Source organism: Haliotis rubra, unplaced genomic scaffold, assembly GCF_003918875.1.
Source record: "Haliotis rubra isolate DU_JTF1 unplaced genomic scaffold, ASM391887v1 Scf29, whole genome shotgun sequence".
In the NCBI taxonomy this organism is placed as follows: Eukaryota; Metazoa; Mollusca; class Gastropoda; order Lepetellida; family Haliotidae; genus Haliotis; species Haliotis rubra.
In genome coordinates, this window is record NW_025766957.1 from 2,092,223 (window position 1) to 2,368,220 (window position 275,998).

Here is a 275,998-nt window from a genome sequence, read left to right on the forward strand (position 1 = left end):
GAATGGGTCGAGGTACACAGGCCCTCGTGTCTTTGCGAGGATTAGAGATTTTATAAAATATATACAAAAATTTCAGTACAATGCATTTCGAGTCGGGGGTCATCTCAAAACAATATTTTTTAATCATTAATCCTCGCAAAGACACGAGGGCCTGTGTCGAGGTACACGGTTTCTTGTACACAGGTGCGCTGAAAGACCGGAACTGATTCTTTCCTGCGTTTTAAAATATACTCGATAATGATTTAACCCTTAGCGTCCTTGAGTTTCTACTTACCTCAAGGTGAAACTGGTAATTGTGAAGAAGCATTCAGTGCCAATCACCCCTTCCTGTGAACGAGACGATTATCAGAATAACACCATGTGCTCACGAATAGTTACGAGGGCTAAACGACTTCTAAAGGAGGTGTTTCCTAAAATACATATTTTAGATGTGAGTTCTTATGCGCAAGTATATTTTGGCACTTCAAATTGGTCATTGAGACAATATTTATGTTATAATGTAACTCATTTGAAGTGTAAATCGTTTTTTCTAGTTACATTTAGAACGGGTCTTATGCTGTACTACGTGATGCGACCAAGGTACACTTCACAGGACCTAGAACAAGTTATTTGCCAGGTTAACACTTTCTCTTCTATGTGCGATTATTTAAGATAGTAATCTGTCAACAAGACACCAATAGACTATGCTTCGTTTGGCAGTAACACACAGTTGTACTATTCACAAAATAAGACTCTACAGACTTAGTGCATCATGTGTTGTACAAATGCCAGTTACTCTTGACAAACAGTCCCCAATGCCTCCGTACAGTTGTCGACCGCGTACACCCGGGTTCAGAGGCGGTGGGGTAACCTGGTGGTTAAGCGGTCGCTCATCACGCCGAAAACTGGGTTCGATTCCCCACATGGGTACAATGTTTGAAGCCCATTTCTGATGTCCCCTTCGTGATGTTGCTGGAAGATTGCTAAAAGCGGTGTAAACCTAAACTCACTCACTCACACCCAGATTCTGCTTCCTATATGGTCGTGTGTGACCTTATATCTGTACTTCAGTATCGTTGCTATGGCAAGATTGGTTTTTAGTTATCCCTAATTTGTATTATCTGCACCATTAGTGGTTGTGTCGAAATACAAATGCAACTGACATATATATATATATATATATATATAAATATATATATAAATATATCTTATCTCTTGATGGTCCACTTACTTCCTGTGGCCGCCATATAGCTGGAATATTGCTGGGTGCGGCGTAAAACTAATCTCACTACCTCCTGTGGTGTTTCTGATATTATCTCTTGTATATCTTATTAAAATCAGATATCTGTCGTGAGGCTGGGAGCGGTATCGTATTTGAGTTAACTGGCTTTTATTGGATTCGGAAAGGGATTTTAGATGGGATGATGAGAGTATTGATACATTTGGTTGTTTTGCTAATTTAGTTTAACACCTGCACTTGTGTTTTGCAAATAGCACGACTATTGACTGAACGTTTTTTTTATCATATTCTACAATTTACAGATGTACAATTTATTTCAATAAAGAATAAGATATAAGTGCAGTGTATATTCACTTACTACTGCTATTTAGACGTACCGGAATGAGATGAGAAATCTAACCTTCGGACTTCGGACCCTATACCTGTGATACTGTGTGCTGTAGGTTCATCCGTTACTCGGGGCGGTGGGGTAGTCTAGTGGTTAATTCGTTCGCTCGTCACACCGAAGACCCGGTTCGATGTCCCACATTTATACAATGTGTGAAGCCCATTTCTGGTGTCCTCCGCCGTGATATTGCTGGAATATGGCTAAAAGCAGCGTAAAACTAAACTCACTCACTCATCCGTTACTCGCTGCCAGTCGCAGATAATTCTCTAAAATTAGGAGATAAACCTACTGTGTGGGAAAATCAGAGGTATATAACGAAATTATAATAGCTCTAAATTTCATTTAAAACCGAACGCGTAGCGTGAGGTTTTAAATGAACAATTTAGAGCTATTATAATTACATTTAAAACCGAACGCGTAGCGTGAGGTTTTAAATGAACAATTTAGAGCTATTATAATTTCGTTATATACCTCTGATTTTCCCACACAGTAGGTTTATCTCCATTCTACCATGACAATTTTATGAACAATTTCAGGTGGAACTCTTTCTTTGGTTACGAGTCAATACGTGAAGCGGCCTCGCATTCCAATCTCAAGTGGCATCGCCCGAAACGGGGTGATTGGTGGCAAACTGTCAATAACTAACAAACTCCAGATTCAGTAATAACAAATCATGTTTTGTTTTTTCAATGCATTAATCACCAATCTGTAACTGATAAGTTGGAAAACATATATCAAATAAGTTTAAAAAGCTTGGTTCACATTTGAAAATTTCACCGGTGACCTTTTCCCCACCAGAATAATGGCAGCAACCTCATGGCCTTGACCTTCCTCGGAAGTCATTGTTTACATTTACGTGCAAATTTGGAAAGATGCGACAGGAGATCCTCTGACAGTTTGCGCAAGGTTAACCTGATTGTATGACTGAGATAGTCTTTGATATCTAATTGCTGGTACTAGTACAAAATTTAAGAGAAGAGGCGCTTTTGCTGTAATGAGAAGTCCGTGTTGTACCGAATTTAGATACTGTTGAATTTTGCGCCCTGTCAACTTGACGATTTCACGCACCTCTACGTCTGCGTGCGACAGCTTTGGTGACTCTTACACACTCGTGTGTGTACTTTGTGCTCAAATTCGATTCTACGGATATTATTTTCTACATTTTGTAAAGTGTTTTGTGACCTAGTGGCTTCAAAGTGTAGTGAATTCAAATTGAATCGGATTCGCTGGCATGTTCGCGAGGCTGTTGACAAAGAGCCAGATTTGTGGTGATATTTCCGAAAGGATGGAACAGGACATGAGGATGTACCTCTGGCATAAACACGGTTAGGTAATTAATTATACTTTAATAGACTACTTTAGATCAAGCAGTGTAATGGATAAGAGGGATCATGACTAAGCTAAATAATTTTTTCAACGATATTATACTTTTAGAAAAAAATATGTTGGGCTAAACAGAACGGTTTGCAGATTCTGTAATTGTGTTTTACTACCGCTAAATTTGAAACAGTACAAATTTCTCAAAAATATATCATTTTGTTTGAATTGATAACCCAACCGTTTATTTATGTAGACGGAAGGCATTAAAATTTCTTCGGCGTTCGATGTTAATGCATCCTCCGTTACCGGATCAAGATCAGTGGCGATATCGTTGACGAAAGCTGATAATAAATTAATACGGAAATTATGTAGCAGTCTCTTGCTTCATCTATTTTTACATAACATAGAATCAACGTAAACATATTTTTCTTGCTGAATTTTTGTTCGGAAAGCAGACGATGTTTTGATCTTGTTCGACTGAATATTTGTTTCCATGCTTTCGAAGTACTTTTGTATGTATAAACACCTATTGCTGTGATTTACGCAAGTAGTGAGTCGAGCCCGTCATCGCTAAATCCATCTTTAAAGACCTATGTGTAATTTCCGACAGCAAAATCGCCGTAATTTATCGATGCATCGGTAGGTTGTTTGGTGTCCGCCATGTTGGTGGGCAGACAAAAATAGTGCATTACCGTAAACCTTGTATAATTGCGCACGGAATATCAGAGAACTGTATAACGTGATTATATACCTCTGAATGACTTTAATTAACCAATCACAATCCAGTGTTTACTGAAGTCATGGTAGAATATGAAATTAGTCACAGTGTCAAGTGTCAACCCGGCGCATGAATACATTTTGCTGTAATCGGGGACACTTCAGGTACTGGACAGCTCACAACTGTAAGGCATTCGGTAGCACTGCACTAGAACACCATGTAGTTGCATATAGCAATGTGGTCGGTGTGACTATTCCATTATATTATCGTAATATTTCGACCAACATCATGGGTAAACTGCAGTTTGGCCTGAATGTTGCCACTGGAAAAAACACTGAGCAGTGGTGAGGGCCATAACCTGGATTTCGAACCACGATTGTGGTATCCTGGTAAGGGACGCAACTGTTAATAGACATATTTTCCGTATGCCTGGTAACCAAAGGTCCCTACTCACCACGTTACACGCATCCTGTTAATATCTCAACCAAGATGGGGTGGAGAGGTAGCCTAGTGGTTAAAACATTCGCTCATCACACCGAGGACCCAGGTTCGAGTGCCCATATGGGCACAGTGTGTGAAGAACATTCTGACGGTATTGCTGAAATATTGCTAAAAGCGGCGTAAAACTAAACTCACTCGCTCACCCAGGATGCGTCGTTGTAGATCATTACTTTTAACTCCAGTACATCGTTTCGTGTATTGACTATGAAGCCTTTGATGACAAGTATATACATTTATTTACAAACATTTACATATTCATATACATCATGTGACAAATACTGAGGACAAAACCCCCAACCAACATCCACGAATTTATTAGGAACATATAGTGGAAATTGTGCTCAGGTGCATCTATAACTGCTCAAATGTCGGCATATACAAGATGTTTTGGTTTGTTATTGCTGAACACACAGTCAGCAATAGTCCAGCTATAGCCTGTAAGTGTTTGATATCATGAACAACCCATGCTTGTCGTAAGAGGCGACTAACGGGATCGGGTGGTCAGGTTCGCTGACTCGGTTGACACATGTCATCGTATCACAATTGCTAAGATCGATGGTCATGATGGTGATCACTGGATTGTCCGGTTCAGACTCGATTTTTTACGGACCGCCGCCATATAGTTGGAATATTGCTGAGTGCGGCGTAAAACTAAAGTCACTCACTCACTTTCACCCATTGTAGTCGCCTTTTATGACAAGCAAGTGTGTTTTGGGTCAAATTGAAACTATGAGTGCTTTGCATCTACCCTAAGCAATGCCCCCACGGGGTGTAGTCATTATTTGTGATATTTAGGCGAAACTCCACATCGCTGAAGTCACTACTGACTACCTGATACAGGCAACATATTTGAGACAATTGACTGTGAAGCGTATCCTCTTTTTAAACACGATATTCATGACTTGACTACCAATTGTATCTTGCGACGTTAAAACGCAATTTGCAAGTAAGACTAAAATTCCACACTCAATTAGTACAGGTATTACTATACTGAAACATTTCAAATACAGAGTGGCGGTTTGGTTAGCCTAGGGGTAAAAGCGTTCGCTCGTCACGCCGAAGGCAAGGGTTCGATTCCCCACATGGGTACAATGTGCGACACCCATTTCTGGTGTCCCCCGCCGTGATACTTCTGGAATATTACTTAAAGCGGCGTAAAACTAATCTCACTCACTCAAATTGTATTTAACACTGCTGTCAGCAATGTTTCAGCCATATCACAGTGACATGTACACTACATGTACTCCAGTCTGGAAGTGTATCAGTGAGACCCGTGAATGTCTGTGTTAGAATTGAACTTCAGTAACCCATGCTTGTCGTAGGAGGCGACTAACGGGATCGGGTGGTCAGGCTCGCTGACTGGGGTGACACATGTCATCGTATCCCAATTGCTTAGATCGATGCTCATGCTGTTGATCCCTGGATTGTCTGGTCCAGACTCGATTATTTACAGACCGCGGCCATATAGCTGGAATATTGCTGAGTGCGGCGTAAAACTAACCTCACTCACTCACTGTATTAGTGATATTGTCAATAACAATCCTAGGCGTCGGGATAGGACTAACGATCTTTTAAGTCTTTGATGGGGGATGTATTCAAGAATATCTTCATTGCGTACAGACTGAATGAAGTGTTGCTCAGTTACAATAACGCTTTTGTAAAATACCTTAAACAAACAATCTTCCTCAATATACAGAAATATAAAATGACATTTCTTTCACGTGGCATGTTGTAGGGGTACCGATGAACTGAAACGTAAGGCAGTCCAGAAACTATCCCTAAATCAGAATCATTCTTATGACCAGGCGTATCAAAATTCACATTTGCCCTATTTGCAGAATATTATAAACGTTTCCAGTGCCCGTTTGACGAAGTGATCCAAGAGTTACGACTCCCAAAAGTCTGTGTTAAAGCTAAGATCACTTTGTGGAAACGGCCACGAATGTCTAATAGCATCAACATTATTCCTGGGTTCACGTTAACCCATAAGTTCTCCAAACCAAATGTCTATACGTTCCAATGGAAACGAGTTCCTTTGAAAGCCGCTGTATCTTGGATGTACGATGGATAGTGAAATGGAACAGATGATTCGTTGTGTCATGACGTCACAAAATGCACCTGTGAATAATGTGAATACCTGTGAATAATGTGTCATTGTGGATTGTGGAGACATCTTCCGCACACAAATGCAAATTAGTGAGATGAAATAGTGTCGTAGAACAGGTGAGAAGGCACATAAAACACATGACGTCGCATTTTATAAGTTTGAGGACGTCACATGAAGAGTCATCATCAGTTACAATCACATAATTAGGCGCCTCCGTTTATAATTTAAATGACGTCACGTGGTAGCGCAACATATGCATATATATACTGGACAAGCATAGTTAGGTATATATGTAAATTTTGAAATTATGAATCATGATCTATTTATTCATTGACACACTGATAAAATATAAATCATAATAATACCAATATCCCTAACTTATTTTGTCCAGTATATATACCTGACGTCAAATTATAATTCTCCATCTGTTTGTACATCTCGATAAGGACACCATTTGTTTATAGTCTGAATGACGTATCACGAGAAGGCAGTGTCCCTTTCTAAGACAGAATGCCGTCATGCGATTGGGCACCATCAGTTTACATGTTGTAGATGACGTGGTAGGATCCCCACTGTTCACACCTTGATACGACGTCACACAACAAGGCATCTTCTGTCATTTGCATGAGCCGGCCTCAAACGACAGACTGTCTTCATTTCCCCATGCACGCATGCGCGAACACAGGTTTCCGGTGGTATGTGCCTGCATCTGTGACGAAGTCCTCCACAGTGGGCCTGAAAGGGCGTAAAAGATCTCATTACACTATTATTATTATGTTTTACTGATTAATTAAATTAATTAGTTTAGTCCATCATCAGCTCAGGCCCCTTGCCCTTTTTACACGCAGCCCAGACAGCAAATGGGACTTCACCCAGGAATCACTGCCTAGTCCAACCTAGTTGTTTAGTACTTTCGGTGACAAACACCGTTTCATTCCTTTTCGAATGGTCGCATGGTTGTCAGTTGACAGTAAGGAACCGATAATCCTTGCAGGAATAACAAAATTCCGATCAAACCATCCAACCATCCCCAAATTAGTCAACTATTACGACTGTCAACTGTTACAGCCAAGCATGGTTGTACACTTGGTCTGGGCTTATTTGGAACCAGAACTGGTTCTTGAATATACACTTGTCAACGGAAATCTGGTACCGGTCCCATCTCGCATATCGCCAGTTGGCGTGCGCAAGGGAGCCGGGAACCAGCTCAGTACCGGAAGTAGCGGACTTACAGGTCCTACGTGTAGACTCCCCAATACTGCTGCCTTCTGCATTACCCAGGGTATCATTAGGGTGGAGAACCAGGATCTGATTGGCAGGGCACCGAGAACAATGGGGAGCCTGACGACAGTGACCATGGAATGCAAGCGAACTCCGTTTCTACTACTACTACTACTACTACTACTACTACTACTACCAGGATGACGACAACGACACAAAGCATATGTCTAGCAGGGCGACGACTTGATAACAGAACCACCCTTGCCCTCAAGAAACTGTGAAAGAATTTCATATAAACATACATGGGCGCAGCGCTAAGTTCACGAAGACGTAGAACTTCCTATTTACAGACCAGGTATCTGAGGAATGTAATTAAACCACCTTGGCACTAATCTGTTGGTCATAGCTGTATTGAAAAAGATCATATGCATGGGATGTTGAGATTGTTGGCAGGTTGTTGGTTTGTTTGTTTTTTGTTTAACTCCGCACTCAGCAATATTCCAGCTTTATTGCGGCGGTCTGTAAATAATCGAGTCTGGACCAGACAATCCAGTGATCAACAGCATGAACATCGTTCTACGCAACTGGGATACGATGTCAACTAAGTCAGCGAGCCTGACCACCCGATTCCGTTAGTCGCCTCTTACGACACGCATGGGTTGAGGCGATTAGGTGTCTGACTCTGAGGGTGTGGGTTGGAATCCCGGATGGGACTCAACCATGAAAAGTACGAGAATCTGTACTTTATTAAGAAAGTGTATTCCCAAATATAACATATGTTACATTTGACCGCTTTCTAAATGGCATTGTGAATTCATAAGTAGGCGTTACTAAGACACTAATCTATGCAACTTTTAGAAACCAAGTACTTTCATGTGTGGCGCCCCACATCACCTTGGCACTCTATATGGCGGTTGTTGCATAAATGAAAGAACCACACAAAGCGAAAACGACGCATAGATATATCATAAATAGATAAGCATAAAATATGATCAATAAATGAATTTAATATAATTATTCTTACGACAGACCCGTGAAGATCCGGGGTAGAATAGGTCTTCAGCAACCCATGTGCTTGCCATAAAAAGGCGACTATCTTGTCGTAAGAGGCGACTAACAGGATCGGGTGGTCAGTTTCGCTGACTTGGTTGACACATGTCATCGGTTCCCAATTGCGCAGATCGATGCTCATGCTGTTGATCACTGGATTGTCTGGTCCAGACTCGATTATTTACAGACCGCCGCCATATAGCTGGAATATTGCTGAGTGCGGCGTAAAACTAAACTCACTCACTCACTCAATTCTTATGACTACATTAACACCTGGTGTCAGCACAGATTCTCGGTAGTTATTTTACCTTATTACGCGCAGTTGAATATGTGTCGGGACTTTCTACAATCAAGACGTATTACTCTCTGCTGTTTCTTGATATTTTCTTGAGCAGTGAACGTACTTTAACAAAGTGTATGTCGTTCAAAGATAGAACACGTGGTTAGTACATTTCCCTATTTTCTGCTCACCGCTAACTAAGTCAACTCTGACATATGAAGAGTTCCTCATTCCGCGCATTAGTACAACCATGCAATATGCCAAGAATTCCGTGTATTTTTTTAAATCCTGAAGTAGGATTTTTCCCCACGTGCTTCTGTTTACGTTTGCAGATGTGGTAAATATACGGGATTATTAACTTCCTCTGGAGTATTTAATTGCTGTTATTTTTGCCATAAATAAACATCCTTTTGCATAACTAGTCGTAACCCACTCACGTGGTAACACTTGCAGTCCGTTATAGATGATATGTGCTATTATTATCACTAATGTGTTTACATAGGTTGGTACACGAAAAAGAATGTTCCACTTAAAGAGAGCGGTACAAGATGGAACGGTTTAAGGTGATATTCGTTTGGTCTGTAATACACTCATCTGAATCTGAATCTTATTGATTTAGATGTGAATGGATGGATGGGTGTATGGGTTGACTGATTGGTGGATGGGGGGTTGTTGAGTGTGTAAATGGGTGTATGGGTTAATTAATGGGGGTATAGATTGATGAGTTGGATGGGTAAGTTTATTGATATATACATACGTGGGTAGTTTGATGGATAGATGGGACCGCTTTATAGAGGCGAGGGTGGATTGATTGATGGATGGATAAGTGGGGCAGATTCATGAATGCGTGAGTGGACTGATTCAAAGATGTGTTAGTGGATTGATAAATGAATGGATAGGTGGGGCAGATTCATGGATGCGTGAGTGGACTGATTCAAAGATGTGTGGGTGGATTGATAAATGAATGGATAGGTGGGGCAGATTCATGGATGCGTGAGTGGACTGATTCAAAGAAGTGTGGGTGGATTGATAAATGAATGGATAGGTGGGGCAGATTCATGGATGCGTGAGTGGACTGATTCAAAGATGTGTGGGTGGATTGATAAATGAATGGATAGGTGGGGCAGATTCATGGATGCGTGAGTGGACTGATTCAAAGATGTGTGGGTGGATTGATAAATGAATGGATAGGTGGGGCAGATTCGTGGATGCGTGAGTGGACTGATTCAAAGATGTGTGGATGGACTGATAAATGGATTTAGGTGAGTCTAAACTTTTGATGGGTAATATGTATTCAGATGATCAGATGAATGAATTGCTTAATGGTTGGGCGAACTGACACATAAGTATGTATGCAAGATGGACAGAACAAAAGATAGATGCATGAAGAATATAACTTCTCATTGGTTAAATTTCATTTCTAGCCCATCAAAGAAATATCTAGTCCTTGTTAAACACACAATGGAAAGTCTCTCCCCATTCTGTGAACACCCACACATGTACACTTATAAATGTAACTGCCAGTCATGGTACTCGAGCGTGCATGCAGATCACAAACGGTTAGCACAGCCCGGTCCTCAGCGTGATGTTTCAATTACCCAGCCTGTTCTCACTTAAACATATCTCCTTGCTGACAACTATTACTTACAGCTGAATTCTTGTCTCCATCACACACGTGTACACAGTGCGTCTAAACATATTACATGGCGGGAGATCTTTCAAGGAGATCCTAAATATAGCATCACAAGTGTCTGAACCCAGATATTTTTGTCAATCATTTCACAGTATGTCCAAATCTGTCGGCTTATGCGTTCCTTGGATATTCTTCTTTGTTCTCTCGTTCTTCCGTGAGTAATTGCTACTACCTTTAGGTCACATGAAATATGAGTATTCAAAGAGCGATCAATACCATTATTCTCCGTTTCCCTGGTTTAAAATACTATTATGGATAGTTGAGTTAGGTTGTTCTGACATGGCAATGTGTTTGGTTCATCTTTTTGCTGATTCTTCAAAAAAAGAAAAATCCACAACACAACACGGTTTTGCTTTGGCGTTTGATTTGTGTGTGCAGTGTTCTTTGTTTTCTCTTAATTTCATAAAAATGAACTGCGTTGAAGTAAAAAGAGTCATATTCTATTCATCCTCGAGAGTTTAACTTTGCTTTATAATAATATATGTAATAAAACAATGTACACTATAAACTATATATTACACCACTTTCAGTTCATGTTATCTGTTACACCGCTTTATTTACATTACACACTGCAATGACACATGCGGCTAAGTGGAGGTATCAAATATACCCTTTTCTGTTTATTATTTAAAGTACAGTTAGGATTAGCTAGAGTAAATTATCTAATAGGTATTCATCGAAGAACCTGTACTTAGATGTTTAAGAAAGCCCTAGTTCAATGTAATCCTTCATTACTAATTAATATTTCACATGTCCTCAACAAATTCAAATAAATAAGTTGCTTGATGAAAGTACTTGTATCTGCGTCGAAACGTCGTTGAGAAAGAAGAAACACTTTTTTGTCAGTCTCATATGCCAACTAATGCACAGTCATATTTATATTGTAACAAGAATCCCAATGCATAATTCAAATTACATTTAATGTATTCTTGAAACATCTGAAGTTGGAGCAATGTGTCCTCATTTTATGACCCAATTCTGTCCTCTGCCAATAGCACAAATTATACATATACACGCTATGTGTTCTGGAAAAATCGCACTATTCGCTCTTGGAAAATACAAACACATACTTTGGTAAAACGCTTGAACAGATTATAAAAGTAATGTAAACAAACGAAACGGCCTTGAAACAAATTAAAAATGAAGTTAATGTCTCTTCGGACAACTAATTAAATGTTTCTTGCACATGTTCCAAAGCGAATAGTGAAAAACAAACAAGGCGTATAACAAGGTTAGAAAATGTGTCTTAAATGGCACATATATGTGAAAGTAATTATGGAGAAAGAATTGGAACGTTCAGTTGAACGTTGCTAATCCATACAACATTTGTCAAATAATGACTTTACACGATCTGGAATGCTCTCTGATAGTAAACGCCTGCCAAACTGACACGCTTATATGAACGAGTACTCACCGTTAGTAAACTGGTGTCGAAACGTTTTACTCTAACTCTTGGTATTGATGATCGTACGAGAGGTGCTGCATGGCCAACTGACCACCAGGATGCAGAGAATAGCCACTGGACTAAGACAAGGATGAAAACAGTCTTGAACACCATGGCGTTTCTTCAAACACAAGGCTGGTCTCACACACCCTGGCTCTTTTATCATACCAATTGTCTTATAGTGTGATAACACCCACGTGGTCCAAGTATTATCCAATAAATACGTAGGCGATATATACTACTTTCTCCCTTCTCTTACACATATCACACTTTGAAGAAGGGCTTGCGCTGCAAGGAAGACGTGTCGCAAGACAGCGAGCCAAGTGAGAAGAGGCCTGGGGCTCTATACCAGCGTTAACTAGCACAAGCCAAGGAGTTTCCGCGTCTTCAATGCTGCAAAAAACAGGGCGAATTTTCTACATCCCCCATCACTGACTGTCAATTGTAAAGATGAAAGAAGAGCCAGTTCTTGAAGAGATCACGAAGTGCTTGAGCAACCACTTCTAGTCAAGTGTTCATCTTCAACTACATCTATATGAAGACACTGGGCCCCAATATTAACCAAGTCAAATCCTTTCGTACAACTAGCTGAAGAATATGGTGATTAACTGATTAAGAATGACGTACATGGCTTGTTTTGGAACAGAAGGTTTCTGTGTGATGCTCTTTCATGTTGTCTGTTTTGAGGACACCAAAATTATATCAATAAATATAACAACAACTCCAGCCGCTAAGTTTTACAAAGAGGTAATTTATGGCGTCTTCTGTGAAGGTGTGTCATGGTTTTGAAACACAGGACTTGACGAACAGATTCTAGCCGATGTATATTTTGTACACATCTGTTTACGGTTAGGAATACCCAGGGCATCTTTTGATGAATCTACATTAAATGGTTATTTTTCTGTGTGCAACGTATACAAGAAATAATCAGATTATGCATAAATGTCAAGTTACTTGTAACATGACTGGTGTTACACTGGATTAAAAGAGAGAATATATATATTTTTATGAACCAAAGAACAAAACAAACCAATAGAAACAAAACTAAAGAACCCAATCCTTCTGTTGAAGTAGACCAATATATTTCAGGAATACAAATTATATGATTATGCTCAATCTCAAGAATCGCAGAAAATTCGCGGTATTCATAAACGAAAGGAACTTCTACTCTCCTGAATTATGACAAAGTTAAGAATATCTGCGGCTTCTTTTGATGATTATATGTCATTTGAAGAGCACTCATTAAAACCTATGACTAAGTCACAAGGAAACCCACCAGAACAAAACCAAACCAATCCAATCATTCCTTGGAAGCATAACCGATACATTTCGGGACTGCAAATTATATATATCTTCATGAGTCGTAGTACATTTCTGTTTTCATGAATAGAAGGAATGTTATTTCATGAATGTCTATGCTTATGTAATTTAGAACCGGTCTGTCAACGGTAGATATCTAATGTATCTTTGCTGATGCTAAATCAGATGGTCATTTGAAGAGCCCTTCTTAAAGGTACATGAACCAAGTCCAATTCGTCCCATCCATACATAAACAGAACAATCCAATCCTTCCTTACCGATTTATTTCTGAAGTGAAGTGGAAATGTAGGAAATCTATTCTCTTGAAAGTAAACGCTGATCTCGCGAATGGAAAGGCCACTGCGTGAATTGTACAAAATAGGGTCTCTCTTAAACTAACATAGTATACTATTGTCCTAAACCGAAGGACTACAGCATTCGCTAAATGAAATACAGAATACAGATACTTCAATAAAGGGAAGAGCAACATTATTGTGAATGTTTATAAAACACAGTGATTCATAAAGACATACTCACGATATAGTCGCAACTGTACAGTCGACTATGCCTTTAACAGATATTCCCTGTGGACGTGGAGAGGGTTTTGATGCTTTCATTTGAATTGCTGGTACGTTTATATTATTACATATTCGTGCTATCTTTCATCTGGTATATGGCTGTGCTTCTTTTCAGTCAGCCAGTTGCTCCCAAATCTTTACCGTATAACAGCTTAAGACAAAAGAACACCTCCTCATTGTTTTATGTTTAATCTCATTATCTAATCTCAGTCCGCGCCCATCTAATAAGCAGCTGCAATATTCATTAAAAAGTGTGCTAACTTCGTGTAATGACCGATTAGTACAGAAATGTCGCTCAGAGGAACTCTCCCAAGGCTGAGCATGTGTGTGTGAGCTGGAATCATCGTTGTCCTCAGAGGTATATCCTGTTCCTTGTGGGAGTGATGGGGTAGCCTCGTGGTTAAAACGTTTACTCGTCACCCGAAGGCCCAGGTTGGATTCCCCACATGGGTATAATGTGTGAAGCCCATTTCTGGTCTTCCCGCCACTGGAATATTGCTAAAATATCTGGATATTTGGAGAATCCTGCATATTTTCTTGTCCAGACCTCCTGTTCATAAAAAGTAGTTTCAAAGAAAATATCGTTCCCAGTAAATAATGCTATAAAGAACATGCATCTAGATATAAAGTGGAATATCTGAGTAAGTTCAGAGGTCCCGTGCTCACTTTAAGAAGACACGTGACAATCATAATGCAAAGATTGCTTTGAGCAGAACCTCGATGTGTATGTGTGTGTGTTTGCTGTTGCTCTCGTGCGTGCGTGCGTGCGTGCGTGCGTGCGTGCGTGTGTCTACTTGTATTAATCCGGAATTTTATTGTGATAGCCTACTTAGGTATCTTGACGCAGTCAAACATGGACACCTACTCAGACAGAAAATTCTGACTCAGTAGCCGACAAGTATTTGTTTGATCCCCTTAATGCCGAACGCCTAGCAGGAAAGCAACAAGGGTCTTTTTGTCTTTCTCACACCAGTCTTCGCGAGGCTGAACCACCAGTCTTCGCGAGGTCGAACCACCAGTCTTCGCGAGGTCGAACCACCAGTCTTCGCAAGGTCGAACCACCAGTCTTCGCGAGGCTGAACCACCAGTCTTCGCGAGGTCGAACCACCAGTCTTCGCGAGCGAGGTCGAACCACCAGTCTTCGCGAGGTCGAACCACCAGTCTTCGGGAGGTCGAGCCACCAGTCTTCGCAAGATCGAGAGGTCGAACCACCAGTCTTCCACTCACCGAACAGAGCTCTATCCATTAAGGTGCAGTCCCAGTGCCGACCTTAAGCTACTCGACCAACTCGACATGAGTTTCAGAACGAGCTAGGTCGAGTCAGGTCGAGTCAGATCGAGTCAGATCGAATTAGGTCTACCAAGGTTTTGAATTTTTTTTGACATGTCAAAAAGTTTCCCCGACTTCCAACTCGACCTTCGGTCCGAGATGGGGTCGAGACCAGGTCGAAAATAGGTCGAAGTAGGTCGAGTTTAGGTCGACATTAGGTCGAGTTGGTCGAGTTGAAGGTCGGGCTGGCCTGGCATGCCGATCTGTGTTCGTCTTTGAGTCGATCTGTACTCGGCCTCGACTCGACCTGGAGTCGACCGACTCGACCTAAATTCGACCTATCTCGACCTCAACTCGACCTAATCGAGTCCACGCCGACCGCATAAATGGTCGCCACCTTCCCAATTGCTTCATAAAAGCCAAAAGGCAGCCAGTGGTAGCACATCATCTCCACACCAACCTGCTGCCACCCGGAGGTCCACCCTGAGCACACCACCCTTTGCAACACGCCGCAAAGCAACGGAACAGGCTGGTATCTTCCCCAGCTTTGACTCCAGTGCTGCAGCAGGTATATCTTTGTACCTGCCAAGCGGTCTCTTGGACCCTACACACACCTCAGAGGATCAGTCACATGTTCCGGACTCTCAGCAAGGACAGTGAGTTTCCAAGTAAAGATTTAAAGCTTTTTTTCATCTGATATTTTTTTGTATTTTCCATCCATTGCTAAGTGTAAATGTAAATTCATCTTGTACGATTGTAATAAAGTTTGTTTTGTTCATCATGTATGTAGTAAGTTTTTCATTGTGTTTACCAATTGTAAATAGTGTAAATAAAAAACAAACAAGAGTTCCTTTGTAAATGAAGTAGTCCTGAATAATAGAGTACACTTTAAAGTCATTTGGATATCATCTTCTCTTGCCAATGAATCAGCTCCTGGGCCCATGAAATAGTACTTCAAATAGTTTCTTTGGTTGGCTCCATCTAGTGGGGTAACATTCCTCCCACCCCGGTTAAGCAGATGTGTGCAGGAGCACCACTCGCCGGGGGTGAGTGAACAGTCCTCATTCCCCTGGTCTATGAGGTTCATTTGACTGTTCCGGTTCCTCGTTCTGCGCATGTTGTGTAAAGTGACGCAGGCCAGGGTTATCTGTTCAGCTCTGTCTGTAGTGCTATTTAGGGAGCCGAGGAGGATCTGGAACCTCATAGTTAGAATCCCGAAGGTATTCTCCACAACTCGTCTGGCCCGAGACAGTCTGCAAAAGTCACAAATTAAACATTGTCACAATCAAATGCATTCAACATTCAAAACCTTTGATATAATATTGCATACACCCAAAGATACTAAGTTATAATTTGATTTAGGCATTTATGGAAAAGAATAATTACCTGCAGTTGAAGATCTGCTGATCGGGGTCCATCTGACGCATGGAAAAGGACTTCATCATCCAGGGGCGGATTGGAAAGGCATCGTCGCCGATGATGAAGTATGGCACACCATACGGGGAATACAAGGTCATCGCCCTCCATCTGATCTCGTGAATGGTTGAAGACTATCAGCGTCTGATACTGATCCCTCGGCCCCGACGCTGACCCACGGGAACCTGTAGTCGGCATCCGCGAGTGCCAGCAAGACGATAGAGAAGAAGTTCTTGTAGTAGTAGAAGAGGGACCCGCTTTTGGGAGGCTTCATGATGCGTATGTGCTTGCCATCAAACGCACCGATGCAATATGGAAATTGCCACCTTTCCTTGAAAGCACGGGCTACAGTATTCCATCTGCTCTGATCCCACTCATCTGACCGATACTCAGCTTTGAAGGCGTCAAGGATGGGATTAGTGTGCTTACGGCTTTGGAGGAGGGTTGGCATTCTCTAGGTCATCCACCAGTTCAAGCAGGTGCCAGGCTATCTATACCCAAATGATACAAGACAAATCTTATGGATAACAACTTCTTGATTTATTTTACGCAACGCTTCTGGGCTGGTTCTTGCCCCTTCGTCATCAACCTGATGAAGGGGCAAAAAGCAGCCAAGAAACGTTGTGTAAAATAAATCAAAAAGCTGTTTGTCTTGTATAACTACACCAACTTCTAAATGCCTTTGAAGAATTGCATCCAAATGGTAAGCAGTCTTCGCTTCTCAGGGCTCACCAGGTAGTCCTCTAAGTGAATGGGTACCTGGTGAAAATGCACCCTGTAATTTATACAATTTGGAAGCCAATGGTCTACTCGGCAGAAAAATGGAATTTCCGTCGAGAACCAGTCGCTCCGGTTGAGGTCGGGTCGGTCGACTTGGGACGAAATCAATTCGAAATTAGGTCGATATACAGGTTTAGCTGGTCGAGTATAGGTCTTCTCAACTTGGCCGACTGAAGTCGAACTAAAATCGAACTAAGGCCGTAAAGGTCCTTATGAGGTCGTTTTGAGGTCGTCGTGAGGTCGAGATACCCCCCAGGTCGAGACAGGTCGAGTGGTTTGCGAGGTCGAGTCGGTCGAGCTCCCGAGGTAGCCACTGGGACCGCACCATATGACCATGGAGTTAGTGTGACTGAGTTTAGTTTTACGCCGCACTAAGCAATATTCCAGCTATATGGCGGCGGTCTGTAAATAATCGAGTCTGAACCAGACAATCCAGCCATTAACAGCATAAGCATCGATCTGCGCAGTTGGGATACGGCGACATGTGTCTTTCTCGTCAGCATGATGCTGGAGGAAAGCATATCTTAGATCAGGGTATGAAACTCCCCAAAAATTCAGCCAGACCACAGGGCTGGTTAGATGTAAAACTTGCCATCCCTGACCAAAACTTACCTCTGCCCACAATATATCTTCATATACATGTCTAAAGTTTAACCCGACCGTCGGGCTGCTTCTACAGTTATTACTATCTCTGCTTCTGCTGTAACTTTTGAAGACCCCGGTTAGAATTAATCTTCAGTAATCTATGGACCGGGTGGTCAGGCTCGCTGACTTGGTTGACACATGTTATCATATCCCAATTTGCGTAGATCGGTGCTCATGCTTTTGATCACTGGATTATCTGGCCCAGACCGCCGCTATATAGCTGGAATATTGCCGAGTGAGGCGTAAAACTAGACCCACCCACTCACTCACTCTCTTCTACCAGTACACCTGTAAGAACACACGCTGCTAGTAATAAAACAACATCATCTATAACTAAAAGATCTTGTTAGCATACTACAGTGTTGAAGCTGTTCCTGGATTTCCTGTTTTTCTCGGCTAACTAAAATAAGAACTATGTGTGAAGATGTCAGCGTTGCCTTGTAACCACTGTATTTAGAAAGTTTGTGTTCAGAAAAAGATTAACGTTGTAGTTCCGCACGACAAGTCACAGCTCATATGAACTATCAATGCTCTATTATAACGATGTTTACTCGTCGCTACTCAGCTAACATAGTGCCGACACATCGTAAAACTGTAACTCACTATTAGAACAGAAACAAGATAAGTGTATTTTAGAGACGTGCTTACACGTATGTGTGTGATTGTTTGTACAATATTCGTGCTAAAGCACTACTTTACCATGCCATTATTCAACATGGGTAGGGGACGGTGGGATAGTCTAGTGGATAAAGCTTTTGCTCATCACGCGAAGGTCCGGGTTCTATTCCAAACATGACTACAATGTATGAGTGAGTGAGTGAGTGAGTTTAGTTTTACGCCTCTTTTAGCAATATTCCAGCAATATCACGGCGGGGGACACAAGAAATGGGCTTCACACATTGTACCCATGTGGGGAATCGAACCGGGTCTTCGGCGTGACGAACAAACGCTTTAAGTACGTGCACTAGGCTACCTCGCCGCCCCTTATAATGTGTGAAGCAATAGGGCCGGTAAGTAGGTCACGGCACGTCGCGAGATCTTACGCTGTTTACCACTTCCGATGACAAAACAACGTTATCTTTCCGAATGGTCTCATGGTTGTCAGTTGACAGTAAGGAGCCCATGATCCTTATAACAAATAACAAATTTTCGATCTAACCATCCCCGATTTGCCAACTATTACGACTGTCGACAGTGTGAGAGCCAAGCATGGCTGTACACTTCATCCGGTCTAGTAAAGTCATATTTGGCGGTCGAACACTTTGGAGCCAGAACCGGTTCTTGAATATACGCTTGTCACCGGAAATCTGGTACCGGAAGTAAGCTGGGCCCCGTATCGCATATCGCAAGTTGGCGCGCGCAAAGGGAGCCGGGAACCAACTTAGTACCGGAAGTAGCGCCTCGTGAGACTTACAGGCCGTATTTTTGGTGTCACCTGACGTGATGTTGCTGGGATATTGCTTAAGGCGACTTACAACCGACACATTTACTCACCGACATGGATAGCGGACTCAGACACACGATACTGACTCTGGTCCTTGATTTACCCCCTAATGCTGAGCGCCAAGTAGAGAGACAACAAGTACGATTTTGTATCTGGAAGGCCGGGCTAGAGTATCACCTAGCTAGAAATGGTGTCATTAGGTAATCTACTACTACTACTACTACTACTACTACTACTACTACTGTACAAACATCTCCACACACTTGTATATATGCTTCTCTGTCCTCATTCTGTTCATCACATGCTTGATAACAGTGTCATAGCCTACACCGAAACATCGCTCTCATTGTAATAAAGAAGTTGTTCATCGATATATTGTCTTCCTTCCTTAAAGCTTATGGTTTTATCAAGTAGCGAATGATATACATTTGTGTAACAGGCTGCCACTTTGAGAGATAAACACCAATGACACTTACTATGATCCGGTTCAGGGAAACTGACACCCCCCAATACTACTCATACTCTGCCATCTACGCTGTAGTCAATGTGTCCTCGTTATCATGACCGTCGATAACTGCACCGTCATGAATGGGTGACTAGGATCAAATGGCCCTAGGCATCCTGTTAATTAAATGATTCACATCTTCATAGACATCATCACTTACAATTGTTATTCGTTGTTGAGTGACCGCCATCACTCATCATCATCATCATCATCATCATCATCATCATCATCATCATCATCATCATGTTCTTATTTCGCCGATGCGTTTCAAATGTTAAGGTGCTTAATGTTATAACATTATTATAAAATAGATAAGCATCATCGCCAGAAAATCACCGGTCTGGATTATTGGTTGTAACAGATTGCATTTGGCGTTTATGGCAAAATATTGTGAAATTAGACTTGCACAAGTCTCTAATGTAATAATTAATTGTTAAAATGATAATTTCTAAAAAATATCTGTCCGCTTGTCTAGATTTGCCTCTTTAAGGGATAGAAGTACTATACATCCATGGGCTTAGCACTCAGTACAGCCTTGGAGCAAGGCTATGGTGAAATGAGTGGTTTTCGCTGAAACGTACGGGCAACAACAGGAGTTCTCGAAACATGTCATTTAATGAAAATGAACAATATCATAAAAGTCATGATATTTCTTAATTACGTATGTTCACTGAATCCTTTCCCTAATTTCATAGCTATCGTTTATAAAGAGTCTATCAATTTGTCCTTGGGCCGCTTTTGACAGTTGTTCAAATCTTTTTCATCATCATCAACCCATTGACGTAGGATGTATGAACAACAGGGATTTTATGTCCACTTATTCGATAACAATCTCACACCTGTTCCACGGTCTGGTGAGCTTATAACGTCTCTGGGTCTAGTTCACCTAGTTCGCCTGCAGCATATATAACAGGGTTTACCAAGCAAGGGAGTCGCCACAATATGACGACCATGTTGAAGTTCTGTTGGCTCGTTGTTTGCTCCGTAGTGAGCGTGCGCTCCACTAATCCACCTCATATCGTGCTGATTGTTGCTGATGATCTGGGTGAGTATATATAGAGATACTCGTATGCAGTAATACATAGATAGCATTTAATATGAAAATAACTAATAACAACATGGGTGTAACAGGGACCGATACAGAGAGAGAGAGAGAGAGAGAGAGAGAGAGAGAGAGAGAGAGAGAGAGAGAGAGAGAGAGAGAGAGAGAGAGAGAGAGAGAGAGAGAGAGAGAGAGAGAGAGAGAGAGAGAGAGAGAGAGAGAGAGAGGGTGGGGTTTGTGTGCTTACTTCATTTTCACGGGAGTTTCAATGGTCATTTAATAAACTTCCAGGACAAAAGGGTTGGGGGTTGGGGAGGGGGGATATGTGTATTCACAGAGAAGTCACATTTCATGCACTCGACTATGTCAATATTGTACAAGATCAGTGTGTAGTCTGTTGTTGATTAAACATCAGTTGAAGAGTTTGTTTTCATTATAATCTGTTATATTGAAACATCGAAACCTCACAGCTCGAAGTTCCTAGGGATAACACAGATATGTACTATATCAGTTGTAAATGTTGGGGGCGGTGGAGTAGCCTAGAGCTTGAAGCGTTCGTTGTCACGCCGAAGACCGGGGTTCGATTCTCCACATGGGTACAATGTGTGAAGCTAATATCTGGTGTCCCCCACCGTGATACTGCTGGAATATTGCTAAATGCTGAGTAAAACCATACTCACTCTCTCACTGTAAATGTTGCTCGAGACAACGGAAACAGAATAATCACGATTGGCTGTCGACCCAGATTCCACTGGGAGAAAATGGAAAATAGCGGGGACAATTATATGAATAAATGACTGAAACACCTGATGACACCAGGTGTCCACGAAATGAATAACCCACCGTTGCAGTGGTGTGTACCAGGCTGACTATCAGAATGGAATGTCTCGAATCGATCAAGTGACATCTTCTCCATCTACACTTCAAGTTTTCACTGTATCCAACAACTACATCATTTCATGATTAAAGCGTTCTGTGTGGGACCATTTCACTGCGTTACCGTGAGATTAAATCGGTCTACAGGGCGCATTAAGCGATTGACACACACACACACACACACACACACACACACACATACACAACAACAACAACACCAATAGTCCTGACGTTGTTACGCATATGCATTGTAACAACCTAACCCTGATGTGTTGTGTAGTTGTTTTTCTATAATGGACCTTTTGATTATTAGAAGAAGGAGAACAGGTGATTAAATGGGTTTTATTTTATCGTGAGGTTTTACGACCTGCGTCCTTTTTTGACAACAATGAATACATTATTAAATTTGCATGTAATGTTATATATTTCGGCTGTAGGAATTTTATCTTATTTCATTTATGACTATTCAACACAACGTTTACGCCAGAGAAGGTTAAAAGGCTTAATTATCTGCCTGAACAGTTTACATATTACATTACAGGCAAAATAGAGATGAAATTTATGACGTGAACAAATCTAAGAGAAGTTCTGTAGATACAACAAAGTTTAAGTGAAGTTCTGTAGATACAACAAAGTTTGAGTGAAGTTCTGTAGCTACAACAAAGTTTGAGTGAAGGTCTTTAGCTACAACAAGTTTGAGTGAAGGTCCATAGCTACAACCTAGTTTGAGTGAAAGTCTGTAGCTACAACAAAGTTTGAGTGAAGTTCTGTAGATACAACAAAGTTTAAGTGAAGTTCTGTAGCTACAACAAAGTTTAAGTGAAGTTCTGCAGCTACAACAAAATTTAAGTGAAGTTCTGTAGCTACAACAAACTTCTGAGTGAAGTTATGTAGCTACAACAAAGTTTAAATGAAGTTCTGTAGCTACAACAAAGTTTGAGTGGAGGTATGTAGCTACAACAAAGTTTAAGTGAAGTTCTGTAGCTACAACAAAGTTTAAGTGAAGGTCTGTAGCTACAACAAAGTTTAAGTGAAGTTCTGTAGATGCAGCATAGTTTAAGCAAAGTTGTGTAGCTACAACAAAGTGAAGTGAAGTGAAGTTCTGTTCAGGCAAGAAAATGTAATTGAAAAAAAATGTCGTTTGAGGCAACACAGTTTAAGTGAAGTTCTGTTGAGGCAAAAAGGTTTAAGTGAAGTTCTGTTGAGGCTCATCTAATACTCATTTATTATCATCTTGATGCACAATGTTTAGCACTGTTTGGGTGCAACATAGTTTCAGTAAAGTTCTTTAGAATCATTACTTTTTAAGTGAAGTTCTTTGGGGGCAACAATGCTTAAGCTAAGCTCTCTAGAGTACAATGATTGGGTGAGTTCTTTGGGGGAAACAAAGTTAATGTAATGTTATCTAAATGTAGCAATGTTTAGTTCTGTAGAGGCGCAACATATTACACATGGAACTTAAGCACCCCGAATGTATATTTCATCACAGGGATGCAGCTATGATGATATGTCAATGATGCCATTGTTTAGTAGCACATTTCAGGTAATGAAAAACAACGTTTCAGTTTGAAATAGTTTGCAAAAACGCACCTCGGATGCATGTGAATCATGCTACCCACTGATATCTGTCTGGTAGAAACTTGTGAATATGTCACCCGTTTCATCCATGCACGTTTAACGTGGCGAGAAGACTTTCATTGGGATAGTGGTTATGCATGTAGCTGGCATGTCATTCAAGGGTATTGGGCCTCATCTTGGTCACTGACACTCGGTCATCAGAGGACTTGTCTGGAAACACCATCAAACAGGCGCTGTAAAGGATCAACCAAGGCCAGGGCAACTCAGGAAGACCACTCCAAGGGAAGATCGCAATCAGACCCGTTATGTGAGGCGTGAACCTTTCACTATGAGCACTCGTTTGAAGCAACACGGGGTGCCCAACAGACATTTGTCAACCGAGGTCCCGAAAGGTCATCAGGCGTCCAACTGTGACTCATGACTATAAAAGGCAACATCATTAGTGGTGTTTTAATTGACTGGCGCTGGAGACGAATCCGTTGGTCAGACGAAAGCAGGTTTCTGCTTCATGTTACGGATGGTCGTCCCAGAGTCTGGAGTCGCATGAACTCAGCGAGATCCAACACTATCTCAGCGTGTGGACTTATTCAGTGAACTACCTTTCCACAAGATCATCAGTGTTGGCATTTCTCACGTACAGAGGGTACAAATTAAAATATTGCTCATATCCTGGTGTTTTTCAGGGCGGTTGGGTAGCCCAGTGGCTAAAGCGTTCGCTCGTCACGCCGAAGACCCGGGTTCGATTTCCCACATGGGTACAATGTTTGAAGCCCATTTCTGGTGTCCCCCGCCGTGATATTGCTTGAATATTGCTAAAAGCGGCGTAAACCTAAACTCACTCACTCTGTTGTTTTTCCTGTAGTCACTTATACAATCTTCCATCAGATAATCAGACATTTCTGCCCTTCTAATAATATGAAAGTCCTGACACCTTTCTGACCATATCACTGTTCCAAAAGAGGAGGTGCTTAATTAAGTTCCATGTCTATAGTTTGACTGAAGTTTTCGATATTCAACAAAAACACAGTCAAGGACAGAGAGAGATCTGTCTCGAATATCTCCCGGACCACATTTGATTTGGTAATAGAGGTTAACGACAGGTTCAGTGCAGTGCAGGTCTATAAAGATAAGGAAAAAATGATACATTTATGTACATTTAATGTTAGCTTTCCCCTGTTTAAGTGTCATTTTGAAAAACGTCCAGACAACAAAGTGGGTTTACTGAGATGCACTTGAATGCACAGAGTATTTAATGACACCCTCACTAGTTGAATTATTGGTTGACAATTGTTTACACAGGTACACGACTAGACACATACATGACGTCAGGTAGTGTCCTAGGAAACTCAGTGAGATTGGCTTTATTGCCTCTTACAAACACATTCCATGAAAATCTTGAATGTGGACCCCAGTACTCTAAGGGAGAGGGAGGGAGGGAGAGAAAGAGGGGGACAAGGGAGGAGGAGGATCATTTGTGTTTTGAGTAAACCATAATGTCAAAAGCTTTAGAGAATGCACAGCGGCGGCGCTTTCGTGTATAAACAAGACTGAAAGGGAGTGTCTTGGTATTTAAGTGAGGTAGATAATAACCTAATCTGGGACCAATATTTTAAAACGTACATACTTGTAAAGGGAATAAGTTAATAATGTTTTATGCCGCATTTATCATTTTTAGCCATATTTCTGTAGGAGACCTAGATACAGGGTACTCTGGTAGGGAGTACATAGGCGGATCCTGTATCCCCCATCATTTCATTCATGATTTAAGGCAAAGGCTAAAAGAGATTCCGAACAGAACTATCCCGTTTCAGATGTAGTTCTCAGGATCTTCTATTAGAAAAAGGTAGACATTTTGGAATACTAAGGGAAATCCGATTGTGTAAATATTGTTCTTATGAGGAGGTAGAAGATGAATACCATTTCTTGCTTGTTTGTCCATTGTATGAAAATATCAGAAAAGAATATTTAAAGAAATATGTCTGCTTTTTCATTTGAAGGTTGGAATGACGTCAGCTGGAACAACATCGACATTAAGACCCCAAACCTGCAGGATCTGGCCAACAACGGCGTCATTCTCAACTCATCCTACGTCATGCCCGTGTGCTCTCCGTAAGCTGGCCTCGTCAAATTAAATCAAATTAAATGAAATAAAATGAGAACATAATGAAATAAAAAATAAAATAAAATAAAATGTCTGTATCTTTTCCGGCATGTATTGTGTACAAGACGAAGATTAAACGCCGAAGCTTCATAAGACGATGCTAAAATCTGGTATCTATCTACGTATTCAGTAAATGTTCATTTGGTACACATAATTCAGTAGATAATCAATATTTAAATAAAACAGGATACTATAATTATTTCGATGACACCGTGCTTGAGGATGGGCATTAAGGGGACAGATACAACTAGGACTGATCGTGTCGGCGTCAGTTTACTGTGTCCGCGGGGATGGACGGATCACATTAACACTCAGGATAAAAATACAAACATACACATTTTAGGTTCATAAACACGTTGGGTGTGTTCAGAAAACTATTCTCGTACTAGCAACAAACCCCTCCCTTATCACGAGCATCGTTGTCCTTGGTGTGTTTGTTTCCTTCTGATCTTGAGAATGTTGATTTGTCAGTGTTGATTATCCAGTAATCTGTTATGTTTCAGAACACGGGGTGCCCTTCTCACTGGCTACTACCCGTATCACCTGGGACTACAGGTAGGTAAGAAACAAACAGGTCTATAGTTAATCTGTCATCACACAATATATTTCTTTTAACCTCAACTTTGCCATGTAATGTAACATATGTTATATTTGGGATTACACATTCTGTATAGTACAGATTCTAGTACTTTTGTTGGGATGAGCCCCATCCAAGATTCAAACCCACACCCTCAGAGTCAGGCACCTAATCCCCAGCACACAAAGTCAGCCGACTAACTCGCTCAGCGGATGGGACTCAACCCAACAAAAGTACTCGAATCTGTACTTTACTATGAATGGGTAATCCCAAATATAACAACTTTCTAAATGGCAACCGCCTCCGTGGGGTAGTGGTTAGAGCGTCCGCCCGGATAGCGATAGGTCGCGGGTTCGATCCCCGACCGCGTCATACCAAACGACGTTAAAATATGGTACTTGTTGGTCCCTGCCTGGCGCTCGGTATTAATGGGTACAACAAGGACTGGTCGGCTCGGAGTCAGTATAATGTGTCTGAGTGGGGTATTCATGCTTCACTGCGGCATGGTATCTCATCGAGCTAGCACTATAAAACCAGCTTCAGTCTGGGCTAGTACATGCAGCCGCACATACACATACACACGCATGCACGTCGTCACATTATGGCCATGAGCGAAATATCCTCAATCACGACGTTAAACCCAATTTCACCTCACCTCACCTTCTAAATTGCATTGTGTATTTGCCATGCAATATTCGAAATTGGCCACCTTGATCTCATAATCCTTGAGTGGTCAAGGTCGAATTTCATTTAAATGACATTTATTTTTACTTCTATACGATACCCTCTGTGTGTAAGTCTGAGGATGTTTCCATGAGAGGTCGCATCATGTGAAAACTGAGCGTCCTCGACCTCTCAGTCATAATGAAGTAGCCGTGGGTTCCTCTAATCACAGGTCAGCTCTCCCAAAGAACTCAGCTCGTTTCTTGACATCTCCCACTCGGAGATTTCGATGCTAGTAAAAGCAAACCCATACATATACCCTTGACAGTACACCCTTTTGGTTGTATGTGCCTTGCATATGATAGCTGCAAGATAATAGCACGGCTTCATTATTATAATTTTGGATTCCCCGATTATATTCGAGATGCAGAAAGCAGATATGCAGAATGCTTTGCTCACTCGAACCGAGAATACAGAAGCCGCTAATTGGCACACATTCTTGACTAACTATATTATTCCGTGACAAACCGAGGAGCTTTTCGCAGTCAACGAAAAAGGGCAAGTGATAGGTAAACAGGGGTATCGTGTGAGAAGGTGTATAATCTATTGATCAGACTGGATCAGGGCCCGTCCAGTGACCTTCTTGACACATGTCATCGTATCCCAGTTTCGTAGACCGATGGTCATGATGTTGATCGATGCACATGATGATTGTCTGTCCAGACTCGATTATCTATAGACCGTCCCCATATAGCTGGAATATTGCAACCAATCATCTCCACAAATCTGTCGTGACTGTCTATGATTGGCACAGGTCCTATGCCTTAATACAGCTATGGCACAGCTATGGCCCCCATATGTACATGTGGGGATCCCCCTTACCTCCCCAGAACAAAATGGGTGAACCCACCCACCACCCACCCCCTCTCATCATCATCATACCTCTTAGTCACCAAGCCAGAAATTATGAACGATCCCTTAGACGTGTAAATTCCCAACATTGAGTGAGTGTTGTCTTATGCGCTTTCAACATTCGTTAGACTGCGGGGGATACCAAATATTCATTGGTTTCCCATTACTTTTCAACTCGCTGTGCGCATGCGCAGAGCGTGTGAAAGATATCCACTGTCATGCTTCCGGTTTGGTCGTATGTTTATCGAGTTCAAAAGTAATGGGAAACCAACGAATGGGCACTACACATAACACCATTATGGAGAATCGTAATCCGGCCTTGGTATTTAGATGAATGCTTTAACTACAGGGCTACCCGCCGTCCATTGATGGGAATACTGCAAGGTAACATTTGATCGTAATGTTTTTTCAGCACGGGATCATCCAGGGTAACACCCCATCATTTTTGACAACAAAAAAGAGTACCCTGTCAGAGAAACTCCAAGATAACGGCTACACCACGCACATGGTCGGCAAGTAGGTGGACTGGCTGAAAATCAGTCACATTTAAATTCTATTTTATTCAAGAAACCCGAGATAAAATAATGAATGAAACTAATTGTAAGTGAATTTGATGTAATACCTGCTTTGAACTGTATTTCATTTTACATTTTTATATGGGAGAACAGTCCAAGTGATACCATCCTCGATAATCTCCAGGGTACACGTTACGATAAATCTCCACTAAACCCTGGATGCATCTACGGCTCGGCCCGATGATTTTATTGCCTCCCTTGGCTGGCTTTTTATCCAATCAGGTGTCTACGCTGGGAAGTTGAGCGTACCAATCACAACTGACTTTCGCATCTTAAATTATCTAACCGATTAAACTTGGCAACACAATTGATGCAGAGGTACTTTGAAAGAGGTAGAAGGAGGTCTTACATATAATTTTTTTAAAGTATCAGACCTGTCAATTTGTCTGTATGATTTCCCCCAAAATCTGAGTCGCACTGCGAGCAAACCTTCGCGGCTGCGACACTGGCAAGCTCGATCGTAACGGCTGCTTAGCTGATTGGCTACTGCGAGAATGCGGAGCCAGCAAAGGGAGGTAATCAAATTATCGGACTGAGCCATAGATGCATCCAGGGTATTTATGGAGATTTATCGGAACATATACCCTGGAGATATCGAGGTTTGAGTGATACAGGTCATAGACGTTTATCGTCTAGCGAAATTCAAGGACTTCCGGTACTACGCTAGTTCCCCGCTACCTTTGAGCGCGCCAACTTGCGATGACCCAACTAACTTCCGGTACCAGATTTCCGATGACAAGCGTGTATTCAATAACAAGTCATGGTTCCAAATTGCGCAACCGCCAAATATGACTTTACTAGACCGGACCAAATGTACAACCAGGCTTGGCTGTCAAAGCTGTTAACAGTCGTAATAGTTCGGGGATGGTTAGATCGGAAAGATTTGTTATTCCTGCCAGGAGTATTGGTTCTTTACTGTCAACTGACATCCTTGAGACCATTCGAAAAGGTATGAAACGTTGTTTGTCACCAGAGGTACTAAAGTCTCGCGAAGTGACGTGACCTACTTACCGGCCCTATAGGTACTGACAAACCAAGGAACATAAACAGTTCGAACTGATATTCGAACCTCGGAAGTTTTATTACGCTTAAGGGTCGCCCTACTCTGAGAGTGTGGGTTCGAATCCTAGATGAGATTCAACCTAACAAATTGTTAGAATCTGTAATTTACTGAGAAAGTGTCAACTCAAATATGAAATATATTAGTTATGTATCATTTAGATCGCTTATTGTGCCACTCAAGATCCTTATTTCTAATAACTCTAGCAAAAATCAAACTTTTGTATCGCCACTGACTCACCTCATTGTCTCTTTTGTAGGTGGCACTTGGGTATGTGTAACTGGACCTACACCCCCACGTATCGAGGGTTTGACTCTTTCGGTGGGATTCTCGGTGGTGCAGCTGGACATTACGACCATATGAGTGGTAATGAGAGACATAAAACATTATTATCTCTAACTCCTATAAAATAATAATAATTGTGGATTTATTATGCGCCTTTTCCATGTACAAGGCACATTCTCAAATCGGTAAAACAATCAGAATAGTTTGAGGTATTACATTTACGACAGTAAATCGATCGCCGACCGATAACGAAAACACAAAACAAATCGAATATTATATAAACCAATATTGAAATGTTAATATTTGTGTTTTATGCATAGAATTTGTTCTAGATAAACTCGCCCAGCTTGTAATGGGAACCCTATATAAGCATATGGTTGTAGACCTGTACATACTCCAGCGCGGAATATGGTTTGAGTTGAGAATGAATTCGATTGCATTATAATACCTATGATTATAGTCACGGAAAGCACTGGGGTACAAGGGACGGTAAGGTGGCCTAGTGGTTAAAGCGTTCGTTGGTCACGCCGAAGAAGCAGGTTCGATTCCCTACATGTGAAACCCATTCTGGTGTCCCCTGTCATGATATTGATCGAAAATTGCGACAAGCGACGTAAAACTATACTCACTCACTCACTGGGGTACATATAAACTAGAAATGTAAATAATTTGTTTTACTATGCTGTCTAACACCATCAGGATACTCAACAAACAGTGAACTGTGTCCACACTTGCAGAGTCTTTACCTATATGTTCCATGAGTAATACGTTATGTGGTATTTGGTTCTGATAATTATTATGTCAAGTAAAGTGTACATCGACAGCAGGAATAGAAGACATCACGTTTTGTCTGTATACCTTGAAAGATAATCACACAAGTGTACAATCTCAACGAAAAGGATTTTAATGTGCATACGAAGCAGCTTCAGACACAATTTTGTTTAATGGTTGAGTGGAACATCTGTGTTTAACTTTTACTTCACTATTTCAATACGTGTCCAGAATACTACAAAGATAATCACACAAGGGTACAATCTCAATAAAAGGGACCATTTTAATGGCTCTACATATGAATCGGTTTCGGACAAAAGTTTTCGGAAGGAGGACAAACACAACGTGACATTTTGTTTATGGTTGAGTGGAACATCTGTGTTTATCTTTTATTTACCTATTACAACAACAATCACCGACAGGTGTCTCTGTTAATGTCACATAAAGCATACTGATTTATCGAAGCGGATTAGATGAGATAAGTGAGTTGTCTGTTAATGTCACATAAAATATACTGATTTATTGAAACGAAACAGATGGGATAAGTGAGAACATATGTAGGTGGCAATATATCTATTTTTTCCAAGAGCGTGTCCTAATGTACAGTTACACGTACTCATTAACAGAAGTAATTGCATGGTGAAATGAACGGACAGCATTTAATAAAGGGCCATGTGTCTTATCGTTCTATGTCACGGCCTGCATAATGGGTCTTTTTTCCTGGGGCTCTGTGTAAAGTAATGGAGACGATGGTCTTAACGCTAATGGCGTGTTGTGGATCGACGCCCGTTCGTGGGAGGTGAATATGAAATGATTGTCACAGAAGGGTCAGAGATAGATAATTATCTTGCAGTAACCCAAGTTATCTCCACAGCATATTCTAGGGTCCTAATATAGGATATCCCTACATTTCCCCCGCCCGTTTCCTCGAAAGAATATTTTTTTGACCACTTCAAAGGGTAACGGTAGTCCTGAACCTTTTCATGAATGTGACCTTGGACAAATCTTACATTTAATTCCAACTTTGGCGTATGTCACAATTTGTCCACGCAAACACCTTTCATCGCCTGTTGTGCCAGGGCTAGAATAGGGTGGGTTTACCGAAATATTAGCCCTGGAGATATAGAGGATGGGGCCGTTATAAGCACACCAAGAATTTAATATAAGTAATTATAGCTCAGTTGCTTATAATAAGATCAGATGCAGATGTTTGAATTAGCGCTTTGTGAGTTGTGTGAGACTGTGTTTCTGTGTTTGGACACCATTGACAGTTAGTTTGATATCCTATTGGGCATTTGAGTTGGAATATACACCATTTGGATTTTGAGTGACTTGAATCAAATTATATATTTAGCTAAAACATCCAAACTACAAAAGTCCTATCTAAATATCGCCGAACACGTTTTGGTGTGTAGGGCGCGTTCATAATTTATGGCTAGGGGGCGATTTGGATTAGGCGGCGGGTGTGTGGGGTGTGGGAATGGGGTTTGTTTTTGCACCCACTTTGTTATGGGGAGGCAGGGGGTCATTGTGTACTATAGGTATATTTTAGAAGGGGGAAATGGAATTATACTTATCATTGTATTCCAGGTAACGGCTATGACTTCTACATCAATAGAGAGGTCAACCACACTTACGATGGCAACCATTCTACGGTAAGTTGAGACTACAGTTGCACACATTCCGGATGCAATGGTGGCTCTTTCCATTGTTAGCTGACGCCGTGCATCCCCAGGCAACGCAAAACACCATCACAAAAACGACAGAAAAATACCATACGATTTGTATTACTGTAGCGCTTGGTGTAAGGAAATATGGCCAACTTTAATCGCATATGACTCCACGGACGAAAAGGCCACTTGAGTCTCAGCGGAATATGCATGATGGCCGAAGCTCAGATATCAGAAACAGTTTTCGCGAATAAAATATAAATATACATACTTTTACATTAAAAATTGGGATACATGTTCCTGGTGACTTATCTTTAACCTAGCTAGTTATTGAAATTTTCTAGCATTCTCCTTTAAGTAACTGTCAATAGGAGGGCGTGCCGATTCTTTTTTCATGAACCCTAGCACATCATACGTTTTGAACATTGACTAGCACATTAATTTGTGAGAATTATTTGCAAAATATAACATTACCCTCTGTAGTTTGTATTTGTGTTTGTGCATTGACCCCAGCTCAATGCACTAGACATGTGTTTGACTTTATAATGCATGATGCAAGGGCTTATGCTACAACGTTAGGTCCTTGAACGTTTTGGAAGCAGGCTGACGGAGATGTAGAAAATGTCCTGAGTGAATATAGTTTTACGCCGCGTTTAACTCTCCAGCAATGTCACAGCGGGGACACCACAGTTTGCTTCACTAACTTTACCCGTCTGGGGAACCAAGGGCAATATCGAGCCATGAACAAGGAAATATATTTTCTTAGGTTTTCAGTTCTCTTGTCAGGCTACTACTACTACTACTACTACTACTGGTACTACTGGTACTACTACTACTTCCACCACTAGTGGGGTGGTGGGGTAGCCTAATGGTTAAAGCGTTGGCTCGTCACGCCGAAGAATCGGGTTCGAATCCCCACATTGGTACAATGTGTGAAGCCCATTTCTGGTGTCCCCCGCCGTGATGTTGCTGGAATATTGCTAAAAGCGGCGTAAAACCAAACTCAGTCAGTCCACCACTAGTACTACTAAAGCTGCGTCCTTATGTTTCCAGGAGGCGTATACTGACCTCGCCATAAATGCCATCAAAGGCCAGGACCCCAACACGCCAATGTTCCTGTACCTCCCCTACCAGGCCCCTCATACGCCCCTCGAGGTGAGTCCCTCCACACACAGATACTGAATATACTCTGTGAATACTCTGACCACTGGACACCCTCTGAATACTGGACACCCTGTGATAAAAGAATGAATGAATGTCTTTTGTTAACTTCTTTGAGGGGCATTTAGAAATTGTAAAGATAAAGGAAAACCAAGTTCTATGTGTTAGTCAACTTCTTTATTACAATGAGTGCGACGTTTCGGTGTAGGTACTAATGTCTTTTATGAAGTCAAATTACTCTAGAATCTCTATAATTAAGGAACATACTAATTACCGTAAATATTTGTGTTACAGTTTATCATCTGTTAAGTGTTAACACTCAGATTAGTGTACACACTGATCACCGTTTATACTCTAATTACAGTACATATTTTAGTTACTGTACAGTGTATACACTTTTTGATACACTATAATTAACGGTACTGCTCGAATTTCTGTACACTCTGACTATTGTACACACTGCTTACTGTACGGTTGATTATTGTACCCTGTTTGAGAGTGCCTATGTTTTCATACGTACATGGGTGTAAATCACGTTATAGAAGGATATTATATTCTATTATTGTACCTGTTGTTGAATATTTCGTGTAATTTCCGTGCTAATGATTTGCGTCCTCTTTTTGCAGACGGATTCTCAATATGAGAATGAATACAGTAACGTCGTCAACGACGCACGTCGTATTTACAGCGGTGAGATACGCAACGGGCCGTCAAGCCTTACACCATAGCGTCTCCGGTGGTGTAATTAGTGCAGATCCATAAGCCCAGTATTTCTTCTAGTTTAGTCTAACATTGCATGGGGCTTAGATCGGGCGTTGAGTCCAGTATACATCCATCAGTCAACCATATTGTACGAGTTTCAGTGAGTGGATGGAACGTCACTTTAAACAGTATATCAGTCATGTGACGATGAAGATTGGGGGTGGGGTTATATCACCGCAGGTTGAATTTGTTTTGGCGTTGTACTTGATCAGGGCCTCCTTTCACAAATCACTAAGGCGATCGTAAGTCACTAAGGTAACCTTAATGCAATGTTAAAGAATGGGAGTTAGGTTAACCTTAGTAAAGGTTGCTTCGTGAAAGGAGCCTCAGACCGCAATATTGTCTGATGGTCTGTCACTGCTAATATTGTTCTTCAAACATGGACGCCATACCGTAACATTTCATTATTGGCTGTCATAACTGTCAATTGGTAGTACAGAGTATATCTTTCTTTGTTGAGTACATAACTTTCACAACTTCGTAGATGTGGGATATTTCCCTAACCTGAAGGTATTGCCACTCAGCGTTATGGTAATCCCTCTGTTGCAGGTATGGTGACACAGATGGACAATTCCGTTGGGCGGATAAGGGCAGTCCTCGAGGAAAGGGGATTTATGGACAATCTAGTGCTGGTGTTTATTTCAGACGTACGTATACTCAGAGAGCTAGAGTGAGTGAGTTTAGTGTTACGCCTGTCTTAGTAATATTCTAGCAATATCACGGCGGGGGACACCAGAAATGGGCTTCACACATTGTAACCAAGTGAGGAATCAAACCCGCCTCTTCAGCGTTACGAGCGAACGCTTTAACCACCAGACTACCTCACCGCCCCGAGAAAGCTGGAATTATTGTAATTACAATATTCAAAACTCATCTGCAGACATGTTGTAACTGTCAGTCGATACTAAGACCTATGTGAATGAGTATGGTTTTATGCTACATGTCAAATTCTAGAATTCGCATACCTGGTCACATCAGGTATTGGCTGCAATCAAAATAACGATAAGGGGCGGTGGGGTAGACTAGTGAATGGGTTTAGTTTAATGCCGCACTCAGCAATATTCCAGCTATATTGCGGCGGTCTGTAAATAATCGAGTCTGGACCAGACAATCCAATTATCAACAGCATGAGCATTGATCTACGCAATTGGGATGCGATGGCATGTGTCAACCAAGTCAGCCAGCCTGACCACCCGATCCCCTTAGTCGCCTCTTACGACCGGCATGGGTTACTGAAGATCAGTTCTAACCCGGCCCTGCTTGAACTTAACAAGGACGTATCGTTGAAATCAACTTGACATTACTCACTATTTGTTTGACAGGTTTAAACAATTCTGAACTAATTATTTTCTCGGGAAAATAACCGTTATTTTGACGTTGTACACATGTACCAGTGGGTTATAAATAAACCCACGACACAAGTGAGTCATAATGACCATCTCGCCATCCCGAATCTCGACTTCCCAACGTTACTCGTCACTGACTCCTAAACTAGTTGTTTCATGATGACAGTGCAATTGTATGGAATCCTAAAATAGACATTGTCGGATCGAAATTAACCAGAGCTTGAACAGGTGATAAAACCCCTTCTATCATTCCATACTACTGACACATATCATTAACTCAACTCTCAATCTTTAGTTATGTCGATATACTGCAGGCGTAATTACATCGTCCTAAGATGTATTTCGAGGTAAATCGTTTGGACGAGTGAGACATATGTAAGTATGTAAGTATTACACGAGTGTCGTGTGTTTCCTATCACAGAATGGAGGGGACGTTAACAACGGCGGCAACAACTACCCCCTCAGGGGGGCCAAGACTACGTACTGGGAAGGAGGGGTGAGGACACCAGCGTTCGTCTACAGTAAGACACACCTTGACGTCACAGGATACACCCAGTCAGGGTGGGTACAGGCCTTCGTCTCATACCGATGGGCTTAGACTACAATTAAAGATAGTCATTTAACCAAACTAAATGGCTGGAAGACGTTCATGGGCTAAATACGTCATACGAATTCACTTTTTTCACACGTCAGATGTACCTGATGATTGCTTAAACTTCGGAAAACAAATGAAAATTGTCCAATTTTGCAAAAGAGCATGTCCTGCGTCACGTGATTAGTAAAAGTTACAGACGTTAATCACGTGACGCAGGACACGCTCTTTTGCAAAATGTTTCTCTTTGACAGAAATTCATTGAATGGCCAGTAGTGTGCTGTCCTTTCGTGCGTTCATTGTCGAGTGATATAGAGAGGAAATCGCTCTGTGTTTCCTTGTTCGGTTTTTCAGGAAGCATGTTCAATTTTCATATAATTGAATCACATTTCGTTTTTGTATCAAACAAAAATAGTAGGATCCGAAGGTCAGTATCAACAAGAAAAGTTTGAACTATGATGAGGTCGGGAGAGGCTGCGGTCTAGCGAAACAGTAAAGAAAATTTGAAAGTTTTAAAAGTTCAACTTAAAAATGGGAAGTCAACATTTTCATTAACACGTTCAGATTTTAGTATCAGCCACCAAATCTACCAAGTCGCAAAGCAGTACAATACTACTGATGCAGGTTAAACAATATTCACCATGGTTATTCTTACACAGCATCAATACTTTAATCACATCATTGATGCGTAAAGTTTTATATTTTAAGAAATACGATCAGTGCATTCACTTTTTGTGCTCTTTTATTCATATTTACTAAATCCGAGAAAGGAGAATAAATTAAATCAGCAAAGAATAATTAAAACGAAACGACGTCTTCAGTCCCACGTTTTTATGTGTTTTGGTACATGTCGATTGCAGGGTAGATAACGACTCACATCAACGATCATTGAACACATTCTTGATTCATACACAGGATGCTGCACGCTGTAGACTGGTACCCAACGCTCTTGGAGGTGGCGGGGGTGACACAAAGTAAGTAAACAGACATATCAAAGTGGATCTTAAAACATTTCACCAAAACGTCATTAAACCGTTTATAAGTCTTCTCAAGGCTGTATCATTTGTCTAAAGCGTTTATCCATTACATTAGACTAGGATGAAATTATTCTTTAACTAAAGCATCTATCCATTATATTAGCCATACGGCCTGTAAGTCTCGCGAGGCGCCACTTCCGGTACTAACAAGGTTCCCGGCTCCCTTTGCATGCACCAACCTGCGTTATGCGAGACGGTGCCCAACTTACTTCCGGAACCAACTTTGTTATACCTGCAAGGACTATCGGTTCCTTGATGTCAACTGACAACCATTCAAAAAGGAATGAATTGTTTGTTACCTGAAGTACTAAACAACGTTAGGTCTCGCGAAGTGCCGTCATCTACTTACGGGCGCTACTCACATAAAAGCAGGTGTGCCATGCATCATACACATAGGTATGCGAATTGGATGACCAGACACGGTACCCAACTATCTTACATGAGTTCACGCTTTAGGTTGCATAAATCTTACTACCGATGCTTCACCAGAAGTCGGACTCAAGAAACATGGTTCTGAACGTGAAGACGACATTTTAACAGAATTTAGTAAGGCTCAGTTGATGTTCTCCACGTCAACACAAGTACCTAATGTTCCTTATAAGCTCTACCAATCATACTCCATTGCCAGTTCATTCCATAACTATATATATATTATAGGACTGCAACGTCATTCCTACTCCGTGTTTCAGACGACAACATCGACGGCGTGAGTCAGTGGGGTATGATCAAGAGCCAAAATGTGTCAGCCCGGACAGAGTTTGTCTACAACATTGACGAGGTCGAAGGCACTTCAGCCATCAGGTCAGTGCCATGTGACTGAGTGGGTAGCTAGCCGGGGTTAGGGAGTGTCTGGACGACAATAACTCGGCTACATTCACACGTTCTGTTTTAAACCCATTTGTATTTTTAGGTACAGGGTGTTAAACGGCATTACATTTTGAATTATTTTGGGGTTTTAATATGACACCAATATAGGCACACTAAATATTAAAAACACAGATAAAGACTATAGATACAAACAACCAAGTCAACCTACAATCATACTAAAGACGATGGGTACTTGGGACACGGTATGCTACTTGCACGAGGTTAAGATAATTGATTCAATTTCACTTCTTCTTTGTTTCGAGTTCAAGCGGAATTCAGTGGAAAAGATTGGGCCTCAAAATAACATAATGCCGGCCCGGGAAACTTGACAATTGGAAAGCTGAAGTTATGATTAATCGAACCTGTGTGCCGAGCAAGCGCCTTAACCATAAGACTACTTACCCGACCCCGTGCATGTTTCATGCGTCATCTTGCTGTTCTGACAGGGTCGGGCGCTACAAACTGACCGAAGGGAATCCTGGTAGCAGAAACGACATCTTCGACGTCCCCCTCACCAACAGACGCCGGCGAGCCACCAAGAGAGGAAGGACAAGAACGACAGTCAAATATCGTCTCTATGACATCGACGGTAACAAGAGCACTGTTTCCTCTACTAAATATGCCGAGTCTGAAACTGCATGTGCTGAGTGTAATAATCTGTCGCCCTTACTTACGTATATAGAAATATTGTTTCATGATTCAGGCTAAGGAGGTTCTAAAGCGGCCTTCATTCGGCTACTTCAAGTTCGGAAACTGACACAAAAAGTACATGTTAAGATTTCTGAGATCCCCTACAGGCACGGAGACACATTAAGCACGTAATTGCAGCGTGTCGTGTTTATGCACATTGTTTATGTATTAATATATCAACACATATATATCTGTTACTTGACCCAGTCTTATATAAACTAATGTGAAAAGAGTCCCACAGTGATGCTGGTCTCAGATGCTTACTACCTTGTGGGTAAAGTGTTCACTCGTCTCACCGTAGACCCGGGTTCGATTCTCCACATGGGACAATGTGTGAGGCCCATTTCTGGCGTCCCCCCGTCGTGATATTTCTGTAACATTGCTAAAAGCGGCGTAAAACTATACTCACTTACTCACCTTTATGAGTTGACAAATCAAGATACTATGTGTAGCGAGGCCGGAATCGAACCCACAATCAGGGAATTCAGGCGTGGTCATCGAACGCAATTCTACACTACATACATCAGTATTCATTGTCAAAGGTCAGTGCACCAGTGCACCTTTGACCATGTTAACCGAAAATGTACAGTAGTTGGCCAAAAGTGAGTCATCATTAGTGAAATTTCCATAGACTTACATGTTAATTAACTGATGCAAGAATAATTTTCATAAATTGAGTAGAAGTCATTTTATTCTGATATTTTGCAAACACCTTGGAAATCATCTTCAGCTACGTGTACATAATTGTCTTTCATCTTTCCGTTGATTAATTATCGAATGACACCTGATTAAGCACCATGTATAAGTACAACTTTTAATCTGTCCCATAGACAGCCATGTTAAACATGATTAGTATGTCTAATATATGTTGTTTAAATAGTTGCAGTTTTCTTAATAATCATCGGAAAATTGAATGAAAATTATGTGTATATAGCTGAGATGATTTCCCACCTGGTAGATAAGTATTAAAAGCAATTCGAACAAAACTTAATTTGTGAAAATTATTCTTGCAAGAGTTAATTAACATGCAATTCTATGGGAATTTCACTAATGATGACTCACGTATGGTCAGCTACTGTATATATGGGATGTGGGGTCACGCCGAAGAACGTGGTCCGATTCCCCACGTGGGTATAATGTATGAAGACCTAATATTGCTGGACTATTGCTAAAAGTGAGTAAAACAGTACTCACTTGGTCATATAAGGTGTACAGGAATGTATACTACCAATCAATATCATGTTGTGTATCTGGCACTGTGGGGTAGTCTAGTGGTTAAAGTGTTCGCTCGTCACGCCGAAGGCCCGGTTTCAATCCCTACGTGGGTACAATGTGTGAAAACCATATCTGGTGCCACCCGTCCTTATATTGCTGAAATATTGCTGAAAGTGGGTAAAACAAAATTCACTCACTCACGTTGTGTATTTCAGCTGATCCGTCTGAAAACAAAGACTTGTCGAGGAGAATGTCTGATGTGGTGGACCAACTGAAGGCCAAACTTGATGTCTTCAAGAGCTCATTCACCCCTGCCTTCCTCCCAGCAGCTGACCCTAACGGTAAACCGAGGCACTGGGGAGGAGTCTGGAGTCCAGGCTGGTGCGCTGGAGATCGGTAATCACCCAGCAGTGACCACTACACAGGAGCCGATAAACATTCCTACTGAATAAATGATGTATACACTAAACAACTCTGTTATACCAACATGGAAATGAAATAACGTTTGCTGCCAGTGTACGTGAAACCGGTGAATCCTCGAAAGCCATAATAAAGCTATACATTCCTGTCAAAATATACTTTTCTTTAAATTCTTTTTAGACAAGAGTGTGTTGATCAAGTGTTGAATAAACTATAACAATCTTTTCAGACCATTAACATTTTATCTTATTCTGCCCCTGGCACAAGAAACTGACTTTAAACATAGTGACACCTACAAAGGGAATTTAAGTTGATAGAACCATGGTCAAGCATCTGGAAAATGGCAAACACAAGAAAGGTGACCTATTCTAAAGAGTGGAACATGAGATTTATATGAACGCCACTTACTCAATTGCATACAAAAGCACATGCAAAGACATGTTGAAACACATACAAATGACATGCAAAAAGGCGACATGTTCAAACACCTACAAAAGGACAGGCAAAAAAGAAGAAACTTATATTCTAACACATAGATGAATGACGAAAGCGCACACCAGCAAAAGGACATGCTTGTGAGTCACCTCATCTGTTCATCGTCTGACTGATGTTCTGTGACACCACTGGAGCATTTTCAAAGGACACTACCAGTAGGGGATTCCGGATAAGGTGGTCCCATGCTGATCAATACAGGGAAATGTAGTCCCCACAATCCCATGCTGATCAATACAGGCTAATGTGGTCCCCACGAACCCGTGCTGATCATTACAGGGCAAGGTGGTCCCCACGAACCCATGCTGATCAATACAGGGCAAGGTGGTCCCCACGAACCCATGCTGATCAATACAGGATAATGTGGTCCCCACAAACCCATGCTGATCAATACAGGGCGTGGTGGTCCCCACGAACCCATGCTGATCAATACAGGGCAAGGTGGTCCCCACGAACCCATGCTGATCAATACAGGGTAATGTGGTCCCCACAAACCCATGCTGATCAATACAGGGCAAGGTGGTCCCCACGAACCCATGCTGATCAATACAGGGTAATGTGGTCCCCACAAACCCATGCTGATCAATACAGGGCAAGGTGGTCCCCACAATCCCATGCTGATCAATACAGGGTAATGGGTCCCCACGAACCCATGCTGTTCAATACAGGATAATGTGGTGACCACAATCCCATGCTGATCAATACAGGCTAATATGGTCACCACAATCCAATGCTGATCAATACAGACTAATGTGGTCACCACAATCCCATGCTGATCAATACAGGCTAATGTGGTCACCACAATCCCATGCTGATCAATACAGGTTACTGTGGTCACCACAATCCCATGCTGATCAATACAGGCTAATGTGGTCACCACAATCCCATGCTGATCAATACAGGCTAATGTGGTCACCACAATCCCATGCTGATCAATACAGGTTACTGTGGTCACCACAATCCCATGTTGATCAATACAGGCTAATGTGGTCACCACAATCCCATGCTGATCAATACAGGTTACTGTGGTGACCACAATCCTATGCTGATCAATGCAGGCTAATGTGGTGACCACAATCCCATGCTGATCAATGCAGGCTAATGTGGTCACCACAATCCCATGCTGATCAATACAGGTTACTGTGGTCACCACAATCCCATGCTGATCAATGCAGGCTAATGCGGTCACCACAATCCCATGCTGATCAATGCAGGCAACTGAAGGAATCGGGTGACAGTGAAATGCATGTCATCGTCTCTATTATGTCAACCACTTATCAGACTAGATTATAGTTGCTGTAGTTGCTGCAGTTGTTGCGAAAATACGATATAAAGTACAGTGGACGCGTGCATGGAAACATCATAGATGTAATAGATGCATTTTACGTTCTCTCCAACCACTATTAATTCGCGATGCCAAAGTGCGTGAGAGAACGTTGTTTAACACCACACTCAGTACTATCACCCATCTTTCAAAGTGACTTCCTTACAAATGAATCAAACCTGGCTGGCCGGTCGAGTGGTCGATAGCATGTCACCCATTTTGTTCTTGGGAGGTAGGGGGGTCAGCAATTTTGCAGACATGCCCTAGGGGGTCATTGATTTTGGAACATGAAATGCGGGGGGTTGGGGGTGGGCGTTTCATACACATTGTACATGCTTCTCCATAAAAATCATCAATCATCACACACACACACACACACACATACACACACACACACACACACACGAACATATCGTGGATTGAACTATGTTGTACAGTAACTCAAGATCGTGAATAACAAATTGTATTGCATCTCTTTTCTCCATTTTTTTCACGCTTTTTTTAAATGGTACAGAAAATAATGTGCAGTAATTAGAAGGAACCCATGGCCATGTTCGAGAGAGGGGCACTGAGTGTGGTGGCCGAAGAGGCACCCTTAGTCGCCTCTTACAACAAGCATGGGTTACTGAAGATCAATTCTAACCCAGATCTTCACGGGTCTTCCTCTTCAGGATTTCCGAGTCAAAACAATTTAAACACGATGTGGAAATTCTGATATATTTTGTGACATAATTTTATCTTCTTGTTCAGTCCATGGCAGCGCTGTATCGAATCTGGAAGCGGGACCCCGTCATCTTCTCCTGATACAGACGCTGGAAGTGTTCATACTGGGCCACCGTGAAGTAGTTCCTCCAGTCACCAACCAGACCTGGAAGAGAATGACGTTGTGTCTCTTGTGACCACAGGATTTTGTTGAACAAAACGTGCAGCACTTATATAGTGCAGAATATCTAGTTAAACAAGTGATGAGGATTATGAGTGAAGATTAATGTGAATGAGAAGGGTTTTACGCCGCTTTCAGAAATATTCCAGCAATATCACGGCTGAGACACCTGTAATGAACTTAACACATTGTACCCATGTGGCGAATCGAACACGGGTCTTCGGCTCGACGAATGAACGCTTTAACCACTAGGCTTCCCCACAGCTTAAAAACATGATTTTCCATGATCTTGTTGCGGTACATAGATGTGCGTGCGGGCGTGCGGGCGTGCGGGTCTGTATATGTTTGTGTTTTTGTCCGCAAATGTGATGCCTAAAGGAGACTTTCAACTGAATTTCTCACTACATACCTCCCTCCCTAGTATCACATACCTTTACGATAATGGACAGGGAGACCTTTTTCGTGTAAAGTGTATTTCAGTTTGTCGTTTCTCATCCGTCCAATAGTACACTTGGCTGCGATCGCTTCGAGCAACGTTATTCCACGGTCTAGTCCCAGAAACATCGACAGCTTTTGTAGCTCTTGTATTAGATTCTGAAAATAAGGATACCCGGTACAAGTACACGATGTTAGAATAACAAAGCCATGCAATCAAAACACCTGTGAAATTACCTCAACAAAACATTTTGTGGATATCGTACAGATATCTTTGAATAAATATATTTGAGTGCATGCATTTTAGTTCGTTTGAACGGTATCTACTTAGTGTATAAATTATCACTGTAAAACAGGTAGATCTTTTGGTCGATGTTTCATGTTTTTGTTTAATTACATAAAAAGCATGACGAAATGAATTCCATAAACTGAAAATACCAACAAGGGAAATAAATCGGTCTGAATATATTCCCGCAGGTCCATCTGCCTTGGGCTCCTTTTCAATTTAAATGGGTTTGCACTATCAAAGTTATATATATATTCAAAGACTACGTGTTGTAGACTATGTACACTATGGTCGTAATTGTTTTACAGATATCTTAAACACATTTAGAGGTATCCCGAAAAAAGTTCATGGTATCTCTATAACATTTTGATATATCATTAATGTTATTTGGATATCAGAAATTTATTAAAGATATCTTCAATTATTTACCGATATCTTTAATAGATTGATATCTTTAAATGGAAGATCTTTTAAACAATTGACGATATCTTTAATTTCTTAATAAATGTGAAAACGGCTTGCCATAGAGGTGAGCTTTACGCGACAACCTGGTTCACTCTATGAAAACATCCCTATCGTTTGTTAGTCTAGGACAAGTGAACACCCCGTCTGTCTAGGACAAGTGAACACCCCGTCTGTCTAGGACAAGTGAACACCCGTCTGTCTAGGACAAATGAAGACCCCGTCTGTCTAGGACAAGTGAACACCCCGTCTGTCTAGGACAAGTGAACACCAGTCTGTCTAGGACTATGTCTGTTTAGGACAAGTGAACACCCGTCTGTCTAGGACAAGCGAACACCCCGTCTGTCTAGGACAAGTGAACACCCCGTATGTCTTGGACAAGTGAACACTCCGTCTGTAAAATTATTCTTACAAATTTACTGTTCCGTACATCATCCAAAATAGAAGGAATATTGCAAAGTTCATATTTCGCGCCCATTAGCAAACAGACAAAATTTTACAGGATATTTATTTTCCACCAGTCGGAGGGCCCGAGTCAGTTTGTGCGGATATGCTCAGGTCACTTGAATGTTGCAATCCGTTTTTAGACCCGTGGAATATGGCCGCCGATCGAATCTAGCCCTAGATAGGTGCTGTCAACGTGGCTGGAATTAATAAACGAATTTAAAAGGTGAGTTTTCGCTGTCTTGGCTGATCCATGATTTTGGCTTGGAATTGCGCAGGTAGCTGTTTTCGGTGAGTTATGGCGTATAACTTTTGAAACAATAATCCGATTCTGCCCATATATAGCTCATTTTGTAGGGAAACCATCTAGCTTTCGATTCGATTCGTAGGCCTCGGCGGGGCCTTAAAAATATTTTACGTGGTGAAATCTAACTTTGATTGAGGAGAGGGTGGTTTCGTTGTTACATCCCTTTCCTTTTATATAGTAATAGGGTAGGGTCTATACACCTATATGTCTTTCTAACGCTGTTTCTACGCGAGACACGCCCCTATGGTATGTCTAGGAAAAGTGAACATCCCGTCTGTCTAGGACCACGTCTGTCTAGGACAAGTGAACAACCCGTATGTCTAGGACAAGTGAACACACCGTCTGTCTAGAACAAGTGAACACCCCGTCTGTCTAGGACCACGTCTGTCTAGGACAAGTGAACACCCCGTCTGTCTAGGACAAGTGAACACCCCGTCTGTCTAGGACAAATGAAGACCCCGTCTGTCTAGGACAAGTGAACACCCCGTCTGTCTAGGCCAAGTGAACACCAGTCTGTCTAGGACTATGTCTGTTTAGGACAAGTGAACACCCGTCTGTCTAGGGACCACGTCTGTCTAGGACAAGTGAACAACCCGTATGTCTAGGACAAGTGAACACACCGTCTGTCTAGAACAAGTGAACACCCCGTCTGTCTAGGACCACGTCTGTCAAGGACAAGTGAATACCCCGTCTGTCTAGGACCACTTCTGTCTAGGAAAAGTGAATACCCCATCTGTCTAGGACCCTGTCTTTCTAGGACAAATGAACACTGTCTGTCTAAGCAATACATACCAGTTTCAAGTCTTCGTAGTGGACAAAGTGGACGTTGACATCAGGATTGTCCTGAAACAGCCGCTCCCATGATCTGACGTGATCAAACCAGGACTTCCAGTCAACTGCAACAGTCATTCCTAGCTTGTAGCTAAACCAACTATGACTGTAACCAATTTATGACAATCTGGAATTGTTCATTTCGTTATTGACTTAGAAATGCATGTCTAAAATATTAGCTTCGGTTTCAAAGGTCCAAGGACAGCTGAACAACCGTGGCGCTCTCAGTCAAGTAAACTTCCACGCTCCAGTTAGTTATTCGGATTTGAAGTCTCTGATTGACCAATCAGAATCGAGTCCAATTATATTGTAAAATATTGTTTCACACCCCGATATTTTATGGTCTATCGAGTCTGGATCAGACAAACCAGGTATTGAAGGCAGGGGAACGACCCACGACCTACAGGATAAGATGACATAAGCCAAATCACAGAACCTGACCACCCATTCCCTACTTACTCATCTTTAAAGACCAGCATGTGTGGGATACCTGGGTTGATCAAAAAGGCTTTTTAATAAATAATAATTTACCGATTAACTATTAGCTTAGGATGTATATTTGGTAATGGAATGAATTTTATAACCTAAAATCATATTTTCTCCACATTTAAACAATGGGATGATGCTTGTTATTTTTGTAAGATCACTTTTGAACTCCTTAAGGTGCATGCGTTCATATGCATCCGTCATCCTTTAAAATAAAACATTCATTAAATGAGGAATGATTCTCTTTAACAATCATTTTTATGTAAATATTACCTGCCCCAAAACATAACACTTTCTTTGTATGGTTTGCCCAAATGCCTAAAAGGGTTTTGGTCTTTGAAAGATACATGAGAATTTTAATGTTTTGAAAAACGTAAATCAAAGCTTTGTTAGTGATATGACATTATATATAATATACATACATACATTTCATCAATTTAGATGAAAGAACTTCATGAAAATAAGCCGACAACAATGTATAGATGGTATAGATCTATATAGCGATATATACCACAGGACACACAAAGGTACCTTTTCCTTCTAAAAACATTGGCAGCCAATCCTGCCATTGTCCGGTGTATTCATAGTGACTGTACGAAGTATGCATAAAATACCAGGACACGGCCACATCTTTAGGATCTCTTATGAGATAGATTACCCGGCATGCCCCTGTTTTGAGACCTTCCGGTAGCACCTGAGGCTGCAGGTGCGTGTTTAGCACCCGCGGGGATGGTATTGCTTCTAGAGTACGGATGTCAGAAAACTCGATCATGTTATCCTCCTTCTTCTTGGGAATTGTGACGTCATTGTTATTGAGTAGCATGCTGACCAGTTCGAAAAGCCAGTGGGTGCCTGGAATACACAGTGGGTGAGTTAGATGGGTTGTACGTTGCTGCACTGTTTGCAGTATTTCAGCAAGATCATGACGGGGGACAATAGAGACGAGCTCCACAATGAGAATAAATTAACTACCGATACGATGTGGTGATATGAGTGAGTGAGTTTAGGTTAAATAGGCCGTTTGACCAATATTCCAGCAATATCATGGCTGGGGACACGAGAAATGAGCTTCACAAATTGTATCCATGTGGGGAATCGAACCCGGGTCTTCGGCGTGAGGAGTGAACGCTATAACTACAAGGCTACCCCCAGGGCGCCCGTGGTGAGATGAGTGAGTGAGTTTTGTTTTACGCCGCTTTTAGCAATATTCCAGCAACATCACGGCGGGGGACACCAGAAATGGGCTTCACACAATGTACCCATGTGGGGATTCGAACCCGGGTCTTCGGCGTGACGAGCCAACGCTTTAACCACTAGATTACCCCACCGCCCCCGTGGTGAGATGAGGTGAGTTGAGGTGCAATGGGCTTTATCGTCGTTTTCAAAATTTGTGAAGACGCGTGTGGCGGCGGCTCCTTGTACAATTATCGTTTTTAATGAGATAACCTGCTGCCGTTACACATGAAGATCATATTGGGACGCATTATACTTATTCCTGGACGTCCAGTCTTTTTAACACCGCCATACCGAGCACCAGGCAGAATAAGAACTGTACTGTTACAGGTGCCATATTTTAAAAAAAACTATGATATGACGCGACGGTGGGATCGATTTGCCGACCTTCTGCTCCCTGGCCAGTGCCTTAAGAAACCCTAATATATCCAGATGCACATATTGTCTTACCTGATCTCATCCAGTTTATGATAATCACATCATCTTCTCGAATGTTCAATTTGTGACATTCTCGAAATACATCTTCCTGGAAAATGGTCGGTAACCAATATCCATCGACGTCACGAAAAGTAACACAATTGCCTCCCTTGTCGGGTACCCGGATGACGGACATATTGCTGAACTAATTAACCTGGCAAATCAAAGAGAAAAAATCTTATGATTAATTTCCCCGTTATAGAGACCTTGAAAGGGGCAGATTAAAGAATTATCCACTATACCAACGGTCATCAGATGGTTTAGCTTAAGTGGTGTACGTTTATAACATGCCTTACGTCGGGTCTTCATCCCACATCAAACTGACACCCGTCACAACTGACAAACTGCTTTACACCATATTCACTAGTCTATTTCAACTTTCCCGCATTATTTTCCATTTTGCCTTGACATTTCTGCTGCTAAAGCCCTAAATGAAGCAAGTCCAGATTTCCTAATCTCCCTTCTCATTGGTGTTCCCTTCCAATTTAAAAGGAATAATTTCTTACTATAACAATTATAGATATTCAGAGACTAAGCGTTAGTCTACAGATTCAGTCTCGCGTTCTTTTTGTTTTCAGTGTATAAACTTTTCCTGAGTGAGAAGGCTGTTCTCGGCCATTGCCTAGCTACGGTTAGGTAAGGCTCGTTTCATCATTACTGTCATTAATAACGTATGTGCCTGTGAAGAAGTTCTCAGCAACCCATGTTGCCGTAAGAGACTACTATCTGGAAATTGTCATAGTATCCCAATTATATAGATCGGTGCTCGTGATAACAGTCACTAGATTGTCCCGTCACATATAGCGGGAAGATGTCTGAGTGAGTGAGTGAGTGAGTTAATATTTAACGTCACATTGGCAATATCTCAGCCATATCTTGATGAAAACAATTTATACAATGAAGATGAAAACATTCTGAAGAGTAAAACATGTCGACGATGGATAGTAAAAATACTAGAGTATCACAGATATGAATATAAAACTAGCATGTAAAACTAAATAAAACATTTTAATTAAAGAAGACAATACAATATAAAACACGGGCTGGGAGATGTCTGAGTGCGGCATTCAACAACAAATAGCAAAACTATTGTTGTGCCTGCAAAATAACACTGAACACTGATAGAGTGATCACTCTTTACTTCGAGATGAACCGCGAGCTAGGACACACACGTGAACTGCGAATATTCGGATTATTCCGACTGGCGTCCGGGCCGCACCACATCCCTCCCCTTCTCATAGAAATTGATGGTGTTCTGTGCTGTCTTCTGTAAGATCACACATACAGGCAGGTTCTTCTGCCGAGCCACTTTAAACGCCACCTCTGGGATCTTGAATGGTGATGATGTCAGATACGGCGAGTCCGTCTCGAATACGACTTGGTTCAATGGCACCGACCTGACAACATCTGCAAGTTTCCCCCGTATCTGTTGCCTAAATACGAGAGGCGAGATGCCGAGAAGCTCTGGGAACGCATCCTTCCAACGGTCGACTTGATCTAGATCCCCTGAAAAACAATGATAGTGCAGTTTGTGTGTTTTGTCAAGGCAGCTCTTCAAGATTGAAAGGCGCCGTTCCTCCAACTGCTTGGTGCCGCGACAATGGATGACAACAGGCAGACGATGTTCGGCTGCTATTTGCAGCTGTTGCTCTAAAACATACTACTGATGGGCCAAGTAGTCGTCGTCGTCATGCTGGGTGGAGTCGAGCCCACATTCTCCAATAGCTGACAACCTGCCAGAGCTTGCATATTGTTACAGCTGTTGAAACAACCTTCTGCCTTTCACAAGAGTCGCTTCCTTGGGATGGATACCAACGGAGGACCTCAAGACGTCGTCCTGCATCATCGAGGTTGCTGGCCAATGTATGGACCAACAGTAGTTAGCGACTGCAATGGCGCGATTAATGCTGTCATGACACTGGAGCGCTACTTCAGCAAGACCAGTGCAGCCGGTCCGCTGAAGCAGCACATCCAAATGAAAATGACTGTCAGCCATTACCAGCTCCTGACTAGACAAAGATACGTCGCTGACTTTCGGCCCTCCTCGTTGTTACCTCTTCTCTTGCTTGTTGTGGAAGCTGCTCTAACTGGGACAGGATAGTTCGCCAGTGGAGTAGCTCACCATTCTCACCTTAGTTGACTACTGATTTTAAGGCTTCCGCCAAAGGATGTAGAGTATTCATATCCGTGGTTTTTACTTCCTCTAGCATCTCATCATGCGACTGAAAGCTCAGACTTATTCTTAGATTTTTGAAAAAATAGACCATACATGATACCCATCGTTGGAGTTGATTCTCATCCGTAAAGGAGGCCAGACCACGATCATTTTTATGCTTGATGCCAAGGTGTTCAAGAGGAAGTTAAGTTGCCGGAACTGATGTTTACAAATCCAGCAAGATGTTGTTGGGTGGAGAAACCAAGGGAGGCGAGCCTGGGTTTCGTGACGATGAAGGTGTGTAAACTCGCCTTTACACAAGGCACACACACTGCCCTTTTTCCGCTTGGTGGATTCCCTCCGGGCGACTGGACTGGTTCGTACCATTTTGTCTTCGTAACTGAGCCCAGATTCGTCACAGTCGGGAATAAAGTGTTCCTCTTCCATGACAGCTAAAAGATACATATATAAATCACTTCCACCACTTAAACTTAATTTACATACATTAATTATAAGCTATATTAACTCACGTGATCAAAATTATGTCCACGACATACACACTTACCACCGGAATTATATACAATTTGAAAAGTTACTCATCTCTGGATTTTTGGATATAATCCTTCATCCATAACCGTCTTTTACGAACTCTCTTTTCAACGGTTGCTGAACCCCGCCCCATCCGCTGTAATAGTCCCGTCAACAGATACGTCACTCTGCTCTCGTTGTTACTCCTTGATCCAATTCATGACGTAGCTTCTTACCCACCCAGGAACTGCAATAAAAATCTTCATCTGGTCATGAAACAGGACAAAGGTTTTCTTCCGATCCCCGAGTGATGTGCAGGAGAAAGGCAGTCAGTGACCAAGTAAGGACCTTTCCATGGAGACTCTTACTGATTCCAACATTAGTAGATGAATCCAGCACGTAGGCAAGATCTCCCGTCTCGAAAGATCGTTTATTCAATTTGATGTCATAATCCCTCGATCTTCTGACGATGCTGGACACTTCCTATTTTCTTTCTTGCTAATTGGTGCACTTCCCTGAGAGATTGTCCAGGTGGAACATCAATCTTATGTTCAGAAACTGAACAAAAACCAAGGTCGCGCTCCATCTTTGGTAAATACATCTTGGAAACCAATGAGTAAGACGCAAGACGCACTCTCAAATGGTCTCCCCCAGATAGTGCAGTATTATTTTCCAGGACCTGTTCAAATTCTGTAGCAATGCCTAGTTCAAAATATTTCTAAGAGTCACAGACGTATCTGAATGGTTTCTCAACAAGGTCCCAGGTCCTTGTACAATAGCAAAAGGAGACAACAGACCGTTGAGGTTCTTTGACGGCTGTAGAAGAAAATCACCTTCACCCTAGAGATGCCTCAACAGATTTCATGGAGTTGGGAGGAACAACAACCTTTTTCAAAAGTTTGACATGCGCAACTTTGCTCATACTACTACCAGTTTTTAATAATGCTGCCTCAACCACATCACCATTCAGTATGACTGAGAGATTGTCTAAGTGAATGACTGCATGATTATGCCTCAGAAGATCTAGACCTAGAATGATAGAATCTGGAATTGCAGCAACAACCACATCCCATTTGAGGAGTTGTGTTCCAATCTTCATTGGTTACTTCCGAAGCCACCAACCATTCACACTACAGTTGTACACACCCCTCAGAATGATGTGCTCTGACAGACCTAGAAAAATACCTAAGCGGTGTGCTACCTCTTCACTAAGGACTGAAACCTGAGCTGCAGTATCTACAAGCGCCTGGCATGACGAATCACCACACTGTACCGGAATAACCAAAGTTTGATTTCTCCCCACTCCTACATCTTCATACAAAGTGATTTCCCTAACACCTGCATCAGCACAAGAACCATTTGACACATCTGGAAGTTGTGGAGGAATCCCTACAACTATCTTCTTGGCCACTACCAAGTACACAGGTTGGGAATGGGCCACCTTTCACAACCTTTACCTGTTTAAAGACTTGGCTGCTGGGGATGGAGATCTAGACGTAAGTTTCTTCAGGCAGTCTCTTGCAAAATGGCCCTCCTCCCCGCAAGTGTAGCAGTTTCTCTGTGCCCTAGGACTTTGGGATCTAGACTGTCGCTCTGTAAGTGCCTGCATTACATTTTTCAATGTATCTGTCATTTCTACGAGCAAGCCCTAGTTTTGGCATTTTCATTCGAAAGCTCTGAAAACCATATTTTCAAGAACTCCTGATCCCCAGCTACAGTGTTCCCATTCTCTAGAGTACTAACAAGGAAATCTGACTTATCCTCCTCTGTGAAATGGACCTTTCTGAAGTGCGCCCTCCTAGAACCACTGACTGACTGACTGAGTTTGGTTTTACGCCGCTTTTAGCAATATTCCAGCAACATCAGGCGGGGGACACCAGAAATGGGCTTCACACATTGTACCCATGTGGGGATTCGAACCCGGGTATTCGGCGTGACGAGCCAACGCTTTAACCACTAGGCTACCCCAACGCCCCTCCTAGAACCAAGAATAATTCTCAGATTGTTTGAAGATGTTTTTACCATGTGTAGTGCTTCGTCTAAAGTATTTGGGACTTTATCCATTGCTGATTATGCGGCGTCCTTGTTTGTACACCCCTTGAGAAAAGTATCTATTGCAGCTGTTTCCCAAACATGATCGAGCGCATCGGGATACCCAGCTACTACTGGTTCTTGGACCTTTTCAGCAAATTCCTCAATCGGCTCGTCCGAATATTGCTTCAACACCATAATTTTCTTTCTTATTGTATGTTGGAGATCAGTTGCATCGGCAACGAGCTCTTAACTTGAGAGTGAGGATATTATAATTGTTTTGAACCGATCCAGACAGAGTACTGAAGAATTTCTGAGCCTTTCCCTGAAATACCTCAACAAGAAGATATAATCTGTGTTCCCTATCCCACTGCCAACGAGTAGCCATTCTTTCAAATTGAATCTCAAATGGTTTCCATTCCGCTTTCCCATCGTACGTCCCTAACCTGACCTGAGGAGTCCTTGGGTGTGTAACTAATGTCTGTTGAACTCTCTGACCAGCTTCAGAAGCCCTGCGACTACTAAATGGTACTTGACCGTCATTTTGGTGATTGTATCTCTTTTCGCCTTGATGCAGAAGATTTCCAGTTTGGGAATGAAATGAGTGCTTACCTCTACGATATATTCCAGACTGTGCCAAGTTGTCAACTAAACAGCTGATTGGAGACTCCACTGCATCATTGTCCGCTTTGGGTTGAGATGAAATTCTAGAATATAATTTGTCTAACCAATCATTGTCTGTCTCTCTAACTGTCTAATGCACCTATCCGTGGCCTCAATTTCACCTCTGTTGAAAGTAATCTCTTTCTGCATAGAGACAACCTAATTGTGTAATTGCCCCATATGCTGTATCACACGTGCCAGGTCACTGTCCTGATATTGTGTTTCCATGGACTGCTCCGAGATTTTGTTCTATCAAAGAGTCGCAAATAGCAGAAGGTATGTCATGGATTTGTCTAGCCATATCTTCGGTAAGAAATTCCCCCACAATTCACGCCCATGGACAATAACCCTAGCCCGACCTGAACCGATACCTTTCAGAAGTTGTAGCTGCCAAACATCGGCAGTATTTACATTCAGAGGTGTAGCCGTGCTTGAAAACCCTATCAACGGATCCTAAAAACTCAAAAAATAATATTAACCACAGCAAAAACACCCTGCTTATTTCCCTAAACTAAGTACCTTTATCGTCAACTACAATATTCCAGATTATCCGGAATATTCCCTTGAGCTAATAATCTAAACAATTATAATAAATTGAAAAGAACACAAAGAAAAGGCTAGTAGTTTTATTGGATAAACTACGGTATGATACGCACGTGCGTTTCGTGACTCGCGGCAACCTCACGTCAATTTCCAAACCACGTGGCTGGTCAAAATGTGACAAAAATACGCGAGGGAAGTATAAACTATACTCACTAAATGTTTTGAAAATATCCAGTTGCCGACGACGCCAATGTTGTACCCGCAAAATAAGACGGAACACTGATAGACTGATAGACTGTCTCCCAGGCTCGCTACATTAACAGTGACCCGGATGAAATGCGAGTATTCGGAGTTTTCCTATTGGAGTCCCGGCCGCACCACACTATCACAATGTAATGGCATGACCCCCTGATAAATAACATGCATGCGTGTGTAATGAAACATATTATATGCTACAGTAAGTCGGTAAAATGGTCAGGCAAGTTATGAATTGCTTGATTCACGTAGGCAACGTGCAAAGTCATTCTACAAAGTGGCTGAAAAATCTGTCAATTTTGGACAGATTGACTAAAAATGAGTGAGTGGGTTTAGTTTTACGCCGCACTCAGCAATATTCCAGCTATATGGCGGCGGTCTGTAAATAATCGAGTCTGGACCAGAGAATCCAGTGATCAACAGCATGAGCATCGATCTGCGCAATTGGGATACGATGACATATGTCAACCAAGTCAGCGAGCCTGATCATCCGATCCCGTTAGTCGCCTCTTACGACAAGCATGGGTTACCGAAGGCACATTCTAACCCGGACCTTCACTGGTGACTAAAAATGATAATAACGAATTTCAAAAATGTTGATGTGAACTTTAATCACCCAGTGACTAAAAATGGTAGAATTAAAAGAACACGAAAGTCAATGTATTATACAACAAGCTACAGAGTCCCTTTTGTCCCGTACCCTTACTAGGACTATATTCATTATACAATGTATATAATGTATAGCTAGATGTATGTAATGAATTAGGATTACTAGATTGTACAAGGTCGTGCGGACATTTGTACCGGAATGTGCATGTGGCTTTTCTGTAAATGATCTATAGTCTGTTTGCAGTGAAAACGTACCGATGAATTTCACTTTAAACAAAAAGATTGCGAATCCTCATAATTTTACCTTGCCAATTGAACATTTGAATCTCAGAATTTTATTCATCTTAGGATAAAAGTTGTTTAACAAACGATCATAGATTCAAATCACAATTATTGGTTTGTATTACAAGGGGGGAAGCGCAGTAGTTGGAACACTGAAACAAATGCACGTGCGGTACGTGATGAGCGTTAACTTAGACCAACCCTACTTGTTCTCGGTGTTTCATTTGATGTGCATACACCCTTGTAATACAAACCAATAATGACGCCCACCCCCACCTCACACCCCCACCCCACACCACTTCTCCAATTAAGAAAAGTCACACAGGGGTTTAATGCCCGAATACAAATAACCGGAGCTCATCAACCCAGGAACAAAAGTGTGCTTGCTGGAAATCTCGCGTTGATAACGTCATAAGCAATTGAATGCATAGCCACGGAAACACGCGAGCTGGTATATGTGTAGATGACTTGAATTGTTTACAGCAAATTAAGATACAGCTTCGTTTGAATATATAGACGGGAAGCCACTAGATTACACAAGGTAATGAGAGCAAGGGATTTCAAGATGTTCTCGTCATAACATGTTCGCAAGGGGGTTACATGTGTGTTTATGAAAATAAGGATTGAGTTTTGTGATTTTGGGGGATTTAGTTTACAAATCATGCACATTTTTGTATTATACCGATAGGGTTATCAATAGTGTCGTATTGTTGGTATACCCTGTTACATATATTAGGTTGCCTCCTTGGGCGGATAAGGGCAGTCCTCGAGGAAAGGGGATTTATGGACAATCTAGTGCTGGTGTTTATTTCAGACGTACGTATACTCAGAGAGCTAGAGTGAGTGAGTTTAGTGTTACGCCTGTCTTAGTAATATTCTAGCAATATCACGGCGGGTGACACCAGAAATGGGCTTCACACATTGTACTCATGTGGGGAATCGAACCAGGGTCTTCGGCGTGACGAGCGAACGCTTTAACCACTAGACTACCTCACCGCCGCTTCATTTGAGAATCGGCTTCTCACTATGTGTATATGTCTAAATTGTTCATATTGTCAGTCATTGGACAGATTGTCTGATCCAGACTCGATTTTTTACAGACCGCCGCCATATAGCTGGAATATTGCTGAGTGCGGCGTAAAAGTAAACTCACTCACTCACTCACTCACAGATGCCTACATGATGTCAGTCACCCGATTGTAAGGCTTGATTGTTCACAAACCGCCGTCGTGTGGCTGTAATATTGCTAAATACGACAAAACATATGAAAACAACTCACCGAAGCCGGGACCGGTTGTTCAAAGACCTCATCATAAGACTATTATGTGAGTGAGTGTGAGTTAGAGGGTTTAGTTTTACGCCGCACTCAACAATATTCCAGCTTTATAGCGGCGGTCTGTAAATAATCGCGTCTGGACCAGACAATCTAGTGATCAACTGCATGAGCATTGATCTACGCAATTGGAATACGATGACATGTGTCAACCAAGTCATCGAGTCTGACCAACCGATCCTGTTAGTCACCTCTTACGAAAAGCATGTGTTACTGAAGATCAGTTCTAACCCGGATCTTCACATGTTTCACTATTATGCAAAGCAGTCAGATTGATACTGCAATTGACAACACAATGGTCCCCACACACGAGTGAGTGGTATACATAAATAAATGTCCCTACTGCGTGACGTAGATAAGATTACCAGAAACTAGATCAGATCAGGGTCGTGTTTTGTATAGCCAGATTTTCCAGAAAATCTTGCAACAATGAAACTATCTGCAGCAATATTTCTGCTTGTAATGGTATCTGTGCATTGTTCAGCTTCTCCAAATATAGTGTTTATACTGACAGATGATCAAGACACAGAGATTGGAGGCATGGTGAGTAGCTGTATAGTACTTGACTGTCCTGAAGACGATGCAGTTAATATGACTAAGCGATTCCTTATCAATATGGCGAATGACAACAGCCTCAAATTCTCGGCCTAAGCCGAAACGTGAAGTCGTAAAGTTCAAATTTTGCTTTCAAGAAAGTACACACTTGGTGCTCTGGGTCCCGATCCACAAAGCGTTCGCAGTGCTACGACATTCGTAAGCCTATGGTAAAACTATAGAATTACGACAGGTCGTAACGTTACGATCGCTTTGTGGATCAGAGCCCTGGGTTAATTTGCCCCAAACAAAGTCAAAATTTTATCAATTATTTTGATCGTGACCTACCTGTCACAACGATTGTTGCCTAACACCCAGTTGCAACGTTTCCGGCGCATCAAGTTCCTGTGTTGTTGTTTTTTGTGTGTTTTTGTTTGTTTTATTTTTTAAATTATCCCAAAGCAGCAAGTGCTTTCTGTTACACGTCGGTTTATATGGAAATTTAAATGAACAAATAAAAAATTACACAATAGCAATTCTCAATTTTGTCCTTAAAGGTGGGGTAGCCTTGTGGTAAAAGCTTTCGCTCGTCACCGTCGAATACCCGGGTCAGATTCCCCACATGGGTACACTGTGTGAAGCCCATTTCTGGTGTCCCCCACCTTGATATTGCAGGAATACTGCTAAAAGCGACGTAAAACTAAACTCACTTGCTCTAAAGATGACCTTACGTTTTAGACACAGCCACAAAATCCAAGTAAAACCTGTATGGGGTGTGGGGGATTTCTAACGATCACTAGATTGTCTGGTCCAGACAGGATAGAGGCCGTCGTCACAATGCAATATCCCAATGCATACAAATCAGTATGTATAAGGGACATCACCGTGTGTGACCGTATGATTGTTATTGCTATTATTAAATGTTTTCACAGTATATATTTTGATACCTTTCAGACACCACTCGAGAAGACAAAACGACTCATCGGTGAAAATGGTATGACGTTCCTAAACATGGTAAGTGGTAAAGGGTTCCTTTGCAAGATTCCCCTGGCACACTGGAACACATGTACTCGTGTAACATTTATTGATGGAAAACAAAGAACTTCTTTTAAGTCGAAAAGGAGCCCCAGTGATGAAGAAGATTCTTGCACCCGTGGGCGTTTGCATTACAGTGAAAGCTGGGTAGAAGGGAAAACAATGTGGTCTTAGGCTCTGAGACCGAGACGAATAGTGCCGTATGCTTTGTTAAAATGGAAAGTGTCGGGGATTTACGGGGCGCTTCTAGTGGAATCTGTTTTCGCACTTTGTAACACCATTGGTCATGATTGGTGAAATTTAGGTTTCAGAGTCGGCATTTGCTCACCGTGTGCGGCGAACTCTGACCTCTCACATTGTAAACGACTTTAATATTGCCATTGCACGACGCCTATGTGCTCATAATGTCCGCTCAGACATTTAAATTCAACGCTTGTACTTGACCGCAGTGATATTTTATGTGGTCCATCATGGACGACCCGTGAAGGTCCGGGTTAGAATTGGACTTCAGTAACACATGCTTGTCGTAAGAGGCAACGGGATCGGGTGGTCAGGCTCGCTGGCTTGGTTGACACAGGTCATCGGATCCCAATCGCGTAGATCGATGCTCATGCTGTTGATTACTGGATTTTCCAGGCTCGATAATAGCTGGAGTATTGATGAATGCGGCGTAAAACTAAACTCACTCACTCACTGCTAGTGCTGACTAATGTCTGTGTTATAGTGCTAGTCCACTGAGATACCATGCCTGGTGTAACACAATGTACACCCCATCAGAAATAGCATATGGATTCCAAGTCGACCAGTCCTTGTCTTCTTCTCCCCTTAATACCGAGCGCCAGTGACTCGGTTGATTGCATAGCATTGCATCCCATTTGTGTTGAAGTCCATTCTGTCAGTCACTTGTCAACCCTCAAATAATTATAGCCATTCGTCATACAGCTGGAATATTGCCTACAAACAAGTAAAAGATACGATCTTGGTTGCAGTTTGTCACAACACCGGTTTGCTGTCCAAGTCGTTCCAGTATTTTCACGGGGAAGTATCAGCATAATCACGGGACGCTGAACAACACCGTCGAGGGCGGATGCAGCAGCAGTGATTGGCAGCATGCACAGGAACCTCAGGCGTTTCCGGTTCATCTCCTGGCACACGGATACGATACATTCTTTGCTGGGAAATATCTCAATCAGGTTAATTGTGCACATACTATCATCTCTCACTTAGGCGAAATCCTAACGATAATCGACAATAGTATGATCTGTCGTCAGATATCCATCCTCCGCGACTACCCGGGTGTTAAAATTTGGAGCATCCAGTTGCTGTTGGGATTATCGGGTCAAACGATATGTTGAGTTACCGAGTGAGTGAGTGACTATGGCTTTACGCCCTTTTAGCATTATCACAGGAGAAATCACAACGGAGGACACCAGAAATGAACGTAGCACATTATTGCCATGTGGAAAATTGAACTCGGGTCTTCGGTGTGACAAACGAATGCTTTAACCACTAGGCTACCCCCACCACCCTTAGTTAAAGAAGTTCGAGATTTCATCTGTGTTTGTTTAACTTTGGATTTACAACAGAAATTTAAATAACCTTCTTCGACTACATCCTTTCCGTTTTCGGAATAGAGACTTTAAACCCGATTTTCATTTCATCATGATTTCTGCATGTGGGAGAAAATTCCTTTGAAACGTTAATGCGTAACCTTGTTAATCCGGGCATTTTGTTTTTCACGATTCTTTTTAACGTGTTTCGAATAAATTGTTTTCTCAGAAAAAGATGCTATAATACTCTAATACTGTTTCAGTTCTCTAATGTCCCACTTCTGTGTTTGTCTTTCACAGTATGGCACGGATCCCGCAGGGGGTGTTGCACACGTTCCACCAGGGTGGAACTCCTGGGTCGGGCTGGTAAGTGATTACAGTGTCACCGCTTCACGGACATAGAAATATAATATAAGTGAGAGAGTGGTTTTAACGCCTCATTGAACAATTTTACGGTTCTATCACAGCCAATGTGGCAGCCAAGCCCGAAGTGAGTGAGTGAGTGAGTTCCGTTTTTGCCTCTTTTAACCATATTCCAGCTATATATCGGCGGGGGACACCAGAAATGGGCTTCACTAAATGTACCCATGTGGGGAATCGAACCCGGGTTTTCAGTGTGACGAGCGAACGCCGTAACCACTAGGCTACCCCACCGCCCCAAAAAGCCCGAAGTGATGCTTCGCCACGGGTATGGTGCTGAGAAACCTCGAATCATAATCGGGGCGAAGCGGGATTCGAACCCGTGAACATACTTCGGGTTTCTGGATTACCCTAGGGACACAAGTCTTCACAGGAAATTGCGGCGGTATCGATGCTTTCCAATTTTAACAATTTCCCTCAAACAAAATGTAATACTGGACGTGATTAACAGATATGAACCCGAAAGATGGAATGTTGTAATATGTTTCGATCTATGGCCGTTGGACTCGTGCAGATCCGTGTTACAATTGATCTAATTCAGTAAGTTAACCCATGCTTGTCGTAGGAGGCAACTAACGGGATCGGGTGGTCAGGCTCGCTTTCTTGGTTGACACATGACATCGTATACCAGTTGCGTAGATAGATGCACATGATGTTGATCACTAGATTGTTTGGTCCAGACTCGATTATTTACAGACTCGATTATTTAACTCTCTCACTCACCTATAGCCGTTGCTTAAAAGAATATAATATACAGAATATGTGTCTCTTCATATACTATTCGAAGACGGAGAAGTGAATATAAGTATACTCTTATTTCCTGTTATAATATCTGTGATACGGGTGGAAGGTGGCCTGAAGCACCGGGAGTTGCCTCCCTTAGATTTGTCAGCATCATGAGTTTCATTACCACGTGCACATTATTTGATTCCACTGCCACTGGGTTAACAGTACTTTTATGTACAGTACAATTATGTATCCTTCCTAAACAGGTGTATAACGGTTTCGGTGATTACTTTTTCATGACTTTAAACAATCTTTGTATATGTAAAGACACAGTTGGCACCCTGTCTCATGAGCAGTTTGTGCGTTCGCTTTGCAGGAAACCAGTTTACAATTGCCCTCGGTTACCCATTCCGAGGCTGTTGGGTAAAATGACGCGAGACAACCCGACCTTGGCCTAATCTGTCTGTGTATGTTTGCAGGTGGGCAACTCGGTGTACTACAACTACACCCTATCTGTCAATGGAACTGCTGAAAGTCATGGTCATGACTACACAAGTGATTACTTAACAGACATTATTGTAAGTTGACTGTCCATCCTACACTAAAAGGCGAATTAACCGATTGAGGGAGAAGGCTCGGCAACTTTGTTGATGTGTCATTGTTCCATGGTGGTTGGATTGTCTGGTCCAGATTCCAATATGTGCAGAGAGCCCTCATGCTGCTGGAATATTGTTGAGGGTGACGCAAAGCAACACACACACACACGCACACACACACACGCACACACGCACACATACACAGTTACGCTGAGTTTGTGTTACACAGTTACCCAGAGCAAAAATTACTGTTTTTCCATTAGTTTCTTATATTTCTTTTGCTTCAAACCGAGATTAATACGCTCATAGTTTCATTCAAAAAAGGGTTATTAAAGATATATAATTATATTTACTTACATGGGCTCAATGTGTGATGCCTGTAATATACTAGTAGCTGGAATATTGCTGAAAGCGGCGTAAAAGCACTCACTCACTGACACTTTAATTTAAAGCATAAACGCGCCATGGAGTTTCTGAGCGACAAGACAAACGACAGTACCCCGTTCTTCATGATGTTGTCCACCCCTGCCTGCCATGCCCCCTGGGAGCCGGCTCCACAGTATGTGAACAACTTCCCAGATCAACAGGCTCCACGGTTTGGCTCCTTCAATACTTTCGGAAAGGTAACACACTTAGTTAATAGATCGCCTCCCGGATAGATCGTCTGTCCAAAGAGAGGAAGGCCTTGGTGCCGTTGTACAAAGCGATCTTAGCGCTAAGGTAACCGTAACTCCCATACCAGGGTGCCGTTGTACAAAACAACCTTAGCGCTAAGGCTACCTTAGCCTATGTTATGGTATGGGAGCTGCGGTCACCTTAGCGCTAAGATTGCTTTGTACAACGGCACCCTGAACATTGGCTTAAGGTAGCCTTAGCGCTAAGGTTGTTTTGTACAACGGCACCCTGTACATTAATTCTCGTCCACGTGCTACTGATAATGGTGTGTGTTGTTACCCTGCCTGACGCCTGGTATTACGGGGATGAAACAAGGACCGGTCGGGTCGGAGCCAGTCATGGTGTTCGATCGGATACCCATGTTGAAATGCGGCATGGTGTCTTAAACCGCCATTGAACCCGCGAGGAGCCTGGTTTGAATTGATCTTCAGCAGCCAATGCATATTGTAAGAGACGACTAACGGGATCGGGTGGTCAGGCGCGTTGACTTGGGTGACACAGGTAATCGTACCCCCACTCGCGTAGATCGATGCTCATGATGTTGATCGCTGGATTATCCGGACCAGACTCGATTATTTACAGACCGCCGCCATATAGCTGGCATATTGTTGAGTGTAGCGTAAAACTAAACTCACTCACACATTCACTTAACCGCCATTGGTCCAGATACTAAAGCAACGTGAAAATACGTGGCTACAATAATGCAATATCTCTTAACTCGACCTTCAACCATATTTCACATCACAACACCTTAATTCAGATATCCCGACCACCCACGTCAGTCTAAAATGCGGATGTAGTAAATTGCCAACATACTCATGCCCACCTTCTCTGGGCACTCGTATTGTTGGTATGCTCTTGCTTATATTTCGTTTACCAGGGCCCCGTTTCACTAAGCTATCGTAGCGCTACGACTGTCATGCCTCCTATACTGGGCTTAGATTTTTCGAAGCTCTCTTAGCGCTAAGATAGTCTTAAGTTAATGTTAATGTATGGCACTTACGACTATCTTAGCGCTAATTACGAGAGCTTCGAAAATCTAGGCTCTGTACGACAGTCGTAGCGATACGATAGCTTTATGAAACGGAGCCCTGGTAAACGTTGTTGCAACATTATTTCCGGTAACCTCCCAAAACTTAGACCGCCATATCTCAGACAGCTTAAGACAACAACATTTCTGGTTCAGTGCAAAACTAATCCTCAAGCTGATACCTATGTCTTATAATGGATCAGTCCAGTAGAATCAATCAGACAAGACGTCATGTTCATTCAGCATATTTATTACAAGTTCAACAGAGATAAAAAAAATAAATAGCAAATGTTAAATATGGTTTAATATGTCACGGCATTTCCACAAAATTTCCCTAAAGTTTAACATAATTGCACATAACATGTAATGCTTACTGGTCATTATCGTGACATCCTTGGCACATTAAGCACAGCATTTATCTGATACAAAATTCCCCTAACCAAGATCAAGGAACTAGATTCTCTTTCTGCAGGGTGGGGCTGCACCGAAAGTTAACTAAGACAGCTTAGCCCTATCAGCTTTCTCTACTCTCCTGATAATTTCGATGAACCGGAAGATGTTAGGATGTCGGTGGGGCAGGGTGCGGTTCATTATGTTATGAAATCCTTCCAAATCCTTCCTCTTGTACTGGTCTGCCTCACTTTGTTTCTGTTGTAAAGATACCCGTCAAGAATACAAGCTAGGTCTACTCAGCAGGGAACACTAATTAGGACTGTTCCATTCCAGCCATGGGTGTTGTCTTTATTAATCCCCTTTATTAGTGTCTAAGTGATGGCTGTCTAAGATATGGCTATCTAAGTTTTGGGAGATAACCTTATTTCCTATACTTTTTAAAACTATTAATTCATTACGTCATTTACATCTGATCTGGATAGTTTGTAAATTGGAAATGACATATTGCAAGGCTATCTAAAATTACAAGATTTAGTTACTTATGTCATGCTCAGTTGCTTGCTGGACGGTGTGTAATGACACCCGACAGCTCATAATATTGATCAATGGTTTGACTGGTGCAGACACGATAATTCTCAAGCTGAACAGCTGGACCATTGCTGAGTGTCGCAGTACACAACAAATGCATGTGGCCTCCAACCCACTCGTTGTACAAGAATACACTGACTTTTGTTTTACTCTTTATGTTAAGGGGAAGCACTGGCTTATTCAACAAGCTATAACACCTATGGAAAATGACACTATCGCCTTTGTTGAGGACGTATACAGGAGAAGGTACGTTCCTTAGATATTGACTTGGTTGGGTCCTACCACCCGTGGATTAACACAGGCGCCCGGCACACAGGAGCAGGCTCGGTGCTCATATAGTCAGCCACTGGGTTGACTGTACAGATTCATACGAACCCATTTCCGGGTGTTTCGCGAGCAAATACATCGTGAAATGTTTAGGCGTGATTGTTTCTTTGTGTATACTGTCTGTGGGAATTCCTGATGGTGGCGTGTCATCGTTCCATAACGACATGTACGTTGTTCTTGGTATCATCCACCTAGAAACATACGCACGCACACGCACGTACACGCAAGCAAATGCACGCTCACACACTTGCCAGCACGCACGCACGTCATCAATGAATTTAGATCCCATTTACACCACCTCCACAGCCGAACAAGAATAAATTATTATCCCCCGCCGCGCGTTTAGCGCGAAGCGGGGGATATAGTATTAGGCTCCGTCCATCCGTACGTACGTACGAATTGGAATATCTTAAGAACCGTTCTCTAGTTTCTTTGCATAATTGGTACCAAGGTTCATCACAGTATAAGAAAGGTCCAAGTCAGGTTTGGTGACCTTGACCTTCATTTCAAGGTCACAAGGGGACTTTAACGTTTTACCTGCATGTTAAACTATCTCAAGAACCGTTCTCTGGATTTTCTTCATATTCAATACAAAGCTTTATCTAGGGAAGGCGCAGGGCCCAGTCGAATTTGGTGACCTTCACATAATTTTCAAGGTCATGGCGACACTTTGATGATTTCAGCATGTAAACCTGCATGTTAAGCTATCTCAAGAACCGTCCACTGGATTTTCTTCATATTTGAAACCAAGCTTTATCTAGGGAAGGCGCAGGGCCCCGTCGATTTTGGTGACCTTCACTTAATTTTCACAGAAACACTTTGAAGATTTGAGCATGTTAACCTGAATTGTCAGCAAGATATTTCAAAAACAGTTCACTGGATCTTCTTCAAAGACTTTCAAGACTTTCCTTAAATGTTTTTCAAAAAGCAATTTCTTTAGTACTATTTTTGCATATTTCATACACTATGACATTCCTGTCAAAGTCAGTCTTGAAAATATGTGTGTGTTTGAACACCTAAAGAGCAAGACATCAAGAGAGGTTGACTGGTCATTGTTTTTGTTGACATTTAACTTCATCTTAAGCTTTCATTACTTTATAATTTAACTTAAATTTGCATTGATTTGATAATTTGCGGCGGGGGATAATGTCACCTTGGTGACAATGCTTGTATACTATTGTATATCTCTTTACGGATATATGTGCATTTCAAGATGGCGGACGCTGCTCTCGGTTGATGACATGGTGGAAGATTTAGTCAACACACTGGAAGCTAAAGGACTCCTCAGTAACACCTTCATCTTCTTTTCTTCCGATAACGGCTACCACGCAGGTATGATGGAATTACACCTGAAGATGTGGTTCTAAGGGGTGTAATTTAGGCGTTTCCATGTAAGGTATTTTAGCCCGATGAGACAATCAAAATAACACAGTGTATATAGGATTTAATTTTGTCCCATTTCACAACACAACTACTATGGTAAGGTGTCTTATTGAGGGACCACGCAAGTCATAAGAGACAAAACGTCCCATTTTCTGCTTCCAACATAGCAATTCGGGTACATCTGGAAATTGACCATTTTATACACATATTGTATGTCACTTGTCGTGTATTACACGTGCATGGATATAACGAACTCAATCTGTGGAAATCCGGGTTAGAAAGACACTATCAACAACCCATGTTTGTCGTAAGAGAAGACTAACGGGATCAGGCAGACCGGCCTTCTGACGCGATTGATGTATGTCTTCACATCCCTAACTGCGTATATGGATGCTCATGATGACAATCACTGGGTTGTCTGGTCCAGAGTGGATTATTTACTGACCGCCGTCATGTAGCTGGACAATTGCTGCGATAAACGACTGACCACCAACAATCATATTTTACAGTTTCCTATATTGATCCACAGTTTGTCAGAGGCATATCTTTATATATCATATATCAGAGGCCTGTTCTTTAGCATACTCAGACCTTTTGACCCCTGTTGAAATATGTTCCTGTTTGACATATTAGATGCTTAGGTGACCCTTTAATAATGACACTGAGGACATTTCAAACATTAACCGCCTCAATGGTGTAGTGGACTGAGCATCTGCTTTGAGGACGGAAGGTCAGTGGTTCGATCGCTTGATCGCTCATAGGTGGTTCTTGATGTTATCCAGCCAGGGGTTCGACAGAAACTCGCGCCATGGCATTTCAGTAGGTTAGAACTGTTAGACAGAAACTAATACAAGCGGCCACATACATACATCTCGAGCGCGATGTCAGAGCCCTTTATTCCGTACCTGATACACTAATGTACTGCCCACACAGGTCAGTTCTCCATGCCGACTGGTAAACGTCTCCTGTACGAGTCCGACGTCCGAGTTCCTTTGCTGGTTCGAGGCCCCGGAATTCCAGCGGGGTCAGAGAGCATGGTGAGAAGGGGTTTCATTTCCTGCATGCTTTTTTACCAGTCCGAAAAATGTACTCAAGTCAAGGATTCATTTATGATGAAAATATGAAAATATATAAAACAATGTTATTAAATGGTACTTAAAAATTTGAGGAATAAGAATTGTTTGATTTAATGGGCATGGAAGCCTTTAGGATTCATTCAGCAAAACTATATGAAAATATGTTTAATACTATCATTAAATTGTACATTATATTTGAGGAATAAGAATTGCTTGCATTAACCAAAACAATACTGCCGCAATGTCATAGCCTTTAACATAGCCGCTCTGTGTAGGAAAACGTCCTCAACATAGACTTTGCTCCGACATTTGTGGAGTTGGTGGGAGGTCATGTCCCTGACACTATGGATGGGATGTCGTTGGCATCGCTGTTGCACAACACCAGGGACGTCTCGGTGCCGTTCAGGACGGAGTTCCTCACTGAGTACCATGGCGAGGCCAACACCGGCATCTCCTCCTGCTCCCAGTGGGACGACCAAGGAATGGCGGTATGGACATAGCTACAGCGGTGTCCCATCAGCTTATGATCAATCATGGCAAAAATGATAAAAGTTTATTCTTTAATGATAAAATATTTGTTGAATAAAAACATTTTTCCGAACTGTTTTCAAAAGATAGTTCGCCAGTGGGGTAAAGCTCTGACTGACTGCTATTTGGCTAAAGTTCACATCATTGGTTGGTCAAAGTTCGCGATAGGTCGTTCTCTTTTATGAGATGTCCGTCCTGTAAAGGGCTCGGTATAACACACAAACCTACGAGGTCAATTTTAGGGGCGGTGGGATAACCTAGTGCTTAAAGCGTTTCCTCGTCACGCCGAAGACCTGGTTTCGAATCCCCACGTGGGGACAATGTGTGAAGCCCATTGCTGGTGTCACCCGCTGGAATATTGCTAAAAGCGGCGTAAAACCCACCTCACTCACTCAATCCAGTGTTTTTAGCGACCATATAAGTGTTCATTTTGTTCTCGAATCTTGAACAACTCAGGGTAATATGATTACGATTTGAAGGCAAACTGGTGCTTTAATCGAGCAACAATAATGATCACTTAATACTGTTATTATTATAATTCAGTACTGTCACACGTGGACCCACTGTGTATGTGAAGACTCCTGGAATAACACCTATACCTGCATCAGACGGAGTGACGGGGAACAGAACATGAAGTTCTGCCAGTTCGCCGATAGTGAGGTAAATCCAAGACAGGGTCGGTTGCCGGTTGTGATTTCATTGTGAAACAAACCATCTATTGTTCAAAATTATATGAGCGGACACTATTTCTGACCTGATGCCACCTGTAACCTTGTATTTCAGAATTTTGAGGAGATGTATGATCTGAGTCGCGACCACTATGAGCTGATGAACATCGCTAAGTCTCACCCGGAAGAGAGAACCCAGCTTCTGGACGCCATGTCTCGTCTCGTGGTGTGCGATGGTCCCACGTGCCGTTCTCCGCAAGCAAATCTCAGTTAACCTGTATGGGATCTGTAATGGTGTATCCATATGATGTACATGCTGTGAACTAATAAAGAACGAACAAACTCATGGTGACATAGATCGTGACACAGTGACTTGTTGATCATCGTGCCATTGTTTGTTGTTTAACGCCGCACTCAGCACGTTTCGTCTGTGAATAATCGAGTCTGAACCAGACAACCCGGTGATCAACAGAATTACCTGCACTATTGGAATACGATGACATGTGTCAGGGAGCCTGACCAACCGACCTATGCATGGGTTGCTGACCACCAATTCTAACCCGGGTCTTCACAGGTGTGCTCATATGGTATCTGTAAGGCGTAAATCAACACACGTATAAAGAACCCAAGAGCCTAAGAAACGGGTGGTCTGTGACCCCTCAATTCGTTGTGCGTCCACTGACTGCGGGTTGGAATTTCAGATTCACCCTGATACGTAGTTTTTCAGCATTGCATAGTAAGTCTGTAAGGTAATGGGCGTCTCACTTATCTCAGACTTTCCTCCAAGAAAGAAACAGAAATGCTGCTCAAAGCGACCTTCAAATCTAAAAGTGTACGTGTGTAGCGAAAAACGTAACGAACTCACTATTCTGGGTATACTCCACCACTAAAGCACGCAACTTTGCACAGCTATCCTTGTAGTGAGTGAGATTAGTTTTATGCCGCTTTTAGCAATATTCCAGCAATATCACGGACACCAGAAACAGGCTTCACACATTGTACCCACGTGGGGAATCGAACCCGGATCTCCAGCGTGGCGAGCGAATGCTTTAACCACTAGGCTACCCCACCACCCGAAATCCTTGTAACTCCCACTCGCGCTCGGCATTAATGGGAGAAGAAGACAATTACTGGTCGACTTGGAAACCATATGCTATTTCTGATGCGATATACATTGTGTTACGTTTGGCATGGTATCTCGATGGACTAGCACTATAACACAGGCATTAGTCAACACTAGCAGACACACAAGAGACGTTGAACCCCATGTTACCTCACCTCTATAAACAGTCTGCCAAAACTCACGTGAGGGAGTGAGTTGGGTTTTACAGCTCGAAGCGATATTAAAGCAACAGGACGGAGGACACAAGGGGGAATCGAACCCGTGCCTTCGGATGGACGAGCGGACGCTTTAACCACTACGCTTCCTCACCGCCCCTAAAGCCATGAATATTAGAGTTGACAGTGACATTAATGGAGAAGGAGTGGACGTCCCTTCACACCACATAATCAAACCGAATGCAGCAAAACACCAACTCAAGTTGAACGAAAATCGGTAATGCCATTTGATCTACAGTAATAAGAGTAGTCAGATTTATTTTGTCAGCAATAGTAGATATTTTACCACATTTCACCAATAACCTACTTTCACAACAGTTCTCTTTTATTGACATACGAATATAAGTCACATACCGAAAAATCATGCCATCAACACGTGCCTTGACTGAACCATTATCAATAAGATGCCACGGTGTCAAGGGAACCTTTAAATAGCATATGTCTGTACTAAATGCTGGCTTCGTGTCTTGGACTGAAATGACACTACGACCGACATTTGAGTGAGTGAGTGAGTTTAGTTTTACGCTATATCATAACATGTACACAACTTTGTATTAAATAGTCTCTATTTCCGTTCGATTTATATTTACATTTCGACATGAGCTACACAAATATCCTCACTAATGTGTGTCAATACACCCGTGAAGATCCGGGTTAGAATTGGTCTACAGCAACCCATGGTTGACGTAAAAGGCGACTAACGGGAACGAGTGGTCAGGCTCGTACACTTAGTTGACCCATGTTATCGTATATCAGTTGGGTAGATCGATGCTCAGAATGTCTGGTCCAGACTCGATTATTTACAGACCGCCGCCATATAGCTGGAATATTGTTGAGTGCGGCGTAAAACAACAAAGAAACAAACAAAAACAAGTATCTCAATAACCTGACCTATTTATGACTGTCCTCGATAAGCTACCGCGTAAACGTGTCACAGATATGTTTTTCAAGAGGTTGGACATATTTTTTCAAGCGATCTAAATAATGATACTTCAAACGTAGAGTACATTTCGTACTGAGTCACGCGAGTATAAATGAAGTAGATAAAAAAATTCGGGAGTCATTAGTATTTGATAAAAACGTCCTTTATCATACCTTACCCCGTCAAGGACGAGGATTGGGTCAAGCTAGAGCAGTCAACGTACGTTATCGGACTGAAAAGTGGAACACACTGGAAGATCTCACGTGTGGCTACCCAGTTGTAGGTTAAACAACGAACCATGGTGGACGTTAAATTCCTGTGTGGCATATTGGCCACCTTGTACATGGTAAACAGCGTTACTGGAAAACCTCCGAATATTGTCTTCATACTGACAGATGACCAAGACTCGGAGATCGGTGGAATGGTAGGTTTGATTTGATGTTTATCCATGTTGTTTTCTGTAATGTGTGTGTGTGTGTGTGTGTGTGTGTGTGTGTGTGAGAGAGAGAGAGAGAGAGAGAGAGAGAGAGAGAGAGAGAGAGACTATTTCTGAATTTTCACATACTCCCGCCCACATTTAAAGTTTCAAGTAATGTTGTTTACGTCCATGCTAACGTATTTAGCATAGTTTGTCCGTGAGTACAATAGTTAGTGAGTGAGTGAGTGAGTGAGTAAGGTTTTACGGCGCTTTTATCAATATTCCATCACTAAGTTCACTTCTTATGTTTACATATGTATTGTATAGTCATGTTGCGTAGACTCAGATACAGGCACAGGTAAGTACAGTTTAACATGGCTCTATTGCTGGATGCAAGAGAATCGGATATAGCTCATGTGGTCAAACGCGTTGTTTATGGTCATTTCAGACGCCCATGGTGAAAACGAAAAAGCTCATTGCAAATGAAGGAATGACATTCGACAATATGGTAAGTAGATGAATTCACTGTGAATTTTCAATATAGAATATATTACCGAACAGAAGGCGAAGTGTGATATTTGAATAATTACAAATTGAATTAAGATCCAAGCTCTTCAATAGCAGACAGGAAACGTACTGGTTTGAATTATGATTTTCCGTTTCTTTATGCAAACGAATCGGAATGTTTTGCTGTAGCTGACAAAATGAATCAAACGTCAGGAACTTAGCCAAGAAGACCCTTAGCTTGTTGCATTAATTTATGCGTTCAAGCACTGTCAAATCTTCTGGTGTGATTGGAACCATACTATTATGAGTTTAAACCTTTGTCCAATCCATGGTATAGGGAAGCTAACATATGTGAGTTGTTTTGTATTATCATAATCAGGACATTATCTCTAACAGGCTGGTAGACCATGTCAGGATAGTTTATTCTAGTTTGTGGTCTTATCAGACATGTATGGATCTGTAAGTACGGGTCATATATCGGTACGTTTCCGCGACTTGACAGGATCCAGATTCTTATGCCGCAATAACAATTTTATGTTCATGGAATATACATCCGTTTAAAAATGATCCTTGATTGAAATAATCTTCTGTTTTCAACACAAGCTTGTTTTAGACATAGGTTTCTCTGGTCCAGACTCGATTTGTTTACAAACAACATTGTACAGCTGTAATATTGCTGAAACAAAAATATACTCATGATATAGTCCAAACTTACAATCGACTCTGCTTTTAGCAGAGATTTCTTATGGGTGTGTAAAGGGTTTTGTCACTTCTATTTTCTATACTAGGTAGCATGTTTATAGTGTATATGTTGTCTTGAGCATATAAATTTAAACGTAAATGAACAATGCCTATTAAAAACAACTACTGGAGGTGTGAAATGGAACAAAAGCTGAGCGGATATATAACGCTACTGCTACAATTTATAACATTATGTGCTGATAATACAGTCATATTTAGTGAAAGTCCGTGCGATATACAAAAATCACTTGACCAGGTCAACGAATATTGCATTAAATTGAAATTATTATTGTATGTTACCATTTCAAAAACAATGACCTTAAAATTGGCCGTAGCTCAAAAATTTCGTTTCGACTAGACTTTAATGATGAATTGAGTGAGTGAGTGAGTGAGTTTAGTTTTACGCCGCACTCAGCAATATTCCAGCTATATGGCGGCGGTCTGTAAATAATCGAGTCTGGACCAGACAATCCAGTGATCAACAGCATGAGCATCGATCTGCGCAATTGGGAACCGATGACATGTGTCAACCAAATCAGCGAAACTGACCACCCGATCCCGTTAGTCGCCTCTTACGACAAGATAGTCGCCTTTTTATGGCAAGCACATGGGTTGCTGAAGACCTATTCTACCCCGGATCTTCACGGGTTAATGATGAATTGAAATGAATGAGGGAACTCTGTTAGTCCAAGTTCCCCAGGTTATGAAACCCCAGCCTTCAGGACGATCTCATTGAGAATGTCTAAATGTACATCAGGGTGAATTGGGTTGTTGGGTGGCCTTCACTTGTATCCCATGTCCCTGTGTGTGGATGCTTGGTTTTATGGTGCAAACACACTGCGAAACATACTTCAACATGGATACCTCACGTACACAAGTAATACTGACTCAGAGCGGACCAGTCCTTTATTTACCCCCTTAATTCCGACTGCCAGGCAAAGTAACAACAAGTACCTTCTTTAAATGTATTTTTGTATGATACGACACGGGGATCAAACTGTCGACTCTCTCAAGCTCCCACTTTCAGTCACTCTGCCTACAAGACCACAGAGACGGCGCCACATTCAAACATACATTGCTGCATGTTATACAGTATATCTGATTTATCTTGGATCAACGCAAATTTCAGATGTTCTAATTTCTATTACTATCAGTTTGTAGCAACCCCGGTGTGCTGTCCGAGCAGATCAAGTATTTTCACAGGGAAGTATTTGCATAATCACCTGGCAATAAACAACAGCGTGGCGGGAAACTGCAGCAGCCCCGACTTCCAGAAAACACAGGAAATCAACGCATTCCCCGTCTTCATGAAGCAGCAAGGGTACTCAACTTTCTTCGCTGGAAAGTACCTCAATCTGGTAAGGGTGTAACCAATGTGATGACAGTAGGAACCGTTTGTGTAATGTTATAAAGCAAAATTCAAAAGACTTTGCAACTGCGTTGATGAATGGTTTAATCTATTTTTTCAAATGGTCATATATGTTAAATGTAGAGGAGACACTGATGGTCTTCATTCAGTAGTATGCAAATACCCATTAAAATCCGGGTACAAATTGAGTTTCGGAAATCCTCACTTGTCGTAAGAGGCGCTGACTTCCTTGATGTATGATACCGTATTCCATTAACCATAACCCGATGCTTAAGGTGTCAGTCACTCTGATTGTCTGGCCCAGTCTCGATTATTTACCTTCATATAATAGGTATGTTGCTTAGTAGTGTAACAGATATACAGCATTCCAAGGCTCAGCAACTAGCGGTGAAGAGTTGTGTTCCTTGTCCTCAGGATCCGTTTCTTTTCAGACGAATATTACAATGGTAGGTAACACACGGTGTGTTTTTAACTGGTTGTGTGGGGTGGATACGTTTTACCACCATTTACAGTTTCGATGAAGATCTCATACTCATCTGATAACAAAACCGGAGACGGTATGTGGTAAAGGACAGAAACAAGGTTAACCTGGGGTTTTACACTTGGTCGGGGTTATCTGACACGTTTTAAGGGCAACCAGCACGGTTGTGGGGTATGGTGGACGATGAAAAGGCGGGAATTGATCCAGTGTTTGTGATAATCCGGTGTCGACATTGCAGTATGGTGAGGATACTACGGGTGGAGTGCAGCACGTACCCCCAGGATGGGACTCGTGGGTCGGCCTGGTGAGTACGTCGGTGTTTGTACTGGTGGATAACATACATATTCCAGACTGTTTGGGGGCGGTGTTCCTGGCAGCAAACTCGGTACTCTCCCAGTGTCAGCCAATTGATTGGGAGGCACCAAGAGTGAGTGAGTATAGATTTACGCCGCTTTTAGCAATATTCCAGCAATATCACGGCGGGGACACCAGAAATGGGCTTCACACATTGTACTCATGGGGAATCGAACCCTGGTCTTCGGCGAACGCTTTAACCACTAGTCAAGCGTGCTATCTCGTAGGCGAGGTCCGCATAACTGCCATGTTTTTCCTGAATGTTGTTGATCACATTTGTAACAAAAGGATCAGATAGAGAACCCAATGATATAAATAATTTGTTTTGTTTTATTAAAAAACGACAAGGTCAGATTTGTCTGCTTGAATAGTATTTTATAATTTTCACTTTCCATGACGCCCTTTACATATTCTGGGTCGTCAAAACCACAAGCTGAATTTTCAATCTTGATTACATTTGTGTCAAAATGCACAGACAATTCATTGATATCAATAATTGTTATTATTGTTATTTCAGGTTGGCAACTCAGTCTATTACAACTACAATCTGTCAATCAACGGAACTAGAGAGACTCACGGTTCCAATTACACCGAGGACTACCTAACAGATGTGATCGTAACTATCGTTATATATATACTGTCGTATAAGACTAAAGGTATCTTAGTGCAGAAACACGATCAAGCAAGACTGAAAGACCTTTAATAGCGTGTATAGACGTTGAGTTGTGGCGTTGTCTGATATATTTTAACACGGTGCGCAGATATGAAAGAAGTAATTCGAGTTTTCTGTTCTGAAATAATGGCTGTGTGACGTTACAGTCCTTAGTGACCCATTCACATTCACTATTTTGTCACTGTTAGAGACTGATATTATCTGGTGTTGATTATAGGAATTCAAAAACAGTTTCGAACATGCATGACCTTATGATGAAAGATTATTAACGTGTGTAAAGAGATGCAGATCATGTTTAAAAAGATGCAAATCATGAGTAAAGAGCCTTGGAAAATCTCTTTGTATTGTATAAGTTATATGAAGGTAAGATTTATTAAATTTTGCCAAACCGTTTCTTTTTCCCACAATTAGCATAGACGCGGTATGGAGTTTCTGAGCTACCAGAATGCCGACACCCCCTTCTTCATGATGCTGTCCACCCCAGCATGTCACGAGCCCTGGACATCCGCACCTCAGTACGAGGATCACTTCTCGGACATTGTTGCACAGAGAACGGGATCCTACAATGTTCATGGCAAGGTCAGGTTCCTTGTTAGTCTGTCACACAGTCCCTAAACCACATTATTACCCTTTCCCTCAGACATTTCCGTCCGCAATGTAAAAACCCTGAATGAATCAAGGAAAGATTTAATCTTGTCTGAAAAGCCTGCATGTTTGGATTCGGCAGATAACAATCCGTAATAATCACACCAAGATGACTATACGTAATACTCACACCAAGATTGTCAACAATCCGTAATACTCCCATCAAGATGACAATCCGTAATGCAGAAGAACTGCTATTAAAATCGCCTTTAAAACCAACTCACTTAGTTATTCTATACAAGTAATTCAATCATATATTTGATCTTGTTCGTGAAGTACGATGTTCGTCAATAGCAATCGAGGCGGGACGGGCGTTTCAACATATGTAAAACTTATTCTTTGTACATCAATAAATTTTGTTTTCAGAAATGGATAAGATATGATATTTTTAGACATACACCTGCATACATCTGTATATAAAATATGATCCAGTGTCTGTGACAGTAATGTATTTGACACAATGTTTTAATTTCAGGACAAGCACTGGATTATTGATCAAGCTATAACACCAATCCCTAACGATACTGCCACGTATATTGATGGCATATATAGAAACAGGTACGCTGGACAACAGCAACACTTAGGGGCATATTGTTTATTAAACAAGTTAAAAGTTAAACAAAGGGGTTTTGGTTTCATAAAATACATATGTTCCACACCCATTTTGCAGGATTAATTGTTTGGTGATAATCCTGTAGTTGTGAAATAACACGTCCTGGTTTTTGCAGGTCATGACGAACATTTAGAAAAAAATGCATTGGCCTGAACGGGTCATGCAGTTTGTAGGTTTCACCCAAGTAATATTCATATCGAAGACAGAGCTGCGTTGCTTCAGGCGTTTGTCTTACACCAAGCTGACACGATTTGGTATAACTGGAATACTGTTCAATGCGGCGTAAAACCCTAAAACTAAAATCCTTTCCTCAAATTTTCTATATTTTCACTTGTGGCTCCGCTCGTCAGATAACTAAATGCCAAAAATATTGTTTGACAAGACAAATGTAAAATATAAAGCGAGAAATCCTGATGCGAATATTCATGTTTTTAAAGGTGGCGTACCCTGATGTCCGTTGAAGATATGGTGGAAGATGTTGTCAGCACGTTGTTGAAGAAGTTTGGCCTTGACAACACATACATATTTTACTCCTCAGATAACGGATACCACATAGGCAAGTATTCAGGAAATGGTCACAAGCAGCAATATTAAATCACTTAAACCAGTGATTGATATTTAAAAATATGAATTACGTTGCACCAAATAGGGTTCGATGACACGAAGTCAGTGAGTCTGAACACCCAATCCGATTCACCTCATTTAAGCGTAGGCTACTAGGGTCATATTGTAATCCGGATTGGGCGATGGGGTAGCCTAGTGGTTAAAGCGCTCGCTCGTCACGCCGAAGACCCGAGTTCGATTCCCCACATGGGTACAATGTTTGAAGCCCATTTCTGGTGTTCCCCGCCGTGATATTGCTAAACGCGGCGTAAAACTAAACTCACTCACTCTAATCCGGAATATATGTATGGAGTGATAGGTTTAATACATAAAGCCTCACTGGCAAAACTATGACTTCAATATCGCCACGAGAATGATACACATCGCTATATTTTTTTAGTACAAATTTACATGCTGACTGAGAGCGTGATCCTAAAGCAGCCGGTTTGCCCGTCCAAACCCAGTTGCGATATACGTGGTATATCAATGACTATGGCGTAAAATATTTATTCATTCTCTCAGTTTAACATATCTTATTGGAATCAGATCTTTCCCCTGCAATCTGTGAGGTGCCTAACGGAGTAAAAGGTCTGATATTGATGATACTGCTGAACGCGTTGCTAAAACTTCGTTATTTACAGGTCAGTTTTCATTGCCGATGGACAAGCGGAACCTTTATGAGTTTGATGTTCGAGTACCACTGTTAGTTCGGGGTCCTGGGATACGCCCCCGTTCAGTCAACAAGGTCAGTGCCAAAAGGGGAAGTTAGGTGAAATGAGGATCAACGTTGCGTTTAAGTGCACCGATAAACGACGTCAGAACAAACAGGTGGCCTTGTTCGTGATCGTCAATTCATATCCCGCTTTTGCATTTATGATCCTTGGCTTCTCAGCACCACAGACATGCTAGTGAGTGTCATAATAGCATTAACCCGTGAACATCCGGGTTAGAATTGGTCTTCAGCAATCCATGCTTGTCGTAAGAATCGACTAATGGGTCGGGTGGTCACGCTCGCTGACACATGTTATCGTATCTCAGTTATGTAGATCGATGGTAATATTGTTGATCACTGGATTGTCTGGTCCAGACTCAATTATGTACACACCGCCGCCATAAAGCTGAAATATTTCTGAGTGTGGCGTTAAACAAAGAACAAAAACAAACACAATAATATTAATCGTCTTCTGGCCATGCTATATGCAATATCTGTGAGACTGACAGCACTAACATGACACTAACTGACAGCACTAAAATTAGACTCGCCCACGTACTCGTCAGGTCAAATCATTAAACGAACATACATGCTAATCAGGGTCCCGTTTAACAAAACGATCTTTGCGCAACGACTCTCGTAAGTCTACATCAAAGCATAGAAGTTAAGATAGTCGCAGAGCTACGACAGCTTTGTGAAACGGATCCCTGTTCTTGAGACATATCAAAAGGCTTGACATAGTTTGTTTTTTATGTTGATTTAGTGAATTCATATAGCGTATGACCTTAGATACCCAAATGATGTACTCCACTTTCCAGGAAAATGTATTAAACATCGACTTTGCCGCGACCTTCATGGACCTGGCCGGAGCGACGATCCCCGATTACATCGACGGCAGGTCCATTGTGCCACTGCTTCATGACAACGCCAAGTTGCCGTTCAGGCAGCATTTCCTCACAGAGTACCACGGGGAATCGGCTCGAATCAACCCGGGATGTGACCAGTTAGACAATCAAGGAATAGCGGTACGTTGCCAAACTCTTCTGGGGTGGAATTATTCCCGTGCTAGCCGTAAGAGCCACATGATGGATCGGCACGGTGTCATCGTCTTTGTCTTTTTGTGCATACTGAGCAATATTCCAGCGACATGATCCGGGTTAGAACTGGTCTTTAGCAACCCGTGCTTATCGGAAGAGGCGACTGACGGGATCGGGTGGTCAGGCTCATGTCATTGTACGCATGTCATTGCGCTGTTGATCACGCTGTTGATCATTGGATTGTCTGGTCCAGACTCGATTATTTACAGACCGCCGCCATATAGCTAGCATATTGCTGAGTGCGGCGTTAAACAGCAGTCAATCAGTCAGTCACTAAATGGATACATAAGCTGACATACTTTCGGTGAATAGGGCCGTAATAGATTCATGTGTGTACTTCGGTTTTCATATTCCGCTGTAATTCATGTCCGCAGTTGTTGTAAGAGAAATCATATGGGGATTACAGGATGTGATCTTGTTCATCACATCAACCACTAACTCGCCTGGGCTACATCAATTATATACAGGCCGTTGTGGGCCATTTACCCCTATGGCCTTGACCATATTTAGTTTATCCACCACTGGTCGATTATAAATATTTTCGGTCGACTCTACAAACCGGGATTGTACATGTATATAAGTCTGTAAAACTACATTCGGCAAGCAAGCCTCGGAGTTTTTCAACTTGTGGTAATTGATATACTCGGGTGAGGTGATATTTATCATAAAATATCACTCTTCATTAGTTTTCAATGAAAAATGTACACCACTGAACACGATGATGCCATTAGAAGTGCAGTGCAGCGATGTCATAGCACTGTGACGTTATTATGATTTTTACGTCATGGCTTTGTGAGTTATGTATTTGATGACGTTACTGCATTGTACAACGATATCGTTTGATCTCGCACAAGCAATATCTCCAGTGGAACACAGTTTGGGATGATAAAATATGTCTGTAAAACTACATTTATTTAATAAATTACCTTGGACTTTAATAATATATTATCTATAATGGTTTAGTGGTGCCACACCTACGCCCACTGTCAGTGCGAGGATGCTTGGAATAACACCTATACCTGCATCAGATACAGCGACGGACAACAACATTACAAATACTGTGAAATTGCCGACAACGACGTGAGTATTGAACATCTACACACACACACACACACACATATATAAATATATATATATATGTACATCTACATGGACGGTGGGATAGCCTGGAGGTTAAAGCGCTTACTCGTCACACCGAAGACCAGCGTTCGATTCTCCACATAGGTACAATGTGTGAAGCCCATTTCTGGTGTTCCCCGCCATGCTATTGCTGGAATATTGCTTAAAGTTAAAACCTAACTCACTCACTTTCATTATTGGTGAAACAGTTGATGGAACAGTTAAGAACAGAAAGGTTATAAGCAACAATTAAACGTCATATTAATTTCTACTTTGAGATAAATCATAATCAAACAGTGATAAGACCAGGCGTTCACACAATAGAAAGCCAATCCTGCCTCACCTGTGGAGCGGATGTCCCAAATATCTATTAGTCGCCTCACTTTCCGGGTTCGAATCCCTGATTCCCAAAGATTAAGATCCTTGGATTATCGACATTATACCCATAAACAATGTTAAACTTAATCACTCATCATTTCAGAACTTTGTTGAGATGTACGATCTCGAGAGTGACCCATACGAGTTCATGAACATTGCCAAGACTGCCGACCCTGACCTTGTCAACCAGCTCAAGACAAATCTCGCGCAACTCTCGCAATGTGTCGGGGCATCGTGTCACGGGAATACAGAGCTATATGGATCTAATTTACTTTCTTAATTTTTAAGTCGAATTAAAACAGTCATTAAAATGCGTGTTTGGCAGTGTTATAATTTCTTAACATCATTACAAATACCTAGGGTAGGGGTGTGAATGTCTATGCGTTAGGTTATGAATTGATAAGATGACCAAACTCACTCGAGCATTAAACTTATTTATGTTCGATTATGGAAAAAATTAAAATTCCACTTTGTTTGCTTGTCTGACGCCACTCTGGGTGATATTACTGTAATCTGTAAATAATCGAGACGAGGATAGACAACCCTTTGATTTATTGAACCATTTCATCGAGTCTGAATACCAGGCTACTTCTACAAGCGGCACTGTACTGTACTGTCCAAGAGTCCATATGCCACCTCGCTCTTGCGCCCATGAAACGGCAATTTAAGCAAACGAGGCAAAGTTCTCTGTTTCAAATCGAAGAGGGCCCTGAATAGGCGGGCGCATCTACAAATACCTTGGCATTCGTGTGCTTCCGGGCGATACCGAAGTCAGCATATTGTCACGCCCAGAACTTCAACATATCTGTATCCTGGTTGCACCTTGATAGCTGCACCACATAACGCAGGCAATTCCAGCATGCAACTGTATGTCAGTTTGTTTAAACGGGGCTAGAGAAGCAGATTTTCACCTGGATGTGGTCAGTTTACAAGATCGAAGATGAACCGTTCTCGTTCTCGCACAATGTACTTATAGGTATATATATATACACGGTATTCTAATGCACTGTCTTCACTTTCAGTGCAGTAACACTCTTCTGTTGGGTGAACTGTACTTGTTGTATTAGAAGCTGATGAGACTGTTAACGGGCAATCTGAAAGCAGACTTGCTTAAGCGTATTATTTTGAGAATCTCACCCAAGTGTCTTCTGATATCAATTATATCTACACGAGTTGATAAAGTTACAAATATCCGAGGCTTGCCGATATTTTTACTTTTATCAACGAGTGTTGATATATTTGATATCTGAAGACATGAGGGTGATATTCTGTTTATCATAAAAAATCACCTTCATTGGTTTTGAATGAAAAATGTCCATCTCTGAACACGGTGCAGCCATTCAGCAATGCAACGTCGTCATAGCATTGTCAGGGCATTGGACAAAATCTACTGTCAGATATAATGGCAGTACAGTGTTCAGAGATTATAATAATAATAATGAAAATTTATATAGAGGATATTATATGAGTGCCCATGTCATACTATGTTTACGACACGAGTGCCTAAATGTTGGTATTTCCCGAGCGAGAGCGAGGGATATAGAATAGAATAGAAGCATAGAATAGAATAATACTTTAAAGAACCACTAAACTTTGTTTTTTGTTACTCTTTTAACCATTACATATGAAAGATTTGTGGTTTGTCTTATGCGGAACACCAAATTTATTCTTTAAAAACTTGTGGTTAATTAATACCGAGGGATTAAAAGTGGCCAAAAAGTCGCCTGCTTCACTCTCGCCCGCCAACGAAACCACAGACAGGTTACGTAACTCTGTCGCCAGAGCACTGCAGTGACGTCATATGAGGAACGATTTTCAGTTACTAGTAGTTGTATAGAAAATGTGTAGCACGCTCATCATTTTGATGATTTCTCGACATCAACGACGACATGCCGAATCGTTGCTTTGTCGTCAATTGCTCCTAGGGGTCGGGCGATGGTGTCCCCATGCACAGATTTCCACAGGACCCCGCAGTTCGTGCTAAATGGGTTATGTTTGTGAGTGCGAAGCGAGCGTTGTGGAAGCCTGAAACGATATCTTACTTGTGTTCAGATCGCTTCACGGAAGTTAAAGAATCAAAACTACTTACTAACTGTAGTAAAATATGCATATGATTGATGACCATAAAGATTTTCTATGACACAACTTGTAACATAACGATTTCTTCCTCGGAAGTGAGGTTGTGGTCGAAGTAACAATAATATTGTAAGTAGTATTATATTGACACCCACCTCGCTGCCACGAGAGAAATTGTTATGATATACGCTATGTCATGCAAAATCATATTGGCCATCAATAAAATACATATTTTACTACCAGTAGAAAGTAGTTTTGATTTTGTAACTCGGTGAAAACAAACCTAAATACCATTTATCCTCAGACTGGCGGATGTTCCCGACAGGGCGCCGCCATTTTTAAAAATAAAAAAAATCTGTTAGAATTAATGAGATTATAGTTTGTTTTCATCAAGTTAGAAAATCAAGACTACTTTCTACTCGTTGTTAAATATGTATTGGAATCATAACAAAACGGATTTTGCATGACACAACTTATAACATAACGATTTCTTCCACGGAAGCGAGGTGGGGGTCGAAGTCACAATACTGCGCGTTAAATTTCTTGCTACATTCCCATGGTTAATGTCCACTCACCAGTATGTAGATACTAGTCAATGTGCGTCTTTATATTTGGTCTTATAATCCTAATTAGTTTATTATCATACTTGTATGCATTTTGAAACTAAATAAAAAGCAGACGATCTGCTGATACTTATAGTGAATTTATAACAGAACTGTAATATCTAGACATTTTATAGTTTGCCAATGTGAATCATAATTTGCACACACACCCCTAGTGCATGCATATGTTGTCTGTCTCATTACACTTCACGGCGAAAACAATGATTCTGTTCAATGCTACGACAAATGAATAAAAAACAAAATGCAAATATTAAAATTAAAACAGATTAAAGTTATAGGAACAATATCAGGCCATTACCTTGTTCGAGGAATGTATCCATCAATATCCACAAAACTGTTCCAAATGATGTGTCTTTTAACAGTTTAATATACGAAAAAGTGATAAATCTTTTCAGGTATTGGTGTATAGTCTCATTGGTCACCCAAGATAGCACACCTGGCAACTAATTGCATAATGTCCGCCTTTCTTTAAAAACAGTAATTTAGTTAGCCAATAATGGGCAATCAATCAATGTACTGCCGGTTAATCCTTTGAAAGAAGGACGTTGTTTTTACGCAGACACCGACACGACAGAGTGTATTCAGTATAGATTAGTAAATCTACATACATAAACACTACCTTTTGACAATTCCGCTGTGTAAGATAAAAGTAATTAATCAATCAGTGTGTTATCGGTTAATCCTTTGATCGATGTTTATAATGTTGAATATTTACTCCAGACACAAGAAATGCCAAATGGGAACCTTTGTCGGGTAATCTAAGTGTGTTACCACTAATTATACCTGTTATAAATTCATTAACTAACCATCAAGTGAATGATGACAAATGACATGTGTAGGTTTATACCACCTAACACGGGTTACAACGAGGGAGTATTAATTGCTGTATTGCATGTGAAAACTTATGGGCCGACACTGTTTTGAGAATACAAACAGATTTTTACATGACATGATTAAATATCGAGGTAAAACAACACAGAAATGGGATCAATTTGGATCAGTCATTATACAAATAGGGCCTAACGACACCAATCGATTTTGACAGAATCGTCTATGAAAACAAGTTGTAACTCGGAAACTAGGCAAAGCAGGAGACAAAAATTAAATGACAGTAGATTGTGAGAACATATAGCTTTCATTTTCCACAACAATTGTCACGATTTCAGGTTTATACAAGCCTGTAAACACGATAATTTACCCCCTAAAATGTAGATGAATTCTGCATCGGCTCTCAAAGCTATTCCTCATATGACGTCACAGAGGCGCGCCGCTCTGATTGGTTGAAATTTCGTTCGCGGGTGAGAATTGTGCACTGTTGTCAAAAAGGTCGATTTAAGTCAATTAAAGGTCGAAATGAGTAGTTTTAATGACGGGGTTTCATTTATAACGATGCCAGTTAGTGATTTATGTATTGTACCCCCTAGGGTTTATGTGACCTTTAATGCCTTTTCAGGAATTTGTGTTACATCAGCAGAGCTACTGACACATTAGAGAGATACCAAACATATTTACATAAATTCTTTGATTTAGGTATCTTCACATTTGTTTAAGAGAGATGTGGTACTTGGAATAAAGGATGTAAGGGCTCTCTTAGTTTTCACAATTGGAACTTTGTAGCGGCGGCCTGAAGGGAGGAGGTTGTATTCCGAATTCAAGTAGTGAGTACGGTCAGATATAATTTTGACAGCTTGATTCACGATTTGCCGCTCATATTTTGATGATAAACATTCAAATCTGACTCCAGCGATTTTACTTGCAGTGTTAACAATTTTGTCTATTTTAGATATGCCGATATTTAGGCACGAGTGTCGTAAACATAGTATGTGCACGAATATAATATTCTGTTTATTACCGAAGTCGTCAAATTGAGGAAAATAAACCCAAATCTACTTTCAAACACAAGCTGGCTATCCGCCGTCGCCGCATGTAGAACACAACGTCACAGAAGAAACGTGACGTCATAGCCTTGTTCACGACGTCACGTCACCATGACAAAGTGATATTTTGCCCTAGGGCATCGTATGAAAAATATGAACCCCGATATGTTCGCCCTCGTAGGTAATAAATCGCTTTCGCTCGGTCAGATAATATAAAAAGGACACTCGTTTCGTATAATTCGTATGTAATGAGACCTCGTGTAGTATTCTCTATTTATTACCTACGAGGGCGAACATATCGGGGTTCATATTTTTCATACGATGCCCTAGGGCAAAATATCACTTTGTCATGGTTTACTTTTTCGACGGATATAATGTCTCAGTTCGACTCACAATTAAACAGCGACACGGCAACGTTCGCAATGTTTACATTCCCACAATACATTTAAGTTGAAGAATGAATGAATTCACGTGCTTGTTATGAATGAAAAAATAGTTACGTCAGAATGTGACCTAGTTGAGAGGTCATCGGTTATCCAATCAAATCGTTAGATTCTCAGGTCAAGGCGTTACGACACGGGTCAACGCGATACGACACTCGTGTGACGTACAAGATTAGTATGCAACTACCAATACGTTGACCTCGTGGGTAATAAATAGCGTTAAGTGCGTGCTCATCTTTCATTGAAAACTAATGAAGATTGACTTCTGATAATAGAATCTCACAGTCGGGTCTTCGTGCCTCGTTAATAAAAGTAAATATATCTAATTTATGTCGATACAACTGATATCAGTAGACACTTGGTTGAGATTCTGTATGTATTCTATAATCATATTTTTTTAAAGCTCATACGTTTTTAATTTAATTTTAATTCCCAAAAATGCCGATTTTGCTTTATTTTCGACTGTTGTAACTGTTTCTCCCATTCTTCAGTTGCGTCCATCGGCCCACAAACCATAGAGATAACAACTGAAGTTGTTGGTTGTTATATGTTTTTACCCAACATGCTACAAAAGCATAATGAGCCACATTTGAAGCATCAGTTGTCTTTCTCAGCAAAACTCCTTAATTAGCTTCGATTATTTTCTTGTTACTTCGATCAATTCCTCGTTTCTTATCATTCTTCTTTGCCTTATAGTAATTGACGTCAGTGTTTGGTCGGTTTGGCAAGTGTTGGAGGCGACTTACTCGTTTAACTAGTTTATTGTATCAAACAAATAATTTATTATTATCTTTAAATCAATTTTATAAATCACAGTTTCGCAACGATATCATTTATATCTACCACTTGCATCGTCATATAAATACAGATCAATTACAAGGTCGGTTCAGTGTATGAAAAAACAGAGATAGCACAAAGATTCTCTTCCACTCTCTTGGAATAACGCAATTTAATTTCAAAACAGTTTGATCTTTTTGATCAAACCCAGATATCCCCCAAAACTGACTCAACGAGCGAGCATCGAAACGACAAACCATTTCACACTGGTCAATCTCTAAATCATCATAAAATGTTAATAAAACAAATGACGATTTAAAGAAAAACACTATAATTTTTTCACATTAATGTAACGAATTCAAAACGCAAGCAAATACTTTTTTGGGTACGCATGCAGCGCTGTCAGATACAGTTCTGTGTTTCATTCGAAGTGGGCCCTGACAACTGGGGCGCGTCGTTTCTATTAATAGATTCTCACAACCGCAGCACGGGATGAGTTATTAGAGTTTGTTATCCAGAATCAGAACGGGATATTTTTGGTCCTGCGTCTTGGTTGCTGAATCCTACGACTACAGCCGCAGGTATTTACATGACTTCAAATTTCCACAGGTGCAAGCTGATCAGACAGGCATCATTTGTCTTATTCTCAGTTGTATGGAACCTCGTTATGTAATACTGTAGATGATGACAAGGGTGTAAGCATATGCTGGTATTCAAAATGCACTTTATAAGACTCATATTGTATGCGGTATGATACATATGTTGAGATCGTGATTGTAGGCTTGCTTAAGCATTTACCAGAGACAGCAAATCCTATATATGTCACCTATGTTCAGCATCATTGCAGAAACTCGCAAGGTGAAGGTCAGAAGCGAAATTGTTTTGAACGGCATTTATGATCCTTTGAATGTTTAGAATATTTTGTATTTGGGTCGTGATGGGGAGTATGGGGAGTGGGACGGGGTTGGATTACGCCAGGCTTAGCAGTTGCATGCTTGAACAAATGAAACAGTATCCAGTCAACTAGAAGTGATAAACTTTATTAAAAGGTTATACAGTTGAAACCACGAAATGCATTAGGAATCTGGTTCCAAATGTTGGACTGCAATTGACGATCAATGGGAAGAGTTATCTATCTTTACCCTTTTCTCGATGTCTAGAACCATGTTATACTGTCATTGTAATAACTGGAGACAGGATAGGGGAAGACAGGTCAATAACTGCAACATGGTGTTATCGATCGTATCGCAGATACAAATGGAATGGAAATTGTCTGGTCCAGACTCGATTATTTACAGACCGCCGCCATGTAGCTGGAATTTTGCTGAGTGCGGCGTAAGACTTAACTCACTCACTCTTACCCTCGTGCAACATCAGTCCTGGATATTAGGGAAATCCTTCAGTTTTCAGAGTTTTAATGATAATTTCTAAGAAATAAAAAATAACAGACTACTGTCCGCTTATCTAGACTTGTCTAGGCCTCTTCGAAGGATAGAACTACTAAACGTCCATGGGCTCAGCATTCAGTACAGCCTTGGAGCAAGGCTAAACTGATACGGTTGGAGTGCTTTGTATTGATAAACGTTGTGAGGGACCGTAATCCGACTGAGAGTTGTGTTTCACACCACGAACAGCGTAAAACAAATCGCGAATTAATCTTTTAAATCATTATTGTTTCAGAAAATGTTTTGGAAGAGACGGAGAGACGAGGATGATGTAGATCGCCTCAACCGCATCTGGACCATGCTGATCTTAGTGGTGATAGGGATAGCCGCCTTAGTCTACGTCTCTGTCTTCCCTGATTCCGCCATTACCTGTGTACCAATGGATGAGCAGACAAAACTCGATACCTTACAATATGCTCTGAAATACTGCCTCGATGAAGGATCATTCTCGGAATACCGTTATAGTGAACTCATATTCTCCTATCACACGTTTGTACCCCTGTTTATGTTCTACCAGGCCTTTGCTTTCATTGCACCCCATCTCCTAGCACAGTTCCTGAAGAGACTCCTCGGATCAGACTCCGAGTTCCTCTTCCTTTATGCAGAGACCTACAAACCTGAGACCAGCTCGGATGCGACCTTTATGTCCCGAGTGGTATCCCCACCATCCCCATGCGTCTTGAACACTGTGATCTTCTTGTTAAAGAAAGCTCTGTATCTCCTCAACTCATTCATCCAGTTAGTTATAATCGGATTGCTTTTTTCACCAGATAAACCTTTCGAGGCAATCAGGGATCAATACTCCAAAGGCACATCGGAGACTCCCTTTCCACGATATGGAAGATGTAGATTTGATATCAGAGGCAAAAGCACACAACACTACCAATGTGCCTTTCACATCAATGCAGTGTATCTCAAAGTGTACATGTTCCTGTTCTACTGGCTTCTAATCCTGGCAGTGGCGAACCTGGTTAGTCTTATCGTGTGGATCCTCTTACTCCATGTTCCCCGGCTGACATCAGGGAAGATCAAGCTGTACACCCTCACATCCCCTGATAGTGATTCGTACTCACTGGAGAAGCAAAACGTATTTGTGAAGGAGTATCTCGGGATGGACTACCTGTTGAACCTTCTCCTGGCACAGTCCACAGACAGAGAACCTGTAGCTGCAGATCTCACCATGAAACTGTGGCAGTCCTACAAGCACACTCCCGCGCCTGACCTGGAGACGAGTCAGATATAGACAAGCTTACAAGGGAATCTCAAACGTCAGTGCAAAAGAATACCCGATTTGACTATGGTCAGAAATGGGACAAAATTTGGTGTAATGGGCAAAATAGCCGTGAAAATCATATGGAAGGACCACTGAAATCAGTGATGACACCAGGTGTTAACTACACATATGATCAGAGGGTTTATTCTATGAATGCTATACTTACGTTGTCGACTGGTTCACTAGTTCTGATCATAGTCAAAGATATTATACGGCCGCTTCACTCTCACGACTCATTTATCATACTTTCAAACTTCACTGGATTTCCTTGGAACAGAAAGTGAGCAGTCTCAGTCCCTGTAACGACTAAGGGACCTACCACTTGATATTCATGATAAGTGGGTGGTGCTTAAGAAGCTCATCAAATCTTTGTGGCTCTTATTATGTCTTCGAATTGTTGTTTTGGTTTGTTTTTGGTTTTTGTTTGTGTGTGTGCGTGTGCGTGCGCGTGCGTGCGTGTGTGTGTGGTAACTTATTTTGTTGGTGTGTGTGTGTTCGCGCGTGTGTGTGGGTTGTGTGTGCGTTGTTGTTTGCTAAAGTGGACTGTTTTTTGTTTGTCTTTTTGTTACATGTTTTAACTGATGAAAGAGGTTTTCATTTCCTCCATCACCTGCTAATACTGACGACAACGGCAACAAGTCTAATCAAATTTCAGATATACGGTATTCTAATTGGCCAAAAGTGACTTTCTGTACACATATACGGTATTCCATTTGGCTAACCATGACCTACAACACAAATATATATTCCTTCTACCTATGGTGTTCACATGCTGACAATACTTAATACAATACTTTCCTGTGTAGAGTCCTCTTCAGTGTGTAACACGTACAGGGATCGTTTCACTGCCAGTACGTGTTTTTATCAAAAAGGCATGGCTTAAACCTCCATATACATGATCCTCTCAATCGGTATGGTTGATACAGCCTCCAAAAATTGTAACCTATGTGCGTTTAATTACCTGTAACAGAATTAATTATATAAAAACATTAAGTACATTCCTCTCCACTGTATTAAAATTAGGAAGTAAATCTTTCATTCTAACATAATTAATCTTGAATTTTAATCTTCACCCTATATTCAGCATGTATGTATTATTAACATTCGCATTTTGTTTGTATCATGGGCCAATAACTTCCATTATTGAATACAATGCCTGTCTGTCCGATATGGGTGAATCTTTTAATGTATAATATAACCGAATAAATAGACCTGGCTCCTTTCAACAGACATGTCTGGAACGTTTAATGCAAATGACCTGTTGCTGTGACTCTATGATCCTCTAAATACGTTTGGTTGAGACTACTCTATATTTATGATCCCCTTAAAAGTCATGGTTGATGTTGTTTATATTTATGACTCTCTATACGGGCATTGCTAAAACTTGGTATGTAGTTTATTTTGTCGAATTAGGCATGGCTGGAACTGTTCTCAGTATGTTCATTCTCTAAAAGTCATTGCCCTTGACTAAGCGTACATAACGCATTTCGTTGTTACGCTTATTGGCGTTAGTCTGTTTTGCGACATGATTCCTCCATTTTTTAACTGATTTAAGAAAACAATGCTGGTCCAAAGTTATTCACCCATTTGCTGACCTCTCAAGGAATATGTGTTCAACTATAGTACACGTGTATTTACTTGTTTTATACGTGCATGTTTTTATATGTCTGCTAGTTTTGTACTTTAAATAAATAGCCTATATAATCTATCTGTGTCCGTGTACGTATCCAAGTGCATGTGTATATACATGTATGTGTGTGTTATTATAGTAGACACCTTGCGTGTAACATAATTAGTCGCGATATGGCTGAAATACTGCCGATGTGACTTAAAATCTTAACTCACTCTCAGTGTAACATGTTTACGGTAAAATAACAAGAAGTGAAACCTGGGAGGTGATTCCTTTGTCCAATACCGGTAATTAGACTGAGATGGTAAAACCAAGCACGCATGTTCCGCCATGTAGATAGGAACAGAGAAGATAGCATTCGCATAGGCGGATCCAGAGAGAGAGAGAGAGAGAGGTGGGGAAAGTTTATTAAATGACCATTGATACTCTCGTGAAAGTGGAGTGTGCACCCCCCCCCCCACCCCCTCTCAAGAATATTCTCTCTCTCTCTCTCTCTCTCTCTCTCTCTCTCTCTCTCTCTCTCTCTCTCTCTCTCTCACACACACACACACACACACACATATACTCACACTCACACTCACTTCTCAAAGAGTTGTATCCGCCCCTGTATGGCTGTCAAACAATACCGAGGTACTAAAAGTTTTAAATAATGAATTAACTCATGTGATTGTTATGGGAAAAGGAAGTAGTTCCGGATCAACATGGTGGCGTGACAATGATTATCCAATCGATGGGTCAACCCCGGACGACACAGGTCAAACATGCTCGTCAGTCGTGTATCGTACGAGTTTTGTATCGTACCATCTGTTCGTTCGCCACGATAATAATAAATACAAATGTCCTGCACGAGACCAGTGAACAACGTATAATATATCTATCATGAACATCACTCGTAAGGAAGCGACAATAAAATATTCATTTACGATTTTATTTTGTGCCATTTAGGATAAATAAACGCGTTCACTTCTACACTGCATGATCCAGTTTGTCTACGATTCGCCATTCGGATCGATATTGCTAAAAGTAAACTTCGTAACAGCCTGATTTGAAAGTGCAAATGCACTGATTAATAAAATAGTTTTGTTTCTTTCGGAATATATTTCCGGTCACTGCTTGAAACAAATTACATTTGTGGGTGTATTTTCTTTAATCACAAGTATCTCAGTGAGAGAGTATAGCTTTACGCCGCTTTAGCAATATTCCAGCAATACCACGGCTGGGGCCACCAGTAATGAGCTTCAAACGTTGTACCCATGTAGAGAATCGAACCCGGGTCTTCGACGTGACAAGCAAACGCTTTTAAACAGATAGGCTACCCCGACCGCCTCTCACGAGTACTTCACTTCCTCCTCATTAGTTTAGGGTGTATTTTTATTAAACCCAACAAACTGACTGAGTGTTTTGATAAAAATGATATCTATATTATTTGAACATGGAGCGCCGTATTCATACTAAGTGTTTGCATGTTCTCTATAATCAGCACTCAAGTATGTTTCAGCTACTTAATACACGGTACTGTATATATGTTTCAGCTACTCAATACACGGTACTGTATATCGATCTCATTCCTAAGATGGCCATACGCAGCTAGTTGTTGAAAACATTTTATCTATTCTGATTGACGTATCTGCATTATCTGACAGTGTACACTGAGACCGAGAATACGGGCCCTTCAGTTGGAACTTCAAGGCTTGTTTGTCATATATACACATACGTATGTAAGTATTATACGTCTGGCGTTTTCTGTTAATACTTTATGCATTCACACTGATGATGTGTCGGTGATATATGTTTCTTTGTATTTCCGAGCATTGGCTTTGTCTAGACTCGTAGAAATTACAAATATGTATGTTTCACACTTCCGAAGGAGAACAGGGTATTGTATTTTGAAAGTGCAAACACTTTTTTCTGTGTATGTGCCCGGTGACTTATAACACACGGATTCAAACGGATTTTTCCTGTGAAACCGTACAGTAACTTATCCATCCTCTCCAGCGGAGACTCCGATAACCAGTTTAGTGGCAGTTTCTCTCGATCAAGCGATGTTTCCAATAACCAGAGACCGTATAATAGATTATTATTATTATATGGTCTCTGCAATGTAACGAAGTATTAGTCTGTCTCACAGTCCCTGAACCACATTATTTCTACCCAGCCCTCCTCCCTGCAATGCTTAAAACCCTAAATGAAGCAAGTCTAGATTTCTCCAGGTTAATTTCCCAACTCACTGGGGCTCCTTTTCAATTTAAATGGGTTTATTTATTACCACCAATAGTGTATATTTTCAGGGACTAAGCGTTAGTCTAACAAAGTATCTGTATCATTAGAAGCAGTGCCATAGCACTGTGCAGTACTGGGATATGTCGTCAACTTCTCGAATGCCAACAATGAACACCCACGTATGGACGTTGTCAGAAATGCCATATATAAATGCACGCGGATGTACCATGTTAATTAGTGTTTTTAACCAAAGGTTAGATAATGAATAAGTGACTATAATTTTAGAGCGGAGACTGTAAATGATCAGAAATAGGTTCACACATTATATTCACCATAAAGAAAAACATACTCGCCACTACCCGGTCATTGAAAAAGGAGGTGTTTATACTTAGCTGCAAATGCTTTTACCACACGTTAGGGATCGGACTTGTTCACAATCTATGGCTTGGGGTGGGGTGGGGGTGGTTGTGTGTGTGATGATGAGTTGTAAGCATGCACAACGTGTGTGTGTGTGTGATGAATTTCATGGAGAAGCATGTACAACGTGAATGACACCGCCGCCCCCCCCGCCCCCATTAAAATTATGTACAAAGTAATTGACACCCCCCCCCCAATTAGTTTGCTGACACCTCCACCGACCCCAGAACATGTGTTCAAAGTTGATGACACCCCAACCCCCACCCCTAAAAAAATATCAAGACGCCTATTTGTTCAAATGAAACGAGGCCTACATTTAGAATTTATTCTGTTCATGTCAGTCAAGTAACAGCCTCCGTGATGTGGTGTCGTTGTTCGAATGCGCAGCCACCAAACATGGTTATAAGACAGTAACTCAGTCTTTTGTTGACAGAAAGTTGCATCAAAGTCTACGATAGAAGTTGTGATGCCTTTGTTGTGTGTTTATAGTTTATAGTTATATAGTTATAGCTAATACAAATATCAGTGAAGTTAAGGACAAACTTCCTGGATGAAGAACCTCTTTATTCAGTAAAGCTTGAATCGATGGCTGTTTGGCGGCTGCGCCCGGTAATTTGCATATTCATGTCGCAACAGCTGACCCAAATAAGATTTTCAAGGAAAGTCGTTGGGTAATCTGCCTGTTTATTGCACAAAGTGGGGCTATGGTATATTAAAGGATAACACCAACATCAATGTGAACGTTATCACATCCTTTAATAAAATGTTTTCATAGATTCTGCGTATAAACGGCTCTTGATGGTTATATCTGCATAATTAACACGCTTCTTTCAGCGGCCTCGTGGCCTAACGGATAAGGCGTCTGACTTCGGATCAGAAGATTGCGAGTTCGAATCTCGTCGGGGTCGAATTTTTTTCTCATTTTCCCGTACTCTTTTTCAGTCTGCCAATCTTTGTAGGCATATAATAAAGATTATTATTAACTTTATACATCGAGTGACCAAAATATTAAATTCACCTGTCATATCTATTAAAAATGCATATTATATCCTATATCAATTTGTAATTTTATATACCGGGTAATCAAAATAAACAAATTATTCTAATGGTATTTTTCACACATGAACAAAACTTGAAAAGACATTAAGACATGTGTACGTGCCATATATACATTGTACGTGTAAGGTACATTGCCACAGCCATAGACTATATTTATAAGCTACACTGGTAACAATGTCTCCTTCACTGTCAGTATACATTCTGTGCAAAGTAAAAATATTTTATCAAATCTGAGTTCTAGGTGTAATACTGTCAGTGAAGTAAAGAAAGCTGTAAGTTCCCTTGTTACAAAATGTTCCTGGTTCTATCTCCGTGTAGGATCAATTACTTGTGAAAATATTAGACACAAAGAACTGCTATGCAGCTGGCAGCTTCAGAACCTGAACCTGAAGAGAATATAGATATGGTTCAGTTTGGCCTTTTTTTGCATTACAGTAAGGACTGCGTGGAACGAAATATATTTTTGTTCAGGTACTGAGATAGACCAACCAAGTCACAATGGGTGAAGCTGATTAGTCTCGTCGCATTTTGTGGCTGAAGCGACCTATAATCATTCCGAAAATCTTTCGGATTTGGTCCAGACCGCAAACATTTCCAATCACTTTAAACATTGTATTCAAATTTTATCATTTAAAGAAATATTTCTTAGAGCAAATGCCAACACGCTGAGTTCTATATCATTTGGATGCTTAACTTAAACCAACAATAGTAAATCTCCCTATTTCTGGATCTAAGTGATCTTGATCAGATGTGGACAATAATTCGTGGTTACATTAATTTCTGTTTTTTTGTCATTATATATCCTGTTTAGTGTTTAGTACCATATCTTAGTGGAACATGTAAAAGGAATGTTAAAAGATATGTGGAGTTATGTATATAAACAATATGGGAGTATATAATTGCGGGTCACTGAAGATGTATCACACTGAAGATCCCAAACTCGGCGTTAATACACAAATTGTAAAGTGGAATGTTCCTAATTTCTATGGTACTCTACTAATACACATTTCAATATAATGCGATATGCTGAAGACATACTATATGTCACACTTAACGTTCAGGCTGTTTAAGACCTCTTTATCAGTATCAACATATGTCCGCACTTATTTTCAATAGGTCGCAACGAAGTACCCTTGCCAAACTACGATGTGGAACTTTACCTCTGGAGATTGAGCTTGGTCGTGTTTCACGGCCTAAAACCCCCCTTGAACAACGGCTATGTAAATATTGTAAGAATAGTGCAGTTGAAGACGAGGTCCATTTTCTATCGAAGTGTAATATATATTCCGCTATAAGGTCAGTTTTATGGCAAAAGGCACGCTCCCTTAACCCTCAGTTTAGCTTGATGACTCCTGTTGACCATTTTTATTATGGATGTGAGGTTAGGTGAAATTGGATTTAACGTCGTGCTTGAGAATATTTCGCCCATATGACGACGTGATGCGCGTGTGTGTGTATGTGCGTCTGCTTGTACTAGCCCAGACTTAAGCTGGTTTTATAGTGCTAGCCCACTGAGATACCATGCCGCAGTGAAGCATGAATACCCCACTCAGACACATTATACTGACTCCAAGCCGACCAGTCATTGTTGTACCCATTAATACCGAGCGCCAGGCAGGGACCAACAAGTACGATATTTTAACGTCTTTTGGTATGACGCAGTCGGGGATCGAACCCGCGACCTATCGCTCTCCGGGCGGACGCTCTTACCACTACACCACGGAGGCGGTCTTTTATTATGGAATGTGATAACCTAGCATATATAAAAGTTTGACATGAAATGCATGTGGACCCGGTTTTTTGTAAATATCTCTTCATCCAATGACCCAATCGATATCAAACTGTGCAAGTGGATGTTTTGTCAGACAACCTAATCACATTGTAAATCACCGATTTTATGCATTTGTAGTAAAGAATCTGTCTATGTAACTGTCAACAAAATAAACAGCAGAACGCGAACTGCTTGCAGAGGGAGGGAGCCAATGACCTGTAACAGCGGCAGTTCTCGATTACCTACATGGGTACGTGTCGTGCACCTTCCTGCACCCCTATCCTCCTCCTCCTACTACTACTACTACTACTACTGACCAGTGAAGGTCCGGGTTAGAATATTGATCTTCAGTAACCCATGCTTGTCGTAAGAGGCGACTAACGGGATCGGGTGACACATGTCATCGGTTCCCAATTGCGCAGATCGATGCTCATGCTGTTGATCACTGGAATGTCTGGTCCAGACTCGATTATTTACAGTCTTCCGCTATATAGCTGGAATATTGCTGAGTGCGGCGTAACACTAAACTCTCTTACTACTACTACTACTACTACTACCACTACCACTACAATTACTACTGCTGCTGCTTCTAATAATAACGTAACATGTGTACAACAAACACTTATATCAACAGCGACGTAAAACAAATCCCCTTATGTGTGAGTATACCCTTAATCGTTGTTAATGCAGCCATAGATCGCACAACCGTTTGGACAAATTCATACATGTGGAGAATACCAACAGAACACTTGGCCCTGACAGTGATATGTTGGAACATATTTCATATAAATACATACATATATACGAGTAAACAGCGCCATAAACGGGTATTAAACATCTCTAACAAAGCACGGCAATATTTCCCTTCAAAACATACGTAAACACTGGGGACACCTATACACGGTTAGCCTTGTCAGAAACAATCACGTTTCTGCCCCAGGCCAGTCAAATTTCCGCCACAGCGCTCCGAGACAATTGAATGAATGCACGACCCTGTTGAACGCGAGTACACGCGGTCATGTGTTCCGTGATTGTTGTAGTGTGTAGGCTGTATATAGAAACACTGTCGGGCATTCAGCTTGTACAAAGACAACATGTTGGTAGCATACTTCATTTAGTCCTCACGGAAAGGCTGACCCGTGAAACTCCGACTGGGGCCTAACTCTTGTGGTGAGTGATGTAGACATTTGGATGTCGTTGTTGTGGGCAGAGGTTTAATATATACAATATAAACTAAACCAAACGAGGAATTAATGATTGTATAGTATGTCCCCTGTGGTTTAACATTTCTTCACTAGAGCCACAGGTATCCGTAATTTCGAGCTGGTTCTTCTAGATACTTATTACTAAAACAATATTTATCGGAATATGGAAAACGTGGGTTTCCTGATTTCTCCACTAACTCTTTGTCTCCGAAAATATATACTTTTGATAAAAAGCAAGAATTTCATTTTATATGAAAAGGAGACATGGTGAGATTCCAAATATGAAAATGTGGAAAATCCGGACTTCCTGTATTTAGAGCTGTACAGCATTACAGAAGGGCTGGCCGGAAGGGACACTATTATGGTTCAGGAACTGACCTCAAGGGGTTAGTCTAGTGCCGGAATGAAGTTGTATGAAATCAAGTTTCGACCTCCATTGATGTTGGTACTGTTTAGAATAAACAGGTGGTGGTTGTTATGGTGTAGTTGAATATATAGGTGAAGTTCTGCATCTGTTCAGCTTAACAGTGCATATTCTACAGAGAATAAACAACGGCCATGTGCTGCTCATATGTCCAAGATTAGCTTTGTTGCGTGAGATCACGTTGTTCTGTTCGTACTTTCCTCCTATGCCTCTTTAACTCTACAGATCGTTGTGTTGTTAATGCCCACAGCGCTTTGATTAAATAGGACGTTACCAGATCGTGTAAACTGATCAATGTTACTTATATAGTGACACATGTTGGCTTTTGATTGTACCCAACACCCGTTCCCCATCCGATGTACACCTTTCACGTCGTACCGAACACCCGTTTCCCATCTCATGTATCACTCTCAAAACGTACCCAACCCCAGTTCGCGATACCATGAACCCCTCACACCGTACCCAACATACGTTCCCAATATCATTTACCCGTCTCACCTCGTACCCAACACCCGTTCCCCATCCTATGTACCCCCTCACCTTGTACCAAACACACCTTCCCCATTCATTGTAAGCGTCTCACATCGTCCCAAACGCCCGTTCCTCATTAAGTGTAGTCTTCTCACACCGTACCCAACACCGTACCCAATACCCGTTCCCCACCCACACACCCGTTCCCCTTCCCATGTACCCCTCTCACCTCGTACCAAACACCCGTTTCCCATCCCATGTACCCCTCTCACCCTATACCAAACACCCGTTCCCCATTAAGTGTAGTCCTCTCACAACGTGACCAACACCCGTTCCCCATCTCACGCAGGTGTCTTGGGGTCAGTATGGAGGATGAGGAGGCCTGTACCAAACACGTTTTCCATATCATGCACCCCTCTCACCTCGTACCAATCACCCGTTTCCCATCCCATGCACCCTTCTCACCTCGTACAAAGCACCCGTTCCTCATCCCATGGACCCCTCTTACCTCGTACCCAACACCCGCTCCCCATCCTATGTATCCCTCCCACACCCGTTCCTCATCCCATGGACCCCTCTCACTTTGTACCCAACACCCGTTCCTCATCCCATGCACCCCTCTCACTTTGTACCCAACACCCGTTCCTCATCCCATGGACCCCTCTCACCTTTTACCACACACCCGTTCCTCATCCCATGGACCCCTCTCACTTTGTACCCAACACCCGTTCCTCATCCCATGAACCCCTCTCACCTCTTACCCAACACCCGTTGCTCATCTCATGTACCCCTCTCGCTTCGTACCCAACACCCGTTCCCCTTCCCGTGTACCCATCTCACCTCGTACCAAACACCCGTTCCCCATCCCACGTACCCCTCTCACCCTATACCAAACACCCGTTCCCCATTAAATGTAGTCCTCTCACGTGACCAACACCCGTTCCCCATCCAACTCACGCAGGTGTCTTGGGGTCAGTATGGAGGATGAGGAGGCTTGCCTGCTGACCCCCACGGAGGCGGAGACACAGAGACGCTGGGACGAGGAGTACAGGAGACGCCAGGAAGAGTTTCAGAGACGTGCACAGACTGCCTTAGACAGAAGGTACATATATCAAAGTGTCAATGGTGTATGTTGTTTTAAGCCGCTGTGGCAATACTGGGAAACCAGTCAGATGCTGTACAACCGACCAAATTTAGTTGCAAAGGTGTATGCGCGATTTCAAATCGTATATTAATCAGCTAAATGTGTAATAACTCTGAATGGGCCTTTTTATTGAGTGAGTTTAGTTTTACACCGCTTTAAGAAATATTCCAGCAATATCACAACGGGGGGCACCAGAAATGGGCTTCACATATTGTACACGTGGGGAATTGTACCCAGGTTTTCGGCCTGAAGAGCGAACGCTGTAACCACTAGGCTACCCCACCTTTTAATTAATGTGTGATGTATAAAGTAATTCACATTATTATTATTTTCAGACGTTATTTGAAGCAAAAGGTTACCGATCTGAACACACGCTGGAGGGGTTTGGAAGATCGCAGGCAAGCACGTGAGCGGGACTACTTTCGCCGATGCGTAACGACGTACCGCCAGAATACGTTGTAGAAACATGAACGTCGACTCATAACTTTACCATTCCTGGTATAAATCATCCTGTAAACAAAGTGGTTGTAATACAGCTTACGGAGATGTAATAAACGTATATTTTCACGTATTTGTAGATATTTCAGGGCAGCACAGCAGCATGTTTGTACATCGTAAATGTTTAAAGAGAGAGAGAAGAGAGACTGCGGGTGAAAACTGCGTCATATACAGTTTTCACACATGCTGACAAATACCTCTACCCGTGAAGGTCCGGGTTAGAATATTGATCTTCAGTAACCCATGCCTGTCGTAAGAGGCGACTAACGGGAGGCGAAAACTAGGGAATAAGGTACCATGAGGGTGATAGAAAATGTTTAGCGTTTTCACCCCGTTCTTTTCTGGGTTGATCAGAAAATGCGATATGATTGTCTATGAAGTTGGTTGGTTGGTTTGTTGTTTATCGCTGCATTCAACAATAATCCAGCGACATGGTAGAGGTCTGTAAATAACTGAGTCTGGAGCAGACAATCCAGTGATCAACAGCATGAACATCGATCCACGCAATTGGGATACGATGACATGTGTCAACCAAGTCAGCGAGCCTGACCACCCGAACCCATCAGTCACCTCTTACAAGCATGGGTTACTGAAGACGAATTCAATAATATCAAGACGTTTCAGCCTCATTTGAACAGTTTTGTCCTTGAGGAAAGCCTAGAGGTTAAAACGTTCGCCTGTCACGCTGAAGACCCGGGTGACTATGTAAAAAAAATTACCTTGATATCAAATACGAATTTAATAAACATAGCCACTATTTCAGATGAATCCATCAAGCCATTTCAAAGAATATGAACATGTGAAAATATTTCGAATGATATATCTCCAATGGCCTTTCAGGAGTGAGTGATTGAGTTAAGATTTTAAGTCACATCGGCAATATTTCAGCCATATCGTGACTATCCTTTCAGGAAAGATGAGGTAAAACAATAAAACTATAGAAACAATAAGTCCATGTAAGCTTTATTGCTGAAACATTAACAAACTAAAGATAACATAATAATATGCACATGCATATATATTGTAACTTACAGCAATAGTCAGGTTTATACTTAACAGACAACCAACTTCAAGTAGAAACTTCTGCCCAATGTTCTCAACCTCCAAATCTATTTTTGCAAGAGCAAGTACCTTTTAATACATTTTCATGAAAGAGCTGCATGCATCTGTATGAAACATTAATTTCTATTTAAATCCTGCTCCACTGAACATTCAAGAAACAATGGAATGTATTCAGCCTTAACAAACTATGTAAGGAAAAAGTGTGTACATGTAGTTATAAGCTGAACTTGAATCAAGTAAATAAAGAGTTCTCTTTCATCAATGCTACTTACAATGTTTGTCCTATAACCTAACATCCAATCCTAGGATAAATGACAAGTGGGCCAAGCAGGACAAAATAAGTCCTTTAACTGTAGGTATTGAGAGGTGGGCTTAATGCCGCATTGAACAGGGTTCCAATTTAACCCCACTGCCCCTTTCTTATGGGAGGATAGCACAAAGTGATGCTGGTTTCAGACTTTACCGCTTTGCTGAACCCCACAGCTATGGTACAGACATACCTAGAGACCAGGTTCTGAACCCCACATCATAGGTTTCTGGCATACCCAAGGAATACAGCTCTGGACACCGATGGCCCCCAGCAGGACAGAATAGCACCTCATACCCAGGTGCATTGTATAAAATAATGGTTACTGTGTTGCGTCAACTCAGTCTGGTCCCAGTAACCCCCTGCAACATTTATCACTATTGAAACACTGATATGTAGAAGATAATTGTAAATTGCCTGTGGCATTCACCTCAATTAACAGTCTGTAAAAAAATTAATTAACACTTTCACGATAAAAGATGTCATATGATGTCATAAAAATCCATTGGTATAATCAAATTGCATATAAATGGATATATGCTTGTCTTTCCTTATTCTTACTTCAGTAATAAGATAGAGTTGGATGTGTCAAATCCTAGATAAGTCTTACTATTCCTTTGGTCCCCTTAATAAAAATATACAATAGAATACAGACACTGAAAGTTCAATTCCATATAAAGAATCATATCTAATCAATACTGAAAACTTCTGTATCCATGGCAGCTATCAAAACATGATCTTACACAAACTAAACATGTGATTTCAGAAAAATGTTAAATAATCAAATTCTTCCAAAATCAAATGACATTTCAAAGGTTCAAACATATTTATGACTCTTATTCAATAACAAGACATCAGTCAGTTGAGTAAACATTTTACACACAGAATTGAGGTAGTGTTGCTGTGTTGCATAACGTATTACAGTGTTCTATCTAGTGTTTCTGAAAGAAAAGAACACACTGTCAGGTTTGAAAAGTAAAGAAAAACCTTTTAGGCAAGGGACTGTTCATAATTTATTTTAAAAATTGGGGGAGGGAGAGAAGAGAAATGATGGGGTCACCCATTTTGTTCTGGGGAGCTAGGGGGTCATCTATTTTGGACACACGCATTACTAGGGGGGTCAGCAATTTTGTACATAAAATTATGTTTAAAATTATGCTTAGAAATTATGGGAAAGGGAGGGGGGTCATTGATTTTGTACATGACATGCAGGGGGTTCACTTATTTTGTACATAAATTTTAGGGGGGGGGGTCCATTCACATTGTACATGCTTCTCCATAAATATCACCATCATTCCCCCGTAGCCATAAATTAGGGCTCACAAATTTGTCACAAACAACCCAGCAAAGACATGTCTGATCAGAGTGGAAACATACAGTAAACTAAAATGAATGGTCCCTTTGAGTTATGTAAAACCATAGTTTACTGTAGATACTTAATTGATACAAAGTGGAGGATGCTATATATATATATTCTAATTACATGTACTTCTGTCTGAGACATAATCTGCAACATTACTAAGAAAAAATAATATTTGAAAAATGTAAATGTTACTACTCGGGCAAATATAAATGTATGTATGATTTATGAACTATAGGCCTGTGGCCTCTTCAATATAAAATGAAGATTGATTGATTGATTCTGTCTGAGAAAGTTTTCGCAGAGTGTATGCAGTGGCCTGAGACCACATATGCTGCACTGTAGTTCTTCAGTAAAAGCCTACAGTTAACTTATTATTAACCACAGAAAAGTTTAGCAAATACATATACAAATACCACTATCTCCAGTTATTATTTTGAGGTGTTGCCATTTTGTTTTTCAAATCCAGTAGAAGTTCTTGTTTTTGATCTGGAATTCTCATTTTATGTTCATGTTCGAAGAAAAATAGAGTAAGATTTGGGAAGTAAGTAATTCAAATAAAGGTTGGTATTCAGATCTTAAAATTAAGCTATGATTTTTAGCCTTTGGATACCTGGAAGAGAGCTGTAAACCCTATAGAACTGATTCATGAATGTGTAAATACCAATTCCATAAAATTGAGTATTCAAATTATTTCTTATTCCAAAAAATACATTTTTAGTACATGGAATAAGAACACTAACATTATTAAGCAATCCCCTCTTTAACTTATTTAAATGCATGCAGCGATGCATTCGGCTGTGAAATATACATGTACACAATCACGACCAGGAAAGACCAACTGAGCCAGGCAAATCGGACTGAAGGACAATGACCAGCGGATGCTGGGTACAAAGGCAAGTCATTACAGACATAGCATTTAATAATCTAGCTAAAAGGACGGGTTTCAACCCAATATGCAAAGGTGATGTCAGCAATACAAGAGCTATAGTTACGGTGACTGTAATCAAGTGTGGTGTGAAGATGCTGACTTGTCTATCACCTAATACAAAGAAGTGCATGGTGGATTCCTATGATAGTTGTTGTCAAATGTCACACATAGATAGTATTTTAAGAACAAAATATTCATAAAGACAAATTCCATACAAAACAATAGCTTTGGCTTTTTGGACGAACATAAAAGCACTTTTACATGGCCTAACTAGATATTGCTGAATCTCATTTGAATCAAGTATTTAACTCTTGACCAAGAGTGGTGTCAACTCAGAATGGGCATTATAACACTGAACTACATAATAAACTCCAACCTTTAATTATATTAATGCAAGAACATATTATTTAGTTTATATGATAACGGAACTACAGTTGCCCATGTTATATAAAAATAACTCCATGAAAGTATTTGGCAGGGACATGACATCACAATATTGTGCATAGTTACTGAACGATCATTGTCACTTTTTCCACACTCTTCTCTTTCTTAACATACAAGACAAACTAAAACTTTAACATAATACAGCATGTTGTCTTTTCTTTGGTTATCTTAACATACTACTTACCAAAGAAAAGGACCTAACAAACCCACAGCCTTTAACAATAAAATACAAATCAAATTTGCAAAGTACTGTAAAAATCACAAAAATGATGCTCATTTTCTAATGTCCATAATCTTATTCAAAGTCTACAAACCCATTCAAATGTAATATTCTCCATGAAATGTAAAGAAACACTGTGAAAGCAGTCATGAGGTCAAGATGAACTCCCCAAAATTGGCAGAAAAGAGTTGATCAGTTCTTTAATACAGATCTTTACTATGGTGACAAGGGATATGGATTTTCAAATTCTGAATTCTTATATATAACACAAAGCAGCAACTTCTGAAAGATACAAATTGATCAATGCACTCTACATGTACCTCAGAATAGACCAGACTTTGAAATCGATATATATACTACTCATACATAAAAGGGGTGAATATCAATGCACAAAGTTAAACATTTTCCATTCAACAGCACGGAATGGCATTAATGCATATATATTGCAAAATCTAAGGAAAATATTACATTAAAAAGAAATTCAAATTGTGGAAAGTGTCAATATTGTTTTCCAACTTGGCTAAATTTGTTCTAAACTATGCATAAATCCAGGTATATATCATGATAGCAATTTTCACCTGATGATACAGTACATAATATACCTTCCCATATAAATTCATGTTCCTATTTTGTATCACTTACCATGGTTAATGTTAATTTTGTAAGGGATTTGCTAACAATCTGCAAACATAATAATTACAACCCTAGCATACCTAACTACCTTTCAAGAGTTATGAGTTATATCTGTTTGCATAATACCATCACATGTCTATACTGACAATTCAAGCAAATTAAACACAAACTGTCCAAAAGCACAGAACCTGGTTTTAGCCAAACCATATGGTAAACTGGCACAGATGTAGCAACACAATGCATATTCTTTTATGACTGAAGAGTCACGACTTGTATCAATACAAGACAGACATCCTTAGACATCTCCGGATGACAAAACATTATCATCAAGCAATCATTAGTGCCTCAATAGAATGCCTGCAATACATGAACAGCTTGTGAAAGTACTTACCTGAATATGTAAGTCAGGAGGGAGCACTGAATAAATTGAATCCCATAACAGATCTTTACTCCAATACAATGTCTGTGTGAATACAAAGAAAACACTCATTGGAGATCGCATCAGATGAACATTCTAATCAGCCAATGAGTGTTGAGGCTTCTAAATTCTTAGTATGAGTGAGTGATGTACATGTATAGAGAAAAGCATATAAGATTTAAGTATTTTAAAAACAAATATGATTAGAGAGTTCTGAAAGCAAAAATAAAGCTTATTACAATGTTTTGGATAAATCATACACTCAGTAATTTCTGAGCAATAGTGATGTCCTACTGGGAGTATATTTGTGTTGTGTGTCATGGCTTGTAAAGATAAAGCATTTAAGAATGAAGAGAAAAGAAATAAAGCTGAACAATTATTTGAAAAACTGTCACATGGTTAACTGTGGCACACCTGCATTCTTCATTTTGATTGGGTTGTCAAGGTTCAAAACAGCATTCACCTGAAACATTCTCCAATGTAGGTGCACCCAGATCTTTACATAGAGAAAGGTTGTATCAGTAAAAGATTTGACAATGGGATTATCAAGCACTGGGAATATAAGCACATATTTGTACAAAGGTCTCACATAAGAAAAGCACGAACAAGAAGCGACTAGAATAAAACTAGGATACATTCAACAAGAACTGAAGCACCATAAATGACTCAAGATACAGGTGGACGAAATTTGTCTGAAGTATTTCACAAATATATATTGAATATTATGGAAGGGTATTCCTTTGGAATAACTGACTTGATTAAAATAAAATATACACAAAGATATACCCATTCAACAAATACTGAATACAGGTATTTACTAAAAGACATGTAATATTATGTCATCAGGTTAACATCAAGGTCATGACCGTGACATTTTGATCAATTCTAAATTTTGACATCTATGGAGGATAAAGTAGCATTAACTGACTTTTATTGTTTAACTGCTAATTTATCATGTTTGTATGTCCATGTATTTCATCATCTTTAAAACATGGATGCCAAATTTGATGAGTGAAAAGTAGAATTTTGCTATTGCTAATCTGCTCAAATGAATAAGAAAATACTTTGCTCCAGACTTTGAAGCTGATATTATTTTTAGAAAATAACACAATTAACCAATCATGTAAGTATTTTCTAAACAGTTGAATTCTCAATTTTATCATCTGACAATGTTCTTTACATAAAATCACCATTCAGCTCGGCAATATTTTTACTTACAAACTCATCTGACAATGTTCATTAAATAAAATCATCATTCAGATGGGTATTATTTTACTTACAAACTCTTCATGAAGAACATGAACCAAGAAACATTTGAAAGTCAAATACAAATCTGAGTAATAAGACCACAGCATCTTCACTGTGTTTTGCAAATACATACAGAAAACCCTCGGAATGACAGTACACAACATACAAGTAATATATATCTATATACCACTGCTCTTACAGTACAGATAAAGTTTTACAAACCATAAAATAACATGAGTATTTGTGCTGACTATAGTTGCCCTACGATATTGATTAACTGAGATATACATGTCACGGTCCATCAAATAAATAAATGTTACCAGCAAATGCCTTACTGGCAATGTCTAAATTCTTTGAGTGATAGCACTAGAGATAGGCTAGTCATAAGAGCATATAAGGGATGTCAATAAAAAGGTAAACATGGACAGAAAAATCAATGTCGGTCACTGATATTCATTACCTTGCTAGGTTTTTTGAGAAAGACTTAGCTTTCGATAAGGAGATTTTTTGGGTTGTTAAAAAAATGGTAAACATATTTTCTACCAGTTCAAACATCAATCAGGAAAATCAACATCATCAATATTCACTACCATTGCCAGGTTCGTTTGATAAAGACTAAAATTTATAACCTGATCAATAACTGATAACAATCAATCAGTTCTTTCCAGAAAGTACAATACCTGGCTTACGGCACCAACTTCATTGTTATCACAAAGTTACCAGTGTTTTGAAATACCCATTGGGATTCTGGGTTGGAATTGGTCCCAAGCCTGGAATTTGCTCACAATATTGATCACTGGACTTTTTGGTCCTGACTCAATCATGTGCAAGCCACTGTCACATAGCTGGAATATTGCCAAGTGCAGTATTATACAACAAATCAAAAGTTTGTGAACAATCAGCAGTTCCTCCATCTTTCAGTAAACATGATATGTTTTCAACAGTCCTTTGTCATAACTAATTGTAAAATTGTTGCTCTACATATATGTATGGTAGGATTTGATGTTGAACCACTGTAGCAAAATCATATTTGATATTATCTCAGGGACACATTTCACTGAATTTGCAAGTTATGTTATCATGTTAAATATTTTTAGTCCCAGTGTTTGACAATGCTCACAAAGAATCAAATTATTGAATATGTCTTCATGATCCACGCACTGCTTCATCAAGTTTGAGTGAATGTGTTACATCTCACAGACATATATCTTGGTGAAACAGGGCCTGTAAGTAGGTCACGGCACTTCGGGAGACCTTAGTACTTCCGTCGACAAACAATGTTTCATACAGTTTCGAATGGTCTCACGGTTGTCAGTTGACAGCAAGGAATGGATAATCCTTGAAGGTATAACAAATTTCCGATTTAACCATCCAAAAAAATTAGCCAACTAATACGACTGTCAACAGCTGTGACGGCCAAGCATGGTTGTACACTTGGCCTGGTCTGGAAAAGTCATATTTGGCGGTCGTGCAATTTTGAACCAGGACTGGTTCTTGAATATACGCTGGTACCGGAAGTAAGCTGGGCCCAAGTTGGTGAGAGCAAAGGGAGCCAGGATCCAGCTTAGTACCAAGTTGGCGAGAGCAAAGGCAGCCAGGAACCAGCTGAGTACCGGAAGTAGCGCCTCGCAAGACTTACAGGCCCTACTGTGCACAGAATCAAAGGTCATAAGTTGGGCATATTCCAGGATTCAAACCCACAATCTTAAGATCCTGTCATGTCCAAGAGACATAACTCGTGAGTTGGGTTGCCTTAAGACAACCTGACTTCCTCTGGAGCTCACTTAGTTTAAAAAGTTGTGCTAAGTGATGACTGGTGATTCAAAACAATTTTGCTACCATGACTTAATATCAACCACATGAAGAATTTCTTTAAACAAATTTGAATGTAGCTGTTGATTGGTGAAGTGTGTTAAACTTAACAACAAAAAATCCATTTAGTTGGTGCCAGTAGTGAAGAGTAAATATTCTCAACAGTGAAAGCACATGTTTCCAGCTATCATAAAATGTCCGTATAATGCAGTTATCAGATACTGGTGCTCCACATTACAGTAATCAGATACAGGTGTTCTTCAGGAGTAAGACACAGCTCCTCAACACTGGTTGGAGACCCAAGACACAGCAGCTTAAGCAGTGGTGTTGAGAGCTCCGAATCCAAATCCTTTGGGGCCATAGGTTTTTCCATAGCAGGCTGTAGAGAGGATAACAGTTCATCATTTCAAAGGCCAGTCCATATGATCAATAATTCATTGCAAGCTCTTAAGAATGATCAAAACGTACAATTCTCTACACCATTAGTTCACAGGACCTTCATATTGCATGCAAGGACCCTAGTAATTTGGGGTCCCTGGGACCTCCATATTTGTGAGTGGAGGTAAAACCCTGTATCATCTCATGACAATTCACAATGCAGTATGCAGATCATATAAACAGTATGCAGATCATATAGATGGATGAACAAGATGGAGGTCATACAGACCTGTGAACAACAGGGTGTTCACCATGGTCAAATAGATGGGTAAATAGTATGCAGATCATATAGATGGGTGAACAAGATGGAGGTCATACAGACCTGTGAACAACAGGGTGTTCACCATGGTCAAATAGATGGGTAAATAGTATGCAGATCATATAGATGGGTGAACAAGATGGAGGTCATACAGACCTGTGAACAACAGGGTGTTCACCATGGTCAAATAGATGGGTAAATAGTATGCAGATCATATAGATGGGTGAACAAGATGGAGGTCATACAGACCTGTGAACAACAGGGTGTTCACCATGGTCAAATAGATGGGTAAATAGTATGCAGATCATATAGATGGGTGAACAAGATGGAGGTCATGCAGATCATATACATACAGACTTGTAAACATCATAATGGTCACCATGGTCACATAGATTGGTAAATAGTATGCAGATCATATAGATGTGCAAATAGTATGGAGGTCATACAGACCAGTGAACAACAGGGTGGTCACCCTGGTCAAATAGATTGGTAAATAGTATAGAGGTGATACACTGATGAAAAATATGAGTGGGGGTAGGGGATGGGTTGTCATAAACATCAATGAACAACTTTCTCTGGTGGAGAAGGGGTTTGATTTGGTGTTTCAACTCACATTTACAGACAATCTTGTCTCCAGCCTCACAAAGTGTGGTGGACTCCAAGGCCTTGTTACAATCCTCGCAGCGGAAACACATCTTATGCCACGACTGAAACAGCAAGATTGTTGGAATGTCACTATTTGCAAATTAGACAATGTACCAGTGAGTGAGTGAATTTAGTTTTACGCCACTTTTAGCAATATTCCAGCAATATCATATCAGGGGACACCAGAAATGGGCTTCACACATTGTACCCATGTGAAGAATCAAACCTGGGTCTTCCGCATAATGAGCGAACGCCTTAACCACTAGGCTACCCCACCACCCCTGACAATGTACCACAATAATAACATACACATATACCTCCATAGTAAATTGTTTGTTTCTTGTCTTATGCAAAATTCCAGGTAAATGAGTGGTCTGCAAATAATCAAGGACAAGACAACCCATGATTCATGTTATGAGCATCGATCCATGCAATTTTTAAATGATGACCCGACAACCAAGTCTGCTAGTCCAACTACCTAATTTCCTCAGACGCCTCTTGCGACAAGCATGAGTTGCTGAAGATCACTACAAACCTGTATCTTTACAGGAGTACAATTTATCATTCATTTCCAAATCATAAATCGCATGTCCATTGTACAAATGATTTGCCAACATCATAATTCACTTTTACCAATTGTAATATATTTTGTCAACAGTGAACACATGTATGTTAGGCAAATTGGCAGGCTGATAGATAACACAACAAGCACCCAATCTCAACATCTTGGCAGACATGTCAAAAGGTTAAACAAGCATCCTACCCGGCCTCCTCCAACTACTTTCTCAGCAAAGTAAACAGTTTTCCCGCATCGGGGACAGGAATCAGCTCCACCGAACTTCCTGCCACCAGCATTATCTCCCTTGTTGTCCATCATCACCTGTGCCTTGCCATAGGATGACACATTGCTGGTGGAAGAAAAGTACTGGCTCAGTACAGGACTATCTCCAAAGCAAACATAAAGCATAATACAGACAGCAACCACACCAAATATACTGTGATGGACCACAGGTCCAGTGTAAGTAAACTTAGACTCAATATTATTCGTTACACTGCTATACTGAGTCTAACAAAACCTTGTGGAAGATTGCGTCAGGTAACCTTTGAGCGACCTTTGACCGTCCAATCAAACGCGAGACGGCCAAACAGATTTAACCAATCAGACAGCAGCTACTATTTAGGGTTCGGCGGGACTTACAAAATGGATTTTCTCTTCCCCGTTCCCCAACACTGATCTCCCAACAAATGAAAATTGCATAAAACACAGATATTTGCCCTGCAGTATATACGCTTTGGGGTTTCTGGTGACATGGCTATCATTAGCTAATAATTCAGCAAGCTGACATGCTTGAATACTGACAAAATGCTATTTTCAGCGACTGTTTACTCACTGCTGTGACGTGCCTCACTAGGAACCGATCGTACAGAAAAATCGTTTAGTACAAACGTTTTGGAGGTAAAAGTTCAATAGGTATGGGCGAATGTCAACTTTTGTGATTTGGTAAGCTGTGTTCTGATTGGTCATTTGAAAAGGTTATCTGACGCGACCTTCCACAAGAGTTTTGTTAGACTCAGTATAGCAGTGTAACGAATAATACTGAGCCCAAGTTTACTTAGACTGATCACAGGTCTGACATGTAACCAAACTGAGCTTGAGCGTGCACCATGGATTTAAGATTCTAGTGACATGGTCAAGCACATTGGGAAAATATTGTCATTACACATAAAAATTGAATTTCTAAAACAAGCATTGTCTCTAAGGTGACATAATCCCCCGCCGCAAATTATCAAATCAAACTTATAAAGTAATGAAAGTTTAAGTTGAAGTTAAATGTCGACAAAAACATGACTAATCAACCTCTCTTGATATCTGGCTCTTTAGTTGTTCAAACACACACATATTTTCAAGACTGACTTTGACCTTGACATGAATGTCATAGTGTATGAAATATGCAAAACTAGTACTAAAGAAATTGCTTATTGAAAAACATTCAAGAGAAGTCTTAAAAGTCTATGAAGAAAATCCAGTGAACCGTTCTTAAAATATCTTGCTGACAATTCAGGTTAACATGCTGAAATCTTCAAAGTGTCGTCATGACCCTAAAAATTATGTGAAGGTCACCAAAATTGACTGGCCCTGGGTCTTCCCTAGATGAAGCTTGGTGTCAAATATGAAGAAAATCCAGTGAATATTTTTTGCAACATCTTGCTGACTATCTTAACATGCAATTTAACATGCTGAAATCTTCAAAGTGTCTCTGTGACCTTGAAAATTAAGTGAAGGTCACCAAAATCGACTGGGCCCTGCGCATTCCCTGGATGAAGCTTGTTATCAAATATGAAGAAACTCCAGTGAATGGGTCTAGAAGTATCTAGCTGACAAGCATAACATGTAGGTTAATATGCTGAAATCTTCAAAGTGTCTCTGTGACCTTGAAGATTAAGTGAAAGTCACCAAAATTGACTGGGCCCTGCGCCTTCCCTAGTTAAAACTTGGTGTTAAATATGAAGAAAATCCAGTTAACAGTTCTTGATATAGCTTAACATGCAGGTAAAATGTTGAAGTCCCCTTGTGACCTTGAAATGAAGGTCAAGGTCACCAAACCTGACTTGGACCTTTCTTATACTGTGATGAAACTAGGTACCAAATATGAAAAGAATCTAGTGAACGGTTCTTAAGATATTCCAATTCGTACGGACAGAGCCTAATACTATATCCCCCGCTTTGCGCTAAACGCGCGGCGGGGGATAATTATTATTTTAGAGGCGTTTTAACACAGCAATGCAATATATTGCAACTAAAGATGATCTTTGAGGGGCTGACTTAAACATATTTCTTTATCAATGAAAATCTCAAGTCATCTAAGAATATGAAAAGGTCCAACTGAATGATAAGTCTGTATGGAAAGCTGTACTACTTACTCTCGGCTGACCTCACCAGACTTCCCAGTGTCCATGGACAACCCTGCCCCACCCTGGGCGAACCCGTAGCCCCGGGGACCAAACAGTCGGCCATAGCAGGACTTGCAGTAGATGTGGTCATCATGGTTGGTGAGGGTGGTGCTGTCCAACTGCTTCTTACACTCCGCTGAAATGGAACACAGTCATCATGGATGATGTTAAGACATTAATGATGTTGGCACCTGTTTACCTGATGCTTGATAGTGTGAGTGAGTATTGGTTCTACGGTGCTTTTAGCAATATTCCAATAATATCATGGCAGAGGACACCAGAAATGGGCTTCACATATTGTACCAATGTGGGGAATCGAACCCGGGCTTTGGCCTGATGAGCCAACGCTTTAACCACTAGACTACCCCACCGCCCCCTTGACAGTGTGTGAGTGAACTGACCTCAACAATGTCTTCAGTGATGGATGGTGTGAGAGAGTGATGTAATCCTTATGGGTTCGCATGTGTGAGTAATATAAGCGTGTGACTGATTAAGCGAGTGTGAGAGTAACACATAAGATATAAACATGGTACAAAAAAATCATTTAAAAATTCCATTAAATGGCCATAACCCACAAAAACCATAAAGAATAGCTGAATGTTGCCTTAAACCCACACATATCTACTATGTCTAGACTCCTGTCAACTTACTACAACACAAGCAGAGCTTGTGATACTTCTTTCCCAGTGCACGCTTCTCCTCCGCAAAATACACTGGTTTGTTACAGCGAGGACAGGCATCAGCACCACCAATCTTTGGACCATCACCATTTGTTGCCATGGAGACAGCTTGGGCTTTTGCTAAGGAGGAGACATTACTGAAATGAGAGAAAACTACAGGATAGGAACATTGTCTACAATCTCAAAGTAATATACACATAAACAGTACATGTAAGTCTGTTAGCCTCCACCCATTAACCTTACATGGCACTGTCAGAATTTCTGAAAATGTTGCTGTTATTATTACTTTTGTTTCTATCCTACTACACCGAGAGTGAGTGAGTGAGTTTAGTTTTACTCCACTTTTAGCAATATTCCAGCAATACCACGATTGGGGACACCAGAAATGGGCTTAACACATTGTACCCATGAGTGGGACTTGCACCCGGGTCTTCGGCATGATGAGCGAACGCTTTAAGCACTAGGCTACCCCACCACCCCCACTACAGCAAGAATCAGCACAACATATCTAGCGACCACACCATTACTGTGCCTTAAATGACCACATTTTAAATGATATACTGAAGTCATACTCTATTATGTCAAGCACAGCTTATAATCTTCACAGTTAGTCTAGCCTGTATCTTTACTTTCACTGTATCCAATACATAGTTTATACTGTCATATCTGCAATGATAAATGCTTACAATGTCTATTCTTTGGAAATAATTCCAAGATAACCACTTAGTTTTCTTTCCAGTTTATACAAAATGTCACTTATGTTTTAGACAAAAGACAGTGAAGGTTTTCTTAAAGTTTGAAATTATTTTAATTTAATGATTAGAAAGTCAGTTCTGAATGAACTTATGTAAATTAGTTCCCAGCAGCCATGGCCTGACATTGGGGTATGACGAAGATGACCTGTAAGAGAGCTACTTATCTACACATCACATGTTGTACCAACTGGTACTAATTAACAATCAAACTTACTCCTTGGTTACCTCCCCTATTTTGCCAGTATCCATACTGAGGCCGGAACTTCCTCCTGCAAAGCCATATCCCCGAGGACCAAATTTTTTCCCATAACACGACTTGCAGTATATTTCATCTTCATGGTTGGTCAGAGTGGTGCTGTCCAAGGACTTATTGCAGGTGTCTGCAACAAACACAAACGTTTCAAACTGCAAACTTTTGGAAGGAAATCCTTTGCTTGTTCTGCCCCTCTAATTTGGAACTCTCTCCCTATGACCTTCAATTCAGTAGTTGACTTGAATTCCTTCAAACATCTGCTCAAGACTCATCTGTTTTCATTGTATTTTGACTAGAAACAAATCCCTCATTGTATATATGCATTTTATCCATCTACTGTGTTAGCACTTTGAGCATATGCCTTGTACTTGAAAAAGGAGCGTTATAAATTCACATTTATTATTATAGTGAGTGAGTATGGTTTTAAGCCTCTCTTAGCAATATTCCAGCAATATTCCAGCAACATCATGGCAGGGGTGACACCAGAAATGGGCTTCACACATTGGAATCAAACTTGGGCTGTCGGTGTGGCGAGCCAACGCTTTAACCACTAGGCTACCCCACACACTGGAACAGATACTAAGGAATAGCTTCATAATATCTTCTGTGTTCTGGTGCAAAACTCAACAAGTGGTTGATTGGTGATTTTCAGTCAACGAAAGGTGCTAATCTAGGGAGAAATATTGTAAATCAAGATGTCTATATTCCTTAATAGAAGTCGCTGTCCAAGTGATATAAAATGTTTTTAAGACAGTGACTCCCATAATTGCATAAAACACACCAATCAACAGACATGCATCCTATGTCCTACTGAGCATAAACAGATTGTTTAACCGCTGGAACAGGACAATGTACAATAACATGACATTGGATAAGTTACATGATTAAATGGGCTATTATTCATTTCTTTTTATGACAAATGTTTCCTTACATTAATAAACAGGTTTTCATGCATAGAATTCTGTATCAAATCATGACTTAACTGACAGGATAATTATCATATCACAACAAAGTTAATCATCCAATAGTAGTTATCAGATGACATCACTTTGATGAGATCAAACAATATCCTCAGATAATGATTGCATTAAATTGTATCACAATGCTTTGCAGGCCATTGTTACATCATCAGTTACCAAGGCATCACAATAATATAATATCTCTCTGCCAACAAAGCTGGTTAGCTGTTCCTCTTGCATTCAAGACACTGGATAGCCTGACTAAAAAGATTGATAATGAAACATCATAAAAATGGGAATATTATTTACAATTATCAATATGAATAATGATATGGGTATCTTATAAAACCTACTGAGATGAAATATAGTTAAAATTACCATAACAGACTTATGTTCTAGACAGAATGCAATCTGCCGGTCATGTTTTCCAAGCTGAAAACACTACACTACTTTTCATTGTCAATGAAAGTGCCTTCTCAGATATTTATATGTTAATATCTAGGTAATGATTACCGATTCCTAAGATCTGTGTCAACTGCCAGTCCTTTGCTGATTAAGTCTTAAAAGTCTGCGGCAAGCTTCAGAAGTTTGATCATGTTTATACTTTTAAACACTCATGTTGATATATTTGATATCCACCAATATTTGTGTTGTTCAAGTACTACTTACTGCAGACGAGACATTTCTTGTGGAACTTCTTCCCCAGTGCTCTTGCCTCTTCAGCGAAGTAAACTGCTTGCTTACATCGGGGACACTGGTCAGTTGCACCAAACCTGGGCCGGCCCCCATTAGTTGATGCAGCAGACCCACCAACACTAGACATTAAAGGAACTGGTTCAGGCTGATAAACAGCTGAGTTATGTTAAGTTTAGTTTTATGTCACATCTGCATATCGCGACAAGACCAAGTCTGCATTCATACACATTTTATGTACAAAGTCCAAATGAGTTTTTTTAAAACAATTATATTCACTACATTATTACCGTATATGACCGTCTATATGCTAAATTTTGAGGACCATTAAAAGCAGTCTGTAGAAGGTGGTTGTCTTATCCATGGGTTACGCTTTCGTCAAACTTTTTTCCAGGGGTAAGAAAACAACATCGTATCACTCCGCGTGAACAAACAACAGAAGACGACATTGTCAGTAGAGACGTCAAATTTGCAATTAAACATCACTAGACAAGATTATTTACCTTTTAAGTTCTAAGTTGTTTTTGGTGGGCATTGTATTATTTGCAGGGATTAAGATTACCATGTGTATCTGAGCCGGAAATAGCAATCAGCTGTGCACGTTTCCCGGCGATCAAGTTAAAACATGCACAATAATATAACGGGACGAATTCTGATGCAGTCATCAGTAAAATGTAATACAGAATACTATTATTTAACCCAAAGAAATATATCCTAGCATTGTGTAAGTTTAATTACAGTTTTTGCTCTATAAATTAATTAAGATTAAGATTACCATGTGTATTTGAGCCGGAAATGGCAATCAGCAGTGAACAAGTTCAAACATGCACAATAATATAACGGGACGAATTCTGACGCAGTCGTCAGTAAAATATAATACAGGTACTATTATTTAACCCAAAGAAATATAACCTAGCATTGTGTAATTTTAATCACAGTTTTTATGTAAAATATATATAATCAACACTAAGGTTATACGGACCCTCATGAACGAGGTAAGCAGAAGTTGTGCAGCACATGGAATGGGGTAAAATACGGAAGCCATTTAAATTCACACATTTTTACCGATGTTACTGTAAACTAGCAGTCAATGGAAAATGAGGCGGTAATCAGCCTAACCACCTGATCCCGTTAGTTGCCTCTTACGACGAGCATAGGTTACTGAAGACTAATTCTAACCTGGATCTTCACAGGTGTTAATGACAGTGTGAAGTCATGAAATTTATCGATATTGATTCTATCTATATGTGTGTAGTGGCCGAAATATGTGTACAGCCTGGGAATTCGAACCCTGGAATTGATTTCGCTATATCCAGGCTACACCAATGCAAGTAAAATATTGCCAGGACAGGTAACCTTTACTGTCAGCTTGCACCCAATGTTAGCAACAATTTCCATGCATTGCATCAGTTTAGCTAGTGTAAATTGCCTGTATTAAATAAGTCTTCTATCATGTGCATCAAGTGATCTCACAACTAGGCAAAATTGTTCTATGAAATACAGTAATTTCCCAAAGCCAGGTTGGTCACAGAGAGTCCTTGGATGAGTGACCATGTTTGACAGCTAGGCTCTTGAGTTTCTAGGAATTCTGTCCTGCCCCACAACGAAGCACCTATGTGGTTACACCTCAGGTAAGTGAGTTTGTTCAAAATTTCCTCTCTTCACCCAGCAGAAAATGAGTACCTGGTGGGATAAGTCATATGACCATTACCCTTGTTGCGGCTCGCACGCAGCTTGGGTTATCCGGAGTAATAATGTCCGTCATGTTCTATGTGCTTAGAGCATGTCCCTGTGTCTTGGAGTTCAGGGCTATACAAGTGGTCAATTATTAGGGCTCCTTGCCTCTAGGCAGGAGACCTATTGTAATCGTTCGGATTATTATTATTATTTATTATTCCGCCGATTTTTGTACCAAACCTAACTCCTAAACCAATGCTCCGAATCACTTACACAGATGCGCACCGAGGTGTAGATATTCCCCTTAAAAATCTCTAGGCTCTTGGCCCAATAGCAAAGGGGCGATAATTCAAAATTAATTCGAAAATTTCAACGTTTGACAGAAAATATCTCAAGAACTAATTGTTCCGACACTTCCAAATTTCTTGTACAGATGCACAATCGAATACCCAACAATTTTGCCTGTCGCCTGGGTCAAGTCGCTAAAACGTACCGTTTGGCAGTTATTTTTGTTTTCAGTTTTTCTGAGTAGTTTGCTCCCAAAATGTGCAAATTCTGCACAAAAAGTGCCAGTATGGTAGATGATGTCCTGGTGATTCCAGAACACTAATTGTTTTGAACGTAGACCCAAGATCAACTGAGATACAGCCTTTTAAAGAGGGAACTATTTCTTCTCCGGGAACTACTTAAAAGGTCCATGACCCCCGTGACCCCGGCTGTATTTGGAAGATCCGCTCGCCTGTCAAAACATGTGTTCTGGCTCCGTTTTGGACGATGATATCTAGCCCTCAGATACAATAGATAGGTAGAAAGTAAAGCCAAGGAGACCTCATCGTTGCCCGCAACTATATTTATCATTATTATTTTCAAGGTCAAGTTTACCTCCGAGCTTGACTGCTCTTTCCGTAATCTGAAGACAGTCCTGCTCCCCCGGCAGCAAAGCCATACCCCTTTGGACCAAAGTTCTTGCTGTAGCAGGATCGACAGAACAAGCTGCCGTCATGGTCATTCACTGACGTACTGTCCAGTAGTTTGTTGCACTGGCCTGAAACAGTCACGGAAAAATTTCTAACAAATGTAATTCTTGGATTCTCTGTCAAGGTGAACATGGTGAAAAGGTTTACCGGTATTTTACCCATTCACAGCAAGAATCATTTGACATCATGGTAGCATTACCCAAAGTGAATATCACAAATACAAAATGCAGCACAAATATACACTGACACAGGGAAAGGAATATATCCCCATTCAGTCTCCTTACCATCAACATGATGCTACTCCAGTTTGATAAATAGCCTAGTGAACATATGAGGATCTCTCTACAGAGCTTTGGCCAAGTGAACCCTGAACAAAATTTGACCATCACTAAAAATAATGAGCCAATCAGATGTCAGCTTTCTAAAATGATTTGGCTTTGTTTCGTATCAACCTCCATTTTGATATTTCAGTTTGTACAAATGAAAAGCCAATAAGAAATCAAACACACCCTTGATAGTACACCTTTTAGGTGTAGATGCCATGGCTTTCAGAAATATCCACAAGACTATAATATCATGTTTTGTAACAAAAGAATATTAATCACGGCAAAAAGATTTAAAAACCTGTATCAAAATGACCATTGGATTGCCTCTGCACAGCATTTCATTGCCAATGCTATCTACACTATGTTCAATCATCACTCTTGAGTGAATGTGTATGACTGCCTACAAAAGATTAACATCTCTCTAATTTACTTACTGCATTTCAAACACAGTTTATGGAATGTCTTCCCAATTGCTTTCAGCTCCTCTGCAAAGTACACAGACTTGCTGCATACAGGGCACTTCTGGGCCATCTTGAATCTGCAAACAAGCCATCAATGTTATCGTAATAAGTCATAGTGTGTCATACAGACCCTGAAACAAATTTATCCAAGATAGCCCATTCAAGTCAAGAATATGTGGCAAGTCTAGATTTCCACAATTTCATGGTCTGGAGACACTTGATATGTACTGCTCCCCAAACTGCCCACACCCAGGGGTGGAATAACTTTAAAATTGCTAGTGTACTCCGGTACAGAGGCACATGTAAAATCACTTGCCATGATAATTTTTCCACTGTATCGGCCGATTTTCTTGTTGATTTTTTAAATAAACAACATAATTAACATTGGAAAGTCAACTGGACACTGGTACAGTGTGATATACAAATTTGCTTACCCGACAGAAAAAAACACTAGACTGGGACGTTGGGAAATGGGTTATTTCCAATCGACACCTCTGATGGAAGGGGAGGTGTTGGGGGCAATATATTCCTGTGACACACACTTTCAGCATTAGGTCAGTAATGGGTGATAAGAATCTTTGCAAGTGTTGTGAAATTCCAAGAAATTATCCCTCTGCAGATTTGTTTAGTTTCTGAAAATGAAGAAAGTCTCTGGGTTCCATTTCATTATATTTTATCAGGGCTCCGTTTCATTATATTTTATCAGGGCTCCATTTCATTATATTTTATCAGGGCCAGTAAATTTCCATAGTCAGAGGCACAGATAATCTGCGTATCTGGGTAAAATATGCATACAAAATGTCCAAATACATATTGAAAAATAATTGTAGCATACCAATTACGCATTGAAAAATGTTAGATACGCAAAAGGTTTAAACATATGAATACGTAATATATTTTAAAAAAATCGCGTGCGTAATGCAAAAGACATGAATTGCTATCGTTCGTGTTGACAGGTTATGTTAGCACTTTCTAAGAGCAATCTCGCGAATGCAGCTTACAGATTTTGCCACGCGATCGCTCATTGGTCTGGTTAAAAATATCGTCCATCAAATCGCTCGTCTCACGAATTCCATTGTTGTTATCAAAACCGTCTGAAGACTAAGGTTAAGGGCTCTTCTTGGTTCCAAAATATTGGATGTCCTCCTCAAAATAAGTATGCTAGGCCACCTCTGAGTTCATTTGACCCTCATTCCTCTATCCGTCACTGGCTGAGGAAACGAAGACGAAAGGGCAGACTGTTCGGTGAATACATCCCTCGGCCTGCTAAAGTGCCAAAATCCAGCAGTCACACCAACTCACCATACACGGACTATAACTTCTCATATTTACCTAACTGATAACACAAGGAATCATGTAAAGTGCCAGAGCAATAAATCTGAAATCCGTCGTGAGGCTGAGCGATACTCACTTTGTTTTTATTATTTTGTCAAGATGATTTAATTTACGTTTGGTCACTCAGCAGCTTAAATTAACAATGGTTACGATGATGGTGACACATTTCAGTGATATTTTGAACTGTTGTTTAAGTTACAGACATTATGAACATGCGAGCATGGTCGACTTGATTGTAAATGAATGATTTATTTATGAAATCATTTCCATAATATTTAAGTTGGTCTTGCTTAGGTATGACATAAGGCAGTACATACCTGCTTAGTAATCAAACTCAATGACATAAAGTTAGGTGAGTAAAATCACTGAAATACCCACATATTTGAAAGCAGTGGGTAATGGAAAATTAAATACCCACTCAACATTCATAATACCCACTCCAAAAAAATAGAGTGGGTACAGTACTCACATAAGACAAATCTTATCTGGAGCTCTGCATAGTCATTGGCCTGACTGGCTAGTGACTTTTCATGGGGTCATTTTGTAAATATATCACTCTCTCAGACGTGTTAAGTTATTATACACTTATATCATGAAAGATTATGGCCTGATAATAATGTTCATAATATTAGGAGCTTAATCATGATGAAACCTGTGTCATGCTGACAATATCTTATTCTCAGCTATTTTTGTAATCTGTTTCTTAGTTTCTACATTCAAATTTCGGGCTCGTGAATTATTTTGTGGGCTAGGAACTTTCAGGCATAGCTTCCCCGACTGGCTAGCAAAATTTGGAAACTATACTGGTACTAGACTATATATAATATTATAACCTGAATATATATAATTTTGATTGTAACAAATGAACCCATTTAAATTGAAAATGAGACCCAGAGAGACCAGAGAACCTGAGGAAATCTAGACTTGCTTCATTTGGGGCTTTAACACTGCAGAGAGGGCTTGTCATGTCTTTACAGTACATAGCTGTACTAATGCTAAGATGGTGAAAGATCACTTGTACTTCATAAGTAACAGGGCCAACTAGTGGTGTAACGACTCATCGATAGTATCGATGTTTGCGATACGAGTGTATCAATACAAAACACATTTAGGCAATATATCAGGATATTTATATCACGAGGGCCAATGATACATCGATGTATCGCCGATATATCCCTATACTACTTATATACTGCTTGAAGTTGTAAGTATTAAAGCATTAGGAATAGGAATGGAGTCTCTTTGAAATCCTTCGAATTTTAAAAACAAATTGAGCCTTATAGGAATTTGTTTGTGTCTGTTATCTTTGTTACATGAACAAAGGAGTTGGTGTATAAGTGAAAGAGTGTGAACATTTTTCAAACTCTATGAACTGTAGAATTCTTGTCTTCAAGTATTTGAAATATGTTTTAGTTGCTTAACAAATAACACTATTTATTTACAACTATGAACGATATCTTAGCTTTGTTAAAAAAGTGAACATTAAATTTTGAAAGCATACTTAAGAGTTTTTTTCAGTGATTCTAAATTCTGATATAAGTTACATTGAATTGTTTGTGAAAGCATTGGTGCAGAAACAACTTCCCAAGGGAAATTTCAGTTTCAAACTTATATCTGTTAGATCAAAGTATACTGAATATGTTTGGCTGTACTTTCTTCAGCATTAAATGCTGAAACTTTATTAGATGGAACAGCTTTTTAAGTGTGTGTGAATGTAACACACATTCTGCTGTATAACAAAATAAAGTTTCAGTCACCTTATCTATCATATCTGTTCTGTTTTTAAAAATTGTAAAGTATCGGGATATGTATCATATCGCCACCATTGAATCGTGATGATAATTGTCTTGCAGGTTCCTTGCCAATACTTTCATGATATATCGACGCGCCACATTAAACTAGTATCGGAATATATCATCTCACCACTTAGGCCACCATACACAGCTCTAGGACCAACAAGAGATTTTACCATGTGTATTTATGTTATGTTAAGTTTTCACATAATAATTTTCTTGTCTTAAATTCTATATGAACATGATGAATGCAATATAAAAAGGAATTGTTATATCACCTCTGAACTTATGGGGGGTAAATCTTTTAAAGGAAAAGAATAGAATATTTTGAATGTGGAACAGCACTTTGAACCATCCAAAAGATAATTGCATCTGGACACGAAGACTGATATTTTACTGTTATTCTGGATCCTAGATAATTCCCTGACTTTTCCCATATCCTGTTACCATGGTAACTGTTGCTATCACCACATTAGTTTCAATCATTAGTTGGCATATTTCTCATTAGCAAGATCAGTTATCTTTTTGTTACCATGGTAATGAAATATTTTAGAAACTTATGAGATAACCCTGATAAACATGCCAGACACGTAGAAAGGGGACTTACATGATGGAAGCAATGTTTGATTTTCAGATCAGTTCATAGGAATTTATTTCAGGTTCTAAACTACATGAAACAAGTGTCCTTTCAACATGATCAACAATTTGTGACAAAATCATCATTTTGTCATGCATTTATTTCAACTTCTTATTTTGCTGAATTCCAAGGCATTTTAACATTGTATACAGTGCAAAAACGTTAAACTACCGGGAATCGTCCTTATTTTTATAACGAGTTTTGATTTTTTAATTTAAACCAATGGGCTTAAATTTTAAATTACTTTTAGAGCGATCTCACTACTGAGATGGGCTCACTACTGGACACGATAAGAACAGATTGACCGTGGTCATGGGTCACAGTCTCTAAGTTATGGTGATCTTAAAACATCTTGTGAATGTTCCAAAATGGGGAAGTCCCCAAAAATATTGAACTCTTTGTTTCCAAAGGCAGATCAATGACCGAAACCCTGATTTCAACGCAGCAATTTGAATTTTAAAAGAGTTCTCTCACATTATAATACTTATGTTTCTCAGATGTTATGTTCATGGAAAAAGATTCGTTCCATTAAAAGTTAAAAAGAACAAAGTTTCAGAAAAAATGTTTCTCAGATGAAATGGGTCAAATTTGAAATTAAGCCCAGGGCTTATATACAAGGATTCCCAGTAACAACTAAAGTCTCATGATGAGTGAGTGTTTGTGTATTGTGGCAGTAAAGTAACACTTTATTTCATCACAGTTTAGTTTAGTTTATGCACATTATTATCAATGACACAAAGTTCACATCAATAATCATTAATAATATTTCCAATCAATGATGTTTATGATTATCAATCCTTTAGCAAGCCCTAGCTGTTTCTCAATTTATGTTATTTTACACAGCTAAAAGCTGATGTTATGGCTTGGGAGAAATGGCCTGTATTCCACTGATAAAAGACAAAAAAACAGGAAGAAGTTGTGATGTAACAATACACTAACCTTTAAATTCATAAAAATAGGATCCTATGAATAATCCAAATTAAAGACAAAACAAGCATTGTCACTAAGGTGATATAATCCCCCGCCGCAAATTATCAAATCAAACTTATAAAGTAATGAAAGTGTAAGATGAACTTAAATGTCAACAAAAACATGACTAATCAACCTCTCTTGATATCTGGTTCTTTAGTTGTTCAAACACACACATATTTTAAAGACTGACTTTGACCTTGAATATTTTTTTTGCGATATCTTGCTGACTATCTTAACATGCAAGTTAACATGCTGAAATCTTCGAAGTGTCTCTGTGACCTTGAAAATATAGTGAAGGTCACCAAAATTGACTGGGCCCTGCACCTTCCCTGGATGAAGCTTGGCATCAAATATGAAGAAACTCCAGTCAATGGTTCTTGAAGTATCTCGCTGACAAGCATAACATGTAGGTTAATATGCTGAAATCTTCAAAGTGTCTCTGTGACCTTGAAAATTAAGTGAAGGTCACCAAAATCGTCTGGGCCCTGCGGCTACCCTGGATAAAGCTGGGTATTGAATATGAAGAAAATCCAGTGAACAGTTCTTGATATAGCTTAACATGCAGGTAAAATGTTAAAGTCCCCTTGTGACCTTGAAATGAAGGTCAAGGTAACCAAACCTGAGTTGGACCTTTCTTATACTGTGATGAAACTAGGTACCAAATATGAAAAGAATCTAGTGAACGGTTCTTAAGATACTCGAATTCGTATGTACGGAGGTACGGGCGGATGGACGGAGCCTAATACTATATCCCCCGCTTTGCGCTAAACGCGCGGCGGGGGATAATAACTATTTCTTTCCAATTTGCCTGCAAAGAAACTAAATTTAGAACCCTGGATAAATCCCTGCAAATATCTTGGGGCAGGCCTAGATGACTTTCTGAAAACATTCTGTAATATCACACCCTTGTAACTCATGTCTCCCTGGTTGGACTGTCTGCCACATTATTTTCCCTACTGCCTAGCCCTCCCTGCAAAACTCAAGCTCTAAATGAAGCAAGTCTAGGTTCTGATTTTCCATCTGACTGGCGCTCAATTTCAATTTAAATGGGTTTATTTGTTACTATCAAAATTACATATATTCCCATTCGGAGACTAATATAAGCGTTAGTCTATGGCTGAACACTGGGACGTACAGTTGAATTATCCATATAAACTTGATATGATAACTTAATCAGGATATTATGGCATTTCCTGAAGGGATGTTTTAAACATGTCAGCTGTGGACCGCTCCTGCAGAGTCCTGTTCCCATACAAACTCATTACAGCTCAACTGAAGGAATCTGAGGCAAAATTCTTCGAATTCCATAACTGATTTTGCTCAAATCTGGAAACCCTTGGCCTCCTGGCAGCCTAAGAGTAAAAATTATTAAAATAACTTCTGTTAAGTGTTCCCATGGTTACATAAAAATGGTGAAACTTGGCAAAAGTTATGAAATTATAAATTGTACATGTCTTGTTACAGGGATGTATTAGGAATTTGACTATAGTATTTATACAGGGATGTATTAGGAATTAAGATTATTCAGGGATGTATTAGGAATTTGATTATAGTATTTTTACAGGGATGTATTAGGAATTAAGATTATTCAGGGATGTATAAAGAATTGTCCTGGGCTCCGTTCCTCAAAGTGATCGTAGCGCTACGACAGTCGTAACGCCCATACTTTAACATAAGACTTATGACTGTCGTAGCGCTACGATCTCCTTGAGGAACGGGGCCCAGAATTTGCATGTCCTATCGTTTCATAAATTGACAGGTATTTCAATGTATGTTATTTGTTTTATACTTAATGGTTTTCAGTGAAACACAAGACACCTTTGCAGAGCTAAAACATAACCTTGATAATAACAAGAATAACATGAAAATTGTTGCAGTAATTTAGTGTAATATATAGACTTTATTTATTCATTAATGACATGATCTACAGTATAGACCAAAATACAGTACAACAACGTAAAGCAAAATATGAACTTAATTGATCTGATCCATTTTAGGTTTCAATAGTATTTTCTACCTTTTTAGTGCCTATATGAAGCTTGCAGCTGAGGATTTCAACCATGACTGCATGATAAAAATGTCGCACAAGCTGTGGATTCACTATCAACTTCCTTTCACATCTGTCAACAAATTGTATGCAAGTATTGACCAAGAAGCCAAAACATTTCTGAAGTGGTTTTGCCATGAGTTGTTTTAGCAGTTGTGAATTTGCAGATGATTCCGTAGGTTTAGTCACGTTCAGATATTTCAGGGACTGATACAATAGTAACATAAACATGATGGGCACATAACATGACTTCAACACTGACATGGATACATGTACGTTTCTGTCGCTGCATGTACTAGCAAATGGAATGTTTCAAAGCAGAAACATGCAGCATGTATGTAATGCATTTGACACAGTTGTTTATTTTTTCCTGAATTGTTTCAAGATACACTACACCATGGATCCATTTTGTTTCCTATTTAATACTAACACGGCTTGATACTGACCTGTTAAAGGTTGGACTCCCCAATTTTCTTGATAAAGGAAAGATTTGTTTGTTTGTTATTCAACACCTCAATCAGCAATATTCCAACCGCCTCCGTGGTGTAGTGGTTAGAGCGCTTGACCGGAGAGCGGAAGGTTGTGGGTTCAATCCCCTACCGCGTCATACCAAAAGACGTTAAAATATGGTACTTGTTGGTCCCTGCCTGGTGCTCGGCATTAATGGGTACAACAAGGACTGGTCGGCTTGGAGTCAGTATAATGTGTCTGAGTGGGGTATTCATGCTTCACTGCGGTATGGTATCTCAGTGGGCTAGCACTATAAAACCAGCTTAAGTCTGGGCTAGTACAAGCAGCCGCACATCCACATCCACACGCATGCATGTCGTCATATGAGCGAAATATTCTCAAGCACGACGTTAAACCCAATTTCACCTCACCTCATCAGCAATATTCCAGTTATATAATGGCAGTCTGTAAACAATCAAGTCCAGACCAGACAATCCAGTGACATCATAAGCATTGATCTACACAATTGGAATACGACATTCACCAAAAAGGTCAGAGAGCCTGTGTATATATATCTCAGAGGTGTAAAACATGTTAATCAGTTAATGTTAGATCACTATGATCAATGTTATGAAAATCAGAGTATTAAACATTTTAAAGTTTTAATGAATCATTGATCATGTGGACTGATGGGTGAAATGATGCATGCAACTGCTCTGAAAGAAACAACCAAACACTTAGCAAAGTCATAGATGTGTTGTGGCTACAATGAATAATATTTTACGCCCATCTAGACGCAGTGAATGTTTCTTATGCATCCATTTTCTACATTTGTACGTACTGGACATACATTTGCGCGTCCAGTAAAACCCTGACATGAATAGAATCTCTGACAAAGTGATGTTGACAGGTCTGCCATGATCAAACAAAGGCTTGCCTGTGGTCAACAAGGACCTTCTAGCTTAACTTAAGAAGATAAAGATGTGAGGGTCAGGGGTCAAGACATATTCCTCAGCGCACACCAAACTCACAGTTAAAGGTTTATCCCACTGAGTCAGTAGACATTCCTGTTTTCTGTATGTGCTAAATGGAATGGGAAGACTTTGATAAGACTTGTGGGAGGAAATGTCCTGGTGTAGGGGGAACAGCAGTAACATGTGTTGTGGACATGGTTGTTAGTCCCTGAACAACATTATTTCCCTACTGCCTAGCCCTTCCTGCAATGCTAAGGCCAAAATGAAGCGAGTCTCACTGGAGCTCCTTTTTAATTCAAATAGGTACATTTGTTACTATCAAAATTATACATATTCAGAAACAAAGTGTTAGTCTGGGGGAACAGCATTAACATGTGTTGCAGACATGGCAGACCTTCAGAATTAAAGGGGGTCAGGTGGTTGAGGCCAGCATGTTTGGTTTAGAGGTATGCCACAAAGATTCAGCATTAAACAATAATGTTAAGACCATTATAAAAAGGATGTTATAACTTATGGCTTATTTTATAACACTATCAGATAACTGGGGATGGGAGAGAATGATCTTTCTTCACATGTTCATCATAACTTCTGAGAATGTGATGTACTACTTGTCGGTGATGTTAGTTGATAAACATCATAGACATCATACAGGTCACTTTCATTATCATTTTTAAAATGTTTGACAAGAATATAACTCATAAAACTCCTGGTTCATTGAACAGGTTGAATAATTAAAATATTGCACAACATTTTGAAAGTAATTATTTCAAAAGATATTTTCACATTGAACAGACTGTAATAACAAACAACTTAGTATTAAACATGTTAAATGCTGTTCCTATCTATTCGTCCAGCTATCGGTGAAGAGGAAGTCACCTCGACCACACCTTAACATTGTTAAGGTGAGACAGGTATTTCGGAATTTCAATTCAAAAATTTTCAGACACATGATATATACCTCATATTGGACACTCAGTACCATTTCACAGTATCAACATTCAAATATTTCAGTGAACTGTTCCAGAAAATATACAGTTCTGGTGCATAACCTGTACACAACTCTGTGACACTGTCTGTGTGGTACTACTGGTACTACAACATAGTTGATATAGCCCTATATTACCTGACCAAGGCATCAAGCTACTAATTGTGAAACAATGTTCTTCCACACAAGTGTGACAAGATGGTATAAAGGAACTGCTCTGTTTGTGCACACAATATATCATATGATTAAGGGGATAAAGTACATTTTTGTGCCAAAAAGAACATTTTGAAGCAGATTAAATGTAAAACCAGTTCTAAGGTAGAAATACATTTCTTTTGAGGGGTCAGATAGGCTATGTTTTGCATGTTCTTACTGAACATGCCTTGAACATCTGTTCAATGTTATTGTTAGATTTCTGAAAATATATACACTGGAGACCATATAAAATTGGGTCCTGTAAAACTTAGACAAGTTACAGGTTTTTGTGGACTACTACTTTTATAAGGTGACAAGTTTAAGCATTAATAGGACAAGTTGAAAATATAATGTATTTCCTAACCCTGCCATGTGTCCAAATACCTGTGAAAATGAGTGAGTGAGTGAGTTAGAATTTAACGTCACCTCGGCAATATTTCAGCCATATAGTGACGAGAAATGTTTTACATAAACAATAAAGTAAAGTTGCTAAATAATCAGTCATCGAAGGACTGTAAAATAACTAGAGTATCACAGATGGAGTCTAAAACTAGCATGAACATGTAAAACTATTATATTTACGAAGACAATACAATATAAAAACGGGCTATAGATCGCCAACAACTGAAGGTAGATCACCATACTAGGAACCATGGGGACTTACATTACTTTTGCTACCTGCATGGACCCTAGCTGGATTTACACCATCCCTTCAGCTGTTGGCGATTGTAGGAAAATTTAGCCACAAATTAAAATGACAAGAATACTACTTTTAAAAACACAGGACGTGAAAATTTTACTTTGAAAATGACCCCAACAGGACTCATTGTTAGAATATTGGTTACAGACAACCTGTTGTCATTCGTGGCAAGGATAGGTTGAGTTTGCCCCAGTGACCTGGTTCACTGTGAGGATTCGTACTTTGGTGGCGTTGGATGTTGCTCATACTATCAATCACATGTTTCTCAGGTCCAGACTTTACTATTAACAAGAGTTCTTAGTTTGAAGTTTTCAAGTAATAAAAATGAAATCAGCACTTACTCTGACAATACACTTAAGAAGCCTTAGTGATCCCACCAATGACAAGTAAGAACAGGGAACCTTTTCAATATGTCATGGGATAAAAATGGCACATAATATTTCCAAGTATTTACAGTTAATATTATAGATTGTTGTTACAAATGACGTGACACTGAAGAAATTTTTGCTTAGTAGCAAGTGTCTGTTCACTTCATATCTATGTGCACACTGACAGATATACAATATTCTTTGAACAAGATATGTGTATAATTAGACAAATAACTTTTGATGGTTGTGTCTCTTACGAAATGATTAACATAAATTTGCTGCTATTACACAATATGCACTGATGAAATGCGTTTACACACAATTCCACGGATTAATAGGTTCGTTACAATTCCAATCACATTTTTTATGCCAGTTGGGTCTTCTGTGTAAAGTATTTATTTAATTAAAACCAAATTCCTAATAAATTACTAATAATTAAGTCCACAACATACCATGGTATCTATGTACCACAAATATTGCATGTCACCCACTGTCATGACTAGTCAAGCATGTCATCGCCTGTTACTGTGTTACGAGCATGTGAGGTGAAACTATTTATACATCATGGTGTCTTTATTTCAAATATTTGACACGGAAGAGGCGAACGGATATCGTGTCAACAACACTTACCTGTATTGATGTGGCTATCGACAATCGTACTTCCCGCGTAAGCTGTGGAATTGAGCAGGTTGTAGTGAATTACCCGTATTCAGCACACGTTTAGGATTTTCCTGGCAAACCGTCCAAGTCAACAATTACAGGTGCACCTTCGGAACAGCACTGCGCGCGTTCATACCTCGCCAGAAGATTAAGTACTTTGCACACGGCACTCTGCGAAAGCAGTTGACTGGGAAAAGCTTCATTCTTTGTGTGGTAGATAAAACAGTTTTCAGTATCAACGTGTCTTTCATTATTGCAACGGTTATAACTAGATCGATGTATGCTTTCTTTAATTAAGAATTATGGATTTACATATGTATTGGGACATAATCCCAACAGGTGCACGGCAATTTGACAGACTGGTTCTTGCCGTAAATCACGCTTGCGCACTGCAAAGCAATAGGTGAATTGTGTTACTTATCCGATAGAAGCAAATGTTTTGACGGGAGTACTGCACTTTACCGGGCGCACTTTTTCAGATTAATTAGCGCCGCTGGGTTTCCCTAACCCTAACCCATATCCCTAAGGATCGTAAAGGGTGGCATACCCTAACCCTAACCCTAAGGATCGTAAAGGGTGACATACCCTAACCCTAACCCTAAGGATCGTAAAGGGAGCAGCGAGGGCTGCGCCCGGTAAAGTGCATTCTAAAATACAGGATGACGCCTGTAATAATAATGTTTTGGCATACATTATATTACACCACACCCACACGTTCATAATTGAGCGTATCCAGGCACAGAAATATGTCGAAGGCAATAAAGTTTCATGTGAATCAGTCACAGCAGGTGCAAACCTGTTTTCTGTGGGATACAAATATTATTTAAAACACAATACGCATTTGATCTGTTGTAAATGTAAATCAAATAACTCTGTATTACCTGGAGTGATCGTTGAATTCATTGACAAACAGACATTTAGAAATGCCTTTTATACAAAGACTTGTGTGGTGGTACAGTAGCGTCATGCATGTATAGGTTATATTTGCCTAACTGCAAGGGGCCTTGGGTGTGACTTGCATAGTCATTATGAATATTACGCAGTATGCATGAAACACTAACATGTGTATGGACCAGCAACGTTTACTGCAGGCCCGGATGATTGTTTACGTCAGTCAGTAATGTTTCTGCTGAATATCACAGCGGCCTGCAGATATAAATATTCAAATCCGGAGAAGATGACTATTATACGAATCAGCTTTGTGAATCATGGAAAGATAAAAAAATATCAATATTGGTTTGTTTGTTTGTTGTTTAACGCCGCACTCAGCAATATCCCAGCTATATGGCGGCGGTGTGTAAATAATCGAGTCTGGACTAGACAATCCAGTGATCAACAGCATGAGCATCAATCTACGAAATTGGAATACGATGACATGTGTCAACCAAGTCAGCAAGCCTGACCACCCGATCCCGTTAGTCCCCTCTTACGACAAACATGGGTTACTGAAGACCAATTCTACCCAGATCTTCACGGGTCAATATCAAAACCGGAGTAGTAAACCAGGATTTCATTCGGACAGACGCAGAATACCAGAAATAGGCTTCACATATTGTACCCATGGTGGGAATCGAACCTGTGTCTTCGGCATGACAAGCGAACGCTTTAACCCCTAGGCTAATATCTATTGCTAAAAACGGAGTAAAACCATACTCACTCACTCTATGTTATAGGCCGGCATGATCTTAATTAATACTGTTGAGGTCGACTTTCAACTCTGCCTCACCTGGCCCCGTGAAGATCCGGGTTAGAATTAGTCTTCAGCAACCCATGCTTGTCGTAAGAGGCGACTAAAGGGATCGGGTGGTCAGACTCGCTGACTTGGTTGACACATGTCATCCTATCCCAATTGCGTAGATCGATGCTGATGCTATTGATCACAGGATTATCTGGTCCAGACTCGATTATTTACAGACCGCCGCCATATAGCTGGAATATTGCTGAGTGTGGCGTAAAACAGCAAACCAAACCAAACCAAACCTGCCTTACCTGGCCTTTCGGGCAAAACATCAGTACCCGGTCACAAACGACAACGAAGGCGCCTTGACCCGTGCTATGCCTAGAAGAGTTGTCTCTCTTGGAATTCTCTTTACCTTTTCATATTATTATTATGCTCAAGCTTTACATACTCCTCACACAAAATAAGCAACAAGTATTTTCAGTGTAATATCTTTATCAATCTCGATAGCGATTTTTGTCGACATGTTACTGAAAGGTAAATATTCAAAGAATACATAACCTTTAGTGACTGACAAATTGATTTTTCTGATAACATTGACAACATCACCCGAACACAACCACCATCAGAAACAACATTCAAAATGTGTGGCATGAATGTGCTCCACTCTTCACACATGCACCATGATCGGTGTAAACCTACCTGTAATCATTCCTTTGGTACAACAAGCGGGTCCTAACTTCATTTTGTATGGATGATAACGCCCGTCCATGGATGATAATGCCTTTAGATCAACAACATCACACATATGGACTGGCCTGCAAGGTCACTTGATTTGAATCCCATTGAACATGCTTGGGACATTGTTGGAAGTCGTGTTTACGGTCTCCATGTTCACCCCCAGACTCTGGATGACCTTGAGCAGGCGTTACAGAGAGAATGGCAGAACATTCCACAACAGCAACTTTAAAGGCTCATTTGGTCAATGCAAAGACGTGTAGAAGCTTGCATTTGTGCTCATGATGGTCATACACGTTACTGAACACTGCTTCACTGTCCAAAACTGACTTGAACCTTAATGTTAACATTTTGCTCCATCAATGTGGCACAATTTGCACGACTGTTTCATGGGGACATGCTTTTGATGATTTGTAAGTCTATTATTGCTCAATACCATTTCATTTTGTTAATCGTGTGTACATATGTTTCACCTTTCTATTCCACCATTCCATGATTTGCAATTTCAATAAATGAAAATGTAATGAGACTGGTTAACTTTTTGTGAGGAGTATATGTTGAGGAACTGAGGGCGCCAGGACGAATTTGACATAACCGTAATTAAGGATAGTATATATTGGCGGTTAAAGTACAAGTCATAAATATTTCCAAATATGTCAACAAGGAAATGTTTCCTTTATCGACGTGAGTGCAATTGCCTAGAACTAAATCAGCTCTCGGTGGATCAGGATACCATGATAAGATCTTCCGCCAGCTATAGGAAGTTATTGGAGCTAAGTATTTATCCCATTTCATCAGAAATGTACTTTTCTTCGAACCACTATAATTCAAATTTTCTGCACTTTGAAATAAGTGATCTCAAAAGGAACTTTTGCACTGAATATCTATTTACCATTGAATTATTTTAATTTTGATTTTGGAAACATTATTATACATCATACTGTAATAGAGGCTTGATCAGTCTCTATATTCTTCTTCTCATTATTATCATAGGCGGATCCAGGTGTGTGTGTGTGTGTGTGTGTGTGTGTGTGTGTGTGTGTGTGTGTGTGTGTGTGTGTGTGTGTGTGTGTGTGTGTGTGTGTGTGTGTGTGTGTGTGTGTGTGTGTGTGTGTGCAGGGGTGCGCACACCCCCTTTTGTCCTGAAAGTTTTTTAAATGACCTTTGAAACGCTCGTGAAAATGAAGTGTGCACCCTCCTTTCTCAATAGTGTGCACCCCCAGGGCGTAGGAACGGTTTTCAGAGAGGGGGAGGCTAATTTATGAAAAGTATTGAAAATCAAAATAAAATAGTAGTTATGGTAAGGTAGGTATGGTTTCGTCTTGAAAACACGGGGGCTTAAGCCCCTCTGCCCTGTTCCTACGCCCCTCCCCCCACCCCTTTCTCAAAAGCTGTGTCCGGCCCTGATTATTATAATCATAATACATGACAATATATACGCACACACATATTGTATTATACAATATTAACAATAAAATTGCTAATATTGTATATGACAATATGTGTGTATGTGTTAAATTAATGTCCTCCAATATACTACTAATAAATTTGGTATATTTTGATGAATGTATGCAGTAGGTACGGGGTAAAGAATAAAATTAAAGCAAAGTACTAAAACTGATGATAGTTCCTTTAAAGTTGAAAGATGTCCTGATGTCAAACTCAATGGCATAATGCCCAATAGCCCATTACCTAATACACGGAAGTACTCAAAGGCTTGAAGCATTGAGAACAATTTTACGCCCACACACCACGTGACCACAAATCTACTACTGAGACACACTGAGGGAAATGTAATTGAAATGACTTTTCTTCGAAAGCTTGCATAGCTGTTAAATTACTATTACTATTGAAGTAGATTTTACACACCACGAGTGAGTGATTGAGTCTTTTTACAGTATTTCAGTTTTATCACCAAGTGTCAGTGTATGAGAGGGAAACAAGAAGTGATACATTTGGGGCTATTATTGCAAGGTTGGTTTGGTTGGTTTGTTGTTTAACGCCGCACCCCGCAATATTCCAGCTATATGGCGGCGGTCAGTACATACTCGAGTCTGGACCAAAAATCCAGTGGCCAACAGCATGAGCATCGATCTATGCAATTGGGATACAATAACATGTGTCAACCAAGTCATCGAACCTGACCACCCGATCCTACTAGTCGCGACAAGCATGGGTTGCTGAAGATCAATTCTAACCCGGATCTGCACGGGTCTATTCTTGCATGGAACTTTGTAAGCCCTGATCCCAGTGCAGAGCTCGTGAAATGAAAGCACGCGCGTGAGTGCGTGCGTACGTGTTTGTTTTTGTTTGTTTTGTGTTTGCTTTTTGTTTACAGTGGATGGGTTAACTCAGATAAAACAGCCCCTGAACAGACAATAAGCACAGTAAAGCGGGATATACGACACCACATCACAACAAGGGTCATAATAGCACAACTACTCAGACCTCATCTAGTTATTTGGTACAAAACGCATTGTGGCTGCTGGGAGTTTATTTTCCACTTACCTCGTGGGATATCAGCGTTATTTTAACAGGTCCCATTGGGATCAGATGGTCAGGGTCGGGGACTTGCCTGACTGCGCGTCACAGTAAACCGACGGCCAGGATCGTTTTCATAATATTGATCCCTGATTTGTCTGGTCCAGACTCAGTTATTTACAACCCGTGAAGATCCGGGTTAGAATTGATCTTCAGCAAACCATGCTTGTCGTAAGAGGCGAGTAACCGGATCGGGTGGTCAGGCTCGCTGACATGGTTGACACGTCATCCCAATTGCGTAGATCGATGTTTCTGGTCCAGACTCAATTATTTAAAGACTGCCACCATATAGCTGGAATATTGCTGAGAGGGGCGTTAAACAACAAACAAAACAAACAGTTATTTACAGGCATACATCATAAGTATTTCTGAGCGTCGTCTAACAAAAGATACATTGAGACAAGAAGCAAATCAATTACAGAGTGGCGTGTATCACATGGCGGATTGAACTCACCGTCACTTATGAATAAACTATCTTTTGTATAGAGGTAAAAAATATACTTACTTGTAGTTTTTCCTCATTCCTGTTGGCGAAACGTGTGTTATAATGTATACATTTAAACTTTATATATGTGTAATCATTCCTCGAGTTCTGTGAATTGTAAATGTGAAATAAGAACTAAATCGCACAGCCTTGGGTTTTGTTTCATGGCATGACACAGAACGTTTCCGGGTTAGAGGAAGCTGTGCGAACAATGCCAAACCAGATAGAAATAGAAAGAGGAAGTAATTGCTCCTTCATAGCAAAGGACAACTAAATAACATTTAGAATCGTATCTGGTGCCTTTTAGAAATCTTATGAGACTTACAGAAGCTCTGGTTTAAGTCCATGCACAGAGCATACGTACCATGCACGTATGTTGTGCTCTTAAACACTTAAGACCATTGTATGTTTAAGGGCACAACACACGTACCACAACCGGATATGAGTGAGTGAGCTTTGTTTTACGCCGCACTCAGCAATATTCCAGCTATATGGAGGCCAACTCGATATGAAGAGATGGACACCACGAAGTATAGTACTTGAAATCCCAAATGTAAATCTACCATGTAAAACAAAATGCAACTGGGGATACTTTAGAAATGTGTGGTTTGTATCATCAGGAAGAATGGACTTATGGGCAGATACATGTTTGAGAAAATGTTCAATGTCGTTTTGTCATAAACATTCAAACTTATATATAGCTTATTCTACATACATCGTCTGGATTATCAGGGTTACACTTTAAATTTGTGAGTTATACATTTTCGGCATTCAGGCGTTTCGAGTCACGTGGCATACAGATTTACTATTTAAATAAGGAACTATTCGACTGGAAGATTGTAATAGAGAAACAAAGTTGGTTCTGACCAAATCACGGTCCACCATTTCGATCAAGTTATTTAATTCAGTTTCTAATACACCTTAGAACTGAGAGTAGACTCGAAGTTCTGTGTTTTACACAGACTATTTTCAGACTGACACAGTCAGCCAACGGGCCTGAAATGTAATATTTGGATGAAGAATAATCCGAACATGCCAATACTATACTCCCAAAGTCACCACAAATGGGCTTCACACATTGTACTCATGTGGGGAATCGAACCTGTCTTCTCCGCATGATCACTGTTCCATCACTATACATGTAACATGTAGGGGGCACTATCTCTGCACTGTTTCCACTTAATAAAAACAAAATGACTCAAATGCAATAAGTTTATTTCATAGAAAATCACATGAACATGTTGACACTGCTATTTCTGGAAGATCCGGACTTAAGCCGCCATACCAGGGTGCCTTGTACAAAGCGATCTTAGCGCTAAGTTTACTGTAACTCCCATTCATTAACGTAGACTTAAGGTAGCCTTAGCGCTAAGGTTTTGTACAACGGCACCCAGGACCAGTTTGCAGAGCATTACACTCAAAATAAGAGTAAAACACTTCACATGTACATCAGTTCAGTATCTGAGATCATCTTGATGTTAGTAATCACAAACAATAGTTGTATAACAGTTTAGGTATTTACAAAATGGAGCTATTCCAAATAGATACAACGTATTTTACAATCATTGTGAAAGACAGAACACTGTTGACAGATTTTTTTTTTTTTTTTTCTGTTTCAAAGAGGCAGTCAACATTATTCCAGCAAATCAAACCAGTGGTTGACATCGTGGGCATTCTTCCTGGCTGTGTTTAAGTCACATCCATACTATTGTAGATGACAATCATGAGCATCTCATGAGCATGATTAGTCTGGAACAACTGAAGAGACAGCAGTCATGCAAAAAACACATTCATGAATAAATTGGACAATAATATTAAACTGACATAAAGAAATAAAGCTATCTTAATATTGAAAAATATAAAAATATATATGTTTATGCACAAGACAAATCCAGATAGAGCCCAGAATAATCCTTAATTCCTAGAGCTGTGGCAATCCACACTTGCCAAATCATTCTACACTTGAGTAAAACTCCTGTTTAATTTATTCTCTTGTATCAAAGAGATAGACAACAATTGAATGAAAAAGATGACATGTAATGCAAGACAACATGTACAAATAAATACCTTAACAGTAGAAGACACAGAACAAGGTTAGGCTCATTACATTCAGATGTTTACTCCGATAAAATAGGTCTGTTGGGTGAGCTGATAACACCTGCAGATTGCATCAGGTGAAGTTTCAAATTAGTCAGTCAGTGTGAGGCTCCTAAATTGTTGCTGAGTGAGTGAAGCAAGCAGCATGTTTCATATGTGTATTCCAAAATCCATCATTATTAGGAAGTCCTAATAGCTAAAAAGCTGCATAATGAAATAGTTGTTTATATTTCAAAGAACCTATTAGATCTCTTGGCCTCATCACTAGAGTACATGCTGTATACCACACAACATATCTTCTAACAGTGTAACTCAAACAACTTAGCCTACTTACTGCATCTGATTTATCGCACATGATGAACTTGTCTAGGTCCAATGATATATTGTTTACAGTAAATTATGTACCCTGAACATGTACAACCAGAGTCAATATACTGTATTCCTCCATGACCCATGAATACATCACATTTACCAATGTGGAGAAATCTATGTGCTGACTAATCTCCAGCCAAATCCACTGAGGAGTGAATGGTGGCATTTTAGACAACATGGCCAAATGTACCAGCATCAGTCCCACAAGAATGTGTCCTTATACCGTACAGTATTCATTTTAACATCTGCCTCCTGTAAACCAAGTGACAGTATTTAAAGATAGTGTATTACAATAAAAAATCAAATCCATTTTGTTTGTAAGTAGTAGACATTAGGGCTGGACTGGGTAGAAACTATGCGTTTGTTTACCTGAAGTAGCATTACCAAAGCCAGGTACATGTACCAGTTACAGCATTATTTTGAGCTAACTCCCTTACTTATGTGAACTTAATTTCTTACAGATCTTATATTAGCTTCCTCATAAATTTGAAATTCCAAGAATTTGTATGCTACACCGTACTTTACAAAAGATATCATTAAAAAAATATTGGTAAACTAGGTTATTGTGGTGTTCATTCATGGATTAAAAATGTTCAAATGATTTCACTTCAAGTGGCTCGTCAATGACAGCATGATGAGTTAAACTATGATAGGCGGGGACTGATTGAGAGGAACAACCATTGACACTGTAACACAAAGCCATATATAGAACAAGCAATTTTGTCGAGCTCATTATTAAAGAATGGATTTAAACTGTAGGTTTCGTTCATAATTTTGCAACTATGAATTTACGTAATGTATCAGACAATTAGTTACACATGACAAATCACATGACAAAACGGGTCTGGTAGTTTATGCAGGATCTGGCTGTGAAAGTCCCGGGTACTCTGGTGACCCAATCCAGCCCTAGTAGATAATTCATAAATTGTGTAGAAATACATAAATTCATGATGCAAGCATCACAATAACATATCAACGGTTAAGTAGACATGGTAAACAAAAAAAAGAAACAAAACACAAGAGGTGGGTTGTAATGGACATGGTACAATTAAAATCAATGAATTCATGCAAATTGCACAGAATTATCACATGATGAGTCTAAGGTACAATCTAAGGTAACAATATTTGATATACAAATTATGTCTTATATATTCAGGTAGGTCTTCTCAATCATTCATCATTTAAAAAAGTTCAACTTGGGGTCAAACAAGTTTTTGGAGTTTAAGTAGAACAAAATGTCTTTCAGCCATGAATATTTGAGTCTGAATCAGAATGTCACAGTCACCAGGGTGCTGTTGTACAAAACAACCTTAGTGCTAAGACTGTCATTAGTCTATGTTAAGGTATGGGAGTTATGATTACCTTAGGGCTAAGGTGGTTTTATACAACCACACCCATATAAATAACCAGACATAACTAACTGAAATGTATCACACAGAAATTAACCATGACAAGTTGTGCCTAAGAAAACATGATATGGTAATGTTCAATATTGATAAAATAAATGTTAAATAATGAGAATATCACACAAAGAAATTGTTAAAAATGATATAAATCTGGGGTCATGCACAAAAACTGCGAAAAAATCCCCAAACACAGAAATTTATATATAAGTCTGAGTAATAAAATGTCCATGGACTTTGGAGTATGTCATAGTTTGCTGAGCTAGAAAAGGTTTATGAGCTGCAGCATTCTTAGCAGACAATTGACAAATGTGACACACGGCTTTCTTCTGTTCCACTTACATGGATAACTTCTTTGAGTGGCATTTAGAAGTTGGTGTGATGAACAATGGGTAGAGTTCTACGGATATACAACTTCTTTATTATTAATATGAGCAACGTTTCGGTGTAGCTAATGACACTGTTATCAAGCAAGTTCCACACAAGTGATAATCACTTGCTTGACAGCGGTGTTAATATTAATAATAAAGAAGTTGTATTTTCATAAACTCTCCCCTGTTATTCACTTACAAGGATGTCTGTTGATCTGTATCTTGCTTACTGAACTTATAATAATGCATAATCTGTCTGAATACCTGTACTTTAACAAAAGGCTGAGATCTAAACAAATGATGTCATGTTTGATTTTTATGGAAACTCAGCCAAAAAGCAAAAACTTTTACAAATACATATTCTCATATGCACATTTCTCATCAGTCATACATATTTCTTGAGTAATCAATAACGCTTACACATTCGATCAATACATACATGGATTTATCTAGGATTCCACACAAAGTAAGAATGGCAGTCAAGTTGGATAAAATATTTATTTAGTTCAAAATAGAGATATTATTGTTAGTCTTCATTGGTCCTGTTATCACATTACTTATATCCATATTAATAATCACAATATAACTATTTCTACTGACAGTTTCTACAGACCTGGGGCTAAATATTGGCCTATGAGCAGGTCAAGATAAATCCAGGAAAAGTTTTGACATCTTATCAAATCTTTGTCATTATATCATCTGTATATATTGATTAATATTCTAAGTTAGCAAGGTATCTTCTCATTAAGGGTACTGACTAGTACAATACTATTTCAACTCCATACGTACTAGATGCATTAGCCTGTGAATATAGTCACACCATCTTTAGGTGGGATAAATCGCCAATACAGCGAGTGAGTGAGTTTGAGTTTTATGTCATTTTTAGCAATATTCCAGCAATATCAAGATGGGGACACCAGAAATTGGCTTCACACACTGTACCCATGTGGGGAATCGAACTGGGTCTTCTGAGTAACGAGCGAACGCTTTAACCACTAGGCTACCCTACTGCCCCCAAATCACCAACACAATAATGCATCATGATACATCAGTCACATATGCCTTTAATACTACAGGTGAACAAACCAATTAAAGCCATAAATTAGATCATAATTAGCATGTTATTAGTATCATGGCTGAGTACATTAAATTTCAGTATGTTGTAGCACTGTCATGTTTTTATGCTTGTTTGTGGCAATGTGGTTTGGCCCACATAGATGATACACTTGGGATTAGCCAATCAAACAGGCAAATATTGTATACACCTGAAACCAAATAGATCTGTGAGTTCATTCAAACGAACCTCACATAGATTCAAGCATCAACCAGGGTATTTTAGGACACTTTCAAAGCCTTTTAACAGCCTCCAGTTCATTACAAGTTGTACATGTAACTGTATCTAGATTTTCAATAACAGGTTCATGAATAATGGTAAAATTACCATTTAAAAAATTGTCATTTAAAAACATGCCCTAATGCAATAAGCATCACTGCTTTGTTGTTGCAAACCTAAGACGCTCGCCCGAATCTTGGGATTTTCTGATAGAGCCAGATGACCCAGCTGAGAACAAGGTTCCACAGTGACCGTGCCACGCCCACTCGAGTGACAAGGACCCGCCAGATGACCACCACCAATACAGCGTTGATAACAAACTGGATCTGCTTCATTCTGAAACAATCACAAGCCAGGTGATAATTACTGGACGTCAATGGACAAATACTGAGCATAGATAGGTACATAATACAATTCCAAAGGAAAGGTTTGGCTGTGTTCAAGGTATTCTAGTATGAGGAGTTTTCTCGAAGGAGAATGTAAAGTATTATTTTACAACTAAGGTCATAATGACCTGGGTCAGTATTATACAGTGACAGCAATATGTAAACCCAGAAAACTACTAATGTCACTCAAATGAATTTGTCTTCATGAAGTGCTAACATATTATGGATAGTTTCATGAACGCAATAAAAGAATCTGATAAGCTTGATAAGCATGATTTCCCTTCAGGCACTAGGAACTTATTGTAGGCATGTCATAATGTTCTCAAATATGCTTTCAGCATAAGAACACAAGGAATTTGTAACCCTACCATGTAGATACTAAATAAATGAGTGAGTGAGTGAGTTTGGTGTTACGCTGCACTCAGCAATATTCCAGCTATATGGCGGCAGTTGGCGTGGGATACAATGACATATGTCAACCAAATCAGCGAGTCTGACCACCCGATCCCGTTAGTCGACTCTTATGACAAGTTTGGGTTGCTGAAGATCAATTTTAACACGGATCTTCACGGGTACTAAACAAATGAGGAGGGTAACGTGATACAAGTGAACGTCTGACCTGTGGAGAGCTCTCCTTGCCTTTGGGAGCTGATCCAGCTCTTCCTTCAGGACAAACTGTTTTGTGCCAAGGCAGTAGTTCTCCATGTATGATGACCAGTCTATATGGCGGGCATCAAAGTCAAACGTCTGCAACAGCCATGAATTCTTATTTCTGTTTGCTTAAGGGATAAAGTTATCTGGGGTTATAAGAAATGAGACAACTTACAAATTGTCAGAACCAAGGGTATTGGATTGAATTATTATAATGTTTAAATTATTATTTCCCTTCGACAGTCACCTTAAACAAATGATTATGTGTTTCCTTTAGGAGATAAACATCATGTGCTGTCAATAACACCTGGAAATTGGCCAACACATGATGTTTATCGACATTGTAAACACAAAAGTAAACCAAAAGGTCCACACACGTTTTTGTGTCTGCACTCATTGACATCGAGTACGGGTACAGCAGTGAATGTCATCAGCCGGCCGTTCGGCTGTCTCCCATGGTAGCATCTGGAACTGCTCATTTGTGACGTCATTCGGACTTTATGTCACAATATGATTTTAATGACGTCATCACAGCTGACGACGTAACAATACAATGGTGTGAGCGATGTTTGTATGTATTAATACGCAGCAAATTTCCCGGGAATCGAATACCATTTGATCACGTTTTTCAACCAATCAGATTAAAGAACATAGTGACTTTTGGTTAACAATGCAATTTAATGCACTCTTCCAGCTGTATGACAAGTTATGAACCATACCACGTTGGGACATGATGACAAACAACCTTATCACCAAGATTTAATTGAATGCTGAAATATTTCCTACCTCTCGATCAGACTCTGACATCTTATCCAATAGCATAAATATATTGTTGTTTTCAAACTTCCACTCCCGAGATGTGAAGAACTCGAGCGTTGTCACTGCTTTCCAGAGTCTATCCTGGATCTTGACAAATCTGAAATGTCAGGCAGCATATCTATCAGAAACAGCTTCACACTGACTGACCGAGTCTACTGAAAGCCACTTTATGACATTTGAAGCAGTGTTTCATGGGATAAAAAATTTGCATAAGCTTTGAGAATAGATCAGGGGTGGAAATAACCCATTGCCCGACGTCCTAGTCCAGTGTTGTTTTCTGTCGGGCAAGCTAATTTGTATATCACATTGTACCGGTGTCCAGTTGACTTCCCAATGTTAATTATGTTGTTTATTTAAAAGATCAACAAGAAAATCGGCCAGTATAGCGGAAAAATTATCACGGCAAGTGATTTTACATGTGCCACTGTACCAGAGTACACTAGCAATTTTAAAGTTATTTCGACCCCTGTAGATGTCTTAAAGTCACATTGCAAGTCAGGCTGGATTATAATGAAAAAAAGAAGAAGAGTTGTTCTAATCACTGAATTTATCAATGCTTGGATCATATCAACAATATTTCTCAAGCCACATCAGCCATTGCCTTGCCACCACCTACTCTACTCAGTTCTTCAACGTACAGTAGTAGTAGGGTTTGTCTGAACTTCCATCACTTTCTGTAAATCATGAAATTAAACTCTAGTACCCCTTTAACAAAGTGACAGATTTTTTCTTGAGTTTATTGTCCCATCAGGTTCACAACACATGTCAGAAACAATGACACTTATAACAAAGCACTAGTGTTAGTGTTGCTCACGAAGGCCTGCATCAAGGGTTGTCTGCTTATCAAGCAGTTTTGACAGACACCAATTACATACAAAAGAATCATTGCCAAATATTCTTATTAGCAAATGCTCTTATATCTAATAGAAAAGTCATTTATCTACTGACACATCTATGAATACTTACATGCGCTTCTTCCCAATGAGGTACATGTAGAAGTCCATCAGGTAGGCAGGGAGGACGTGGTCGAACAACACGTTCACATTCTTCCAGTATCTGACAACATAACAAACGCAACAGATACTGTAATGCCATCACTGTTAATTGAGACAAGTGTTTCCATGACAGTCAGGAGTGAGTGAGCTGGTTATACACAGCTTATATCACTATCGCATCAATATTACAGAAGGGAACAGCAAAACATGGCTTCACATATTGTATCCTAGTAGGGAATCATACCCAGGCCTTTAGTTTGACAACTCAACTCTAAGACTAACAGGCTTCATAGGGAGGAGCATGATGCTGGGAGAAATCCCCAACGATGATCTCCACCATTGTTCAGACTCATGCTATAAGGCTGATGAAACTCTCAGCATGAGTGATGGACCTCTTTAGTATCACATGCCTTCATTTAATGACAGTGAGAAATGTCTCATGAAAATGGACTACTATTTCTAGTATCCTATATAGACAGCTGCCATATGAATGAAGACATAAATAACTTAAAGCAATGGATTTCCGACTGTGATAAAGTTCTTACAAATATACTAAAAAGTCAGAATGAACTGAAAAATGTGTAAGATGAAATCTGTAGGTTGACTGAAAATGTGGGACCTGATGAAATGATAGTAATGGTAAAATGATGACAAATGACTCTAAAAATGTGGGTGTGTAGCTGAATATCTGGTGATTATGGCATGTTGAAGACACATGCATGACACCTTGAAGCCATATATAACATGCATATTTTTTGCCCTTGGTATTGCCTACCATTCCGCCTTAGGAGCCTACCCAAGCTAGGCCTTAATTCTGGTTGTCTGCAACATATTCTCAACCTGAGAACATCCAACAGATGCTCTATCAGGGACATGTTTTGAGACTTTGCAGGCCAGTGCAATGTGTGTGTGCCTTCTTGTCAGTAACAACCTGGGCATGATGTTCATTTTCACCTTAACATTCAAAGTTTCTGTTGATAATTCATGACAATTGGAATGACAGGATGCAGACCTTTGTCAGCATATCTCTGGGTCAGTCCAATGTCCATTCATAATAACCAAATGGTTCACCTAGCAAGCGTGATACTGTGCCATATCATGACCATGTTGACTGCAGTACATAATAATATTTATTGTCCATGTACACGTCCGCAATACATATATACAAATCATTTGTTCCCTTCAGGAAACGGTTCTTGAGATATCTTAACATGCAGGTAAAACGTGAAAGTCCCCTTGTGACCTTGAAATGAAGGTCAAGGTCACCAAACCTGACTTCGACCTTGCTTATAGTGTGATGAACCTAGGTACCAAATATGAAAAGAATCTAGTGAACGGTTCTTAAGATATTCCAATTCGTACGTACGTCCGTACATTACTGTCACGCTAACCGCGCGGCAGGGGATAACAAAGTATTATTTGACTTACGTTGACTTTGTAAACCTTGGGTTGGGCACCCTGGCAACTACATCCACTGGGTTCTTCATGAAGTACTGAAATGCCATCCTCTCTGAAAACAGTAATTAACACCAATGTAATATAAAGACAGAAAAATAACAACAAAATGTCTCTGATGAGACAGGACAATCATTTTCATGCTGTGAATTAGAAATAAACAAAAGACCTAAGAAAACTGTTAACTTCAGAATGCAAGAGAGACTGAGATGAAAAAGTGATTGGTTGTGTATTCCACAGGCTTCTAGCTTTATCTCCAAAGATGGTTATTTTTATAAATGTCATAAATGAAAGAAATGGCTACTCTGTACAACAAATATCTTTAGCGGACAGGACAAATCATGGCCAATCTTCAAGACTTCATACAAAAATATCAGGATCCTGGTAGTCGTGATACCTACCCATCTCACCCCAGGTGAACTTGTTGATCTGACCGGTGGTGTTGTTAAATACAGGTACCTTGGTGGGTCTAGAAAGAAGGGGAAAAACATTTGGTGAGATAAGGCATGAAAGACAAAGACACAGGAATTTGGTTAGACATTACCTGGATATATTTCTGCTGCACAACAACTAATGCATAAACTCAAGTTTAAGTGATGACCACAATAAATGAAACCCATGTGAACCAAATGAACTACAAATCAGGAGCCCAAGAGTTTGGGTTTAATGTCACTTTGAATATTTCAATGACCAGAGCCGATCTTGGAAACGTTTACCACTTGGCAAATCTGTAAGTACGCATACAGTAAGAAACAATCCAGATACATGATCATGGCTAATCTGAGGTTATTACCACTGAGCGCAGCGTTCAGATACACCCAAGGGACACAACTCTGCACAGATCAAACCTGGCATTTTGCTCCCAACATTCATGTACAACATTGTAAACAATTAATAGTCTTGACAGGACTGGCAAGATAAGGCAGTCAATACACAACATATTGATAACAGGAAAAATATCTTAGAGGAACAATTTGTTAATTTTATTTATATTTTTTTAGAAATTATAATTCAAACTTTTAATTATTACCTTAGAAACTTGTGCAAGTCTACCATATAAACTGCTCTGGCTGTAGCATAAGATATGACCCTGCTACAACACTGTACAAAGGGAAGTAACTCACTTAGATGTGCCTGTATACCAGGCAGCAGTGATCATGAGGTTGGTCGCTATATCACAGGGTATCACATCAGCAGTGCCATGAAAGTTACCATGCATGATTCGCAGGACACCTTTCCCAATCTGAAGAGAATAAAGCAGCAAAAGAAGTGAATGTCAGCAGGATTATGTTATATCATTGCTAGGCTGTTTTCTATTGTGTCTTGGTATAGGTTATAGCTCACTGGAGAAGCAGAGGGCCACTACAACACACCTTGGGCAAACACAACAGACCAACCACCTGTCCCAAAGCTAATATCAAAGTTAAAAACATACTTATTAACGTTCCAGCTATATGAAGCTGGACTGAAAATAGTCGTGTGTTGACCAGAGAATCTACTGATTGATAGTAAACACAATGATGGGGGGAGGGGGTACATGTCGCTTCTTAAGAACAGAATACGTTGATAGAGACCTACCCTAACCCAGATTCCTCACAGAGTAAATACGCATAGATCCACTGACTGACTGACTGAGTTTAGTTTTACGCCGCATTAAGCACTATTCCAGCTACATCACGGCCGGGGAACACAAGAAATGGGCTTCACACATTGTACCCATGTGGGGATTCGAACCCGGGTCTTCGGCGTGACGAGCCAACGCTTTAACCACTAGGCTACCCCACCGCCCCCGCATAGATCCAAGTCTTGTTGGTAGGACACACTAAAGTTACAGCTAAGAGATGGCTGATGGATTATGAGGACAATCCCAACTCGCTACCAATTTGGAAATCTCTGGACACAAGCATGAGCAAGTAAGGGCATCTACTTCTTACTAGTGGACTTAAACCACCTCCAGTTAATGGCATCAGAAGCTGATGAAGGCAGCACTGGACAAGGTTTTAAAAAGAAAATATTGTGATGTAGTGTGTATTCTCAAATAATTTAAACTGCTACATTGCTAATGTATGAAAAGTTGACATCAGTTACAGGCATGGAGACACATTCTATCAGACTGATCCTATCAATTTTTATATATACTAGCCACATAAAGAAACTGTGCATTGTCAAAATATTATCCCAGTTGATAAGTACGATAACAATGTCAAAGGTACATATAAACTTAAATGGAGGGATCATGAGACCATAACAAGTCGGGAGAATTTCAATTGAAAAGTCAATCACAATGACGTCACGGGTCCACAAGCGGGACAGGGGTCAAACGACCATGTCACAAGCTCAATAACGGGTATGTCCACCATCGGCATTGGGAACAGCAGTGCATCGACGACGCATAGAGCCTATCAAACGTGCATGGAAGGCTTGTGGGATGTCACGCCAGATTCACTCAAGTTCTGTTGCAACCCTGTCGTATGAGGGTGGGCATTGTCCTGTTGGAAGGTTAACCCAGGGCCATGACGTTGCAGAAAAGGAATTGCCACAGGTCGAAGAATCTGATCCCTGTAGCCCACACCAGTTAAGTTGCCCTGAACAATCACCAAAGGAGTTCTTTGGCATGCTGTTATTACACCCCAAATCATCACGGAACAACCACCAAAGCAATTCCTCTCCAAGACACAGGCCTGTGCATAACGTTTTCCCACGTGTCTATAGGCACATTGACGTCCATCGCTATGGGAAATGTTAACCTGGACTCAACTGTAAGAACAACATTTCTCCACCAAAACAAGGGTCTGCGGACATGATTTTGGCACCACATTCGGGCAAACTTGTCGATGACGTTGTGTCAGGATAGGCCGTATGGCGGGACGTCGTGGTCTGATCCCGTGATGACGTTAACGTTGTCAAACTGTGTTGGGGTGGATACGGCGAAGTCCTGGGATGGTTTGGGCAGTCATCACTGCAGTCTGAAACCTGTGGCGAAGATTGGTCACCCTTATCCATCTGTCCTGTCTTGGCGTTGTTACACGTAGACGTCCAGAACGTGGCCGATTGATGACGTCATTTGTGTTCTGGTAGTGTCTCACCAGTGCAGAAATGGTGTTCCGGTGGCAGTGGAAATGTGCAGCCACTTGTCGTTGAGACATTCCCCCACGGACCATCCCAATGGCCTCATGACGTTGTGCAGACGTGAGCCTTGGCATGCTATGCGTTTCAATAGCCGTTTAATTTTTTGAACGATCGCAAGGGCAGGGGTTGAGCTTTCCAAAGTGACAGTATTGTGTGGCATTCATTTGCTCTGTTTCTCTTTCCCGGAATGCACGTGCAACAACGTATTGCACGTCTCAAGGACGAACCCACTGACGTCACGGAACGTGGCACGTGCATGCATGTTGGATACATGTCACTAGTCTCTGAGTTTAAATCCTTATGTGTCTACACAGGTTTGATAAATTTAGATTTTAAATGTTTGTATGCACAGTTTCTTTATGTGCCTAGTATATATCTGTGAGAAAAGCAGTGAGAACTTACTGCTGCAAGCAATCCAGTGGGTCCATTGAAGTTGTCCACCCAGCCCTGCAAGACACAAGTTAAAAATTACAACTGATGATGAATTTGCAGAAACAACAGCATTGTAGCTTAGGTCATCTTGGTAATAACTTAAAAAGAAGATAATTTGACAAACAGTTACAGATTCAGTTTTGAAGATTAGTCCAAAGTCAAAGTCTTCTTTCTCTCCTGGGTAATAATGGTTTGTACATGCACACAAATTCCCAGGTGGTCTTCAAGTGGTAGATAAGCTGCAGACTTACTTAAAAATGAAATTTTTAGAGTAAAATTAATATTTTATACTTATCCTGACTCATGCTTATTGCTTGTCTTCTTCTTCTGGCGAACCTAGTGGAACACTTGTATCTCCCAATTGAAGTTCCCTTCAATAAAAAATCACTCATTAGTACTGACCACGAGTTACCTCCCTTCCACAAGCGCGGGAACGAGGGCGCCACCCGAACCCATGTGCCTCACTCTCTCCTCATATACTGAGCCCAACACCTGAATTTCCAGGGAAATCCAAAGTGTTATGTGGGGAGGATGGGAGGGCTTACCTCATGAGTCAGGATAAGTATAAAATATTAATTTTACTCTAAAAATTTCATATTTTTCCTTATCCTGACTCATGCTTATTGCTTGTAGAATCCTACGGATAAGGAGGTGGGATTATATATACTTTGGATTTTACTAATTAGTGATTTGAACTGAGATGATTGCAATAACCCTATGGGAACTTCATAAAGGCACTGAACTGAAGAATTCCTGCTGTTAACTTATCAGCTGCCATATAAGGGTTATTACAATTTACTGAATATAATAAAAGTATATATAACATTAAGTAAGCTGAAGCCATTAATGTGATAGTATAAACTCTTGATAGTTTATAGTGAATACTTTTTATAATGAACCAAAGTATTAAGCTTACAATATGCATATATATAAGCTATAATATAACTGTGCTTAAGATATAACTATAACTTAAGCTGTATAATAGTAACCAATTACTGAGAATTTGTTAACTAATACATGTCATGAACTGAACATATGACTGAGCTTAAGGATTGAAACTTAAGCTGAACATATATATAATAGTAGAACTCCTAAGAGTTGTAGGCATATATATAGTATGATATAGAATCACAGTACCGTATAACAGCAAAAGACTCCCTAGAGTTTATTAGCTAATATACTTTATGATATGAGTATAGTACTGTGCTTAAGATATAATTAACTTGAGCTACCTAAATAGCCAAAAAAACTCCGTACAGTTTGTTAGCTAAAACATTTTATACATAATGCTTAAGATATGATGAAACTTAAGCAAAATATATAATAGCAAAAAACTCTTTAGAGTTTGTTAGCTAATATACTTATGATATAAACATAGTACTGAGCTTAAGATATGAATTAACTTAAGCTACATATATAATAGCAAAAAACTCCGTAGAGTTTGTTAGCTAATACATTTTATAATGTACCCATAATGCTTAAGATATGATGAAACTTAAGCTAAATATATAATAGCAAAAAACTCTTTAGAGTTTGTTAGCTAATATACTTATATGATATAAACATAGTACTGAGCTTAAAGGTCACATGCAACGTAAAACACAACTTTGCAGATTCTGATACCTTTCGGTATGGACTTACCGAAACAAAGCGTCAAAAATGCAAATTCAACTTATAAAGTTGAAAAATAACGCAATGAAAAAACCCCCGCGAAATCGGAGTTCAAACGTTTCACTAATTTTCCCCAGACTTTTCTGGGGAATACAGGTTTAAACAGCTGGGCTGCGCTCATAGCACGTGCGCAGTGAAATAGGTTCGCGCAACTTGGAAGCGGGCTGTCCGGTGAATACTCGGTGAAGGCTTTGGTGAGAGCTATTTTCATAATGTTTTGTTGATATCTCACAGGCGCGAGCTTTTGTATGTTATGACAGTATAATGAGCTGACACAATTTCTAACTGTGATATAGATATGTCGCTGTCACAGACAAAACTCAATGTCTTGTTTTATTGACACCCGTGTGTCTGCCTGCCTGTCTGCTAATGACAATATTCAATACACAACTGCGATCACTGACCACATGCAATTTGAACTTAACACCAATCAGGCTATACACCATAAACAAAACGCATTGATTTATGGCCCGAGTTCGGTCTCTGTCACATTATGTAATTACACAGACAGGCAGGTGTGATACTTGAACACATGACATGTTATGATGTCTGTTGATTGCAAAATGTTATACACAAAAAATGAGCATGTATTTACAAAACCCAACATCTCTATATATACACACACAATGAGCCGTGAAGGCGACATCTGCTAATGAACCAGCCGTTACACTTGAGTGCACACCCACCCGCTCTGACTGGGTTCGGTATCCCGGCTGCTTCGTTTCGAGGGAGGTAAACCCAAGTACAAAATATTGCACTTTTGATTTGCGATTATATGCTTATAATTTTGTTTATTTGTTTTTTCATAATCAGCAATGCGTATTATATGTCATGAATAAGTGATAATTGTGTTTTAATTATGTTTGATTTTTTGGCTGCATGTGACCTTTAAGATATGAATTAACTTAAGCTACATATATAATAGCCAAAAACTCCGTAGAGTTTGTTAGCTAATACATGTTATAATGTAACCATAATGCTTAAGATATGATGAAACTTAAGCTAAATATATAATAGCGAAAAACTCCGTAGAGTTTGTTAGCTAATACATGTTATAATGTAACCATAATGCTTAAGATATGATGAAACTTAAGCAAAATATATAATAGCAAAAACTCTTGAGAGTTTGTTAGCTAATATACTTATATGATATAAACATAGTACTGAGCTTAAGATATGAATAAACTTAAGCTACATATAATAATAGCAAAAACTCTGTAGAGTTTGTTAGCTAATACATTATAATGTAACCATAGAATTGAGCTTAAGATATGATTAACTTAAGCTAAATATATAATAACAAACTCCGTAGAGTTGTTAGCTTATATATAGTATGATATAAACACCATAGTACTGAGCTTAAGATAATAAATTAAACTCAAGCAAAATATATAGATAGCATGTATCTATTAGTACTGTCATCCGATAAGTATAAAATCTGTAAGATAGACTTATCTTCTCCGTGGAACTGTCAACTGTTGAGCGAGGACCATGGGACCGAAACGGTGGATACCTGAGACTTCCTTGGTGGTGATATTTCTCAGATAGTGGTTGGCAAACACCATATCGGATCTCCAGAAACATCCCTCCATTATGGTATTCAACGAACAATTCCCATGTAGAGCGAGAGTTGAGGCTAGTGCTCTAATTTTGTGAGGATTAGAAGCTCTTGGAGGGTCGCGTCCAACAGCCTTGTAGGCACGTAGTATGACAGTTCTGATCCAGATAGAGATAGTAGTACGTAAGACTTCCGTCTCGTGAGCTGTAGATATAGGGATAAATAATCTCTTGAATATCCCTGCTCTATTTGGATCGTTGGAGATATATTTTCAGTGTACGAACTGGGCATAGTGATAGATCCATCGTGATCATGCGGTCCAAGTATGGATGAGAGAGCTGGGACGATGGAATAATCTGTCTGGTTGACCTGGCAGTTGGTTTTCCTATAAAATCCCAGCTAAGTCCCAGATGAGCTATGTTATGAAAATCATCAAAGCGTGTTCTCTCGTAATCCAGTGCGTGAATCTGACATCCTGGTGGCGTGAGCTAGTGATAACAGGATCAAGGTTTTGTGGGTCAGTGATTCAAACGATGTAGATAGCGATGGTTCAAAAAACCTCACTAGTGAGGTGTTGGAGCATTATATTAGATCCCAAGCTGGAGCGTGAAACTTCCGTTTCTAATCCTCCAATCGGAAAGCTTGTAACAAACCGAGTAACTCTGGCGTTTTGTCAACTTGACGCCCGCTCTCATAGTATGACAGAACTTATAGCTGCCAGATAAATGGACAAGGTTGAGCCTTTTAGATTCTTAGTTTAACGTAGATAACATAAGAAATCTGCCACTTGAGGATGTGTAGCATATCTGGCTGTAAATCCTTTCTTAGCAGCGTAATTGACAAACTGTGCCATTTGTCATCGTGATAAGTTACGAGTCGAGTTACGCCGCGTGCAAAGCGTGACCGCTGTAGCAGCTCTGGCAGAATAACCTCTTATTCAGACATGCCTTGATACAATCCATACGTGAAGTTGGAATGCTTCTGGTGTATCGTGCACTTGTTTGGTGTGCAGATGTATCAATAGATTGGAGCGTTGTGGGAGCTGAAGAATTTAGTTTCCGATTTCTTGTATGAGATCTGGAAACCAAGTTCTCGCTAGCCAGTAGGGCGTGACCAAATCAGATGGAGGCTCTGCATTTGACTGATTTTCTGTAAGACTTGCTTAGTGCGTCCGTTGCCCATGCTAGTGGGTCTGGCACTGGCGATACGAATGTTGTCAGTTGCTTGTTGAACCGAGTGGTGAATAGGTCTATCAGAGGAGATCCTATTTCCCTGTGTGTGGAGCATCCATTCTGTCGGCGACGGTAGGTGTAGCCCAGAGAGAGCGTCTGCTAATATATTCTATGCTCCTGGAATGTGGCAAGTACTGACGTGTATGTTTAGATTGTCGATTCGATCAAACAGTCTGAAACATCGAGTCAGTAGGTTCTGTGACCTAGTTGAACCTTGTTTGTTCACATAAAAAAACGCCAGTGTTGAATTGTCTGTGTGAACCATTATCTGAGCGTTCTGTAGTAGGTTGCTCCAGTGACTTATGGCGTTTATAACTGCTTGCATCTCTAGCAGATTATGTGACATTTGCTCTCTTGATTGCTCCATAGACCTGAGGCTGTCCTGCGGTAAGGTGGGCTCCCCAACCTTGTAGTGACGCGCCTACATTACAGATGTGTTTTCGATTCGGCTCTACTAAGGAGACGCTTGCGCAAACATTCAATCTCTTGGTCTTGATGATGAAATTCAACTGTAGTCTGAGACGCTGTGGATTTGGATCCACTTGTATACCGTCGTCGAGGAAAATTCGCTGCGAAGTCCTTGACGATGCTCACTGAGATAATGTTGTCACTTGCAACCTAAGTCTTGAACTGTGAACTATGCTCGACCTCTGTGTGTAGGGGCGTTGTCCATCGCGGGTCCAATCAGAACAAGGCATTTTGATTCTGTAGAGTACCCAGCTGTGATGTCACCGGTGTAGCAGGAAAAGGAACCTTGTATAATATAGTGCCGTCGTTGATATTAGAACAATCGCCGGTCTTCACCGTAGCTTCCCCGGTTACCCCAGTAAACCACGTGTTCGAGGGTTAATGGTAAACGCCGCGAAACCTCCGGCGCGAAATACCTCGCTCTGTAATGTTAATGCTGGGTAGGTTATTTCCCTGGCTGTCGTGAAAGTAACTTCAGTCTTGAAGATAATTCCGACTTCCTTATATAAAGGTTTAATAAAACTTGCAAGTTGTAAAACTTGTAGACTGTATACATGAATGTATCGTCATAATTGTAGAATTAAAGCTGAACTTGTTGTACATATTTCTTCTCAGAAATCGTTGACGATATGAGTTTTATTCGCTGTAAAAAGGTTGCTGTTCAATTCCGTAATAGAATTGTCTCCAGATCTGCGTATGGGCTTCCGAAGATTTGGAGCAGGCTGTATCCAGATTAGCTGGTACCGCTGCAATCGGATCAATAGGAGGTAAGGTGAAATAGTCTACATCATCATTCTTCATGACGTAAGTCTGAGTTGAATTCTCGTTCTTCGATGAAAAAAACACGTTGTAACTCATTCACCATCCAGTATCTAATCTCAGCATCTGAGAAAATGATACTTTCCTCCTCCTTTGACGAGGGTCACATGTCAGAGTCCTAGATCTATAGGAAGATCTATGAGAGGACTGTGATGAACGGACTGACGAGTGGCTAGTGTAAGGAGACCTTGGAGGAGACACCCTCCTTGAACGCTGGGGACTTAGCGAACTCTACTATATCTTCCGAGAACGTTGGGGGATCAACGCTGGGGCTTCACGAAGCTCTTCTAGGCGATGTAGATCTTCTAGGCGATGAAGAACTGGAGCCACTTAGCCTTTGCGACCTTAGCGAATGTATCGAGTCAGTGTCCCGATCGACATATGAGCGCTTGCAGCCAGCGCCCTCGTGCATGACAAGGTGCTGCGTGCTCGGCGCTCCTTCTCCCTTGCAAGCCTCTTGCAAAAGGTGAGGCTCTAGCTCCTTCACGGAGGCTGGCCTGGGATATCTTATGCAAAGAGCTCACTCCGGGCAGGGTTGCCCGCCGAGGGCGTCTATGGGCTCAGAGGCCCTACGCCGAAGCCAAGCGGGGCTCTGAGGCCCTGTATGACTTGATATGGGGTGGGTTCTGAGGCCCGTGGCTCTGAGGCCTCTGTATGCCGTAAAGCGGTCTTCCATCACCCTCATTATCTGGTTGATCAAGTCGTCTGAAGCGGTCTGCGTTGATGAGGGATGTCTCTCTGCAGAGGTGACGGGACCCTCAGATAAATTTCTGGTGATAGTGTCGGCATCTCCGGTTGTGTGCTAATCTGCGCTGAGGTAACAGTCGCAGAAACAAGACGCTTCTTTATGACGAGCATCTGGAATGATAATCGGAATGTCATCATCATATAAAGATAATTCTGTGATAGGTAAACTATCGGAGGCAAAATTATTAGATTTTGTAGATTTCCCTTTTGACGTAGCTGTAGACCTAGGGTTCAAACGTATGTGATGATATGGACGTTTTCCTAGTCTTAGACTGAGAAGACGGCAGGTCTTGAGATGCAGGTCGCTGCTTGGACATAGCGGACTGCGTCCCACGCTATTCTCGAGGGAACTCAGGCATGCCACCAGCCGGTGGCGGTCGTCAGTCAACATTGACAGGGAATATTAGCTTCTGATCTAATAGCCATGACTGAAGATTGTTTGCAAGATTTATCTGCCTTCCGTCTAAAAACGGAACATAAATATTTATCAAAGGCAGAAATTGGTAAATTAATACATAATTTACAACGAGAAACAAAAGAACATGGAGTAATGCAACTAGGGCATTTTAAATGTGGATCAGTAGCGGAATAACGTAGTTTACAATCTGTGCAGATTCTCATTAACGTAAACTACTGAACAATCACGGCGAACCGTGAATAAACAGCAGAAACACCATTAATAATCAATGCAAGTTGAATAAGGATACTAGTTACACCTCTATACTAAGTATAAGAGGTACTAAACTAAAAGGATATAGTGTGTTGGGAGACACAGGCGCTCTCACGACCAGCTCACTGGGCGAAGAAGGAGAGAGTGAGGCACATGGGTTCGGGTGGCGCCCTCGTTCCCGTGCTTGTGGAAGGGAGGTAACTCGTGGTCAGTACTAATGAGTGATTTTTTATTGAAGGGGAACTTCAATTGGGAGATACAAGTGTTCCACTAGGTTCGCCAGAAGAAGAAGACAAGCAATAAGCATGAGTCAGGATAAGGAAAAGTTAGAATTGTTTTACAATACAGAACTGCATCCTCAACAATCTAGGCTATTGTATCTCAATTCTATTAGTATTACGATCAATAACCTAGAATTATTCCCCACCATATTTTCTGTATGTCTTCAGCTAGATCTGCAGTAAATAATGCAAAACAGCGCATTTCCAGCTTGTTTTAACTTTATAGCCATGTATCACTGTTGTAAGTATATATCATATATATGTTATAAACTTGGGGCATCACATGAACAAATGCAAATGAGAAGTCATCCTGAAAAATTGTCTTCAGCTGAAACATGTTTAAAAAAGATTCACAGTTCAGTTGAAAAATACCCAAAAAACTGAATGTCCAGTAAAAATCCAGAAGAAGACTCCACCACACAGCTTTGGGTACCCAAAGTGAATTATGAGTGAGTGAGTTTTGCGCGGCTTTTAGCAATATTCCTGCAATATCACAGCAGGGGTCACCAGAAATGAGCTTCACACATTGTACCCAATGTGGGGAATCGAACCCAGGTCTTTCCCATGACAAGTGATCACTGTAACCACTTGGATACACCACTGCCCCTTGAATTATGACATGCAACTAATGTTGCTTACAGTTGTGCTACATCTCTGTCTGCTACAGTAAACCCTCAAACTGAACATCACTTACTGGGAGTGGTTCCTTGTAGGTGGCACCCACTATGGACGGTCGGACGATGGCCACAGGGAGCTGACCACACCCCTCTAAAAGGAGGAACTCGGGCCATGGCCTTGGTGTATGTGTATGTGTTGGGGCGGGGTCCAACAAGCTTCTTGGTGAGGACATTCAGGGCAGCATTGTCCATCCATCTGTACAACAGTCAGTGTGTGAAAGGTGCCGTTTTTTGTTTTACAAATTATATATTTTTTTAAATCCTGGTCAGTGATATGGTTGGCAAGCTACAACATCAACAACAACAATGATAACAATAATAATGAAGATCATTTAGGACTATATTGTTGACCTTCGTCTTTCAGTGGCCTAGACATAAGAGGACCGCCTCCGTGGTGTAGTGCTTAGAGCGTCCGCCCAGAGCGCGGAAGGTCGCAGGTTCGATCCCCGACCGCGTCATACCAAAAGACGTTAAAATATGGTACTTGTTGGTCCCTGCCTGGCGCTCGGCATTAATGGGTACAACAAGGACTGGTCGGCTTAGCTGCAGTATGGTATCTCAGTGGGCTAGCACTATAAAACCAGCTTCAGTCTGGGCTAGTACATGCAGCCGCACATACACATACACACGCATGCACGCGTCGTCATATGAGCGAACTATTCTCAAGCACGATGTAAAACCCAATTTCACCTCACCTCACCTCACCTAGACATAAGAGCAGGTTGACATAGACATAAAACATGTAACAGCAAGAGGTAGTAATTGAATTATAATCTATACCACAGTCAGTGGTATTCTGAATGAGTGATGAGTGAGTGAGTTTAGTTTTACGCCGCTTTTAGCAATATTTCAGCAATATTGCAGTGGGGGATACCAAAACTGGGCTTTACATATTGTACCAATGTCGGGAATTGAACCCAGGTCTTCAGTGTGACAAGCGATTGCTTTAATCACAGCTACCCCGCTGCCCCGAATGAGTGATGAGTGACATGAATGGCTGATAACTTGATAGCATCAGCAACCATCAACATGCTTCAAGCCAGTGGGAATAGAACACGTATAGTACCAAATACTAGGTCACAAATCGAAACTATTAACAGGTGGTATCTAAACATAAATAGTTGAAGAATCTGAAGGTCTAAGAAACCCTTTAATAGTGGAAAAAACTCAACTCATAAATGTACAAGTTCATTCATTAAAATATATAGCAACATTTCACCCAACTATGCATTATATATCTTTAACTGTAAAACTGATAAAACTAGCTTCATTAAAAGATGAGTAGTTTTTTATGACAGTTTCCAAACGAATAAATCACTTTTATTTTGACCAAAAAAATCCCTACACTGGAAATGGAGAAAAGTAATCACGTCTCAATTAGCTCTTACAAGAAGACAGATACTGAAGAACTACACTGAACCTGAATCAACATAGGTGCTGCATAATGGGAATGACTTCTTAAATATTTGTTCATATTTAATGCAGTTCTCCAATCTCCAACAGTCAAGCTGGTATTGATATTATTACCTACGAGGGAAAGATATCGGGGTTCATATTTTTCATACGATGCCTTAGGGCAAAATATCACTTTGTCATTTCTTCAATGACATTGCGTTCTACATACGGCAATGGCGGGTAGCCAGCCTATGTTTGAAAGTAGATTTGTTTTTCTTCCCTCAATTTGTTGACTTCAGTAATAAATTGAACATTATATTCGCGCCCATATCATACTATGTTAACGACACTTGTGCTTAAATATCGGTATTTCCCGCGCGAGAGCAAGGCACTCGAGGAACATTTAGGCACTCGTGAACTCGAGAGCGAGGAACATTTAGGCACTCATGTCGTTAACATAGTATGATATAGGCACTCATATAATATCCTCTATTTATGAGCAAAGACAAGTCACCGAGCATGAGCAACTGAGTTACCTCCTACAGTCAGCAAGGGGATCAAAACTAACCAGAAATCCCCATTTGGGACTTACTCAACAGCTTCCACCAGTTTCTCTGGGTGGAGTGGTGGTTCATACACCCGCTCAGCAACAACCTCCTTATCACAGTTAGCATAGGCAGTCGACACATGGACCACAGCCTGCAACAACACAAGATATGGCATGGATTTCAGCTACAACAAACAGGCGTCGTTCGTTATTTTATCAACATGTGAACACAACCTGTTCATGGTGATATTTTATCCCAGCTAGTGAACAACACTGCTTTGAACAGTACATCAGATATATCACAATGAGTGTCAGCTTAATGCAAGACAAAAGTCATAAACATGAAACACATTTACATCAGAAGATCAGGAAACACAAACACAATCAAAAGACACATCTTCTACATACATGATATAACAATGTGCAGGCACGTCTCTGTGTGATTTCTTGTATTTGTCTTGACTCATGTCCATTGACAATTGTTTTTGTTATTTATTCAAAAACTATTCATATCTTCAATTGTTTTAAAAATATATGTATCATATTTAAAGATATCAGCAAAAACTGAAGATATTTTCATTTCTGATATTGGAAGTAGAAGCATTTCAAATGTCATGTTATAACCCTTTCAATAACAAAACCCAAACATTCAAGATATCAATAGCAAGAAGATAAAGTCATCAATATACCCCGCAATAGTAAAATACTCTTCATGAATATGTCAGCTAGTTATGACTATGTCAAATGTTACATTGTTCTTCACATTGATCTAACGAAAACATACATATGTAAACTATTCATATACTAGCATGCTTGTATCAACAACAGACTGACTGAGTGTTCCCACGGTTTCATGTACCTCAGTAATGCTGATACAGAAATAGAGTGGTACTCTTGATATATGTCATTAGGTTCTTGAATACCCACAAAGTGGAATTAGAGTATTGAAAGGTTTTACAGTTTTGCTCTGGAAAGTAGCACTATCACCAATTTCAGTCGAAATCAACTTTGTTGCCATGGAAACAATTTATTTTATTCCTAAATCCAAAACTACCAAAAAGCACCAGTTCACCACCAGACCTATCCATGAGCCACGGTTAGTGAGGAAACATTGAATGGTTTTAGAGTTCTGCTCCAGAAAAGAGCACTACCACCAATTTCAGTCAGTCAAACTTGTAGCCATGGAAAGGCAAACAAAAGCGAGTGAGTGAGTGAGTTTAGTTTTACACCGCTTTTAGCAATATTCCAGCAATATCCCGGCGGGGGACACCAGAAATGAGCAAATGCAAACAAGAAGACAATGTCATCAGTATATCCTGCAATAGTTACGACTATGTCCAATGTTTTGGCGTGTATATAGCAGTGAGTGAATTAGTTTAGTTTTATGCCACACTCAGCAATATTCCAGCTATATGGCAGCAGTCTGTAAATACTAATCTGAACAAGATAATTCAAAGATCAACAGTATGAGCATCGATCTACACAATTGGGATACAATGATATGTGTCAACCAAGTCAGTGACTATATTGCAAAGTGGAAGGAGAGTATTGAGAGGTTTTAAAGTTCTGTTCCCGAAAAAAAGCACTACCACCAATTTCAGTTGAAGTCAAACTTATTGCCATGGAAACACTAAAAATATTTTAATCCAAAATCCAAAACTACCAAAAGGCACTAGTTCACCAACAAATCTATCTATGTGCCGGATAACTTTAAACTCATTTAATGTTTTGATTGTATATTTTTGACATCATCTCCAACTTTACCTGAGCAAAGACATTCCTTCCCAAACTCAGAATGGAACCCAGGAAATGGTCTCAAAAAGTGCAACCTGATCTCGGAGATGGTATGGTGTTCTCCATGCTGCACGTGCTGTTCACAAGGACCAGCCCTATAAAATGCACCCCCAAACCTGGTTGAAACATTCACATAACAACATCAGCAGGATGCCGCGACTACGACAGCTCAGAGGAACCAGGCGCTAGGAAGACTTGAAGCTGGCCACACTGCACAAGCCGTTGCCAATCACTTCCAGGTCAACGTTTGGACCATCTACAGGCTGCAGCAACGTTTCCGGGCCACCAACACCACAAATGATCGTCCCCGTACTGGCAGACCAAGGGTGACCACAAGACGAAAAGGCTGCCATGTTGTGTGACAGCATGTACAGAATCCCTTCATGCAGGCATCCGAAACAGCACGCCAGACAGTGGGAACACAAGGAAGACCAATCAGTACTGATACAGTACACCGATGTCTCAACAGCGGGAACCTCCATTGCCGTAGACCTTACCGTGGACCTATCCTCACCCCTCATCATCGGTGTGAACGTCTACAGTTTTCCCCTACAACACCAAAACTGGTGATACAGGCAATGGAGAACTGTTCTGTTCACAGATGAGAGTCGGTACTGTGTATCAACTGCAGATGGCAGAACAGGAAAATGGCAAAACATGGCCAGTGTTACTCAGACCATGTGTTATGGAAAGAGACTCATGGGGAAGTGCAAGCATCATGGTATGGGATGGAATAGGCCTGAACCAGCGAGTGGGTCCTGTGGTGTTCCAGAACCTTGGTCCAGGGAGAGGAGGCCGCATCACAGCGGGGCGTTACATCGACCAAGCTCTCAGACCACACGTCATACCACATTTCGCACGTCACCGGAACAACATTTTCCAGCATGATAATGCCCGGGCCCATACTACCAGAGCGACACGGGACTTCCTACAGCAGAACAGTGTCAACATTATACAGTGGCCAGCCCTTAGTCCTGATTTAAATCCAACTGAACACCTTTGGTATGAAATTCTGAGGAGAATGAATAACGTCATACCAAGGCCGAACAAAACCAATTTATTGCGCCAGGCCTTTCTCAGAGTGTGGTTCCAGGTGCCAATGGCTTTCATCAATCGATTTATGCACTCCATGCAGAGACGCTGTGCTGCAGTTATTACCGCTGTGGGTGGTCACCACTAGATACTATTGGCCGGTTTTGCTGCTTTGAGCTTCAGGCCTTTCTCAGAGTGTGGTTCCAGGTGCCAAGCTAATTTTCATCAATCGAATGCACTCCATGCAGAGACGCTGTGCTGCGTTATTACTTCATGAAGTCTTAGTGGTGGTCACATTAAGAGAATTACTAGATACATATAAATCCAACGCATATATATATAAAGTCAAATGTCTGCAAACGGTGTATAAAAATTGTGTTGAGTTATTCATTGATGTGTCAGGATATTGTACACAAAAAATGGTTTTGATCCGCTTATTATGTCCATTTCTGTAATGATTTGATTACAGTGCCTATCTATCTATCTAATTCATTGACTGATTTCGGTTTTGCTGCTGAGTATATTTAACAGTTTTTATGTTCTGTCTCGGGAAAACAAATTTCCAGAGAAGTTGACGAACGGAACTCAAAAATAATACCCCTCGTGGGCAAAGTTATAGGCTCTGTGTTTGTCCTGATTTTTCTATAATACTTGAGGTATTATTGCTTGCGTGGCCGAAGCGGCGGAAGCAACGTCACGCGTGAGGCCTTCCACTTGATAGACTTAAATCGTCGTTGCCAAGCAGGGGTCTGGGACTGGTGATTACGAGATGTGCGGTAGCTGATTGTTGGTCAGCGTGCTGAATAAGGTCTAACCGGTAGGCTCCTAATTGCTTGATTATCTGTGCAAAATTTCCCGGTTGATCATCCACTCTGCCGGTGATGGTAGATGGGGCCGAGAGAGGCGTCTGCTTCTAGTATATTTCTGGCTCCGGGGAATGTGCACTGCTGATGTATAGATTTAGATCTTGTGTGATGCATCCGGAACAGTTGAAAGCTTAGGTTCAAAAGGTTCATGTCGATCTCGTTGAGCCTTGCTTGTTTATGTAGAGCGCCACTGTCGAAGTGTCTGGCCTTGGATCATTAAGTGGCATTTTATAGAAATGTGTGCTCCAGTAATAGAATAAGCGTTGATTACAGCTTTCATTCCTAGACTGTTTATATGGAGTTTGCATTCTTGCTGATTCCATAACCCTCATGTCGTGTGGTTAATTGAGATAGAGCTCCCTAACCTTGGGAATTAACAGCTGATCTACATGCAGATGGGTTTTGTATTCCTGCTCTGCTAAACAAATCCCTTCGCGAACATTGATATCTTGAGGTCCACCATAGTAGATGTGGTCTAGGAGGATTGTTTGATAGACTGAATGGTTGTACATCGGTGAGATGTTGGTGAGGCAGGATATTGTACACAAAAAATGGTTTTGATCCGCTTATTATGTCCATTTCTGTAATGATTTGATTACAGTGCCTATCTATCTAATTCGTACTGACGGTTTTTTTGCTGCTGAGTATATTTAACAGTTTTTATGTTCTGCTCCGGAAAAACAAATTTCCAGAGGCGGACTAACGGAATCCAAAATAATACCCTCGTGGTACTTAAAGAGAGACCAGCAAAGAGTATTGCGGGGGATATTAAATTAATCAGTATTTAATCACGAGATATAAGGAATAGAATTACTGATTCCATTAAAAACATGGATTTGTTGGCATATTTAAATCAGTAATCTAATTTCAGATATCAGCAATTCTTTTCAAGATATCATTAATATGCATCATTATATCCTTATTTCATTTCATGATATCAGGAGTTCATAACAGGTCTTCTATAATTATCTCTATTTAAGACATCTTTAATTCATTTCGAGATTTTCTTTAAAAACCAATTTAAGATAATTCAAGATATCACTAATTCTTATATAAATGTGAAAGTGGCTGGCCATACTACTCCACGGAGGTACCTAACACATGTACCTTACAAAACATGTCTGCCCATTTAGAATAAAAAAGTGTATTGGATGTAACAGTATTTAATGATTAATCTGATCTATTTTGGATGTAACTTACATCTAGCTTGTTAATCTTGTGGCAGAGTTCTAATAACCTCTTCACTCCTATAACATTCATCTGTACTGATAATCTGAAACAATAGATGGGTTTGTCATTCACCTCTACTGATAATCTGAAACAATAGACAAATATATCATTCATCTGTACAGACAATCTGAAACAATAGATGGTTATATCATTTATCTGGTCTGATAATCTGAAACAATAGACAAATGTATTATATGACATTTATCTGTAGTGATAATCTGAAACAAAGATGAGTATACCATTCATCTGTACTGATAATCTGAAACAGTGCATGGGCAAAATATTCATCTGCACTGAACAACAGGTTGAGCTGCTGAGTAGTGTTGAGTTAATCCTTAACATGTTAAAATATTATGCCAACTCTTTACCCAGAGAGACAATGATAATCCTCAGGGGTTACCTACTAGCTGTGGCAAAGTGGCCAGATAACATGAGGGACCTTCCATTCAATGTAACATTATCACACAATTAAAACAGTGCAACTGGTACATCTCACTATTAGTATTACTCACTGTCAAGAGAGTGAATTCAGTTTTACGCCACACTCAGCAATATTCCAGCTAAATGGCGGCAGTCTGTGAATAATAAAGTTTGGACCAGACAATCCAGTGATTAACAGTATGAGCATCGATCTACACAATTGGGATACAATGACATGTGTCAACCAAGTCAGCGAGCCTGACCACCCAATCCCGTTTGTCGCCTCCTTACGATAAGCATGGGTTACTGAAGATCATTTCTAGCCCGGATCTTCACAGGACAAATGTCAAGAAGTCTCATAAACAAACAATGCATTTGTTGGGTCTTTAATAACCAATCAGACAGATTCAATTCAAAACATTGTTAATTATATGCATACAAGTACTAGTGTTGGGAATTGGTTGAAATCTCACAATTGATGATTGCTTCATTACCAACGAACAATCATCGAAAGAAATTGGTCAGCGTCATTTTTCAGATTTTCCTATCCAGGTTGTTATTGCAGAAATGTATAACATGATGCAACTTGCTACTTTAAATTGATGACTAATATATCATGAACATAAACTTCCTGGAGTCTTAGAGTAATATTCAATCATGATTTTTCAGTTAGTGAAGTGAGTTTTCTAAGAATTAAACATGTTTTCAGGCCCTGACAACTTCTAAGATATGTTTCACTGTCAAGTATTTCAAAGACTAAAACAATAGTGCCAAAATCGTTTATGTTCGATTATGAGAAAATGTGATCGATTGCTTGGTCGTTTGGTCACTGTGACCAATCTTCGATTATTTTAATTAATCGGAACACCACTAACAAGTACCCAAAAACTTAAAAGGTGCTTGCATATTTATATACACATTAAACAACCGAATAGAAAAGCAAAATTACCCCCAAATACCCTAACTAGAATTTGGCTAAACACTTTTGAGACTACTACCCAAATTTTGGCTCTCAATGTCCTTTTCAATATGATGTTATTATATGTACTACCATAAGCTGGGCTGAGCATCGATCTACAAAACTGTGATTCTCAACCAAGTCAGCAATCCTGACCACCCGATCCTGTTAGTTGCCTCCTACAAGCATGGGCTACTGAAGATCAATTCCAACCTGGATCTTCACGGGCTTTCAAGACCAAACAATGTTTCACTAGACAGGTTTCAGACAAGTGACTTTAGTCATTAACTGCAATAGGGATAAAGATATACTGAATACACAAACAAAATACAAATATGCAATGCGAATGACATCAAGTGAGCAATGGCTCAAAATATTATCGCTTACTTACTTCATTTCTTCATCAAACTTGACTGTGGCAGCTGAGTGAAAGACGACTGATACATCACGACACACTTTTTGTTCATCTTCTTCACAAATTCCAAAATTGGGTTCCATTATGTCTCCTTCCACAGCAATGACTTTTGATGCATAGTCTGGATTGACAATCTTTACCTTGTCAAATAACTGTAAGAGGAACACTGACATCAACTTCAACTTTTACACAAAAAGGGAGTGGTCTGATAGCCCAGTAGTTAAAGCATTTGCTCACCATCATGGACAACATGTTTAGATCCCCTTTCAGGAGGAATGTGTGAAGCCCAATTCTTGGAATATTGCCCAAAGTGATGTAAATTTATACTCACTCATTCTATTCTACAATAAAACATTGTTTACAACAAAAGACCTTACTGATTCTAATCCTCCTGAAAGCAATGTTGTTTTGTCCATACAGAAAAATAAGGAAAAAAAATATTCTAAAAATTGTTCATCTTTGCTGGTTGTCATGGCAAACAATTCATACCCATATTTCTTGAAGCTATAATAATTGTAACATTACTAGTGGACTCTATTCCGACTGGCTGTAGGGAATAACAAGCATTGTCACTAAGGTGACATAATCCCCCGCTGCAAATTATCAAATCAAACTTAAAAAGTAATGAAAGTTTAAGATGAAGTTAAATGTCAACAAAAAAAAGACCAATCAACCTCTTTTGATGTCTTCATCTTTAGTTGTTCAAATACAAAATATTTTCAAGACTGACTTTGACCTTGACATGAATGTCAAGGGTATGAAATATGCAAAAAGGTACAAAAGAAATTGCTTATTGAAAAACATTCAAGGGAAGTCTTGAAAGTCTATGAAGAAAATCCAGTGAATTCAGGTTAACATGCTGAAATCTTCAAAGTGTCTCAGTGACCTTGAAAAATAAGTGAAGGTCACCAAAATCGACTGGGCCTTGCACTTCCCCTAGATGAAGCTTGGTGTCAAATATGAAGCAAGTCCAGCGAATAGTCCTTGAGATATCTTGCTGACCATCTTAACATGCAGGTTAACACACTGAAATCTTCAAAGTGTCGCTGTGACCTTGAAAATTAAGTGAAGGTCACCAAAATCAACTGGGCACTGTGCCTTCCCTAGATGAAGCTGGGCATCAATATGCAGAAAATGCAGTGAATGGTTCTTGAGGTATCTCGCTGACAAGCATAACATGCAGGATAATATGCTGAAATCTTCAAAGTGTCACCATGACCTTGAAAATTAAGTGCAGGTCACCAAGATAGACTGGGCCCTGCGCCTTCCCTAGATAAAGCTTGGTGTTGAATATGAAGAATATCCAGTGAATGGTTCTTAAGATAGCTTAACATGCAGATTAACATGCTGAAATCTTCAAAGTGTCGCCATGACCTTGAAAATTATCTGAAGGTCACCAAAATCGACTGGGCCCAGCACTTTCTCTAGATAAAGCTTGGTGTCAAATACAAGATATCTCGCTGACAACAGTAAAACGTTAAAGTCCCCTTGTGTCCTTGACATGAAGGTCAAGGTCACTAAACCTGACTGGGACCTTTCTTATACTGTGATGAACCTAGGTACCAAATATGAAAAGAATCTAGTCAACGGTTCTTAAGATATTCCAATTTGTACGGACGGACGGACGGAGCCTAATACTCAGTGTTCGAAATAGCCACTGGCCCGCTAGCCCGTGGCTAGTAAAAATCCAGTCGAGCCAGTGAATCTCCTGGTCTGACTGGCTAGTAAATTTTCATGGAGTCATTTTGTAAATATACCACTCTCTCCGACTTATTAAGTTTTAAATCATGCAAGATTATCGCCTGATAAAAATGTTCATCATATCAGCAGCTTATGATGAACCCGTGTCATGACGATGATACCTTAATTTCATCTAATTTTGTCATATTTTGCTTAGTTTCTGCATTCAAATTTCAGGCTAGTGAATTTTTGTGGGCCAGTAACTTTCAGGCATAGCTATCCCGACCGGTGAGCAAAATTTGGAAAACTTTTTCGCACACTGCTAATACTATATCCCCCGCTTCGCGCTAAACGTGCGGTGGGGGATAAATAATCAAAACTGACCCTCTTCTTGCAAAAACACATTAAACACAACAAAATTCATAACAAGGGCAAATCTAGTATTCCCAGAGTATAGGTTTTTGGCACACACTGGTAAAGACATGGTCCCAAGGACATTGAACCAAGAGTGTCAACAATCTAGACTTTCTAGTCGTTTATCCAAATTCTGTATATTTCATATAACCACTAGCACGGAATCAGCTGCAGACTAGTTGGAGTGAGTGTGTGAGTGAGTTTAGTTTTACACCGCTTTTAGCAATATTCCAGCAATATCACGATGGGGGTCACCAGAAATGGGCTTCACATATGTGGGGGGATTGAACCCAGGTCTTTGGCTTGACGAGCGAATGCTTTAACCATTGGGCTACACCACCACCCCCAGACTAGTTAGACATCATATGACCATTGGTGTCCGTAGAATAAAATCACGAGACACCAAGTCTACCCGTAGCATTCGTAATTCTCCGTGACCTATTCAACTCTTTCCGTTCATTTCCGTGACGTCACAGGAATGACTCGATACATTTGCACATTGGGCAACAGTGTGGACGTAGCTCAGTCGGTTAGCTGTCGAGCTAACAATCCGAAGGTCGCGGGTTCGCGTCCCGACGGGTTCTCACAAACTGGTTGCTTGTCTTAATGACACGTGACCTACGGCAGAGATCGTCCTCACGAGAAGTTGTGGTGCTGTATTCTAAAGGTGCTCCGTATTGCATTGTTCCTCATGGCACGTTAAAAAGTTCACATGCGACTTGACAGAAACATGTGTATCATGATATGTATTATATGACTGCTGTATCGTTTCACCCAAAATCAAAACATATTCATGAGTGTTACACCTGAAAGAAAATACATTTCTTCCCAATCATATACACTATCTGTTCTAAAGCAGAAAGCATACCAACCTTTGAGTTGAGTAGACCCTCCAGACGTTGAGCAACAGACTGCCCTCTTTTGGGTCGGATGAGAACATAGCAGGACCGTATCCTGGGACATGCACGGAGCAGTTTCTCCAGGAGAACTTTCCCCATGAATCCAGTCACTCCTGTAATGAAGAGACTCCTCCCATCATAGAACTCGGTAATGGAGGGCATACCAGCCATGGTTATGTATTGAAGGCTGAATTACAGTCGTGTTTGTGCCGGTTTGTGTCTTCACGCAGGAATCAGAGTCTGAAATGAAAAAAACAACAAAACAAATTCAGCTGCGTTGAATATTAAGGAGGGTTCTGGCCTCAGAATTTTTTTTTTTCCAAAATAGTCCAGGACAAGTGGAAACACTATTTCATTAATCTTCAGAGTTTTTATATGTTCTTACAGAAATAATTCAGTTCCAATTTGAAACAAAATTGAAGCATTGAAAACTGTTTCAGAATTATAGCTCTAAATGCATTGAGCCAGCGAAGGCTAGTTGGAATTCATAAATTTGTGATAGATTAAAAAATGGTTGACAATACACATTATTGTCCTCCAATCACTACAACGGTTGCATACCGATCCTTCAAATTTCTGATTTCAGAGTAGTAAAATGCATTCGACGGTTATCACTGTGATCTTAGCTATTAATTAGTTATCAAAACATCGGATCATACCAAAAAAAGACGCACAGGGTGTTGGATGGTTTGACTCTCTTTATTGCTGTACTTTTGTATATCTTTGCCTACTCATATGATGCAATGAGAAATTGATGCATTAAATACATGGGGTTTTAATTGTACTTTTGTACAAAATTGAAATTGATACATTAAATAAAATGCCTTCATAAGGAGAAATATATACAAGGATATTATATCTATATCTGCATTCAACAAAATGAAACATTATTTCATCGACACATTTTCAGTTTGTAGGAATGTTACACACGGTCACCATACACCAAGCAAGTGTCCAACACAATCAATAATATATGACTAAAGTACGGGGCTCTCATAAGGCTAAAAACATTGAAATATTACATTTGGATTATTGTGAGCGGTTATTGGGTGTAAAAAAATCAACTTGTAATTGTATGGTTTATAACGAAGTTGGTTGTTATCCTTTGCGCTACAAACAGATGTTCAATATTGTCAAGTACTGGAGTAAGCTGCTAGGAACTGAACTATATTCTGCGTGGGGGTTATGAATATCTGTATGATGAGGTGGAAACAAATAATGTTCAGAACTGGGCCTTTCAGGTTAAGAATATTTTGACAACTCTTGGTTTTGATGATATATGGTATAAGCAAGAACTGAATGTCTCTTATCTGCCTGTAATTAAACAAAGACTCATTGATCATGCTTTTCAGTGTATTGGAAGTCAGTTGTCCAGTTTTACTAAGTGTAGATTGTACAAACATATTATTGATACTTTCACTTTGCAATGTTATCCTTCAAAAATCAATTCCTGCAATTTATACAAAATATTTGTCTAAATATCGACTATATTTTCATGTTCACAACCGATTAGGTGTACAGCTGAAGGTAAATAAAGAATTAAACTGAATTGAGTTAAAACTATTTAAGAAAACATGTAGTCTAATCCAATACAAGCCGATCCCTTAATTAATGAACTTAGACTCTCCCAGAGTGTTAACAGTCTAAAATTTGCCCGATTAGCACAGAACCACTCAAGCATGATTTGACGGATCGGCACTACTGACTGTTCAATCAGCATCAACAACTGTTGAAATTGATGTTGTTGATTAAAATGTAACATTAGAGACCATAACAACATTTTAACATTAAACTGAAAGTAATTAAGTCTAGACCAAACAATGAAGTGACTGAAGTGAGTAACAATCTCCAGCATCAGTTGACATGCCATCAAACAAGTCATCAAGCCTGATGTGTTGTTACTGCTGACCTTTTGTAACCCATAATCTCCTGGGGCATACTAAATAAGGGCAAGACATCAGTAATTACAACAAATGGCAATGATATATAATCTGTGAAACCCAGAGGTAATATTAATAAATACAACCCGAGTCGATTGATTACCTTCCTCTAGCTTTGGCAACGCAACTGTACAATCATTACTTGCTAATTGTATGTGTTACCATGATAGACATATTGCCTCTAGAACAGGGGCGGATACAGCTTTTTGAGAAAGGGGGGTGCACAGTTCATTTTCACCAGTTTTCACAAGAGTTTCAAATCAGAAGATGACATATCCCCCGGTCCCAACATATTTGAAAGAACAAAGCATCTGACAGTTACTTAAAGTCCAGCTTGATTGTTTTTTAGACTAAGACCAAATCATGAAAGATATAAATGCCAAAAATATGCAAATAGCAAAAGGCACCACTTTGGGATATGCCTCACATATCTGCCAAGTTTTGCTGAAAGATATTAGTTTTCGAGTTGTGCTCTGGAAATGAAACCCATCACTCCCTTTTGAGACTAAGTCCAAAACATTTCCATGGAAACCAAGAAAAATAAAAATGACAAAAATCTGCAAGTAGCAAGAGGCACCACTTTAGGTTCGGCTTGATATATCTGCTAAGTTCTGTTGAAAGATATTGAAAAGTTTTTGAGTTGTGTGCAGGAAACGAAGCCCACCACTCCTTTTTTAGACTAAGTCCAACATGTTTCCATGGAAACTGCGAAAATAAAAATGACCAAAATCTGTAAATAGCAAAAGGCACCACTTCAAAATCTGTCCAAGCTCTGTTGAAAAATATTGAACGGTTTTCGAGTTGTGCTCCGGTAACTAAGCCCACCCCTTCCTTTTGAGACTAAGTCTGAATCATTTCATGGAAACCGAGAAAATAATAAGTCACAATAATATGTAAATAGCAAAAGGCACCACTCTAGGTTCTGTTTGATATATCTACCATTTTTTGCAGAAAAATATTCAACAGTTTTTGAGTTATGCTCTGGAAACGAAGCCCACCCTTCCCTTTAAGACTAAGTCCAAAATGTTTCTATGGAAACCGAGAAAAATAAAAATGACAAAAATCTGTAAATAGCAAAAGGCACCACCTTAGGTTCTGTTTGATACATCTACCAATTATTGTTGAAAAATATTAACAATTTTTGAGTTATGCTCCGGAAACCAAATGATTACGGAGAGATGGACGGTCAAGGCATCGACTATATCTCCCCCAACACATTAATAATAATAAAAGCACACAATTTCTGAAACAGCCCTGACAGCATAAGAGGAAAGCCAGGAAAGTGAGGCATAAAGTGTGGTGTTATGTTGTGCAGCATATGCGGTGACCATGATGACTACAGATATACACACAGGACATAATTGTCCCACTTGAACTTTTGTGATGATTTGACCTCCTTTCCTCAGCTTCTTCTATACATACTCTAGAGAGCAAGCATTTCCACAGCACACTCCAAGGATCTCAAATATCTTACATGTAGTGAGTGAGTAAGGTTTTACACTTCTTTAAACAAGTTTTCATTAATATAGCATGGGACAAAAGAAATGGGCTTCACACACTGTACCCAAGTTGGGAATCGCTAGTCTCTTTTCATATATTTCATTAAAACAGCTTTTCCAAGAAGGAACTTGTGATTGAAAGTTGAGCATATAAATGCAACACTCACACCTGTGGAATCAATTTCTGTATGTATGAACAGTATAATGATGCCAAGTTACAATCAATTTTCACAAATGTTCCATCTGTAATAATGGAGAACTGCTCCCGACTCACCCGACTGCCTTGATTTTGAACATAATAAAATTGTTCAGTGAAACTCACACAAATATTGATTATACATGTTCAATTCAGGTTGATATCATGGTCGATAAACTAACAATAGTGAAAATTACAATCAACTAGTTGAAAGACTTTCCTGAAAGCCAGTAGTCAGGTGTGAGCAACATGTGGCTGTAAACATTTCAGTGGAGTTCTGTTACATGTTAAATTCAATAATTTCAAGGTGACTTGAAAATGGTCAAGTATTGATAGAGATTAAGCCAGCTCTTGAGCTACAATTTAACAAGTATTCAATTTACCGTTTAACCTTGTTCAACCAACTTAAGTCTACAGGAATGATACTTTCATTTACATTGCCATGATTACAGGTATCTACTACATTTGGAGCCAAAGTCCCTGACAGCATTGCATATTTTTTAACACTGCTATCTGATGCTGATCTCTCACTATTAGGGAAATTAATTCCAATCACCAGATTGTCTGAAGATTCTTAAATCACTACCCTCATCTCTTCCATCTAAAATGAGCAGAATGAGTGATGGATCTTTGTACAAACGGGTACCAAAGAAATGTGCCCAAGAAAAAATCAGAATAATTATGGCAGAGTACCCAAAATGATGGAGGACGTCCAAATTCCTCAAATCGAAACTTGCTCAAGTTGTAGAGTGTGAAGCCCATTTCTGGTGTCCGCCGTGATATTGCTGAAAAATTTCTAAAAGCGGTGTAAAACCAAACTCACTCACTCATGATGTAGACCCTGTTTACCTGATTACAAGTGCATGTTTTATAATGCTATGAGTACTGTACATCCTTCGCTGTGTATGCTGATTTTTCGCTGTGTATGCTGATTGTTTTTATAAATCATTTACGATCTCATACAAAACTCTCACTGTTCTAATCCAGAAGCTGAAGATAATCTTTTCCATGCTGATGACCCCTTCAGGCTATTTTTCAGTTTAAGTTTGGGTAATTTTTGTGAGTTGTTTACGCTCTCATATAATGTAATGTTATATAGGACATGTTATAGAGGCCATTATATATTACAACAATTCCCAGTCAAAACCTTCATTCAAAATTGATGCAACTTTACAGATTCTGTCTTTACTTCAATCCCAACTGAAAAGCATACCAGCATGAGTACCTCCAGCATAGCACCATTTGTGTTGACAGTGACCGTAAACTGAGGTTTGTCTATGATGTAATGAAATATGTATGTTGCACGTATTTGGTTACAAGTAATTTGTTCATGCATTCACGTCGGACAAACACACTTGCCACAATAATTAGATGAAAACTGTTATTGTCTAGTCTACTGATATATATGGTCTCTGGTTTCAACATGCTGATACGGGGATCTTAAAAAATGACTGTGCTTCTCTTATCAACTCCCATTTTTAGTTTAGATCTAGACATTGCCTCTTTCTTATTGTAATAAAACTTAATGCTTGATGGGTATACAATCCATAGCAAAAAAATAAATTAGAATTTGAGGGACTTTGTGCAAGATTTTATTTTTACAAGTATGATCATTATCCAACTTTTATGGTTAAAATATCAATATTATCTAAAGATAACATCAAACGAAAATATTATTTAAAAAACCATTGAAAGTCTTGCTTAACGTAAGGCAATAAACTAAAACTATTTCCCATCGCTGAACTCAGTGTCTAAGTAAGTTCTACAGCGACCTGCTGTCTTCCGCATGTTTGCACAGCTTACAGCATGGTTACCTAGACACACTGATCTCACAGGAGCATTTTTTCACCAGAAATAAACCCACCATGTTTCCACAACATTTCTAATTGACTTTACGAATAAACATATAGTTATCCTTCTATCGTCTAACTGAAAAGTAACGTGTTTGACAGGTGGACCGAATGTCAACTACACAAGCATCGAGCATCTAATCGACGCGGGCAACCTACCGGCTAGACTGTGAGGAGAGAAAAAAAAGAGTGAAACGAAAGCTACGTTTGAGAAATTGTTGCTACTTTCACTCACCTTGGTAATACTTTAAAATATCATCGATCAGTATGTCATGTTCTCGCACAGTCGTGTGATGCCGAAAATTATCACGCCTTGCTTTAGTGATCAACAGATACGGCCGGTCAACGCCCTCTGGTGCAAGAAGGGAGGTTACTCGATCGTTACCTCGATACCATTGCTGAACTATTACATAAACTGGGTTCGTTTTGATTTTAGATCGAATACTAAGAATTAAATGTCAGCAACTTTGCAAGATTTTGCACTTTAATTACAACACGTATGTAAACATAACATGTAAATAGTTATTGATCGTTTTCTGCTAATCTATTGATAGTTACTACATACACATACATACATATCCTTCACATCAAAAGTTTAGACTCACTAGTGTATAAATATAGCCGCTTACTTCAGGCAACTGTTCTAAACTAAATTTTGCCATAATAGGCCATACTGTTTAAAGGTACTGTTTACACATGAACTGATGTATTGTAAAACTTTGAATAGATTGTTGTCATGAGTTCAGTAAATGATGAAAATCAGTGATTTACACCACAACGCAGCTGTTCACATGCACGATATTTGCACATGTTTTCAGCAATTTGATGCATGGTCCTCGTGCAATTCTCCCCCAAGGTAGTGGAGAAATCAATCTTCGATGTAACCATGCATATATATATATAAACAAGTGATTTTTGCAGGTGTATAAGCAATAGATATATATAAATATGAGTCCAGGTATTTCTTCTTGCCAAATCTCCTTTATATCTGCACAAGATCATTCGCCGTTCAACGGCTCTTCAGGTGTACAATGAAAGCTATATATAGCTATATAATGAAATATATATATATATATACACACACACACACACACACACATAACATATAGTGAGTGTTTTAAGTGAGTCTAAACGTTTGAATAGAAGTATACATTTAATTAAAAATAACTATAATTTTTATGGATTTTTTAGATGCGACACTCTGCAGTATTCCAGCTGTATGACAGCGGTCTGAAAAATATTAAGTATGAGGAAGATCCAGTGACTGACACAGAGAGCATCGATCTGTGCATTCTGGATACGGTGACATGCATCAACCAAGAGAACGAATCTGACCAAAAAAGTCGGGTGGCATTAGCATAAAATACACATGGAACAAACTATCACAACGCCTTATATTTTTCATGGTATCAATATGTTGCCATTATTCATAGCAAAGAAAATTATCCAAACCTCAATTCAACTTACTATCTTGATAAACTGACCCTCTAGGAATATTTAAATGACAAATCTAATCGCAAAATGAACGGTTTACAGCAGTTTATTCCGAGAAGTAAACATGGCAAATTGACTCATTTTGTAGTGCTGATAACCATGGTCGTGTGCCGTTAACAGGTGTGGCCACTTTTAAGATTCTGGCATTCTCAAGAAATCACATAAGTGTCATTAACCGAGCACAATAGTTGACGTAACTACCGCCGACTGCAATAACACCCACCACCCCCTCCTCACTGACTGTATTAGACGTTGAATTTGACGTTGAGGTATTCAGAGATACAGATAAGATGCGTATTTGCGTAAATTACGCAAATATTTGTGAAAACGCAATTCCTATTAAGTCTTTTGCGTACAAGTACGCTTCAATTTTTGTAAATACTCAAAAGATTTGATGTTACATGAGTACAAACAAAAATAGATAAAATAACTGAGGTATATTGAGAGTTCTTATTTCAGCACTTGGACTTGGCAACTTGCAGTCTTTCTTATCGTTTCTCATATAACAGATCAAATATAAATAACAAACACGTAAACCAACATTTAAACTTTAATATATTTTTACAATCAATGGAAAATGGCAAAATACCCAATTACGTTTGAGTGCGGTGGGTACAATATATTTGGTTACTCAAAGGAAAATTAGGATACCCAAATAAGATGAACACAAGCGAGTACATAACTCAACGACCCAAAAAGCTATCTGTAGCTCTGTAGGTATTGCGTTCCATTCTTGATGGAGGTCTTGTTACAATAAATACATCAAGAAATTGTACTACAGGGTTTCTTCGACCCTCATAGCCCAAATAAGGTCTGTGACATTGAGATCTGGCCTCCTGGCGTGTCAAGATAAAGTTCCTAGGCATCTTGACATAAGAAACTAGAAAGTGTTTTTATTCGTAAAAAGAGATGTCTTCCCCTTCCCCCAATTCAACGTTGAGACCTCAAACAATTCATTTGATTCCTTCAGTTTCAAAATTTCTAAGTATGAAAATACATATTATACATGTTTTATAGTAGTACATGTATATGGGTGATGCTTCTAAGCTTACTAATAATTGGTATTGGTATTAAGTATACAAAATATAAAAAAAATCTTCAAAAAGACAAAGTCCAAATTGTTGCCATGGAAACAGATTTTTTGGGATTAAACCCCTCAAATCCCCAAAAGGCACATCTACATGATATGGAGAGGCAGTATACCAAATTTGGTGAAGATGGGTCAAATAGTTTCAGAATCTTCGTCCGGAAACGAACTTTACCATTCAAAAAGATAAAGTCCAAATCGTTGCCATGGAAACAGAAAAAAATGTGAAAAAAACTTAAACCCCCAAAAGGCACATATATATGATATGGAGAGACAGTATACCAAATTTGGTGAAGATGGGTCAAGTAGTTTTAGAGTTATGTTCCGGAAACAATGGGGACGCCGACGGAAACTCAACCAAATATCAATATGTCTTCCGACCCTTCGGGGGGAGACATAATCACCAAAGGCACGTGCACGATGTGGCTTGGCATTGATGCTCATAAAGACTGGAGTGGGGTTCAAAGGATGGTCATCGACATGTTGGAAATTCTTGGATGGAGAAGATATACTTCTACGCTTACTTAGAGCAGAACGTGAAGCAAACTTCAGTCTTCATCTGAATACTGTATGTGGAGCTATTCCTTGGTTTGTGGCTGCAGGTAGACATACATATGCCAAGTTTGTTCTAACGTTTGTATACTTAGCAGACATGAACTGCTTGAAAGACAAGGACCTGCCAGCCTACAGACATTTGGATGGAAGTGGCTTTGTAATACCAAGATCTGCAAGACACAGCTTCAATAGTGAGGCAACAGATCAAGGCCTGGAACAGATCTTCAACAGGGATGGCCAACGCAAAGGATGAGTTATTGGTCTGACACTACGCAAAGTTGCTCTTACCCGGTGGTTAAAGGCAGGGCATATTACTTCAGAATTCTCCGAATCTTTTTAAGCCTGTTTGTAGTGGTCGGAGCAGGGCTGATAAACCACACGAGGAGCTTGGAAATGTAAGACTTGTCAGCGATGAACAGGATGTCACCATGTTATCGTATGCCAGCTGCGAAAATTGTCGCTGTTGATCACAGGATTGTCTTGTCCAGACTCGATTATTTACAGACCGCCGCCATATAGCTGGAATATTGCTGAGTGCGGCGTTAAACAACCAACTAACCAACCAACATATGCCACGACTTTCATCGTTACCATACCTTGAAACATTTGTCTTTCCATGTATAATAACATTTCATACGCGACAGAAAACGTTTAACGCAGATTCTGTTTGTTGCTTGTGCGTCACCATAACTTTTGCCTTTGAGAATTTATCAGCTGCATGCGGATATCACAAAAGAGAGAATTTCCCTCTGAATCCAAAATATTTGAAGCATATTTTTGCGCATAGTGTATTCAGAGTTTCCTTCAATTTTCAAATGAGAGTTGAAGATCAAGGGCACAAATGTTCTTTCGGCGGCAAAAACATGCATGTCAGCTTATTTTCCTGCATGAATGAAAAACAGTTTTACATGTCAGACAGTGGAGAATAAGGATGCCTCGTATTTGATTCAAAGATCACATGATTTAACATTTTCAGATTTTGACATAAACTAAACCTGTACATGAGATAAAGATTTGACCAATTAAAATTTTGATGGAACATTTTTATAATTAATAATAATAGCATTACTCCCCATTATGAACTTTCAAAACAAAGATCTCATTACAACTAATTTAAACACAGCCTTGAAAACTTCACATGGAGACGAGTGATAATTAGTGATAATGGACTAATGTTGTTAAATGAACCTTGTTACAACAAGGAAAAGTGAAGGTATACACTTTTCAAAATGTATTTTTCGGCTTCTAACCCAAACAGCTGTTACGATGTGTTAAAGCCCCTTTGAACCTCTTATAGTAATTGGCTGTCTGTGTGTCAAATACATTGACACATTTTTCTGTCATTTTGTGAAATGACTGACATATTCAATATATCATTTACTTGAGTGAATCATATTTACACATTGACTGTAACATATACATCTAGAAATTTCTAATTCTTTGTTTTCATATACATGAACCCTGAACTTAGTTTTATCTCCAAGAACTATCTAAACTTTGGCCCCATTTTGATAAAGGTCTAATATACCCTCAATACCTGCTGAAAAGCAGGTACAAGAACTAAGAACCCATATGCAATGGGTCATGTCATATGCCATGTTGACTGGTTTGTTGTTTAACGCCGAACTCAGCAATATTCCACCTACATAGCGGTGGTCTGTAAATAATCGAGTCTGGACCGCACAATCCAGTGATCAACATCATGAGCATCGATCTACCCAATTGGGATACGATGACATGTGTCAACAAAGTTAGCGACCTGATTATTCACTACAACCTACAAAATGTTATTACTGAACCAACAAGAGTAACGCCCGTCTCATCGTCCTTGGTTGATCCCATTATTTTATCTGATGATTGTTCATACAAAGACGCAGGGGTCGTTGAATTAACATCAGATATTAGTGATCACAAGGGAACCTATGTCTATCTTTCAAGCTATGTAAATGTCAACAGTGCATACAAGAAACAAGTTTGGTTGTATAACAACGGTAATTATGATGCTTTAAATAATCTGATTAGGGAAACTAATTGGGAGAGTATTTTTTCTAAAACTCCAAATGTTAACGACGCTTGTGTAATATTTACTTCTCTGCTTAAGGAATATATGGTTAGATGTATCCCAACCCAGACCATTACAGTCAGCCCTAAAGACAAACCTTGGTTTGACAGTGAACTTCGGAGATAAATTAGAAAAAGACACCGTTTAAGAAAGAGAGCATTTCGAACACTGAATACTTCTGATGTATCTAAATTAAAAAAGCAGAGGAATAAAGTAAACAATCTAAAAAAATTAGCCAAGGAAAGTTTTTATTCGATTTTAGGTAGTTTTTTTATCTTCTCACTCTACTCAATCAGCAGATTATTGGAAGGTTTTTAATTATTTGTTGAAAGGTTCTACTTCATCAAGACCCATTCCCCCTCTCGTAACTGATGATTCCGGAATACCTTCAGCATTTACAGACATTGACAAAGCCCAAACGTTGAATAAATATTTTGTTTCTGTTTCCAATATCAATGATGACGGCAAGACTTTGCCACCTTTTAGCCATCGCTGTCCCTAACAGCATTACAAGCGTTAGTGTTACTGAAAAGGAAGTATCGGATATGATTAAGACTTTACCAGCAAACAAAGCTAGTGGACCTGATGGTATTAATATGAGAATGTTAAAACGAATTTGTACATCAATAGCTGAACCTCTTTGTTTACTGTATAATATTTCTCTGAGTCAGTGTGTTTTTCCTTCAGCTTGGAAAACAGGCAATAGTATCCCTATTTTCAAAAAAGGAGATAAATCCTTCCCTACTAAGTACAGACCCATAAGTTTATTATCTATCCTCGGGCAAAATTTGAAAAAATAATGTTAAAGCATTTACATAACCATTTCAATAAACATAGCATTTTAAGTAAATTTCAATCAGGTTTTACTACAAACCACTCTACCACATCTCAACTCATTGAAATCTATCACAATATATGTTCAGCTCTAGATACTCATCACCTTTATTGTATGATTTTTTGTGACATTTCAAAGGCCTTTGACAGGGTGTGGCATAAAGCGCTATTGCTCAAATTAGAAAATTATGGTGTTCGTGGGCATTTACTTAGTTGGTTAACAAACTATTTATCTGATAGACGACAGAGTGTTTCCATCAATGGTACATTATCAAAAGAATTAAATGTTACTGCAGGAGTTCCTCAAGGATCTGTCCTTGGTCCGTTTCTGTTCCTTGTGTACATCAATGATTTACCTGAAACTCTAACAAATGTCACAAGACTATTTGCCGACGACACTTCAATTGGTGTTGCAGGAAAAGATGTAAAAACCATAGAAGCTACTCTTAACTATGATTTAGCAAAATTGAATGAATGGGCTGACAAATGGTTAGTTAAGTTTAACCCGAACAAGACCAGATTCATGCTTTTTAAAAATGGAAATTGTCCACAAGTTCCTGACTTGATTTTCAATAATGAACATTTGGAACGTGTACATCAACATAAACACCTCGGTGTCATCTTTTCAGATAATACAAAGTGGCCTCATCATGTATCTGCTTTAATAGAAAAGGCCGCAAACATTGTTTCCTCATTACGGACGCTAAAGTACGTATTACCTAGATATATCCTGTCTAGTATGTACGAAATGTATATTAGGCCTATTTTAGAATATGCAACTGAGGTCCTGGATAATTGCCCTAGCTATATTTGTGATAAACTTGAAATGTTACAACTTGAAGCAGCAAGAATTGTAACCGGATTGCCTAAATTCGCTTCAAGATATAGTTTATACAGTGAAACTGGTTGGTTACCATTGAAAGTTAGACGAACACAAAGGAAACTCTGTACATTCTACAAAATTGTTAACATGCAATCTCCTGATTACCTGATAGATTTACTTCCACCCTTTACTGAAACCATTTCCGGATACAACTTGCGTAACAAATCAGATTTGGCTGTTCCTAAATTTCGCACCTCAATTCTCCAAAAGTCATTTATTTATGATTCTGCAAGTTTATGGAATGCTCTCTCCTCTACAACAAAATGTACAAATTCATTATCATCGTTTAAATCAAAGTTATCTGGAAATAATGACAAGGTTCCAAAATATTTTCTATTTGGTGAAAGAAAGACAAATATACTACACACGAAGTTAAGACATTCGTGTAGTTCATTACAAGCAGATCTGTTTCGTGTTAATCTATCAGAGAGTAGAGCTTGCAATTGTGGTGCTCCGGTGGAAGATGCTAACCATTTCTTCTTAAAATGTCCAAAATTTGTCAGTTGCCGTTTTGATCTGAAGAAAGACTTTGAACTATCAAAAGTTCAGTTAGACATTGATACCATTCTTTTCGGCAACCCTGCTCTGCCAAATACTATCAATGAAAATATCTTTAGACATGTGCATAAATACATTGTACGAAGTAAGCGCTTTAATTAATCAATAATATGTCTCAATATTATTATATCCATCCATTACGTCCAATCATTATTGTTCATTATTGTTCATGTTTCTGATGGGAGCGGGCGGTAATAAGTTACATAACTTGTGCCAAATCCATTTCAACACTGAATAAAATATGTTCAAACAAAAGTTAGCGAGCCTGACCGCCCGATCCCGTTTGTCGCCTCTTACAAGCATGGGTTACTGAAGACCCATTCTAATTAGGATCTTCCCGGGTACCATGAAAAAGCAAAGGTAGCAGCTGAAAGAGTTGACAGACAGCTATTCTAGTAACAAGTCGTTACAGTCACAGTCGTTTTAAGATTGTGCCAACGTTAAAAATTATAGTTGTACATTGATCACAATAGCAGCACAAAAATAACTTGCATGTTAAAAACAGAAGAAAGGGTAAACATAACTCAGGCGTTTTGAAGTCAGCATCTAAATATATTCCAAGATTATATACACATACATCACTCAGTAGCCGAGTGTAACTACAAAAAAGCATTGAAAACAAACATATACAAACACCAGAAAGTGTAAAACGCGTCACGTGACGTGTAGCGCAATGACGTCATAGAACAGGCCTCCGGGCGCCCATTACGTTTCTAAGGCCGCAGTGTCAACACATCATGGAACCGGCTCCGGAACCTGCGGAGATTCCGCCCAATGAGGAATCGCCGGCGCCCACAAAGCTGAGCCGCAAGGAACGGGTATGTAAGCGTTAGTGTTTGGAAGTTTGGATAGATTTGACAGAAGATTTAACTGAAAATTCTAAACGTTTCTCGGTATTGAGAATCACAGCTTGGTAAAAGTGCACGAACCTAACCGTCGCAAAAAGCTCTTGAGTTTTGTTTTCACCCAAGAATATTTTTTTCAAATAAATAGTATTTTAAAGTTTTCGCCACATGTCTAATTCTACAATACGTCGTGTGTTGAAAGTTTTGTCTTTTCAGAGGGAAGTGTAAAGAGTATCAGTGTTGTCGAATTTAAAGAGGGACTTGGCTCAGTTTATTTATAGTCATTGTCAGTCGTAGCCAAGTGATTAGTGAGTGGCCCTTGTGAAATTGAGACATTGTTTCTGTGCAATCGTTAACTGTCAGATCGGAAGAGAAAATATGAAGTTTAAAAGACTTGCGTGGACTGCCAATTTGCCCGAGCCTGGCCCCCCTTTAAAGGATTCTAAAGTTGCGATAAACTATCGACTGTTTTGTTTTGAGGAATGCGAATAGTTTATTGCTCGTTATTTTTATTTTTTTGTAATTAAACTGGATTTAATGGAAAGATTAACATATATTTGTTGAGTGTTGCGTTAAACATTCTGATATGAACTAATCCTACGTGTTGTGCATGCTTGCTGTGTTAAGTTAATTACTTGTTATCGCATGTTATCATATTCCAATGTGTGGACCGCTTGATAATCTCAAACAGAGTCGGAATAGCTGTGAAATACCTGGAATATTGCCGACTGCGACATTCAGCAGCAAACAAACTTTGTACAGACCGCCCTCGTAATGTGTGAAAGTCAGTTTGTGTCCTTAATGTGAATTACTGGGACTGTTGCTGCAGCTTCATATTTAGGGTGCATGCACACTTTTCAATTTTCTATGCGATGCGTTGCGTTGCGTTGCCTTTTTCCCCGCTAACACTAAATGGGTTTTGCTATTGCGTTTTTGCTATAGTATACCGTTGTAAACTTGTAAATACTCCTTATACATAAATACTCCTTCCGATTGATCAACATCAATTATCTACATCTGTATATTTGGCACAGAGGTTAAACATAGAAAACGTATATTTTCTAAAAGAAATACAATTTTTAGATTGCATTGTTGTTCACGGTCATGTTATGAAGAGGGAATAGTAGCTGCATCATGTCACTGAAAAAGAATTACGCTAACATTGTCTGTGAAGCGTATATCATTGGGATAGACCCCTAGTTGTAGCAAAATAATGACGTCACAAATGGAATCCCATGCGATTTCAAATGCGATGCGATGATTTCAAATAAGTGCAGAACCTATTTTTTTCACATCAGATCGCATCGCATCGCATCGCATCGCAGTGGCGCATCGGTTGTAGTGTGCGCGGTCATAGTAAAATACACGATGTGCGTTTTCTTAACGCATCGCATGAAGATCGCATAGAAAATCGGACGTAGTGTGCGTGCACCCTTCATTCACTCAATCACCATTATGTTAATGAGGGTGTTCGCTACGAGACACGACTCACAGTGAATTAAGAAAAATTGTGTTGCTACATTGAATGATGATCTCATAAACTTAGGGGTCGGTCGTCTATTTTTAGAGTGCAGGTGTTACAGAAGGAATCACACAAACATGAAGGTTACTAGAAGAGGTTAATAGAAAATATAACACATCTTGGGGAGAGTAAACAAATATCCAACAAACGTGACAAACAATATTTACAGTACACCTGTTGTTGTCCACCTTCCCCTGTTTTAAATGACCGGTCCTTAACTGACACATGTGTTTAATACTTCTACTTTCAGCCCGGACATGTATGTATACCTACAGCTTTGTAAAAAACAGATGAAACAATACAATGCTATGTCAACAAATAAGAAAGTGTACACTTCAAAACTGAATTTGACCAAAACATTACAAACGTTACCGATATGTTATCAGGCTGGAAACAACTACATCCCAATCGAATATTTTCTTTTGTAGCTGACCCGTGAAGATCCGGGGTAGAATAGGTCTTCAGCAACCCATGCTTGCCACAAAGGGCGACTATGCTTGTCGTAAGAGGCGACTAACGGGATCGGGTGGTCAGGCTCGCTGACTTGGTTGACACATGTCATCGGTTCCCAAATGCGCAGATCGATGCTCATGCTGTTGATCACTGGATTGTCTGGTCCAGACTCGATTATTGACAGACCGCCGTCATATAGCTGGAATATTGCTGAGTGCGGCGTAAAACTAAACTCACTCATTCACTTTTGTAGCCGCCCTCAGGTATAGGTGTATATTTCGCCATCCCAGCATGTTAGGTTTAGCTATTTAAGAGAAGAATTCTCCAACCTCTTTCAAGAAAACTCAAGTGAGACATTTTGTTTCCTCACATGTAGCAAGCACTTGAGTAATATTTGTTGTGTGTATCTGTGTATATATTTGTATACACTCATCATTACCGATACTGTTGCTGTTTCCTCAACCTGTAGATCGTGCGATGCTTCAAGAACCTGGCCAACTGCCTGTTCCCATGGAGACTGAGGAGAGTCGCCCCCCAAAAGTCGGCATCTGAGTCTGACTACGAAAACGAGGAGGAGAAGGAGAGTACGTCGGATACCTCCTACCTCTCTAGCCTGTTCACCATGCCCTCCCTTCTCCACACGCACACACACACCTGTCCACCCTGCCCATACGCCTGTCCACCCCATCAAGCAGTCCACCTTGCTTTCTACACCTGTCCACCCTACCCCCTAGCAGTCCATTCTGTTTCCTACACCTTATCCACCCTACTCCCTACCAGCCCACCCTGCCCCTACACCTGTCCATCCTGCCTCCTACACCTGCCCATCGTGCCTCCAAAACCTGTCAACCCTACCCCCTACCTGTCCGCCCTGCCCCTACACCTACCCAGTCCACCTTGCTTCCTACACCTGTTAACCTACCCTTAGCAGTCCACTCTGCTTCCCAAACCTGTCTATCCTACCCACTTACCAGTCCACTCTGCTACCCACACTTGTTTGTCCTACCAATACACGCTGCTCTTTACACCTATCCATCCTAACTTCTATGATCTTCTCTGAACCAACAGTAACATATATAGAGGATATTATATGAGTGCCCATGTCATACTATGTTTACGACACGAGTGCCTAAATGTTGGTATTTCCCGAGCGAGAGCGAGGGATATACCGATATTTAGGCACGAGTGTCGTAAACATAGTATGATATGGGCACGAATATAATATTCTGTTTATTACCGAAGTCGTCAAATTGAGGAAAATAACCCAAATCTACTTTCAAACATAGGCTGTCTACCCGCCGTCGCCGCCGAACGCCGCATGTAGAACGCAACGTCACAGAAGAAACGTGACGTCATAGCATTGTTCATGACGTCACGTCACCATGACAAAGTGATATTTTGCCCTAGGGCATCGTATGAAAAATATGAACCCCGATATGTTCGCCCTCGTAGGTAATAAAAAAACAATGTTATATGTTGTTGAAAACCAAGGAAAAGATTGTTCTGTTACGTTTGTTTCCATGTATTTGTTTTCATACAAACGCTGTTCTTCTACAGAATGTTTTCTTTCTTTAATATTAACATAAAAATGTTCATATACGGTTTGTTACAAAATGTTGTATATAATCATTCAAAAATGTAGAAAATGTTGTTTAAATCACGCAAAAATAACATTCATATAATTATTGTGTTTATATGCGGATTACAATTGTCTTTATGCTTCTTAGGCAATGTTCTGAGAGTTGCTGGGTATTTTAACCAGTATGTGAACACGGAGCTGTTGTGTGTGAATATTGCAGGTGTGCAAATGTGTGTTGGGAGATGTTTTGCATGTGACTATCGTTGGTGTGCAAATGTGTGGTAGTTGATATGGTGGAAGATATTTTGCATGTGTTTACTGTTTGAGTGCAAATGTGTGACAGTTAATATGTTAGGAGATATTTTGCATGTGTTTATTGCAGGTGTGCAAATGTGTGACAGTTAATATGTTAGGAGATATTTTGTATGTGTTTATTGCAGGTGTGCAAAGGTGTGACAGTTAATATGTTAGGAGATGTTTTGCCCGTGTTTATTGCAGGTGTGCAAAGGTGTGACAGTTAATATGTTGGGAGATGTTTTGTATGTTTTATTGTTGGTGTGCAAATGTGTGACAGTTATATGTTAGGATATGTTTTGTATATGTTTACTGTTGGAGTGCAAATGTTGTGTGCTCAATCGCAATGTGTTATGGTCAATGTGTTGAATGTTATTGTCTATGGTTTCCTCAATAAACTGTTGTATATAATCAAGTAAACATACATATTTAAAAGTGCAAAAGAACTATATAATTTGTTTAAAATCAAGGAAATATTTCTTTTAAGAGGAAATAACAAATCATAAAAAAATTGATATTTTGTGTTTCTTCATTATATTTACATGTATATATATGCTTAATATCTATGTAGTTTGGGATAACACACTTCTCCATATGCTTGCATTTGAATCCATGCTTTGTGTTTTAATTTTCAGCATGCTGGCAATTGGACGAAGTCATTGTGATATGCTGTAAGGTTTTTTCGTTTCTTCATTTTAATTGTATGTGTATATATATGCTTAGCATGTATGTAGTTTGGGATAACACACCACTTCCCCATTGCCTTGCATTTGATTCCATGTATGATGTTTGAATTTGCAGCACCCCTACAATAGGTCAAAGTCATTGTGATATGCAGTAAGGTTTTCCGAATACGATTATATGCATACCCAGCTGAAGGCCAAAAATAACAGCATAATTTGTTTAAAATCAAGGAAATATTCCGACTTTCGTATTTTATAACGATAATGTTTGTTAGTATTTTGTGTTTCATTGTTTCAAGTTGTGTAGGTATGTTTACTGTTGCTGTAGTATTATTCTGGATCACCTGTAGCGTTGGTATAATTGAATTGTTTTCAGTGCATATTGTCAGAATGTCAGGAGTTGTACTGAGAAAATGTACAGCAGTATATAACACTGTTCTCCAATGGTACTCTACTATTCTGCATACATTCAAGGGACATGCAATTCCTGAAGGGGAGTTATATATGATGCTCACTGAGTTACACAGTTGAACCATATGATATTTATATATGTCGGAGATCATTGGAATCTGGAGATATTTGTGAATGGTAGGATTTGTGTACATTCCGAATATTTATTTGGCAAATCTCTGTGCATTTGAGTGATACGAACTTTATAAACATTTTAATATTTGTTTGTATATGAATGCTTAACATCTATATAGTTTGGGATAACATACTTTCTCATTTACGTGCATTTTAAGTCATGCTTGGTGTTTGAAAAGTCATTGTGATATGCAGTAAGGTTTTCTGAACACGATTATATACATACTCAGAGATGGTTTGCTTGTGTTTATTGTAGGTGCTCAAATGTGTGGGGGGCAATCTTGTGAAAACTTTTGTGTGTGCATATTACCATTATGGCGATGTATGGTGGTCAATGTTTTGAATATTATCGTTTGTGCTCAAGAAATATATAATTTCTTTAAAATCAAGGAAACATTTCTAACTTGTTATGGTTCAAAAGGAAAAACAAATCCAAAACATTTTGAGTTTCTTCGTTATAAATGCTTGATATCTATGTAGTTAGGGATAAGATACATCCTCATTTACTTGCATTTGAAGCCATGCTCGGTGTTTGAATTGAATGGAGCAAAGTCATTGTGATAGGCAGTAAGGCTTTCTGAAGAAGATTATGTGTGTACTCTGGTGGATGTAAAACATCTAAAGACCAAAAATAACACTATAATTTGTTTAAAATCAAGGAAATATTTCATGTGTTTTTATCTTCCATAATAGTTAAAATTGTATTTTGTGTTTCATTGTTTTAGATTGGTGTGGATATACTTTGTATATTGTTATTATTTTGGATCACATACAGCATTGTTGAAATGTTTTTCAATTTTGTCTATGTTGTCAGCATGTGATGAGTTGTTCTAAGGAAATATACAGCAGTATATAACACCGTTCTTCAGCTTCTGCAGCAGGTATCAGGTGTTCCACATATATATGAAGGCACAAGTAATTCATGTTTTGAACATAGAGTTATACACTATTACGTGGTTGAGATCAATGTATGTATATGATGATAGAGATATTATGATTGCTGATATTAGTATACATTTTGAATATGTAATATACGAATGACTGCTTATTAACCGTATGCATGGCGTTAAATTGTGCCAAATCCTTGGAATTAGAATGATTGCTTATGACTATCTTCATGATTCTGAAATACATTTTGAAAGGTACATCTTGCGTTTGTTATTACTATTCACATCCATGGTAGTAGTGCGTCAAGCAGACCCTGAAACAGATATATCCAGGAATGCCCATGCACAGTTCTCAAAATGAAGAAAGTCTCTGGGCTCCATTTCTGTATATTTTATTATGATAATTTAGGACCCGTTTTTCTGTAAAATATGTTCATATCAGAGACTAACTGTTAGGTTTTTTCTGGCGCACATTTTTCTAAGATCTGGAAAGTGAACGTTGTGCGAGAATTGCGCTCCCGCGGCATTGGATCTACGTACGGCTTTAAATTTACACAGAAATGTAGAATATTTCAATTTCCTATCCGATGGTGTAAACTCAAGTGTAAATACTACGTCGGTTTGACAAATAGACACAGCCAAATGTCCGAAATTTTGTTATGCGTTAAAAAAACAGAGAATCTCTAAGCTTTAAATTGTACACCGATAAAAGCACAGTGCGAACAAAATACCTGAAAGACATAAGTATATATGAAATGGGTTTGTGTGCTTATGCATAACGTTATACCCACAATGTAAAAAAATGGCTTGCAATAAATGACAAAAATGGATTTTCCTGTATGACGTCAAAAGACGACAGAGAGGTCACACACATATAAAGATAAAGGGGGCATAACTCCACTATGTGTAACACTAGGTCATCCATTAACTCAGGTCACTTGGAGAGAATTTGGTGTGAATCCGGACACTGTAATCTTGTGATGCACTGTTCACTATACCAATACAAAGATCGACACTGTAAACGGTTACCTTTTAGAAGAATAATGATATCGTATTATATGAGAAAGCACGTATTAGGGACCGTTCATAATTTATGGCTAAGGGTTGTGATGATGATTTTTATGGAGAAGCATGTACAATGCCCGACACACAACCCAGTCCACGTGTACAAATTTGATGACCCCCCTACCTCCCCAGAAAAAATAGGTGACTTAGACAAGAGTTGGATGTTAGTAAATCTACGCGGCAACGCGGCGCAGACAAACAATATGGCGGCCAGCGAGATGCTGACAGCAGTCAAGCGGCTCAGGGTGCAGGCGATACACATGCTTCAGAACTTGTTTTGGTAAGAAGAATACTAAACTAAGGAAATTAACGGACTACTCATGGGTAGATTCCCTCGATAATATTGACAGAAAAGCTGTTCGTATTGGCAATGGCATTATATTAGGCCTTCACCTTGACAACATCAAAGAATCGGGTGTTTTGGGTCAGTTGTCTCACTTGTCCCCGGAAAGGTGGACCTAAGCCAGTATTGGTGTGCTAAAAGACATGATAAATGCCACCGAACTTGACATGCCCAGTGTTATGGGGTACCTGAAATACAAGCAGGACATCTCACGATTAGCTTCAAAGTACGAGTGGGCCAGTGTACTTTGTATGATAATGAGTACCGTGAGAGAGTATGCTGAAGGATTTCAGCGGGGAGCACCTTATCAAGAAATACGTGCCTTTCAGTTACGGCTGAAACGAAATTTAAGCACAGAGAGGGCTATGAAACAAATGGATCGTGCACGTAAAAAACACGTGCTGAGTGCTGACCATGAATCAACAAACTTTCACCAAACCCAATAAACACTCTAAATTATGAGGCTTGGAATCGTACGTTACCACAAGATGACCCATATAGAGATTATATTTTGTCAGGTTTGAAATATGGATTTAAATTAGCGGACGTTAAAAACGTTCCATTACGCCGAGTGTTTACATATAATCACAAATCAGCTTTAACAAATTGTCAGGAAACAGATTAAGAAGAATTGTCATTGGTTAATAGACCGATCCAGTCCCGGCCGATAAGCCCCGCCCACTTCGTTTTTGACGTTAGGGGGGACATTCGCGCATGAAGAAAGCCAAGCACGTCGAACTGCTGGAGGAACACAAACCTGTCCAACTATGGTTCGTGTGGACGAAGCATGCCGTAGGTAAGTATTTGAGAGGCTGGAGGCAGGACGTCGACAAAAACATGGACGTCGACGACATCAAACCCCTGATCGGCGACAAAGTCGTCGAGGAACTGAATGATCTGGGAAGCCTCAAATTTCAACTCACGGTTTGAATGTCGCTGGACAAACAGCTGACGGACGGCATCACCGAGCACATCCAGCCTTACTTCAGAGGCAAGCAAGAAGTTGCGACTCAGCTGAGTCCATCGACGCGTCCATCGACACCTCGTTTGCAAAAATACGAGAATCCCTGGGCTCGGGCTGGGTCGTGGACACGATCGACATGGTCTACCTGGACGTAGCGAACTACGTGTCGTTCAAAGGAGGGTCGTACCTAGACTTTCCACCGTACTACAAGAAAAAGCAAGCCATGGTCAACGTCAAAAACAAAGGCGATGATTGCATGAGGTTTGCGATCAGATCCTCGAAGTTTCCAGTCAAAGCACATTCAGACAGATTTTCGAGCTATCCCGAAGACGATGGGATCAACTGGGACGGCATAGACGAACCCACCCCCATCTCCCAGGTCACCAAAATCGAAAAACAGATCGACGACATAGCCATCAATATCTTCGGACACGAAGGGAATAAAACGATCGTGCACAGGATCAGCTACCTCACATTCGACGGAGAAACGGACGCTCCCATGGTCTACTGAGGTCCCGACGCGGCCGAACGATTTCTCACGTGTTTGCAAAACGAAGAGAAAATCATCAGGAAACAGTTGTACACCATCGTCCCAATGCGCATGACCCAAGACGACTGGCGAACTCATAAGAAAGCTAAGAATTGCCACGTGTGCGACGAACCCCTGAATGGGGATGTCGTGAGAGATCACTGCCACATCACCGGCAAATACAGAGGTGCCGCTCACAACGCGTGCAACTTTAAGCTCAAACTTAATCCCAAGACCATCAAAATCCCCGTTGTGTTTCACAATCTTCGCGGTTACGATTCTCACCTGATCATGCAAACCATCGCAAAGGTCGACGACAGCATAACGTGCATCCCCAACAACATGGAAAAATACATCTCGTTCTCATTAGACGGTCTGAGATTTATCGATAGCGTTCAGTTCATCCTGTCGTCTCTAGACAGTCTGGTGAACGCCAATGACCAGGACGACTTCGACATCACCAATCAATACACCGATGCCAAGACTCGACCCCTGCTGCTGAGGAATGGCGTCTACCCCTACGAGTACATGGACGATTGGTCCAAGTTCGACGAGACGCAATTACCTCCCATCGACCAATTTTACAGCAACTTGACCGATTCCAATATCTCTCAAGACGATTACGCGCAAGAGATTAACGTGTGGAACAAGAATTTGGGCAATTACCACGGCCTTTACTTGAAAACGGATGTGCTGCTGCTGGCCGACGTGTTTAAGATATTCAGAAAAACGTGCTCGAAACAGTACAGCCTGGATCCCGCGTGATATTTCTCCTCCCCCGGTCTCTCTTGGGACGCCTTGTTGAAAAAGACTGGATTCGAACAAAGGCTACGTGCTCGAAGTGGACTTGGACTATCCCACAGAACTATACGAATCGCACAACAGCTATCCGCAAGCTCCCGAACGATTGACGGTGAACCCGGACTGGATGTCTGAATATCAACGAAACTTGCTGTGAAAAAACTTGTGCTGAACTCAAAATACGTCGTTCACTATCGCAATCTGCAGCTGTACTTGTCGCTGGGAATGAAACTCACGAAAATACACATGGCGCTCCAGTTCGATCAAAGTCAATGGATGGAACCTTACATTCGGTTGAAAAAGCAGTACGGCGACAGGTGCGAAGCGCTGTAAACGAACACAGATTCCATGCTGATGGAAATTCAGAAAAACATGCACCTGTACGACACCAGCGACTACCCTAAAGATCACCCTATGCACAGCCAAGTGAACAAAACAGTGTTCGGCAAGATGAAGGACGAATGCGCAGGCACGCCGATCGCCGAGTACGTCGGCTTGAGACCCAAGATGTATTCCATCAAGAAAGCCGACGACGATATATTCCGAAAGGCGAAAGACATGAAAAAACACGAGGTGAAAAAACACATCAAGCACGCCAGATTCAAGGAAGCCATGTTCAAGAATAAAACGTTCAAACACCAAATGAACATGCTGAGAAGCGACGGACACAGGATATACGGATTGAGAATCAACAAGACCTCGCTGTCTCCCATGAACATGAAACGATGGATCGCCATCGACAGAGTCACTACTTACGCGTACGGGCACAAACGTGTATCAAATAATTGAGCGTTTACGCACACATGCGTACATATATCATGGAGAAAACTTATTACAGCCCACGAGGGTACTGGAAAGGTGAGGACGCCATCCCGAAACTCGCTTAAGCCGCTCGAGTCTCGGAAGAGAAAGCCAAAGCCTGGCTTAAAAAACAAGCCATCTGGCAAGTCTACCTGCCGGCGCCTCGATACATCCCGAGAACAAAATTCGACATTTCAACGCCGAATTGCGTCCACCAAGCCGACCTCCTGTTTCTCCCTCACGACAGGGTGAGGGGCAAAACCTACAAGTATGCCCTGACCGTTGTCAACGTCGCCAGTCGCTACAAGGAAGCCGAACTGTTGACAACAAAAGATTCGAACGAAGTCGCCAAAGCCTTTGAACGCATATACAAGCGCAGTCGCTTGACATGGCCTACCGTATTGCAAGTCGATCCCGGATGCGAGTTCATGGGAGCCGTGTCACAGCTGCTGTCCAAGCACAAAGTCCAAGTGAGACGAGGTATAGCTGGAGCTCACCGTAGCCAAGCCATCGTTGAGAGATTCAATCGCACCCTAGCCGAACGCCTGTTCTAGCACCAATACTCGCAGGATTTAATGGATCCCGGAAACAGAAACACGGAATGGGTCGTACGCTAACTGCGAGTGGTGGATGTCATCAACAATGAAGTCACCAGACTCTTGGGCAAGGGACCCGTCGAGGCGATCAAATTGAAATCTGTCAAATCATCGTCGGCAGCAGCACGTCACGATAAATCCGAGAAAACATTACCGGACCGGGTCAGCGTTAGGTACTTGTACCAGCCGGGAGAATACGAGGGAGACAGCAGAAAACGCGCCACCGTTCCGATATGGCCCATGAAAACATACAACGTAGACCTTGTCGACATCAAAGACAGCGAACTGAACTTGTACTACTTGAAAGACGGACCGCCGAGAGCATTCGTCAGAGAGGAGGTGATGATCGTACCTCACGACACAGTCCCTTACACATCACCCACCGTGTGATGATAGTTTCTCGTCATGATTTTTTATCAGTCTTGCATGCCTATTTTTCTGCTTAATGTAGCCAGCCTGCCAACCGTACACCAAGCCGAGAGAGACACACGCACACGAACTGCGACTCGTCTGCCCACAGCGCTCGGAGGAGCAACCACCCCCGAGGTGACCCGAGCCTTTTTCCCGACCGACCCCATGCTCACTTAAAAGTCAATATTTCAGAAACTATTCGACCGATTTTCATCAAATTTTGCATGCACCTCAGTAGTAGTGTACACAATGGGGCTACGGGATTAGGGACTGCTCAAGGGCTCAATTTTTAAATTGAGCCCTTTGGGGGGACCTGGTCCCGTAGCCCCATTGTGTATACTACTAATGGTAATGTTCGTTTGATACACGATGGAAGTGTTCCGCACAATACAGGTATGAACAGAGATATGGTAGATTGTGAGTGTGAGTATATGGACCTGAGACAAGCCCTCAAAATAATCAAGACAGGCAGTTACCTAGCAAACGTGGACTTAAAGAGCGCTTACAGATCTGTCAACAGACATAGGCCATGAGCCAGGAGCTGAAAATTCACATATTGGTACCACTCAGGGGACCATAAGTTTTAGTGTTTTCTATATTCCTTTATGTGTCTATATATAAAAAATGTATGATGGCCATGTCAATTTGGTAGCTCAAACTCAGAAGGAGGCTAAATCCAAGATGGCCACCAAAAAACCCCCAACATTTTCAAAACATGTCAATTCCAAGTTTTTATCATGAGAAACGTTCAGCAAATAGGTTGGATATGTAAAACAGGATTGTGGTGCTAATGTGATTAAAAGTATTTAATTAATATCAAGTTTTATTTAACTGATAACTTTAAATCATATTAATCCTGATTTTTAAAAGTCGAAATTGTAAGCTCAAAAAACATTTTCTAAAACTCATCATTTCATTTATTATGAAGGCATACGGTAATACTGTTTCTCTTCTTTTTTTGAGACTGCGATATGTAGACCGACATTATCATGGCAAGCGTTTCTTCTTCACTCGACGAATCTATGTTGCTGAGTCATATGTGATAATCTCGCGAGATACGAGTTGTATACGACTTAAAAATTACACAAATAGCAAAGTCGTTACGATCTTTAATTTGTGTTACTACAAGTCGTATGCTACAAGTTGTTACTACAAGTTGCACTGTGAGAACGCACCTTAACAAACCTAATAAACGAGATAGAGCTTGAGAACATTCCTCAAGTTAGTCACAGATAATGAGGAAATCGTCAATATACGCAATAACATCCACATTATATTGTTTTTTTCATCATCCGACACACAGATGCACTCAAAGTTTGGAAGATTCGACAACTCTTAGATGCACCGAAGGGAAGGTTCCTGTCATACATGTATGTTATATCAGACTCGCCCTCGAAGCGCCAGTATAATCCTGTCAGCGAGTAATTACTGGGGTGTTAGGCCATGAGCCAGACAATTTTTCGGTACCACTAAGAGGGACCAAACACTTTTATGTTTTTTGAAGTTGTTATGGTCTCTACATATCAAAAAAGTATGATGGCCATGTCGGTTTGGTAGCTCAAACTCAGAACGAGGCTAAATCCAAGATGGCCACCAAAAATCCCCAACATTTTCTAAAAACGTCAATTCCAAGCTTTAATTGTGAATAAAGTTTAGCAAATAGGTTGGACATGAAAATAGGGAGGTACAAATAATGCTAACATGATTAAAAGGACTTAATTAATATCAAGTTGTGTTATTTGATACCTTTAAAGCATATTTTTTCCTGATTTTTAAGAGTCGAAATTGTAAGCTCAAAGAACTTTTTCGAAAACTCATCATTTCATTTATTATGAAGACAGCTCTTTAACTTCAAATAGTGAGAGCACCTTCAAGTTCCTTAAAGTGGTTTGAGATAGTCACTGTCCCGCATCATAAACGTCAGCATTGACGCTTCGGCATGCCATGGTCCTTGCATACCGTGTTGTCACAAGTCTGGTTCTGACATGTCACAGTGCATTTCAGTGCATTGGTAAGGCATTGACAACCTTGGCAGTTTACAGACTGTACTTGCAAGAAATGAACTCAAGACAATGACAACTCCATCAGGACTACATGCATACACTGTGCCCCTCGTATAACATACAGTGTATGCATGTAGTCCTGGAAGGGTCTTACAAACGCTTTGACCAAATGCCGCAACTTTCTTGATATCAATGAACCTTTACTGATTTTGAACAATGAACTGGATGATATTGGTTTTGTTCTTTGATGAAGTAAGAAGCCGTCTCAACTGTCGTATCTTGGGCCCTGAAGCAATGTTACTGTCACTCTGTTGACTTGATGGAGTTGTCATTGTACACTTCAAATGCGACATCGATGCAGTAGTTTCCTGTTTCAAGGGGCAAAGCTAGTACCTTTGTTTCCTGTCCAGTTCCCTGCTTTGAGGGACAAGTGACATATGGCCAAGGACCTTGTGATCTGCTTTCAGGATTGTTGCAGTATGTTACCCTTTCTTCTTCTTTTGGCAGTAGACATGAGTAAATGTTTTCTACCTTTGTTTTGGAAGACAATCGTAAACTTCTTTGTCTGGCTCTCAAGTCTTTCATCAGAAAATTCAAGGTATACCTCTTCTCCTAGCTGTTTGGCTCGCTGAAGATCTTGAGCAACAGTCTCAAGCCATCTGCTGTGAGTAGGTCCTATATTAATGCTGAAGATAGAAGCAAAAGTCTTAGGCAGCGGAGAAGACTCACAGAGATTCAGGCAGCTGACTTTAGTCACCATGACTGGAACATTCAAGGATAGTAAAGGATGAATCTGATGTTCAATCCATTGTTAATCTGATGGAAGATGAATGGATCAACCCCTTTGACACCATCTGATCTCATAAGCACATCGACAGGGTCCGACAAATGTTGCACAAGATCTTCAGCGAGCCAAACAGCAAGGAGAGGAGGCATACCTTCAATTTTCTGACGAAAGACTTGAGAGCCAGACAAAGCAGGAAACTGGACATACGCAAGGCACTAGCTTTGCCCCTCGGACTATTACCATTTGCACTTTATACCTGCGTTGGAACAATGAAAAAAGCCAACAAAGCAGCTTTAGCAAGACATCTTGAAAAGTGCGTTTCATCGCCGGAGGTAATTCCTGAACCCTCAACATGTATCTATGTGGAATGAGTCTAGTACAGAAAACCCATGGTGAGAACAAGATGGTCAGGGAACTGTCACAGTCTTACATGGAACATCAGCCTTACATATTGGAACAGGAACCTACCGTATCGATGCGGCATTTGAAGTGTACCATAACAACTCCATCAAGTCAGCAGAGTGAGTTAGCTGGGGATCAGAGAATACTGTAGCATTGCTTCAGGACACAAGATACGACAGTGGAGGCGGCGTCTTACTTCATCAGAAAGCAAAACCAATATCATCCAGTTCATTGTTCAAGACTGGCAGCTTCCTCATTCCAGGGCCAAACTTGAAGACTGAATACCGTATGTGACATGTGGAAGCAAGTGCTACAGAATGACCTCTGAATCTTCATCTGAAGTTGAATCTTTGTCAAATACGCAAGAAAAAGCTGACACGGTGTTCCATGCTAAACATGTATCTTTTGAATCCTCATCAGTTGTCATTTCCTCAGATTACTCCGATGTATTTGTCTTGTCCTTGCACTAACATTGCAACCAATATTTATATCAAAACTGGTACAAAAAATAGCCAAATATTCATTGATATCAAGAAAGTTGCTGCAGCTTTTGGTCAAAGTGTTTGTAAGATCCTTCCTGAACTACACTCATATATACTGTATGTTATATTGTCAGTTCTTTTGGAGGCAGAGGGAAGGTCAATGCATTCAAACTTCTTCAACAGTAAGGGATATCAAGAAACTTTCCAACAACTTGGGAATGTGTGGACTGTGCCACCAGGTTTGATCAACTCAGTTCAAGCATTCACATGCCACCTGTATGCCTCAAGTTCTTAAATATGGGATGACAATCAATTGCGCTTCCACTTATTTAAGGTGAAAAAAGGGGCAATTGAATCATGACAATTGCCACCCTGCTTTGATTGTCTATCTATGCACATCCTGAGAGCAAACTATCAAGCTGCAATATGGAACAACTGTCTGGGAGCTGAATATCCAACTTCATGGGCAACAGATCGTCATGGATGGGTGGAACAAAATGGTCACATGGAGATTTGCTGGATGTCAAGACCCCTTGCTCCAGATGTTGTTCTTTAGTTCATTTCTTACAAGTACACAACAGTCTGTAAACTGCCAAGTTGTCAATGCCTTACCAATGCACTGAAATGCACTGTGACATGTCAGAACCAGACTTGTGACAACACGGTATGCAAGGACCATGGCATGCCGAAGCGTGACGCTGACGATGAAGCTGACGTTTATGATGCGGAACCGTGACTATCACAAACCAATTTAAGGAACTTGAAGGTGCTCTCACTATTTGAAGTTGAAGAGCTGTCTTCATAATAAATGAAATGATGAGTTTTCGAAAAAGTTCTTTGAGCTTACAATTTCGACTCTTAAAAATCAGGAAAAAATATGCTTTAAAGGTATCAAATAACACAACTTGATATTAATTAAGTCCTTTTAATCATGTTAGCATTATTTGTACCTCCCTATTTTCATGTCCAACCTATTTGCTAAACTTTATTCACAATTAAAGCTTGGAGTTGACGTTTTTAGAAAATGTTGGGGATTTTTGGTGGCCATCTTGGATTTAGCCTCGTTCTGAGTTTGAGCTACCAAACCGACATGGCCATCATACTTTTTTCATATGTAGAGACCATAACAACTTCAAAAAACATAAAAGTGTTTGGTCCCTCTTAGTGGTACCGAAAAATTGTCTGGCTCATGGCCTAACACCCCAGTAATTACTCGCTGACAGGATTATACTGGCGCTTCGAGGGCGAGTCTGATATAACATACATGTATGACAGGAACCTTCCCTTCGGTGCATCTAAGAGTTGTCGAATCTTCCAAACTTTGAGTGCATCTGTGTGTCGGATGATGAAAAAAACAATATAATGTGGATGTTATTGCGTATATTGACGATTTCCTCATTATCTGTGACTAACTTGAGGAATGTTCTCAAGCTCTATCTCGTTTATTAGGTTTGTTAAGGTGCGTTCTCACAGTGCAACTTGTAGTAACAACTTGTAGCATACGACTTGTAGTAACAACAAATTAAAGATCGTAACGACTTTGCTATTTGTGTAATTTTTAAGTCGTATACAACTCGTATCTCGCGAGATTCTCACATATGACTCAGCAACATAGATTCGTCGAGTGAAGAAGAAACGCTTGCCATGATAATGTCGGTCTACATATCGCAGTCGCAAAAAAAGAAGAGAAACAGTATTACCGTTGGAGAGAAACTGGCACTAACTTTACGATATTTCGTAAGCTCGGATTTATGATAAACTGGAACAAGGTGGATGGGCCGTGTCAACGCATTGTGTTCCTTGGAGTTGTTATTGACACACAATGTTGTACATCATCCCTCCCACCGGATAAGTTGCATTCATTCTACCAAGAAATCGACTTCTTCTCTAAGAAAACCAGGGCCAGTAGACGGCAGCTAGATAGATTGGTCAGTTAAGTTGGGCAAGTATGGTCATTCAGGGTGGGCGCACATTCTTGCGCCGTGTATTAGATCTGAAGAATGCTATTAAGTCTCCACATGGAAAATTCAAACTGGATGATAACTTTCATGCTGATGTTGATTGGTTGTTGTGTTATTTGAAGCAATACAACGGCACAACTAAAGTCTTAGACAAACGCCCTGTACAGAGCGTGTTCACGGATGCATGCAATGAAGGTGCTGGAGGTCATTATAATTGGGACTTCTTCTACGTCAATTGGAAAGCGGACATGAGAGAAATAAGTGACCTTCACATCAACGTTAAGTGTCCGTAATCTTATCTGCGTCGCAGGGTTTCTGTGTTCACGACACTTAATTGTGTATACCATGCTTCATTATGTATTAAAGTTCCAAAATTTCTCTTTATATCATCGCATTTGTCGTTTATAGTTCGAGTTTAGGTGAGTATGCTAAAATGCCGATAGTTACGTTGTCGTTCTGCGTGATTTTGCGTTAGTCATGCCGTCACGCTGCACTGAGACAATTTCGTATGAATATATCAAATTACTGTATTGTATCTATTTACAATTTCCTATTTCTAGCTACGATACTTCTTCCATGCATATTCTAAAAGTATTGAGTCTATCCATGCTACGAATAGACAAATGGATGTCTGTAAAATTGCAAAAATCCCACACAGTGTAAAATCTTTGTTTACATTTCTTACGAGCACAGCGTTCGTTTTCACACCCAAAAGGTTTGTGTTAGACACTTGGTATTGGTATTTTTTAAAGAACTGTTATTTGTTCACAATGGCAATGTGTTATGTCGAATACATTCTAGATAGATATTGTATATATCAAGCGTTCATTTGTAGCTATATTAAAGACTGTTCTACTTACCGAAAGAAAGCACAGCTTCACACTACCTACGTGTGGAATCGGGAAGTGCATCCTCAAGCGGTAACCCCCGTCTTCAACAGGTCATCTAGCCCTCGTATGACTCAAACACGCAAAATACTTCGAAGAACGTTTCCATAATTCCATTTTATTCATCATCAGCCACCTAGATTTCAGTCCAGTTTCAACTTTACAGTAGATCCATTAATGTTTATTCGTTGTAATTTCCATTTCGAGTGAATGAAACCGCCATTTTGGAACGTGTAGTCTAGACCAAGGGACGCAACTCCGGATGGAATATTTGGGACGGATGACGTCGCTTCAAATTCAACTCTCAGCGTTAATATAGTGCGTTTGAAAAAAAGTACATTTTGTGTCAGTATAGATTGGTTTATGTATGATTCATGCAACTGTTAATGTAAGGATTGAAGCGAAACACTTTAGTGAAAAATTTCATTCATCAGCTGATGTACGTCAACAAACAAAACATTAATGAATGAATAAACGAACGAACGGACGAATGCACGGATGAATGAATGAATGTCAGGGCAGCATTAGCAGCCAGTTTTGCATCCAATTTTCTGCAAAGTTGACAGAGGCCATTTCCCTTGCATGGAAGCCCCGAGGCTGGAGAAAGTTGTGTAAAACGTCTTGTGTAGCGCAATGACGTCATAGAACAGGCCTCCAGGCGCCCATTACGTTTCTAAGGCCGCAGTGTCAACACATCATGGAACCGGCTTCGGAACCTGAGGAGGTTCCGCCCACTGAGAAATCGCCGGCGCCCACAAAGCTGAGCCGCAAGGAACGGGTATGTTTATATGCGTTCGTGTTCAGGGTTTTTTTCGGATAGATTTGACAAAAGATTTAAACCTAAAGTGCACGAAGCGCCGCAAGGACCTCCTGAGTTTTGTTTTCATCCGATAATATTTAAAAAATATGTATTTTACAATTTGCCACATGTGTAATCCTGAAATACGTCTTGTGTTGAAAGTTTTATCTTTTCAGCAGAAAAGTGTAAAGAGTATCAGTGTTCATTGTCGTATTTAAAGAGGGACTAGGCTCAGTTTTCTAGTCAATGTCAGTCCCAGCCAAGTGATTAATGAGTGACTGGTGTGAAATATTGAGACATTGTTTCTATGTAATCATTTACTGTTAGTTTGATTGACAAAATATGACGTTTAAAAGATTTGCGTGGACTGCTAATTCGGCGAGCCTGGTCCCTCTGGTTATGGTGTTGCGATAAACTATCGACTGTTTTGTTTTGAGGAATGCAAATAGTTCATTGCTCGTTTTGTTATTTGTTGGTTATTAAACTGTTTGGATTTAATGGAAAGAATTTGTTGTGAAGAACTGTGTTGCGTTTACCATTCTGATAGGAACTAATCCTATGTGTTTTGCATGCTTGCTGTTGGTCACTTTAACATGTTGCAATTTCGTGGACGGCTACTCTGGAACAGAGTCAAAATAGCTGTCAAATACCTGGCATATTGCCGACTACGGAGTTAAACAGAGGAAAAAAATGGTCGGTCAAACATATTCGCGTTATGATAGCTGTGCATGAATTGACTTTACTGTCAGTTTGAATTATCAGACGATTATAGTTTGATTATCGACGACTCTCTTATGAATTGCCAGTGTCAGTTTTTGTTAAGGTACTGTTGTCCTATAACAGCCTACACATTCGAATCCGAATCAGAGAAAGTACTGGTCTTCAGCAACCCATGCTTGTCGTAACCGTTGACTAATGGGATCGGGTGGTCAGGCGCGCTGATTTCGTTGACCCAGGTCACCCCATACCATGCAATGGGGGCGGTGTAGCCTAGATGTTAAAGCGTCCGCTCGTCACTCCAAAGACCCGGGTTCGATTCCCCGCATTGGCATAATGTGTGAAGCCCATTTCTGGTATCCCTCACCGGGATATTGCTGGAATATTGCTAAAAGCGGCGTAAAACCATACTCACTCACTATACCAATGGCGTAGTTCATGACGTCAATCAATGTATTGTGAAGACCGGACTCGATTATGTGCGTACGGCTCTCATATACCTGGTGCAGTGTTACAAAAACGATACCATCACAGTAGTTAAGATGTTTGTGCCCTCACTGTGAATTAGCGGGACTGATGCTGTTGCTTCATATCGACTCACTCACTCACTCACCGTGATCGCAATGATCGCCCATGGGGTGTTTGCAACGGATATGCCTCATTGTGAATGAAGAAACAATGTGTTGCCAACTGAATGATCATCCTTGTAAACTAAGGCATCGGTCGTCTATTTTAGGATGCAGGTGGCTCAGAGGATATCACGGGGATTGTCATTCGCAAATATGAACGTTACTAACAGAGGTTAATAAAAAAAGCCTCAAACAAGCCATTGGGGTCATATAAATATGTACCCAAAAAATGACAAATATTATTTTCGATACATCTGTACATCAAAAACCTCTTGTCCATCTTCCCTGCTGTAAATGAGCGACCCTCAACTGACTCATGACAATAACTTCACTGTTTTGGTAAATATATTTATTATTGACCTATTGGTGGTTTCCATGTGATGAGTGTTTAATACTTCTACTTTCAGCTCGGACATGTATGTATACCTACAGCTTTGTACAAAACAGATTAAACAATATTATGCTATGTCAACATAAAAGAATCTCAATCGAATATTTTCTTTTGTAGCCACCCACAAGTATGGGTGTATATTTCCCTATCCCCCAGCATGTTAGGTTTAGCTATTTAAGAGAGGAATTCTCAAACCTCCTTCAAGAAAACTAAAGTGAAAAAATTGATTCCGCATATGTAGTAAGCACTTACGTAATATTTGTTGTGTGTATCTGTGTATATATTTGTGTACACCCAACATTATCGATAATGTTGCTGTTTCATCAACCTGTAGATTGTGCGATGCTTCAAGAACCTGGCCAACTGCCTGTTCCCATGGAGACTGAGGAGAGTCGCCCCCCAAAAGTCGGCATCTGAGTCGGATTACGAAAACGAGGAGGAGAAGGAGAGTAAGTCAGATACCTCACTTGTCATCAACCAATCCACCAATCCCTACACCTGCCTATCTTACCTGTTATACCTACACACACGAATGAACACCGACCCTATATACACCCTCTTCTTGAAGCCAGGTTTCCTCTGATTCTGTTCCATGTCTGTCTGTTTTTTCAGTCGTGGAGTCTGCTGTCGCCCTAGCTATCAAGGCATCCCTCACCTCGGAGCTGGATGACTTATTGTAAACATCCAGGTAATATCAATACACACTCTCTAAATATCCATGTAATAACTATACATAACCTAGACTATAACAATACATACTCTAAATATCTAGGCAATAACAACACACACTATTGACATCAAGGCAATATCCAGTTAACACCCAGTTAATAATGCATTGTTTAAATGTCCAGATAATAAGAATACACACTTTAAACATTCATACAATATATTGTCTGTATTTCTGTTTCAATATTTATGTGTTATTTATTTGAGTATCCTTTGATGTAGATCATGTAGAAAGAAGAAAAATAAAACCCTGGTAAAAGATTGTTTGTGATATTCTTTCCATTCCAGCTGTTAACTTAATGAAGAGAGTTTCTATGTGTTTGTGATTGGAGTCTCACTAACTGTATCATTTGGATGGATAGAGATCTGAGCAGCCTAATTTGGGATGGACATAACCATCTGTATCCAAAAGGACTGCATTTTGTGTTTTGGAAGTGGGAACTTGGTGGAGGATTCAACCCAGCAGTGTGGCTACTTTTCAAGGAATGTTCCTTCTTATCTTGAAGGAATATTATTTGGTCTTGAAATATGGAAATGTGACCAATTTTAAATGCTGGTTTTTGGTTTTGATATTTTAATACCCAGAGTATGTCTCTATGGAATCATGTTGTGTTTGGATATAATGTTTGAATTTTGTGTCTGTGAGCTTTTGATAAACATGTTTTTAAAGTAAGCAAAAAAAATGAAAATAACCATATGCCAAAAACAATGTTATATGTTGTTGAAAACCAAGGAAAAATTTGTTCTGTTACGTTTGTTTTTGTTTTCAAATGTATTTGTTTTTCATACAGAAATTGTGTTTCTACAGGAAAAACACTTTAAGTAAATATTCACCTCAAAATGTTCATGTACTGTTTATTTACAAAATGTTGTATATAATCATTCAAAAATGTAGAAAATGTTGCTTAAAATCACCCAAAAATAAACATTCATGTAATTATTGTGTTATATGCAGATTGCAATTGTCTTTCTGCTTTTTAGTCAATGTTATGACAATTGCTGGGTATTTTTTAACTTAGCCATTCTGTGAACAGTGTTCTGAGAGCTGTTGAGTGTGAATATTGCCGGTGTGCAAATGTGTTAATGTCTTGGAAGATGTTTTGCATGTGTTTATTGTTGGTGTGCAAATGTGAGACAGTTAATGTGTTGGGAGATTTTTTGCATGTGTTTATTGTTGGTGTGCAAAGGTGTGACAGTTAATATGATGGGAGATGTTTTGCATGTGTTTATTGCAGGTGTGCAAATGTGAGATAGTTAATGTGTTGGGAGATGTTTTGCATGTGTTTATTGCAGGTGTGCAAATGTGAGATAGTTAATGTGTTGGGAGATGTTTTGCATGTGTTTATTGCAGGTGTGCAAAGGTGTGACAGTTAATATGTTGGGAGATGTTTTGCATGTGTTTATTGCAGGTGTGCAAATGTGAGATAGTTAATGTGTTGGGAGATGTTTTGCATGTGTTTATTGCAGGTGTGCAAAGGTGTGACAGTTAATATGCTGGGAGATGTTTTGCATGTGTTTATTGCAGGTGTGCAAAGGTGTGACAGTTAATATGCTGGGAGATGTTTTGCATGTGTTTATTGCAGGTGTGCAAAGGTGTGACAGTTAATATGTTGGGAGATGTTTTGCATGTGTTGACTGTTGGTGTGCAAATCTGTGGTAGGCAGTCTTGTGAAATGACAATGTGTTATGGTCAATGTTTTGAATGTTATTGTCTGAGGTTTCCTGAATAAACTGTTGTATATAATCAAGTAAACATACATATTTAAAAGTGCAAAAGAACTATATAATTTGTTTAAAATCAAGGAAATATTTCTAACATTTTTATGTTTCAAGAGAAAAGATCAAATCCTAAACATTTGAATATTTTGTGTTTCTTTATTACATTTACAGGTATGTATGTGTTAAAAAATCTATGTAGTTTGAGATAACACACTTCCTCAATTACTTCCATTTGAAGCCATGCCCGGTGTTTGAATTTGCAGTATCCCTTCAATGGAGCGAAGTCATTCACAGTGATATGCAGTAAGATTTTTTCCCCCGTTTCTTCATTATAATTGCATGCAGATGTATGCTATTATCTATGTAGTTTGGGATAACATACCTCCTGATTTACTTGCATGTGAAGCCATGCTTGGTATTTGAATTTACAGCATCCCAGCAATAGGTCAAAGTCATTGTGATATGTAGTAAGGTTTTCTGAATTTGATTATGTGCATGCTCAGTTGAAAATAATAGATCTAAAGGCCAAAAATAACAGTATAATTCGTTTAAAATCAAGAAAATATTTCTGACTATCATATTTTTATAATGATATTGTTTTTTAGTATTTTGTGCTTCTACTATTTTGTGTTTCATTGTTTTTAAGTTGTGTAGTATGCTTACTGTATCTCTAGTATTTTTCTGGAACACCTGCAGCATTGTTGTAACTGAATTGTTTTCAGTGTTGTGCATATTGTCAGAATGTCAGGAGTTGTACTGAGAAAATGTACAGCAGTATATAACACTGTTCTTCAATGGTACTCTACTCTTTTGCATACATTCAAGGGACATGCAATTCCTGAACGGGAGTTATATGATGCTCACTGAGTTACACAGTTGAACCATGTGTATGTCAGAGATCTGTCCATTTGAATCTGGAGATATTTGTGAACGGTAGGATTTGTGTACGTTTTGAATATGTATTCGGTGTTATGAAAGTGAGTGATACAAACTTTATAAACATTTTATTATTTTTTGTTTCCTAAACATTTTGTGTTTCTTCATTATAATTGCAAGTATATGTATGTTTAACATCTATGTAGTTAGGGATAAGATACATCCTCATTTACTTAAATTTGGAGCTATGCTTGGTGTTTGAATTGAATGGGGCAAAGTCATTGTGATAGGCAGTAAGGATTTCTGAAGAAGATTATGTGTGTACTCTGGTGGATGTAAAACCAAAAATAACACTATAATTTGTTTAAAATCAAGGAAATATTTCACGTTTTTATCTTCCATAATAGTTAAAATTGTATTTGTGTTTCAATGTTTTAGATTGGTGTGGATATACTTTGTATATTGTTATTATTTTGGATCACATATAGCATTGTTGAAACGGTTTTCAATTTTGTCTATGTTGTCAGCATGTGAGGAGTTGTCCTAAGAAAATATACAGCAGTATATAACACCGTTCTTCAGCTACTGCTGCAGGTATCAGATGTTCCACATATATATGAAGGCACAAGTAATTCATGTTGTGAACTATACACATCGAGTTATACACTATTATGTGGTTGAGATCAATGTATGTATATGATGATAGAGATATTATGATTGCTGATATTGGTATACATTTTGAATATGTAATATACGAATGACTGCTTATTAACCATATGCATGGTGTTAAATTGTGCCTTGGAATGTGAATGACTGCTTATGAATATCTTCATGATTTTCAAATACATTTTTAAAATGTACATCTTGCGTTTGACATTAATATTGAGACCCATGGTAGTAGTTCGTCACACAGACCCTGAAACTGATATATCCAGGAATGCCCACGCACTGTTATGGAAATGAAGAAAGTCTCTGGGCTCGTTTTCTTTATATTTCATGATTATAATTTAAGAACCGTTTTTTTATTCTGTAAAACATGTTCATTTCAGAGACTTTTGTTAGTCTACTGTGGTAGGTGAGTTGCACATTAACTGAATTGTGCAACTTAAACTGAGTGATGTCACTCAGTATCTTTTGGACTTCACCACGTAGTTTCAGGACTTCACCACATAGTTTCAGGACTTCACCAAGTAGTTTCAGGACTTCACCAAGTACTCTCAGGACTTCACCAAGTAGTTCCTGGACTTCACCAAGTAGTTCTGGACTTCACCAAGTACTCTCAGGACTTCACCAAGTAGTTCCTGGACTTCACCAAGTAGTTCCAGGACTTCACCAAATAGTTCCTGGACTTCACCAAGTAGATCCTGGACTTCACCAAGTACTCCCAGGACTTCGCCAAATAGTTCCTGGACTTCACCAAATAGTTCCTGGACTTCACCAAGTAGTTCCTGTAGTTTCAGGACTTCACCAAGTAGTTTCAGGACTTCACCAAATAGTTCCTGGACTTCACCAAGTAGATCCTGGACTTCACCAAGTACTCCCAGGACTTCGCCAAATAGTTCCTGGACTTCACCAAATAGTTCCTGGACTTCACCAAGCAGTTTCAATATGTGAATGTGTGAGCGCAGCTTTGGAACTTCAGTTATAAATGAGCATGGCAGCTTAATCAGGAAGGAAAGCCTGAAGTGATGCTGGTGTTTGGTTGGTTGGTTGATTGTTTAACGCCCCACTCAGCAATATTCTGTGGTCTGTAAATAATCGAGTCTGCACCGAGACAATCCAGTGGTCAACATCATGAGCATCGGCCTACTCAATTGGAAACCGATGACATCTGTCAACCAAGTCAGCGAGCATGGTGTTTGGTAAAACCAGTAAGCCCAGTTATGGTGCTGATAAACTAAAAACCACAGGGGCTTGTATTGCTGAAAATAATACGTCCTGGGTCCTACAAGTGTACACTGATATCCATATATCCTTCTTTATATGTATATGGATATCAGTGTATGCTTGTAGGACCAAGGACGTATTATTTTCAGAAATACAAGCCCCTGTGCCAACAACCATAATCATGGTTTTGGATTGAAACTAATGATTACAGTGAGTGAGTGAGTATGGTTTTACGCCGCTTTTAGCAATATTCCAGCAATATCACGGCGGGGGACACCAGAAATGGGCTTCACACATTGTACCCATGTGGGGAATCGAACCCGGGTCTTCGGCGTGACGAGCGAAGGCTTTAACCACTATGCTACCCCACCGCCCCCTAATGATTACAGAATTCTGGCATGTGAAATGGATGAAACACAAGATGGCAAACTGTTGAGAACAGAGCCAGACATGCCTCCAAACTTTAACGTTTTTCAGTTGATCAGTAGTGTAGACGTTAAAAGTTAACTCCTTACTAGGTTTGATTCCCCAAATGACTACAAGATTTGAAGCCTGTACTCAGTGCCCCACATCTGATAATAACTGGAATATTGCATGAAGTCTGGTAAACATAGACTAACAAACAGTACCCTAAACATAGTTATATAAGGTCAAATAGAAATACATCCTTGATAAACGCCAGGGTAAACATTCAGAGGGAGATTTATTGGAACGTATACCCTGGAGATTATCGAAGATGATAGAAATAGTTCTTTAAAGGAACCCTCAGGTCATAATGTGAGGAGCAGTGAAGAGCATAAATATGCTCTGCAACAGCTGTAAAGAGGATGAGAATGGTGAGTGAGTGCGTTTAGTTTTTCGCCGCATTCAGCAATATTCCAGCTATATGGTGGCGGTCTGTAAATAATCAAGTCTGGACCAGACAATCCAGGGATCAACAGCATGAACATCGATCTACGCAATTGGGATGCGATGATATGTGTCAACCCAGTCATCGAGCCTGACCTCCCGATCCCGTTGGTCGCCTATTAAGACAAGCATTGGTTACTGAAGATCAATTCTAACCCAGATCTTCATGGGTGAATAAGAATGGGATAGGGGTAATTGTTATATTGAATATATCTTCTTGGATCTGCAAGATACACTAGGGAACCCCAAACACTATCAGTTAGCTGTTGACCAATCCATTTCAACAGCTTTTTCTTATTGCCTATGTACTGACCCCAATGTCATGACAATATTATATTATATGCCAAGTAAACTGCTACTAAACATTGATTAACAAAGGTTTTGAAACAGAAACAAGGGAGGTTGACAGTAAGCTGACTTGAAATGTGAGCTAAAATTTGGAAAGTTTACCTGTTTGAAGGATTTCCTTGAACCATAAGCTATGTAAATTTCTTATTTGTGATATTCTTTAAGCTCAAGCTGAAGAAGCTAGATCATGTTAAGACTACAGCTGTTGCAATAATATATTTTTTCACATCAACATCAAAAATTTCAGCTTGATCTTTTTTATCTTCTTTGGCAAGGAAATTTCATTTTATACATTTTTTCTAAAATTATATAAAAGTGAAAGGCTTTTGACAATTTGGATATCATACTTAATTTCAAAACTAAATGTAAAGAAATTATTCTATTGCAACATATCAAAATCAAGCTACTGCTTACTTGCCTTACCTGTTTTTTAAATGTTGTGACCAAATCTCAGTCCTCTTGCAATTTGTAATCTTAATGCAGGTTCATCCCTTCAGTTGGATTGCAGAAGAAACTAATGTTTAACAGATTGAAGAACTGATCAACAGACAATGGGCAATGTTTTGTGCCATGTGTTCACTTAACCTTTGGTCCCTTTGATCTAATAAATCAAGATTTAAACCTAAAATAAAACAAACGGGGTATTTTGATTATAATCTTTATTCTGATGTTAGTAACTTAACAAAGAGATATTATAAAAAAAACCATCCAAAATTAACTCAACAAACTTAAAAGCAAGGAAATTAGCATCTGATGCTATTCTAAACAGCATACACAGGGATGAGAAGTGAAAACAAATATACATTAACATCATACAACACACACATAAACTGGTTTGAATTACGCAGATTGAAACACCTGTTCAACTGGAACTAAACGATAACAATTTTGTTTTGCTACACAATGGATTGGTAGCATGTACCATAGCCTCACAATGACCTTATAATAAATACTAACCGTTCATTGTTGTTGAAACACTTGAGCCTGGAAATGTTTAATATATATATATGTGGAATAAATTAAAGTTTTTCTGTACATTAACATTTCTGTGCTTTTAGTTCACAGTTCTGTGCTCAGTACTGGAATAAAGGACCGATTGATCAATTTGGAATGTTGGATATTTTTTATAAAATTCCAAGCTGAAATGGATTGTTTTAAAGCTGCAGTTATAGGTTTTAGTCAAGATGAACCTTAGCATCTAAATAAAGTATTTAATTTAGTAATGAAACTACGCACTATAAACTAGCAGACTAGAGAGAGGGAGTCTTATATTGGGTTTATCTGCACACCTGTACAATAAAACTGTTACCTTTTAGGAACCATTATGATCATCCCAATCAAGACGAACCAAGCAATGGTGGCAAATGTGAATGCATATTTTAACTCTGAAAATATTGGCATCTGCTTACCACCTTATATATGTGAGATTCTGTGGAAATACATACCCTTGACTCGATTGGCACCATAGCTTCAGTTTGAATTGAAAAAATAGGTGAGGCCAAAAACAGCTGATCACTCAAATTACTCCCAGGAGTAAGAGAAATGCTGAACAAGGATATTGATAAGAGAGGAGACAGTGATATTATTTCCTGGTAGGAAATTTAAATATATATATATATACTATTCACACTTTGCTAAGGATCAAATCATGATGTGGGGTCAAATTTGGTTTAAATATCTAAGCTTCTTGTAAGCATGGATCCAAGGTTTCAGTATGTCATTTCATCTTGTGGATCCCATACCTGCTATTGACAGGTGTTGTGTACTTGTAAATGACTCGTTCCATGATTTGCAAAATGATTGTTTGGTGCCATGAAAACCATTTTTATTGTTACTCATGTATCAAGTGCATAAGGTTAGATTAAAGTGACTGTTTGCCTAAAGAGGGGTTACCGTATTATTATTTATCCAGTTTTAAATGGACACAATTTCAAATTATAAATCTACGTTTAAGTAAAGTTGTGAATATATGTGATCCTTAGCAAAGTGTGAGTAGTATATCTTAAAACTGAAATATTTGCATCTACCAGATAAACATTTCATGCCAGAATCCAGCATACTGCAAATACCTTTTAACAGTGCTCAATGTTTAGCATACCATAAGAGCTTTGCCACCCTTAATAGGTCTAAGGTATTTAAATACAGTAAACTACAGACACAACAAACTCAAAGGGAAAACTAAATTTAGTTGGTTACAACCGTAGTTCTCTTTATGCTAAATACTAAAATATACATGTGGTCAGGACCAAAAAAGAATTGATTATATCTGTTAGTTCATTATAAGGGTGTGTGTTATAGACATAGTTTACTGCTATTTATTTATCAGGATGGAGATGTTATACATTGGATACAGAAGGATGAACTACAATGACCATACCACGTGTTGACCCTGATCGACTGATAATACCTTCCTCATTCACTTGTCAATCACTGGCTGTAACAAAATTTGAGGCAGATCTTTCTAAGCCCTTGTCTGTGACAGGTAAACTGATAATGTGGTGTGGATTGGTTTGAACTGGTTTGAACTGGATCATTAAACAATAACTTGCAAGTGATTTTATGGCACTTCCTGGGCTAATCAAGCAGCTGTTTTCACAGCATTAAGTGAGTGAGTGAGTTGGGTTTTACACATCTTTTAACAATATTCCAGCCATACCATGTCAGGGGACACCAGAAATGGGCTCCACACATTGTACCCATGTGGGGAATTGAACCCAGGGCTTTGGCCTCATGAGCGAATGCTTTAACCACTAGGCTACCCCACCGCCCCTTACAGCATTAAGGTTAGGGTTAAAATCAAGCGTATGGGGAGGTACATGTATTACCATTCAGAATATCTTGTTTGGGTCATGGTTATATTTCAGCCATTGATGAACAATACAGAGCCTTTCCTAGCAGACTGACAAACCTTTAAATCAAAAGTAATGATCACTCATCAATACTGGCCTAGAATTCAATTCCATCACAGAGCATCATTCACTAGTCTTTCACAATCTACATAAAACCATTCTCGACAATCACTGTACAAAGGTATAAATGTTGGAATAGGTTGATTGTTATCCAATCACAGACTATACAGGGCAATAATGATATATACAATCTTCTACCACATGACTCAGGGGCATGTATATATTGCAGATGAGGGGGAGATGACCCCTGGGTGTAACAGAACAAAGGGTACAGCTCAACACACCTCATAACATTTCTCTCCACATCAACAGTCACCAACAGCACCCAAAACGATACACCCAAAGGTAGCCATCTTGAAATTTCTAGTTTTTCTCCGTTTGACAGTCACAACCTGAAGTCTTTTGACTTTTCCTATACTGGATAATCAAAGATGCACAGGTCCCTGGATGCCCTCTGTCAAACTTCTTGGTGGTCACTGATTGACCGGAGAAATCAGGGTTATAACACGGTGAAATCAAGAGCATGGAAGAAATGGATGGCTGCTGGGTGACTTTGGGACCAACAGAAATTGAAACTGTTATGTTAGAGGTTGTGCGAGTTGACCATAGAATGAGGTGCAGGTGCTGATACCAATGATACACTATCACGCACACACACTAACATAATGCCCATGCATTAGCACATCTTCACATTGTGCATCCCTATATTGCATATAAACCTAGTACTTTATATAATGCATACATGACACATCTATTGCTTTTATGTTGAGACTTAGAAGACACCCTTTCAAATTCAACAGACAGGGACCTGGAACTTTGTGTTAATTTTGGCTGTAATATATAAAGCAGGTGCATTTTTTTTTAGTGACAAAACACATCATAATACATAATCTGCTTTCACACTTCCTATATTTTATTTCAACAGGAGCCAGATATGTAAGGGCTGGATTGAAAAACCAATAACACCCCAGAGCCACACAAGATATGAAATGGTTCCTTATCTCCTGAATTGTAGGATATTAATATTTGTAATACCATGCGGCAAAGAGCTGTATATCATATCAATATCATACACTTCTTTCTACTGCATATATGGGCATCAGGGGAATTGTTTTTCAACAAACTAAACTTGATGATGTACAGAAAAACACCAACAAATTGTTTCCTGAAATCATGTGCTAGTATTTTCATGTTTTAAGTGCACCAATGTATAACATATTTTGTATTGAAAAAAAAAATACAAAGCAGCAAACCAAAGAGTAACCAATAATGAGATTACAAGTTTCCATGTGACCCAATACGAGTACTACCGGTGAACCTGAAATCAATTTCCTTAGTTGTTTCATCTATTAGCAAGTGTAAAGAGAAGTATCAAAGACTGCTGAATAAACATGCTCAGGGTCAAACAAAACAAAGCCTAGTTAATTGAATCTTAGAAAAATTGGCTACTATATTACAGGAAACAGATTCTAACTTACTTCAGTACTTAAAATGTATGGAATTTTTACTGTCACCAATATTGTGTTGCACAGAGTCAACATACAAATCTCATCATGTGCTCAAGTTCTTTGCAACCAAGCACTGTAAAAGAAAAACAATGGAAGAAATACATGTCTTTAATGCAAATAAAAGGATCGCGAGTTTGCTGATGTGCCTTCTTTAGGGGCCCTTTTATAGATGGGGGAATAAATCAGCATCGATTTTGAAGGTTTATTGACTGGTGTTGCCAATATATGGTAAGTCTTTATATTGTGTACATATTGTTTTTTACATCCATGTATCATATACATATTGTGTTATTATCCAAGTATCTGATAAACAATTGTATTGTCAACATTGAGCTGAAGTCCTTGTATTGAATGTTATCCTCTTGGTACACCAAGCTTTGGCAAACACATTGTATACACATTGTATCTTACTGGCAATCTATATTCAAGGCATCAAAACATAGAGAATCTCACCCAAGTGTCTTCTGATATCAATTATATCAAAACAAATTGATAAAGTTACAAATAAGAGGCTTGCTGAGGATATTTCTCCGAGGAGATATCATTTGATCTCACACAAGCAATATCTCCAGTGGAACAGTTTTGGATGATAAAGTGTGTTATTCTATGGTGTTAGTTATTTTAACACGTAGTGTTATACTTGTATCCAAACCATACAGGTAAAGGGGTGGATCCAGAGCGTGGGTGCACACCCTCACCTTCTCCCCCGAAAAGATTTTCCCTGAGGAGCCTAACCTTTGGACTTCCTGATTAATGAGCACCCTCCTTCTCCAAAATTTTAATCCTGAATCTGCCCCTAAGGCATCATGACATCATGATATACACAGACATATTGTACATGTGGTAGACCCACTGTTATCTCACTCACATACACATACATATTCCAAACACAGCACCCACACCAGTGTACACATCCTGCCATAGCTGAATGCAGGTCAACATATCTCTGCCACGGCTGAACATAGTCTGATATCTGCCAAAGTTTAACACATGCAGACCCATCTCTGTCAGAGCTGAACAGACAGTCCTATCTCTGCCACAGTCCACCACATGCAGACAAATCTCTATCCTAGTATGCCCAGCATCATCCTCGATAATCTCCAGGGTATACGTTATGATCACTGTCCACTATACCCTGGATGCATCCACTGATTTTATTACCTCCCTTTGCTGGCTTTTTATCCAATCAGGTGTCTATGCTGGGAAGTTGAGCGAACCAAGCACAACTCACTTTCACTTCTTAAATTATCTAACCGTTTAAACTTGGCAACACCATTGATGCAGAGGTACTCTGAAAGAGGTAGTAGGAGTTCTTTCATATATTTTTTAATGTTTCAGATCTGTCAATTTGTCTGTATGATTTCCCTAAAAATATGAGTGGCACTGCGAACAAACCTTCGCGACTGTGACCGCTATCTTTGTTGACACTGGCAAGCTTGGATATAACGGCGGCTTAGCTGATTGGCTACTGTGAGAATGGGGAGCCAGCAAAGGGAGGTAATATAATCATCCAGGGTATAGTGGAGAGTGATCGTAATGTATACCCTGGAGATTATCGAGGATGGCCCAGCATACCAAAGCCATCTTTCCAATATGGGCCAATATACCAACATTCTTGTTTGTGAATTTCTTCAGGTAATGCCTTAGTTATGTCCTACAACACAACTGTAAGTGTACACTGAGGAAAGCATGATTACAAGTAGAACTAATTATTTCTTCCACTGTTGGAAGAGCTGTCATATGAGCTTGGTACTCTACTCAAAAGCGGATTTGGATGGACATATTTAAGTTGAGCTTTCCTTTAACCATTATATTGCTACATGAACAGTTGAATAACGCAGGGGCAGAATAGCATATAGTTACACATATTTTATCTGGTGTGAACAAAGTATCATGGTACATCTGAAATGGTAACCTGTGTGTATTAATTCATCCCTTATAAATAACATCAGCACTCCTTTTACCGTTTCAACAAAACAAACAATCAGTTTCTGGTTAACAAACAAACAAACAGGAAAATGTCTATATGATGATACAACCAACAACAGTGTACTTCTGCACATATTATCATATTTATTCCTCAGACATGTCTTCTGGATAAATTCCACATCAGACTATCCATACGTTCACATAATCATATTTCATGTTTACATATAGAGCATTACAAAAGGATATGCCATTTGGTTCACAAACACTTATTCAATTTCCATATCACCACTTCCTTTCACCCAAACAACAGCACGTTACAATCTGGGCAATTTATCATCAACAGATCAGGCCTTGTTCCACAAGTGATCTTAGCACTGTGGCACTTAGAAAACTGATACTTACATAACTTATAATCACATAAAGGTCAGAACTGGTTTTTAGCAGCCCATGCTTATTGTTTTAGGCGACTGAAATTATTTGATAACATTCACTGACTTGATTGATGCATGTCATCATATCCAAATCCGTAGAACGATGCTCAGGACATCAATAACTGGATTGTCTGGTCCAGATTTGATTATTTTCACACTGCTGACATACAGGTGTGCTGTTGATGAGTGTGGCTTTAGTGAGTGAGTTGGATTTTACACGGCTTTTAGCAATATTCCAGTAATACCACGGCAGGGGACACCAGGAATGAGCTTCACACATTGTGGAGTGTGGCTTTAAACAACAACACCACACATACTCCCCTACCAGTTAAAGAACAAGACTCTGGGCCCTAGTCCATCACACAATCTTAGTACTGCTATTGTCCTATGCAGTTGGGATATTCTTAGTGTTTTAGATCATTTTGTGGAACAGGGTCAGCACCGTCAGGACAGTTCTTTCCATCATTTTCTTGCATCTCTTTGATAGAATGTCCTATATGTATAATCTCACATGATAACAACATATGACAAATGTGTAGAAAATAATCAGTTACCATTTTTACTAAGCAACTTAAAATCACAGAAGCACAAGATTTCTTTAGCCATGAAGACAATGCTTCAAAAAATTACTTTACTGAAGATGCACAAATATTAAGCCCAATGGGGATTCGTTTAAGAAATATGAAAATCGATGTTGATGAGATCAAGTTTGATGTGTAAAGCAAACATTTTGAAGTAGAGTGATATGTCAATTCAAAATAATAAATACACAAATGATGAGGTTGAGGTAACATCACACACATGTAACCAGTTAAAATTGGTATCTCAAACAAATTGTGGGTTTAGATTCATCAGTGTTGCCAACATTCTGTTTTGAAATTCTGGTTGCATAGAGCAGGCAAAAATACATATGAAACTTATTTCAATGATCATTTTTGACACTTCAAAACACTTCTGTAAGGATCAATGTATTCAATGTATTTTCTGCTTTTTGGACAGTGAATGACAGGAAGCAGAAAGGTTTATCATTTTTAAAACATTTTCTTAAAAAGATTATTCAAAAGTTTTAACTCTAATACAAGCAAATAGAATGAGCTGGGTTTACAACACTATGAAGAGTCACAGATGGTTTATGTTTTGGTTGAAAACAGGAGAATAGGTGCTGATAAACCAAGGATCACAATCCCAACAAGTCAGGTATTTGAACTCTTGACTTTGTCTGGCCTAAGGGAGGTAACTTTGCAAGGTAAACTGCTGCCTCCTAACACTGGGAATTGGACTACTGGTACCCTTCAGCTAAAAATGGAAAAGTGTCATACAGATTAAATCAAATAACATTGGGGATAGTTAGTATGGTTTAGGTTTTGCTTGTGTCAATGAGTGACTGTCCAGATTCAACATACCTTGTAGTTTAGTTCAGAGAAACACAGAGGTTTTGAGCAACACTACTGCCAGAAACACTTGGAACATATCACATTGGCAACCACAGAATGACTCATTAATGTGAAACTTGACAGGATGAGTCATAAATAATGTGACTTTGATAAAGCTCAAATTAATCACTATCCAATAGATATCAGAGTTTATACGCCATTGAACTTATACATTATGAAGATATAAGGTATATCAACCATACCAGTGGTGCTATGAGAATGCATTTACAAAAACAAACCAATCTTCCAATAAATGCTCTCTGTCTCTCTCATCAATAACAAAATCTATTTCTACAGTTACACCATGATCAAAATAACACTACGAGTCTGTTGAAAGTACCAAGCTTGTTGCTTCCAAGCATTTTATATGCATGATTGACATGTTTAATGTTTTGCGTAGCTATATACATGTTAATATACGGAATACAATGATGTTGATTATATGCGTATATGTATGGCAAGGTACAGTCATTGCCTATGTAGTTGATAGTGACTAGGAGTACTTAACATAGCTATTGCAGATATAACAAGACAGCATACATTGGGCAAGAGGATATCACAGCAGTCAGTCATCAATCTAGCTGTGGACACCACACCATAGAATCTGTCCAAACATGACTCATGCAGACTTATCAAGATTTTTGTCCCCTGGGTGCCATTATACAAAACCACCTTAGCAACATGACTTTCAGAGTTACAATTCACTTAGCACTAAGATATCTTTGTACAACAGCACCCTGAATATTATTTATCAAGTTGTCTCCCTATTCTGGACTGAAATTGTGGGGCAAAAGACAATTTGTTCACATATTTGAGGCTCTCTTATCCTAAGTTGCTTTTCACAATTCCTACCAAATATAAGACTTATAAAGTGGTGTGAATGTACTCATGTTTGAAATTATAGAAATCCTGGAGTCCTTAAGATTGCTAGGACTTTTACAGCTCTAACTTTTGACATTAGGGTTTTCAATCTTACAGATATCCTGGAGTCCTTAAGATTGCTAGGCTTTCTACATCTCTAACTTTTGACATTAGGGTTATGTCCTGCTTAAATTATCACTGTATACATGTCTCTGATCATTGACTTAGTAAGTGAAACACGATGGGACACAACGCTAGCTGGAATATGATTTTGTCACAGGTATTATATTGCTGTCTAACCCAGACGTGTATGCCATTCTCATTCCACTGTACCCACTGTATGTCACTAATGAAGCTACAATCCACTTGGTTTGGATTGGCTGCAAATAATATAACTTTAAAATCTATACCAATCTCTTCCTTAACTACTCACCTAAAACAAATTCTAACATGTTTTGTCTTATAAAGTGAATCCTGAATAATGATTCACTTCAAACACAACACAAAGTACTAAGTTCATGTTGGCTGCATCTTGTACTACAAATACTACCAGTAGTTGTACATATGACACTGAATGATGAATGACCGATGAGAAATAATATCCCACCTAAAATATAAACATTCTCCAAAGCAATAAAAAAATAATAATATAAGAGCAAACTTTCAAATTTACATCAAAATTCTACTCATGACACCTGCTGATTTTAACAGCCTACTGTAACATTCAACCCTTGTCCTGCACAGTAAGTTTAAGGACAGCACTTGGCTCCCTAAATGAACTTTTGTTAGGTAACCTAGTCTCTGTGAGTTTGATTTTACACTGGGTATACGAGAACAGTATATCAGAGTGGGTCAGCTTGGGTTAAAAGGAAATCCAAAGTTATGTCCACTAATTCCATGAAACGCATGCCGACAGACCTGTAAACATTAATATCAGGGTGAACCAGGACTTGAACCCACGCAGAATCCCAGCACACCTAAGGGACACAACTCTGCAAAGCAAATTGAGGATTTTTTTTATGTAATTAAGTCATTTGAGACTGGTGGTGTTTGTTGCTTCCTGTATTCCAAAATACACAAAAAAGGGCCTGGGAAAAACTTAATGATTTATGATTGAGAACATTTTCTTAAAAATAACAAGAAAGGGAACAGACACGAAAAGTGACAGACTGTCAAGTTGCCTATCCTGGGGAAAAACACATTTTCCATGTTAGGCTTGCACGTTGTGATTCTATAAATTGTAACTATTTTACAAACAATATGTTAAATTCACTCATTCATTTGGAATTTCTGATTAAGATCATGTGTAACAAACATTATGCAACTTGAACCTTACAACTGAAAGAAAATCCACTGAGCTATTTCTTTCTAACACACGACACAGGATACACAAGAACATAACTATAAATGGTAAATTGCATGTCTGGTGACACGAAAGTCTTTTCAAGATATTACACTGGAGTGCCTATGAAATCCACATCCCTCTTTGGTATTGTCATGGTTCAAAGCTGAAGTTTGACAGCTGATAAACACGTCACTGTAACATTCAGTGAAACTAGCACTAACTGGTGTACTGAAGAAAAAGTAACAGTATTATTTTGACCATTTACTTAAGGCTTTTTACACACCATAACATGACATAAATTACTGGAAATAAAACAAAAAAGGCTGGTCAATGTAAGCAAAGTCTTGAGAAACAGTTGAATGCCAGGATGTAGTTTGACTGTGGTAATACTAGTTTGAACAAACATGTTTCCATATTCTCAGACATTAGAACCAATGGCCCTTTCATGGATAGAGGTGTGTGGGTATGTGGGTTGGTGGGATCGTGTAGGAATTTGGGGATGTTTAAGAGGTTGGGTGTATGGGCTGCCTTGGGTATATGGAATGCTGGGGCATAGAAGGTGCTGGGAAGAAGAGAGGGCTAGCTGCTGAGGATGTATGAGGTGTATGGAGCTCCATGTGGTGCTTGGGGTGAGTGAGATTCCTAGATGAGTGAGTTGGGTTTTACACCACTTTTAGCAATATTCCAGCAATATCACCAGAAATGGAACACCAGAACCTGGGGCTTTGGTGTGACGAGTGAATGCTTGAACCACTTGGCAATCCCACGGCCCTGTTCTAGATATGGTGTTAGGGTGTATTATGGGATGGATGTATGAAGTGACTGGGGTGCTGGGGCGTACTTGATGTTGGGTGTATAGGAAGCTGGGTTGGTATAAGACACCAGGGCTGTACCAGGGTGTTGGTGGTGTATGGGGCATACTTGATGTTGGGTGTATAGGAAGCCGGGTTGGTATAAGACACCAGGGCTGTACCAGGGTGTTGGTGGTGTATGGGGTGTACTTGATGTTGGGTGTATAGGATGCAGGGGTTGTATGAACACCAGGGGTATATAAAGATGTTGGGGGTGTACCCGATGTTAGGTGTATAGGAAGCCGCGTTGATATAAGACACCAGGGGTACACTGGGTGTTGGGCTGTACTGAAGGTGGGGTGTATAGGATGCATGGGATCTTTGAGACACCAGGGGTGCATAGTGTGATCGAGTTTGGCTGAATACAGTGTAGAAAGGGGTATTGGGTGCTGGGGTGCAAGTAGGACAATTGGATGCCTGGGATATTAAGAGCATCAGGTCAGGTGTATTGAGAGCCTCAGTGTCAGGACACTAGGGTGCTCGAAACATTACATCAATCTTTATACATGTACGAGTGAACAAACAATGCTGTGAATCAAGACAGCTGTGATTGCTTTCATGAAATGTCATCCCACAGCATATAATACTGAGACCATCCACAATTTATCTCACCTTAACAGAATGGGTGGATCATAGGAAGGAAACATTACAAGTTCCATTTTGATATATAAGCACAGGACAGCAGACTGATTTCTTCACTACAGTATCAGTGTATTAATATATTTGACAATTAAGGGCAATATTTTCACAAAATATATTTGGTGCGAAGTGTCACTTTATGATCATATCATAACATCATTGTGCTGAGAAAATGTGTGATTGATGCATTTTGATAAACTGATTAAACTACAAGAACTACTGGGAATGCTTGGACATGTAGAAAGCAAGGGAAGACAATTCTGACAATATTGTAAGTATAAAACATAACTCAGTTATATCAGACATTCTCATAAAATACATTTGCATACCTTTAATATGTGTTCACAATCAAAGTCTTCATCAATGTTTAGAAGACATAGCTATATTCACAAAGCTAACTGCTCTTCATAATCCTGATCATCATACTGCTTTGTTTACAGACTTCTTCCATTTGACATTTTTTCTTCAATCTTTAATATCAGCCATACTGCAGTTGGTATTAACCCATAAAAATATGACTGAGAGTTTGCCAACCAATGATGATACTATAATTATACATATCAATAATTATGACATCATGTCCACAATTCTGACACATCCTCAGTTACAATAATTTGTCAGTAATCATGATAACATGTCAATAATCAAGATATTATATAAATAATTCTAATAACATACTTATAATTCTAATATCATAGCAATAATATTTTAATCATCATTTAAAAGACATTCAAAACAACAAATACCAAATTAATTCTAATGCATGAAATGGGTTCATATCATGCACCTTTTGACTTTTGTTCTGAGTTCTCTATGAAAATAGAATATCTAAACTTGGTTTGAAGTTAACATTGGGTTTTCTCTTTAAGACATCAGTACAATGGTTGATAGTCACAGCATGAGAGATAACAGTAGTCTCCATCAGAGGGGAAGAGAAAGTGCAAAGCCAACTACTGTCGCCCTACAGCATAGCAGTGACTACCATGACATGGACATACAGCCAATCAATTGCTTGTATATAACCCATGAGCCATTGTCAACTTCAAGGGACCTGGTGTTGACTAGGAGAGGTATAGTTCAGTTCCCTGAGTCCTCCACTGGCTTGCTTTCCCTACTGTCATTGTCCATTTCTACTGATTCTTTCTGTTCATCTTCATCCTCATCCTCCTCTTCCTCAGCCATTAACTTCTTTGCTAGCTGTACTGCTTGGAACTCGTTATAGTGGATTTTCCGTTTCAATTCAAAAGCTTTCCTATGTTCTGAAATGTAGAAACAAGGACATTGTGGGGACAGACTGGCAAATCGCACAACTTCATCATGAACTCTTCTTAAAACGAACCTTAGTTGTAAAAGATACAAAGTTTCCCTACCAATGTATCCTAATTTGTTTTCCCTTTGTTTTAATTGTGATTTTGGTAATCTTAATTTCTGAGTATGAAAAATGTCTGGCATTCAGCACACCAATAAGCTTGAATTCGTAAAAATCATGTCTAATGATATTTCATCACTTTTTTCATGTTTCATGACCAAATTAGTGAACAACAAAACAACCTCAAAAAGCTATTGCCGCCATTGGCATAACTTGTTTCCGGGCTCCTTTAACAGACACCTATTTGTGTAGAGACAGGGCCAAGCTTACCTTTATCAAAACTTGAGACGCGCAGTGAAGTAGTGTGCATGGAAAGGGAAGTAACTGCTAGGGGTGAAACAGTATACTGCGGTATGAGTAGAACTGCGGTATTTTGCCTTTGGTTCGGTATACCATAATGCGATCCAAAAATTTGGTCATGTCATTAACCTTTTTAAACTTTCTCAAAATGTCTAGAAATCAAATGATTTTGTCAAAATCTATTCATTTCTTTACTAGACGGCCCCTATTTTCCCGGAAGTAAGTTCTCATATACCAAACCGAAACAGAACGAAACGGACCGAACCAAACCGAAGGCCTTGTACCGCAATATGTACCGTACCATGGTAAAAACGTACCGTTTCACCCCCAGTAACTGCATGCTATATTGGATATCATTATTAATAGTATTGCAACATAATACTTTCATGGGCTGTGTGCACGAGACGCTGCATTTTTATCAGGATCAGGCATATCAATATGTTTATTTTAATAATGTTCTTTAAACATCTAATACCTATTAGCATGAACAAGGACTTGCTACATGCCAGTTTCCATCTCACTGAAATGAAATTACCACAATACAAGCCTTGTCTGTGCCAAGGTCAAAGAACACCACCATAGAAGGTTTGTTGATTGTTTTGTTGATTAACGCTGCACTCGCCAATATTCCAGCTATATAGCGGCGGTCTATAAATAATCGATTCTGGACCAGACAATCCAGTGATCAACATCATAAGAATCGGTCTATGCAACTGGGAACCGATGACATGTGTCAATCAAGTCAGCAAGCCTGATCACCTGAACCCGTTAGTTGCCTCTGACAACAAGCATGGGCTGCTGAAGACAAATTCTAACCTGGATCTTCATGGATATCCACCATGGAAGGTCATGACAGTTGAACAATATGTGAACCTATTCAAGATGAAGGTTACTCAGGTTCTCAGCCAATCAGATGTGAGCTTTCAAAAACAATTCTGCAAAATATCCACAACACCATTACTTTTCCCAATTTTGATTTCTCCAAATATAATCATTTCAAAAATACACAATCAGTGCTTTTCTGAATGCTTGGCTCTCGTGTACCAGGGATTAGAAGCCTTGATGCTGTTTGGCTGATTAGACAGTTCACCTAATGAGACTTCAGATCTGAGATGTCTCAAGATCTTCACACTGAGAGATATTGTATGGGGTAACAATTCAGATCTTAATGAAGTTGGGATGTGTGTGTTTGACCAACCTTGATCTTCTGGTGATTCAAATTTAAGATCATCTTCCTCATCAGACCCTTCAGTGTCTAGTGATTCTTCCCTTGCTAACTCTGCTTCTTGAGATTCAGTTAATCTTCGAAATAAAAGAAAATTGTGTAAATAATACACAAGCCTGAAACCATACACCATTGTGGATCTATGATCAACATAATTACTGGTATGTGTTATAGCTGATGTGAAGAGTGGCCTGACATTGTCTGTTTGTTGGTATAATTGTTTATGTTGACTGTTGTTCAATGGTGCACTCAGCAATATTCAAGCTGTATAGAAAGATAACAAGGAATTATTTGTTACACTGGTAATGAAATGAAGTTCTGATTACATCAGGCACACATACTTAGAACCAATAACAGAAGGGTCAAGCATATCATCCTTTCCCATGCTGCCCTTCACTTATCAATAACACATACATTGCAGCAATAACTAATGGGTCAAGTGCATCACCCTCTCTAATTCTGCACTTCTCACAATTAGAATACTTACTTTGCAGCAATAACTGATGGGTCAAGTACATCGCCCTTGCCAATGCTGCCCCTTCTCTCCCCTTCTCCATCATCATCTTCAGGATCGGAATACTTGCTGTAGGGAGTTGGGGGCTCGTCAATCTTCATATGGCCATAGTCCTTGTTTGCTGGATGATGTGTGGCAAGAATGTTCATCTCATCCCACTTCATCCCTGGCCGTCTTCTGAAATGGGTTTCATTTTCTTGTTTAATCTGAGCAATAGTTTCACTGCGATCCATATTACTCAAAAAGGATATGTGTGTTTTAAACATTAGTGTGTGAATCTGTTGGATTTAACACTGCTTTGAGCAACTTGTTTGAGAGGCATTTAGAAGTTGGTGTGATGAACAACGAGGAGAGTTCTATGGATATACAACTTCTTTAATATAATATGAGCGACATTTCGGTGTAGCTACTAACACCGTGATCAAGCAAATAATGATGAGCAGCATTCCAGTTACATCACTGAGTGGCAGCTTAAACTGCTTAATGTTGGAGGAAAGCCAGAAACCCACATCCTGTAGTCATTTCATTTTCATACACAAGTCGGACCACCAACCTACGTACATCTCATTGTGATCAGTCAGCAAAAACAGAATATCAACAAAACTGTACTGAAACATGCAAGTTAACCCTGTTCTTACACTATCTCGAAACAAAACATGTTCTATGCATATCTGAACTTATACTTGTATTAAGGTTTTTTTCAATATTGTTCAAAATGTCATTTAACAATGTTTATATAAATTACAGGGAAATCATGTATCCCTATGATATCTACACCTTCTGTATACATTATTCACAGCAACCACAATCATATTGTCACTACTCACGCCTTGAAATAAACTGCAGTTGACAGAAAATGGATATTTGTACTTTGTCTTGTCTTACATGTACAGCCTATCTTTATCATCATGATCATTACTGTATGTTACTTTCTTGTGTGATGGAATAATAAACATTATATCAAATTATCCATGTGAAAGAAACAGACTAACTGTGCAAGTTTTCTATCTGCTACCTTCCTTAACTTATCTGAGCCGTAGTGTGAGTGAGCGATTTTGGTTTTCGCAACACTCAGCAATATTCCAGCAATATGGCGGTGGTATATGGCTGGACCACACAATCCAGTGATCAACAGCATGAGCATCAATCTATGCAATTAGGATACAATGGCAAATGTCAACCAAGTCAGTGAGCCTGACCACCCAATCCCGTTAGTCACCTCTTACGACAAGCATGGGTTACTGAAGATCAATTCTAACACGGATCTTCACGGGTCTCTGAGCTGTAGAAGTTAAACTGACTGACTGAGTCAGTATGGTTTGCAATATTCCAGCAAATTCACAGCGGGGGAAACCAGAAATGGGCTTCACACATTGTACCAATGTGGGGAATTGAACCCGGGCCTTCGGCGAAGAGCGAACGCTTTAACCACTGGGCTACCACACCACCCCAAGAAGATAAACTAATATATAACATGATGCTTACTTAACAAAAACATTGTTCATGAACAAATTACCAGTGAACATCCTGCATCTATTGATATATCAGAAACTAAACCTGGCTGTCAGTACAACAATTGGAGGACAAGGGAAAAAGTTTCACAATTTTTCAAAATAATACCAGGGCTGTTACAAGTCGGATGCATATTTGGAGAATCAAACAGTATCCCTGCATGAATTAAGTTTGTTATTCGCTAACACAAACACAAAATATTCACAAGTGTTTTTTGGCTTGAATTCGTATTATCAAAGCATGATGAATGTGGAATATAGCCACTATAATCCAGCACAGGCAGGGTAATAGTCACTCTCATTGGTGTCCTCCTATTACGCAGACAGCCAGTTCGCAGACACCTTAAAACAACAACATTTATGGTTCGGTGAACAGATTATCTACTACCTGTTACCTACACATTATTATGGAATAGTCCAAATAAAAGCACAAGAACAAACTGAAGCTAAATTCTTCAAAGGCATTTAGAAGTTGGTGTAGTAATACAAGACAAATCTTACGGATAACATAAATCAAGAAGTTGTTATCCATAAGATTTGTCTTGTATTAAAACTGAAGCTATATTATTTATTTTGAAAGATGGACGAAAAGACAGTAATTTGAATTTTTATTGCTGCAATATGAAAACAGTTTTTCACAAACATTTCGGTTTAACCTTCTAGTCTAACGGGGAGTCGGCATCATTATATTGAAAACATTAGCTTAGCTATTAGAAATTGCGACACTGATGTATCATATAAATCAAATAAAGTAAATGTGAACCTAAATATTATTCATATGGAATAAAGAAGTTATATGTTTTGCACACAGTATTAAGATCTATGACGAGTGAACTTAATTACGATTTATTTAGAATAAATATTTAAAATATGACGCATCATGTCAATGTGGCCATGGATGTGAGAATGTTTATCATTACGTCCTTGAATGGCCATTGTATACTACTCAAAGACATAAACTGTTACAATCTTTAGAAAGTGTTGTTAAAATTAGAACACTGATTTGTATTAAAACGTTTTCTCAGTTAACTTCTGTTGTACATATGCTATTATTGGGAGGGGGCTTTTCTATCAATAAACACAATCAAACCTCTCAGTGACAAACCTGTTTTTATATTCGATAGTAATTGATAGTAAAAACAATTTTGAGAGGAGAAATCATTTATCATTTAAACACAACAAAGTTCTATGTACCTACAATCAAACTTCTCAGTAACGAACCTGTTTCAGACTCACCCTGCTCTACTCACTAAACAGTGGACTGTTCCATTATACCCGTAGGTGTTACCCTAATTAACCTTCTAGTTCAGTGTCTGTCAATTGGGTGTCTGTCAAATGGGTGTCTGTCAAATGGGAGATAACCCTCTCATTGACTAGACAGTAATGTGGTCAATCAGGTCATTGTCATGATAAATTGACACTGTCAACGTGTCAAATAACTGTTTTTGTTATGTTTCACTGAATATATTAAAAAGCCCATCAACTGCTGACTTGTTATTGTCGTTGTAAAAAACATATTAGCATTCATTAGCCCATATTTATGACATATATACATAATATTCACCTCATAGTGGATCAGTTGAAGCCCTAAATAATACACAACAAAATATATTCATTCATGCAGGCATTGCTTTATATCTGTTTAGGCAGCCATGTTTTAAAACAAGATCAAGGTTTCAGCTCTATCCATAATCATGATAATGTATAACTTCATGATGGATAGACAGACAAAAAGTGCCACAGTGAACAAAGAAAAAGAGGAACTATGGAGAACTAGCTCATTCACTCTTGCATTTGTAGTGGTTTATGTACATAATCATGCAAAAACTAACTGAAATGCTTTCATTAGACCTGTCTCTTCAGTTTATTTACAATAAGCACCATTAGCATTTTGAAATACAGCCCCGCAACTAATCATGAGGATGTTCTCTGCAGTAGGTCACATGTCACTATTAGTGTTGGGAACTGGTAAAAATCCCATAATTGATGATTGGTTCAATACAACTGATCAATCATCGAAAATAATTGGTTAGCGTCATTTATGAAATTTTCCTGGTTATTTTTGTTAATGCACAAAAAATAGAGAAAAAACGTGTAGTTTGAGGTGTTTTTTTTCAAATTGTACAAAATGCATTTGTAAATTTCACATCTTTAAAGGATGACTAGTATGTTAGAAACATAAATTTCTTGAAGTCTTTAAGATAAATTCAATCATGACGTGGAACGAGCTTGTAGTGCTTATGACACAAACAAAACCAGCCTTGTGAAAAATATTATTAATGCAAACAAGTGTTCCATAATTGTTTGTGTTCGATTATGAGAAAACATGACCGATTGCTTGGTCGTTTAATCACTGCGACCAATCTTCGATTATTTCAATTAATCGAACCACCACTAGTCACTGTGAAAAGCAATAATATATGTATATCAGTTCACATTAGCAATCCTTATAGCGCCATGGAAGAAGTTGAAACAATGTGAAATATGTGAAATAGAAGTACTTTCATAAACTTGCACTTGCTTGAAAATGTGCCACCACATGCTATATGTAGTAAACAAATATTGAAAACTCTCAACATCGCTTGATCTCTTCAATGACTATGCAGAGATGCAGTGAAGTGATGATAGATTTCTGAGGCAACCTAATGCTAACAGGCTGATGTCATAAAGCATTGTTTCAGCTATGTGTTTTACAACAAATTTCACAAATAATGTCACAGGATATCATGTATGCTTGTTGTGCTGAATTCTAAAAGTCCAGTCAAATGATTAGTCAGTGGTGCAGAAACTTTCCTTAGTCGAGATGATAAATGGACTTAATATCATGAGAAAGGCTTTGACAGTCAAGGCATACCAGGTGGACATTCAGTACAGAATGAACAAAAATCGTTTGCCAGCAAATCGTCTTGATATGCGAAAGCTAAACTGCACACTTCCGAAAACATACATTCGGTGATTAAAATACGATCTTACCAGATAAGTTTATGTAAATGAAGAATTAGCATACGGCTTATTGGCCTCTGATTGTTTTGTAACAAGTGGGGGGCACTGTCAGCAATAGAACCTAAACCATCAGATGACACTTTTGACAATATGACATTTGTGTCAGTGTCACTGACAGTTCTTGTGACGAGTGACAGATTCGACCTTCACATAATTAATTACTATTCTATATACACGTTAAGAGCGAAACTTACAGCTCGTTTTTGTTCATGCTTTAGCTATGACATTTATGAATATTTACCCCTCCACTCCAAGTGCAGACGGATTGTCATGCTTGTCTAGACTAGACGTGTGTTTCAAAATTCCCTTCACGGGCTTGCCATCGGTAGCCATTTTCAATGAATAGCCTGATAAGATGTTGTAACAAGAACGCTCATTGGTTCTAGGATTTCCGCAACGAACGGTTATGAAATTTCCGGTCTGTATTTAACTATCTCTAAAATATTCTAAATTATTTAATGAATTGTAGAGAGAGAAATAATCATGCAGATACAGTCTCAGATGACCAATACATTTCTGTTAGTTTTTAACATCTTGGCATCTATCTAATTTCAACAAATCAAATTGCGCGTTACAAAGTAAACGATGTAAACACAGCTGAGAGACAAACATGGGTATTCTTCCAGTGAATGGAAATCGAAAGCTGGAATTAGCAGTATATGCGACATCACAACGCTGATCATAAACGTTTGTATTTATTCATATTTCTTTTAAATATATGACTTGACAATTTCGAATTCACGCCACTATTTTAATTCGCTCCTGTTGTCAGTCTTGAATAAGATATATTTGTTTCCTCGTGAAAACGAAATTCCTGGGAATTTAATAACCAGCCCCACTGGCCCTATTATTAAATATCCGGATCCCTTTCGACAAGTTCTAAGTACGATTACCCTTACCAAAGCAAGAGCTTCTAAAACCCTGCAACACTAAAGTTCAGTCACAAATTACTGACTTCTTCGAGTGGCATTTAGAAATAGGTGTGACGTACAAAAGCCATAGTTCTGTGGATTTATAACTTCTTAATCTTATTACATATATATGCGACGTTTCTGTGTAGATGCTAACACCATTAAAAAGTATATGTGTTATTATGAATTGTATATTATATCATAGCTATAAATAAAGAAGTTGTATATCAATACAGCTATCACCTTTGTTTATCACACCAACTTTCAAATTTCACTCAAAGAAGTTATCCATCCTCTTCATGGAAATGTGGAAGTCTCAACCATCAACAACCTAGAGATACATACAGCCATCCAACCACCTCATTTGCTTTATAAAGATAGAAACACCTACACCTTCGCACAATAATATTCACCATACCAAATTCTTTATCAGTAATATAAAGGTCCTGTGATTAAAATGTGTTGCAGTACAGTATTCTGCAACATTTCATTGCTGAACACGGGCGGTGGGGTAGCCTAGTGGTTAAAGCGTTCGCTCGTGATGCCGAAGACCCGGGTTTGAATCCCCACATGGGTACAATGTGTGAAGCCCATTTCTGGTGTCCTCCGCCGTGATGTTGCTGGAATATTGCTAAAAGCGGCGTAAAACCAAACTCAGTCAGTCAGTCATTGCTGAACAGGACTCTCATATTTCCAGTACAGACACTTGAAATTTGTAACTATGGGTTCTTCGATCCCTAAGTTTTGTTGGTTAACATGGTTACGATAAACCCTGCTTTAGTATCTGTTTTATGGTAGATTTTGCATAGCCTTGACAGTAATTCCAGTGTGTATTTATGTGGCTGCAGCTATGAGCAGATATGTTCGGTGAATTCAGCATAACACAACCTGTAAAGATAAGGTTAGAAATGGTCTTCAGAAACACATGCTTGTGAGAGGTGATCAGTTGATCAGCTCAATCATTGGATTGTATGGCCCAGAACACTGTCAGATAGCAGGTAAATTGCTGAGGGTGATGTTAAACAAACTACAAACAAACAGTACAATAGTTTAAGGTCCTCATTTACACTTGGCTTTGCCAGTTGATGTTCATCTGTCGGCATGGTCTACTCCCATTTGTGAGAACCCCCAATTGTGAGACTCCCAGTTATGAGACAGTGGAGTAGGTAATTAACAAAGAAAACACACCATACTCCCCTGTCTGATAGAATGGATTAACCTTAGCTAATTACTGATTTGCTATGTAACTGAATCTTGTGGAAGTCTTAATGAAACTTTATAAGATAAATTGATTAACATACACTTTGTGTAGGTAACTTCGTCATCATTGAAAGAAAAATTAATTTACCTGCTCAGTTTCACGTCCGTCTCCGAAACTACAAGATATAGTTTAAGAAATAACTCTAAAATACAAGTTTACAGTCGAACTGCCTCTTATGCCAAATCCTTTTTACCCAGCACTACCAGTTATAACCTGGATACCATTTTGAACGGAAACAAAGAATTTACTCCTTGTGTAAACCAGAAAATAGTTGAATCTGTCCACGATTATATCATCAAGACACAACGCTTCAAATTTTCTCAGGAAAATACTTAAATTAACTCAACAACCTTCTCATGATTGATTTATATTCCTACAATAGCTTGTTAGACACACACAACTGAAACTCTTTAATTATGACTACTTAGGGAATAATTTTTATTTGATGTATACTTAAATATATATTTATGCAATAGTCAATATCGATGACGTCACATCCTCCATTTCATTTTGTATTTTATGTTGCATTGGAGCGGTGTTAACATAAGCAGTAATACTTTCTCACCAATCCCAATTCATTTTCATAAATAATAATAAAATATGTTTAAGCCAAAATGTATTTTTAAACTTCATAATAGTCTATTTCTTCTGTGTAAATAGATCTTTGATAATCTATTTCATTAATCTACTCATCAATGACTCCTGTAGGTACTCTTCAACAACTGGGCTAATCCCACTTTCATTGTAGGGATGTGGAAACACCACGTATGTGCACTGAACCATTAATTAATGTGTCTCACAACTGGGAGTTCTCACAAATGGGAAGACACCGTCGGCATGATGTCCTTTTTCAGGTGGCCATATAGTGCCATTCAGATATTCTCTGACTCATTTGTACAAACTGGCATGAGTTACTTAACATTGATGACATTCTTTCTCCCATATGACAGAGTGTTTATGAAATCAAGCAAAATCAATTAGGTGTGAAAACCTGCTCATTAGTTTTAGAATAGAAGAGTATTGTAGCAAAAATTAATGGAATAAAAATAGATGTATTTCAATGAATTGGTACATTCAGCACAATTTATTAGGAAAGCCTTTCAATTACACTGCCCCTCTAAGGGCTGAATATCTATGTCCATATTTAGTCAGAATGTAATTCACTGATCACACCCACTGAGATCTAACTTTCGTTTTCACAGTGTTAAATTACAAAATAATTTTGCCAAATGAAAGGATCTAACACATTAACAGTTGATAAGTGTATCTATTTCTGAAATTGTGAGTAACTATTTGCATCATCTGTGACACAATAATTATTTTGTCTGCATATTTTGACCTGAATATTTGTGTTAGATACAAGGATTTGCATGTCAGTGCGAACCCTAATTAATGAAAGTCTCCGTTCTAATATCCAACACTTGTGAACACATCACTTTTTGAAAGTTGGTATTGATAGTGATGGCATTGTTCAACAATATGAGCATTTTCCATGTCAGAAAATCTGTGAAGATCCAGGGTAGAATTGGTCTTCAGCAACCCATGCTTGTCATAAGAGGCTACTTACAGGATCAGTTGGTCAGGCTCACTGACCTCGTTAACGTGTCATTGTATCCCAATTAAGTGAATCGATGCTCATGTTGTTGATCACTGGATTGTTTGTTCCAGACTCAATTATTTAATGACTGTCGCTATATAGCTGGAATATTGCTGCTTACGGCGTTAAACAATGAACGAACAAAATCCACGTGAGAAAAATGAGTGTATATTTTCAAACATTGATATTAACTACAGTGGACTCCCTCTAAACCCACTGGGGCGTGTCACGTTTAGAAACAGCGTTAGAAAGACATATAGGTATATAGATCCTACCCTAGTACTATATAAAAGGAAAGGGATGTAACGACGGAACCACCCCCTCCTCAATCAAAGTTAGATTTCACGACGTAAACTATTTTTAAGGCCCCGTAGTGGCCTACGGATCAAAAGCGAGATGATTTCGCTACAAAATGAGCTATAAATGGTCACAATCGGATCATTATTTCAAAAGTTATACGCCACGACTCATCGAAAACAGCAACCTCCGCAATTCCAAGCCAAAATCATGGATCACCCAAGACAGCGAAAACTCACCTTTTAAATTTGTTTATTAATTCCAGCCACGTTGACAGCACCAATGTAGGGCTAGATTCGATTGTCTGCGCCATTCCACGGGTCTAGAAACTTATTGCAACATCTACAAATCATTTCCTCGACAGTAAGCAGGCATTTTCTCCAAAACCATCGGCAATCATATTCACTTGTCGGCCATAGATGGCCGTGACATTTAAGTGATCTGAGCAGATTCGCAGAAACGAAATTTCCCTGACCCTAAATAACTTGAAACATATTAGTTGGATTTTTTTTTTAAATTTGGGGACCACATTCTTAGTCTGAAGGACTTTTATCAGGTTATTTTAATTTTTTTAAGAATAAGAGCAATTTAAGAATTTGAACTTAGAAAAGTGGTTTTAACCAATAACTTGAAAGGTATTTCAAAAATATTTCACAGTGATAGCAGCATCCTTGTGTAAAGGACAGGTGCAGTTCACAGTTTGGTTCTGATTTTCTAATTTTTAAAGAGTTGCACCAATTTACAAATTTTAAACTTTTTAAATTTGTTTTGTTTATCCAATAACTTGAACATATTTGAATGGATTCTTTTCAAATTTGGGAAGCATCCTCCATATCTATAGGAGAGGTCCAGTGCAAAGTTACATTTATACATTTTTGATTTGTTGAGAAATTATCACAAATTACAGCTCTTGGACTCTGGAAAATGTTCAACCAATAACTTTGCCAACATTTATTTGATTGTTTTCAAATTTGGGTACTGTTGTCTTTGTTTATAGCAAATGTGCAGTACAAAGTTTAATACAGATCTTGTATTTTTTGTCAAGAATATTCAATTAATTAATTAATTAATTGTTGTATAGCTGAAGTTGGGAGTCACAGTCGGGAGTAATAGTGAGCCCTGTTAAAATGTTTTGGCTTGTTATTAGTTTAAATATGTCTATTGTACCTATTATTAGGTAAAAAATGATAAAGTGAGCTACAGTCCCTGTTAAAGTTTTGTTTGCCTCTGTATTTTCATAGCTGTTTTTGAAAAATATGAAACTTCAGTTTCAGGAATCTGTAATGATTGAGGAAATCTGGACTTGATCAGTTAATCAACAATGTCCCGTACTAAAGCCAAGAGCGCTGACCAGTACAAGGTGCTGACCGGTACTTGCCCGGATGAAGAATGCCAAGCCAAGCTGTACTTCCCAGCTTTTGACAAAAGCATCGAGTGCACAAGTTGTGGACAGCGCCATGACAAAGCCTCTCTTCAGAATGTTGAGGAAGTCACAAATACCAATGTTGCTTTGCATAATCTTCTAAAGAACGTTCTTCTTGGCAATGTCAAACCTCACAAAGGTCCGGAAAATATAAAGGTTTTAGGCTTGTCAAATTATGTGTGCAAACTTCTTTCACCAATTCTTACCAATTACGGCATGGATAAACAGACTGGGAAAGCTAAGCTGTTGCAGAATGAATTTGACTGTGCTGTTTTGGGAGATCGTGCCTTTCTCATTGATCCCGAACATTTGTCGGTGATGGGATATGGATGTGACCGGTCAGGAAGTAAACTGTATCTTAGGGAAACGCTGAACATCGTCCAGGAGGTCAATGATCAGCAGGAATATCTCATTCCAATCCATGCAGACGGTGATGGGCATTGTTTGGTACATGCTGTATCGAGAGCTCTGGTTGGTAGGGAACTCTTCTGGCATCCTCTTCGAGTCAACCTCCAGCGTAATTTTCAGATGAATTTAACCAAATACAAAAACCTGTTTCAAGACTTTATTGATAAAGACGAATGGTCAGACATCATCAATGAGTGTCACCCAGATTTTATCCCCCCGGACAGTGAACCTCTTGGCCTTCGAAACATCCATATATTCGGACTTGCAAATGTCTTGAAGCGACCAATCATTCTCATTGATTCCATTGAAGGAATGCAAAGCTCTGGAGATTACTGTGGTAAGTATAGCTTGATTGTGATTGTTTCAAGTAACCATGGTAACCCAACTACTTGTGACATAAACATGATAATGTTACAAAAAACATCAGTAAATCCAAATGAAACATCTGATGTTCCCTATTTTGAAGATAGTTACAAGTTTTCCCTTTTGCCTGCCAAGGACACATAGTTTGGAATGCTTTCATAAGTTCCTGAAATAGTGAGCGAGTTTGGTTTTACGCTGCTTTTAGCAGTACTCCAGCAATATCACGGCAGGGGACACCAGAAATGGGCTTCACACATTGTACCCAAGAGGGAAATCAAACCCAGGTCTTCGGCGTGATGAGCCAACGCTTTAACCACTAGGCTACCCATATTTTCACTTAATCCAATGTTTGTCCAAATATTTTTAACCTGATACGCCCAATTTTGGACACCACGGGTCTCTACCTCCTCATACAAATACTCATAACAACCCCGTAAAATGTTATTTTCAGACACAAGAAGCTTACACCAATATTTAATCATGCTATATTGCCTTTTAAATACGAGCGGATATCAACCTACCTCTGCATAAACCATGGAATTATATGTTGATGCATTAACTCCTAATAACCTTTTACAAAAATCCAAATGCAACCTCTATCCCCATATCTCAGACGCATAAGATAGTATACTGCCAACATAAAAATCAATTACTAGTATATATATCCTGTATATCTGTTAGTTAGCATTCACTTGACAATGGGGCAAGGAATAGCCCAGAAACGTATATACATGTACAATAAAGAAGAAGTTGACATCCATAATATATTGTCTTATACTATAACAATCAAAGACAAATAAAAGAGATTCCAGGTTGAGAGAGAGCGACCTGATATTATTGTTAATTGAAAAAAGGGCCTCCTACCCGGTTATTATAATTAAAAACTATTCATAAATTCAACTGTGTTTGCAACCTTTCAACAGATTAAGAAAATATTACAATATCATCAGCATACATAAGCAGAAACATATATAAAGATTTAAACTCGTAAGGTACACGTTTATCTTGTAGGAAAGACTCCTCAAAATGAACTATCTAATGTCGAATTAAAGAAATGAATAATGAAGAATAGACTTGAAAATGTGTAAATAACTTTATTTATATTTTTTTATATGCCCAAATTAAAGAGCGTCCCCGTTAATCCTGTTTTCTCTGTAATTTGTCAGAGCCTCCAAGTGAGCGCCGTGTTCATTCAGCCACAACATTGCATTGCAAGTACCGCGAAGGGCTACGCTCATTGAACCGAGAAGCGTCACAATTTTAGCCTTTCCGGCCTCGAACCCCTGTGATCATGGGTTCAATCCAGATTCATCCTGATTGTATTTTTGGTTTGTTAGTTTTATACTCATGTTCATGGATTTCATAAATTTTGGCTTATTTGCCCTTCATTAAGCTGACATTTTCTGATACAGCTGAAATACTGTAAACAGTGTCATTCAACCTAACTCAGTCACTCAGTATTCAAGGTGGTCCCAAACTAACATCACAAGCAACATTTTAAATAATGGCACTACTATTGCTGGAACAATTGATAGAAACATCAATTAAACTTTTAAAAGTATGTTTCTTATTGATATGTTTGCGAAGTCAACTATAGCAGTTTCCTGAATCGTAAAACGCAATGTAAACAACATACTCACGTGTGTCTCAACAGGAAGTATCCTTGATCATGTGATTGTCTGGATCATTGGTGTAGTGTTAATCTGTGCCTGTTTTGTTTGCACAATGTTATGATTGTGTCCCGTCATTGCCCTCATAAGGTTTGTGGTTGGGTTTATGATTACAATTGATAATTGATTGATTACTGAGCTCTGATTATCAATGTGCATATTCTGAGTGATAACCACTAGGCAATAAACAAGGAATTGCTGCTTGATTGTGTCGTCATGGTAATGGTATATGTGTAATAGTGCTGGCAGAAGTGTGTGCAGCTCTGTCCTGTATAGAGGACACAGATAACAAATTAGATGAAGTTAAGCAGTGTCAGTCATGGAGATGACGTTGGATTTCAGTGATCATGTTCAGTAGCATGACTCCTGAGATTTTCTAGGGCTTCTTTGGGTAATTTTTTACATGATTGCTTCTGTTAATCCAGAAGTGACTGGGTACTTAGTAGGATGAGGTGGTGATGTGAAGGTTGGCTGGGTTGAATACTATCAGGGAGATGATAATGAAAACTGAGCATTTGCTGATCCACTGACTGGGAAAATATTGTAATTATAAGATCCATCATAGTCTTAATTGCATTTATGTAGTGATCACTTTGAAAGATAACTGTGCAAATGTATGATATAATATTACAATAAAATTAACTCATAATGAGTGGTTAAGGTGTTAAAGCGTCCGCTCGTCACACCGAAGTCCCAGGTTTGATTCCCCACATGGGTACAATGTGTGAAGCCCATTTCTGCTGTCCACCGCTGTGATATTTCTGGAATACTGCAAAAAGTGGCATAAAACTAAACTCACTCTTGTTGCACAGGGGTGTTCCTCCCTGTGTTGGTGGATCCAGAGGACTGTAAGAAGGACAGTGTGCTCAATAAGCCTCTGTGCATCGCCTGGAGCAGCAGTGGGAGAAACCACTTCATCCCTCTCGTAGGCATCAGAGGTAAGAAACTAAACAGAACAGTTTCTTTAACCAGTTGGATTTATCGATGCCCTAACTTGTTTATGAATGTGTTATAATTAGTATTTTTTCACTGGCTGTCAGCTAACTTCATTTATGAAAACATTGATAAAATTAAGGGCCATGGCACCATAAAGATTGAAATGGCATGGATGAAATGTTTACTCAGGTCCCTAGCAGCACCCTTAAAATTATTCAAATAATTCTCACCATGATATTATGGAAAATGCGATTAATTTGACCATCTTAAATGATTCATAACCTATTTTTGCACCCCATTAAATTATTTATTGCGGGCACTCTTGATCTCACAGCTTTACATAGGTGTTGCCATTTTGAATGCCAGCGCGTATGACAGAAAATCTCCTTTTCGATAGCATAGTTTCTAGGAAAATAATATCTGTCAAACCATGTCTGTATGGATACATTTACTTTCACCAAGGTACACCTAAATTATCTGTCTTGTGCCCTATAGCATTTCTATCCTTTAAAAAGAACAGATCTGAAAATGAGTAAAAAGTGCTGACACAGCATGTTAGATGTGTGGGGAAAGGTACTAGATACTCTTATGCTCCTGAAAAATGTTAATGTGGCAAATGCCAAATTTAGGTAAGAAGGTGAATTTCTATAGACAAGCCAAAACCTGTACAACTTTCAATTTTTGAGAAAGCACTGTGTATTTTCCTTTGACTTTGCGAGATATGAGGGTTTATGTATATTTATACTGGGGAGACTGTTGTGACTGGAGAATAGGTTCCAAATATCAGTAGATCTGAGATGACAGGGTTTGAGATAATAAGTGACGGTTTGACTGTCTGTCACTGTTAATGTATGCTGTTAAAGGATGTTACACACTTGGGGCAGCTCACGAAGAAATTCAAGTTAGATGGCACCATGACCAGGTCCCCGTCTCACAAAGCTATCATAGTGCTACGACTACCGTAAGTCTACATTAAAGTGTTAGAGTTTTGACAGTCGTAGCACCATGATAGCTTTGTGAAACAGGACCCAGCTTTTTAAGTAGAATCTTCTTTATGAAAAGTCCATTCATTGACAAAGCCATGGGAGAATACCAAAATGAAACAGTGAAAAATGGCAAATGTGAATTTGTAAATACTTGATGGTTCAAAATGTTTCTTCATTTGGGATGACAATATACATGTGTATTTCAATGAAATGAATGTGTCAGTTGTTTTTCATTATATTATTTTCAAAAGTGGTGATGTGTTACGATGTTGAATTACCCGGATATTGCATTGGCTACCAGCAAAGTAGTTTATTATGTATTGTGTGACCAGGCAAGCCTGTGCCAAAGCTGCCACGCTACATAATCCAGCGGGCATGGGGAATCCCAGACACCTACATTGACAAGTACATCGAATTTGACGGGCAAGGGATGTGTTGCATTGGAGGAGATAAATCTTTGCAGGTGAAGAACAAGTAATATCATGTCTGACTTTCCTTGAGGAAATGTTGTAGTACTATCAGTCCCCTTTGGAATGTGTGGGCAAAATAGAATCGTGTGAGTGATTCATCTAGATTTGTTAGTTGTTTATCACCACACTCAGCAATATTCCAGCTATATATGGTGGTGGTCTGTAAATAATCGAGTCGAGTGTGGTAGATTTCCATTATACATAATTTTTCCTTATCCTGACTCTCTGTATTTTTGCTTGTCTCCTTCCTCTTGCGAACGTTAGTGGAACACTTGTATCTCCTTATTGAAGCTCCTTTCAATAAAACAGACGTAAAATCACTACTCACCATGAGTTATCTCCCTCCCCGTTTTGGCGGGAAAGAGGCACCACCCGTCTTCCCACGCTTCCTCTCTCCTTCTTCGCCCTAGTGGACGATTGGGAGAGCGCCTGTGTCTCCAATACGACACTATATCCTTTGATTATTTAGTTACTACCCTATAAATTACCTTTATAGGGGTTTAGACAGTATCCTTCAACAATACGGTTTGAATTTTATTCATAATTTGACTGTTTATTCACGTTTTTGTACGTGATTGTTCAGTTGTTTACATTTCATGAAAACCTGTTTTCGTTGTAGGTTTAGGTTCTCTGCTGCAGACCCGCATTTATTGTACCCTAGCTGCACAACAACATGTACTTCCAGCTCTCGCTGTAAACTTTGTCAGCATTTAACAGAAATTCAATTTAATAAATATTCTTTCTCTGTACTTAGGCGTCCTAGCGACAAATCCAAGCGACTTTTACAAGTCATGGATAAACCGGTGGAGTCCCTCACCAGCTGTCTATCGTTGTGAGACGACTTACTATCTAGTGACCTGCCGGAGATGTCCTCGGAGGATGGGCTTGGGACGTTGTCCGTCACTTTGAAGAAAAGGGCTGCTACATCGGACAACCCCTTAATGCAGACTAAGAAGAAGAAGCCATCCTCTATGCAGCGAAGGCCACACACCCCTAAGACGTCTAACAACTCTACGGGGACTTCTGCGCAGACCACGAGGACCTTCTCGGCCGAGATCGTCCCGATGGCAGAGAGAGGACTCTACAATGAGCCGCCGCTGATCCTCCCTGAGATACAGCAGAAGAAGAAGAAGCAGGCTGCAGCAACGGTTACGTCAGCAGAGCTGTCTACGCAGTCCGAGGCACCATCTACACTGACGGCAGATGAGCGATCCCTGGACCATATCGCTACCAGCGCAGAGAGGGCAGCTCTTTAATCATCGCAGACGTTCAACCCCGGGGCCTTCATGCAGCAGTTCTCTCAGCAGATAATGGAGATGATGGAGAGGCGCTTTCGCGCAGGAAAGAGCATCGCATGAGGGCTCTCATGCTCAAGGCATCACCCACAGAGAGGACCCAGACCTGCACGAAGGGAACACTGACGATACATCAGAGAGGCCCTCCAGCGAAGCTACCTCCAGGAACAAGCCTGCCGCAGGCCTGCACGCTCGTCTGCAGAGGAAGCAGAGGAGGAACCTTCACGAAGGTTACCCACCTCACAGAAGAAGAAACCTAGGACCAGAGAGACATCTCGGGACTCGGACCGTCATCTAGATCTCTCATCTTCGCGAAGGTCTTCGGACATAGCCTCAAGGACGTCGTCAACATCTCGCAGATCGTCACGGGATTCACCGAGGCATTCACGAACCAACAGACGCTCACCTCCACGCAGGTCGCCGCGCAGATCGTGCATATGGGACTGAGATGGGACTTCATAGCAAAGAATCAACTGCCAGGCCAACCAGACAGACAGTTCCACATCCCAGCACTATCATCAGTCCTTGGACCACAGGATACGCAGGACCTATCCTTATGCCCAGTGAGAGCATTGAGAGTTTACCTACAAAGATCTAGGACCAGGAGACGAAAATTCAAGCGTCTTTTCGTCCCGATATCAACAGCGACACAGACGGAGGTCTCCCGCACTACGATATCTATCTGGATCAGAACTGTCATACTACGGGCCTACAAAGCAGCAGGACTTGATCCTCCAAGAGCCTCCAACCCACATGAAGTTAGAGCTCTGGCGTCAACACTCGGTCTACACGGGAATTGCTCTATCAGAACAATAATGGAGGGCTGCTTCTGGAAATCGGACATGGTGTTTGCCAACCATTACCTGAGGGACATCGTCACCGAAGACGTCTCCGGCATTCACCATTTCGGCCCACTTGTTGTAGCACAACAATTGACAGTCCTGCAAAGGCACTGAGGTGATATCTCGCCCTTTTATCACATGACTTGCAAAAAGCCTACACTCAGGAGAGACTAGCCTAAGTGATATGACCCAGGACTTGTAAGGATACTCGTACAGGAAAGGGTCACTTCTCCACTTGATGCTTGCATCAAGAGATGGAGTTGCAAAATCCACATTAAAATGTTAACAGAAGCAAGGACCAAAAGTTAACAATTGTGGTCCACCCATCAGAGAAAGCTGGAAGTAAAGGGTTACAGCAGCAGCAGAGCACAGCAGTAAATAGAAGTTCCCAGGGGGGTATATAGACGTAATCACTACATGGAATCCAGAAGTGGCGTGACCCACCACCAAATCCGACGGATTCTACAAGCAAAAATACATGAGTCAGGATAAGGAAAAATATGTAAATTTGTGAATAAATTTGATATTTTATACTTATCCTGACTCATGAGGTAAGCCCTCCCAACTTCCCCGCTAGACACTTTGGATTTCCCCGTAAATTAAAGTGTCGGGCTACCAATTCGGAGAGAGTGAAGCGTGGGAAGACGGGTGGTGCCTCTTTCCCGCCAAAACGGCGAGGGAGATAACTCATGGTGAGTAGTGATTTTACGTCTGTTTTATTGAAAGGAGCTTCAATAAGGAGATACAAGTGTTCCACTAACGTTCGCAAGAGGAAGGATACAAGCAAAAATACATGAGTCAGGATAAGTATATAATATCAAATTTATTCAGAAATTTACATTATTCTACTATTAAAGTTATAAAGTACTGGTTACGATTGTTAACTATGCCATGTCATAGATTTCCTAAGAAGTGTTATAATATGATGATGGTATATGATAAAAATGGGAAAAGAAATTGGGTAACTAATGTAAGGGAATTTTTATTCAAAACGGGATAAGGTTATGTTTGGAATAATCAAAACGCCCAACCAGAAAATTCTTTTATTATGTCACTGACGCAAAGAATGAAGGACGTCTATCAACAAAAATGGCTTGAATCTATCTTTCTATCCTCTAAATGTCTGTATTATAAACATTGGAAATCTGAACTATGCCAAGAATATTATTTACCAAAAATCACTGTAAAGAAATTCCGTGTAGCTTTATCCCGTTTATGCTGCTCATCACACGACTTGTTTGTTGAAACTGGGCATTCCATGAATATTCCGCGTAACCATAGAATTTGCAACCTCTGTAATGTTAATGCCGTAGAAGACGGATACCATTTTCTTTTTATCTGCCCCGCCTATGAAAACCTTAGAAAGAAATATTTAACATCCTACTATTATTCATATCCGAATGAAATAAAAAATGACTATATTATTAACAAATGAAAATACTATTGAATTACAGAACCTGTCAATGTATATCTATTTTGCATTTAAACATAGAAAATCGGCTTTACATTTGAAATCTGTAAATATTTGACATGTGCTTTTCTGCTGCTCAGTTGTAAATATTGTGTATATAAATGTACTATAGGCCTGTGGCCTTTAAGTACTGAATAAAGATTGATTGATTGATAAAAAATAATCGAGTCTGGACCAAACAATTCAGTGATCAACAGCATGAGCATCAATCTATGCAATTGGGATACGATGACATGTGTCAACAAAGTAAAAGATCCTGACCAACCGACCCTGTTAGTCACTACTTATGACAGTCATGGGTTACCAAAAAACAATTCTAACCCAGATCTTTATTTGACCCAAATTCTGCAGCAGAAATCAGTATAGATTTGCAGATTGAATTGGAAAGATTCTCAGTACATGGATTTATTGTTGTCAATATTCCATTATTTATTCTCCTTGGCCAACCTTTGTATAAAGCGATCTCAAATGATCCAAACTGTCATAGAAGAAATACTTCAAAATGAGCTTCATGCAAGCATTGTGCTAAGATCTCCTCATGGAAAGGGTTCCTCATTCAGAAGACTTCTTTGATGATGAATGTGGTGTAAAACATTAACTTTTTAACTCGTTGCTTAAAATAACTGAACAATCACATTGCAATATAGTAATCAGTAATCTCTTTCCCTCCAGGATCGTTATATACAGAAGCTGGTGCATGCCATGGAGGAAGTGTTTCAGGAAAAGTATGGTGTTCACCCCAGTGTCGTAGCAGACGTACATCAGTTCATGTACAAGCAGTCAGGTATGTCATAGCAGTCATACCCCAGTTCATGTACAAGTAGTCAGTTTTCTTGAAGCAGATGTTCATCAGTTAATGTACAAGTAGTCGTGTATATTATAGCAGACGTATACCAGTTCATTTACAAGCAGTCAGTTATCTTGAAGCAGACGTACACCAGTTCGTGTACAGTAGTCGGGTATGTCATAGCAGACGCGAACCAGTTCATGTACAAGCAGTCAGTTATCTTGTAGCAGACGTTCATCAGTTCATGTACAAGCAGTCAGGTATGCTGTAGCAGACATACATCATTTCATGTACAAGTTGTCATGGGATCCATAACAATTTATACTTATCTGAGGGGTACACAAAGTCCGTGGCCTTGCCTACCAGTTGTCAGACTTCCATTTTTGTGGAAGCCACGATGGCTAAGTGGGTTGGGCAGCTGACTTTGTGTGCTAGATGTGTTCAAATCCTGGATGGGATTCAACCCAACAAAAGTACTAGAATCTGTACTTTACTGAGAAAGTGTAATATCAGATATAACATGAGCTACATGGATAACATGATTGGCTAGGCAATAGGCTGATCAGGCCAGACAATTGACAAAGGGAAAGGTGTGGTAGCTTTGTGTGTTTTAAAGATCTCTTTTGAGTGACATTTTGTTTTTTAAGGAATTGTGGGTGTAAAGAGTGACACTGTCGTCCTGGCGACACAGAAAGCCATCCAAGAGAGACGTCTTTACCGTTGCCTGATGTGTGATGCCATCACTGAATACAGCATCCCAGCGGAGTGGTTCCAGCGTGGGGGCAGTCTGTATAATCTGGCAGTACAGAGTTATGGGGAGCTCCGCCATGATGTCCAGTACTCCTTCCGAATGCAAGGTGCAGTATTCAGTAGTTCTTGTACAATATTGTGTTCTTTCATTAAAATTATCTGTGGAAAGCTGCATCATGCCAGAAAGCTGTTATCCTAGGTCTGAGCCCTGTTTAACTTGTTTCTACTTCCAAATTTGTCTGCTCCATGCTTGTGCTAATGGATTTAGAATTGACCTTCAGTAACCTTTGCTTGTCGTAAGAGGCGACTAACGGGATCGGGTGGTCAGACTCGCTGACTTGGTTGACACATGTCATTGTATCCCAGTTGTGTAGATCGATGCTCAAGCTGTTGATCACAAGATTGTCTGATCCAAATTGATTATTTACAGACCGCCGCCATATAGCTGGAATATTGCTGAGTGTCGCATAAAGTTAAACTCACTAACTCTTTGGTCTATCTTAAGGTGTGGGTGTTGCGATCGTCTTTGTCAAGTCAAGTTGACCTATGACTAGAAGCACTGCTATGTGATTGTTTGGCTTAGTTGACTAAAGCAACACAATTTGTTTCCTGTGATACATTGGGCTTTCCACTTTCAGTCACCTAGCTTTGTGAATCTTTTGCAGAAACCATTGTCCTTTGGGGAAAATATGACAAAATATATTATGTGTATTTTATCATTTTATATCAGAAAAATCTGGCTAAGAAGAATGAAACAAAGGAATTGACACAATCTATTTTAATCCCAATAAAGCCTGGAACTTTAAAAAGATAATCATTTCAGGATTACTTTTCTACTTTTGAATAGAATAATCAAATTTTCAGATGAAGCAGGGAGTCATGATATATTTTTGACAAAAAATGAGAATGTATATGATTTACTCACTGTATCTCATGTCACTATTGTATGTCTTCATCCAGGTGCTGTCTGTTCCTATGACAAGTATAATGACCAGCTGATTTTGAATTCACAGTTGAGCAAGTTGTCCAAGTGTGCTTTCTGTCAAGGGTAGGTAAACAGGGCAAATTTTCTGACACTAGTGTCACTGTGTGAGTGAGTGAGTGAAGTTTTACACCACTTTTAGCAATATTACAAAAATATCATGGCAGGGGATACCAGAATTGGGCTTCACACATTGTACCCATGTGGGGAATCAAACCTGGGTCTTCGGCAGGATGAATGCTTGAGTGAGTTTAGTTTTTTGCCGCTTTTAGCAATATTCCAGCAATGTCACGGTGTGGGGGACACCAAAAATGGGCTTTACACATTGTACCCATGTGGGGAATCAAACCGTGGTCAGGATGAGCGAACGCTTTAACCACTAGGCTACCCCACCGCCCCCTGACACCAGATGTGAAGACATAATTATGATTACCCTATACGTGATTTAAGGGATGATTGGTTGAGTTGTTACAGTGTGTGATCATGATGATGCCGTCAAAGTTAGTGTGATTGTTGCTCATGCTATCAACCACTGGCATAGATTGTCCAGACAAGGTCATTTAGAGAATGTTATAAACATGATAAATAGGATCGGAATTAGTTGCTACAGTTAATTATTATGGATTTTGAATTCACATTATTGTGCTAGGATACAGCATGATATAATATGTAAAATAAATATTTAGACAAGGTGATCACGATGACTGATTCATATTACTTATCACACAAGTACGGATAAAATATTCTGATTAATAAATTCTAAATCAGAAACATTCATTGAAACCGTTATAGAATTTCACAACTGAAATACCCATGCAGTATTCGGTAAGACTTCCACCCGTAGCCCCCTGTATTTTCACGATGAGGAAAACTTTCTATGAGTGGCATTTTTAGAAGTTGGATATGTCTTTCAGTATGTTCAGATACAATTAAAGAAACATGAAACATGTTAAAACCCATCCTTATCAGATGAGTAATATATATTTAGGTGATATGATTTGACTAGAATGAAATTTATGGGGGGATAAGGGCGGAAGTCTTCCCGTGTGATATTGATAGATTATGAAGGAAATGTAAATATATCCTATCATTCAGACATGTGCCCATGTAATATGAAGAGTACAATTAGATGATGTTTGGGCAATTTACTTTTTAATTGTTGTATTATTATTCATTGACTTACTGGTATATGTCTTTGTTTGTATTGTTTACTGACCTTGAATTAATGCGGAAACATGTTGGCTTGACAAATTGAGGCTGTCTTCTCTGTATGATTGTATCTGACTGTGTCATTTGTAAGCAAGAAAGTATAGAGACTGGCCAGTCAGATTACATAATCTGGCTTGTGACTTGAGTGGCTTAGACAAAGAGAGTTTCTTCTGCCTTGACAGAATAATAGAGGACAATAGCTCAGCATGAAAGCAGTGTTATCAATACTGACTTACACAGCCTTACCTTTAACCATACACACCCACACATATAACTATATTACATTACATGCAAAACAAATAAACATGAGCCCTTTTGTTCTCACAACTAATCCTTTTAACTCCAATAATGTACAGTCATGGGTCTTTTAAGTGTCTTGAAGCACCATTTATTAGGCAAATCCATTGTTTGATATTTAATATGGTAGTGTGTACCAGCGGCACTTTTTCGCTATCCACTGAAGCCCCGCATAGTGTGAGTGTGTGAGAGTATGGATTTACGCTGCTTGTAGCAATATTCTAGCAATATCACAGCAGGGGATACCAGAAACGGGCCAAGCCCCACAAACTTACCCATTTTATTGCCACGTATGAGGTGCACTCAGCTCAAGTAGCACTTATTTACTGTCAGGACTGAGGGACAGGTTCCAGGCCACAGGTAGAGTAAAGGACAGACCTCACTCTGGAATACCCAGAAAAGCAGATGACGGAAATGTTCACCACGTTTCAGTTTATGTATGACTATCAAATTTTAGGGTATTCCCATATTTTTGTTTGTAGTAGATAATTAAATCCCGCCGCGCATTTAGCGTGAATTGAAATATCTTAAGAACCATTGACTAGATTCTTTTCATATTTGGTACCTAGGTTCATCACAGTATGCGGAAGGTTGTTGACCTTGACCTTCATTTCAAGGTCACAAGGGGACTTTAACGTTTTACCCTTGTCAGCGTGATATCTCAAGAACTGTTCACTGCATTTCCTTCATATTTTACACCAAGCTTCATCTAGGGAAGATGCAGGGCCAAGTTGATTTTGGTGACCTTCACATGATTTTCAAGGTCCAAGCGACACTTTGAAGATTTAAGCATGTTAACCTGCATGTTAAGCTTTTCAGCAAAATATCTCAAGAACCATTCCCTGGATTTTCTTCATATTTGACACCAAGCTTTATCTAGGGAGGATGCAGGGCCCAGTCATTCTTTTTCAGAAGAAGTCCTCCTTGGGGTACATATAAGCATTTAAATGTCCATTTTAAATCCTACGACAGTTGTAACTATATTTTTTAATAAAATATTTACAAAACAAAAACTCGTTTTTGTCTTGTGAGATCACCCCTACAGGGCCCCACCGGACCCCCTACAGCCAAGAGCAGGTAACTCTCGCCGTCTACCTCGTACCTCTCTTTTCATGCTGTCGTTCTGTTGAATCGACGTGCGTGGTGTTCGTTTCGAGTTTGCTCTCCTACCGATACGATGAGTGTAAAAGAGTCTCAATCTGTATGTATGGTTCCTTTCTTCACGCTTGCGACGGGCGTTAGATGGGCGTCATATGTTGATATTCTCATTCATCTTTTGTTGTAACTTTGCCGTGGGTTCTCTGTTTTCCAGCCATGTGGCAGGCAAAATGGCGACCCAGCGATCTTGGTTTCCTTGCTATATGTTCTTGGTAGCTTGTAGTAGGGAGTTCATATATTATGTTTGCATATTATATGGTAGGCTTGCCTAAATTCTCTTCCTTTTCAGCGAATTTGTGGTAAGTTGTTGTTGAGTAATTTTGATAGTGTTCGTTTCGTATCACTCAACTTTACTCTATCACTAGTATGTACACGCAGGTTTGGCTAGCCTTTTTTCTGCTTTGCATTGTATGTTTAGTATTTAAATGGCTGTAGGTTGTAGCATTTAAATATCGCCCTTGCGGGTTATTCTTGCTATTTACTTGTGTTTATGTGTTTGCTGCTTCACAGTTCCTGCTAGTTACACTGGCGTGGTTCTGTTTGTTGCAGTTTAAGCCCTGTGCGTTGTGCCGTGCACACTACCGCCACAGGATGGTCATAAAGTGTGCCTCCGGTGTTTAGCCGAGGATGCTCAGGACGATCAAGGATGCTCATAATAAACGCCCTTGCGTCAATATTATGTTATGTTATGTTATACATATACATATTTCATATGTTTACACACTACTTGGCTCATAGGCCGAGGTTGTGTTTTTTGTCTGGGTTTCTGCGCCTCACGCGCATTCTTTCAGACACGCAGATTTTATGTTTTTCACAAATCTGCTTCAGGCGGGGGATAATATTTGATGAAAGGTTTCTAAGGAAATCCCTTTATCGTTCCCCCGCAAGCAATGTTGCTGCCTTAAATATTGACTCAATTGCTTCACTATTTCAGCAACATATGCTTCGGCAGATGACTAATGTGAAGTCATGATTGATAGCGCGATGTCCGGGCTCCGTCAGGAGCTCTGCTCGCAACGTGTTGATCTCGATGGTAAGTGAACCAGGTCTCGTCTGTGAAATCACTGATTGACACAGCTGTCTGGGTTCCGCAAGGAGCTCAGCATGCGCCTGTCGTCGGGGGTGGATCGGACGCATCTTGGGGGGGTTGGCTGCGGCCCGAGCTCTGGCTCGGAGAACGCGCCTCCTCCCAGGCAGCTTGATCCTGGCTTCGGCTCAGGTGATGGTGTGCCTTCGGCACCTTGTGGCGACCTAGCTTTGGGCTCAGGTTCGTCACAGGCGCCTGGCGCCGGCGATGCAGGTTTCACCCAGTCTTCGCCTGGTGCCCTGACTGGCGGCAGCCTCGGCGCCGACCAGCTCGGGGGACACCTCGGAAGCCTAGTGGTCAGTCGGGGTTGCCCGGAAACCTGTATGGGCAGGTTCCTCCGGTAGCCCGGTCTGGGTTCCACTGAGCTGCCGATCACCTCGGCGGCTCCTAGGTCTACCCGTGTACACCAGGGGAGCCCTGCATTGTCAGGCGACTCCCTTGTGTCTCGGGACTGCAGATCGGACTAGCACCGACCTGGGCTTCGGCCCCGGTACGGAGCAGATCCCGGCTGTTAGCTCAGGTCTCGGCCTGATGTCTATCGATGCCCTGGCCAAGAGGCGTTGAGTGTGACGGAGCTACCGATCACCTCGGCGCCGAGGTCTACCATGTGTACACCAGGGGAGCCCTGCATTGTCAGGCTACTCCCATGTGTTTGGGATCGGGGTTGAACTTCGAACCGCCGACCCGAGCACTTACGTATATATATATATATATATGTATATATATATACACACATATATATGTATGTAGATACATATATGTATGTATGTATGGTATATTTATATAGCTATAGGCTATGTTTGACTATATGCTCAGTGCGCTTTGGAGAGTACTTGGGGAAACCTGATTTATCAGGCTACTCCCTCGTGTCGGGATCGGGGTTCGGTCTAGAACGCTGAGCCGGCTCGCGGATACTCTGAACCCGTGGTAGCACCGACCCAGGCCGGCACTGGTAGGCATGAGATTCCTGGCAGCCGGTAGTTCAGGTCTCGGCCTGATGTCTATCGACGTCTTGACCAAGATGCTATCGAGTGTGCCGGGTGTGTCGGTCACCTCGACGCTCCGAGGTCTGTCTGAGTGCTTGTGAAACCTTGATTTGTCAGGCTTCTCACATGTGCCTCGGAACCGGGGTTCAGGCTTCGTACAGTGGACAAGTCGATTTGAGCTTCGGCTCATTTCGCTACTTTGACCTTACCACTGAGTAGGTTCGTCCCTGAGGCAAGTGCGAGATAGCATCGCGGCTGTGTTGCCTCAGGTGTTGTCCACGTCGAATACCCGAACCGTTGGAGTTCGCCTCCCGGAGAAGCCTGCTTCCAGCAAGGCATCCGGGACAAGGCCTCACACTCTACCGTCAGTCTGCCGTTCTTTCCCCTTAACAGCTCAACGCTGTATGCTCCACTCGGCGCATCTCTCAGCTCTGCTGAGGGAGCTGGTGGAAAGGGGAGAGCGCCGGTGGAATTTTTTCGTCGGCGACTCTGGGCGGCATCTGACGGAGGTCAACTCTCATCTGGCTAGGGACTGCATTGTAGCTGTGCCAGCCAAATGATGAGTGCGGTTATGGGCCTATGACGCCCGGGACTGTTTCGAGGAATACGGAAGTCTGTCGAGCTTCTCGTTAATTCCTCAGGTGCCCAGGCACCGGCAAACGTTAAGTTGCCGACTGCTGGGGTTTACTGTATTCTGCCGCAATCCCCGGTCGGAGCGACACACTCCAGTGTCAGCTTACCCGGAGACGGCGAAAATACTCCGTGCCGAGATCCAGTCTCGGCTGGGCAAGGCAACCAGCGTGGTGGTTTCCAATGGTCAGGAAAATGTGGGGTTTGACTCCATTTATGTCATCGTTGCCATTAAGAACGGAATGTTCAGACCCATTCTCATCTGAGAGCTGAACAAGTTAATAGAGGTACGGTCCTTCAAGATGGAGACACTGCGCTCTGTGATCTCATCTGTCGACAGGGGATTGGCGCACGTCAATCGACCTCGAGGTCGCGTACCTCCTTGTTCCATTGCACCCTGATTTCAAGATTTACCTTCAGTTCTTGTTTGACGGGACGTGCTACCAGTTTTGTGTGCTCCCCTTAGGCTACATTACGGCGCCAAGGGTGTTCACCAAATTGAGGTTTATTACAGCTCAGATAGCCAGATCGCAGTGCCGGTGTTGTCATCCGTACCTAGGTGACTGGCTCATCGTGGTTTTAGAATAACAGTTGAGTCTGGGGACCTCACGATCAGTGTTGGTCACTCTTACGAAACTGGGCGGAATTGTCAACCTCACGCAGTCAGATGGACAGACGTCAGGCGTCTCTCCGAGGGGCTCCCCCTGGAGACACCGTCGCTCTCAGTCCAGCCAGATACATCCCTACCGGGTTAGGGCGATGTTCTGGGCGACCTGCAGTCTCTTGACGACGAAGTCACAACCTGCACATCAATGTGCTGGAATTGACAGCAGTCAGGTTGGTGTTCGATCCCGCACGCCGGGATTCGAATTACCTTTTCGGCCAGACATTCTCACTCTGAACCGGGCGCCACACCCGAATCCTCGGATTCACTGGGTGGCTTGGCCTCTGTCGGGTATAACGCCCAGACACGCGGAATTCCTGCAACCGTTGCAGACACAATTCTGGCTTCGCGGCGGGATTCGACACCCGTTCAGTGTGTTGATAGGTGGGGCGCGCTGGTGTGCAGATAGGGGGATTTCATAATTCCTATTCTGCGGATTTAGTTCGGATATTGGAGTTACTATAACCTCGTTTTGGTTGAGAGCCTTATGACCTCCACCATTCCCGGGTACTCCATGGCTATTTCCACGTTTCACACCTCGTTCGATGGTGCTCTGCCTAGGCAGCATCCTCTCGTACATCGCGTCGTAGCTGGCATGAACAGGGTTCGACCGCCTCGGCGGCGACCCAGCCCACCTTAAAATTGCCACTTATTCTCAATTGGCTGTCTGGCCCTGATTTTTCAAGTATATCGTCTCTCTCACTTCACTTGTTGACGTGGAAGACGACTTTACTTGTTGTGGTGAGCTCTGGTAGAAGGGTCGGGTACATCCATGCGATTCCCACTGACCCGACACTGACAGTATTTTATACTGATCATGTCGTATTCGCCTCCGGATACCTACCACTCTCAGTCGCGATATTGCTTTCCGCGTGACTGCTCATATCGCACTTCCACCCCTTACCCAGCCTTCCACACCGGGGACCAATCTTTCGATTGCTCACCCGTGACTGTAACGATAACGAGCGAACAAAAGGGATCCGTCACGGGTACCCATGTGTTCTGTTTGGTGGCGGGAAGACTGGGGAGTCTGCTAGCAAAGCGAACTTTATCTCGTTGGCTTGTTTCCGTAATTGTTCGGTTACAATGATAAGGTTTACCTTCCCGAGGGGTTGAAGGCAGACTGGGTAGGGCAGATGCGCTTTGTTGGCAATACACAGCGGCACTGCTCAATGAAAGATCGGTTCTGTCGCTCTTTGGAGCCGGCAGAACACCTTCATCGCCATTACCAACTTGACACGCATTCTAAGGATCGTGCTTTCGGTTCGGTCTCTTCGGTTCTCTCCAGTGGAGAGTGTCCTGCCACCCTGACCAAGTTAGTAACTGGTCATTGGTATCGGTTCTGTGTTCAATGTCGATATATTTCATATCACTACATCATTATTAGCCTTACCATCCTTTCGGGTTGGGTCGGGTTTGGGTGTACATCGTCCCTTACGTCCTCTTCAAGAGGGGGGTCCGTTTTGAGCGCTTTAACCAGTCATATGCTATTAACCCGTCTTGCGGCGGAATTGGAGTCTGAACCCCCACGGGGCACTGTTTGGTATGCCTCTCTTCGAGCCGCATGTCACGTGACCAGGTTAGTGTAATGGTGAGCCAACACATGTTCGGCTACGGCTTTTAAGCTATTCAGGGGATTTTTTGCGGCTTACAGTTTTCCCTCTTCCGAGACTTGGTATTTGGGAGTCTGTGTTAATCAGCTTTGTGGGATGGTGGTCTACACTTACCCTCCTCACGCCGAGAGTGTTTGGTGAGTGTTTTATCCTGTTTTCACTTTACAATACAATGCATGGCGTTTGTACTGTTTTCACTCGTACAATGCATTCGATTTCCTCAAAGATTTTAGCGAGGCTAATAATTTCTCTGGGTTTTATCGAGGTCCCGGCAAGCCCTCTTCCAAACAGGAGGGGTGCATTCGAGCATTAGTTTGCAGTACTTATTAGCTCGACTCCTGGGTTATTGGCTTTTTAGCGTTTAAATTTTTACGCTTTCCCTACCCTTATACCTCTCATGCGCTTCTCTGGCTGGGGCTATATTAGGGTTGGGAGTTGTTTCGGCATGTCCCCATACATTCCTTTCCATTGTAATGGTTGGGGGTGGGGTTTTATGTCATAATTGATTTGAGCCAATTGACATATAAGCTTGGGCTCTCTAGTTCACGCCCCCGTCTGATTGGCATCAGCGGTCAGGTGGCTCGGTAGGTGTTTTTTCTATTTCCGTATCGGTTGTAGATTTCACTCCACCACGGGTTTAGTTGTTGCCAGACAGAATGCCACTCCCGTCTCAAATATCTTTGGGAGTCTGTCATATGCTTATATGTACCCCAAGGAGGACTTCTTCTGAAAAAGAATTATACAAACCTGTAGAGGTTATGAATTCTTTGAAGAAAGTCCTCCTTGGGGTACGGCCACCCGCCTCCCCTCATTCTGTCTGACACGTTCAGCATGAAAAGTGAGGTAACGAGGTAGGCGGGTGAGAGTTACCTGCTCTTGGCTGTAGGGTCCGTGGGGCCCTGTAGTGGTGGTCTCACAAGACGAAAACGAGTTTTTTGTTTTGTAAATATTTTATTAAAAAAATATATAGTTAAAACTGCCGTAGGATTTAAAATGGACATTTAAATGCTTATATGTACCCCAAGGAGGACTTTCTTCAAAGAATTCATAACCTCTACAGGTTTGTATAAATTTTGGTGACCTTCACATAGTTTTCAAGGTTACAGTGACACTTTGAAGATTTCAGTTTGTTGGCGTACATGTTCACCTTGTCAGCGCGACATCTCACAAACGATTCACTGTATTTTCTTCATTTTGGACACAAAGCATCATCATGGGAAGGTGTAGGTCGACTGGTCATGCCTTTAATAACATTTAATTTCATCTTAAAGTACAACCTTCACTTTCATTACTTTTTAAGTTTGATTTGATAATTTGCAGCGGGGGATTATGTCACCTTAGTGACAATGCTTGTTAAAACTACTCATGATCCAAGAGACTAGTGCCTAGTTAGGAGAGCCTTTAGCTGTGCTCTAAGCACTGTTAAGCACAAGTTGAATATATCTGAAACTGACATGAAATTATTAATGATACATAGTCTGTATTCAAACCTTTCATTATTATCCCCCGCTGTGCGTTTAGCATGAAGCGGGGATATAGTATTAGACTCCGTCCATCCGTATGAATTGGAATATCTTAAGAACTGTAGACTAAATTCTTTTCATATTTTCATCACAGTATAAGAAAGGTCTCAGTCGGGTTTGGTGACCTTGACCTTCATTTCAAGGTCACAAGGGGGACTTTAACGTTTTTCTCTTGTCAGCGAGATATCTCAAGAACCGTTCACTAGATTTTCTTCATATTCAACACCAAGCTTTGTCTAGGGAAGGCGCAGATCCCAGTCGATTTTTCGTGACTTTCACTTAATTTTTACAAGGTCACAGCGACACTTTGAAGATTTCAGTATGTTAACCTGCATGTTAAGATGGTCAGCGAGATATCTCAAGAACCATTCACAGGACTTTCTTCATATTTGACACCAAGCTTCATCTAGGGAAAGTGTATCTCATTTTATTTTTGTATCTGTTAACAGGGACAGAGTCCGCCAGGTGACTGGTAACAACAGCATCCTGTACCAGAATGGCGACCGCACACTCACCCCGTCCACGTCCACACGCTGCACGTGTGGCTTCAAGCACTACTGGAATGGCAGGGAATATGACAACTTTCCAGAAATGTAAGGGACAGACACAAGTTAATATAATTGTTTTCTCCAAAAGGAGAAGCCTGATAATTATTTCTATTGGTCCACATGATATTTTGTCCTCAAGTATCCATGGCTGGACTTACCAGTTTGAAATCTGGTAATAACAGTTTCTGCTACCATCAGTTTGCCTCCTTATAAATACTTTTATTCAACTTTTATTTACCGCTGCCAGTCTGAGTTGACCATTGGTACCTTATTGGTTGAAGAATTCATGATTTTGGTGTGTTGGTAAAGCAGATAACATTTTATAAGAAGAATATAAGACATGCACAAAATATCTGTACTGTTTTAAATCCCGATGATGAGAACTTATATAGGATGTGATGACTCAAGCAGATAAGTAAATATTTTGGTTTTTAATGTGATTTGTTGCTCTGCTGGCAGACTGCCTGTAAAGTTGGAGTGGAATGATCGGACTATCAAGGAAGAGGTGGCATGGTTCCAGTATGAGCAGGACCCGTCTCTTAACAGTCACGTGTACAAGGTGGCCCAAGACTTGGTGCAGAAACACTTCCCAGGTGAACACTCCAGGCTTGTGGGGATTCTGGGGTTGATGATGTCCCGATCAACCTGTATTGGCCATAACGGGCCAGGGTAGCCATGTTTAATGACTTGATCGATTGTGTGTCCTCATACATGGCCAGGATGGGTTTTTTTCTCACAATATCACCCGTTGGATTGTCTGGTCCCGATTTGATTAGTTACAGATTGCTGTCACTTATCTGGAATATTGCAGGGTAAAACAATTAATAAACCAAACTCTCCATATGGTATTAAGTTCCTATGGGATTCTGTAGTAGAATACATGTCCCATGTAAGACATGCTTGTTGCTGGGTTATCCTTATGTGTGATGTGTCTGACAGTGTGTTATCGTACTGAGATGGAGATGGGTGTTACACCATCAATCACATGATCCCATCTGGATTATTTACAGGCCTGCACAACACAGTTTAAATGCTCATGAGTGTGGTAAAATGAAAGTGACAGTGTAATTCAGAATTGGTTATAAAACTTCTTCTTCGCAGACCACTTGACCAAAGGCAGGTTTTTACAGGACACAAAATATGCATCCTATAGACATAAACATTTAGATTAAGTGCAAAAGATATCCACTTCAAGTCATATTGGACACAATAGTTTATGGACGAGGGAATCATTGAAACTTAAAATTCAGTCATCTAATTATTCTTGTATTGGCACAGGTGAATTTGGCAGTGAGCGTCTGGTGCAAAAGGTTGTAGACAAGCTTCTGAGACTGACAGCTATACCAGAGAGCAAGAAGGAGACATGTGATGGACCAAGCTCCCCAGCACCCCCAACACCTGCAGACAGTGTGTGGAGTCCAGACTCACCATCAAAGATCATCCTTTCTGGACAACAGGTTGATTTTTTTGTAAATTATACATTTCACTGATTGTTTGCAATAATAAAATCTTGACCTCCGTTGCATCCCAAGACTAATTTGCACCTTGAAATTGCCAGTTCTTACTTCTTTCACTTACAAGTTGTTTATGAAATCGATTTGTCCAGTATGATTAGTATCTTCAATATGTTAATGAATTGTTTTACCGCAAATAATATTTTGTATGAAATGTGTGTCACAGCAATATTTGCAGAGTATAAAGTCACGAGAAGGAATGATCACTGGATTGTCTGGTCCCGATTTGATTAGTTACAGATTGCTGTCACTTATCTGGAATATTGCAGGGTAAAACAATTAATAAACCAAACTCTCCATATGGTATTAAGTTCCTATGGGATTCTGTAGTAGAATACATGTCCCATGTTAAGACATGCTTGTTGCTGGGTTATCCTTATGTGTGATGTGTCTGACAGTGTGTTATCGTACTGAGATGGAGATGGGTGTTACACCATCAATCACATGATCCCATCTGGATTATTTACAGGCCTGCACAACACAGTTTAAATGCTCATGAGTGTGGTAAAATGAAAGTGACAGTGTAATTCAGAATTGGTTATAAAACTTCTTCTTCGCAGACCACTTGACCAAAGGCAGGTTTTTACAGGACACAAAATATGCATCCTATAGACATAAACATTTAGATTAAGTGCAAAAGATATCCACTTCAAGTCATATTGGACACAATAGTTTATGGACGAGGGAATCATTGAAACTTAAAATTCAGTCATCTAATTATTCTTGTATTGGCACAGGTGAATTTGGCAGTGAGCGTCTGGTGCAAAAGGTTGTAGACAAGCTTCTGAGACTGACAGCTATACCAGAGAGCAAGAAGGAGACATGTGATGGACCAAGCTCCCCAGCACCCCCAACACCTGCAGACAGTGTGTGGAGTCCAGACTCACCATCAAAGATCATCCTTTCTGGACAACAGGTTGATTTTTTTGTAAATTATACATTTCACTGATTGTTTGCAATAATAAAATCTTGACCTCCGTTGCATCCCAAGACTAATTTGCACCTTGAAATTGCCAGTTCTTACTTCTTTCACTTACAAGTTGTTTATGAAATCGATTTGTCCAGTATGATTAGTATCTTCAATATGTTAATGAATTGTTTTACCGGCAAATAATATTTTGTATGAAATGTGTGTCACAGCAATATTTGCAGAGTATAAAGTACGAGAAGGAATGATCACTGGATTGTCTGGTCCAGGCTTGATTATTTACAGACCGCTCCATATAGCTGGAATATTTCTGAGTGTGGCATAAAACTAAACTCGCTCACAGGAAGGAATGTAACAATAAAATAACACCAAACTACCAGCACAAGTTGTGAGTCCTCTTTAGATCAGTAAAAACAAACATTGTTGCTGGTGTTGTGTTTATGTAACTAAAATAACATCCTTGATTATTCATTGTATCATATTCCCATTCTATCACGATGGGCCCATTTGCCATCACAGATTTGTTTTGATGTAGGTTTGAATGACACAGTGCTAAAAATAGACATCCAGACAAATGACATCCTTGTTTTATGATTTAGTGAAGAAACTGTGTTACCAGTACTTGTATCCACCTTTAAGTGCCACTACAAATACTGGAGTGTCTTATTTTATAATGGCTACTGGTAATAAATTGCTTCTACCAGTTGTATTTTCCCCTTTAAATACATCAAGGATAACTAGGAGAATGGTGACGTCACTTCTAAGGTGAAGTTATGGTGGTGAATGATCCCATAGTATAATCATAATAGAAAGATACTCTGGATAATAGTGGATGTTAAAATGATAATGTCTTCTTGCCTGGAGTTATGTCCGTTTCACACTTTCCAAATGCAAATTCATCGTATTGGAGCAGATACTACTATCTGGATAAAAGTAAAATGATTTCCATAATCCCTTCATTCAAAAACTGTAGCATCAACAGTGCCACTTATTTTTTAACTCTAAATTTATAACAAAACATCCACACTACATCACACTTAATTGCAAGACTAGTTCAAGTGTCAGTATAGTATACAGTATTGAGACATTAAATGTTTCATTCCTCCCCAGCAAAAGAGTATCCACAAGGAGGAGCTAACTATGAGTGAGACTGAACGAGCTGTCAGACACAGGATCGAGTCTAATGCACCGAAACAGCAGCAGAAGAAACCTGCAGACCCACAAGCCAAAAAGTCTGGAAGCCCCGCTCAAAGTCCTCGAAAAGTGAGCCTTGTCTGATTCTGATTTCAGTGTAACAAGTTTGTTGTTGTTTTGTCTTGAAATTTAATATTCTTACTGGAAATGTTTTGATCAGCTCTCAATTTTTGCAGGTTGGCTGTTATTTTATTTTAAAATCTAGACCTTATAATGGGTTAGTTAATGGAACATTTCTTACATGTTTGTAGACATATGAAGTTGATTTGACAGTTGTGCGTCATGGATGGTCTAGGTGAATAAGGAGGAGTAATTCTCTTCATGGAGATGAAGTTATCACAGTTGTAGGGCTTTTTTAAACTGGGCCCTTATTCATGTGCCAGGGTCAGGTTTGCACAGGTTATGATCAAAGGTTTTGTCACCCACATTCCTGAATTCATGGGTTTCACCAAAGTGGTAAACAAATATGGACTGTAGCTCTTTGGGCTTGCCTTCCATATTATGCTGAAATGTCTGGTCCAGACTCGATTATTTACAGACTGGTTATATAGCTGGAATATTGCTCAGTGCAGCTTCAAACAACATCAAAACAAACAAACACACACAGCTGTTGGAGAAATGTGTTATCTGCAAACCTGTGAGGTTTGACAAAGCAAATGATGTAATCCTTTTATCATCTGAAACAAAGGGTGTTATCATCAGAGTTATGCTTCTTCTGAATCCATCAGTACAACATAAAACAATAGCAAATACAAAACTACAATTGCAGAGTACACCAGAGAAGAAACCACCTCCGAAGGAGCACACTCCACCTCCATCTACTTCATCAACAGCATCAACATCTGTGTCGACAGCAACAACATCTACCACTCAGACACCAGGAAAGAGGATCAGGCTTGCAACATCTGATGGGAGACTGGTGAGTAGTGTTAAGATAGCCATCTGCCCTCTAGCAAAGTGCTAGTGGAATATGATTTGGACCAGTAATAATTTATACAGCTATACCAACTGTCATGTTGAAAATCCCAGGCAAGCCTTGCTTATTGCCATGAAACATTGATATGAATGAGACACTAAGTCCCTAAACATTTTGTTTTGTTTTGGCTATCTCTCGATCAAGTTTAAACAATTTGAAACCTGGGTTCCTGCAGGATTAATGCAAAAGCATCTTAACTTAGCGCAGAATGAAATATAACAATAATGCATATCCATATGTACTCTAAAGTGTGATTTGATTGGCTTAGAACATGTCCAATCAGCATGATTGTTGTTCTAGTGAATGATAAGAGATTCTTTGCAAAAAGGTGGCTGCTGTGTACATTTGAAGTGAACGTTGACTGTACATACAGTTTAAAAGTTGTGAAAGCAATCCAGTAGTCACTGGCACAAAACAATTAGAACCACATCTAATTGGGAGATAAAATGAGAAATCTGGAAATCCACACCTTTTGTATTGGTAGTAAAGTTTCATGTTTGCTAGAAACCTTTATGTTGACTAGTCTTTGCCAGTGACATTTGAAAACTAAAATCTATAATCAGAAAACAGTGATATAGGAATTAATAGGAGCATATCTGGCATGTATTTGGGCATGTGAGTGTGTACATGGGGCAGATGAAGTGGCGCTGGAGGCACAATTGAGTAAGGGTCGGTGATTTATTGTGGTACCAAGCTAGGCTACTGATATTACTGAAGGGGACTTGTCTGGCCATGTGTTTATTGCTTACGAACGTCTACTATCCTATCTGTTCTCGAAACATTCAGGGCCTTACGAATTCTTAAATTTAAGAAAAAAACTAAGACAACTAGTAGGCTGTTGTAACTTGAGATATGCAAATTAAGGATGGTCATATTGATTGTTTTGATGAATGATGTGAACAGGGTGAGAGTTTATAGAAACTGGACGAGGTATTTGGATTTGTTGGATGATCGGGTATTAGTTTCACCTCTTCGATTAGTATGTCCACTCCTGTGGCAGACCAGCTTGAGGTGCGTTGCTTCCTAGAAGGAGTGCTGGGAATACAAGACTCGGGCACTGATAGCTGCCAACTCAATTATTGTCTGCCTTGTTTGTAAACATGGGAATCCCCTTGTGCTTGTGATGTCACGGAAAACCCCTACTAAATTTCCCTTTGAGACAAAAGAGCCCGTTTCGTAACTTACAAAAAGTTACTAAACTTTAATAGTCATGAAGGGTGTTACGAAGTCAAAACGAACATTTCAAGAATGGGTTATCTTAGGAATTCTTATCTTTTGGCGAAAGCAGTTGAGAATTTGTAGCTCTACGAAAGTTTTGAGAATAGGAGGGCTGGGGGTACACTATTCTGGTAACAGAATGGATATATGATACACTTGATAATGGAGGATGTTTTCAGGTTGGTTGTGTTTTTGCAGGAAATGCTGCATCTGGAGTCTGACGTGACCTTTGCCCAACTACAAAAGTTGATATCAGATGTCCTTGACATTGCTCCACAACGACAACGTCTGCGTCTGGGTTTTCCTCCGAGAGAACTGAAGGCAGGGACTGAGCCTGTTTCATTACAGCATGGAGATAAACTGTCAGTGGAAATCTTGCCCCTTCAGAACCAGGTGGCATCCAGTAGCAGACCGCACAGAGATGGTACAGACTGCTTACCTGAGAATTGCATTCACCATAATAATAATGATAGAAAAAGTGAACCAAGTATGCCTGTTTATAAGTACTGATCAGAGTGCTGTTGTATGAAGCAACTGTGATATATCAATGTTAAGGTATGGGAGTTAGTGCAATGATAACACTGTACAATAGCACCCTGGAAGTGACTATGACTAAAAAATAATGATCATAAGAATCAAGAACTGAGTATCGCTCTGTGCTAATAAAGGTAATAATTAACAGCTGGGTATTTCTAAATATTTATGATGTAAATAATCAAGAACTGTGTGTCACTATATGATAATGATGATGATACATGATAATCAAGAACTGTGTGCTGATATTCAATGCTGTTGATAATCAAAAACTAAGATAATATTCATATTTGGTAGATTCAAGAGAAACTTTGTCTCCAACCCAGAAGATGGCATGGAATAAGTTTGATGAAAATATCCCAGCGGCAACAGCAGAAGCACTGCTGGAAAGTCTAAAAAACCAGCAGGCTGGTGAGTAGCATGAACAGCAGCATCATAATGAGAGCCTGATTGAAGCATTCAAGAAGGGCTGGTATAGTTGAAATCTACTCATACTTGGCCTAAGCAGGACAACTCCAGAATGGGATCTTCAAGCGGATATGTATCAACTCACATGCACACTCTCTCATTTAGTATCACATCCCACACACCCAACTACAGGCACAGACAGTATTGACAAGTCTATCTCACATGTTACAGCCACAGACAGTATTGACAAGTCTATCTCACATGTTACAGCCACAGACAGTATTGACAAGTCCATCTCACATGTTACAGGCACAGACAGTATTGACAAGTCTGTCTAACATGATACAGCCACAGACAGTATTGACATGTCTGTCTCACATGTTACAGGCACAGACAGTATTGACAAGTCTATCTCACATGTTACAGCCACAGACAGTATTGACAAGTCTATCTCACATGTTACAGGCACAGACAGTATTGACAAGTCTATCTCACATGTTACAGCCACAGACAGTATTGACAAGTCTGTCTGACATGTTACAGGCACAGACAGTATTGACAAGTCTGTCTGACATGTTACAGGCACAGACAGTATTGACAAGTCTGTCTCACATGTTACAGCCACAGACAGTATTGACAAGTCTGTCTAACATGATACAGGCACAGGCAGTATTGACAAGTCTGTCTAACATGATACAGGCACAGGCAGTATTGACAAGTCTGTCTATCATGTTACAGCCACAGACAATATTGACAAGTCTGTCTCACATGTTACAGCCACAGACAGTATTGACAAGTCTATCTCGCATGTTACAGGCACAGACAGTATTGACAAGTCTGTCTGACATGTTACAGCCACAGACAGTATTGACAAGTCTGTCTCACATGTTACAGGCACAGACAGTATTGACAAGTCTGTCTCACATGTTACAGCCACAGACAGTATTGACAAGTCTATCTCACATGTTACAGCCACAGACAGTATTGACATACCATCTAGTATGTTGTAGACATACACAGTATTGACATGTCCTTCTGTATGCAACAAACATGTCTCTTTTATTTCATCCACAGACACTATCAACTAGCAATCTCATATGTTACATCCACAGGCACTCTCAATCTCTTATGTTGCAGGCTCAGACAGTATTGACATGGCTATCTCATCCATGGCCCTACTGGCCCAGCTGTCTGGCCGAGATTTGTGGACGTATGTCTCTAGTCAACCCCACCTCTTCTCAGTCGGAGGCTTGTTCTACAAGCAGGTGGAGAGGGATCTTGGCCTTGCCCCGGGGAAACACTGCACGCTGTCCTCCCTGCCTGGCAAGGTAAATAGGTTTTCCTTGGATTGATAACGTTAATATACGGTAGATTAGAGGTGGTCCAGTTGTCCATGATGTAGATCTCTGCCATGATGTCTACAGACTACCTCTGTGGTGTATAGAGCAGATGGTCTGCCTGGAGGCAGTTTCATTAAGTGTTATACTAGTACCTGATGTTAAGTGATGCTAGTTGATGTTACCCTGCCTGCCATTCAACATTAAGCAAGGACTGGACACCTCGAATCCATATGGTGTAACTGAATGGGGGTCCATCTTAGGATCGTTCATACTTTAGGGGGGGGTGGTGACGATTTTAAGGTGGGGTTCACCCATTTTGTTCTGGGGAGCTAGGGGTGTCAGCAATTTTGTACATAAAATGATGTTTATAATTATGCTTAGAAATTATGGGAAGGGGAAGGGGTCATTGATTTTGTACATGACATGCAGGGGGGTCACTTATTTTGTACATAAATTTTAGGGGGGTCATCCACATTATACATGCTTCTCCATAAAAATCATCGTTACCCCCCCTAGCCATAAATTATGAATGGTCCCTTAGTAGGCTAGCACTATAAATCCAGCATTAGATTGGACTAGTAGAAGCTCTCTCACACTCCTCCATTCACATTGCTATTTGAAGTTCAATAATCTTGAGGAGGAGTGGGGTAGGCCTTGTGGTTAAAGCATTCGCTCGTCGCGCCGAAGATATCCGGGTTAAAGTCTGGTACAGTGTGTGAAGCCCATTTCTGCTGTCCCCCATCTTGATATTGCTGAAAGCGATGTAAAACTAAACTCACTCATTCACTCACTCTCTTGTTTACTTGAAGTATAGTATTATGGAAATTATCATCTGGTTACAGGTATTTCGATACAACGCAGAGGCTGACCGACTAGAACTCTGTCTAGAACCACATGGTCATTTTCAAGTTGAGCCAGACATCGAACGCAAGGTCAAGTCTGCAACCCCTCTTGCTGAGGATGACACGGAAGTCAAGTTCGGGTCAAGTGGGGTCATATCAAGAGGGGAGAAAAGTCATGTTGCTTTCTCTGGGCATGGCCACTCACTTCGTGCTTCGGAGGGAGACACAAGAATGCCAGGGGATCTTCCGGAGTCTCCCCGAAAGGCACAAGCTAGGAAACTTACAAATTTTTGTGATCCCTCCCAACCTCATGAAGCCATCAGTGAGGAACCAGAGGAGGCGTCATGTGACATGCAAGGTGGAACTGCCTGTGTTGAAGGTGCTAGCCAAGCAGAGCCTGCTGTTAAGGTTGACTATCAAAAGATTGGTCCAGGATTTAGTGTGATCGACCAGTCAGTTTCCAACACAACTAATGAGAATGTAGATGTTTTTCGCAAACTTGCCCAGGCAATTGAGCAGACTGTAGCATACTGTAATGACTTTGATGAACCATCTGATGCTGGGGTTGCACACAAAGATGAACATATGGAGGGACAAGATGAGAAGCTGACAGATGGACAGGTAGGAACATAAGGCATCAGAATCAGTTCCAGGTGTGAATTTTATTTTTCCAGTTGGAGGCAATGATAGAATGTTATATTTTATCTCATCTTACATGTACAGTATTTGAACTTTGTTGAGTGAGTGAATTTTGCTAAGTTTCCATGTACCCTTGTAGTTACATAGTACTGGTGAAATATCTCTGTCGTCATGTCAACAGACGATTGCTTATCTCTGTAATCCCTGCAGTTCAAGCTTCTTACAATGATGCAACATGTAATATTCATTAACATTAACACTGAGTCTTAGGACCTGAAATATACAAATTGTTGTGTTGAGCCTGCCTGGCAATATGGCAGCAAACCCTATGGTTTCAATAGATATCTCTTGAGTCAAGTGTGATTTTTGTGTCACAAATGTGATAGTGAATATGTTGGCCTTACACACACTGACCCCATTCCTCTCATATCTTTAAAAGTTTAGTCTATGTAAGAAACATTAAAATTCTCAGAATGCAAACCAGCAGACATCCTTAAGTATGTTGTTTCAGGTGTCTGGTAGTGTAGAAGACAACAAGGAAGAGAAGATGGACACAACGTAGTGACACCTGACAACAGACAATCTGCGTATGTAGTTGTCATGACGAAGTAAGACCTGCCCGTGTAGCCGTCATGGCAAGGTAGCTGTCACCAAAGATTACATGGTTAAGGCCTGGGTTGGATATGGAACCGGCCCAATGGAGCTTCAGACTGTCAAAAACTCCTCTTGTTTGAATGGTAATACTGAGGTGTACTTTTGTGAGTAGAATAGGCTAATGAATTATCTCCCTTTCTTGTGTCACATGGATGTCACAGGAGAATTTGCAGTTACCTAATGATGATGTCACATACTTCAGGAGTGTGCAACTAATCAAAATTGTTACCAGTTTGTTGTTCTTACATTAAGTTCTCACTCTCAGTGAAATAATGCAGACTTTTGAACATCAGCAGGTTAAAGATCCAGTCCTTGAAATTTGTAACTGCCAGACAGAGTACCATTCTGTAGTGCCATTCTGTCGCTAATCATCATGAGTTGTACAGAGTAATTGGAATGTGAATTTTTTAAAGAAACTTTATGAGGGCACTGTAAGACCCGTTAAGTTGCACAAACTATCTTAGCTGTGCATTAAGAGTATTAACAAAACATTTTGTATAGATAGGCAGCTGCCTGGTACCACAACCCTTTTGTCTTTGTTATCATCCTTGATTATCTAGTATTTCGAATCTGGTTCTATTATGATAAATGCTCTGGGCTAATTCTTTTGACTTCAAGCTTTGTCACCAAAATTGTAAACATATTAGACATTCATCGCCAGGCTTTCCTCCCATGCTGTCATATATACTGGAGCACTGTTGAAAGTAACATAAAACTCATTCAAACATTTACTACTAAAATTAGTTTTAGAAGTAATGTGAGTGAATCTCAGTTATCATAAATCATTAACTTAGCAAGGTGTTTCACTGGCGCATGAATTAATTTGACTGGACAGCTATTGTCATTGTCCTATAATTGGATAAGACTTAAAACAAAGTACATTATTGAAAGAGCTCAGTGAATTTTTCTTATTAAAATGAAAATGTAATACACTAGATGATCAAGGATGTTATAGAATAGACAAAACATGGCAGTGGCTAAGATCACTGTGCATTGTCCCATTTGTTATTGTCTGTCATCATGCTACAATAGTTTCGATTGCAACAACCACCACATTTTTAAGATCCCGGCTTGAAAACCTTTGGGTCATTGTGACAAAGCTGCAATGTGCTGACGAGGCCAAAAACACAATTCGTTTTCCTATTCCTTTTCTGTGAAGGGAGACTTCCTTTTTATGCTCTGAATTATGGATAGTGATGGTTAGCCTGGTGCACAGTGCCACAATAAAGACACAATAGATTAATTATTTTATTTTAACATAAATCTTTCAACATTAGGAGCAGGGAGGATTCTTTTTAACTTATCAGGTCATGTGTGTGATTCATATTTGATAGAACTTAATAAGTGGTGCTTTTCATCATGTAGAGAAAGAAGGCAACACACACATTATAGTAAATAGTGATGCTGAACCAATGAAAAGCTGGTAATAATTTATTATGGCCAAATATGGTTATACTTGACCATAAGAAGTTAGGAATCATAAAATATATTTGGGGATAATTATTTGAAATTCTGTCGTCAGTCTTAACTGCAAAAACAAATGTCCCCAAACTGTGTCCCTAATTTGTGTTCTTCTGTTTATGTTAGTACTTTCGGTGCAGGGAAATCATTGAAGGAAATAATCACGTTGGTGAAACTAGGCTGAATAACATTCTGGTAAAGGTTGTGTTAAAAGCTAATTTGCCATGATACAACGATGACCATTTATTGTATCATTATTATGGTGTACTGTTAAGTATAAACTGGGACAAATCTGGCTGATATCTCACCTGAAATGATGCAGATACATATATTTAAGTATTAGAGATTTTATATGTTGTTTGTGGTTATGTTGTCATAATATATCAGAGTTGTGTTATCATCATAATGTTGACCTGTGTATATACTGTTAGAGATATTCAGATTTTACACCAATGAGAACGTTTAGTTTGAGGACTTGGTTGATCATGTGTATTTTGAAAATGCTGACTATAAATATGCTACTGCTTCTGAAGAGAAAATAGTTAAAAAGCTTCTTTTCTATATTTTGCTGTTAAAATAATTGCTAGTGAAATATATCAATATGTTTAGTGCATCTACCTGTATTCATGATTTCATTATTTAATCTAATGTATTAATGAAATGTTATAAATGACCAAAGGGTATTTTCATTACCAGTATATATTTTATTTAATCAATGTCTATCCATAAACAGACCTTTCTCATGAACAGTATAGTTGTGGTGTTTAAGACTGTAAGTCTCGATTAATTACAAAATATTAAGTCATCAAAAGAGAAAAAATGTTAACATAAACAAGAAATTCCCATGCCTCTTACACTCCTGGCTAAATGTAATTTTTCAAAAAATCCAAAAAGAAAATTTCAAACTGATTTGTTTCTTGGTAGTATTTCATTTTGTCTAATCTGTTCTGTTAATATTATCCCTGAAACCTGAATCCTGAGCCAGTTAAATATTCCATTAAGCTAATGAAAGAGAAATTATTCAAAATCATTATTGGTAATTTCTGTTAGTTGATGTTTACGAACCAAGCTCCAGTGGTTGGTGATGTTGAAGAACAGAATCACATCAGAAACCTCACAGTCTCAAATGAGATCTTTCACTCCTGTATGATACCTCCCTGCGTGAAGATCACAGGACACCATAGAAGTTCCCTGAGCAAACTTTAACCACCCAGTTCAAATTAAAGATACTTTGGGTGTTGAAGCAGTCTGATGTCAGCTTTCTAAAACTAATCGGTAACTTCCTAATTACATTTGTTTTCAAAAACAGAAATAATAATGATAATATTCTTGTCTGAATGCTTCGCTCACTTGTAACAAGGATTTGGGAAACTCAGTGTTGTTTGGCTCATTATGGAGATGTTCCCTATTCTCCATTGCAGAGAGGTATTGTATCAATTTCTCAGAGACAAAAGGTAATGACTACATGAAATCTTTACACTCTATATTAATTCCAAAGAAAAGCTATTCTATTATATATGCTGCTCACCTTGCTGTTACAGGTACCAGTAATATTTTCTTTATGCAAAATGATATTGACAAAAGGTTACAAAGCTATTATAAGGTACCAATGTACTGTTGCTTGTGAATGTTCACTGTCATCAACAGACTAAAGTGTTTGGGGTGTTTTCAAATTTGAAGACATTTTGAAATTTTCAGACTTTTGTGTTTAACAGTGCTGTAAATATTGTGCTAACTTCTCAGGATTTTATGAGATGCGAATATATTCCATTTGTACAATTATATCTAGTATAGAACAACCATGTATTCCCACACTGGTCTGTGATATTTAGAGTGTTTAAATATCCTTGTTTGAAATGTTAAATCATTTGGTTTTAGATTCTGTGGTACTAATATTGTTTGAAGTGTTTTAAACTAGATATGTTTACCAATCTGTCCATGTATTCACAAGGCCTTATTGCAAACATATGGTGATGTGAAGATTTTGCATTGCTCTGTCTTCTCTGGCCTGTGTACAGAAGTCTTAAAGCCATCCTAGTGTTACAGCTGTTTGGGAGTTGTGATTGTCTTAGTGCTAAGTCTTGTAGTGGAACAGGACCCAGGTGAATCTTAGCACTAAATTTGTGGCAAGTCAGTGTTGACATATGAGAGTTGCTATCATCTTAGTGCTTAGGTCACTTTGTGGAACACCCTGATGCCCTTACCACAAATGTTCTCGACAGAACATATTAATGCAATTTGACCTGTGAATAACTTTGAGATTCACAATAATAGACAATATCAAATCTGAATAAATACTATAGCAGGCCAAATAGTGTATCCTGTACTTACAACTGAGGAGGTATGTTAATAAAATGCTTTGCTATTCCTATGGGTGCATAAAACATGTGTGAATCAACAAGAATTATTGAATTGTAGCTTGACTAAATTCATCTAATGTTTCTTTTCTGATAGAAAATTTGATTAAAGTTCAGACTATCTGTTCTGCACCTGTGAATATGGACTGTTAACATGCTGTGTAGTGTTAATTGTGATGGATGTTTATTTTCAGTAAAGTGAATTGAATCCATGAATGAACCCTATTTTGAGTGAACCCTAGAATATAAACAATGAGTAGAGTGCTTGGATGTGATGCATTTCATGAGAAATATTTACAATTGTACAGTGTAACCTAACTACTCATTTGTTTTAGTATTTGCCAGATTCCAATGTTCTGGCTGGACTTGTTGGTGAAAAATAGTGACTACAGGCATATTGGCCTTAGATATTCATGGGTGATATAAGAACATAGTGTACAGAAATGCATGAAGTATTAACAATAAGTGATTGCTTGTTTGTAATTGAGTGACTAACCTCTTGAAGGGGCCATGAGGTGGCTCAGTGGACAAACTAAACAGTTTCAGAGTCCTTGAGGTTTGCTCCTATGGTGTTTGAATCAGCGTACCCACTAAATATGTATTTTTTTACATCAGTGCTATGACGAGAACCCCTTGATGTTCAAATTTAATTTGAACACTGTAGTACCACGTGTTAGCACATGAAGCCAAACACCTGGGTTTGAATTGCAAGATGTGTCAATATGTGAAGTCTAATCTTGGCCTGACCTGTGATACTGCTGCAATATTACCCAAAGCCCTTTGGTCCATGTCAAAAGTTTTGTTGATGCAACAGCATACGTGTAGTGCCATGTTCCGTTGTAGCTTCTAGTTAGTTGTATCTGTAGACCACAGTGGAGGCTTGTGTCTTCTTTGATCTTGGCCAAGGAGCAGTTGACAACTGCTTGTTCTACGTAGATGATATCAGGTTATTCTTCTAGTCTTCTTGTGATTTAAATGCTTCCATCTTGTGGCTTGTGATTAAAGTAATTGATTTTGTACATGAGATGAAAACAATAATTGTTTGCCCTGAGAGAAGTATAAAATGTTCCCCGTCAAGCAGGTCATTTATGACATTTTGTGTGAAAAGATTATTTGTCGAGATTACATTTTGGTTTTGTCTGGAAAAAATGCAGTGTTAGTATTAGTTCTATGATTGACGTCATTTTCATGTAAGAGTTACCTTCCCTTTCTCATTTTGCCACCATAGACACTAAGGAATTAATGAGAAAGCAATGCCATGGTGACCTTCACCTTTTGAAAATTTGGTTCAAATGGAAAACATTTTACTGCATGGATTATGGATTAGCATATTAGTTAGTGCACATTAGCTCCCTGATCAAGAAAATGGGAGTTTGATTCTTTACACTCTCAGTCAAGCCTATCTATTTCAACCCTTTACATTCATTTGCTAGCCTAACCCACACCTGCATTACATTGAACGCTTTATACCATTATGTATAAATGAAATTTTCATTCCAAAATATGATTATTATTTCATACAGTTTATATGGATATAACATGTACATAATTAGAACTTATGAAGAATTTAAAATGTCTAGGTAAACCGATTTCAGAAATGTCAGTAACAGCTGATTAAATGTGGAATGAGGAGAGGATCCATATTTACTTACAGAGAAATTTACAATGCATGTTTTAGAATTGAACATTTTTCTGTTAGTGCATATGCTTGAGGATAGATATCCTGGATTGGGTTGGTTTCAAAATTATAACTTTCAACCGTTAATCAAGGGCCATAGCATGTTTCATGTAGTTGGAGGGTTGTAGTTGCTTTGAAGCTACAGAAAGGTGATGCAGTGACTTTACGTTTACAGTCTGTAATTTTAGGGGGACGATTTGCCTCCCATTCCCCCACTCCTAACCCCATATTCTTCAGCCAAGATAATCCATTCAGTTAGAAATGTTTCACTGATTTTTAGTTTTAAATACAGGAAGAAGTGAAATAAAGCAAGTGCATACAATCTATGAGTTTGAGTGAGGGTATCAGCTATTTTTGTTTTCTAAAATTCCAGTTAGTAATTGCTTTGATCTTGAGAACTGAAACTGCACAAAATTGTGTGTCTTCAGGCATGTGCTGGGAGCCTTGTGTCCCAGTATTTTAATGCTGTTGTAGTCAGCAGTGCAGTGTAGCATTGCTGGGTATGTGAAAACATATGATTTGGGGTTTGAATCCCGGTTAGCCTAGATTATGGTTATACCCATGTTTATGGGTTATGTACTATACCCATGCCTATGGATTTTAGGGGCAGTGGGGTAGCCTAGTGGTTAAAGCGTTGGCTTGTCATGCCGAAGACCTGGTTTCTATTCCCCATATGGGTACAGTGTGTGAAGCCCATTTCTGGTGTTCCCCACTGTGATATTGCTGGAATATTGCTAAAAGCGGCGTAAAAGTAAACTCACTCACTCACTCACTCACTATGGATGTAAGTAGTAAATGTGTGAAACAGGCATAACTTTAGGGCTTTGCTATCACATCAAGCTGACATCTGTGGTAGACAGAAGTACTGTTCAAAGCAGAGTTAAACCCAACTCACTCACTTGATTGTTTCCATTTTGCAGTATTTGAAACTGGGTCCTGGGGGTCTGGTGCTATAGCATTTGAATCTTGGGATTCCCAAAGCATGTTATAGGTCCCCAGCAACCTATGCTCTCTTAAGAGAATAAGTGGATAACGTTGGCAGGCTCAGTGATTGTGTTAATTGCCATCGCATCCCAATTGGTCTTCACTAACCCATGCTTGTCATAAGAGGCAACTTACGGGATCAGGTGGTCAGGCTCGCAGACTTGGTTGGCACACGTCATCGAATCCCAATTGCGAAGATCGATGCTCATGCTGTTGATCACTGGATTGTTTGGTGCAGACTCGATTATTTACAGACCCGCCATATAGCTGGAATCTTGCTGAGTGCTGCATAAAACTAAACTCACTCTCTCACTCACTCACTCACTCACTCACTCACTCACACATCCCAGTTGCATGGATCTATGCTTATGAGGTCAATCACTGGATTATCTGTCCCAGCCTTGATTATTTTTAGACTGACATCATATAGCTAGAATGTATCTGATTAGGCTTGAACAACAAACACAGAAATCCCATATTCATTTTTTTTTTACCATTAAGGCTATGGCTATCCTACCACAACACATAAAATGGCTGACTCGACTAATTTGGGTTGGATTTCTGAAGTTGGTTTACCTATAATACAAAAGCAATATTATTTTTAATGTTTCAGTGTGCCAGCCTTTGTATTCTTGTGTGATGTATGAGAAATATGTGCTTGTTATAATACACACCATGCTGCAACTGGCAAAATGTATATGATTCTGTTACCCCATGACTGTGGAAAGTCATGAACATGATCCATTTTATAATGTGCCTGAATGTTTATGTAACATAAATATTCTGATATTTAACTTATGTCTGTCACTCTTAGCTTGCTTAGTCATATTCAAATAGCCTTGAATGACATATCAAAATGTGGTTTGTCTTAAAATTCATATCTAGGCCTCAACAAGTTTATTTTTTGTTTGTCACATCTTGTAAAAATTAAGGAATATATGACCATGTGTTATATTTGGGTGAAGGGGATAGGTGTATTACAAGGGTGTATGAACATTAAATGAAACACCGAGAACAAGTAGAGTTAACGCTCATCACGAACCACACGTGCATTTGTTTCACTGTTCCATCTACTGCGCTCACCCCCTTGTAATACAAACCAATAATAGTGATTTGAATGTATGATCGTTTGTTAAACAACTTTTGTCCTACAATGAATAAAATTCTGAGATTTAAATGTTCAGTTGGCAAGGCAAATTTATGAGGATTCGCAGTCTTAATTTCACTTTATTTGATTTACTTTTTTGTTTAAAGTGAAATTCATCGGTACGTTTTCACTGCAAACAGACTATAATGCTTATCAAGAGACATAATAAACTAACTCTTGATATAACAAATGTTATATGTGGGTAGAAGCTGGCTGGGTGGATTTGATCAGTGACTTTGTGCGGATGGGACTGAACCCCTCAGAAAGTACTGGAATCTGTATGTTACTGATAACGTGTCATCCCAGATATGACAGATGTTATACATGACCACTTTTCTAAATGACAATGTGCATTTGTATTTGTGTAATTGTAATATATACAATACTGTCATACTGCATCACCATCATCTGAGGTTATTCGTGTCAGTTCAGACCAACATATGCCTGACCAAGTGTCTCCAACAGGGTTTACTGTTCCCTGACCCTGGATTTTATGCATGTACACAAGATATGAGGGATAACATAGGTCGGTTCATCGGTTGGTTCACATTACTGTTTCCTGCATCCAGTGTGCTAATAGTTTCCAAATTTTCCTTGCCAGTCGGGATAGCTATGCCTGAAAGTTTCTAGACCACAAAATAAGTCACTAGCCCAAAATTTGAATGTAGACATGGGCTCCATCATTAAGCTGCCAATATGATGAACATTTTTTTGAGGCCATAATCTTGCATGATTTATAACTTAACAAATCAGAGAGACTGATTTATTTACAAAATGACCCCATCAAAATTCACTAGCCATTTGGGCCAGTGACTGTGGAGATTTACTAGCCTGACTGGATTTTTACTAGCCATGGCTATTTCACACACTGCTTGTATCAAGCCATAACAAAGGCATAAAAAAAAGCTTGATGCATCTATTGTCAAGAGGGCCTGTCATGAAAAAAAGCTATGAATTCTCTGTTTGGACATTTCACATTTTCTGAATTCAAACAAATTATCAATTTGTTGTGGCCTTTGTCTTGTAAAAATTGTGATTTGTGAATTAAACCACCTCATTCACTAGTCATGAAGCATTTATGATCTCATGTGTCTTAATTTATTTGTGGTTTGAGAAATCAATGCTTTTCAAAAATTATTGATAGTGTTTTTAATTTGAAACATAGATGCAAAAACATGCTTCAAATCAAACTGGATACATTTTGAAGATTATGTAAAAACATTTCCTATGTCAAGAAAGATGTGTGTACTTAACTTTGTCTAATCTTTGCTGTGACTTGAGAAACTCCCTCTTTTTCTCATGCTCCAGTGTAAGCATGTCAGAATGTCCTGTAGCAACACGTCGCCTTGATCAGCTGATCACTTATTTAGTGCTGCGTAGAGAGAATCTTTTATACAGGTGTCTGATCTCAAATAACAACCAGTATTCAGTTCCCCCGAAGCCTCCTCCATACTGGCACACCTCTGTATACTGTATTGCTTCTCAGTCAAGTCGTGCAGTTAGGTAGTGAGGACGTTAAGGGTAAGCACTTTGTCCCAGACTGAGCCAGTCATTGTCAGGTTTTGTCACCCTTTCACGTAAGATGAAATTATCTGCAAGATAGAAGCTAATAACTGCTCTGTTTTCATGTGCTGATATTCCTTGATCGTTAAAACGTATCTATGAGTACGTCACACTGTAACTTCTACATTTTGACGATGTGTTTGCATCAGCTTTCATAAGACTATTCAGTACACATTGAAATATATTTGATACATATTTTATAAAGATTATAAACCGGAAACATTTCCCTTCCTCTACCACCTCCAAGCTTGGTATAACACCAACAAGATTCGGTGGATTTTATTTGACATGATTTTTTGTTTCATGCATATTGGGCATTCCTTCAAGTTCAGTTGAAGTCTTTCAAATGACCCTTTTCTCATGAACTCTAGGTACCATATTCTACTCAAAAGTTTTTTCCTTTTAATTTCATCTGGTTGGAGGTCTGCGTTGTAAACGAGTTTAAAGAAATATATATCCAAAAGGCCAAAGAAAAATCGGTTTTGCTATGAGTAGGGATTTCAGCACTGTTCTTGTCATGTACTGGTTCAGGACATACCGGGTATGTACCTGTTTACACACATTTTGTACTTGTGTGGGAAATGTTTTGGAATTACAGCTATGTATTAGAGACTAATAAATATTTTATAGTGAAAATAGAGCAATATATAGCTTCAATTTTGCAGGTAGTTGTTTCCCCATAATTGTGTACATGTTCATGGTATAAAGAATTTGTTAACTTTCTTTGTTCTGGTGTTTACTTATGCTGCTATTGTTGATTATGCACCAAGTGCTAGCTCGATGTAAATAAAACATGAATTCTTTCTACCTTTGGAACTCTTCTGTTTTCTTTGTTGCAGTATCGTGTTTGTTCAACATTTGTCAGTTTTTGGCTCATGTAACGTGAGTAATGGCTTAAATTAAAGCAAAATCTCTCTATCCTTCCAGTGGTATATGATTTATGTAGACATACACATATCTGAAGCAAAAAAGGCTATGAAAGTTTGCCATGGCAGCCATGTTCATTTGATTAGGAGTGACTGAGTTAAGTTTTGCAATGCTTTTAGCAATATCATGGCGACATTGGATTATTCAGTCGCCTCCACCAACTGGTAAAGGTTGCTAGGGACCTCTTCCATGTCGAATCCCATGGGGCTTTGTCAAGTTCATGTAGTTGGCCAAGTGTGAAATAAGCACCCTTTGGACTGAGTGAGTTAGTTTTACGCCGCACTCAGCAATATTCCAGCTATATGGCGGCTGTCTGTAAATAATCGAGTCTGGACCAGACAATCCAGTGATCAACAGCATGAGCATCGAACTTTGCAGCTGGGATACAATGACATGTGTCAACCAAGTCAGCGAGCCTGACCACCCTATCCCGTTAGTCACCTCTTATGACCAACATGGGCTACTGAAGATG

At 39.8% G+C, this 275,998-nt stretch overlaps 10 protein-coding genes and 1 long non-coding RNA gene across 13 annotated transcripts; 6 read left to right on the top strand and 5 right to left on the bottom strand.

Moving 5' to 3' along the window:
* Positions 1-20,819: 20,819 nt before the first annotated feature.
* LOC124281888 (arylsulfatase I-like) lies at positions 20,820-40,365 on the top strand. Its single transcript, XM_046717902.1, has 14 exons — positions 20,820-20,922; positions 25,371-25,482; positions 26,038-26,089; positions 28,099-28,202; positions 29,581-29,687; positions 31,968-32,032; positions 33,101-33,202; positions 33,835-33,898; positions 34,520-34,617; positions 35,738-35,877; positions 36,824-36,882; positions 37,635-37,746; positions 38,259-38,401; positions 39,933-40,365. Exons 1-14 carry the CDS (start codon positions 20,820-20,822, stop codon positions 40,115-40,117), a joined length of 1,446 nt encoding a protein of 481 aa, XP_046573858.1. The 3' UTR covers positions 40,118-40,365.
* Positions 40,366-42,656: 2,291 nt separating this feature from the next.
* On the bottom strand, positions 42,657-54,014 carry LOC124281889 (sulfotransferase 1B1-like). Of its 2 annotated transcripts, none has more exons than XM_046717904.1 (6): positions 53,931-54,014; positions 47,771-47,951; positions 46,619-46,939; positions 45,563-45,666; positions 43,268-43,430; positions 42,657-42,821 (listed from the first exon to the last, which is right to left on the bottom strand). In XM_046717904.1, the coding sequence occupies exons 2-6, from the start codon at positions 47,931-47,933 to the stop codon at positions 42,700-42,702; spliced, it is 873 nt and encodes a 290-aa protein (XP_046573860.1). In that variant the 5' UTR covers positions 47,934-47,951; positions 53,931-54,014; the 3' UTR covers positions 42,657-42,699. The 2 variants fall into 2 exon arrangements, with proteins under 2 accessions (XP_046573860.1, XP_046573859.1); XM_046717903.1 differs by lacking the exon at positions 53,931-54,014 and adding an exon at positions 53,124-53,275.
* A 2,559-nt stretch (positions 54,015-56,573) lies between these two features.
* Positions 56,574-68,083, top strand: LOC124281890 (N-acetylglucosamine-6-sulfatase-like). Its single transcript, XM_046717906.1, has 12 exons — positions 56,574-56,739; positions 57,685-57,744; positions 58,755-58,958; positions 59,616-59,681; positions 60,941-61,039; positions 61,510-61,680; positions 63,907-63,989; positions 65,284-65,402; positions 66,387-66,490; positions 66,805-67,017; positions 67,601-67,717; positions 67,841-68,083. The coding sequence occupies exons 1-12, from the start codon at positions 56,626-56,628 to the stop codon at positions 67,997-67,999; spliced, it is 1,509 nt and encodes a 502-aa protein (XP_046573862.1). The 5' UTR covers positions 56,574-56,625; the 3' UTR covers positions 68,000-68,083.
* Positions 68,084-70,236: 2,153 nt separating this feature from the next.
* LOC124281891 (N-acetylglucosamine-6-sulfatase-like) lies at positions 70,237-80,006 on the top strand. Its single transcript, XM_046717907.1, has 12 exons — positions 70,237-70,409; positions 70,852-70,911; positions 72,806-73,009; positions 73,740-73,805; positions 74,373-74,471; positions 74,940-75,107; positions 75,649-75,731; positions 76,224-76,342; positions 77,031-77,134; positions 77,920-78,126; positions 79,162-79,278; positions 79,799-80,006. Exons 1-12 carry the CDS (start codon positions 70,284-70,286, stop codon positions 79,973-79,975), a joined length of 1,530 nt encoding a protein of 509 aa, XP_046573863.1. The 5' UTR covers positions 70,237-70,283; the 3' UTR covers positions 79,976-80,006.
* Positions 80,007-85,967: 5,961 nt separating this feature from the next.
* On the top strand, positions 85,968-88,183 carry LOC124281825 (innexin-11-like). Its single transcript, XM_046717820.1, has 2 exons — positions 85,968-86,072; positions 87,172-88,183. The coding sequence occupies exon 2, from the start codon at positions 87,175-87,177 to the stop codon at positions 88,177-88,179; it is 1,005 nt and encodes a 334-aa protein (XP_046573776.1). The 5' UTR covers positions 85,968-86,072; positions 87,172-87,174; the 3' UTR covers positions 88,180-88,183.
* Positions 88,184-91,512: 3,329 nt separating this feature from the next.
* On the top strand, positions 91,513-99,117 carry LOC124281892. The gene is made up of 3 exons (XM_046717908.1): positions 91,513-91,553; positions 98,368-98,508; positions 98,886-99,117. The coding sequence occupies exons 2-3, from the start codon at positions 98,384-98,386 to the stop codon at positions 99,010-99,012; spliced, it is 252 nt and encodes an 83-aa protein (XP_046573864.1). The 5' UTR covers positions 91,513-91,553; positions 98,368-98,383; the 3' UTR covers positions 99,013-99,117.
* Positions 99,118-104,802: 5,685 nt separating this feature from the next.
* On the bottom strand, positions 104,803-135,256 carry LOC124281826 (muscle LIM protein Mlp84B-like). 2 transcript variants are annotated; one of them, XM_046717821.1, is made up of 10 exons: positions 135,137-135,256; positions 118,532-118,635; positions 117,677-117,839; positions 115,094-115,239; positions 113,427-113,592; positions 112,428-112,594; positions 111,748-111,913; positions 109,589-109,733; positions 108,794-108,887; positions 104,803-107,862 (listed from the first exon to the last, which is right to left on the bottom strand). In XM_046717821.1, exons 1-10 carry the CDS (start codon positions 135,151-135,153, stop codon positions 107,798-107,800), a joined length of 1,233 nt encoding a protein of 410 aa, XP_046573777.1. In that variant the 5' UTR covers positions 135,154-135,256; the 3' UTR covers positions 104,803-107,797. The 2 variants fall into 2 exon arrangements, with proteins under 2 accessions (XP_046573777.1, XP_046573778.1); XM_046717822.1 differs by lacking the exon at positions 135,137-135,256 and adding an exon at positions 129,645-130,155.
* Positions 135,257-136,726: 1,470 nt separating this feature from the next.
* On the bottom strand, positions 136,727-174,188 carry LOC124281828 (fatty acyl-CoA reductase 1-like). The gene is given in 15 exon segments (XM_046717823.1): positions 136,727-141,027; positions 141,697-141,824; positions 142,515-142,644; positions 143,514-143,603; positions 144,971-145,052; positions 145,399-145,466; positions 146,122-146,240; positions 148,529-148,573; positions 156,699-156,788; positions 156,790-156,877; positions 158,669-158,775; positions 163,516-163,588; positions 165,315-165,490; positions 168,305-168,571; positions 174,052-174,188. Coding segments are annotated over 14 exon segments (1,554 nt in total). The 5' UTR covers positions 168,503-168,571; positions 174,052-174,188; the 3' UTR covers positions 136,727-140,867.
* An 8,469-nt stretch (positions 174,189-182,657) lies between these two features.
* LOC124281829 lies at positions 182,658-201,501 on the bottom strand. Its single transcript, XR_006899987.1, has 3 exons — positions 201,491-201,501; positions 201,116-201,117; positions 182,658-183,025 (listed from the first exon to the last, which is right to left on the bottom strand). It is a non-coding gene; the product is annotated as an uncharacterized LOC124281829 (long non-coding RNA).
* Positions 201,502-215,637: 14,136 nt separating this feature from the next.
* Positions 215,638-229,337, bottom strand: LOC124281830 (protein phosphatase inhibitor 2-like). Its single transcript, XM_046717824.1, has 4 exons — positions 229,240-229,337; positions 224,458-224,661; positions 223,944-224,047; positions 215,638-222,335 (listed from the first exon to the last, which is right to left on the bottom strand). The coding sequence occupies exons 1-4, from the start codon at positions 229,329-229,331 to the stop codon at positions 222,154-222,156; spliced, it is 582 nt and encodes a 193-aa protein (XP_046573780.1). The 5' UTR covers positions 229,332-229,337; the 3' UTR covers positions 215,638-222,153.
* A 263-nt stretch (positions 229,338-229,600) lies between these two features.
* On the top strand, positions 229,601-271,227 carry LOC124281831 (deubiquitinating protein VCPIP1-like). The gene is made up of 17 exons (XM_046717825.1): positions 229,601-229,685; positions 234,333-235,232; positions 237,741-237,866; positions 239,183-239,313; positions 243,601-243,712; positions 244,363-244,572; positions 245,426-245,513; positions 255,064-255,207; positions 255,622-255,755; positions 256,441-256,619; positions 258,715-258,867; positions 259,568-259,717; positions 261,191-261,416; positions 261,824-261,937; positions 263,072-263,262; positions 264,117-264,737; positions 265,267-271,227. The coding sequence occupies exons 2-17, from the start codon at positions 234,386-234,388 to the stop codon at positions 265,315-265,317; spliced, it is 3,477 nt and encodes a 1,158-aa protein (XP_046573781.1). The 5' UTR covers positions 229,601-229,685; positions 234,333-234,385; the 3' UTR covers positions 265,318-271,227.
* The last annotated feature ends 4,771 nt before the right edge of the window (positions 271,228-275,998 follow it).

Coding starts and splice junctions, on each gene's coding strand:
- LOC124281888 (XM_046717902.1), top strand. CDS start 20,820: ATGACGACCATGTTGAAGTTCTGTTGGCTCGTTGTTTGCTCCGTAGTG. Junction 35,878..36,823: donor ACAGGATACACCCAGTCAGG/GTGGGTACAGGC, acceptor ATTCATACACAG/GATGCTGCACGCTGTAGACT. Junction 36,883..37,634: donor GGTGGCGGGGGTGACACAAA/GTAAGTAAACAG, acceptor TCCGTGTTTCAG/ACGACAACATCGACGGCGTG.
- LOC124281890 (XM_046717906.1), top strand. CDS start 56,626: ATGAAACTATCTGCAGCAATATTTCTGCTTGTAATGGTATCTGTGCAT. Junction 61,040..61,509: donor ATTACTTAACAGACATTATT/GTAAGTTGACTG, acceptor TTTAATTTAAAG/CATAAACGCGCCATGGAGTT. Junction 67,018..67,600: donor GGGACGACCAAGGAATGGCG/GTATGGACATAG, acceptor ATTATAATTCAG/TACTGTCACACGTGGACCCA.
- LOC124281825 (XM_046717820.1), top strand. CDS start 87,175: ATGTTTTGGAAGAGACGGAGAGACGAGGATGATGTAGATCGCCTCAAC.
- LOC124281892 (XM_046717908.1), top strand. CDS start 98,384: ATGGAGGATGAGGAGGCTTGCCTGCTGACCCCCACGGAGGCGGAGACA. Junction 98,509..98,885: donor CAGACTGCCTTAGACAGAAG/GTACATATATCA, acceptor TATTATTTTCAG/ACGTTATTTGAAGCAAAAGG.
- LOC124281831 (XM_046717825.1), top strand. CDS start 234,386: ATGTCCCGTACTAAAGCCAAGAGCGCTGACCAGTACAAGGTGCTGACC. Junction 239,314..243,600: donor GAGGAGATAAATCTTTGCAG/GTGAAGAACAAG, acceptor CTTTCCCTCCAG/GATCGTTATATACAGAAGCT. Junction 255,208..255,621: donor TATGACAACTTTCCAGAAAT/GTAAGGGACAGA, acceptor CTCTGCTGGCAG/ACTGCCTGTAAAGTTGGAGT.
- LOC124281891 (XM_046717907.1), top strand. CDS start 70,284: ATGGTGGACGTTAAATTCCTGTGTGGCATATTGGCCACCTTGTACATG. Junction 77,135..77,919: donor GCCCCCGTTCAGTCAACAAG/GTCAGTGCCAAA, acceptor TCCACTTTCCAG/GAAAATGTATTAAACATCGA. Junction 79,279..79,798: donor GTGAAATTGCCGACAACGAC/GTGAGTATTGAA, acceptor TCATCATTTCAG/AACTTTGTTGAGATGTACGA.
- LOC124281889 (XM_046717904.1), bottom strand. CDS start 47,933: ATGTCCGTCATCCGGGTACCCGACAAGGGAGGCAATTGTGTTACTTTT. Junction 46,940..47,770: donor CATAAACTGGATGAGATCAG/GTAAGACAATAT, acceptor TGTGTATTCCAG/GCACCCACTGGCTTTTCGAA. Junction 43,431..45,562: donor ACTACGAAGACTTGAAACTG/GTATGTATTGCT, acceptor CCTTATTTTCAG/AATCTAATACAAGAGCTACA.
- LOC124281826 (XM_046717821.1), bottom strand. Junction 115,240..117,676: donor AAGAGCAGTCAAGCTCGGAG/GTAAACTTGACC, acceptor TTTAATGTCTAG/TGTTGGTGGGTCTGCTGCAT. Junction 109,734..111,747: donor TCTGGTGAGGTCAGCCGAGA/GTAAGTAGTACA, acceptor TTCTTCCACCAG/CAATGTGTCATCCTATGGCA.
- LOC124281830 (XM_046717824.1), bottom strand. CDS start 229,331: ATGGCTACCGATGGCAAGCCCGTGAAGGGAATTTTGAAACACACGTCT. Junction 224,662..229,239: donor TCTGCACTTGGAGTGGAGGG/GTAAATATTCAT, acceptor AACCCATTTCAG/AAGACGGCCAGGGATGAAGT. Junction 224,048..224,457: donor CCATCAGTTATTGCTGCAAA/GTAAGTATTCTA, acceptor TTTATTTCGAAG/ATTAACTGAATCTCAAGAAG.